General features: G+C 37.9%; 7 protein-coding genes and 1 long non-coding RNA gene across 20 annotated transcripts; 5 read left to right on the top strand and 3 right to left on the bottom strand.

The window, feature by feature from the left end:
- Positions 1 to 8,251: 8,251 nt before the first annotated feature.
- gc (GC vitamin D binding protein) lies at positions 8,252 to 44,880 on the top strand. The gene is made up of 12 exons (XM_067438267.1): positions 8,252 to 8,409; positions 8,758 to 8,827; positions 9,085 to 9,217; positions 15,924 to 16,135; positions 21,167 to 21,299; positions 29,748 to 29,836; positions 31,113 to 31,239; positions 32,143 to 32,345; positions 37,116 to 37,248; positions 40,306 to 40,364; positions 41,529 to 41,628; positions 44,456 to 44,880. Exons 1-12 carry the CDS (start codon positions 8,346 to 8,348, stop codon positions 44,495 to 44,497), a joined length of 1,365 nt encoding a protein of 454 aa, XP_067294368.1. The 5' UTR covers positions 8,252 to 8,345; the 3' UTR covers positions 44,498 to 44,880.
- Positions 44,881 to 53,408: 8,528 nt separating this feature from the next.
- On the bottom strand, positions 53,409 to 146,364 carry slc4a4a (solute carrier family 4 member 4a). Of its 6 annotated transcripts, XM_067438262.1 has the most exons (27): positions 145,900 to 146,364; positions 136,884 to 136,957; positions 128,114 to 128,287; positions 98,682 to 98,817; positions 96,919 to 97,079; positions 88,740 to 88,919; positions 86,949 to 87,044; positions 83,130 to 83,206; positions 79,108 to 79,265; positions 77,769 to 77,856; positions 76,920 to 77,074; positions 75,486 to 75,599; positions 74,819 to 74,993; positions 73,353 to 73,486; positions 71,825 to 72,096; positions 67,887 to 67,957; positions 66,704 to 66,889; positions 66,396 to 66,509; positions 65,153 to 65,314; positions 62,464 to 62,642; positions 60,812 to 60,884; positions 60,650 to 60,718; positions 59,520 to 59,693; positions 59,126 to 59,290; positions 56,742 to 56,835; positions 56,100 to 56,179; positions 53,409 to 54,975 (listed from the first exon to the last, which is right to left on the bottom strand). In XM_067438262.1, exons 1-26 carry the CDS (start codon positions 145,914 to 145,916, stop codon positions 56,136 to 56,138), a joined length of 3,342 nt encoding a protein of 1,113 aa, XP_067294363.1. In that variant the 5' UTR covers positions 145,917 to 146,364; the 3' UTR covers positions 53,409 to 54,975; positions 56,100 to 56,135. The 6 variants fall into 6 exon arrangements, with proteins under 6 accessions (XP_067294363.1, XP_067294365.1, XP_067294367.1 ...); XM_067438264.1 differs by lacking the exon at positions 86,949 to 87,044 and having other exon boundaries at positions 145,900 to 146,361; XM_067438266.1 differs by lacking the exon at positions 86,949 to 87,044 and having other exon boundaries at positions 88,767 to 88,919; positions 145,900 to 146,358.
- Positions 146,365 to 152,665: 6,301 nt separating this feature from the next.
- On the bottom strand, positions 152,666 to 161,461 carry ifngr2 (interferon gamma receptor 2). Its single transcript, XM_067438259.1, has 7 exons — positions 161,069 to 161,461; positions 160,848 to 160,965; positions 155,248 to 155,399; positions 154,990 to 155,144; positions 154,748 to 154,895; positions 154,400 to 154,560; positions 152,666 to 154,118 (listed from the first exon to the last, which is right to left on the bottom strand). Exons 1-7 carry the CDS (start codon positions 161,118 to 161,120, stop codon positions 153,972 to 153,974), a joined length of 933 nt encoding a protein of 310 aa, XP_067294360.1. The 5' UTR covers positions 161,121 to 161,461; the 3' UTR covers positions 152,666 to 153,971.
- A 726-nt stretch (positions 161,462 to 162,187) lies between these two features.
- polk (polymerase (DNA directed) kappa) lies at positions 162,188 to 171,979 on the top strand. 2 transcript variants are annotated; one of them, XM_067438255.1, is made up of 14 exons: positions 162,188 to 162,686; positions 164,214 to 164,333; positions 164,649 to 164,801; positions 164,873 to 165,004; positions 165,083 to 165,227; positions 166,361 to 166,462; positions 166,993 to 167,117; positions 167,194 to 167,360; positions 167,498 to 167,530; positions 167,650 to 167,746; positions 167,875 to 168,046; positions 168,772 to 169,812; positions 169,932 to 169,983; positions 171,314 to 171,979. In XM_067438255.1, exons 1-14 carry the CDS (start codon positions 162,540 to 162,542, stop codon positions 171,411 to 171,413), a joined length of 2,586 nt encoding a protein of 861 aa, XP_067294356.1. In that variant the 5' UTR covers positions 162,188 to 162,539; the 3' UTR covers positions 171,414 to 171,979. The 2 variants fall into 2 exon arrangements, with proteins under 2 accessions (XP_067294356.1, XP_067294355.1); XM_067438254.1 differs by having other exon boundaries at positions 166,265 to 166,462.
- A 118-nt stretch (positions 171,980 to 172,097) lies between these two features.
- Positions 172,098 to 183,266, top strand: ankdd1b (ankyrin repeat and death domain containing 1B). Its single transcript, XM_067438260.1, has 15 exons — positions 172,098 to 172,881; positions 173,857 to 173,957; positions 174,056 to 174,154; positions 174,231 to 174,329; positions 176,538 to 176,642; positions 176,785 to 176,889; positions 177,629 to 177,727; positions 177,847 to 177,945; positions 178,101 to 178,199; positions 179,364 to 179,462; positions 179,551 to 179,649; positions 179,757 to 179,864; positions 180,225 to 180,426; positions 182,795 to 182,926; positions 183,126 to 183,266. Exons 1-15 carry the CDS (start codon positions 172,710 to 172,712, stop codon positions 183,179 to 183,181), a joined length of 1,674 nt encoding a protein of 557 aa, XP_067294361.1. The 5' UTR covers positions 172,098 to 172,709; the 3' UTR covers positions 183,182 to 183,266.
- Positions 182,950 to 199,744, bottom strand: poc5 (POC5 centriolar protein homolog (Chlamydomonas)). 2 transcript variants are annotated; one of them, XM_067438256.1, is made up of 13 exons: positions 199,632 to 199,744; positions 198,999 to 199,082; positions 198,742 to 198,883; positions 197,718 to 197,798; positions 196,687 to 196,871; positions 196,427 to 196,603; positions 192,546 to 192,650; positions 191,468 to 191,647; positions 191,160 to 191,325; positions 186,977 to 187,125; positions 184,219 to 184,332; positions 183,886 to 184,062; positions 182,950 to 183,783 (listed from the first exon to the last, which is right to left on the bottom strand). In XM_067438256.1, exons 2-13 carry the CDS (start codon positions 199,080 to 199,082, stop codon positions 183,637 to 183,639), a joined length of 1,707 nt encoding a protein of 568 aa, XP_067294357.1. In that variant the 5' UTR covers positions 199,632 to 199,744; the 3' UTR covers positions 182,950 to 183,636. The 2 variants fall into 2 exon arrangements, with proteins under 2 accessions (XP_067294357.1, XP_067294359.1); XM_067438258.1 differs by lacking the exon at positions 196,427 to 196,603.
- Positions 199,745 to 208,541: 8,797 nt separating this feature from the next.
- sv2ca (synaptic vesicle glycoprotein 2Ca) lies at positions 208,542 to 260,350 on the top strand. The gene is made up of 13 exons (XM_067438253.1): positions 208,542 to 208,764; positions 216,029 to 216,679; positions 230,990 to 231,170; positions 239,171 to 239,322; positions 248,848 to 248,981; positions 254,492 to 254,581; positions 255,237 to 255,347; positions 255,444 to 255,532; positions 255,609 to 255,773; positions 255,887 to 256,020; positions 256,161 to 256,364; positions 257,276 to 257,435; positions 257,581 to 260,350. Exons 2-13 carry the CDS (start codon positions 216,103 to 216,105, stop codon positions 257,762 to 257,764), a joined length of 2,181 nt encoding a protein of 726 aa, XP_067294354.1. The 5' UTR covers positions 208,542 to 208,764; positions 216,029 to 216,102; the 3' UTR covers positions 257,765 to 260,350.
- A 6,512-nt stretch (positions 260,351 to 266,862) lies between these two features.
- On the top strand, positions 266,863 to 279,220 carry LOC137070805 (uncharacterized). Of its 6 annotated transcripts, none has more exons than XR_010904343.1 (8): positions 266,863 to 266,971; positions 267,100 to 267,165; positions 267,274 to 267,333; positions 267,443 to 267,574; positions 267,759 to 270,742; positions 272,910 to 273,082; positions 277,184 to 277,248; positions 279,001 to 279,220. It is a non-coding gene; the product is annotated as an uncharacterized lncRNA (long non-coding RNA). The 6 variants fall into 6 exon arrangements; XR_010904347.1 differs by having other exon boundaries at positions 266,874 to 267,165; positions 267,759 to 267,875; positions 270,548 to 270,742; positions 279,001 to 279,215; XR_010904346.1 differs by having other exon boundaries at positions 266,888 to 266,932.
- Positions 279,221 to 280,927: the final 1,707 nt, after the last annotated feature.

Here is a 280,927-nt window from a genome sequence, read left to right as displayed (position 1 = left end):
ATTTCATTTGTCATTAAGGTGTGATTTGTCATTTCTTCCTTTTATGTAGGCTTACTAAATAATCTAAATAAAGGGAAAGGGAAAGGGGGGCTTTTTCAGTTTCAGTACATGCCCCTGAAAAGGTCTGTGTATCTGGCTTAGGCTATATATATATGATATGTTGTATTCCAATCTCACGGCAATACTTCAACACGCACTGCCGCAATAAGCCAACACGCAAATGATAGTGATAGTGTAACTGATAGTGAAACTGAAAATAGACTTAGATAAACATACATCTTCATTAAAACCAATTAGACTAAATTATCTTACCAGTGCTTAGTTTGCCCTCGCATATTGCAGACTTTGATCTTGAAATGATTTGATGAATACAATGCAGCTCATATCTGTTGCTTTCGTTGACATGAACTTGACATGAACATGAAATGTGCGTAGGAAGATGTATATTCGGGCTGGGCTAGGGCCTGAGTGTCTTGGCTCCGTGCATTTTTTCTATAAAATCCACAAGTAAATCTGTCTTCTCCTCCCTGTAATACGGCGTTTACAGAATTCACCAATGCTTGTTTGCTTCGTGGTGTGCTTCTCACTAACATTTACCTTTGTTGTTGGATGTTTCCCTCGTAGGTGGTTGTGTGGAGTTGTCGTTCTGCTCTTATATTTTAAAGTATTCTTACAGAGTTGGCAAATTACAATATTTTTGTCATCCTTGATGAATTACTTGGTGTTTGTTGGTGATGTTTGCTATTTTTAATGAGTTTATGGTTAAGGTATGCTCAAGTAGTCCATTGTTTCTGACAGCACAGACTAGTGGTTGAAGATCTCTCAACTACTCAACTAGGCTATGCAAGCCCTAATATACACACACAAACAAACTGTCCTTAAGGTCCAGACAGTTCACTCTTAGCTGCAGGATGTTGGGCTGGAGTCGCTTCCGTTACCTCATACTCAACGAGTACTCCCATGGTGATGGATGAGTCAGTCAGACGGAGTCTCTTCAGGCTCAGGTGTGATGTCAAGCTCAATTGCTCCTTCTGGCATAGGGTGCAACATAGTGGCTGAGGTGTTCTCTCCATCTGCAGTAGGCACTAACTGTTATTCCTCGTTTCTGGGCACTGGGTTGGGAGTTGGGAAGGCCGTGTCCTCAATAGGGTAATGCTGATTCACAGAAAACCAGCACTCACTCCACAAATGTGGCGAAGCTCCCTCGAAATCGCATCCTCGGACAACTGTCCTCATGTGTTGGTGTTGAGGCGGTTCATAGTGCTTCTATATTATTATTATTATTACTATTATTGTTATATTGTTTTAGAGATTCATTTGTGACAGTATTATAACATAAAAGTATATTTTGATGCAGGGAAGATGTAATGTTCTCTCCCTGCCATTGGGGGGAGCTGACTGTTGTGTTTCTTTGGGGGAGTTGCCCCTTCCTTACCCCCACACAGTCTTATTTCCTTTATGAAAAGGTAAGGAAGGCTATCACCGTTGTTTCATAATAACTGTGTAATTTCTCCAATTGTATTAGCCATCCATATTAAAAAAGGAAATATACTGATGTTAACAAATTTACTAAAGTATATGTTAGATTATTTTTGATAAACTGTTTTGCATTTCTGATTTTATTGCACGTTTACTATATTCCATGTGGCTTAGTATACTTTTTGTTCTTTATGTTGTGTTTAAGGTTTATTTGTGTATTTTATGGTTTTATTGTTCCTATTTTGAATACATCTAGCATTTTTGTTTGTCTGTCGCATGTTGTAGTTTATCTTTTCTGAGCAAGGAGTTTACTATTGAGTTAGCTGTGGTTTTCCATTATGGATTATTGTGTGTTGTAATTTTGAAGTTGATTTGAAATGACAGTCTTATTTCCTTCATGAAAAGTGGCTGAACTGAAAAAGAAGCCTAATATAAGAAAGCTGCTCAGCATTGACTCTACCAGCGACTTTGGTGTCCTTCCTATTCACCCCCCAACACCCACACAACGCAGAGACAGTCAGGAAGCACATCAACGAAGAGGGTTACATTAACATTTTACATTTATGCATTTGGCAGACACTTTTATCCATAGCGACTTGCATTGCATTTTAAGGTACACATTAAAACTTTATATATATATATATGCTGCCTGTCTGAACAAGCCTAAACCAAACTTTTCAAACCGCTATATTCAAATCATGGCCTCTTGCACTAACCACCAAGACCTTAAGTCTGTACATACTGGTGGGTACTGTATTAGTTAATTGTGCTCAGATCTGAGGCACTCTGATAGAGTCATGAAATAACTGAGGTGGCCTTGCAGTATACCAGATATTTAAAATCAATACCTGTACTGTGAACCAAGCTCTAAAACTCCATAGTTGCTATAATTTACCAGACTTTAATAGGTCTATGGTGTAGTAATACCCAGTGATTGAAAAGAAGAACAGATTCTCAGCCAAAACAGATTTCATTGATTCTCTTGACTGAAAATGTAATTCTTTTTATTTTGAGAATGTGAAAGGTGTGTGACAGAAAATACTGATTTCATAACACACAGCTGAGAACAATATAAAATAATAATGTACCTTTACCTTTTGTATTATTGGACCATTACAGGTCTGGGATGGGAATTGTTGATCTATACTATAGATTAAATCTTTTCCACGGTGCAGCTTAGATCTCTGCAGTCTTAGTTACCAAGAAATGGATCTTCAACGGTAAGCAGCACGTAGGTAGTTGGGGTCATTTAAGCAAAATTGAAATGGTCTGCCGAAAGGATCATTCTATATGAGAAAGATGAAAAGAGGATTTAAAAATATCATGGGTAAGTGTGAAGAATGTCCTAAATAAAATTATCAGTCCTAACAATAAATGTGCCCATATGTCAGTTAAAACAAGCATGAAATCAAAAGCTAAAAATCTTGATTCAAGCTTTCTGTTTTTCAAAGCAATGTATGTGTTTAATATACAAACGTATTGCTTCCATTGAGCCTTGGGCTGAAAATACATTATTATATTCTTATGGATCTCAGTCACACAGCCTTTATTGCAAAATTACAACTGGATTAGTCCTGGTCAGAATTATTGACACCCATAGTAAATGTGAACAAAGCCTGTCAAAATAAATCTGCATTGTGCAGTTGACCTTTTGTTAATAAAATGTAACATTTCATTACAATAAAACAATTAAAAATGTAATAGCCTGACGCATACCTGTCAAGTTTTGACAAAATTTTGATAATTCATGAAAATAGCACTATTTGGCATGTTTCACTGCTTCATCAAAAATAAAACACACACAATTACCCAATATACTTACAAAATCTTTTAATAATATTTTAATAAAGGTTGCCGAATCTCAAAATAAATGTTCATTGTATTAACTCAAATTTTTAATTTCAATGAACTCAAAATTATTTTAAAGCAGCACTTGGCAACTTTTGCTCTCGGGGTCCCCCTACAGTTTGGAAAAACTAATGTCCTCAACTACCGTCGTAAGAGCTGTCATACTACAACAGGGGATGCCATCGCGTGTGCATTTGTTGACATGACAACCCTGATAGCCCTAATGCGCGGGTCGTCTCATAACCCGCGGACCCCGTATGTCTGTTTAATGCTCGCGGGTGCAGGGCGGGTTGTAAAAATATATACAGTGGTGTGGGGCGGGCCAAATAACTTCATAAAAGCGGCCCGTGGGTTAGTGCAGGACTGACAGTTGAACACTGCAGGAGGAGTTCACATGCAGGTGTTCTTCTGGCGTCGCGTGTGAAATGTCTTCATCCCAGGTACAGTCAGTGGCATATGTTTCAGCATGTCATATGAATATAATTTCATGGGTTTTATTTTTTTCAAACCCCAAATAATCCCGATGCTCACGTTTACAAGCCAGCGTCATTATAGTAGTCTATTGGTTAGCATTTTACAGAATCTATATGATACTTCAATTCAATGTTTGAGTGGTAGGTAATCACCATAACAAGCATGACAGCATCGGTTGGGCACGCCTCCTTCAGCTCACGCCAACGAGCAAACGCTGGTCACATGCTGATCCTCGTCCTGCCTTTAATCCCATCACTTTTTCGTTTCCTCTTATTGCTTTCCTCCAACAAAACCTTTTCTTTCTTATTTGTCTCTGCTGCTTCGGACATGACTATATTATCCGACGAACAAAGTTGGGCTTGCACGTCCGAATGTAAGGAAGTGTGGGTGTTGGTGGAAGTGACGTATATGCCGTAAAGCAGTCGAATTTTGTAGTTCTTTTTGTTCTCGGGTTACTACCCGAAACCCGAAGTTTAAAAGTACGATTAAAAACGATACAGACCCCATCAGGCTATGGCAGACGTGTCATTCAACCTATTGTAAGTTGATGTATCACCACAAGAGTCTTGAAAATATATTATGAAGGTTGAAAAGTAGTTCACGGGTTGTTTTCCATGTATTTAGGTTGAAGCGACCTCAACTATGTGATGTATAGACCCAGTATTTGCACATTTTAGCAGGCAACCTTGCCAAAATGTTAGTTACTGGTATTTTCAAAAATATAAATGTGGCAGTCCTGTGGGTGAAAATGCCTTGTTGATGCTAGAGGTCAGAGGAGAATGAGCCGACTGATTCAAGCTATTAGAAGAGCAACTTAACTGAAATAACCACTCGTTGCAACTGAGGTGTTGCAGCAAAGAATTTGTGAAGCCACAACACACAACCTTGAGGTGGATGGGCTACAACAGCAGAAGACCCCACCGGGTACCACTCATCTCAACTACAAATAGGAAAAAAAAGGGTTCAATTTGCACAAGCTCACAAATGTTGCCTGGTCTGATGAGTCTCGATTTCTGTTGAGACATTTAGAGTCAGAATTTGGTGTAAACATAATGAGAACATGGATTCATCATGCCTTGTTACAACTGTGCAGGCTGGTGGTGGTGGTGTAATGGTGTGGGGGATGTTTTCTTGGCACACTTTAGGCCCCTTAGTGCCAATTGGGCATCGTTTAAATGCCCCGGCCTACCTGAGCATTGTTTCTGACCATGTCCATCCGTTTATGACCACCATGCACTCATCCTCGGAAGGCTACTTCCAGCAGGATAATGCACCATGTCACAAAGCTTGAATCATTTCAAATTGGTTTCTTGAACATGACAATGAGTTCACTGTTCTAAAATTGCCCCACAGTCACCAGATCTCAACCCAATAGACCATCTTTGGGATGTGGTGGAATGGGAGCTTCATGCCCTGGATGTGCATCCCACAAATCTCCATCAACTGCAAGATGCTATCCTATCAATATGGGCCAACATTTCTAAAGAATGCTTTCAGCACCTTGTTGAATCAATGCCATGTAGAAATAAAGGCAGTTCTGAAGGCCAAAGGCGGTCAAAAACAGTATTTGTATGGTTGTCCTAATTATCCTTTAGGTGAGTGTATTATTGTTAAAGGGGCGGTGAAATGCTGTTTCATGCATACTGAGCTTTCTACACCTTTAAAGACTTGGATTCCCATCCTAAACATAGACAAAGTTTCAAAAACTAATGTTGGACGTTTGATGGAGTATTTCTGTGTTAAAAATACTCCTTCCGGTTTCTCACAAGTTTCGGTGAGTTTTTTTCGAGTATGGGTCTACTTGACGTTAAATAGAGCGGAAGGTCCTTGTATGGGCCGTACGGGCTCTTCTCCCGGAAGGGTGCGCGCGCGCGTGACTAGAGGGAGAGAGAGGAAATGCACGCTGTAAACAGTCTCTCAGGTGCAGATCCAGTCGTCCGTGAACACTTATGTCGCGCCGCGCTCCACTTTATTCCTATGGGTGACGTCGAGCGACTTCAACGCTTCAGCACAGCATTCCGGGAAGGCAGCGCTGCATTTGAACCGATTTGAACGCAGAAATGACGGGAAGCTTCAAGGCATCGCTTCAGTCGCGTCGCAAAGTGGATTTCCACGGTCACTGCTGTCACAGGACTTCACCAAATCATACCAAAGAAGTGTGTTTTTGACAGAGCGGTCCTGCTTTGGAAGATGCCGGTGAGTAAATCAACTTCAAATGTCTCTGCTATTGGCTACCGTCGCATGAGTAAACATCAGTAAACGATACGATCGCGTGCTTCGTCATTCAAATGCGCTAACGGTTACTCCATTGTTGTTCTGTATAACGTTACACTATTCTGACTCTGACGTGCAAAACCGTTTTGCTTGCTACTGCTAAGGTCTAGTCACATACAATAGTCCATAAACCGAATCATGTCCTCATAAACTGCACACAAAGGCCCCTAAATACAGTACATACCACAGAGACGGACATCCTGATGTTGCCGTTTCTCCTGTTCAATTTATTTCAGCCTCAGATTTGATTGTGGATCATTATCTGTATTAGCTGAGATAGATGGGTTTCTCCACGCTTGAGGACGTCACCGCTTTGCGCGCTTGTCATTCTTTAGCTCCGCCCAGAATGACATTGTCATTCTTTAGCTCCGCCCACATGATACGCCTCCAGGCGCTCGTTTTTTTCCGGAAAGACTCGGTACAGCCCATATTTCTTTTATAAATATGATAAAACTAAAGACTTTTCGGAGATATGAAGGATGCAATACTACTCTATAGGTACTCAAGATTGACATGAGATTGACTGAAACTGAGTGTTTCACCCCCCCTTTAAGTTTTCTGCTGGGTGATATAATGATGCACTCTATCAATCAATTCCTGTGAAATCCAGGACTTATTTTAAACAATGGTGATTAAGTTTGTATTATTCATTTTCTGAAAACATCTTCAAAGATTTTCTCACATCTCATATAAATTCTTAAATAAATGATTATTTATTTTACCACACACTGTGGGAGGCATTCAAAGCCTAAGGGTGCTCTCACACCTGCCTCATTTAGTTCGGTTGAATCGTACTAGAGTTCGTTTCCCTCTTTGGTGCGGTTTATTTGGTCAGGTCTGAAAGCAGCAATCGCACTCGGGTGCGCACCAAAAGCAGACCAAACAAGCATACCGAGACCTCCTTGAAAAGGTGGTCTCGGTACGCTTTCAAACGAACTCTGGAGTGGTTTGTTTGTGGTGAGAACGTGATCCGACCTTGAACAGAACCAACTGCAAAAGTACTGATCATTTTTGGACTTAACCAGCTGCCGTAATTAGCTGCACATTACATTATTACCTGATAGATCGTTGGAAATATTTTCGGGAAGATAAGCATGTCAAGAATAATTAATGCACGCCTCCGCTTGAAGTGACGAGCGATGCACGGTCGCCGTTTGCAGTGCATTAGAACGTTGTTTTCATGTCGCATCCACGCTTCATTACAGAAATGAATTGTTTGCATACTGTGGTACATACACACAGTGTAGTAGATTATGGCCAGGGACAAAACCAGCCCGCGCAGTCGTCTCTCCATAGTGTTATCATAGTTTGCTGGCTTTGCCTCTTCTGTTGGAATTTCCCCACACGTAAATTGTGACCAGTCTAAAAGCAGTTTAGGAAATACGCCATGGCCAATGAGTGATGTGGATGTTGTCACGTGCCTGCGTTTTGGTTCGTTTCAACTGGTTCGGACCAAAGCAATCATTGTGGTGTGAAAAGGAACCAAAAAAAGCTGAAAAATGCAGCAGTGTATAATTGTTTGCCCTTGGTTCAGACCAAATGAACCAAACTAGTGATGTGAAAGCACCCTAAGTGTGTGGAGAAATAACTGCAGATGTCTGTCTGTTGAGGAGATCTGATATGTCCAGGATGGCAGAAATATCTGACCAACATTCTATTAGGCCTCCAATATTCTCTGACCCCATTTACTCACAATTTATAAAAATGTCTTCATTAAAAAAAAAATTAATTCAGAGTATAACTTTCTAACTCACAAAGTTGAAAAGTATTTTTTTCTTTAAATTGAAATTGGAAAATGAAAAAGCAAACAAAAGGTTTTCTTGAAAGTAAAAGCTAATACTTCTCTTTCCAAGAAATGTTTTGCCTATTTATTAATGCCAAGCTGGCAAGCTCAAATCTTACATAAGATTTCTTGACTATTCATATTGACTATTTTTAGATAACTTTAATAGTCTAATGTTAAAGTTCTGAGTATAACCTTTAAAATGTTCACAGTTCATGTTCACAAGCTGTTCCTGTAGATCATTGTACATTTGTGAGAGTCACTGCTGTCAAAAAGTTTTAGTTTTGGGGGTTTAGCTGTCAAGCTGTGTCATGGGGTCAAAGGGAAATCCAGAGTCTTGTTTATGTTTAAATATTTACATAACTGTCTGATTCTACTGAAGTAAATTTTTGACCACGCACACTTGTCTTCTGTAAAACTGCAATACGGCGGCAGTTCCTAATTTGAACTCATCTTGAAATTATCTCATTATAACCTGTGGTAAAATATGAGGAGCACAGCTCTCATTTTTATTTCTGCTTTAATAGTACCGGCTTTGCTGGCTGACAAAGGTAGGAGGATCCAACTTAATATTAGGGTATTTCCACAGTGGTTAAAGTAAGAATCATTATTGATCTCGGTTTGGATGTTTAATATAGGCACTTACATGGCAAATTTATGTATAATGTTAGATTAAAGCTTAGAAGAACAAGTCACTTATGCATAACTATTGAAATTATGTAATATCAGTTGTGTGGTCAATAAATGCGCTATAGGGAAAATAAAACAGTAAATTACTTCATATGTATACAATATGTTATGCCCTATTTTTATGGACTTTCGTGTTTTTTTACAGCGTATGCTGATTTTTGCTTTTTTTATTTGCATTTATTCTTCATAATATTTTTGTATCTCTTCAGGTAAGAATTATACCAAAGAAAATGTTTGCCAAGAGCTCAAAACCATTGGAGTTGAAAAATTCAAAGAAATGCAAGTATAAAGTTTAATTTCTTTTCTTTAATACAGTTTTAAATATCAACCACAGTTTATGGATATATAAATGTACTGCTTCTCTATATGCACAAAATATTTGGTTCTCAAGTATGAGGTTATTAAAAATAGTTTGAATAATTATTTAGTTCATTTTTTTTCTAGAGAATAACTACATAGATGTAGAAGATTAAGAAGAGGAAGAGATTATTTGAACATGATTGTGTAACTTATTTTTCTCGTTGATCTTCCTGCAGGGTCACTGTCCTCTACAGTCAAAAGTTCCCGAATGGCACATTCGAGGAGGTGAATTGTGTGGCAGATGAAATGACCAAGCTTGCAGAAAAATGCTGCAAAGATGATGCCAGTCCTGACTGCTATGATAAAGGAGTAAGTGGTTTGCCCTCTACAATAAAGACCAGCTTTGTGGCTAAACAATTTAGTCACAAATCAAACTCCATTCAGTTGAATCCCAGGTGTTCGGGAAGAGGTATTCAAATACAAATCTATGAGCCATTAGGTATAAAACACAAAAGAAGACTTTCATACTGTTCTCAATTTAACCATGGATTGTCTTATTAGCCCTCAGTTAAGATCATAATGAAATCAGACATTTCACGCTTGCCATTTTAAAAGTGGGCTACCACCACTTTTAATGAAAGCCTGCTGGAGAGAGAAAGCAGTACTTACTAGGAGTTGGTTCATTAGCATCTCCTCGTTAAGCTGGTAAATGCAGTAACTTCCTAGCCTGGCTCAATTTTCATTTTCCTTCAATACTCGGTCTGGGATTATGGTATATTCTTAGGGTTTCTTCTAACAAATTTTAACCGGTCCAATCAGTGAATAGAGTTTAGAGTTGTAGCTCAGTAATGGCGGTGGAGAAAAATGGTTGTGGCACTGCTGCCGAATATCTAGAAGTTAAAGCCGGAGCAAGAACCATCTTTGCTGAGGTTTGTTGGTGGTGCTCCTCCCCAACAGGGTGAATTCGGGAAAAGTTAGATTTTCCAGCTCGTTCCGTTAGTGGTGAAGGAGTTGGCTGAAGCCCTATTCGGTCGGTAATTGTTTCTCGTGGGGTCGGAAGGTATTGTCATCATTTACAGGGGCTAGTCAGTGATTTTACTGGCGTCTGTCTCCCACCACCTGCGTAAAAATCAAACGCCGTATGACATACCTCACAACCATACAATAGTGATTGGTTATGGCAGATCCAGAGGGGCTCTGGGCAGATCCAATAATTAAAAACTTCAACATACCCACTGTAACACGGTCTCAGGCAGTTTGGGATCCATATGCAGTTTATTAAAATAATACAAACTCACAGATCACAAGCAGGCGTGGGTCGATAAACCAGGACAAACAGGAATATCAGAGGCAGGGCATCAATTGTGGTTATAACAGGCAAATGGTCAGGGCAGGCAGCAAACAGGCAAGAATCAGAGTCCAGGCAAACAAAGATCAAGGGCAGGCAGAACAGGGTCGTAAGCAGTAATCCAAAGCAGAGTCAAACACAGGCAGGAATAAACACAGGGAATAACGCTCAGAAATGTAGCCGCGGCAAACAAGACTTTGCAAAGCATGTGTGTGTGAGCAGAGTTTATGTATGCATGATGATTTGGAACAGGTGTGCAGTAATCAGTCCATAGTGAGGGTGTGTGGGAAATGAAGTCCGATATAAGGTATTCTGTGGAGTTCGATTGAATCTTTACCGGCGTTTGTGACACCCGCCATCATGGAAGTAAACGCGTGTCATGCTTGAGAGTTGTTTAATCATTCTCTGAGAGATTTAGGGCTAAATATATACTAAATATTGCAAATTCATGTGAAACAATTTTATAAAAGCGCTGATGGGAGTGGAAAGTAGGCTACTGCATGCAATCTATTGACGACGCAGCCAAATAATTTCTGTAATAACCAGCGCAATCTAACAAGAGCGGCACAGCCACTGATTATCAGGTGTGAGTGATCTACTAACAACACAGCTGCAAAAGGATGCTAAAGTGCAAGCTAGTGATGCTCATTTCGGTTAATTTTCCCGACAGACAACCGATGCTCATTAATCGACTATTAACCAACCAATAACTGATAAGATTATAATATTGAATTGGCATTAAATAAAAATACAATTGACAAGTGTCTGTGACCCCTTAAAAATACTATTTTCATGTGTTTATTTTACTGTGCAAACAGCAGAAGACACAGAACAGCTCAAAAACAGAACCTGGATTCACACATTATCACATTTTCACGCACCTGCAGCGTTTCTGACAGAGAAAAACAATAAAATCATTTAAATTAAAAGCATAAAGTAAATAGGCCTATACTAAATATTATCACTAAAATAATTACCAAATTGAGATGACACAACGAAAATACAATGAATCTGTTTGAAGCTTTGAACAACTGGAATCATTTTTCCCCGTCAAATAGAAAAATAGCTGGCCTACCTCAATCCACACCTTGACTGATTTTAAATTGTTAAAAAGTAACATGTCTAAATGATGTGGGTTAGTCTGGAGCACAGCCTCGGAAGAAAGCCTTGTTGTTTACTTTCGTCTGTCTCCGCAGCGCGTGTCTCGAGGCTCCGCGGATCCGCTGACTGCGCAAGTCTCGTCTGTTTGGGGGTGTGATACTCAACGCGCTCGCAGTTGTGATGTTCTTTGAAACGACAGAGGACGGAGTAATTGTTCTATAAACCAACAGCAGGGAGATGAACATATGTGACAATGTTTACTTTAGTAAACGAGACCAAAACCACACTACAAAAAGCATTTAAAGGCTTCAGGTGGCACTGACGCCTGGGGAATACAGAGACGAGGTGTCCTTGGGAGTACTAGAGCGGCCATCCTTGGAAAGCGCCTTTCATTTGCTTTCCTCCACCAGAGCGTGTACTACTGCTGTATTTTAATATTTTGCATGTAACTTCGTCACCCTTTCTGTCTAAATAGTCCCACACATAGGCTTCTTCTTTCCCATTGCTTCATTTTGCGAAATATGTCTGTGTCGGCACGTGTGGTTTGCAAGTGTTGACGCGCCCTGTGAGTTAACAAATACAGTTTTTTTTAACCATGCAGCAAACAAATGCATAAAAAAACTAAACTTTAAACCATTTAACTGATAGTGTTAATTGGTCAAAATTCGTACTATTGGTTAACGGTTCAATGGTCAATATGAGCATCCCTAGTGCAATCATGTACTGGTCCATATGGACAGCACTGTTGCTGTTGCATATCAACCGCCACGGTGGTCGACTCTACTCCATCCCCAGGCTGTCCAGCTGATTTGGGGGCACTTCAGAGATGCACAGGTAGACATGTTTGCCTCTCTGGATACGTTGCACTGCCAGGAGCAAGTCTTGTTGTGCCGTATTGGCCCAATCGGACCTGGTTCACGCAACAGCACCTTCCTGGCCCATTCCTCAGTCAGGAAGGACCTACTTTCTCAAAGACAGCATCCAGACCTCTGAAAACTCCATGTCTGATCCAATGTTTCAGAGATGTTATACTATCCTTTAAAAAAACATTCTAATAATATCAATAAAATTTCAGATTTTTTTTTTTCAAGCAACATTAATTATTTAATTAGTATAATGATGTATGTTTCACCAATGACAGATTTACTTTTAGAGCGGTCTGAAAAGCATAAAATTTACCTTACATGTATCCCTGTCTGCTGCATTTGACAAGTGATCACTCACATTATTAATTTTTTCAGAATTGAGTGCCCCTGAAGGAAAGATGAAACCGCACAGTGCTGACTTCATTACATATTCATACTTTGGTTAGTTCAGTGTCTGAGAGGCAATTATAAAAAGTTGAACAGTGACTGTATTATTTGCCTTTGCTTTTGCATGCATCAGAATACTTAAAACTGGCAGAATGGGTTAAATGGTTAGTTCACCCAAAAATTAAATTGATGTCATTAATGACTCACCCTAATGTCGTTCCACACCCGTAAGACCTCTGCTCATCTTTAAGATATTTTATATTTAGTCTGAGAGTGTATGCAAGTGTATGCACACTATACTGTCCATGTCCAGAAAAGTAATAAAAACATCATCAAAGTAGTCTGGCTTGTTTTCAATCCTCAAATAAAGATTCAATCGTTATGAATCAGCGGATTGATTTATGATTCGGATCGCCAGTGTCTTGTGATTTCAGTTGACACGCAATCCGACTCATGAATCAATCTGCTGATTCATGACCGTTTGAATCTTTATTTGAGGATTGAAAACAACCCGGCAAGAGAATACAATCCTGAATAAAGTCGTAGTTTTTGTGATGTTTGGACCAAAATGTATTGACAATACAATGCTTCAAGAGATTCTAATTAACTAACTAAAGTCACATATGGACTACTTTGATGATGTTTTTATTCCCTTTCTGGACATGGACAGTATAGTGTGCATACACTTGCATATGCTCTCGGACTAAATCTTAAACTGTGTTCCGAAGATGAACGGAGGTCTTACAGGTGTGGAACGACATTAATGACATAAATTTCATTTTTGGGTGAACTAACCCTTTAACTTGGCAACATATGCACAGATGGACAGGCACTTAATAAAACAAGTGCCCGTTTCAAGTGCTCTTTGTCCAATCAATGTTATCGTCCTCATGAATATGCAAATGAGGATGTTACCGGAAGGGTGGAAAGTGTGACATCTTAAAACATTAATATGCAGGATTAACTGCTAGGTGTCAAATGAAACTAAATACCCTGGGTTTAAAATGGCATACGAGCCCTTTTTAAATCCAAAAGGACTGAGCTAAAGATAGCTAGCTACCAGCTAAATGTAGGATATGCTAATTGTATACACTCTGTGTAAATTAATTCCAGACTGTGCTTTCAACGGCATGAACACTGAAGAACAACTGGAGAAAGACATAATCACATGCTAGATAGCACAACATATCTCAAGTCAATCTCAAATAGACTCATGACCACTTTCTAATTACTGTGGATGTTCTGGAGGTAGTTAACTTAATTACATCTCTAACTAACAGCCCATCTTGTCAGAAGTCATTCATCCTTGACGGTCTTCCCATTGACAGGATGTGCTTTTTTTACGCCTGACTATATAAAGGCCATCTTGTGAAATCTCTCTGGCTTGATCTTCATCATTTTCATGTGTTCCTGTTATCAAGCTTGTTTTAATTCTGCAAGTACATCAGTGGTTTGTTAGCCAGAACATTGCAATGGCTGTCAACTCTGATAAGACGGATTTGACTAGCGATGGGAGAGAGGTATTTTATTCATTATTTGGAGTTTGTGATTTAGCGCATTTGGTTTTCATTTAAAAGATATATATACTTATACTATTTTTGAAGAAAAATTTAATTCTAGCTGGCATTAAAGCATGTTTGAATCTATTTGGTGGCATGGTTGCTAGCACACATATGCATACTTACGCAGATGATATGAGTTTAATTTCTCATAATTGTCTCATAACATTTCCCAATTGAATTTCCTCTGCCCGTAACAGTTCCTATTGATTCTTGCCCGTTGTCTCCAAAACCTCGCTAGTGACAATATGGCATGTGTAGCCTTTAAGTTGCTTTATGTTGTTTTTTTCAGTCCTGTAATTTTAGTTAACTATGCAAAGTGATATGGAACTGTAGTATGACATTTACAAAATATCATCATGGAACATGATCTTTACTTAATATCCTGATGATTTAAAAGAAAAAAAAATTTTTTGACCCATACGTTGATTCGATCATATATATGTGTGTGTATATATATAAAGGATTATTAGGAACACCATACTAATACTGTGTTTGACCTTCAGAGCTCCCTTAATTCTTTTGTGGCATTGATTCAACAAGGTGCTTAAAGAATTCTTTAAAAATCTTGGCCCATATTGATAGGATAGCATCTTGATGGATCCATGCTCTAATTCTGTTTGCGCCAAATTCTGACTCTACCATCTGAATGTCTCAACAAAAATCGACTTATCAGACCAGGCAACATTTTTCCAGTCTTCAGCTGTCCAATTTTGGTGAGCTTGTGCAAATTGTAGCCTCTTTTTCCTATTTGTAGTGGAGATGAGTGGTACCTGGTGGGGTCTTCTGCTGATGTAGCCCATCCGCCTCAAGGTTGTGCGTGTTGTGGCTTCACAAATGTTTAACGAGTGGTTATTTCAATCAAAGTTGCTCTTCTATCAGTTTAAATCAGTCGGGCCATTCTCCTCTGACCTCTAGCATCAATAAGGCATTTTCACCCACAGGACTGCCGCATACTGGATGTTTTTCCCTTTTCACACCATTCTTTGCAAACCCTAGAAATGGTTGTGCGTGAAAATCCCAGTAATTGAGCAGTTAAATACTCAAACTGGCCGGTTTGGTACCAACAACCATGCCATGCTCAATATAGCTTAAATCACCTTTTTCCCATTCTGACATTCAGTTTGGAGATCAGGAGATTGTCTTGACCAGGACCACACCCCTAAATGCATTGAAGCAACTGCCATGTGATTGGTTGATTAGATAATTGCATTAATGAGAAATTGAAATTGATGCAGGCCTCTTACATTTCGCAAGCAAATAAAACTGTACTTTAATTTTTGTGCATCAAGATAATGACACGTATCCTTACTGGAGGCAACTCCAGCTCTAGAAACATTCCTCTAGTTGTCAGTTCCAGGTCCAATCATCTGCACACTTTAATGCAAATTATTTACAGTGCATGTTATTTGGTGTGGGTGCACAGTTACTCTACTCGATTTACTGTATCCCCAGGGAAAGCTTACATTCATGTCATTAAAAAATAATTACTTGCACAAATGTCCTCATCTGAACTGGCTGATTGCTCGCATTGCATTTGCAATTCTAAACTCAAGGACTTTAAACAAGGCAGACTTATAATGTAGCACATACAATAACTATTTATGATGTATCCGATTTTAAATCCAATTAAAATGTCTTTACCAGGGAAACGATGATAAGTGAATTTGTAATGAAACCTCATTAAAGACATCATACTTTCTAGACACTGAACATTTTCATTTTGTCAGTTCTTTACTGCAGTATTTTTTTGTATTTCTTAGTTTTTGTGTTTTGTTGCTTGCTTTTTATTTACATAGTAATCTCTCTCCAAGGCTACAGAGATCTCTGAGAAGTCATGCGGAAATGACTCTCCATTCCCCAAACATCCAGGCATTGAGCAGTGCTGCACACTTCAGGGTCATGAGAGGAAACTTTGTCTGGCCTCACTACGGTACTCTGCACATGAGCTGCCCTCCCTACTTGAGCCCACGAATGAGGAGATCTGCACTGAGTACATTAAAGACCAGAAGGATTATTCTATCAGGTGAGATTTGTTCCACTGGAGTCCTTATCTAGGCCACAGTGATTTAGGGTTCATCAATGGAAATAAAAGCAGAAGGGATCAATGTAACATTCTTGCTTAACCACTGATTGCTTTTCATCTATCATTCTCTTTAACATATACACTAATACACAAATCATTAAGTCATCAGAAATCATTGAAAAGCACTGTCCAGACATAGACAAACTTACAGCCTTTTGAAATAACTTTAGATTAAAAGTTTTAAAAAAATTCTGACTAAATAATTAATCACAACACGGTCTCACTTCCAACTCGTCAACATATTGACGGTTGGTCAGGACACCTCTGCGTCACATTAGTGCACAGGGTACCCCTTTAGTGTAATTTTTATTTATTAATTTCAATGAGAAACCTTTGGCATCATACACAGACGCGTTGGGCATATCATCATAATGAAATTATATATTGGGTTATGATTTTGCCATTATGACATGTTGGAGTATATTTTTGTTAGGGGTGACCCCGCATAGGCGAAGTTTCGATGCATCGATATGCTGAGCTGGATTCGACCACCAATCTCATTGTCAAATCTTTGCGGGTGTTATGAAACGAGGATCATACCATTTTGGCAATATGGGGGTGCTCAATATTTAAAGACGTGGCGCTGAGCTTCACCTCTGGTGTGCGACCCCTTTAAGGGCACTGAGATTTCCGCTGCGAAGCGAAGCTCAGCACTGTGCCGCACCTTTAAAATTCGAACACATTCAATGAGTACACACACCGGCGGAGGCATTCGGCGCCTCTCTGCTGCGACTCAGGAGGTTGTTTAAAATCCTGCCACGCCACAGACCGCCATTTCAAGGTTTTATAATAAATTTATATTACGTTTCCCTCAAATCGTCAATGTACATACTAATTTCACCCTGTGCTACAAGATACACCCATCATGCAGCTCTTCTGTCAGAAGTCGATTCAAAATTGAGCTTGCGTGTATATAATATCCGGTGTGCAACCCCCTTTAGGCATAATCGGCTTAAGAACCTGCATGTAAACGCACTCAAAGTGTTCTTTTCCTCTCTATGCAGGTATTTATTTTAGGTTTATTCATCAAAATGTTATTTTATATATTTGTGTAATGTTCTGTATTTCGATCGCGGCTTTAACATGTTATGAAAAAATGGTTTACAAATATTTATCCACCACATTACCTTTTATTTAAACCTAAATAAGAAAGCCATTGTCAGTTCGTCTGTCAGTTGGCAGGCAGTTTTGGTCGCTTTTATTAAAAGTTGTTGCTGTGTGCAGTGAGTAAAGGAAAATAAAAAATAGTTTTACCCTCCTGCTGACTAGTGTCGTGCCCATAGACCGTAAAAAATTAGCTCCCAACCCATTCAACCCATTGTATTATTTTGCATGGCTTGGCTTGACTTGTTTCCATGTTAATGGTTGTAGGCTTATATATGGTTTGAGTCGATTAAATAAAAAAATAAAAAAAATTAAAATTATATATATATGATATATATCGGCTGCAGAACAGTACTGGATAGTACCGGCCTCACTCTCACACAGAGGAACACACTCTATGGTCTCTTTATGCTAAAAGGGACTAAACCTCTTGCTCCTTCATCCGACTCTGCTCGGCACTGACAATATTGTAGATCACCCCGACATTAAAACTCAAATTAAATTCTGCATTCTATATTTCACTGTACAGAGAACTCATTGAGATATATTGTTAAGACTCTTCCAAGCTTCTACATATTCTAGAGAGACCAATCTCTCGAGACTGACCTCGGTGTTGAGTGTAAAATAATTTTGGTGGCCTGAAACCTATCTTCGATGACGAAAAGGCAAAAGTGGGGCATTGATGAGGAATGCTCTGTCCTTCTCACCGATGCCTGACAATTTCAGCCACAAATGCCTGTCTGTAGCCTCTAATGCTGCCATGGAGCAGCCGATGGCACAGGCCTTATCCTTAGTTGCCCAGAGATACAAGTCTGCACTCAGCGCAGTTCTTTAATATAGTGTGAAGTACGACCTCTCCGCTTTTGTCTATAAAAGGTCGGCCTGGTATGCCTGCATGATCACTGTTCATCGTTTGCTGTTATAGCCTACTCTGATTGTGGTTCCATTACAGTTTTTCTCAGTCGCTTTGGTACATTTCTCCAATCAGAATTGAAATTCTCAAAACTACCTGTTCAATTCTCACATCATTGTGTCACTTGTGCACATCAAAAAAGCAGTTTCTCATTTCTTTGAACAAGTTGCAAATGCTTTGGTACATCCATGCAAATGATTATATACAATTCTCTGTTGTTTCCTACATTATCAGTTGCTTATGTCATGTTGATCAAAATGTATTATATTGGGTCTCTGTCGAATAGTCTCACCCCCCACAACAAGTCTTTACATGCAAAATGGTTGAACAAGTTATCATAATATGTCAAGCATATTTCTATACTTTCTATATTTCCATTAGACTTTTTTCTAAATCTGTCCTGAATTGGTAAATTGCTCCCAGGTGAATCTTGACTTTCTCTAACGAAGATGCTTCTCATGAAACATCAACTAGCAGATATATATATTTATACAGCATCGCATGTACAGGTTTTCCTATGTTCACATTTCTTCTTTAGGTTTTTTTTGTGCTATTCAGTGCTGTCTTTTCATTTCTGTATCTCAATGACATGTTCTGTCAATAAAATACAGTACAAACAGTAAGAGTGTAAATGTGAATCTTTTACATTCTCTTGCAATTACACTCACACATACACTAAGATGTAACTTACAACTGACAATAATTGTCACCAAAACTTTAGCCATAGATTCCATCAGAACATCCCTCCAGAGTAAACTGTTATATTGACAACATGACTAAACAATTTGACTGACTTATCCATACACAATGACACAAGGACTTGTCATTCTGATGACACTGACATGTTCATTGACACAGATATTTACTTTTGAGAGATGAACTAAGGATTTTGAGTAAGAGAGTGGCTTTCGCAGGTTATCCATGGTGTTTTGCTATTTGTACAAATTGTTTTGAGAAATGCACTTACTGTTTTGCCAATTGTGAGTTTGATTTGAGAAATGTACCAAAGTGACTGAGAAAAACTGTAATAGTGAGGTATATGCCTGTTTTTAAGAGATTGAAACAGATTTATATATAACAAATAATTATATACATCAAAAGGTGTTTTAGTAGACCTGGCTTAACCTAATTTCCTCTTTTTTTGTTATGCCTTCTTCCCAGCTTTCTTCCTGGCACATCAACTGCCTGGAAATGCTAGTGGTCTACAAAGCTCTGAGGAGCTTTTTCCCGGACCTCTACGGCCACCATGTCCTAAGACGATCTGACAATATGACCGTAGTATCGTATATAAACCATCGGGGGGCTTGAGGTTGCACCCTCTGTGCAGACTGGTAAATCAGGTCCTCCTGTGGTCCGAGGGGAAACTGTCATCTCTCAAGGCGATGTACATTCCCAGGCACCAAAACCAGGGAGCAGACATCCTGTCGAGGCAGAGGCTGAGGCCCGGGGAGTGGCATCTCCATCCAGAGGTGGTGGAGACCATATGCAAGAGGTTTAGCCCAGTGGAAGGCTCTGTGCCAGGCTTACCCCGTCCACACTTAAGGTGTACGTGGCTGCTATCAGGGCTTTCCACGCACCAATAGGTGATGGACCGCCAGGAAGGCACCATTTGGTTGTACAGTTCCTCTGGGGGTGCGGAGGATGAGGCCTGTGGCTCATTCCAGAGTCCCAACCTGGGACCTGGTAATAGTGCTCGAGAGGCTGGCTGAGGCCCCCTTCGAGTCGCTGGAGCTGGCTGAGGCCAAAAACCTAACCCTCAAGGTGGCCTTTCTCCTTGCCATCACTTTTCTAAAGAGAGTAGGGGACCTCGAGGCATTGGCAGTCACGCCAACTTGCTTGAGTTTTCCAAAGGCTGAGTTAAGGCCATCTTGCACCCGACCCCGGGCTATGTGTCACGGTTGGTGGTTCTTCAGGACTTCCATCCCCTGCCTCACATGTCGGTAGAAGAGGGCAGACTTCACCTCCTCTGTTGAGTGGTTACAATTGGTGTGGCATAGTGGGTACTCGTTCTGTACTCAAACTGTCATCTCGATGACGCAGTGCGAGTTCCCTCGAGAAAGGAATGTCTCGGGTTATGACTATAACCCATGTTACCTGAGAGGGAATGAGACACTGCGTCTAGTCACCACACCTATCATCAGAACGCTCGCTTTATCGCAGCAAGCTAACTGCGCTATGTCTGCACCGGCGTCCCTTTGTACCTTCTGGGTATGCCGTCACTCGCTATGCCATGATGCAACACCAATCAGGACTGGCCTTTTTTCATTCACGCTTCAGGCGCAGCACGCTGGGAGCGTACCCCAAACTGTCATCTCAATGACGCGGTGTCTCGTTCCCTCTCAGGGAACATGGGTTATAGTCATAGCCCGAGATGTTTTCTACTAAACTGAAGCAGTCTGATGAATCTGTTTGTTTTTATTTTCTTTCACAGCTATAATATTAAACTCATTCATAATTTGGGTTTTATAATTTTAACAAGAAAGGAAATAGATCTCTCAATCTTTTCCTATTTTTCCTAAAATCGAAATCACTTACATTTGTTTTGATTACAAAAAAAAAGAGAGAAAAAAACGGCAACATGACTAAACCCTTTTGGTTCACACAATTCTTGCTTTGTTTCTTACCTCCCTTCAAAAATGTACATAATGAAGCTTAAATGTTTTAGTCACATTAATTATTTTGTTCTAAATTAAGCCTTGGGGGTAATGACGACAATTTTTCATAATAAGATATTTTGGTGACAACACACCCCCACCTGTGAATGAACATGAGGATTATGTTCGTTTTAATAGGATTAAATCAAAGAAACCCATTTATGGGTTTGAAAACCATGGCTTTGATTTCTGATCAGAAGTTACTAATAGAGAGCTGAATATCCTGTCCTTTATGACTCATAACCTGGAGGGCTTTGATTTTGCATAATGACATCAAAGTCATTATTTTCTCTTTCTCAGGTATGTCTATGAGTTTGCCCGGAGGCACAGAAACATCCCAGCAGGCTTTGTTCTTAATGCTACTCAGCACCATGTGAGAATGGCTGAAAGATGTTGCCATCCTGCTGTCAAAAACTCTTGTTTTCTCCAAGAGGTAGTATGAACCACACATTTCTGATTACATTCATTGTTTCAACCCTGGGGTGGCATAGCCCCAGTGAGAGGTGACATGTTGGGTCAGGTTATCTAATGCTGATTATTGCCTACAGCAAATCAGTTATACTTTATCATCTTTTCATTTCCAATCACACGCACACACACACTAAGATTCTGCATATCATTCCAACGATAATAGTTGTTATTCAACTTAGACATCTTGTAGGACTATTATTATCTGACGTCACAACTGAAGTAAATGGCACAGAAATGACAGGGAACGGTGATCAAATTGTTACGAGAAAAAAAAAGCTAATTATAGGTACTTGGTTGCATTGCCCAGAAATGGCTCAGACATCAAAAATGTAATGTCTGGCTCTGTTTAGTTTGTGAATAAAGTCGTGTGTCACTGTTACTAAAATATATATACATTTATAAAGTTTAATTAATTTAAAATTTTTCCATTGCCCCAGATTTGAAGTTGTGACCTCTCATGCTTAAAGGTGTCATGAACTGGCTTTTTTTATTTTCTTATACTGTCTGAGGTCTGTGTGGTTTTTACATTCAAAAACATCATAACTAATAAGTAATAGGCAATTTTATACACTGGTTTTGAGGCTCTCTCCAAAACGGTGATGGGCGTGCCACACTGGAGACTTGGAAGTAAATGCCCACCGCTATGATTGGATAAGATTTGCATATTCAATGAGCTTCTGCTCCTGTCATAACTATGCCCCTGTCAGTTCAGTTTACATGAGGGAGGAGTTGTTTTGAAAGCAGCAACCGGAATGATTACTTCTTTGATAAAGAAGTAGAATATAGTGATGGGAAGTTCGGTTCTTTTCCGCGAACCGGTTCTTTCGGACAGTTCGTTTCAATGATCCGGTTAAAAAAACCGGATCACCGGTTCTTTTACGTCTTTACGTAATGACGTCATTTCTATCATCCTGGCGGATGAAAATGCATTGAAAAACACATCCCTATAAAGTAATTGTAATTAAAACTTAGTATAGTAATAATTATTATTGACATCATCATCTTGGATACATTTTTTCATTTATGTTTTGCAACAGCACTCAATAAGGTTCACCAAATCGAACTGAATCGATTGTTACAACATCAACTTCAAGATATTAGTTTTATTTCTAGTTTGAGAGACTGTCACTGTCGTGCAAACACTGATGTTTTACACGGATTAAGTGAGTTCATCATATCTCTCAGCAAAACATGTCTCACTTCAGCTAACGATTGGAGTTTCAACATCTACTTCAAGATATTAGTTTATTTCTAGTTTAAGAGACTGTCACTCATGTCAGAAAGTTAGTAACTACGGTAACTTGTGGGATCAGCCCTGATTTGAGACACGAACCGTTTAGAACGATTCAGTTCGATTTGGTGAACTGGTTCGACCGGATCACTATAAAGATCCGGTTAAAAAGAATGATTTGTTCGCGAACCGGACATCACTAGTAGAATAACTACTTCTTTATCAAACTAACACAATGATTTATTTCTCATCCAACCACGAATGATTGGACTATTATTTTTGTTTTACATATCCCGCACGATAGTTCGATATCAGCGTGAACCATGCACACACACGTGTGTGTGCGCACCCTTCAAATGTCAAGTCAAGAGAGAGAGAATAGTGCAGAACAAGAAAGGAATATTACGAGATTCATCTGCCTTCCGACGGACTTACGTTTTGGTAGCCCGTCTGGAAAACACACAGCCCCAGGACGTTGGGCTTTACGAGTCTGATCCATACATGTCTGAGTCCAGCGTGCTAAAGGTATAAGCAAAACGATCTATAACAATGCAATACTATTACATGTAAAAACGTTTTACTCACAAATGTGTGTTGCACCATTCTTTCTGTCGGATCCAATATTGTCGGAAAAAAACTGCGTTGTGTTTTAATCTCAGTGGCCCTCATTTATCAAAAGTGCGTACACCAAATTTCCGGTGGATACCTGGCATACACCAAAACCATGGTGACTTTGAGATTTATCAATATGGACGTTGGCGTACGGCACGCTCAAATCCTACGCCAGCTCAGGAGGTGGTGTACGCACATTTGAGTTAGTGCGAAAATGCGCAGAAGAACAATTCCTAACACCACAAAACGCACTGACAAGATATGCTATATTATGACCCACTGTAAAAAACAACAACAACATAGTAATTATAAACTTCAGTATTATTTTTGTGCAACATGGACTTCAATGTTTAATTTGTGTGACTTTACCAAAGTATTTGATTTGTAGGCATATGTATTCCTCCAGTTGCCAGCCTGTGCACTTTACCTGACGCTTCATGGTTAGGCTCAAAAGCTGCGCACGGACTGGGACTGAAAATAATTCAGACTGACAAAATAATACAAATTACATTTCTTCTTCTTTTAAATAATAATAACAATAAAATAAATAATAACAACATTCTTCTTCTAAATAACAATAAGCGTAATTAATAATACAAATCATAATAATAATAAGAAGAAAAATCTTACAAATTGTCATGCAATTATTATTGTGAATGAATGGTTCTCATCATTACTATTGTGCATGTGACGTAATACAAAATTAAATGCTAATTGTTTCAAAACACGTGCTGTAAAATAATGCATTGTGATCATCCAAACAGCTATTTAAACTGCTGGAGTGCGCTTCTTAACCATAGACATAATATACGTAGACGCCTTATGACGTGCTGCAGCGTGATCCAGCCAATCGGAGTCAATGGAGAGCGAGCAATTATGCCCGTATTTTGTGCAATTTATGGTTGCAATAACGCAATATTGATACCAGATCGCATGGGATTACATTTCACAAGTAAGATTGAACAATAATTTAGGTTATTTAACAATACATCATCATCATTATCATTTCATGCTTGTGCATGCATGCTCGCAAAATTAACTACCCTGGAGTTACAGAGTGCAAGCATGCGCAAGAAGCAAAACAGTTCTTTTTAAAGGATTTTAGCTCCCCAGTCCCAGTTGCAAGCCTGACAGGGTAATGCAAGATGCTGGAATGAGCTGGAATTATAACGTTTACTTTAGGCCTTTAAAAAAAAGCTTGTATGTATATGTGTTACAGAAGGTGAGTGAGTGTGTGTGGGTGTGCGTGTGAGAGAGAGAGAGAGAGAGAGAGAGAGAGAGAGAGATAGAGAGAGAGAGAGAGAGAGAGAGAAATAAATTCAAATGAACAATCAAACTTGTTTGTTTATTAAAATATAAAATTCATTCATTTATACATTTATCAATGTCATAGTCTACCATATGTCTTAGTTAAAGCTCGTAATACAAAGTCTTTCTACATGAAAGCAGAATTTTTAAATGTGTGACAGCGTCCTGTATCATAACTAAGTCTCTGCAGTTTGTAACAAACCAAACCGTGTGAAAATCCGGTAAAAACTCGGGGAGTTATGATCATTGTAGTTGAGAATACATCTTCCTCAGTATAAATAAATGCGGGGGCGGCACATTGGGGACCCATCCAAGATGGCGCCGTGCTGATACCGCTCTAATAGATATTATGTCTATGTTCTTAACTCCCACACTATTAACAGTGTTCTGCAATTACGCAGCTCTGCAATTACGCCATACTTGCCCTTGATAAATGCTGCGGCTGAAAATGATCGTCATTAGAATAACACGCCCCTATATATTCAAGTCTCTGCCTCCTGCACACTCTCATTTTATGCCATGGACACACGGAAGACGGCAAAAAAGCGAAACTTCTCCAACGTGAGACCGAGACCATCACCAGGGAAGTGGAAAAAAGCGATATTGTTTTATTTGGGTGTTTAAAGAGTGGGATTTAAAGGTACCCACAAAAACAAAATATGGACCTAAATTATGAGTAACAGTGTGGGGGTTGAGAAGCGCACTCCAGCAGTTTAAATAGCAGGTCGGATGAGAAATTACCATCACAATGCATTATTTCACAGAACAATGATTTTGAAACAATTAGCATTTAATTTCGTATCACGGCACATGTAGGCTATTGGGGTGTACGATAGTGATGATGATGTGATGTGGAGTAGCCTACCATTCAGTCACATTAATAATTGCATGACAATTTGTAAGATTCTTTTATTATTTATTATTATTACGTCAGTTAAAGCGCACAGGATCGCAACTGACGTGGTCATACTCAATTCTAGAGTCTGAAACTGCTCCATTGGGCTGTGATTATGGGGCGTGTTTCAACCGAACCAGGAAAGACATCAACTGGATAGACCTACAACCAATCAGAGCAACAAAGCGACGCATTGTCAAATGTCAACAGAGTTCAACTGCACTGTGTTGCCAAGTCCGCGTTTTTTTCCCCCGCAAGTTGTTTTCTGTGTCCGCGGGTTGAAACGACTATTATGTGAAGACCCATGAGTGCGAGTTTTAGCAGGCAACCTTGCCAAAATAACACACATTTTACCCCAAACAACATTTTTCCTCTGGAGAACCCCCCGAGAAGCTATTGTTTAGGGCTAGTAGTTGGTGGGTTTTGTTGTAAAAACTTGGCAACCCTGCCTGCATGCACGCTGAAATCAGGCTGGAATATACGATCTTTGCCGGTGTTGTAAAAAAATTAAATAATTTAATGATACACAGAGTACTTACCCAATATGATCATCCTTTCTGAGAGAAATTGTGAAGGTGAATGAATACAATCAAGCTCTCCGTTTAGGATTTGAAAAAATATAATCCAAGCCCCTTTGATGACGTGCATGATTACGTTACTGTTGATCATCTGTCCATCATCGTCTAAAGCCCGCCCTGATGATTTCATTGGTCCGAACAGTTTCTGTTCGGAGATAATTACTCCTCTATGGAGCAAGGCCAGACCGAACCGCCCGACCTAAAAAATTAGTGGGCGGGGCTGAGTTCGGCTGGCATCCAGGCTAGAGGAATACATATGCCTACAAATCAAATGCTTAGTATCACACAAATTAAACATTGAAGTCCATGTTGCACAAAAATAAACACTGAAGTTTATAATTACTATGTTGTTGTTGTTGTTTTTTACAGTGGGTCATAATATAGCATATCTTGTCAGTGCGTTTTGTGGTGTTAGGAATTGTTCTTCTGCGCATTTTCACATTAACTCAAAATGTGCATACACCACCTCCTGAGCTGGCGTAGGATTTGAGCTGTCATACGCCAACGTCCATATTGATAAATCTCACCCTGTGTCCCAATTCGCATACTACCCATCCTAAATAGTACTCGAAAACAGAATTATTATGTCCCAAATCATAGTATGTTGAAAAGAGTATTCCAAAGATACCCGGATGGTTTACTATTTCCGGTCAGAATTCGAAGTATGGATCAATGGGCACTCTAATGGCTGATATTGCCCACAACCCACTACGAGGTGGACGGGGATTCGATTAGAACTACAAACGCGGATAAAAAGCGTTAAAAAACTACAAACATGACGGATGTGCGAGTTTGACGGTTAAGTAGAGAAGTTTAGATAAAGGGGTTTGAGTGACCAACTATCAGTATTTAACCTGACAAAAATATATTTATTCAGTGTTGTCCACATTATATTTCACCTACAGCAGCATTGTGAACTTTTTTAATGACACGTTTGGCCATTAACTTTTAAATGCATCATTATATTTAAACTGCAAACACATGAGGAGAGTCTCTGACCCACAGAGACCCACCCATGGCAGATCATTGACAGGGCAGATAAACGGTGACGGATGCACGTAACTAAGCGACAGAGTCCGTTAAAGATGGCAAAGTAGTATGTCCCGAAGCTTGCATACTTTTCTGCTACACACTCAAAAGTATATACCTTTTCTTCACAAAAAGAGTACATACTTTTCGGACGTAGTATAAGTAGGCGAATTGGGACGCAGCATCCAAGTCACCGTGGGTTTGGATGTACGCAAGGTGTACGCTGGAAATTTGGTGTACACACTTTTGATAAATGAGGGCCACTATGTCTACAAATCCAGCGCCACCTGAGATTTGTTTACACACGATTCCGCAGTGAAATTAAGTGAACTACATGTCTTCCACATATGAGCTGGAACTTCATAAAAAATAAAGTTCAACCCAAGCGGCAACCTCCCGCGATCTCTCTTGAAGCCAATACGGAAGTAATGTAAACTGCAATTCCTCAACTGGCCACTAGGGACAGGCTCCAGAAGGGAGCAGAATCTCATTGAGCCCCATGTTAAAATTCTCAACTTTAAAGCAGAAAAAAATGTTTTTACAGCCTGGTACAAATTGTGGTTTTGGCTTATAAGGCTAATTTTGATCTTCATGACAACTCTGAGGGGGGTGAATTTTTTTATAACTCATTCGTCTACGTTATATAAAGCCTTAAAGTTCTGCATAATTAAGGGCGTGGTTACAAGTGGATAGCCATTTATCTGCCGTCTATAGTTATTGCGTCACCTCAGCTCCGCGCACATCCCGCCTTTTTGCCCATTTTCTGTTATCCGGGAGTGACACGCGTTGACTCGCTCACAAGATGGCAACGCCCAGCTCGCCCCTACTTTAAGCTTCAGAACGGCTTATCGGAATCCTATGGGTGACGTCACGGACACTACGTCCATATTTTTTTACAGTCTATGGTTCAACCACACATTCCTAATATTAGGATTTGAAGGAAGCTTATGCAGCGACTGTTCTTCCACAACCAGGAATAGCGCAATATCTTGCTATATTCTTCGGCATGTTTACTGCTATTGACTAGCACAATCCGAACGGCTCCATGAGTCGGTGGGCAGGGCTATGAACTACACGTGCTTATTATTCTGTAGAGGCGTGTTTCTCTACAATCGATGACGTCAAGTTGTGAACATGATAGTTTTCTGGGCCTGGTGTCTATAAAAGCTTTTCTTTGACTAACAAGGAAGTTTTCAGCTCTGAAACTTACAGGATAATCTTATATTATCATGACCGTTTATATATCAAAAGCTCAAGGGAAAGTTGATTTCTCAATTCATCACCCCTTTAAACTTACTTGTGTAAATGCATGTACCTCTCAAAACTAGACTTCTAAATAAATAAATAAAAATACACCACATCAGCTCATGCTCAGATCGGGAGCCTTATTTTAAAAAGAGCTAATTTTTATAACAAATTAAATGGATCTGCCATGCTATGCCTGAGAAAACATGTAGGAGTTTCCTGCCTAAGACAACTTCTCCTCACTAGGAGCAGACTGAATATTATTTATGATGCCTGGGGGGCATCAACAATAAGGGGAATTGGTTCAAGTTAATACTGGATCTAACAGATCATTGTAGACTTAATTGTTTCTCTTTTGTTACATGTATATGAATTTAATATTAATATTATTAATTTATATTTATATTATAATTAATTTATATTAATTGTGATAATATCAGTTATTTATTATTTATTGACTGAGTGCCATGCTAAGTAAAATGACCTGAGAGAAAGAAAACTATTACTGTCTGATCAAGAACTTTATTCTGCTTCTTTTTTTTCACGCTATAGAGCTTTGCAATGCAACGTATTACAACTAAAGAAGCAGCTCTCCTTCTACTTTAAAATATTATTCAACTCTTGTCAACCTGTCTGTTGGTGATCAGAAGACTTTAGGCTTTCTCTTTTGAATCAACTAGCATACACTGTGTTTTGGATACACACAAAACAATTGGAAACAATTGGCTCTTATTGCTTTATTGGCTTAAAAACAACTTTTCTAATTTTCAACATTGCTTTTTTTATTATTATTATTTTTTATGTTTATTCATTTATTTATTTTTATGTCCAGTTCCAAGTCAAAATGTGCTAAGTTAGTACTAGGTAGGAAGAGCTAAGCAGTGCTTGCATATTGGATGATGATAGAATGCCACACTCACTTGCCGCAGAAGCATAATTGCTCCCAATTATGTTGTTGCTATTGTTATATGTATTGTCTGAAGACAATCAAACATAAGTACCATATGCCACCGTAGCTAAAGAGTGCTATGCCAGACTATAATGAGACTAATAATCATCACTGTGCATTGTGTGTCTGCTTTTAGTATTAAATGGCCTGAAGTCTCTTGCCATGTCTATTGTGAGGAACAAATAGGATTCCACGATATTATTGTCAAAACAAAACCTGTGCCAGCAGACTCACATCTGCTGTTTACTGAGCTAAAATCTGCTTTCTGCTGCCCACGCTGCTTTTAAAAAAGATACCATTTGAATGTCTTTATTTTATTTGTTGTAAGACGGAAACATGCTATTTGTCTAGTTTTGTCTAGCAATTTGTCTAGGGGGTGCAGACATATACGGAATGAGGTTCAGAATGATTATTATAATCAGTTTAATTTATGTTGGTCAAAACACCAATAATGACCAAAACTATGGTCACCACCATTCACCATAATGATTATTATCATAGCTTGATAAGTTGATATGGAATTAATAGTAAAATACCTAACTATAAATCCTGTTTGTTTACAGAGATTCCAAATGGGAAGCACCAACATTTTTCTGAGGTTTCTATCCAATGTTTGCAGCAACCAAGTGAATCTGAAATCTTACAAATTAGGGTAAATATACCACGGTTTGTCACACACCATCACACCATTAGAGGAACAGTTCACAAAAAAATGAAAATGCTGTCATTATTAATTAAGCATCCTCTTGTTGTTTCAAACTAGTTTGCTCTGGGTTTTTTCATGAAGCGAAGGAATGTTTTATGTTTTTTGAATAATTGATATGTTTTCCCACAGAATAAATCCACTTTTTAACCGCTGCCAGCCCACAGATTGGTTTTATGCTTTATTTCCCCTGTGGGTTAAAGGCTTGATGCATAAATTATATTTGTTTGTAATATTCATTGAAATGCTTGTATTGAAATATTTTTAATTAGTTGGAATGACATGAGGATGAAAACTAAATTACAGGTGTTAGTGAGACCAACAGGGGGTGCTCGCCTGTGGTTTGTGTGGGTTCTAACGCCCCAGTATAGAGACACTATACTGTCAATAATCACTGCCTTCGGATGAGACTTGAAAGCAAGGTCCTGACTCTCTGTGGTCATTAAAATCCTAGCCGAATTGCCCATTGACCCCTGTCCGTCATGGCTTCCTATATATATAGATATACAGATATCATATATATATATATACAGTGGCTGGTGGATGTCCAATTTGACCAGCCACTTATATTTTTTACCAGACACTTTTTACAGAATTCAAATTTAAAAGAAAGTGCATTAGCATAGTATGGGGTGAATTTGGGTTGATTGGGAAATTTTTCCGCAGTTATTTCAATGGCAGAAACGGTCAGAATCATGAAATGAGTTACTCGAAAAGGTGCATTATTGTTACTAGCAACATCATTCTTTGACAAAAGCTGTCCAATCCATTACAATGAATGTTTTAAGTATACCAGTAAAAATATGTTTTACAATTCACCCGCCACTGTGGCTGGTATACACAGCAGTCACCCGCTACTTTGAAAAAGTACCCGCCATTGGCTGGTGGCGGGTGCTAATTTCCCACCATATATATATATATATATATATATACACACACACACAATTGGCTTCCTCACTTGGTCTCTCTGCCATAATGTGTGTGGTGGGCATTGTGGGGCAATATGGCTGCCGTCGCATCATCCAGGTGGATGCTGTACAATGGTGGTGGTTGAGGACATTTCCGCCCTTCTATATGTGAAGTGCTTTAAGTGCTTAGAAAAGCGCTATATAAATGTAACAAATAATAATTATTATTATTAACGTATAAATGAACTGTGTCATGCTTTTTTACATACATACAATGGACTTACATTGCTTTACTTAAAATTATGTCATATTCATAGGTTGGATGCATATTATGGGAATCTTCTTGGACTATCCTTTGAGGATGCATCAGCCATATCCAGTAGTTTCCAGTCTGGGCTCAAAAAATGCTGTTTACAGCCCCAACCTGAATGTATAATTGAAGAGGTGAGTAGACCGGTCAGACCGCTCTGATTCCACTCGATGTTATCTTCAACAAACCACAATGAGAAGCACAAAGGTTCAAATCTCTCTTGGGACAATGCTTTTGAACAGCCTTTCTTTTGGCAGTGCATTTTCTTCTTATGCTTCACAATATATGACAAATAAGAAGATTGTTAGGCGGGTAACTGATGAAGAACATACTGAAAAAACATAATAGTCACTACATCCTTATTGATATGGATTTTCTAACATTTTGTTTTTCTTTCTTTTTAATACCAGCAGTCGCATAATGTCGTTTATCAAATCTACTGTTCCTCTTTATTTCAATTGTATTATCATGTGTCATTCAATTTCAGAGTAAATGAAATATAAGTGCAGCAGTTATATTAAATAATAATAATAATAATAATTCATTACATTTATATAGCGCTTTTCTAGGCACCCAAAGCGCTTTACATGTAGAAGGGGGGAATCTCCTCAGCCACCACCAATGTGCAGCATCCACCTGGATGATGCGACGGCAGCCATATTGCGCCAAAACGCTCACCACACACCGGCTGATTGGTGGAGAGGAGACCGAGTGATGAAGCCAATCAGGATAGGGGGAGTATTAGGAGGCCATGATAGACAGGGGCCAATGGGCAAATTTGGCCAGGATGTCGGGGTTACACCCCTACTCTTTATCGAAGGACATCCTGGGATTTTTAACGACCACAGAGAGTCGGGACCTCGGTTTAACGTCTCATCCAAAGGACGGATTAAAATACCAAGAATGATGAGAGTGATGATAGCCTACTTTCTTATCGAGAGAAAGAGCAAAGAATAAATTCAACAGAACATATAATTTATTTTGTCATGACATTTAACAAGAGAGCCTTTTTTATTGTTCTTTTCCCTTCATAATAGTTAACAAGCTTTCAGAAGGTTATCTGCAATGAATCCAAACTGGATGCCATGTCTGAGGATTTCCGGAAGTGCTGCAGGAAATCTGCCCTGGATACACTTCCTTGCGTGGATGACTTGAAGAGACAACCCCGTCAGCATCCACATGTAGCCGATTCTGTTTCATCCCAGCTCTGCGAGGAAGTTCAGCCACATGGGATTGACAGGTGCTTATTTTATATTCAGCAAATATTTGGTGCTAAGGAAACCATGCACGTCTTAAAGAAAAGGTCATCCGAAAAAGATATTTGTAAGCCAGCGTATATTTAATTATGATGTGCCAAAGTCTGTAGGTGATTTGTTGAAGAAAGACTGACATCCCACACTACACTATATCAACATGCCTTACCAAATATTGTGTAAATGCTCAACCCAATCACACATAAATGCGTATAAATAGTACGAGTGTGCAATGTCGTGGAATGTATACGCCAAAACTCATTTTGGCATGCATATGATACGCTGTTTTCCGCGTGCATATGATACGCACTTTATGGCGTATATATGACACGGTCTTGGGTAGGTTTAGGGTGGTGGGGCATATATATGACACGCTCTTGGGTAGGTTTAGGGTGGTGGGGTGTATATATGACACGCTCTTGGGTAGGTTTAGGGTGGTGGGGTGTATATATGACACGCTCTTGGGTAGGTTTAGGGTGGTGGGGCGTATATATGACACGCTCTTGGGTTGGTTTAGGGTGGTGGGGTGGGGGGTTTGTATGTATAATACGCCATAAAATGCGTGTCATATGCATGCGAAAAACAGCGTGCCATAGACACGCCAAAATGAGTTTTGGTGTATACATTCCACGACATTGCACACTCGTACTATTTATACGCAATTTTGTGAGAATAGCCTGAAATGCTAATGTAATACTGAACAATATAACTGGGATATTGCGCGTTGCTTTTCACCGTTACTCACTTTAATACAGGTTCTCTGGGATAAGTCACCAGGTTCCCATTTTCCCAAACACAACGAAGTGATTTCCTTTTGATTTTGATCTTTAGCTAGTCTATTAAAGGGGGCAAAAGTGCAACTAGTCATGAATTATTCATAGTGTGGCTCTGAATATGATCAAATGATCGAAACAACTCTTTGCTTAAGTCACCATGAAATCAAATTCTGCCAATTCTGATATTTTCATGGAATATTGCAATCAATCTTTTGCTTTTTTGCTTTTTATTCATGTGCCATCATAATCTTACAGCTTCCCCTCCAGCAAACCATCCAACAATCCAATCAATTCCAGATGGACAAAGTCAAAGCCATTCTTTCTTGTTCGAGAAGGGAAACACAATAAGGAAAAAAGGAATATCGCAAAAATGCCTATTATGATCCATTTTCCACAGACAAATCAAACCAAAGATCTATTTGGCCTGCAAGAAGCACCTAAAATGCTGGCCTAACTGTGTATTAAAACATTGTTTCAAAAGTCCACCTTTTCGTCTAAAATGAAGTTAACTAGTTATCAGAACGAAAGTCAATCAATGTTTATTTATAGAGCACATTTAAACACAACCAAGGTTGACCAAAGTGCTGTACAAGGTATAAAAGAAAAAAAAGTAAAAGAAGAAAATAAAGAAGTAAAAAAACAAGAACAGTGAAGTTGATTGAAGCATGATTTGACAACAGCAGTGATCTGTTTGTCAAACTTTAAGCTGGAGTCAAAAAGGATGCCCAGATTTCTGGGCCTGGCACACTGTGTGTTATACGGGGTGAGGATTCCGAGATCAAAATCAAAGGCACTGGGGCCAAACATAATGATTTCTGATTTATTTTCATTTAAAAGTAAGAAATTGCTTGACAGCCAAAACTTTAGTTCAATAAGGCAACCAAAAAGAGGCTGAAGAGAAAATTTGTTATTGTGCTGTAAGAGAAAGTAGATTTGAGTATCATCGGCATACGGATGAAAGGAGACACCATATTTTTCAAAAATAGAGGCCATGGGAAGCAAATACAGGGAGAACAGCACAGGTCCAAGAATAGATCCCTGTGGGACACCACAACCAAGAGGTATGTTGGAGGATGAATAACGCCCCAGGTGAACAGTGAAATATCTATTAGTCAAATAAGAGCCAAACCACTGTAATACAGCACCACAAAGTCCTAAACAAGACTCTAAATGTGACAGAAGTATGTTGTGGTCAAATGCAGTGCTTAGAAGGATCTGATTTTCCTGAATCTGTAGCGTGATAGATATCATTTGAGACTCTTAAAAGAGCTGATTCAGTGCTATGTAGAGTTTTAAAACCTGATTGAAAAACTTTATGCATAGAGTAGACGGACAAGAAAAATTGGGCAGGCACAGCTTTCTCCATGATCTTTGAGATAAAAGGCAAGTTAGAGATGAAAAACTATAGAGAGATGAAGGATTGTTTTTTTTAAGATATGGCGTTCAAGGCAGGCTGGAACCATAGACTGTAAAAAAAAATATGGACGTAGTGTCCGTGACGTCACCGATAAGCCGTTCTGAAGCTTAAAATAGGGGCGAGCTGGGCGTATTGCCATCTTGTGAGCGAGTCATCGCGTGTCACTCCCGGATAACAGAAAATGGGCAAAAAGGCGGGACGTGGGCGGAGCTTAGGTAACGCAATGACTATAGATAGCAGATAAATGGCTATCCACCTGTAACCACGCCCTTAATTATGCAGAAATTTTTAAGGCTTTATATAACGTAAACGAATGAGTTATAAAATAATTCACCCACCTCACAGTTGTCATGAAGGTCAAAATTAGCCTAATAGGCCAAAACCACAATTTGTACCAGGCTGTAAACATGGTTTTTGTGTTTTTTTCTGCAGTAAAGTTGAGAATTTGAACATGGGGCTCAATGAGATTCTGGCTGGAACAGACAGTGCCAGTGAGCAAGCATTTATTAATTACTGCTAACAGTCCTGGATCAACTGCATCCATAATAGTTTTAAGGAAATACGGAGGAATAATGTGGGCTTAAAATGATTACTAATTTCCTTGCAGGAGAGCAAGTTAAGTGGCTGAAACAGACCACAGAACACAGATTTTGTAGCAGGATAATTCTGGACACGGTTGGACCTTCCATTTTCCCTATAAACATGAGTTTAGGAGTTGAGGTGATGGAGTCTTGTATATTCCTTTAAAAACTGATGGGATCAGATTGAGTACATAATGCAGAACAGACCCATTTCTCTTATATGTAACATTTCAGACCCTACTTCAATTTTTCCATTGCAGATTAACAATCATTGTCATGCAATGATGCTTGCCTGGAGCAACAAACATAAGAACAGGTTACACTCAAACAAAAATCTGAAATGTTTGACCTTTTCTCTCTGATGAGGGTCAGCTTCATTTGCTGGAGTGCGTTATACGGCTGTTCTCTGATCAGCACCTTTTATGCCTATCTCATGTAGCCAGTATGCACTGCATGCTGTGATGAATGAGGCTTGTGAAGTCACTTGTGTGCCTGGGTGGACAAGGAAGAATGAAGTCTTGCTGAGGGGCAGACAGCCGTGCACAGAAGCCTATGTTTAATTTACCTTGGAATGTAATAAGGGCACTCGCCATTGGATCTGGATGTGTGCTAGCAAGTTCTGCTGAGTTTACCTTGCGGCCTGGTGTCATTAAAGGTGACATTTTCACAGTGGGGGCTGGGTGGGGGTTATTTTTCATGTATTGTGGCTTCTGAATGAATGCAAGTGCAATTAATGTGAGACAGGTGTTCTGTCAGAAATTAGATAAGTATGTACGTTTTCATCATTATTATTTTAAAACTAATAAAAAAAGATATAAAAGCATAGTAATAGGCGCTCCTTCTTCGGTCCTTACACTGCCCAATTATACCCCCTAGTGGTGTAACATTACTTTAAATGTTACACCACTTTATTTTTTTGTGTAAAATAAAGTGGTGTAACATTTTTTATTTAACAAAGTTTATTTTTTGTGTAATCAGGAAATCAGCCTTTAAATGTGTAAATACATTATTTTAAGTCATCATGCCACCAACATTTAGTTTGTATAAAGCACAGAAACACAAAATTGTTGTAAACCTTTCGGTTTCCCTATTTTTATCTAAACATACAAAAGTAAGATTATAAATTAAAGTGTTTTATATGGTAGTAGACCAGATTCTTGCTGATATGTTTTTGCCACTGATTTTTGCATTATTAATAGACTGTCTGATTAATATCGCTAACACTTTATTTTGACATCCCACAACAGATATTGACTGTAGTATAAGTTTAAAACTAAGTTTGTCAACCTTTTATTCAACTGACCCTAACGGTCTACTAATACTTTAATGAGAGCTAGTTGACATGTACATGCAAATGAATGGGAGTAAGTTGACATGCAGTCAAAGTTTCTTAAAGTTAAAAAAAGAGATTATCTGAACTGAAAAGCTCAAACTAATCTAAATCGTTGTCAGTATAATTAAAATGAAATTTAACTAAAATATAAATACTTGAAGATAAACTTAAAGAAGATAAAATAAATTAAATGAAAATTACAATTGTTGCCTGGGAAAGTAACTGAAATAAATAAATGAAAGTTGAAGTACTAATTTACTAAAACTGAAACTGGATTAATTAAAAAAAAAAAAAAAAAAAAGCTTAACAGAAATATTGAAAAAAGATAAATCTACTTAAAATGCAAAAGCACGTAAGAAAATAGCTAAAACTTATATATATATATATATATATATATATATATAAATAGATCAGAGCCTCCTATGGAGACTATTTTCAAAGCACGTTGAGGTCTTTGCAGCGTCCTGCTGGTCGGCTGAAGATTTCTGCTCCTGCTCTGCCCTCACAACATACATTTAGAGTTGTGGCCATTGAAAAGGAAAAATGTCATGTTATAAGCAACAGCAGGGGATTCACAAAACAGCAGGTTTCCTAAAGTCATTGTATGAATGAGATCAAAAGCATGTGTATGTATGTGTGTATGTTTCCAGATACTTGTTTCTGACTGGAGTTAAATATGCCTCAATTTCTCTGCCTGTGCTGACGACCGTCCTCGATCGAATTAAGAGCATGGTAACAGCCTGCTGCTCATCTGCTGACGTCACAGCATGTTTAAAAGAGCAGGTGAGATGACATTGATATATATTCTTTCTGAAACTGACATGCGTTGTGTCCCAATTCGCATACTATCCATACTAAATAGTATTCGAAAATAGAATTAGTATGTCCCAAACATGGTCCCAAATCATGTTGAAAAGAGTATTAAAGATACCTGTAGTTCCGGTCCGAATTAAAAGTACTGATCCGGGCACTCTAACGGCTGATATTGCTCACAACCCATTGCGAGTTAGACATAGATTCGATTACTACTACAAACGCAGATAAAAAGCGTTAAAAACATGATGGATGTGTTAAGTAGAGTTTAGATAAAGGGGTTTGAGTGACCAACTATCAATATTTAAAGGTACACTGTGTAACTTTTTTAGTTTATTCTTAGCTAAAATCACTTAGTTCTTTCAAAAATATATGTGCTCGTTAATGTATATTTACTTCTTTCAAGTAATAAAGTATTCTCGTAAGTTTATAATATGCCATTGAAAATCCATACGGGTGAGGGGTTTGGATGGCGGTCGCCATGTTGCTCCTCCATCTTGAAAGTACATTTGCCAAAGAGGGACATACCCGTAAATTCAAGCTTCGCCTTTCGCGTTTTTACACTCGATGGCACTGTGTCGAATGTGAAGAGGGGGATTGCTTGAGGCTGCTTTATGATGATGGAGGATCACTCTTAAGCCCCTTTCACACTGCACGTCGGACCCGCTATATTCCCGGAACATTGCCGGGTCGCCTTCTGTGTGAAAGCAACCACGTCCCGGAATTGATTACCGAATTCGACCCAGGTCGGGGACCTAGTAAAATTGCGGGATATGTATCAGAGTCGCCAAGGAAGCGGAAAAGAGAATTAAGACAGCAACGCAACGGGCTAATCAACAAGACAAAAGTAAATATTGGAGTGGCCTTTCCAAGATGGAAAGAGCTCATGAGGAGCAACGATTTTAAAAAGAACGCTGACGTTGCCTGCTTTCTTCTCGACAGGTAATATTAATTCAGCCTATTTGTGTATATTGGAAGTTTATTGTGGCTTGGCTAATTATATCATGGTGTGCTGTGCATAACACTAGAACGACGTCTAGGATAGTTTTCCTCGCGTCAATGATTAAAAAGTATTGTTTACCTTAAATCCGTGTTCTATGACGGATAACATGAGATTAATATTTTAATTGCATTATAATTTGTTTGCCTTACGCGAGTGATGTCGTACAATATACAGAATAATGATAGCACTGATAAAAGTTACTTTACTAAGATTAGCTTGCATTCGTCTGGGAACCTGATAGCTGATGTTAGCAATGAAATGGTAAAAAATAACGAAAACGTAAAACTATTATTCATTTTACATAGATTAATTTGATCATAGATCATTTGGCAAATTAAATAACTGCAAATTATAATAGTTTTCAAAAGTTACCTCATCACTTGCAACACTCACCGAAGAGGTCGAACTGGAAGCCATGACTAAATCGGCCACTGTAGGAGTTAAAACGAAATCGAAATTGAGAGGAACAGAAACTATTATTCACTGGATGGTCATATAACTTTTCACCACTAGTTGGGAGAAATTATCACAGTGTAGCTTTAACCTGACAAAAATATATTTATTCAGTGTTGTCCACATTATATTTCACCTGCAGCAGCATTGCGAACTTTTGCAATGACACGTTTGGCCATTAAATTTTAAATGCATCATTATATTTAAACTGCAAACACATGAGGAGAGTCTCTTACCCACAGAGACCCACCCATGGCAGATCAACGAGTGGTTACATTTCTCTCTGAAACGGTAGGAGATTAAACTGAATGTGGAGGATTTGAACTGTGACGAATCTGACGATGATTGACAGGGCAGTTACACGGTGACGGGATGCACGTAACTAAGCGACAGAGTCCGTTAAAAATGGCAAAGTAGTATGTCCCAAAGCTGCATACTTTTCTGCTACACACTCAAAAGTATATACTTTTTCTTCACAAAAACAGTACATACTTTTAGGACGTAGTATAAGTAGGCGAATTGGGACACAGTACTGGTCTCTGATTTAAGACAGGAGATCTTTGTTTTGTAACGTTGTTTCATGTTTTGTGCTTAGCACAACCTTAGCACAGGTTTTAGGTTTTTTGAATTACACAATCAAGCCTTTCTTCAGGTTTCAAGGGGTTATTTGTTTGTGCTTAAAACTGCAAGATTGCTAAAAAACCCCGGGTAGGGGGCTATTGTGAGAGGCTTCGATCTTTTTTGATGCATGTCTAGGTGATTTGCCAGCACAATGCCACTCTCTGACTTGACAACAAGTGACTTCATTTTGCTTTGAAGTCTCATCTCGGTTTTAAAATTGGGATCATATTGCTTGGAGCTCTCATCAGAGCTGAGATGTTATGCTGATGGATTGGTTCTCTTGGCAATAATAGCCTACAAGTTGAAATCACATGAAAAATTGAGCCGAGGCACATGCCATTTCATAAGAATGCTCGAGTAAAATTACCTTAATGAAATCCTATGTTAATGCTATAATTGGAGCTCAATGAGCTCTTCTTTTGTTAATGCTTAACAGTGATGTCAAAAATTCCATAAGAAAACCTAATCAAAATTGTGTGGTTAATCTAGCCTATCAGTTTTCTCTTGCAGATCATCCAATTAAATGCTTGGTCACTGCTTTTCCACATAGAGTAAATGGCGAAGTGATGAGTTGCTGGTGTGAACATCTAATTGAAGGGTTTAATCTCTGTAACCAGAGAATGAATGCACATCATTAACATGCACAAATGAAGTTCACTCCATAACTGAGAGAGTGTTGGTGAGATTGCAATTAATTTAAAGAGACTTTGTACTCGCTGGGTGCTAACCAAGCCCCGAACTGTCAACTGTCAAACAACAACTCTCATCTTCTCTCCCGCTGCTTGACTTTGAACAATACAATATTAAGGGAAAAAAAGTCATATTTTTATTTGAAGGGTTGTATTATTGGTCAAACTCTCTCTCTCTCTCTCTCTCTCTCTCTCTCTCTCTCTCTCTCTCTCTCTCTCTCTCTCTCTCTCTCTCTCTTTCTCTCCCCTTTTATCAAACAGGAGAGTAAATTGAAAAAGACAACAGCACTTCTGTCCAAGTTGAATGACACTTGCTTACAGTAAGTACTTGATACTGGATCTGCCTGCGTTCAAACTCTGTAAGTTACAGAGCAAGGAAAGACATCAATTTGATAGACCTACAACCAATCAGAGCAACGTATAACGTTAGTTGTCAAACGTGTTGCCAAGCCTGTGGTTTTTCCGGAGTGTTGTTTTCCATGTCCGGGGATGAAGCGACCTCAATTATGTGATAAATAGACCCAGGAAACCAAATTTTAGCAGGCAACCGTACCAAAATAAAACACATTTTACCCCCAATTGCCATTTTCTTCTGGAAAACCCCCTGAAAAGCTATTGGGCTTCTTTTGGGCTACACTGTAAAAAATTATTTCGAAAAAAAAGTTACCTGGTTGCCTTAAAAAAATTTGTTCATTGAAATTAAAAATTTGAGTTAATACAATGAACATTTTTTGAGATTCAACAACCTTTATTAAAATATTATTAAAAGATTTTGTAAGTATATTGGGTAATTTTGTGTTTTATGTCTGATTATGCAGTGAAACATGCCAAATAGTGCTATTTTCATGATTGATCACATTTTTATGTGGTTCAAATACAATAATAGTTTGAGTTTCTATTTATTAAACCAATGTCCTTCATTGTATCAACTCAAATTTTTAATTTCAATAAACTCAAAATTTTAAGGCAACCAGGTTACTTACTTTTTTATGTTAAACCAACAAAAACCAACAATAATTTTGTACAGTGTAGTAGTTGGCAGGTTTTGTTGTAAAAACTTGGCAACCCTGTCTGCACGCGTGCTGAAATAAATAATGTTAGAAGAAAAAGATGAGTGAAAACGATATTTGCCGGTGTTGTAAAAAAAATGATTTAAGGATACACAGAGTACTTACCAACACGATCATCATTTCTGAGAGACAAATTCAACCAAGCGCCTTTGATGACGTGGATGATTATGTTACTGTTTGTTATCTGTCCATCATCGTCTAAAACACGCCCCGACAATTTAACTGATCCGAACAGTTTCCTCTATGGATCAAGTCAAGACCGAACTGCCCAAGCTCAAATGTTGTGGGCGGGGCTAAGTTCGGCTGGCATCCAGGCTAGACTAGAACAGCATCAGTAGATTTTGTTTAACAACAGGGGACTTGAAAGTAAGGAGCTGGTTGCACTCTTAAACATCATTGCTTTATTTCCTGCAGGATACAGAGTCAGAGAAGTGAGACGCGGGCACAAGAATGGGTTCACTTGGCCACATCCTGCTGTTCCCAGCGCTCCCCAGCACAACTATGTCAAAAGCTGGTGAGAATACTGACCATTCTGTCCTTTGATATGGACAACCATAGACAAAAGTTTAAAAAGTGAAACAAAAAAGTTATAGAGGTTCAACTTTATGAAAATGGTTTATGAACATTATCTTATGAAACATGTTGAATTCTAAAACTATTGAAAATCAAAGCCATGAATCTAATTAAGTTGTGTTCAAATTTCGAGGTTATCTCAAAAAATAAGCGGTAACACTTTATTTTGATAGTCCACTTTAGACATTCTACTAACTATAACGTTGCAACTACATGTCAAATAACTGTCATTAGAGTATTTGTAGACTGTCTGATTAATATTTACTAAATATTTTATATTTACTAAAATTTTATATTTACTAAAAAGTCCCCCAACAGACATTCTACTGACTATAAGTAAATTGGCAACTACAATTCAACTTATTCTACTAACCCGAACCCTAACACCTAACCGTAACCTACCAGTCTACTGACAATCTACTAATACTCTAATGACAGTTAGCTGACATGTAGTTGCAAAGTTACTTATAGTTAGTAGAATGTCTAAAGTGGACTATCAAAATAAAGTGTTACTAAATAAGCTTTCAGTAAGATTTTGTTTTTGGGCAGTACCAAATTTTCCAGTGGTTGGATTTGTGATTTGCAGTAGAGTTTTACTCTCTAAAATATCACACACACACACACACACACACACACACACACACACCCACACATACACACACACAGAGTTGTGTTTTTGTGAATTGTGGGGAATTCACATAGGCGTAATGGATTTTACTCTGTACAAACTGTACATTTCTATCCCCCTACACTGCCCCTGCCCCATAACCCATCACAGGAAACATTCTGCATGTTTACATTTTCAAAAAAACAACAATATCATTTAGTATGTTTATAAATCCATTTACATTGTGGGGACCGCTGGCTTGTCCCCACAATGAAGGTGATCTCAGGTTTATATTACATTGTGGGGGCATTTAGTCCCCACAATGTAATATAAATAAGTACACACACACACACACACACACACACACACACACACACACACACACACACACACACACACCACTACATCATTAGTTATTAACTTAGGAGCCAGTTACACAACACAGTTACACAGCATATATTTCTTTCTTCTGTTAAACCTTAAAGAAAATATTGTAAAAAATGTTGGTAACCAAACAGTTGACGGTCCCCATTGACTTCCATAGTAGGCTCCATCAACTGTTTGGATACCGACATTCTTTAAAATATCTTCTTTTATGCTTAAGGTTATGCAAGGTGTGTAAATAATAACATTTCATTTTAGGGTGAACTATCCCTTTAAGGTCCTGAGTTGATGCTATTTTGCTTGATGCTAACAACGGATGCATCCATCATTGGCTGGAGGGTGATCATGAGTGGTCGCTCGGTTCAGGGTCTGTGGAGCGGCCATCAGCTGTCATGGTACATAAACCAGTTGGAGATAATGGCGTGTTTCTGGCACTCAGACACTTTCTCCCAGACTTGTTGGTCAACAGAGTGGGGGCTTTGTATATAAACCACCAAGGGGGTCTGTGCTCACGCCCATTGTGCAAATTGGAACACCGGATCCTCTTGTGGGAATCCCAGGGGAAATTGCTGTCAGTCAGAGCAGTATACATCCCAGGGTGTCTCTGAACCAGGGGGCAGATTTCCTGTCAAGTCAGGGACTGATGCCTGGAGAATGGAGGCACCCGATGTCCACAGAGTTGCCTTGTGGTGTAAATCAGATCCACTGTTTGTGTGTTTTAGGGCCCATAGTAAAGGGAATCCTGCATCTAAGCAGACATTTAAGCAAGTGGATAGTTAAAGCTATATCAGTTGCTTATGAGTTGGCCGGTCAACCTTCACCTCTAAGGGTCCGAGCCCATTCAACTAGGAGCATGGCTGCTTCTACTGCCTTGCTTTTGCAACTAGGAACTCTTCAGGAAGCCTGTGATGCGACGTCCGTACCCACCGCAGACCTTTGTGAGATTCTATAATCTGTGTGTGGCTTTGACTCCAGGGTCTTGAGTGCTTGTGTTTTAATGTATGCTACAATTTCACACAGATCTGCATTTGGCAGTGTGAATATTAAGTTCCCGCAGCGTGAGTTCCCTTGAAAGGGAAGGTCTCAGATTACGATGCCATAGATGATGATACTCCCAAGAGATGCCATACTCCCAGCATACCTGTGACCAATTTGCTTCGAAATATTAGAAGCTGTCACTTTTTGGTTCAGGGTTGCTTTATAGTTTTCCTGGTCAATGACGTCACCCGCTTATGATGTCCTGTCATGCCATAGGACTGATTTCACTAGTGCTTCACGACACAAGAAGCATCCCCGCAGCGCTTTGGCACAGCGTCTTGTTACCTCTCAGGGAACCTACGTAACATACGTAACCTGAGACCTTTCACAGACAAAGATTAATATAGTCCCAGACTAAAATGCATGTTTGAGCCGTTTTAACTGACAACAACTTGCACTGACATATCTCAATATCCCACTGCCATTGTTTTGTCTTAAGATGCACACGAGTAATGTTTTTTAATGACCTCTCATGGCTATACAGTTTGTGAAAACAGTCCTACGTGTTGCATTAATATATGATTTAATGCAATAATAATTATTAATAATAATAACAGTTTCTTCTAAAGAAAATTTGACAGACAAAAAAAAAGTCGACTAATATGCTTAACTAGATAAATCCACCAGTGACAAAGCAAAATAAACGTAACTATAGTTTGTAACAATGACAGGCAGATCAGGATTCTGGATGTTTGTGCTATTCCATGCAGTTGATTAAAGCTCATGCTTTCTTTTTCAGACAGAAGATGTTATTAAAAATGACGATGGCGCTAGTGTTTAAGGACTCACCCTTCAAAGATTCTTTTGAGCACCAGCAATTATATTGGATGAAGAGATCTTCTAAATTCCCTCTCCAATTGAAAATGTCATGTCTCTCATCATCTCAGATGTTTTATTCTCTTTAAATAAACTTTCCACTTGCTTCAAAGAGGGTTTGTTTGTTGTCCCATGTTCAGTTTGCTCTTTTAGCTTGTGGCATTTGCAGTGTAATTGTATTAAGCGTCTGTTTGAGTAACCTTTACCAGGAGCATGACAACGTCCACAATCATTTCTGTTGTTGCCATGGTTTCAATACACACTGGAAGACTTCACATTTACATTTATTTCCATGTACATTATTTGCAAAGTGATTAACAATAAATTATTATTGTGGTTTAATTTCAACTTCACTTTATTTATTTATTTATTTGGGGGGGGCACTTTTAACAGGTTGATGTAGGATGCCTCTTTTGCAGAAATAAATGAAATAAATTTCAGCAATTTCACTCACTGTCTGAATAAATGTAGACAAAATCTAAGGGTTAATTTGCAGGGTGCTGTAAGGCCGCCCAAATCGTCCCAATGGAGGCTAACGATCGGCGGGTGAAGGGCGCTGCGCGTTCGTCTTTTCAGCGGGGAAAAGGGGATTTTATTCCAATTCCTCTTAATCTGACTCCATTTAATGATAATTTAGAATTTGGGTTAGAATGCCAATTGGTTATTTGGTCATTCATTTTTAATAGTTTAACTACACATTTAATTATTCCGTTTAACCCTTTGTTGAAATTATACCCAACCTGAATAATTCCAGAGCAAGTCAGAATCAATCAAAAGTGTAACAATTTATTTAACAGTCAGGTAAATGTATAAAGCCAATTACATAGTCAATTCAAAGGTAATCCATATATAACATCAAAAAGTCTGAAGTAAAGAATGAAATGTATACCTGACTTCTGAAAACTACATAATGCTGGCTATCTCGAGACATCCAGCATTACGGGCTGACCGGTTTAAAGTGTCAAGCCCTGAGCTCTTTGCAACATTTCCTTAAATACCCAGAACCAGATACATACCTAGAACCATTTGAAACTCTTTCAAATGGAAACACTAGTTAACAATAGAAATTTGCATTGATCAGGTCCTATAGACCTGATTAGAAGAGAGGCCAAATGTGGCTTTCAGCCACACCCACCATACACCAAGGAAAGATATCTTTAAACCCTTAAAACATTCATGATGTTCTAGTTTACTTCTGTGGAGTTGAGATATTTGTACCAGTCGCACTGAGACATTTCAAACGATATCAAACACATATGATACTCGATCGTGTGGATTGACATTGTAATATAGAGATTCTGGATGCATTTTCAGTGATCTCAGCATGAGAGAGGGAATGAATTGGGGGAGAGGGAGTCAATAGGGAAAGATGTAGATTAGCTGATAGTGAGGTGAGACTTGCGTCTCCAGTGGTGTGTGAGGGACAGTTCAGATGTTAATTTCCTTATTTTCTCAGAGAGTCTTTGTTCTTCATTCAGACATTTCGGCATATACTAGTTTTTTCAGTCTTACAGTGCAATGATTCTATTTGTGGCGTACATATACACTAATAATTGCACAATATTAATAATTGGATGCCTTATTTTTATGAAAAATGATTTATTATAAAAAATACGTTCATACTATAGTAGCAAAACCTGATGAACTGAATGAAAACTTTGGCATCTATGTGATTTAACTTTGTTCATAGCCATTTTCAGTTTTGATAATCCCAAAGGCAGTTCTTGTCCTCTGAGAAGCTGAAGCAGACATTGCATTCGCATTCATATTCTTTTGTATTTGTATTCATATTCTCATATTCTTGTGTGCCATCCTCGACGCGCCATCTTTAAGTCAAGTTGGCAGGTTTTCGCAGTTCATGACCAGGTAAAAAGGCCTAGCCACAAAATATTCCATTCAATAGCATTGCAAGGCTGAACAATATATATATTTATAAAAACATATTTTATTAGAGCTAAACTTTATATTGTAATATTACAAAAACCCCCTCAAACTTTGCATTTATAAAGGGCTTGGATTTAACCCACACCATCAGATTGACATTTTGACATCTGCTTTTCTCTACAGGAATCTTATACGATACTCATTCAAAATGCATATGATTTGTATTGGTCACATAAATATCCTGGAGCAATATATAGCCTACACTGAGCTTAAGAAAGAAGCAATCCATAGTCCATTACCATCTCTATCTCGCATTGCCAATCAAGGCTTCTCCACAGGAACTTTTTCTTATCAAGCTGCTTCACTGATACAGGAGTGGACATCAGCTTTCTTTCCCCAATTCAAACTGTTCAACTCTTTTCACCCAGGTGAAAAATCTGTACTATTAAATGCATTAAAAATGTACTTGGATATTTTTTTAGTACAATTCAAATATACTTTAATGCATTTTGAATACATTTAATATTACGTCTTTTTCACCTGGGCATAGCTGTTTATCAGCGTTCTTAAGCTTCTCAATTAAAAAGTAGTTTTCAAATTGAGTTTATGCAAGGATGTTACACATCACTTCAAGATGGCGATGCACTGGGTAAGGAGTGTGTGAACCACATGAATTAACTAGAATGCAAGATGCTTTAAGACCCTAAAACATGTTTTTCATGTACTAGGATGGCAGCACGTATTGATCAGATCAGAACAGAGATTCACTTCTGCTGCAGCTGCCTGGATCACGTCTAATGCAGTAGAATAACAGAATGATGGGGGAAAAAATATGAATATGTACTGAATATTTCCTTAAAGCCTTGTGGTCAGCTGGACAAAACTCCTGTAACTCATAAATACATACTGAAGATCAAAATGTTAGTTGAAAAGAACTGAAAATGCTATGATTTAGTATTGGTGTTTACCGTAAGCCACAGTAGACAAAATATAAAAAACAAAAATATTTGCATGTGTATATTCAATTGAACTCTCTAACTTTAAAAGTTTCCATCAACTGCCAGCATTTTTGTTCATTTTCACAAAAAAATATTATTCCCCCCATCAGAATATTTCGCTGTATGAATATTTGAACATGCAATGTATTAAAAGAAAGAACAGAAATTTGCTTTTGTATTCTAGCTTGATGCATTCTTTTTTATCAACACTTGAATAGGGGTAAGTTTCATAAAAAAAGAACATTTTTAACAAAAGGCTCAGAACAAAAACATAGATGAAGTAGATCGAGTCCATCAACACCCCTAATACTTGTAGTCATAGCTCGTCCTGGGTTGACATTTCATTCAGTAACATTAGGCAGTTTTGATTTATAGACTGTTTTATGTTGGTACTATAATATTGCTTGTTTCATCTTCTTCTCATATGTTTTGATCAGGACACTTTCTTTCAGAAGATGTGTAGCACCCCCTACTGTATAACAGTGAAAACACAGAAAAAAACGTTGGGGAAGTGTTTTCTCATAAAAGACTGAAATGTCTATCAATGGCATGGAACGAGTTAGTATAAAACAGCAAGTTTTAGTGTGTGCCTTTGCTTTGGAATGTCTAAATTCATAAAATACATTGCAATTAATTAGTTCCCTTTCGAAGTGGACCTGCGACGTGGCATCATGGTGATGACGCTGTGGGAAACCTCTGCGTGAACAGGCCACTGAATCATGTTGGTATACATGCCAACCATTTTGACTGGCAGACAGATGATGCCATAGATACACTGGCAGGCCATAAAAGGCCGTCTGAAGAACGTGCATGACTGCTAATTGCTGTGAAGTCAGATGACTCATTCAAACTAATATGAATCATCTTTATACTGTCCAGATATTTGCTTTAATCTAAATCACAAAATAAAATGCACACAAACGTGTTCTTGCTCTTGATGTACAGCCACTGATTAACAACGTGAAGAAAAAAACAGCTACATGCGAACAGATTAAATGCTAGAACCTCTGACAAGCTTAATCCTACTACTAGACCATTACCACTAGTAATAGGTACACTATGAAGGATTTTTGCAGTAATCCAAAAACCATCAGGCCAGTGTTATATATTTTGTTTAGTTGAGTTCTTTCAAAATCCCAAATATTTCCAACTATTTGTACATTTTGAGAAAATTGTTATTTTAACCAAGGAACTAGGACTTCTGAGGGAGTCGCCTATTAATTGCGTTTATTCAAAGAAACGCTTTACTCTTAGCAGTGTTCAAGTGTCACAGCAGCCGCTGAGCAAACACACAGAGTAACGTCATAACAACATTTTAAACACACTTAAATGTATCTAATATGATAAACAGAGCTGCGTTACCTCATACTCATGACCGGAAAAGTGGAAAAGGCGCCAGCGACTGTGTCCCGTCATAACAAAAGTCCCGCCGGTCGTGAGCCGTTTGTTCTGTAACAATCACTCCAACGGCCTTGTCAGCTCCACAACACTCGGTCCTGCTCTGCTTCATTCTACAGTAACGTTAATAATCACATTCATGAACATGATTTCTGCCCAAGTCCTATTCCAATTCTTTTCCACCGGCTGTGAGGTGAACACCACATGTCCCAAGATTCTGCCTTTGTTTTGAAAAGGCGCCCTCTTGCGGATGGAAAAGTTACATAGTGTAGCTTTAAAGTACACAAACAAATTTAGCAGATTTATGCATTTATTCACTTAAAAAATCATGGCACTAACTAGCTATATATATTATTAGAGTGCGGTGAGGATGAAACTATATAATTAAGCATGAGTTATATGCTGATAAACATATGTACTATGTACCCAATGTACTATTGAAATTGATTTCTGATGAGAATTCTGCACCCCCACACACCTGTCCCACACTTTTTAAAACAAAGTTACGCCACTGGCACTAATCCTTTTCAAACCACATCTCAGCTCAAGGGCAAGGCAAATTTGGAAAGCCAGGCAGGGGGCGCTTTCCTCATCATGGCAGTTATGCAAGTGTACCCAAATATCACGGCTAATTATTATTACCTTTCTAGGGTTATAGTTAATAGATATTACAAACCTTAATGAAGAGCCATAGCGATACTGGAAGTAAAGAGGTTGAAGCAATGTAATCACTGAAAATTCTGTGATGAGTCCCTGGAACTGACTAGCCTGACGTGGTCATACTCAATTCTAGTCAGAATATGTGTGATGCTGATCACTTTTGGGGATTTTCTTCACACAAATCAATCGTTTGGCCTCAGAACACTTGGAATATTTGTACTTTTTGAATAAATTGTGCCTGCAGTGGTATTTGCCTGTTATATCCTGTATTTTATGGGTAGGTTTAGGGCAGGGATTGTGTTACATGTTCAAAACGTGTCTGAATACCATAAATTGAAAAAAGAAAATGTAAATAAAATGATGCTGGTTGATTATATCGCAAAAATCAGTTTTAATCGTAGTAGTTTCATCATGACGATAACCATGTTCATTGCGTCTGTACTGTCATTGACTTACGGCATCACTTCCCTGGACCCATCACTGAATTTTCGCAGATTTTGTGAAACTGCCACAGATTTTGAGTTAAGGGGCCACCTTCTCTAGTACTTGGAGTGAGGAGGAAGTGTCAATGTTCCTTGGCCAATACATGGAGTATGGAGACAGTATTATTGGACTTCCCTTATGATGATGCGAGATATGGGGCTGTTCACATCCCACTTTCTTTATGGTTGCCCCCTCCGATACAATGGATATGAGGATTAAGTTAATGTGCTTTTAAAAAGTCTGTCATTCATCACTATTCACGGACAAATCTCCTGAAGGTATATTTGATATTTCTCCTTGAGGGACTTGAGGGTCGAGCAGACAATTAAAGGGTTACTTCAGGGATTAGCATATGGCTTTCTATCAGTAGAAATCCTGGGGTATATTCGAATGATCGTGCTCCCTCCTCTCATATCCCCCTGAGACAAGAAATTTATGAATTTGATTTCTGGAAAAATTACTCCGGTGACGCAAATATAGTCAATTTGCTTCATCTGTAAAATGCTTGGCCAGAAGCAAAAAACTACAGCCAGCAGAGGGAGCTATTTCCTCATGTTTTCAACTCGCACATGGGAGATGGGGTCACTCACAGCTCAGCTCGAAGCTGCAGGCAATAATGAAAACGGTGCGGCCGGCGGAGCAAAGTGAGTCTTCTCAAGTTAATTCCTATGAAAGTTCATCTTCCAAAGGCATGAACTGAAAACGTGCCAGAGTTAACACGCGCTGAGAACTACTGCCGTGAGCATGGACGCGTTTACCTCAGCTCTCATCACTAGAGCTCATTTAGCTCACCACGATCATAGACTTTAAAAATGCATGTAATCTACTCCTGCTGTGTGTGTGCTGACCATAGACCGTAAAAAAATATGGACAACTCGACATCATCCGTTTCCGCTTGCCAGATTTGAAGCTTTCAGGCGGCCTGCAAATGTCAGTATAGGAGCACTCACTTCCTGATGGCTGAGTGAACTGCGCAGGCTCAGACTGAGCTTGACGACGTAGATGTGACGTGAGCCTCCTGTCTGACAGCTGTAGGTCTTCTAGTATTTGTGGAAAGTGAAAGCTGAATCACGTTGTTTAAATATTTTCTCCCGTTGCTTTTGGCTCACTATGGGCTTCTCCCCATTCTTCTCCCTTGACTTTATCAGACTTTATGTCTGCACGTCCCCCCGACTGTCTCATAGACAGTAAAAGATTGCCTGCGAGCGTCTCCTCAGGTCTATATGGTAATTTCTCAACTGTGCGACAGAGTCGCGTTGGTTATGGCGCAATAGTTAGCCTATTTTTACAAAAACAGCTTCTGCGGGGCGATAGTGTAAGATACAAGGTAACGGAGCCTTTTATACATTGTCGTGTTTCTTTAGAAATAAACAATGGACAAATGGAGTCTTTAAACGTCTCAGATGTAAAGTTATTCACTGTCAAAGTGACTCAAAAATGAATGGGAGTCAATGGGATGCTAACAGCAGGTGATGGCTTGATTAGCAATGGCCGCCCCTATGGGTGGAACGCTTTCCGAGTGCTAGATTACCCCCTTGGAGACTGCAGGCTTGGTGCTGACACTTCCTCAGCGGCTAAATCCCAATATATTGAACAGACACGTTTAGTTTTTAATTGTAGTGTCTGTTCTCTAACTGAACTGATTTTATGAAGATGAAGGTGGGAAAGTAAAAATTATTCAGTAGCGGAGGCTTTGGGAATGGCCTCACAGGGCAGCGAAGCATTCTGGGAATTGTAGTCTTTCATCCCCATGAGACAAAAACACATACATTTTCTGTCTTTTCTCAGTCTAGAAAGCACCGAATTCAAAAATAATGTCACATTTCTACTACAATAATGACCCAGTTTAAATACAGATTCTTATTCCCAGCACTGAAGTACACCTTTAAGAGAACGCTCACCTCTCCTGATGCGTCTTCTAGTCCATGAGAAAGGGACACTTAATTATTGGTTTAGGCATTTGTTTAGTAGGCTATGCAACAGTGGGTACCATTCAACACCATGACACCGCGTCGAAGTTCCATTTCGAAAGAAAGTATCTTAGGTTAAAGGGGCACTGCTGGGAAGATGAATGCATATTTAAATTGGGTTATTTATGTAGTAGAAATGTGAAATTATTTTTGAAGTTGGTTGCCTTATAGACTGCAAAAAGCTAGACAATTTATTTTTGGCTCATGTGGATGAAAGATAAAAACTCCCATTATGCACTTGCTTCTCTGCCTACAAGGTCACGACTTCCGGTTACATTACTTGCCCACCGCGGCGTCGGCCCACAGTCGTTTTCTTTTTCATAGTAATAAAATAATTTAGTTCAGTTAGAGAACAGACATTACAATTAAAAAACGGAAGTTGTCTGACTAATACATTGTGCGTAAGCCGAACGAGAATTGCAGCACAAACACAGCAGGAGGCAGATTTCATTCATCACAAGAGCAAAGAACTGCAGCTGATTCATTGTCATTCACGGTGCGTTTGGAAGCTAATGCCTATGCCTTCGTGCTTGTAAAAGGTTTTCAGTGAATTCCTATGAAAGTCAAGCTTGCATATTCTGTGAGTGAGACACAGAATCTCTCTCTCTCTCCCTCTCTCTCTCTCTCGCTCTCTCTCTCTCTTTCCCTGAGCGTGTTGAAAACATAGACCGTAAGAAAACATGCCAAACTAACTTATACTACTGGCTGTTGTCTAGCCTCTGTAGTCCCCAGCCTCTTTTATTTTGTGACTAGTTTTAAACGGCATTATTATATTGAATAATAATTGACAAACTTGTAGAACATCCAAATATAATTCCTTTTCTCTCTTCTCACCAACATCTTCCATCCTCTTCCTCAAATTTATTTTTGGCTTGTGCTGCACATTTTGAATATTAAATATCCCAAAAAGAAAACACTTTTATTAAATTCAATATTCATTGAATTAGATGTTGAAATGTATGCCATGGGACCGCCCACTACTCTGTGGAATGTTAACTGTGAACACTAGATGGTGACATGGTGCCATATTTAATGTGAACTGCTAAGGCAAGTAATATTCAGGTGTACACGTTATAGTGCAAGATTTTGCCCACAAAAATGCCTGAGCATTTAAAATATTTAGCCTTGAACATTATAATCTGTCACTATTATTTGTAAATCACAAAATTAAGCAGGTCTATAACATTTATTACAAATATAGATATACAATAAAATGTTATTTTATTAGATATTGATGGAGCAGTTGATATATTGCAGCATATTGAAGTTTGATTTCAAATTGGTTTGATTGCCCTAATGTAGAAATAGGGCAAGTGATATATCAAACTTGTTCACATATGCGAAATACTTCTGATGTTATTTGAGTAAATTTTGGTTTTAATATTTTTATGTACCGGTATATACCCTGTAGCAGATGAAATGATACGGATGGGAAAAACTGAAGTATAAAAACACAATGTACAAAAAAGAAATAAGGAGACCATTTAATAAATTCTGTTCATTTTTAATATTCATTTCCTTTGAAAAATATAAATTCTAAAATAATCTCAGCTGTTTTGTTCTAAAAAGTCACAAAACTTGATTAAAAATGTATCCGTTATACACTCTACAATTAATATTTAGCATTATTTAAATGTTCAAGAATTTCCTCAGACATGCTTTCACAATAATGTTTTTTTATGTACCCCCAAAAATATAAGTTAAAAAAAATTATACTTACAAGGTTAAAAGAAGTTGAAATTACAGTATACTATCTGTAAGAAACCTATTGATTTTGTTTGTTTGCTCTTTGAAAGGAGGAAAAAATGATGGAAAGATGGGAGAATAATGACAAATTAGCAGGAATCAACACTGAATTTGGGGTTCTTGAAGAATCAAGTCTCAAGGAAAACATGTTTCAGACATGCACTGTATGATATATTTCTCTGTCCTCTAAAAATCTTCATTCAAATGCATGTACCACTGTTGACATTTTGTGACTTATTTTAACAAATGACACAATAAGACATTCAACGGCTAGACATCATGTAAATAGTGCACAAATAATAATAATAAAAAAATCTTAAACCTAAAGGAATTTCATGTATTATTGCAATTCAGGTTTAAGCCACTTAGGTAAATAATTTGCAGGACAACATGGAGCACATGTAGGTTTACGCATGTAGACTTCTTTCATAACCAGGTGAGGAAGCAAATGTCTAACAAGACTTTAAAAACGTAAAATTAATTAGGCTTTCTTAATTAATGAAGCTTGTCAGAACATGTTTGGATAATTAGGCATAAATAGTGTTTGTTAAAGGAAACAAATTAAATTTAATACCACATTATGTTGAATGAAACTATGAAAAACAGCAGGTTCAGTGCCAATCAATAACATTAATCATCATTAAAAAGTTAAATCAACAGTTAAATATTACAATATATTATATCACAGTGGTTCGCTCTCTTTATAACAGAAGTCATTTGCTGAATAGTTTGCTCAAGATATACACTAAAAAAGATCAACATTAAAATCTCATGCTGTGCAAATAAAAAAAAAATTGAAAAGTTTTTTTTTTTTTACATAATGCCTACCATGCAAAACAGAGGTAGAGCAGCAAAAAAAGGAAAGGAAAGGAAAATGCTGGCATGTTAAGTGAATTTGGTAGAAAAATGAATAATGGAGGAAGTAGTTATGGAATTGTGGGAAAAACAGCTACAGCATTTCTCTACAGCTCAGCACATAAGTGAAACAATGAGCTGAGTTGCATAGTAGTTCAGGGATTACAACTCGCAAACCATAGTGATTAAGTGAGAAAAGACAAGTGTTCCTCAGGATGTTCTTTAGTCTTCACAGAAAGGATTGATGATGGGGAACAAGTCTTTACAAAATATCCCTTGGCAAATGGCTTTCAGCAAATTCGATAAGCTTAATAAAATCTATGCTGCAGATTGGCTGGAGGAGTTATATGGACGTCTCAGACCCTCGACTTCTCCAGTAGAAGCCATTGTTGTCATCTGGATCCATGTCTATTTTAATCTGAGGCACATTTAATGGCAGTCTCTCTGAACTGAAAAATACAGATGAGTAATCAATTAGTCAACTTCCTAAAACAATTATTTCCCAGTAACTACCAATCATTTCTTTGAAACAATTCAAAGGTTTAGTTCACCCCAAAAAATGAAAATTAGCCCATGATTTACTCACCCTCAAGTCATCCTAGGTGTATATGGGACATTCTTCTTTCAGACAAATGAAATCAGAGTTATATTATAAAAGTCCTTGCTAATCCAAGCTTTATAATGGCAGGGACTGTTGATCTGTATTTAGTCCATAAAAATGCATCTATCCTTCGAATAATGTGCTCCACACGGCTCTGGGAGGTTAATAAAAGCCTTCTGAAGCAAAACTTTGAAACAAAGTTGCGTTTATGTCAGAAAAATATCCATATTTAAAACTTTTTTAAGTAAAGCTCCAGCTGATCGGCTTCCGTGGAAAAGTGTTGTAAGTGCCTTCTCGGAGTTCAAGATGCGTACGCGACATCTGACGAGCGTACCTGGTAGTGTAAGCCTTTGAACTGCAGAGGCACTTTCAACACTTTTTCCATAAGCTGAAAACAGAAGGCGATCAGCCGAAACTTTACTTTATAAAGTTTTAAATATGGATATTTTTCTTACACAAACACTTAAGGCCTTCATTAACCCCCCGAGCCATGTGGAACATGTTATTTGACGGACAGATGCATTTTTATGGACTTAAAAAAACAGCAACAATTACTGCCATTATAAAGCTTGGATTAGCCAGGACTTTTTTTAATATAACTGATTATATATTTGTCTGAAAGAAGATTGTGATATACACCTAGGATGACTTGAGGGTGAGTAAATCATGAGCTAATTTTAATTTTTGGGTGAACTAACCCTTTAACTTGTGCTTCAAATACCTAAGTGGATTATTTGAACAGCTAATAGAGGTCATGTTATGCAATCATGAAGCCTTGACAAATTAAGATGCTGCTAGAAATTAAAGTGGCTTTCATCATCAGCATCCTTATTGAATTATATTTGTTTACATTTTTATATGGAAAATCTGAACAAGGAATCAAATCATTTTAATTAGACGTTCTTACGGGTTCATCGGTCATTATCCATGCATGCTATAAATACACAGTAGAAATGCGCAACAGATGCATACCTTGACATCGGGCTGGTCTGAAAGTAGTGCCGCTTTTCAGCACGATGAATATCGGTCAAGGAATGATGGGGACTTTTCTCCTGCAAGAGGGACACGTGGTCCATTATTAGCACATGCATGACTTCACAGTCGACTGAACACAAGCACTGTACACCACCATCAAGCATTCACAGTTTTCACAGTGGATACATGCAAATACTAAATGCATCTAAGGATTTTATATCGAGTGAGTGCTGGGATTTCATGGGATTATTTTTAATCAGGATTTTCATTAGATAACTATTCATTCTAATACGACTACAAATAAAGATGCTAAAAGATTTAGTAAAACAGAAATCACAGAGGACATCTAGTTACACATGTAAATCAATGACTGATTCAGTGAATGTAAAAGGAGAGATATGTTCTGCATCTTTGTCAATCTCGATTAACAGATGGATTGGAAAAAGATCTTCAAGAGGATAAGTGTTAAAAGAATCCATGTTAGCATGACACAGAATCACAGTAAAACGAAATACAAAAGTAAAGCGAACAGAGGAGCAAGTGGTAGCGTGCACCACATGCAAAAGGAAGAGAAAGCAAAACGTTCAAGCTGAATCATTAAAGAGGTACAAGTTAAGGCCCCGGGTCCGGTCTACTCACTGTCAGAGGCCTTATCTCCTAAAAAAGGCTCCTGCTCCATCATGTCCATTGGGATTTTAATGCTGGGGACATTCTCATTGTAAGGATAGTCAGACTGCACAGGGAGAAACGGTCAAAAAGAGCTTAAGGAGCTGAACCTCCTCTTTCATGACCGCCCACATTTTTATAGTATTAAATAGGGCTGGGCGATATGGCACAAAAAAATTATCACGATATAATTTAGCATATCAGTCGATATCGATAAATATCACGATAAATGTAAAATCTTTATTTCTTTAAAGTTTAAAGGCATATTTTTGCTCCTGAGTGAAATATGTAGAAAACAAACAGTTAGCTGTGGTTTTTAAACTAACCTTTATTGTCAAACACTTCCCAAACAAGTGAAAAATTTATTTAAACTGAGGTAGATTTATTTATTAAAATCTTAACTGTGGCCAGCATTATTTTACTCAACACTATATATCAATAATATATCATTATACAGGGCTTGACATTAAGCATGTTCATGTGCTTGTCCTTCGAACAAGTAAATCGTTCAAGCTTGTCCAAGTAAAAAATTAGCTTGTCCGGAAAAGTGTGTGTGTGTGTGTGTGTGTGTTGTAAATATAATTTATTCTGAAGCAATATTCTCACCAGTGTTCAGTCAGCTTTGACATATTTAAATCTGCATATTTGTGGTTTTTATTTTTATTGAATCATTTGAAATTTGTGATATTTTCACCTTTTATAAAGGGCATTTTCCCTTAATCTTATTGAATATAGGCTAAGCTTCATGTTTCATTTTATATTTGTAATTTTGATCAATACATTAAATTAAAATAAGACACTATAAGGGCTGTTACCAATCAAAATAAAAAATTTACACTGAAAAATTACAACAGCATTAAATAATGTTTTGAGATTTGTAGTTTTGAATAGACAAATAAGACATGTTGGAAAGTATGTTTAAAGATCAAATTAAACCAGCAGTAGGTGGCAGCAGGTGGCCGTCTTAATGAGCGAGTCATTGAGTCGTTCATTCAAACGATTCATTCAAACACTGAATCGTTTATTTGCCCACGTTGCTGTGAGACGCGTTGCGGTTCTGCTGTGAACGATTTTCGCAGCTGAAATAGAACAAAACGCTCAATATTGCATTATATATATTTAATTGTGTAAGTAAAACACTAAAAACGCAAACGGGCAAAAAAAAAGCGTTTTAATAAACATTTTGAGGCCCCTTCTCTTGCCTCACAGTGGATTGGTCCACCGTGCATCTCACCGACACACACACACAAACACACCTCACCGACAGTGGGCTGGTCGGGAGAGAGAAAAGTTCAGTATTTGTGGATCTACAGTAAGGGCTGTCTAGTCTATTTTATTCATTTTAAACACCAGATGACATTATTTCTCTTTTGATACAGGCGATGCGGAGTCATGAATACATCACCAAAGACAAACAATTATGATAGCGATGTACAAGTCCGATGTTTTAGTGATTATAGTTTGGTAACGTTAGCTTGTAAGTCACCCACTACAACTAAAAAGATAATAAGCCGGTGTGTGAATGTAGTTAATGTAGATTCACCGCTGTGTTGGGCTCAATGTTATATGGAAGAACTTTGAAGAAACACGATAGTTTAATAATTAAATTCCGTGTGGTGAACGTGAACCTATGATAAGCAGCCCACGTCGCTCTGTTTTATGTCGGATGGGATCGCTAAAATATCTCCAAACCACTGAAGTTGAGGGAACTAACTTGTCAACGATATCTGTGTCCTCCGAGCTGGTCGTGAGCGCTGCATTTTCTTCACTATTGCTCTTTTTTTAATCGCTCCACTTAACTCCGATCCTCCAAGCCTGTCAGCCACAGACTGTAAACATCACCACGTGCAGCACCCAGAAGCCCGGTCTGCAATACGCATGCGCAGCATTAAGCATAGCGCGTAAGCATTATATCGAGAATTTATCGACCTGTTGTTATCGTTTTATCGAGGAAAATTATATCGTGATAATTATCGTTATCGTTTTATCGCCCAGCCCTAGTATTAAACCGAACTAAACAACAACAACAAAAAACATTCAAGAAAAGGTATATCTTTCTGAGAATCATACAAAATTCATTGGAGTGGCACTGAGGTGCTTAGTACTTTAATTTCTAATCTTTTTGCTTTCATATTGGAGCTCTTTCATGTAAAAAAAAGAAAAAAAAGAAAGAAAGAAAGATTACTGTACTAAATAAATCAACAAACATCTACTGTAATTAAAGCGCCATGTGTATAATACACAGGTAATAAAGCAATCAATTAAAAAAGCAACTCGGTAGGCTAAACTTTTCTAAGGTCTAAAGTTATAATAATAATATAAAAACAAAAGCTTGTGGCATTTTGCAGGACACTCACGTCTTCCATGTCACTGTCTATGCTGCCTTGTTTCTTCTTTTTCTTTTTCTTCTCATCTTCCTTCTTTTTCTTGTCCTTCTCAGGTATGACATCATCCAGGAAGCTGAGGTCATGCTGGGAGAAGACATAGTCCAATGCTTTCCTCACAGCAACCAGAGCCAAGATCTGACCAATGAGAATACAGCAAACAGAGCCTTTTCGGTTAGCGTACTACAGATGATGAAACAGAAGTGTTTTGCACAAACATTGCACTCAAGTGTTTCTAGTGGGCTGAAATTATTGACAAGTTATTTTAAGCCACTCTTCAAAGCCCTGAAGCTCTCAGTTTTGCAACCAACTCTGCTTCTAGCACTGATGTTTGTTAAATCACAAATAGGTGAAAGAGGTGACTAACCATGACGGGAAAGATGATGGCTGCCACGGTGGACTTGAGGACCCAGAGGAGCGCCAGGCAGAGCATCTGGACAAATGTGAAGAGATGGACCTTCCTCAGTGGGACATGCCGCAGGTAGATCAGGTCTGGCTGGTGTTTGGCAGGCATGAGGAGCAGCTTGAGCCTGTCCATAAACTGAAAACCAAAGAGCAATACTCTTCAAAAAAAGACCAAGTCTTTTCCCAACCAAGTTACTATCACCCGGTTTCAAATAGTGATTATTTAAAGGCCCACTGAAGTGCCTTGAAACGCGCCGTATTATTCAATGTGTTGACGTAATTTCCCCTGAAATGGCTCCAGCTGTTAGCAGCTCCTCCCCTTTTTTGAAACAGCCAATAGAGTTTTGTTAATATATAGTTTGACTAGACCGGACCTTTCTGTTTGGTAAAGCCAGTTTCCTCTAACACTGTTTACCATCATAATCTTCTCCATATCGCTTTGAAATGCAGCATTCTGTGCAGAATTAAAATGGGTCGATATGTTTGTTGTCTGTGCGGACTCGCGCATATGATCCGCGCTGCGCTCTCGTGTCTGTAGTCTAAATTTAGACCTGAGCCGTTGGTGTGTGTGCGCTGCTGCGGTGAGTGAAACTAACGTGAAAACAGACTTTTCTCGCCTTAAATGAAAGCATATTTACACTGAATCGTTTCCTATCGCATATATAGTGTGCTATTGGCTTCACCATATAGAAATGAGTAAATGTGTGTTAACAACTGACCGATTTCAGCCACAGTGTAGGGGGCGGCCTTTAGATTCTAGAAAGTATTTGATTGGACAGAAGATTTGACGAGAAGGTGAAGTCTGCGATGATGTCATCAAAATCTGAGATTCGTTTTAACGGAAGTGAGATACTGTACATTTTGAATGCTTATATCATCATTTGTTTTGGAACATATCAGCTTATTCATAAATTTAAGGCTAACACAGACATATTACAAGCTAAAAAACTTGATTTCAGTGGGCCTCTAAATAATTGCACGCCTTAAAAATACCACATGTATTAATGTGTATGGGTTTATTTCTACTTTGTTAGATTCAAATTGGAATTATAATTCTACAGGCTTTCTCAATTCAGATTTTAATGAACTCACCTGCACTCCATTGAGTGACGCAACACCCATGTAGAGGAAGACTCCATACAGCACTGGCATGGGTATGAACTATGGGAAATAATTATTATTCAATCATTCAAAGCCATTGTGGGTTTGAGAAAAAAAAATTCACACACACTACTGGATGCAATGTATTTTTACCTTGAGAATAGGAGACATGAAGACAGACAGACCGGTGAGTAGGAAGACAAAGATACCAGTGACTCTCTGTTCCCTGAAGAGGGGAGAAATTCAAAGAATTTTGGTAATTTCAGCTCATGACAGCCCAAAAGTACAATACACGTATACAATTACATGTATTCAGTTGAGTTTGCTCTTAGTTTTTCATTAGTCACATGTTTCTTTGTTTGAGTTTCCCACCCCTCATCAGTTCATTGGACAGTGGACACTAATCATCATCACAGCTGTTCGTCATTTAGTTCATCACCTTTTGTATTTAAGTTCATCCCTGTTCACTCTCAGTTGTCGGTGGTTATTCATATGTGTTACACACGCCTTCTTTATGTACTGGAATTTACATTATTATCAAAGACATTTTGTATTGGAACCTGTGGCGTCTTCTCCACCTCACTCATCTTCATCTTCTTCATCTCTGAACAGCGTTCAAAAGGTCTGTAATTTGCTGTAGGTGCTGTATGTAAGATTTACAACTAGTGGTTGAAATTGGCACTGCAGTCCAAATTCAAAATATTGTTTGCCCCGCCCCCTCCTCAGACTTGTCACTCATGCTTGTTTGCCAGTTTGAGGACAGGCTACAGAAACCAGCGCAATTGACAATGGAGTGTGAGGAGACTTAGGCACTGTAAGCTGATGAGTTGATTTATCTGCGTTTTAATGTGCTTCCGTTCATAGAGATTTTTAGATTGATGCCAAGGCTCGAGGTGTTACATGATGCTTTAGAATTCATTCTAATATGCTTCTCAAGAAACATTTATTATTTTTAGTGGTGAAAACATTGTTTGTTTTTGTGTTTTTGTTTGTTTTTTTGTTTTTTACAACTCATACCACTTTAATAGGATTCTTTGAATACAACTCTTAGTTTTTTTTCTTTTACATTATACATTTTGTGACTTTTGATCAATTTGATGCATTCTTGCTGAATAAGTCATACTTTCCCCAAATTTTTGAACTGTACTGTATGTGGCCAATTACAGGTTTGACTATTTCAGCTATACCAATTACTAGCAGGTGTATACATCAATAAAAGCATATAGCCATACTATCTTCTTAGACAAACAAACACGTAGTGTATCATTGTTTTAATTATAGGAAGAATTCAACTGGCAGACGCTTTTATCCACAGTGACATGCAGTGCACTTATTATAATGACTGTAAGTTTAGTTATTTGGTCAGGGACATAAAGTTGAGTTTAAACCTGTGACCTTGCAGTTAATAGATCATATCCTTAACCATTAGATCCCACCTGCCCAATTATGAATGATTACTTCTAATGCAAATATCAATTATTATTTTAATTACTTTGAGAAACATAGAACTGGTTCACCAACTAGAGGAGTGTTAACAATACAATCTGAAATATTTGTGGTGTGTTTTCAGAAAAACTAGGCCTGTTCCCGTTTGTACAGCTTACAGCTGCATCAATAAAGCCCCCTGGAGTTCAGTCCAACATGCAGCTTTTAACAGGCATCCCACTGAGCCCAAAACTGTAATCAACGAGTGACGCAAAAGCTCTACTGTTATAGTCAGATCCTTTATTTTTATGCTATGACCACTGTACAACTACACAGGAATCACAGAAATTATCTCTTCTTTTATATGCTTTACAACATACCTGACACCCAAAAATTTGGGCTGTTCACCAGGGGCGGACGTCTCTGTCTCCATCTTCAAGCTGTCGATGTGGGCGATGGAAATAACTGTTGCAGCTACATACCATGGCAGACCCATGAAAGAGCACACCGCTAACAGCACAGCCACCCAGAAGAGGTCCAGGTGATAGCCTGCACCTTTCTAATTGAGACAAAGATGAAGGATGGTCAAAATATTTTGTTAGAGGAATCAAAAGAAGTGGTCTGTGACAGTTTGCAGGAATAGTTCACCCAGTAATGAATTTTTTAAGCAGCCTCTTATATTTCTAAACCTGCATAATGTTATTTTTATATTTTAGAACTGAACATAAATGGAGGGGCTCTTTTCCATTTTTCCAATGTCTTGATGATGTCTGTCAAGGTCCAAAAAACAAACAAAGCATCATAACAATAGCAGACTGTCCTATTTCCATGTATAAGTTCAGACTTTGAGCCAGTCTTGTAGGAAATATTAACTAATTCCGCCACTGTTATCTGGTTAACCAACAAACAAAAAAAACACATGACAAATTTGAATTTACAATTTAGTAAGTGGGACTGTGGCGTGAAGAATAAGAATGTTAGATTCCACTTTTGATGTGTAGGTACCAAGTTAAAATCCACCTTTCCCCAGTCCTATTCTTCTCCCACGGTGAATCAGTTTGGAGAGGGGCGATTAGGATGGGTTTTAAGAATTGGGACAAAAAAGGTCCCAATAGGCAGCATCCATTTTGTATAAATATAATCATAGACACTAATTATGTTGTTATGGCATACTGTTTTATGATATATAAATATAATGAGATTCAAATAACACCTGCTTACACTAAGTGCAAAGAAAATACTTATTTTTTTATATAGTAGCCACTATGAAGAAAAAAAATACAGAACATAACCGTATTTGGTTTGTAATTATATGAGGGTGAATAAACAATAACAGAATTGGCATTTTTCTGTGAACTGTCCCTTTAAATAACCTACTATGTTTTTTGAGTGCTGTATACTAACATAAATAAAACTGCACTACATCACACAAATGTACAGTCCAATATGTCACCAGGGCAGTGTAATTCTCTCAGAGATGACAATGGGAGTTCTTCCATGGGGAGGCATTATAGTGAGAGGACACAATGTTTTGAGGCCAGTCTCACATTACAGGCCAAAAGAGAATAAATGGTTTGCTTTTGTCTGATTCACAATTCCTCTTTGTTCCGCTACTCAGAATATGTTCCAATGTGGACCTAAAGTGTGATAGTGGGGTGAAATCGCTTATACTGTATAATCTATAACACTATAATTTTAGGACCAAGATAATACTGTTATAGATTTTAGATTATAGTATTTTTAATTAGTTTCCATTTTTATGTTACATTTTAACTTAGTTAAAGTTTCAGTAATTTTGTGGTGTATTTTTGTAATTTTTATACATTTATCTACTTTGTATTAATTATTTTCAGTTTAAGTTATTTTAGTACATTTTAGCAAAGGAAAATAAGAAATTTCCCCTTCATGGTTTAAGTTTAAAGGGTTACTTCAGTGATTTAGCATTAAGCTTTGTATTTAAACTGGGTCATTAATGTAGTAGAAATGTGAAATTATATTTGAATTTGGTGCCTTCTAGACTGAGAAAAGAGAGAAAATAAATTTTTGTCTCATGGGGATGTTATACAACAACTCCCAGAATGCACTTGCTTCGCTGCCCTACGAGGCCACTCCTTAAGCCACTGCTGAATTACTGGATCACTTCACTTTCCCACCGTGTTCATTTTCATAAAATCAGTTCAGTTAGAGCACAGACACTACAATTAAAAACTGAACATGTCTGTTCAATAACGTGTGTGTGAGTGAGCGGAACGAGAGTCACGGCACAAACGCAGCAGGAGTAAGATTACATTCATCACTAGAGCTGAGGTAGTCACGACCGCGGCATACATTCACAGCGCGTGTTCAGTCTGGCGCATTTTCAGTTCATGCCTTTGGAAGCTTAAATTTCATAGCAATTCATTTGAAAAATTGAAACACTCACTTTGCTCCACAATGCTCCGTTTACATGAATGCCCGCAGCTCTCCGAGCTGAGCGCTGAGTGCGATCCCACCCCCCATGGACGGGTTGAAAACTCGTCAAAATAGCTCCTACTACTGCCTGTAGTCTTTAGCCTTTGGCCAAAAAATACTCTGATGGTGCAAAATTACGATATTTGCATTATCGGACAATCGTTTGAATATACTCCCAAGTTTTTAATGATACAAAGCCATATGCTAAATCACTGATGTAACCCTTTAAGTTTAAGATAAATATATAAACCCTAGCTTATAATTTATAATAATATCTAATTCTTGATTATCAGCAAAGTTTGTATTATATTTGTATCATAATATTTATTATGATACAAAATCATACTTTCAGTTTTCATTTCAAATTGAGTATTAAACAAATATTAATTCCTGGATTATTTATAGTAGCTTCTTCACCTTTAGCTTTCTCAGTTTCTAAGACCATCTGTTTGAATAATGCTAATTTTGACTCCAAGTGTAAGAGACTTTCTATAAATATCCCAATATAGTCGCCCCCGGCACAGTGAGTGTTTCCTGTGGTCTACGGTGGCTCAAAGTGAGCGTGATAAACCATCTGGCTTGGGAGAGAGTCACACAGCAGATTCACGGCAGGCCTACCTTAAGCTTGTGCTCTTTACGGTTGACAATGACAGCGGTGATCTGCTGATCCATGAAGAGCAGGATGGTGACCAGCAGGGCAGGCAGAGCTGCTGCCAGGTACACCCACCAGGGGTTCCCTCCGAACGGTGGCACAAACCAGCCTCGGTTTGGGCTTGTTGGCTGAGGACATGAGAGGAGTGCAGTTTGAGAATCACAGAAGTTTGCAGTTAGGGCACTTGGCAAATGTTTACAGGATACAAACGGTAATGTCCTGAGTGGATTGGCATTGACTCACACTGTGAATCTGTACAAGTAATGTGCCAGCCAGTGGCACACTTTAATATTTGTTGTTCCTGAACAAACTCCAGGCAACAAGAGTAGAAACACCCCACTGTCCCAAAGATATTTGATAAAAAATAAATAACATCTAATGCAGAACCAATAATCTCCTGATTAGGCTAATTATTTACACAATTCTATTTATAAAGTGAGTGAAATGTATTGCTTGTTTGTTACTGCTTGTTGTTTATTTCTCTAGACAAATCACAAAAACCTCAAGATAACTTATGTTAAGAAATCTCAATGTCAATAATAATGCATGACCTCTTTGGACTGCCATATGTTTGGAAGCAGTTCATAATTTTATTTGACTTGTTTTAGGATGCAGTTATTGTTATGCAAATTAATACTTTTATGCAACAAGGATGCATTAAAAGCCATTTATAATGTTACAAATGATTTTTATTTAGAATAAATGCTGTTCTTTTTATACTAAAATAATCCGTAAAAAATGCATCACAGTTTCACAAAAGCATTAAGCAGCACAACTGTTTTTAGAATTGATAAGAAATGTTCCCTTTCAGTCAGTTACCATACGTAACCGAGACTTTTTTGACCTGCAAATCAGTATATTAAAATTATTAAGAAAAGGATTTCTGAAGACACTGAAGACTGGTGGAATGGCTGATGAATATATTCAGCTTTGATATAACATGAAAACATTACATTTTAAAAGATATTCAAATAGAAGTTATTTTAAATGGTAATATTTCACACACACAAAAAAAAGTCTTTATTTGCAAAAATGCAGTATTGCATTTAAACGTGTGCACAATAAACTTCTTCAAAAATAGTTTAAAAAAATATAGACCGAAACCATTTGAACACGGGTCTTTTTTTTTTTATAGCAATTTTAGAAGTACACCTCAGAACGGACATTCCTTATCAGAAACAGACACCCAATATGAACAGAAAGTTTTACCTTAAATTCACTTGGCACTATGAGCTTTGGCGTTTCTACCCCAACCAGAGCATCGACACCACAAAAGATCAAAATGGCCAGGATAATGGCGAAGTCACTTATGAGCTTCCTCACCTAAGATGACAGAAAACAATTGTTTAGCAACTAAGTAGTGTGCATCACATCAGTAGTCTATTTCCTCAACAACTGCAGTATTGATTAGGATCATTAGGTTAAATATTGTTTGCGTCTACACATGCGTATGATTAGAGCCACAAATTGACAGATCCATCACAAACACGCTACAGATTGACAGTATGGCTACTTACAGTAGTAGGAAAGAATGGGCTGGTCTTAAATTTCTTCAGACACATAGAGCAGGTGTAGGTGCCAAAGAAAAGGATGAAGGACATGAGGGTGATGTCTGGCACAAAGTCACAGGTTTTGCCCACTAGCTCCCCTCCGTATTTCAAGCATTCCTTCTTCGACAGGGAGGACCAGCTGGCATTCAAGCGCTGCATAAATGACACAAAAATCCATGATCAGAATATCTACAGATGTCAACTTTTAAAACTAAATTTTAGCAGTGTTTGAGTCAGATCTTGTAGATTCAATTCACAAAAGTCTCAATGATTCCAATAACTTTCTTTGAAAGTTCATTCATGTAACCAGGTTTTTTTTTTAAACAATTGTAATAACTCAGGGATGAGATTAAGATTATTTTCCTGTCAGCCTTATACCACAAATGCAGTCAACAGAACTTAACTTGTCTTGAACCCAGGACATTCATTTAAAGCCGAGAGACACTTTAACACATCAAACGCTCTCTAGTTTCTGTTTGAAGGCAGAGTGTTGTTGTCTTCAACCTCTCTGAAGTTGTACAATGACTCGGTTACTGTTCAAGTTTGCACAAAAGGTGCGAAACATGAGCTAAGGCTCATTCCGTCACAAAGATGTTGGCAGGGATTTGGGAATTATTTTTCATTGATCTCAAACTGAGGACTCCATATGAATGAAACCATTGTCATATAAATCTTTCTCTATTATTCACAGCTGGGAGCTTGGACAAGAAGAGAATAAAACGTCAGCCATGTCTGGAGAAAGTGTTTTAGGGAACAGCCAACAATTTAAGGATTAAAAAGCACAGAGTATTTTCTGAACATAACCAGGACAAGGAAGTTTTCTCTAATGTGTTGTGTAATTTCTACTGGGTGACCTCAATGAATCCAACAAGTCTTAGGACTGGAATACAGAACACTACACAAGTTTTGCAGTCTGGAAGAGTCAATGCTAGTTGCTAAAAGTCAGAGGCAGTCTGTAGATTTTGGACAGATTTCACAGAAAATAGCAATGTTTCTGCAGAGGCTTGTTGTTTTTGGAACAACCTAATAAGTCTGGTAGTATGTGATTGGTAAGTGTATAATGTCTGTACAATCTGTACACATTTTTAAACTCGTGTAGTTTATTTACAGCCTTTACACATATTTCAGTGATGTTTTAGGAAACACTTACTGTATCGCTGTAATTTACAGTCCAGATGAGGGTTGAATCAAGTGGATCAGTGTACACATCTGAAGAATTACCTGAAAAACACAAAAGGTCAAAGGTTTTAAACATGGCCTTCAGAAAGAACACAAAACATACAGTGGGGCTCAAACACCTGAATCCACCATTTAAAAAAAACTGTTTAAAATCGTATTTAAACCAGGGAATAATCAGGATTTTTTAGGATTTAGAAAAGTTCCGAAATTTATAAATGTAAAATAATTAATTAAAATGAAGATATATTTGAAAAAATGCTAATTTGCTAGTGGTCTTATTTTTTGGACCCTATTTACCTGTAACATTTGATTGTAAATTAATAATATTTTTAATTTGTACTATGTAGCACCCTTGACTCAATTCAGATGATCTCATTTATTTATTTTTATCCTATAGCCACATTTAGCCTCTGAGACAAGTAGCTTAATACCTATTAATCATATTTATAAGAATCAGTAGATAATGCTTTAATGAGTTTAATGGCCACTTAAACTTTAAATACACATGACAGATTTCATAAGCAGACGTTCACACAAGAACAAACATTTTATTGCGGTTGTGGATAAGTTAAGCACAGCCTGCAATGGCACTGAAAACATTTACCACTCCTCCACAGCATTAATCTTTAAAGAGTGCTGGGTTTCCCTAACTGGAACAAATTTCTACACAGCTGTTGTTTCCCTCTGTGGCATCAGATTTGAAGAGAATTCGAGGGAGGGCGAAGAGGAGCAAACAACGGTTTAGAGGAAAAGCAGCATGAGTGGATGAGAGACCCACCCGCCAGCCCGTCTCTGTACGGTCTTAATTCACCCCACGCATGGAGGAGATTAACCCCAAACTGCATCACGTCTACATCCACCCCCTAGATCGCTCATTCATTCCTACTGAGGCCACCACACACACACACACACACACACACACACACACACACACACACACACACACACACACACACACACACACAGCCATTAGCATAATAAACAGATCTATCATCTGTGGGCCACAAGTGAATATAGCTTTAGTATGGGGAACACATATTCACTATTAACAATGACTTTTGAGGAGCTCCATAAACTTCTAATTTACTGCTTATAAGTTAATATGTTAGTTTTCGTAGCATTTAAGTTTAGGTATTAAGGGATGCAGAATAAGGCATTAATATGTGCTCTATAAGTACTAATAAACAGCCAATATCCTAGTAATATGCATGCTAATAAACAACTACTTAATAGTTAATAACTGAACCTCAAAATAAATTGTTACCCACCATACTATGTGGACAAAAGAAAATATCACACCAATGTGAATTAATTATTACTTCAGAACTTCAAAAACAAAGTTTTGTAATTGTTTAGTGGTATGCATATGAAACTGCCCCAGTGCAGATGTTGTTAAGCGGTGTGATAATTGACTAACACATTCTTTCTTTCACACCAATATAAAACCTGTATGCAAAAACAAATACATGTAAAGTGACAGATACACTCACTTTTCACTTGTCACAGTCACTTGAGTCACTTAAAGGGTTACTTCAGCGATTAGCATAATGGCTTTGTATCAGTAGAAACCCTGGAGTATATTCAAATGATTATGCTTTCCCCCCTCATATCCCCCTGAGACAAGAGATTTATGTATTTATGCAAATTGACGATATTTGCATCATAGGAGGAATGTTTGGCCAAAGGCTAAAGACTAAAGCCAGCAGAGGGAGCCATTTCCGCATGTTTTGAACTTGCGCATGGGGGATGGGAGATTACACTCAGAGCTCAGCTCGCAGCTACAGGCACTCATTTAAATGGAGCTATGGTGAGCAATGTAAGTCTTTTAACTTCTCAAATTCATTTCTATGAAAGTTAAGCTTGCAAAGGCATGAACTGAAATGCGCCAGACTGAACTCGCGTTGTGAATGTATGCCGTGAGTGTAGTCGCGATTACCTCAGCTCTCATCATGAGTGCTCATTTAGCTCATTTATCTGACTTCTGCAGTTAGTGCTCAGTGCTGTGATACTCGGGCGGTGACTCACTTATTATATTGAACAGACACGTTCAGTTTTTAATTGTAGTGTCTTCTCCAACTCAGTCACAGTAATCAAGTAGGTGGCTTTGGGAATGGCCTCACAGGGCAGCGAAGCATTCTGGGAATTGTTGTCTTTCATCCCCATGAAACAAAAATACATTTTCTGTCTTTTCTCAGTCTAGAAAGCACCAAATTCAAAAATAATTTCACATTTCTACTACATTGATGACCTAGTTTAAATACAGATTCATCTTCCCAGGTCTGAAGTACCCTTTTAAGTACACAAGGATTAAGAGCAAGTACACCATAAATCTATCTTCCAAACCATGTTATTGTCTTTTCCTGAATCACTACAGTACACCTATGAGTGTTTATATTCAGACTATTGTAGCCCAGTCTGCATAACTCCTCATATACATAAACAAAGACAAGTGGCTACAAAACTCTGGCTACAATGTTCTTCCGTGTAAGTTACAGTTTACCTTTAACGTTTTTGTTCTCCTTAATTCAGCCAAGAGGTCACGCCAATATTCTATTGGTCACAGGTCTTCACGTGATACACATTCGCAGGTCAGAGTTCACCAAACTTGAACTTTTTTACACCCCTTTAAGGTGCGGTCACATTAGTGAATTCACATAAAATTTTGCGAGCAAAAAAAACTTTCCTTGTCTATTGTCAATAGTGTGATGCATGAAGCACAGCTCAAACAGAAGTCACTTTTAAACCAAGCAGCTTTCTTTTGAACAACACAAATTTGCATGACCAGCAAGCAAAATGTGCATGGGGAAACCTTTTGTCATCATGTCAAATTCTCAAATAGTGGATTTCTACTGAAATTAACAACGGAAATTTGCTAAACAATGATAACTGTGACTATACCTTTAGACGTAAAAAAAAAAAACGTAAAACAAAAAACCGAAAACAAAGTTACTTGTATTCAACTGACTTGAGATTTAGCACTTGAGACTCAAAAACAATAAATATGAGACCTGGGACTTGACTTGGAAACAACTGCTTTGAGGCTTCACTTGTAAACAATTAATCTGAGACCTAAAACTTGTAAACTACTGACTAGAGACTTGAATTAGACTTTGTCGTTGAGACTCGGTTTTAATACAATACAGTATATAATGCAATTAAGTTTTGTAGAGTTTGTCTCTAATTCACAAAAAGTCTTCACTTGGATTTGTGACAAAAAACTTAAGACTTGACTTTTTTTTAGACACCTATGATTGTGTGGGCACTGCAGTTGCAAAAGTAAACCATATTTTCAGCCCTGCTGAAAATTAAGATGCAAATTAAATGAATAGCACCACTATGATTACAGTAAGGGAAAAAAACAGGTCTGAAATATCATAACAAAATAACAGTACAGCAAAAGGGTAAGTTAAATATTTATAAACATGGGCCAGATGTAGACCTGGACACCTATCAAAAACAGCTGTACACGGCTCATAAGCCAGACATAAACATCCACCCCCATCAAACTATTGTGCTTCCACAGTTTGTGTATCAGTATAAATTAAGCAATCTTCAATAAACTTTCAATCATAGGCAAAATTGTTATTAAACTACTAGGTAGCCAAGCAGGGGAATGAAATTATGGTCACTGCACTTAAGCTCAGAGTAGCACCTTTTGGATCCCAACCAAGGGGAAAAAGGTCACTTTGAGCTACATCATATTTGCTTCACTGAGCAAAATAATGTTACTTATGCATCAGTGATATTTTTTTTGTTTCCTGTTTGGTCAGCACTCATAATTTCTTTCATCTTGTGTGGACATGTGGGAGGCTTAACAAGGCGACTCGTAAAGTAAAAATTGAGGTACAATTAATTTGCATCTAAACCGAAAGAAGAAAACATCAGATAAAGACAAGTACCAGGTCTTACCATCAGTGGGTGCCATGCACATGCAGTCGTACTGCGTGACATAATCGATTTTATAGTCTGAGTTGATTGGGTAATAATTGGCCAACTTCAGCATCTTCTTGAAAGCATCATAGATGAAGATGAAGCTGATGAGTGACGAGAACCCCTCCTCTGTAAATCGAGTGAAATACTGCACCAGGAAGCTGGCATCAGTGGCCACCAAGACCAGACAGTAGAAGGCCGACCACAGGCCGATCCAAAGACGGAACTCTAGGTAGTCAAATTCATTCTCCCTGCAGAAAATAGTATGGACAGAAAATGATCGTATGTCCCCCCACTTTCAAATCATACAGCAATGAGTTCAGGGTCGAAACAATCAAAAGTTTAGGGTCGATACATTTTTTCAAACATGTTTTTAAAAGAAGTCTCTTACCAAGGCTCCAATTATTTGATCAAAAAGACAATTGTAAAAACAATAATATTGTAAAATATAATTACAATTAAAAATAACTTTTATTCTTGAATAAAAAAAATATTATTCCTGACCAAGCTGAATTTTCATCAGCCATTAATTCAGTCTTCAGTGTCACATGATCCTTCAGAAATCATTCTAATTTGCTTGAGAACCATATATTTTTAATGTGGAAATCAGTTGCGTTGCTTAATATTATTACTTTTTTCAGGATTCTTATAAAATGTTGAACAGCATTTATTTTAAATAAATGGTTTTTGTGACATGTTACATTTCTTTACTGTGATTTATGATCCATTTAATGCATCGGAATAAATATTTCTTTCTTTCTTTCAAAAAAAATGTAATAATTAAATCTTACTGACCCCAAACTTTTGAACAGTAGTGTATATATGTATATAGAAATACTTATAAACAGAATCTTGGTTTCAGTTAATTACAAAATGGTCAGTAAATACATTACATATATGTATTTTGCAGATTATTTTATTTATAGCGACTTGATTAACATGATTAATCTTAGAGGGTTAGTTCACCCAAAAATAGTCCATGTGACTGCAGTAGTTCAACCTTATTGTTATTAAGCGACGAGAATACAGTTTGTCCACAAAAACAAACAAAAATACTTTATTCAGCAATCTCTCCTCTTCCGTGTCAGTCTCCTAAGCAATTTACGTAAGCACCACAACGCATGCATGTGATCATGGAATCATGTTCGGCCAATTGTGAGCCTGCGTTTTGCCGTAAAATCCGGAAGCACTGGACTTTGTGAATAGCTCAACAAAGTAGATGGCATAAGAGAGTGACAGGGAAGAAAGGAGATTGTTGAATAAAGTCATTATTTTTGTTTGTTTTTGCACCAAAAAAGTATTCTCGTCACGTCATAACATTAAGAAGGCGACAAACATGAGAAGTGCTAATAATACAACGTTTCAGATAGCGTTCAGAATAGTGCAAGTTACAACATAAGGGAACATTAAGGAATAGTGCTCATGAAAGAGTAAAATTTGTCTGCCCATAAAGGGATTAAAATGCACAGTTTGTGATGTTACATTGTGAACAAACATGATCAAGCACCTGCTGAAGTTGAAGAGCAGCCTTTCGAACACCAGCACTGGCCCCGTACTACTGAGAATGGTCAAAGGCTGCCCAGCCAGGAGACAGAAGAGGGCTCCAGTGACCGCTGTACCCAGAAAGCTCTCCAGCACACCCTTCACCCAACATACAATGAAGAAGAATCAAAGGGTTATGGAAAAACCCAACTGAGGCTCAGTCACAATCACGTTCCCTGCAAAGAAAGTCTGTTTAAGCACATTTAAATCCCTGTTTGGATAGGACAAGCTTTCTCTGAGGAGGTTATGGGAAATGCGTTCACAAACATACTTGTGTGAAATTATACCTTGCAAATCTGTGCTTGTTTCTTCTCACACATCCTCTGTAAAAATCGGAAAGCAAATTCCCTCAACGTTACTCGGAGAAATTAAATCTAAAGACCTTGTTCACAGAAATGGCTTTGAATCTAATCTTAATTAATCTCTTAATTATGTACATAATGTTAACAATAGTCTTTAATGGATTCAAGCACACATTTTCTACCTTAATTTAATACTTTAATTTTATTACCTATAAACTTTAGATTTTTTAGATTGCATAACCTACTGAAAAGCCCATTTCCAGACAACAGACAATCCCACCTCAGTAATAATTAACCTTGTCCAAATTAGTATAGACTTATCCTGCTGAAACAGTGCTTATGAGAACTTTTGTGATGAACTGCCATTGAAGAGACATATGACTTCAAGTTACAGTTTGCTCTGTAATTTAAATCCCATCTAAATCAATCATGCCTATGTTTTTTTCCTCACGCAATCTTAGTAAAAATGACCAGTTTATGGCTAACTGAAGCACCCTCAGAGAAATCGAATCCCGCCCAAATGAGAATGTCTGTGATTGTGGTATATTATTAGCACTTTATCTGTCTTTTGACCTTTATCAAATACTGTGATTAAAGCCTGCTACACCTTCATTAAGGATTTAGACCTTTTGTTGAGTAAAATAACAACAGTTTTTGGTTAAAATAGTCCTGACAACACATTTGATGTAAATCAATCAGAGTCTGATCTACTCCGGACTACTCAGAACAATCACTGTAGTCCTCATCTTGATTAATTCCCTTGTTAAACTGTATACATAAATAGATAGATCCCTCTAAATTGCAACAGTTTGCTAGCTGACATACTGAGGGTTTTCCTGAGGTAAAATATTGACTAGCCAAAAGACATGTGCAGAGGATCTCAGCATTCATCTTTTAAAACCACTAAATATATGCATTTTGAGATTGCTCACATGACCTTTGAACTAAAAGTAACATTTCAAAAAGAGGGCAGAGAACAGTGCTCCCAGTATGCATCGGTTAAAGATTGAATTACACTGTAATCTCTGGCAAGGTTTGACTCATTCTTATTTAGAAAAGCTTAGGCACCAAGAGCACATGGCACATCTGCAAACTCATGCTTGTTTGCTAACTCATGTTTCCTATTCACCTGCATGTTCTCTGTGGCGTCACCCAGCAATCCTCCGAATGTGATGGCATTGGTTACAGTTCCCAGGTAGATGAAAAGAATGGCAGACAAAGACTGGATGTGTAGTGCATCGTAGAAATCGCTGAAGAAAAAGGGAGCTTTTCTTTTGATATCAAGAATAAGGCCTCCACAAAACCTGAAGAACAAAATATAATGCATGTTAATTCTTATACTAATGGTGATTTTCATACATTTCGTACCGTTTCTACAGGTTATCTCATTTTGCCATCCTCTATTCAAAGATGTTTTTTTTTTTACTTTGAACTTTACTTTGAGGTTCAAAAAAATGAAAATCTGGGATCCAATTTCTAATAAAAAAAATAAAAAAATAAAAATAAAAATTATTAAAAAAAAATTTTTGCACAAAAAGCAGTACTAATAGCACAAGGCAGTTCTTTGCCAAAAGTCAAGGTGTTTCTAAAACCAATAGTGGGAATGTGCTGTACTAGAAAATCAAATCTAATGTACTGCGTAAACTGAGCACATGCTGACTCCAGTGTTTCACTAATATTAAGATAATTCTAGTCATTCAGAAAGTAAGTCGATCAAACCTTTATCTGAACTAAACCATGGTGTTCAAAGAACAAAATCTTTTCCTTCAGAAGAATTTATACAAACATTAACTCACTTCCCCGTCTTCTTCAGCTCATCGCCTACTGCGTGCCCCCCGCCCCCGTCTCCACCGCTGTGAGGCGTGTCTCCATTCATCTGTGAGCTGTCCCCTCCAGCATACATGTTCTTTCTGGACAATATAAACAAATGGAGACTGTTAAACAAGACACTTCAATGTCATTAATGTCCTGAAATAACTTATAGAGGAGGAAAGAAAACAGAGAAGAAAGTAAGATGACAAGATTAACTCTTTATAAGTCATTATGAGGCCCCCAGCCTGAAGTTAACTAAACATCCTGCAAGCGTGTACCCTGGTCGCCCACACAAATGTGCAGTAAGAAATAAGAATACAAGATAGATGTGGACAATACCATATAGTATTCTTCAAATTATAATCTAAAAAATGTCATGATATATGAATATGCTACTCATTCAATTATCCAGATAATCACTCATACCAAGAAATTATAGCGAACGAAAGGATGTTTAACTGATAAAATGATCAAACAACAGATAGAATTATAAAACAACAAATAAAATGAGAGATACTGATAGAACGATTGAACAATAGATAAAAAGGTTGATCAACAGATAAAACATAAAACAGATAGACAGGGAAAATTATAATAAAAAAAATTATTTACAACAGACAGAAAGATAGATTAAAAACAATAAAAGAACTGAGCAATAGATAAAATTACATGGATGGATGGATCCATCCATCCAGACAGATCTCTGATCCAGACAGACAGACAGACAGACAGACAGACAGACAGACAGACAGACAGACAGACAGACAGACAGACAGACAGACAGACAGACAGACAGACAGACAGACAGACAGACAGACAGACAGACAGATAGATAGATAGATAGATAGATAGATAGATAGATAGATAGATAGATAGATAGATAGATAGATAGATAGATAGATAGATAGATAGATAGATAGATAGATAGATTGTAACTTAAGCAGTTCAGACTGTTGTTTACATTCAACAACCCTTAAATGCATGTATGCAGACAGCTGTGTGAAGTGTGTTGTGTACACTGTGTGTGATGCTGGCGTGACTACATGCTGCAGGCACACAGCTCTGCTTCTCTGCTTTTTGTATTCAGGTGGCAGGATAAAACGACAGCCTGCTGTCACTTCACCTGAGGCCAAAGAGAGGTGACGTACTTCATCTAATTAACTGCTGCTCTGCTCCTTCACACTGAATAAATGAATGGCCTTTGTTCGCACAGACCTGGCTGGCTGGCCTTTGTAACTACTTCCTGACCGTGTGTGACATTTAACACACCGAATGTGGCTTAAAAAACGATATTTTTGAAATATAAAGGTACAGACAGTAATTATTTCTGACCATCATATGAGTCAACATAGGATTTGGTGTGAGATACTTCTGGGGCTTCAGCAAAAGAAAGTTACAGGCTGATATACATCATTTACCTTTTATCAGAGGATGGCAGGGATTTCGGAGGCTCTATCCTGATGGCAGGGTCCCATTCTCCAGGAGGGAGGACGATGACCTCATCCAAGAACTCGTCAATGCCAGCGAGGAGATCTTGTCTGTCCTTGGCTTTGTACGCAATTTCATGGAAGACCTTGATAAGAGAATGGTGATAACTGGCTAACTCTCCATACACAATCCAATCTAACTTATCCAACCACAAACCTTGTTTTTTTGTTGTTGTTTTTTCAGGCAGAGCTACACAGTATCAGTACATGTAGGCTATGTTCACACAGTCAGTGTTTGGTTTTTGAGTTGGCCTGTTTATAAAGCATTTTATTTTTTTATTTATTTTTTTATTTTTATTTTTATTTTATTTATTTTTTACAAACAAACTATAACAATACAATAGACACATGTATTACACATAATATTAGAATATTATCTTGATAGGAAATAACATTAACAACAAATATAAAGGCTGAGTGTTATTGCATACAATTGTTATAAAGCATTTTAATGTACAGCTGTGTCTCAAATACTGTTTTTTGAGATGAACAACAGCCTTGAGTAACATATAAAATATGTGTACCAAACTCTCAAAATGTCAGAGAAATTATGTTTAAGTTGAAATACTAAATTACTAAAACTAGAATATATCTAAATTAAAGCAAAATAAAAATAAAACAAATATGAAAACAACAAAAACAACTGAATTAATATGACAGTGAGTAAATAGCTCTGTTACAGAATGCAGTTGTTCATTCAACAAACAAGAATGAATGCAACGATATTTAGCAGTTTAAAACAGGATTGACAACCATTTTCTTAGATTAGCCAATATGTACCTCATCAGACATCAGGGTAGCAATTGCTCTACCAATTTCATGGTATGACTTGGCTTTGCCTTTGGGTCCAAGAAGAATGAACAGAAATCTGGGGACAAGACAATAACAAAAATATTAATGCCCTTAATGTAAACCACACATTTATTTTTTACTGTTAGAGTTGGATTTTCATGCTAAACATGGCCAAATTTTCAAAAATGAGTTGGACTTATAACAGTGCCAAATACACTCTTTCGGGATTTGAATACGTTTCGGAAAGGTTTTTTTTTTTTTGAGTATGGCCCTGAATGACTTCTTAAGGGCAAAACTTTTTCACGGATGAGCGTGTGCACACATTAACCAGAGCGAGAGCAACATCACACCCATCAACGAGCTTTGTTTGGGTTACGGGAGCCATCGGGAGCACTGCCATTTTGTTTTTAGACCACATAATCAACAATGTCACTAAAGAAGTGTGTTTTTTGGTTGTGAGGTAAAGATAACCATGTTCAGCTTCCTAAATAACCCAGTGTTAAAGAAACCGTTGATGCAGTTTGTTTTTCTGGGGCAGCAACGGAGTTCTGCATGTGTGTTTGTCTGTTCCCGTTCATGAGTCGAAACTGCAGGCGGTGAGTGAAAATGCATCAAACGTCTGTATTTTGTTGGCAATTGGCACTTACGTGCATTTAATGTCAGCAGCATAAGTGAATTGGAAGTAATCTTGTGTTAATGCTGTGATGTATTTCGTCTGTGTGTGTGTGTGTGTGTGCTCGTGTCACTTTAGCTCCTCCCACTGCACGCCTGCACGAGCTCGGCTGTTTTCGGAAAGAATCGGTACCGTCAAGTCAAGTCAACTTTATTTATATAGCGCTTTTACAATGACGATTGTTTCAAAGCAGCTTCACAGTGTTAAACAGGAAAATACTGCAACAAAATCTGATTCGGCTGTAAAGTCGTTCTGTAGAAAACAGTGAAGTTATCAGCTCATTTCAATTTATCATATAGAGACAATGTGAGCAGATCAGTAATAAAGTTGATAGCTAATTTAGTAAATAATTTTATTTGGCTATTTATTTGAAAACTTTAGTTGAAATTTTAGTGTCCACAACTGAGCAAGCCAAGCCAAAGGCAACAGTGGTAAGGATAAAAGGAGTATCTGTCTTTAATACATCATAAAACTAAAGACTCTTTGAAGATATGAATGATGCGATACTACTCTATAGGTACTCAAGATTAACATGAGACTGGCAGAAACTGTGTGTTATGTACCCTTTAATAAAAGCTTCGTTTTTAACCGAACACCCCTTCACCACTTCTTTTACTTCCCTCCTTGGCCTTGTGGGATGAAAGCAGTTCATACCTGGTCGGCACAGGCACTTCAGTCAGCGCCCCCAACATGACTGCCTGCTGCAGCCTCACAAAGGCCACAAAAGGACTGTCCAGGAAGTCCACTTCTCCAACGAGAACATTGGAAGCTTCAGCATCTCTGGGCAGCTTCTTCATAAACTTGTTCTTCAGCTGGACACATGCAGGATGGTATTTTAATGATCGAGCTCGATAAGAAAGAAGAAACAGATTAACAAAGTGCACAAATCAGACCCTGACACATGACCTCATTAAACATATTGCCCGGCTGGCATTTTATGCCATGACTATCCTAAGGCGAGATGTGATGAATTAAACAGCTGCAACTGTCCAGCTAATGGGAACTACAAAGATTCATTCTAGGGTTCAGAAAAGGCCCACTGTGACTCCTGCATTCTTTTGCTCTTAACTCAGAGGAACCAGGGGTAACCAGTATAAAGACCTGTTAAATTTATTTTATTTATATGGGCTGTTGTTTTTCCTACCAGTGATAAAATGAAGGCCAACTTCAAAGAAGTGGCATCTGCCAGCTCAGTCTCTGAGGCCATGCCAAATGTGAAATTTACAAGTCAAAGATAATTAGTACACCCTGCTCACATAACCATAAATTGTTAAGCAACTGTAACTGGTGCCTCCAAGGTCAATATTGCACATTTTAATAGCTAAAAGTGTCATTTCACAATTACTCATGCTTAATGCGTATATAAAGTACTTTTATATGTTTATTACTTCCAAAAATGTAAACACACATATTAGAGAAATCCAGTGACGTTAATTAGGAAGCTCGTAAATAATTTTGACAGCTCTGCTGATAACCTGAAGAAGAGGTTCCAGTGTCAGTCATTCATAAACCAGTTCCCCGGTATACTGCCAATACATAAACAAAAACATTCCCCCGAAGTCTTATTTAGCAGACAGAGAAAGCAGTTTAGTTAACAATTGACAGAACACCTCTAACAACCACAATGGAAAACATTTAACCTGGAGTACCTGAGCACATGACACATGGTCTGTCACCTCTCATTGATCAGCAGCACCCCAAATCATCTGCTTTGAAAGTCTTATATTCCCTTTTATTCCATTGCACTGTAGCAAAACGATCCTAACTCTGGACCCTAACATTGCACTACAGCTATCAGATAAATCAGATAAAATATTTGTGCATATCCTGATGTATTAACAACTGTATTAAAGACATGAATGGGATGACTACGTGTCTTGTTAAAATAAAAAGATTACTTTATAAACTTGACATGTTTTGGTCAAATTGGAAAGTTTTTTATGACTTCTTGGAAGACCCTGATGATGCCTTTAATCTTTGTAAATACTTTGTAGATACTTTGTACATTATAGCTCTCTATCTATATCTTCAGAGCACAAATGAAGTATGTTTTGATGAAATTTGGAGTTTGGGAGCATTGAAGGTCCAGAACGATAAGAAAGACATTATTAAAGTAACCCATGTGACTTCAGTGGATTAACCTCAATTTTATGGAATGACGCGAGTGCTTGGTTTGCAAAAATAAAATAAAAAATGTACCTTTGTTTACAAAATAATATTATCCAAAGCTTTGAGTCAACAACATGCATGTGTCGTGGTGCTCCCCCTACTGGATTTTAGAGCAATATTTTCATAAATAAAGTGGTAAAATTGTTTGTTTTTGTGCAAACAAAGCACTTGCGTCACATGGGTTACATTTAATGACGTCTTTCCTATCATTTCCCATCAAGACATCTTTCCTGACCTTGCATGGGTAAATTGCGTTGCTCACAATGGAGGGGCTGAAAAATCTTGGATTTAATCCAAAATATCTTCCTGTGTGTTCTGAAAATGAATGACGGTCTTACGTGTTTTAAATGACATGAGGGTGAGTAATTAATGATAGAATTATAATTTTTGTGTGAACTAACCCTTTAAATCAGGTCTGTCACCAGATGTGAAGGTGAACGTAATTCACACATAAATGTGTGACTTAATTTTTGGTTTATAACAAACAAATGAGGTCTGTTAACAAAGACATAATAAGGTGTCAGAATAGAAGTTATATAAACTACTTCTTGATATTTTTGAGTGAGTTTTAAGCCTCCTTCCTAAGGAAAGATAGTCATACGCATTTGGATCATGAGCATGAGTAAATTAAAGAAATTTTGGGTGAACTATATCATTAACACAGTGTTTGCTTGATTAAAGAAAGAAGGCTGTGATGAAAGAGGCAAACCAATATCAGCATGTCATCCCTGCTTCGTGGGAATAACCTTTGTAGAAACTCAATTCATGCTTAATCATCTGGGAATTTAGAAAGCAAAGCCACTATGGAGTAATAAAATTGATCTTGACCATGAATGAAATAAAAGCTATGGCCATAGATGTAGATGAGCATTGTCAAGTTAACTAGAGGCCAGATTGTAGACAGCATTACTAGAGCAGCGTAAAGGGATGATTAAGGTATTAGAAAGACACACCTTAAGCAAACCCATAGTGTTTTCTCAGACTTATATGAATTATCCCACCTCTGAGCTTCATCCAGTGTAATATGTAAAAGTCAAAGAAGGGTCGGCAGATGGTCGTGTCTCATCGATTCAAATCAAATATTACATCTCTAAATAAGCTGTCCAGCTTTTTGGCAGGTAGTATGTGATGTGAAAAAAAACTTAGTATCATCTCCGATACTGGATTACTTCCACTGCTAGAACAAGCAATGCTTTACTACATCAGACGGTCAACATGGTCTGACAGCTTGCATTTTGTGTAGTGAAGCCATGCAACTGATCTTCCTGTTGGAACTAATGTAAAAGGATGGCTGTGTCAACCAAAATCTCTGCTAATATATTCAAATAAACAATTTAACACTTAAATAATGTTTCTGCTTGTCCATAGTGTATTTGTCTTATTTCCATCACTCTTAATAAAATGTTTTTTTAGTGCTTGAAAGACTAACAAATTCATGGTCCTTCCTTAGGGGGGCGCTCTCTCTGAGGAAAATAAAGTCAAGGTACTCTTGCCCTACATCAAAGAAAGAAGCCTTAGTAAATTTGGCAATACGTTAGCTCAATTTAGAAAACAGAAATATATATATATATATATATATATATATATATATATATATATATATATATATATATATATATATATATATATATATATATATATTATTTTATTTTTTTACATTATACAAAGGGGAAAATTATTCATCACTCTAAACCTCCATACCTAAACCTCAAAATCCCTCAAAAATACTATTTTCTTTAGGTTACCATTCATTTCCAGATCCTGTGAATGTGTCTAATCTCAGAAAGCAGGAATGACATCATCAAGAAAGAAAAAAAGCTAAAGTGTGACAAGCCACAAGGCTTTCGACACAAAGCCGAGCCACCCCTCAATCTGTGCTTACAATCGCAATCTGTCCATGTCTCTGGGCCCCCCTCACACAAGCAGTCAATCCCCCACTCTGCCACAAGGGGCAAGGGGCATCTCCTCAGAGTCTGTCAACAGCTAAGGCCTTCCAGTAATCACATTCACACTAGTATGCTCTGCACAAAGCACAGAAATGCTGTAAAAAATTTGCCAGCTATTTAACATAAATGCTGCGTTCAGCAAGAAGGGATGGATTCCCACGTAAAAAAATGAAAGATTCTACAATTCCTCTAAGGTGAACTTCTGTGAAGTGAGTTAATTTTTACGGGTTGTCACAGATTGACACCACCCTTATGACCTCTTGGTGCTCCCTCAATGAGAGACCAAGAATTTCCCATTAGGATTGCAAGTCTATAATTCCCACCAGCTATGTCCTTGTGTTACATGCTCCACTGCTTCTGTTCTGCTGTGCATGTAACCGCAATGTCCTATTTTATCATTAGAAAAAAAGAAAAGAAAAAAAAGTTTTGACTGTGTTTATGTGCACAGATCTAAATTAGTAATTTCTTTCAGGATTTTTTGATGAATATGAAGTTCAAAAGAACAGCATTTATATAAGCCATATGGTATACACATACCATATATATATACATTGGACTCACCTGGTCTTTCTCTGGTTTGTCTGAGATATCGTTCAAGCTGCTTGATGTCAAGTTGCGATGTGTAGTGGTTGGGCTACCTGAGAAAGAGTTATGAAAATGGTTCAATGAAAAATACCCAAGTTGAAAGGGCTCTGTTCATTATTTTAAAAACAAAGTTTCCAGGAGGTCAACAGATAAACCCAAATGCAAAAAAGCAAGAGCATCTTAGATGTCAGATGAAACCAATAGGACTGAAAACACTTTATAGAATATTAATATTCTATCAGTATTTATTATTAATATCAATATTTCCATGCTAGAGTCCATGCTTTTGAAACTAAAATAAATTAGAAAAGGTGATGTGCCAGTAGAGAAAGGACTCTGCTGAAAGGTTAACTATTAACCTTTCAGAGCCCAAGTCATTGTCATCATGCTGTGAAAAGCATTTGCAGGAGAAGAGAACAAGCACAGTGAAGCAAAGTGTTCCTTTATACACTGAAAACCTGCCAGCACTATTACTGACCAGGATTCTTGTGCTATAAGGGCTAAGATGCCAGTTTGGTGCAGCCAAAAGATGAAAAAAAGCTTTACTTATGAAGCATTTACTAAGAAACAATAGTAACTTAAAAAATAAAAAGATTTCACATCCACCTTCATAAATCCTACATTATCTGATCAGAGCTGTTAATATATAAGGTTATGGTCATGATGATCTCCAGTGGAAAGTTCCACATAAATGAGTCCAATGTGATTATTAAAAGACTTTGGCATTGAAATCTATTAAGGGTGAAGATCACCATGATGGAAAATACGAAAATCCATTACATAACTATGATTACAGGACTGACTAGTTAAACACAGATGGCCACAAAAACAAATAAAACGTTTTGGTAACATGGTAAAAACATTAGAAGGGTCATTTCATACAGTCAAAAAAATTTATTTATTGGCATTAACGGTCCCTTTAACATCCATGTAACCTTTCAGTAGCACAACAGGTTCTTTGTAGTGGAAAAAAAGGTTGTACAGACGTTAATGTTCTTTAGGCTTTGAAGGGTTCTTTAAACAAACATTGAATAAAAGGTTCTTTAAGAAACAAAAATTAATCTCTGAGAAAACTCACTGTTAAATGAAGAATTCAATGAACTCTTCGAAAGATCTAAGATTTGATTCCTCGTGATATGACCCTTTTAAGCTACCATGTTATACTATTCTATCACTATGTTAAGCCCAAAGTATACTCCAGTGTTACTACCAAGGCTAGTGTTTGCCTGACAAGCCAGACCCACATCAAGATGTTTGGTCTGGAAACTCACCATAGACAGGGCTCAATCTGAGGGGCGGGATAAATGGTTGTCTTTCAAACTCCCTCTGCACGCGATAGGATAGCGCTATAACCAACCAGAGCAACGAAGGTGAAGTGGAGTTCGTTGATAGATTAAACATTCGCCATATCCGGTCGGCTAAACTCCGAACACATCTTCCCTTTTTAAGAATGACTTCAGTGCCATTCTTTGTTCTTTTCTCAGATAAAAGTTTAACTTCAAGTCTTCCAGAGTCGCGGTCAAAGCTGATTCGAATGACCGCCGTTCGGCAGTTTCTGTGTTTACTAGAAGCACACAAGCGCAACTCGGCCGTCTTCATTATGGCCCCGCCCACCAACTCTATACACGATGTGATTGGCCCGACAAGAGTTTGCCGTTTACAGCTCAGAAGGTTATTGAGAGTTGCTAGACGACACTCGCGGGCAGATTAGATTTGCTGCCGCTAGGGTGCGTCTAGATTTCTAGGCTAGGCTCGTGTATGAGTACAGCTGAATGCATAGCCTTTCAAAAAATCCTTAAGCGAACACAGGCGGTCAACTCATACGGACTAAAAAGTTTAATCCCTGCCTGTTGTCCGGTCTCGGGTGTGTTTCACTCAATAGGTTTTAACCAATAAAGGGCTGGTTTCACAGAAAGGGCTTATATTAAGCCAGGATTAGGCCTTATTTAAGTAGCTTTTATTAATGTGCCTTAAAAAACATTACTGGTGTGCATCTTGAGATAAAACAATGGTATGGACATATTTTAAGATACGTCAAAGCAAGTTGCTTTCAGTTAAAACAGCTCAAACATGCACTTTATTCTGGGACTAGCTTAAAGGTGCCCTAGAATGATTTGAAACAATATGTTAAATTGTTCTCTGATATCTACTTAGAGGGTATTTGGCTTATTTAAGGGCAAATATTGTCCAGATACAGTTTTACAGGTCCATTTACAACCCTATAAATTGTCCCTAGGATGTAATGCTCTGTTTTTGCCTTATTTGGAAGAGTCATGAATATTAATATTGAGCTCTGCTCTGATTGGCTTATTTCAGCAGCTCACAGCAGTTCAGTAAAGCGGCTCATGACTGTCAAGACATGAAGTCTTGACTGTCCTGACAGAACACAGACCGACTGAATGACACTTTAAGCAGAATATCTCAAATGGAGATTGCTGAAATGCAGCCTACTTGTTTATTGGTGTTTTCAGATCATCCATGCGCGAGAGAGAGAGCTCGCGTGCATATGGTTACCAGATTGTACATGTTTAGGTAAAACACCAGATCGTATACGTGTTCTTTTCACAGAAAAGCTCTGTTTGGGGGATTTAAAATACTGAAATCTGGCAACCGCACAAACGCTCTTCATTCCCTCAGACAAAACCAAAACCAGTTATTTTAGACTCATCTTTTTTCGTCAACGATATTGCATTTTTATGTAACGTTAGTCACAATGCAGGCTACGCAGTGACTGTGATGTACCCTGAATATATATATATTTTTTTTTTACAAAATGAATAGCATTGACAGTCAAATGACTGTCGTTTTAACTTATATGGTGGAAAAGGTGACGTTTGCCAGAAGTATCGAGTAAACGATCTGTAAGCAAAGTATCTACGGTTGTATTTTGTAATACTAAATAATATTAACCTTTGTCATTAGACACACTATTTAGTTTTGTATGGTACTTGGTGTTTCCTGTTGTTACTGTACTAGCATCTTGCGTTATCTAGACAATGCGGTTTCTATAAGAAAATTTCAGTTTAATCAGAAATTGTTTAAACAGTCACTAAGTGGATTAAATCGCTACTTACTACTTGCAGGAATACAATTGTAATTGCCACTTTCTTCAGTTTAAGACGCTGAGCGAAGCTTGCTTGAAATGGGCCAAACAAACAAACGAGTTTGAATTAAATTGTGTTATCCGAATATAAACATCAACCATGACTGTTGACTTTTTTATCTGTGGGAAGGGTAGAAAAGTCCTCAAGTCTCCTGCACAACCTAGAACATGACATCTGTGTCCATGAGAGCTGCCGTTTTCGCTATCCTCGAGTGTCTTGTTTACCTGCAGTCCCGATGATTTGGCTCCGTCAGTTCCGCCTGACAATGAACATGTTTGGACAAATGCAAATGTTGGGGGCGTGATAAATGTTCCCCAATGATTGCGTTATGGTTGGCGTTATGTGAGAATCACTTATTTTTCTGTGGTGTTTTTCATGCACAAGATTTACATATGAAGTAGGAGGCAATGGTGTTTGAGACTCATGTGATCTCCATGTACTGAACTCTTATTATTTCACTATGACAAGGTTAATAAAAATTTATATTCTAGGGTACCTTTAAGCCTTGTACTAATTTAAACTAAAGTTGTGGGTTTCTTTTAAGCCCCTCACACAAGCAATCATCAACACGGCCATCTATTTTTGTACGTATACCCTAGTGTAGACATAAAAAAGTATACTTTGGACTTAACAGACTACATGGGGTGAGAGGACACATACACACATTGGCAACTGGTAAGTTGCAACTTACTAGGCCATCCCATGCTTGGACTTCCAGGGACTCGCAACACCTCCTCAGAGGTGCGAGTCATTAGACAAGGCACTGAACTCTCAAGTGGATTACGTGCTTTTAGTGACAAGTGCAGCAGAGCATCCAAAGGATAAAAGATGTTAAGAAGGGTGAAAAGAAAGATTGTTAAGGTGTTAGAGGTCATACTAGTAGTAATATGTATATAAAGTTTAGCTAGCTTTATAAATGATTGTGAGAGACTGGAGTAAAATCTCAAACATTGCTTAGAAAAATGCTAGAAAGGAAACATTGGTTAAGAAGATAGAAAAGCTCAGTCACAGCAAAGTTTGTTCAGAGAATATAAAGTTCTAGTGAATAACATTAAAAAAGTCCAATGGTCAATGAATTGCACAATTCATGGTATAAAACCCTATAAACATCAATCTAATCATGATGATTTCTTTTAACGGTAGTAATGCAAATATAACTGCCATAATCGAATGCTCCTCTTGACCATGGCCTTATTTAAAGTGTCGTATCATCTTATCTTTCTCAGATTAGTTAATTAAAGTTAATTAATTCACAAGTTTATAACAGTTTACATTCTCAATAATGTAATGCAACAGCATATTGTGTGCATCTCTGAAAAACATATGCAGACAAAGACAGAACAGACTAAACAATATCAAGGACTGACAAGGAACAGGTTATTTAAAGACCCCATGAACTCTTTCCATGTCTACTAGATTTGTCTATATTCGTTTGCACTTAAAAAAAATTCCAAAATTGAACCTTTACCAGATATTGATGACTTATCCATACCTGCACAGATTTAGGATGCCCCTAATTCCACCAGTAACTGACTAGTCAGAAGCAAATCATGTTAATAGCTGTGATGTAACTAAAGCCTACTGGTTATTAAAAAAAGATTCCATCCTTTTAATGTCATACCAAAACTACCTATTATAATAGAAAATACACTACTATTCAAAAGTTTGGTGTCAGTAAGATTTTTTTAAATGTATAAATCTTATTCTCACCCAGGTTGCATTTATTTGACAAGAAATAAAAGATAAACACTATTATTGTGAAACATTATTACTGTGATGACAAAGCCAATTGTTCAACAGCCATTAATTCATTATTCCGTCTCACATGATCCTTCAGAAATCATTATTAATGTTGAAAACAATATTGTTCTTTTTTTCAGGATTCTTTGATGAATATCAAAAGATAGAATATATTCAAAAGAATATATTCAAAATAACTTATTTTTATCAGCATTTATTCGAAATAGAAATCTTTTGTAACAGCTTAAATGTCCTTGCTGTCACTTTGGATCCAATAAATGCATCCTTGCTGAATGAAAGTATAATCTTTTTTCAAAATAAATAATAATAAAACTTTTGAATGATAGCATCTATAACAATTAAGTGATTTCATGGAGTCTTTAAAACACACAGAGACAACTACTACTCTGTCAAATCAGCAAATTAGTAAAACATTAATTAGAAACATTTTCTATAACTATGTGACAGATGTTATTGAAACTGTAATCTGTAAAAAGTTGTGATGTAAATCTTCAAAATAAAGTAAAATGAATAAAACAAAAAAAATTATCTTTGTGAATAACACAAGAAAAATCAAAACGCAACAATTAAAGAAAAAACATTTGAACTAATTATATTTATAAAAGTGTGGGGGGAAAACATTCCAAAAAATATTTTGTCAAAAATAATTTTAAAAGAAAAGGAGCTTAAAAGGGAAAAGAAGGGATAAAAAAGAACTGCACCAAACTGCCACCCATATTACCATTATCCGGGGTGGAAAACAGCCTACTTGCACTAGAGACCGTCTTGCCAATGTCAGCTAAGGAGCGAAGATTGGACTTCTTGGTCTGGTGGCGATGCTTTCTCAGCAAGGTGTACATGACCTTATCTTTCAGGTCAGCTTTCAAGAGACCATTCTCAATCTGACTGTCAGTGATCATTTCTGGAAAAAAAACAGAGACAGATAGACCGTGAGAAAGCAAAATAAGGGTTAGAAAAGACCTGCCTAATGTTTTTTTTTTTTCAGTTCTACAGATTTTGAGGAGCTCATTACACCCCCATCAATTGTGAAAGCAATCTTTTTATTTAAAAACCAACTTTACATAACACTGTTCTTAAAACTTTTAAATAGAACTTGAAATTGAACTCTCTGACGGAACTTGAAGTCGGTGTCAGTGAAGCGACACATTGCATTCTATTCTTAGACGTTAGAAGTAATGAGGCAGTGGCTTGTGTATAAGATTGTCTGGTGATTCCTGTAAGCATCTATTTTTATAAAAGAGGGTCAAAGAGATGAGGCCTGGGCCCTCGGGCCCTTTTTGTGAATGGTTTGGCCCTTAATGGCTGATCCTTCAATTCATTTTTAGCTCAAAAGGCACACTATGAGGTTCACTGAGCTTAACTCAGCCAAACTCCAGATTTACTGCAAATTGATAATAAGACTTGACACATCATGCTCTGAGTAAGAGATACGGGTATACGATTCAAGAATATGAATGAATAAATCTCACTTGAATGGTGGCAGTGGTTACAATCTCTAACCAGCCATCTAAAATCCAGACAGCGTTTTTTCAATCAATCCTCTATGGAATCTCTTATGAAATAATCATCAGAATCACATACTTTGCTAACAGTGCACTATAGTTGTTTAACAGCCCCACAATTTCCAACCTTCTTCATGCTTTGTCTGAATTCAGTTGAAAAGAAATGGCCATCCTGAATGGATGCAACCACCCGTGCATCTGAACCCACAGTTACAGCGGAGGTTGAGAGAGGACTGTATTAAACAGAGATATGAATGCATCCTGACATGTGAGCATTTGAGAAGCAAATAAATAGAGACAATGAATGCACATCACACGTGCTTTATATCAGTTCGTACAGTACATTTGGAAAAGCTTTTTTATCCAAGTCTGATCTGATCTCAAGTGTTATCTTTATAATCTTTTTTTTTTTTTTGCCCTTTGTCCACCGACAAAGTGCCAGTGCTGTTCCCTTACATGAAACCATTCTGCATGCTTTTACTACCGAAAAGACTCAACGACTGGGGGAAAGGCTTATAAAATGTTTTGGTATAAAATACGATAAATGATCAATTTTGATTGCAATCAGATTGTTTCGTCCATTTGACAGACATCCTGTTCATATGTGCAGTAGTCTCATTGAACAGTGACATAACTTTCCTCATCCACCTAAAAATTATATTAATTTCAATAATGTCTGACCTTTGCATCAAAAGCAGTTGTGCTTGATCGCATAAATGAGCTAAACTATGTTAAAAAAAAATCTAAAACACTTAACAGTCTTATTTTCCTTGTCTGTATAAAATATATTGAAAGGCTTATACATAAATATCATGTGCAAACTGATTGCAACCCATTTTACTTCATTGAATTTAGGTTGAATCAAAAGCTGTTTGTGATAAAAAAGAAATAAAATTCTGAGAAAACGTGTTTCAGTAGCAAAGACAGCAATGTGCTTTTTACTTTAAAGGACAACTCTGGGGAATTTTTAAGTTTATATTGATCGTTATATCTTTGTCAGTACAGTCTATAGAAAAAAAAATTGCAACACGGAGCTATTACAGTTAATGCCCAGAGCCCCCACTCAGCTAAAACAGCAGTTATGGGGGCATAAACATAAAGGGTGTCTTTGTGCCTCTTAACAGACACAAAATGCAATTAAAATGTCTGTCCAACATGAACAGGGCCCTTAAATGACAACATGATGCGTTTAGCCACTTAGCCATTGTTTAAATTCACCTAAATAGTGTTTTAGACGACCAGTAGTCTCGTGCTGAAATCCCCTTGGGAACGCAGTTGTAGCCAAAAAAAAGGGAAATAGTCCAGTTGGGAAGAGCATTGTGTGTGTAAAGTAGGGCTGTCCTCGACTAAGGATTTAGACATTTGTATCAGAATTGTCGAATCTCTCTATGGTCGACCGATAGTCGAATCATATATGCGTGTGTGAATGGGTTGGGAGGGGCACGACACTTGTCAGCAGGAGGGTAAAACTATTTTTATTTTCCTTTACACACTGCATACAGCAACAACTTTAAATAAAGCGACCAAAACTGCCTGCCAACTGACAGATGAACTGACAATGGCTTTCTTATTTAGGTTTAAATAGACTAAAAGGTAATGTTGTGGATAAACATTCATAAACCGTTTTCTCATAATATGTTAAAGCCACGATCGAAATTCAGAACATCACACAAATATATAAAAGAACATTTTGATAAATAAACCTAAAAAAATACCTGCCTAGAGAGGAAAAGAACACTTTGAGTGCGTTTGCATGCACGTTCTTAAGCCGATTGTGCCTAAAGGGGGTGAAGGACACAAAGCTCAACCCCGCGCCTCAGGTTCTCACACCGCCACCTGACGCGCTCAAAATGTATTTAAATCTCAGAATGTATTTAAATGTATGTATTTAATGTCTGAATGTATTGAAAATATTGAGCACCCCCATAATGCCAAAATGGTATAATCCTCGTTTCATATAACACCCGCAAAGATTCGACCGTGAGATCGGTGGTCGAATCAGGCTCTGCATATTGATGCATCGAATCTTCGACTATTCGGGGTCACAATTAGTGTAAAGCATGATTATTTTATTACTGCACATTAGAGTGCGGATCGGGCCGCATTTTTCTGTCCGAGCCCGGCCCGCGTCTGACAGAGCAGTAACTGAACCCGACCCGCGCCCGACAGGCATTAAAATATTTGTGTCCGAGCCCAACCCGAACCCGACAGTTAAAATCTATTTTTTTCCCTCATATACTAATGACACGTACGTTTGTTTGTGTGGAAAGCCCGCTTTTATTAAGCAACTGTAGGAAGGCATTCTGAAATGTTTACAGACGAGCGGGTCAGCATGCACATGGGGCATCAAACGTTACACAGAGCCCAATCAAATAGCCAACTCAAAAATGAACAAAGGTCTGCTAAAAATGGCCCAAGCTAACAGAACAAAACATCAACGTAACACAATTGAAATGCTTACTGAAATGAAAGTCATCTTACCAATTTTCTCAAACTGTATGGTTCCTAAACTGCAACATGGGGTCTATTTACATAATCTATCCATCAAAGTTTAGGCTAATCGAGGTTTTATGCAGAAAAAGGATTGCATCAAATGTGGATGGCTTCAAGGCTGTCCTGCTGCCAGCAGCGCTGAAGTTGCGCTCACTGGAATGACAGGGATGCTGCGGGCAATATGCACCTACGTGTTGCGCGTTGTTGTCACGGCGACATAAACAAATTTCCGCATGCAGGAAGACGAATGTTAGGGTAATATTTTTATTTTATTCACAAAAACAAACCATTGCATCAAGTTAAACAGGCCCATTGGCTACTTGCATAATAAGCAGTTATAAATTTAAAAGGTTTAATGCCTGACGTGACCGAGCCCGACCCGAACCTGAACGTCATTTCTAAATATCTGTCTGAACCTCGGGTCGGGTATCCATCCTCTACTGCACATGATCTCCTCAAGCCTTGTGTGCCCAAATGGAAGGATATATACAGTTTAAATTACCTCCACAGTGCACCTGGCTTCGACCACGGAATGGCATTTTTCTTCAACCGGCCCCGCTGTGCTGTGTCTGTGAAAGCTAGTCATCCTTGTCAAAGCGTTTGCTGCAAATTTTCACATTCTGTAGCCACAATTCAAAAAGGCACAAACGTGAACCATTTCTTCTTCACTTGTGAGCCCGATCGGATTATCACTCTAGGGATGTCCGGTTCACGAACAAATCTTTTTAACCGGTTCCTTTTAGAAAACCGGTCGAACAAGTTCACCAAATTGGACTGAATCGTTCTAAAAGGGTTGCTGTCTCAAATCAGCGCTGATCCCACAAGTTACTTTAGATGAGTGAGAGTCCCTCCGAAAAAGAAATAAACGAATGTCTTGAATTATATGTTGTAACTCCAACCGTTCACTGAACTGAGACATGTTTTGCTGAGAGATCTGATGAACTCACGAGTGGCTGATACTGAGCATGCGCGTGTAACTGAACGAACGTGCAACGGTTCTTGGATCAGCAGTACAGAATCAAAAAAAAGTTTCTTTAGGACACGTTCGATACTGAGAACCGACAAGCTCATTGGGCCACTGAATCTGCATTAACGACAACAGTTGGGGCAACAGCCTTAGTCCTAATGGGTTGTTATCATAGCTATCAAAATCCAGTGTTTTGTATTTTGCGTACGTGAGTTTTTGTTGTAGATGTGTACTGTGCTAATTATTTGAGATTTCTTACAGCTCTTACAGGTTGTTGGCCTTGTCTGTTTCGTTGCTTCTATTGCTCTCCCCTTTTTGTAAGTCGCTTTGGATAAAAGCGTCTGCTAAATGATTAAATGTAAATGTGACAAGCTGATGAGCAGAGCCTCTTTATATACACGTTGCTCTTCCCAACTGGACTATATGCCTTTTTCCGGCTACAACAGAGTTCCCACGGGACTACAGCACGAGACTACTAGCCGTCTAAAACACTATTTAGGTGAATTTAAATAATGGCTTAGTGGCTAAACGCATCATGTTGTCATTTAAGGGCCCTGTTCTTGTTGGACCGACATTTTAATTGCATTTTGTGTCTGTTAAGAGGCACAAAGACACCCTTTATGTTTACGCCCCCATAGCTGCCGTTTTAGCTGTTTTAGTGGGGGCTCTTGGCATTAAAGGGTCATGAAACCCCAAAACACTTTTTTTGAGATGTAAACAGATATGTATAGGCTGCACATCATTGAAAACGCTAAGGGTACTCATTAATGGTATTCATATGTGAAAATAGTTATTTTTGCATTTTTCAGAGCGATTTCTGTCTTCCGGTTTGAAAAGCTTAGTCGGAGCAACGTCACAAATGCTGACGTCGGCGCGGCCTTTTCGGCCCAAGTATGGGCTGCTGGGCACATGCTGACGTCGACCGCTCCGAGCGATTCTCGATATATATTCATGACATGAAGCTCATTCAGTCCAATCCCTGCGCTGTAGTATGCATACCAGATAATTTAGTTAATATGCATGAGACAGTCACTTCTGTCAGGCTCGTCTTACATCATTATTGTAGAGATATGGTGGGGAAGTTTTGGAAGCAGCGTGCGGAAAAGTCACGGAGGAAAGCTAGGCGTTGTGCTGATACGAAGTAACGTAAAGGGTGCCGAGCGAGCTGTAACCGGTGCCGTCTGTGGAAGCCTTTGCTACAAAGGCTCGGTAAAGTAAAATTCACCTGAGGAATCGCACGCCGAACCTGCAAGCGTTGACTATCTATGTCAGGAGTGCAAAATAACCAATCTGTAATCTGTAGGCTAATGAACAAAAGCCACGTCCTCTCCGTTTTATTTGTCGTCACAGCCATGCACTAAACCGCATGTGTTCGGGCTCTTAGTGAAACAGTGTGCATATTTGGACAAATATAGATTTAGCTGCGAGTGATAGACAGCGCGGATCGTCACGGCAACCCAGCGCGCGTCGCTCTGCTTCAGATGCGCGGTCGAGACTAGCCTCAAACCCCTTCGCTTTTACCCTGATCTAGAATTAAAGCCCTGCATTTATGCCCGAGCCCGACGGGCCCCGACTTTTTTACGCCCCTCGGGCCGGGCTTCGGGCCAATTTTCATGTCATACCTAAAACGCGGGCCGGGCTTCGGGCCTTTTTATAGGCTTCTCCTTCGTTTTATATTTATTTTATCAATTAAAAGGAACAATGAGTTCTGCGCTGGTGGAAACAACACGAGACCATAATAGCTAACGCAACTGTCAAGATGGCTCGCACAGTGTTCAGAGCATAGGTTCAGAGTCCGCGCCAGCAGCAGCGCGCGTTTCTTCAGCGCGGAGACACACTGCAAGCGTGGTGTGAGCATGGCGTTTCTGTTGCGTGTCATCCGCGGGGCGTCTGCTGCTATTAATGTACAGGGAAGCCCTATACTTCATGTTAAATATAAATATATTGCCTATTGATACAGCAAAGACAACTTCGGCAGTAGCCGGCCCATGCCATATCCATGGTATTGACGGCAAAAGGCTACAGAATAATTCGTTCTGTATTGACTGGTTTAATATTTCAAAATCGATAATTAGGCTATGTTGTCTTTTATTATTACAATTAGGCCTATCTGCATTTATGTTAACCTACAAACTTTCAAACATTATGTAATTATGTGTCACAATGTTTTATGGGCTATATGTTGTAGTCAGATAGATATGATGGTGCTGCAACACGCATCGCCGCAAATGACTAATGCAAGCCAACGCAAATGGCCGTAAATGAAACTTAAAATAAGTCTAAGATAGTCAAAAACACCATCATCTTCAATAAAAATGAATGAGATGAATGAGATCATTATCTTACCAGTGCGTCGCGCTCTCTTATGTGGTATTTGAATCTGAAATAAGCTGCTGAATAAAATGCATCTTAATCTTTTGCTTCCGTTGCTGTAAACTCCGTTAAATGAGCATATACCCCGGGAATTGAAGATCGGATTTATATTTATTTGCGTAGGTGTAAGGTAGGCTATAAGACAACCTGCATGTGCTTTTTTTATTTTATTTGTTTAGCTCCGTTTGCGAGAGCCGCGAGCAGAATCAGCCTGCCTCAGCTCGTCAAAAATGCCTTTTAGGCTACTGGTGGTAATAGTTGGCGAAATTAACTAACATTGTGATGCTTGAAGTGTTTTATGGATTTTATTATAGGCAAGACAAGTCAAGAGTTGATTTGAGAGACTAAATTAATTAAATATGCGGTTAACTCACTGTCGGCCGCTGGCCGCTTTTGGTCGTCACTTAAAAAAATTAAAACTTTAATTTAACAAACAAAAAAATGCTCTAAACATTTTTCTTAATTAACTTACTAAAGAAACGAAACGAAAAATAACTACTTTGACATTAAAAACAAAACAGAACTATTTTAATGGCTGCAACAATGTAAAAAAAAAAAAAAAAAAAAAAAAAACGGGCTCCAGTCGGACTCGGGCCGAGAATTTTGATAAGCTGTCGGACACGGGCCGGGCTAGGGCCTCAGCGTCTCGGGCCCGGGCCGGGCTAGGGCCTAGATTTGAGGCCCGTGCAGGGCTCTATCTAGAATTACACATTTCTATCACATCACATGTTGGGTGGTTCACGTTCTCTTATCACGTCGGCGTGTTGTTCATCTTGCCAAACAGCGTGCATATTTGGACAAATATAGTTTTATCACGTTTGCAAAATATTTCGTCATGCAGAATAACATTTATTTTCATTTCTCACTGAATTATGCTGGTTTGAACTTTGAAGAGCTGAATGATTTGCGATCTCTGCTGCACGCCACTCATAGCTCTCTCATTCGCTGTGCTCATCCCTCATTTAATCTAACTGTGGTAAACAATGCCAACGTGAACCAAGAACATGTCTCAGAACCGCTGTAACTGCTGCTGTTGGTATCGCTAATCTTAATGCACCTACTGACACTCCCCTATTTATGCAAACATTCCCTCTTTCCACACAATACCATCCCACCTTTTCACAGTCGACCACTCCCCTTTTAACAAGCTTTTTCAAATCGAAGGTGTGAAAAAACACCGCTGCAGCAGGGGGGTTTCATGACCCTTTAACTGTAACAGCTCTGTGTTGCAAGGACCAATCCGGTTTGTTTTTTTTCAATAGACTGTACTCACAAAGATTAAGATAACGATCAAGATAAACTTAAAAATTCGCCAGAGTTGTCCTTTAAAGGTTCTGACAATATAGTCAGTTACGCCATAATTCGGTTCTTAAATCAGTGGGTCACTCAGTTTGAGTACACAGATCCCTCTACTGAGTATTGGCACCATTTTGGTGGAAAAAGAGTATTTGAGTGCCATAGTTATTTTTTGTAATCAGAGCATGCAAAACCCCGGAAGTTAGTAGATCATCCTTTGACTAAGCAGGACAGTCAAAGTCCAAAACAGCTGCAGAAGAAAAACTTACCAACGACCCCTGGCAGAGTGGAGGCCTCAAGGTCCAGCATGATGGTCCCCTTCTCTATACACGTCCTAAGCTCAAAGAGACTATGTAGGGACAGAGTGGCCACATGTGGTTTACTCCATCGCTCCCCACCTTTTTCCACCTTCTCTTCAAACTTAATCCACCTTAGAAGAAGAAACAACAGATATTTTGAAGTTACTGAAGCTCAAACCAAGTCTCATGTGAACAATACTGTATGAAAGTGAAAGTTAACTGATCTGATCATTGATTGAAAATTGATTTGCTGATTCTTCTACTTATTATCACAGTTGTAAAATGGTTGTGCTTGGTAATTATTTTTGTGGAAACTGAGATACAGAGACATTTTTCAGGATTATCTGATGAATGAGGAAATTTTAAAAGAACAGCATCCAAGTTAATACATCCTTGCTGAATAATAGTATTACCGTATTTATTTATTTTAAATACTGACCCCTAACTTTTGAACATTAGTATATCTTTGTATATCCACTATATATATATTCTTAAATCTTCTGTATCAGAAACAAATTCCAGTCTCAGACATCAGACAAGAGTTTAAAACAGCCCTCAAATTCAACTTTAATCTTTCCCCTGTAAAACTTTGTTCATTCAAATTGACAACCCTGCTTTGATAGGCTTAGATATGTAATCTCTAATCCTAAAATACACAAACAGGCTGTAATCGCATCTCTAAAACGATCTCTCAAATAAAATCTTGATTGAAAAACAAAAGATTAGCAGTAATAATTCCTGTACTCATTTGTAGTGATATGTTAAATGCCCGCTGTGTTATGTGATAATGGCCACTGATTGGGGACCACCTGGAGTGCTACTCAATTTAACATGAAACTGCCCCTCTCATTGAATGATCAAACCCATTCAAGAGCAGCACAGCTCCATAATTGATGTTTGCTGCACGCAAGGCTCATCCTTCGTCAGAGTCCAAGTTGTCTGCTCAAATGATCTCACGATCACAGGGATTTAAAGCAACAGTGTCTGTTAAATGCTTGAGCGTCAGCTGAAAGCATACACGTAACATTTCTAAATTGCTTCACACTATTCCCCATCCCTTTAGACACTGTCAAGCATTGAAAAAGTCTTCAGATACTGGCACCAAGCAGTCACTGGCAATGAGCCAGTACTCTTGGATGGTCTTTTGATGAATTGTATGGCGCCTCTATAACAAGTCTGCAAGAGTAATTAAAAAGGTCTTTATAGCAAACAGAACATAAGTGTACTATTTTTCACATCTTCCCTGACAATACACTACCGTTCAAAAGTTTGACATCTGAACAATTATGCTTTTGAAAGAAGATTGTTATGTTCAACCACGGTTAATATTCTAAAATATTGCAATTTTCAAAGCTGAATTGTCAGCAGCCATTACATCACACTTCAGTGACATGTGATCCTAATATGCTGAATAGAAAACTGAAAAGAACAGAATTTAAAATAGAAATCTTTTATAACAGTATAAATGTCTTTACTGTCACTTTTTATTAATTTAATCCATCCTTGCTGAATAAAATATATATACATTTCTTACAAAAACTCTAAATGACCCAACATATCAAAAGTATTTTAGATTAAATAAAATATGTAAATACAATAAAAAACAATAACAAATCAAAAATTACGAATAAATAATCAGGGAACTCAAGCATTTTTCGACATATTTCCTGCTAATAATACTGGCTCTAGCTCTGGTCCCTTTTTGAGTGCAATCCAAGCCATGAGGCTCTTACCTGGCAGTTTCCTTCCACTCCATCTCCTGTCCATCAACAGACAGTAGCTCGTCCAGCTCTGTGAAGAGCTGAGGAGGTGCTGGACTGTCATCGTCCTCTCCCAGCATGAATCGGATACGCTCAGCAGCAGGTGAAACTGCAACGGGAAAAATACTGCGTGTCATAGGCGAAGGTACAGTCCTGCATATTTCCAGCTTGCCATCATCAGTAATGCCATTAGGCCAGATCTCCAGTTTTTCTCCAAAGGAAGTTGGCTCAGGTGGAGGAGGAATCTTGACAGCGGACAGGTCTGAATCTGGGTCCACATCCTGATTGGACTCCGATTCCATCTTCACCTCCTCTCCAGCCTCACTCTTCTCCACATTATTGTTCTCAGATATGTTCTCTGGGTTATTATCTGATGCATCCATCCTAAAACCCTCTTTAAAAACACTTTTGTTCCCCAGAACACAAACAAAGCTGTTGAGGATGGCCGAGGGAAGGAGGGAGGTCAAAGACACGAGACCCCACGCAGACAAGCAGCACTCAGACCGTCATTAGAGCCCTCCGAGTTTTCTGCTATCCTGTACACCCCACTCTAACACAGTGACACCTAGGTAGTTAAAAGGGGGTCCCACTTGTCACCCCAGAGCAACAGCCCGCCCATCGGCTGCTCCGGCTGTACCCCCTCGCCATTGGCCCTCCGACTTTGGCACCTTGCCCCGAGCCCCTCATTAACAATTAGGAAATGTTTCACAAACTGTTCATTCTTCACAAGAGGGCCTCACTTTCCTCCTCTCTTGTTTTCTAATTTGAATATGGATTAGTTCTTGTGGAAAAGAGTAAACAGTAATTTTCAATCTAAATAAAGCCAACTTTTCTAACTTGAGTTCATCATTAAATGTTCATCATTAAAACTGTGAAAGTCTGGCAGTGGAATTCACTGTAAAAGTAAAAATGTGAGTTGTTTCTGATCGAAAGATGTATTGTAATGTATTTTAATTGGTTAAGCCCATTTATTCAAAAAAATGTTTACAACATTTATTTATTTAAAAAAATATATAAAGATTTATTTATTCATACAAATGCACAGTAGATGTTACCCCATGAAGTGCATATTAAAATGCTCGCTATAGGCTAACAAACACTAAATATTAGTGAATAAACACTGAATTTGATATAATTTGCATAAACAAACAAAATAGAACCGGGCATTTAATAATCTTCAGAGATTTGTGTATGGTGAAAGGTCATGGTGACTATTCTTCAATAGCTTTCCCTATTATTCAGTAAATGTTCAATAATTGGTATAAGTAGCACTAGCTCAGTGTAAGTTAACTGTCACATAGGCATTTTGTAAACTGTAAAAAATAAAATAAAATAAAAAAACAAAGAGAGAGTCCTCTGATTCATCGTCCATTGCTGATGTCATAGGCTTTGGCTGACATCTTCTAATGTTGATAACATCAACATTAACATAATGGATACAAAGCTGTTTGAGTAAATGAGTAATCTGATTGTACAATTCTGCACTAAACCAGGCTGATTTCTGTCGAAACCTCCAGACTGATTTACTATCCATAAAGTGCTTGTGTTTCTTTGAAAAGATCATTAGGCTACAGAATCTGATTGGAAAGAAGTGCTGGATATAACACTAGCTTTATAAAGCCGGTATTTTCCTCAACTTTTACTGCTTCAGATATGGTGAAAGACAGGTCAGAGATGTTATCAGCACCTGGAGAAGTGATAACAGAATGAGAAGAAACTTTAAAACTACACTAGCCACAAAACATCAGTAATCATAACATATATATAATAGCATCATCTATGACACCTTTGTTCATATTGAACATTATCATGTGTTTATAAATTGTCTTAGTTACAAACACTGTAACTAAGACAATAAAAATGTGCTAAATAATTGACAGTGTTTTTGTCTTGATAGTCTGCCATTTAAAAAAAATTACATACACTTTTATTTAACAATTAAATACAATTAAAAAACAATAATATACAGTTCTGTTCAAATGGGGTCAGCCTTTTTTTTTAAAAAGACATGAATACTTTTATTCAGGATGCATTAAGCTAATTAAACAGGTCAGTTAAGACATTTATTATGTTACAGAAGATTTCTTTATCAAATAAATGTTGTTCTTTTGAACATTCTATTAGTCAAATAATCCTATAAAATGTATCAAAGTTTCCATAAAAATATAAAAATTACATAAAATACTATTTATACTATAGAATCTATTTTCAACATTGATAATAATAAGAAAATAAATGTTTTTTGAGCACCAAACCAGTATATTAGAATGATTTCTGAAGGATCGTGAGACTGAAGACTGGAAATGATGCTGAAATTCTAGCCATCACAGAAATAAATATATCTTACAATATATTTAAACCGACACTGTGTAACTTTTTTAGTTTATTCTTAGCGAAAAACACTTAGTTCTTTCAAAAATATATGTGCTCATTAATGTATATGGGCAATTCCATGCAAAGGTCATCTTTACGATGAAAAAAAAAAGTTGGTCACACACAAACAGATTTGTTCTTAAAATGTTTACTTGGATCTATACTTTATTGTATGCAACCAGTCTCATTGAATTGTTTAGGTATTTGTTGTTTTATTACACCATAAATAAGGTGTGCACCAATGCAAGGAGAGTTTTTGAAATATCTGTGTTTTAGTGTTATCAAGAAAAGGAAATATATAGACTCAATGTTTCAGCAAAAGTTTATTATTTGGCAATTTCCTGATTAACAAGGGGATGATTATGCACTGTGTTCAATTAGCATGATTTAACAGTAAAGTTCTATGAATTTATAAGCCTCTTAATAAATGTGTCATTGAGTTCCAGGGCCATGTAACATCCATAACGTTTTAGAGGATAAGTTTATGCTACATATACAGTGTTGTTAAAAAAATGTCCAGCATTTCTGTGCAATGTTAACTTATATAAATGTATCATGTGATGAACATTTCATGCTCTTTTATTACTTGTAAACATTTTAATTTTGCGTTATAGATGTGACGTTACATATAAAGAAAATTCTAAAATCAAACCCACATGTGATATAAATGTGTTTTCCTGTAGCATGGCAGTGATAAACATATTTCTCCTCTGTGTTTCAGTGAATTGTAACATAGCCTTAGGTTATTAGACTATAAGTACAATCATAAGTAAATGTTAGCAAAACAAATGGTCACTTTCTGAATGATGTGATAAATAAATTCGATTAAATTCAATGTATCTGTGTATATTATATATAGGGCTGGGTATTTTTAGGAATTTCACAATTCGATTTGATATCGATTGATTAATAAGTAAATACACAAGTAATTAAGCACCTGAGTATATTTTTTAATAATGTGTGCAGTATTATCAATGTGTAAGAACAAATTGACCCCAGCATTTTTCCTGTCATGGTTTATTTAGCAGAATAAATTGTACAATATTGTACATGTGTTGAATACAAACCACACCTGTTACAAACAGGTGCTTTATTAGCACCTCTAAAGTGCATGTAACTGTAAGTAGTAGAAAGTATTTTTCTTTCTTCCTATACATTCAAGTTATGAAAGAAATGTAAACAGAAGCACAAAATGTGCATATTTATAAAACAAAGTGGATTTATATTATAACATTACAACATTACACAGATTCGAAAGTAATAGTGTATAGTGTACTTCACTTGTATAGTGAAGTGAAGCTGTTGTCTGTCCACTTAAGCCATTCAAATGTATTGAGAGCGGTGGTTTGTTTTACAACTATTGAAAGTGCAGTGATCTACGTGACTGCGCGCGTTGCCACGATATGAAAGCATGTCGCCAACACAGCCGGTGTTGATTCTGTGGCGCAATAACACTGAACAACTGAGCAGCTGATCCAAAATGAGCCCAAACGTCGGCTTTTAACGTTAATCTTGGAACATACTTTGCATGAACAAAGAAATTTGTTTGTTTTCTCGAGGTGGCAAGAACAAGAACAAAGTTCGTTCTGGCAGTAGTACATTCATACTTCACGAGAAAAGCAGGTGCCGATCATCTGCGTTTCTCCGCATTAACCACGCCCACTTTAAATGTCTGACCAATCACACAATAGTTCTTGGACAACCGCAAGAAAAAAGTTCTGCTCAGGCAATGTGTCGAGAACAAGCTGCGAGAACTCCCAAACCAGGGCTGAGAACAACATGACGTCATTTTGTTCTCATAGCCCTGGGAGCGAGAACTTTTTTCTCTGTTCTTGCGGAGTATGTTGCAGCCTTTAGTGGTGCAGGCTTGAACGGAGTGCAGCTGCTGTTTTGGTAAAGCACGTCTTGTTTACAGCGCTGAACGCTCTCACTAGAGTGTTGCCCACAGCGCCGCCACTGGCCGGTGGGCTGAATCGATTCATAGGATTTGATTAATCGATATTGAATTGAGAAACAAATAATTGCAATGCATTGATGAATCGATATTTTTACCCAGCCCTAATATATATAATATATTAGTCATTTTATTGCCAGGATATTTACATGTTGATTAAGACCCATCTTACCTGAGACAATGATAGAATGGGCTATTTCAACTAAATCAGGTCAGGCTACTTCATATGAGTCATTGATATAACTAGATTACTATTAAATTAACATTTAGAGTAATTTTATGTGTCAACAAATGTGCCATGATGGTTTGTTCGTTGATTTTCCAAACAGATTCTATGTGTATTTCAGACTCGTCACATCCATAACAGGGTTTTGTCACATCCATAACGTTGTTTTTTTCTCATGATACACTTCATAAATTTTATTTACATTTTAAACATTGATATTTTTATTTTCAAATAAGACCCCTTCCTCATGTGGATAGCAATATTTATACATAAGATTTAAAAGTTCACAGACTTTTAAGAAAATTTAACAGTACACTGAAAACACTGTAATTTCCTGTCACATCCATAACGCACAACTATTTTCCTTTTATGGGGGTTCGTAAATATAATTTAGAAAATAATATTTTTGCTGTCAATTCCCCAGATAGGGTGTTCTGAGAATATTCATTGCCAATATAAATATTGTAAGAAATAGATTTTTACTGAGACATTTCAGTTGTCATTATGAGTTCAAATGTCACATCCATAACGCTGGAATTGCCCATTCAAGTTATAAAGTATTCTCGTAAGTTTATAATATGCCATTGAAAATACATACGGGTGAGGGGTTCGAATGCTGGTCGCCATGTTGCCCCTCCCTCTTGAAAGTACATTAGCCAAAGAGGGACATACCCATAAATTCAAGCTTTGCCTTTCGCGTTTTAACACTCGATGGCACCGTGTCAAATGTGAAGAGGGGGATTGCCGTGTTAATCTTGGACTAAATTGGCCAACGTAGGAGTTAAAACGAAATCAGAACTGAGAGGAACAGAAACTATTATTCACTGGATGGTCATATACTGTTTCACCACTAGATGGGGGAAAATATCAAACATTGTAGCTTTAAATAGAAAACAGTTTTTTTAAAGTTGTAATAATGTTTCTGTATTTTTGATTAAATAAATGAAGCTTTGGTGAGCATTAGGCTTGCTGCAATAGTCTGTGTTACCGGTGTTCAGCCGCAATCACTTGTCCACCGCCCCCACCGTCATTCACATTTATTATAGTAGTAAAAATGATTTAGTGTAGTTAGAGAACAGACATTACAACTAAAAACTGACAAGTCGAAGGTGGAAGATCTGGTTTCAAACTTCAAAGCGAAATGTAAAAGCACCTATTTAAGCAAGTTTGTCATTGCATATAAGCAAGTTTGTCATTTGTCATTGTTTTATTGTTGTGTTTTTCATTAAAGCTGCACTATGTAATTTTCCCTCCACTGAGGGGCGCCTATTCAAAACAAAGGCGTAGTTTGATGACGCCAAGTTTGAGCGCAGTATTTTGGGACATGTGGTGTTCACCTCACAGCCGGTGGTGGAAAAAATCGGGATAGGACTCCGCAGAAATCATGTTAATGAATGTGATTACTAACGTTACTGTAGTATGAAGCAAAGCAGGACCGAGTGATTGTTACGCAAACACGCCTCGCGAGCAACGGGACTTTTATTATGAAGGTGGGACACAGTCGACGGAGGCATTTCCACTTTTCCGGTCATTAGTGTGAGGTAACGCTCTTTTTATCATATTAGATACATTTAAGTTTGTTTAAAATGATGTTATGACGTTACTTTGTGCGTTCGCTCTGCGGCTGCTGTGATACTTGTTGTACACTGTAAAGTGTTTCTGCCAACAACAACAAAAAAATTAAACCGAGTGTAGCGCAGATATGATGCAATTGACAGGCGACTCCCTCAGACATCCCAGGTCCTTGGTTAAAATAAAAAAATTCTCACAATTTACAAATAGTTTAAAACATTTGGGATATAATAAAGAACTCTTCTGAAAAAAATATATAACACTTAGGGCTGGGCGATATGAGCCAAAAAAATATATTTTTTTATAACTTTTATTTAAAAAAATGTATATAAAATTTTATAATTTTCCATATCAGTCGATATTGATAAATATCATGATAAATGTAAAATCTTTATTTCTTTCAAGTTTAAATGCATATTTTTGCTCCTGAGTGAAAGATGTAGAAAACAGACAGTTAACTTTGGTTTTAAACTATCCTTTATACTAGTTCAGTATTTGTGGATCTCCAGTAAGGGTCTAGTCTATTTTATTCATTTTAAACATCGGATGAAATAATTTCTCTTTTGATACAGGCGATGCTGAGTCATTAATACATCAACAGAGACAAACAACTATGATAGCGATGTACAAGTCTGCTACCGCTGTGTTGGGCTCAATGCTATATGGAAGAACTTTGAAGACGCACAATAATTTATTTAATAAATAAATTCTGTGTGTTGAACCTATGTTAAGCAGCCCATGTACGTTTTATGTTGGATGGGATAGCCAAAATATCTCCAAACCACTGAAGTTGAGCGAACTAACTTGTCAAAGATATCTGTGTCCTCCAAGCTGGTCGTGAGCTTTGAGTTTTCTTTACTATTGCTCATTTTTCTCGCTCCACTTCATTCCGATCCTCCAAGCCTGCCTGTCAGTCACTGGCTGTAAACAACAGCACGTGCAGCACCCAGCAGCCCAGTCTGCAATACGCATGCGCAGCATTACGCATAGTGCGTAAGCATTATATCGAGAATTTATTGAACTGTTTTGTTATCGTTTTATCGAGGAAAATTATATTGTGAAAATTATCGTTATCGTTTTATCGCCCAGCCCTAATAACACTGCAAAAATACTACATAGTGCACCTTTAAGAATAATAGGCTAATGAGCACACCATTCAAGTGATTGCTGCACCAGATTAGCACTAATTCTAAAGCTAAAGTAAAATCTACAACGGGTGTTTATAGAGATGCGTGTCCACTGGCATGGAGCAGAGCGAGCGTTTCCAGTTCATTCCTATGAAAGCTCAACTTCTAAAGGAAATTATTAAAGGTCCCGTTCTTCGCGATTCCATCTTTCAAACTTTAGTTAGTGTGTAATGTTGCTGTTAGAGCATAAATAATACCTGTAAAATTATAAAGCTCAAAGTTCAATGCCAAGCGAGATATTTTATTTAACAGAAGTTCCTTTTCAAAGCCTACAGCGAACGGCCGGTTTGGACTACAGCAGGAAGTGCAGGGATGTAATGATGTCACTAGAACCGTTTGTTGACTAACCCTCCGCCTACAAGAACACGCAAAATAGGGGGCGTGGTCTTGTTGCTCTCCCACGTGGAGTAGAGCACGCATTCAGCGCTTGCATCTCCCCGTTATGGTAAGAGGCGGGACCTTTCCGGGCAAAGTGCGCTAAGCTGTTGTCCAATCACAACACGGGAAGCGCTGGCCCAATCAGAACTCGTTACGTATTTCTGAAGGAGGGACTTCATAGAACAAGGAAATCATCAGGCCGTTTTTAGGACAGAGAAAACAGCGCTGTACAGATAAGTAAATTGTGTGAAAAATGCTGTGTTTTTTTACACGCGAAACATGAACTCATGTTATATTGCACACTGTAAACATAATCAAAGCTTCGAAATGGGACCTTTAAAAACACTCACTCTGCTCCTCAACGTTATGAATGCCCAGGCGGCCATGCACATTTTACTTTTGAATAAATGATTTAAAAGCGAGTTGCAAAAGAGGGAAAACTTCTATGTCACCCCTCCCTGTGAGGGAAAACTTCTATGTCACCCCACCAGTGTATTACTGGTGTTGGGACGTACCGATTAACCGGTGGGAATTCTCTAATAAGCATAAGAGACTTCTTTCAAAAACACTTTTAAAAATGTTACCGACCCTAAACCTATAAATGGAAAATTGATGTATATTGATGCATCAAGAAATTGTAATAAAAAAACTAAATTAAATTGATTAATTTATCATTTTTAAGATATGTTCAGTTTACAGGAAGTGACTAGGCAGTACTGTTTAACTCATTTGGGCCACTTCGTTGTCCCAATTCTGTTTTATAAAGTCCACACACAAAGTGACCCTGTGATGCATACAGACAACTCTGCTATGGATACCAAGCACTAAGCCCCAGTGGGTACTCGCTTCATGCTGTTGTTAAGCAGGGTCGGGACAGAAGGAACAAGTGAGGGAGGGAGAGAAAGAGGCATGGGTGAGTTCAGTACCGGAGAGAGAGCGAAGGACAGATAGAAATGAAAATCGCATCGTTCAAACAAAGTTTCTAAGCTGTGGGTTCTCTCGCCAAGAGCTACAACCCACACAAAGGGGACTTTGTCCATGCACCAGGGGCTTATGGGAAAAGCGAGGGGGAAGTATGCCCAGTGACCAAAAAGGGACTTAGCTGAGCTGCCACTTCATGCTGGAGAGTCCCAATCTCACTAGAAACACTGTGCAACATCCCACATGCAAACAGCAGCATCCCAAACTACATTCCTCTCACTTCATCTGAGAGCAAGTATTCAATGACATTCTTGTGCCATGCACAGACCAAAAAAACAACAATTCTCAATGCTCATGGGTTTGTGAATTGTGGTGTTGAGGCAGTTACAAGCTTCCCACGTCTGTCTGTAGTAGAATTAATGGACTTCGGAGCATTGCACGTCCTGTAAACTTGCAGACATAAATTAAACGGGAGGCTTGGCAGCTTCTAGCTATTTTAAAGAGAATCATTCTGAATGCACAATATTTACATCAGAAGTCCTTCTCTCTTATTATTCGGCTGATGGTGACTGTGCTTTCCATGAAGAAGCCAAATTTAAGGCATAAAATTTAAAGCATGTTTTCCCAAACGCAGGGTTCATAAATTGATTTTTTAAAAAGCTAGTAATTAATTACATCAAATGTAACGTAAGAAATGGGGACACATAAATAATTTAAATTAAACTGAAATGGCAATTTTTTCAAATCTCTATAGTCAAATCAAAGTCTGTGATTTAATAAGAAATCTACAGTCAGTTTCAGAGTGAAGTGCGGCATGGTGTTCATTAATACATGTCGCTTATAATGCTGTGCGACAGCTCACAGTAAATGCTGCTTTTCTCAAACTTCCTAATGTCCATTTGGGATTACAAATAGAGCTAGTTTCACTTATTTACATTCACAATGTAATTCACAACTGTAAATGCACTGTTGTTCAGTAAATTTAAACAGACAAATCTAGTTTCCCTTTCGGGGAACTCGAGCTGCGTCGAAACGCTGTGAGAACGCCTCTGCGTTAATGCGTCGTGAAGCGCCTGTAGAACCATTCCATCGGAAAAAAGATCGATCGTCGGCGTGATGACGTCATCGACCGGAAGCTATAAAACGTCCGTGAAAACAAACAGGAACTAGCTTCTGTGCCTTCAGTAAGCGATCTGTGTGAACCTGTCTGTCTATTTGGTGTTTTTGTCTGTCTATTGAAAGAGTTTTTCCACCCTTTGTTAAATATTCCACATATTTTACAAAAAAGAGAAAATAAAATAGATAGAGAAATGGCGAGCGAAAGCAGTAACCTTAAGAGGTGTGTTCATCCCTGCCCACGCTACATCACGAGTGGGGATACACACTCTCTTTGTGTTGCCTGCTTGGGAGCGCAGCATGCCCAGGCAGCCCTCGAGGGGGCTGCTTGCGAGCACTGTGAGCGTATGCCACTGAGAACGCTGCGCTCCCGCCGGGCACTCTTCGAGGAGGGTGCCTCGGCTCGTGTTCCCCGCGGCTCTGGTCCCGCTGCTGCCGAGGCAGAGCGGAGGCTGCAGTCGTGGGGTTCACAATTGGATGTTGCGGAGGGGTTTGAGACGGGCGCTGCCTTATCTCTGCCCTCACCCGCTCCATCCAGCGGTTCTTCTCGGGGCTTGGAAGCACGCATTGCGGTTTCTTCCCCCCCGAGAGAGCCGCCGGTGCTCCAACTATCCAGCTCCGAGGAGGTGGACGTTGAGAGCATCGCGACTGAAGATTCGCCACTTCAGTCTCCTGCGAGTGATGAGCTCGTTGAGGTTCTAACGCGAGCCGTGGCCAGGTTAAATATTGACTGGCCCGTAGAAAGATCTGAGGCAGGAAAGAGACGTTCTAGTAAATTAGACGAAAGATTCCTGCCCGCTCGCGCTTCAGAACCTCAGCGGCGGGGCCTGCCATTCTTCCATGATTTGCACACCGAGGTGGCAACATCATGGAGGAGACCGGCATCATACCGTGTGTTCAGCCCTCAGACTACGGTCTATAGTAACATCATGGGGCTGAAGCACTACGGTTATGGGGCGATGCCAAAGGTAGAAGAGACGCTTGCGAGCCATCTCTCGCCTTCCTCGGCATCGTCCCTAAAGGCCCCGACTTTGCCCACCAGACCATTGAAAACAACGTCGGCACTGGTGGGCAAAGCGTACTCGGCGGCAGGTCAGGCTGCTGCATGCCTTCACACCATGGCAATTATGCAGGCTTATCAGGCTGACCTGCTCAGGGACCTAGATGGACGCGATGAAGTGGGGGGTGACGTCATAAATGAGCTTAGAACAAAAAGAAAAAAAAAAGAAGAAAGAAAAGGCATTGGTGGCTACGGAGAGACATTTATGGCTCAACCCCACCGAAATCAAAGAGAGGGAGAAGAGCTTTCTGCTCGACGCGCCGCTGTCTCCTGGTGGCCTCTTCGGTGACGCAGTACACACTGTCACCGAGAGGTTCCAGGAGTCAAAGAAACAAGCTGCGGCGCTGAAGCAGTTTCTCCCTCTCCGAGTCCAGGTCCCTGGGGCTGCCACTGACATCAGGCAGCCCAAGCCGAGTACGAGCTCAGCTCACAGGGCACAACAAAAGCAGAGCGTCGCCGCTCGGGCTCCCCCTCAGCGCGGGGACGAGGGGCGGCGCTCTCAGACGAGGCCTTCGAGGGGCAGGGCTGATCTGCGGACAGTCCTGATCGCCAAGAAGGCCTCGTCGAAGCGTTCCTGACGCCAGAAGCGTCAGGACGCTGAGGGTGGTTCCCCCCGTAGGGAAACGGTGTCTACCCCTGCCTACGGTACCCGTTTCCCTGCGGCACCCTCGGGGGGCCGCGCTGCCAACCCCGCCGCAATGCCGGGGCGCAGTCGGTCTCCGCGGGCCACCCGAGGGTGGTCCGCACCCCCTTCGGGGGGTCCCCGAGCAGTCAAGTCAGTCGTTCCCTGCCGGTCCGCCGCTTCAGGGCACTGCATTTGTTGCTCGAAGAACACCAGAGGCCAGCCTCGAGAGGCTGGTTCCCTTAGTAGATTTTCTAGACGAATGGAAACGTCTATCAAATATATCTCATTGGGTCCTGCAGATAGTAGAAAAGGGGTATGCCATTCAATTCAGAAGTCGGCCACCTCCTTTCTGCGGTGTCCTACCTACAGTGGTGGGCCCGGAGCAGGCTCTGGTAATGGCACAGGAAGTAGAGACACTCCTGCAAAAAGGGGCTATAGAGAGGGTTTCCCCTCCCAGCAGGGAGTCTGGCTTTTACAGCCGTTACTTCATCGTGCCGAAGAAGGTGCTTACACTCAGACAGATTGTAGCGCAGGTCAGATCAGAGGATTGGTTTGTCACCATAGACCTCAAAGATGCGTATTTTCATGTTTCCATCCTTCCACATCACAGGAAGTTCCTGAGGTTTGCCTTCGGGGGAGAGGCATACCAATATCGTGTACTTCCCTTCGGTCTAGCACTGTCACCCCGCACGTTCACCAAGTGTGTGGATGCAGCTCTGGCGCCGCTGCGTCTTCAGGGCATCCGCATACTGAACTACATCGACGACTGGCTGATTCTAGCGAATACAGAGCAGATGGCGGTTCAGCATCGAGATGCTGTTCTCGCCCATATGTCGAAGCTGGGGTTGAGGCTGAACGCCAAGAAGAGTGTGCTTTCTCCGGCTCAGAGAACCACTTTTCTAGGTGTGAACTGGGACTCGATAATTATGCGGGCGCAATTATCGCCAACACGCATAGCGTCGATCCTGGCAGCCGCCAAAGAACAGAAGCTAGGCCGAGCCGTCACTGTGAAACAGTTCCAGAAACTGTTAGGTCTCATGGCAGCAGCGTCCAACGTAATACCTCTTGGCCTACTGTACATGAGAACACTGCAGTGGTGGCTCAAAACACAAGGGTTCTCCCCGAGGGGAAATCCGCTCCGCACGATCAAAGTCACGCGGCGATGCCTACGTGCTCTGGTCATGTGGAAAAACCCGGGGTTTTTATCTCAGGGTCCCGTGTTGGGGGCTCATGTTCGTCGCGTAACGCTAACGACAGACGCCTCCCTCACGGGCTGGGGGGCGACCATGAGTGGTCGCTCATCCCAGGGTCTATGGCAGGAACATCAGCGGCACTGGCACATAAATCGGCTAGAGATGCTCGCAGTGTTTCTTGCATTGAAACAGTTCCTGCCCGACCTCAGGGGCCACCACGTACTAGTCAGAACAGACAACACGTCCGTGGTGGCCTATATAAATCACCAGGGGGGTCTGAGGTCTCGTCCGTTGGACAAATTGGCACATCGGATCCTCCTGTGGGCCCAAGGGAAATTGCTGTCAATCAAGGCAGTATATATCCCGGGGGCCCTAAACCAGGAAGCAGACAACCTGTCGAGACAGGGGCCGAGGCCCGGGGAATGGAGACTCCACCCAGAGGTGGTGGAGCTCCTATGGAAGGTTTATGGGAAAGCAGAGATAGACCTGTTCGCTTCGGCGGAGAACTCTCACTGCCCGCGGTGGTTTTCTCTGACCCATCCGGCTCCGCTGGGGCTGGATGCCATGGTACAGGAGTGGCCGAGGCTGCCTCTGTACGCCTTCCCCCCGATTGTTCTGCTTCCAGGAGTTCTGGAGAGGGTACGCCGGGACGGGGCCCAGGTACTCCTAGTGGCCCCGAACTGGCCGACCCGAGTATGGTTTTCGGACCTGATATCTCTCCTGGAAGGCTCTCCGATGGAGATTCCGACCAGGAGGGATCTACTCTCTCAGGCGGGCGGGAGATTCCTGCACCCACGCCCGGAGATGTGGAAACTGTGGGCCTGGCCTCTGAGGGGGCTAGGCTCATAGAGGAGGGTCTCTCGGCCGAGGTCGTAGAGACCATCCTACACTCCAGAGCTCCGTCCACGAGGAAGCTGTACGCTTTGAAATGGAGACTTTTCTCAGCTTGGTGCAGAGAACGCCAGTGGGATCCAGTTAACTGCCCGGTTGGTACAGTGCTGGAGTTCCTGCAGGAAAGGTTCTCTGCAGGGTTGACCCCCTCCACACTTAAGGTGTACGTGGCGGCCTTGGGCGCTGTCCACGTCCCTTGCAGTGGAGTGTCTTTGGGAAGACACCCTCTAATTACACGCTTCCTTCGTGGCACATTAAGGTTGAGGCCAGTTATGCACTCGAGGGTCCCGGCATGGGACTTGGCCATTGTTTTGAGGGGCTTGTCCGGACCTCCGTTCGAACCTTTGGAGGAGGTTTCGGATAAGTTCCTCACCCTGAAAACTATCTTCCTTTTGGCCATTTCATCTCTTAAAAGGATAGGAGATATTCAGTCCCTGTCAGTAGGGCCCTCATGTCTAGAGTTCGCGCCTGGGATGGTGAAAGCATTTCTGCATCCCAGGCCGGGTTATGTCCCCAAGGTTCCTACGAGCCCACGGGGTCCCATCACTCTACAAGCCTTCTGTCCTCCTCCATTCTTGACGTCAGACCAGGAAAGATTAAATCTGCTGTGTCCGGTGAGGGCACTGGATACTTATGTCCACAGAGCTGCCCTGTGGAGAAAAACTGAACAATTGTTTGTTTGCTTCGGACCCCCTAAGAAGGGGGCTCCTGTATCCAAGCAGAGGATGAGCAAGTGGGTGGCCGAGGCCATTTCACTTGCTTATGAAGCTGCCGGGCAGCCATCTCCTTTGGCTGTCCGGGCACATTCTACCAGGGGTATGGCTGCTTCTAAAGCACTTTTGTCGGGGGCTTCCCTCCATGATATATGTAACGCGGCCGGATGGTCGTCTCCTTCTACCTTCGTCAGGTTCTACGAGCTAGACCTGGCATCTACAGTAGGGGCACAGGTTCTCTCGTAACCGTGTGCGCTTCGGTTTCACACATACGAGACACTTGGTCCTATGGCGATGTGGGTATAAGCGTTCTCACAGCGTTTCGACGCAGCTCGAGTTCCCCGAAAGGGAACGTCTCAGGTTACGTATGTAACCCTAGTTCCCTGAGGGAACGAGACGCTGCGTCGCTCTGCCATACTCCCGGCGTGTCCGTGATCACTTACTTCAGGCTTTATCAGAAGTTAGTTCCTGTTTGTTTTCACGGACGTTTTATAGCTTCCGGTCGATGACGTCATCACGCCGACGATCGATCTTTTTTCCGATGGAATGGTTCTACAGGCGCTTCACGACGCATTAACGCAGAGGCGTTCTCACAGCGTTTCGACGCAGCGTCTCGTTCCCTCAGGGAACTAGGGTTACATACGTAACCTGAGACGATTTTCAGAATTCCAGAAATTTGCATGAAGTTTACTACAAGAAATTGCAGAATTGACTGTAATAAAGCTACTTAGTTTGAAAGTGACTTCTGTGTGAGCTTTGCTTCTAAAGAGTAATTCAGGGGACCTGATACCATACATTTAATAAATGCATAATGAAATTGCATTTTAGTGATTTAATTAATAATTAAGTTGCAAAATTAATTTGTTGAGTTCTTTTGACAAATTAATGTTGCTTGCTATAGTAATTTAATATTGTGTTTGAATTAAGTTGTTGTAACTTAATAACATTTTCTTGATAACTTAAACTCTACTTAAACTTCACGGACTCTGTACAGAGATATGCATCACTTTGGCATATGTTTTAGACAAAGTAATATTTACACTAAATTATTTGGTAACATTCCCGCCTGGATTTGGCCTACCCAAATTGAAAAGCCTCCACAGTGGTCTAAGTTAAAAATTGTTGGTGCCACATGCTACACATACCTCCGGCAGGTTCATAAATTCCTTCTGAAGCAAAGCGATGCGTTTGTGTCAGAAAAAATATCTATATTTTTAAACTCTGTAAAGTAAAAACTGATATGCAATGTCATCAGCAAGGCATAAGCATTTTGAACTGAGAGAGGCATTAAACTTTTTCCGTAAGTTGAATACGGAAGGCATTCTGGTGGAAGCTAGATAATTTACTTACCGGTATGTTCTTCTTACACAAATGCATTGATTTGCTTCAGAAGACCTTTTTAACCCCCAGAGCTGTGTGGAGCAGTTATATGATGGATAGATGCAATTTTATGGACTTCAAAGATGACCCAACAGTCACTGCCATTATAAAGCTTGGAAGAGCCAGGACATCTTTAATATAACTCTGATTTTATTTGTCAGAAAAAAGAAAGTAATTTACACCTAGGATGACTTAAGGGTGAGTAAATCATGGGGTCATTTTCATATTTGGGTGAACTAAACCATTAATTAAGTTATATTTTTCCTGTGTTTTGATAGTTGTGGATCTTCTACAGAAAGAGATAATATTAATTGGTTCCATGGCTACAACTCAAGTAGTTTGGTGCAACTTCATTATTTTAAGTTATCAAATGTGTTTATGCTATAAATTCAGTTCCTCTAACTCAATATTTGTTTTTGCAATATTTTTGTTTTAGCGAACATTTTATAGTGTACACTATCAAGCGGCAGAAGTTGAAGAATTCTCAACTTTTCAAGCGTCAGCGCAGGCATCATCCAATCAGATCGCCGTATGCAAATATCCTACAGCAGACGCTGGCCAATTGCGTTCATTACTGCTCCGTGAACCATCCAGACCGTTAAAAATCCAGACGCAGCTCCTTGACCACTACGTGATATTCTTCCCGCTGTCGGCGCTTTTTCAGGATTTAATGTACTTAACAGCTTCGTGCACCTGTGCAGTGCGCTGACAACAACTACACGGGCAATCGCACTCGCACATACAACCAAATCGGCATCCATTTCGTCTCACAGACTAGCTGTCATAAAAAGGCGCTTTTTTGTGTTGTGTTTTGGTCCAAGCGGCAAGTTAATGTGATTGGCTGTTGTCACTATAACGATCGCGTCAGCACCCAGCTTCAGCCACGCCCTCCGTCAAGCGTTAACGCCTACGCCCCGTGTGAATGCGGCGTAAGAGACAAGTTTCACATCAATACTTCAGTCTTAGAGTAAACAGTTTGTGCATATTAGCAATAGTAACCTAAAAAAAAGAGTGTGTTGCATATGAATAATTGCATAAAACATGTTTATAAAAGAATATCTATAAAATATTTTGAAATTTACATATACATTTAAAAAATTTAAATTGTAAACCTGACATACTTTTGCTATACGTGTGAACAGATTTACACCTACATAGTTGACTGGCACAAAAAGGCATGACAAGAGTGTTTATTACGAGACTGTCTTTTGTATTTTCTCCTAGCAACAGATGCTTGGCGGAAACACACGACTTGCCACATATCGAGACACAAAGAAGGATTTCAAATTAACTTCCGATTGGGAAGCACACTAATAGATTTTGGTCCAAGCAGGAGAAGGGTCAACGCAACTTAATAATAATAAAAAATAAATAGATGAAAGCCCGTAAACTAGCAATAAACAACATCAATATACTTTGATTATAGTTTATCCAATAGTTCTCAAAACAAAACCATGGGATTAGTGCCACAAATACTATTATTTGTCCCTACAGTTAGTCTAATAGTCAAAGTTCTTACCCATTATCAAGTAAATTACAACTATAAAAAAACTTATGATAGTCTCAACACTTTGGTTTACAATTATTAAATATTTAACTTAAAGGCAAAATGACGCGTCAAGATGTTCCCTCGGATGAAACCTTAAACCTTAAGTCGAATGCTGTCTATCACTGCTGTGTGTTTCACATCAGTCCAGCAGTGATGAGCACAACAGTGATTAAACACATTTGAGGCGTCACATGCCTATGATGAGTGGCTCTTGTCTTTTGTTTGAGGCACAAAAGAGTTTTATTCAGAACAGCTATTGTTCTTTCACTTGACTGCCTCCTCTGCCATCTCCTACTGACTTCCTAACAGTAACTGATACCCAACTTCACCAGAGCACAGCTACTACTGTCATCACACCGACTTATCCACATCATGGAGAACGTCCACATCCTAATGATTCTTTGAATAGCTGTTCAGGACAGATATCTGTCAGATCTGTCAGATTTCATCTTCCTCATCAGATTTAACTTTAGTTACATTTTCAAGCAAACATTACACCAGATAAACATTTATCTTATTATTCAGTATGCGATTATGCACCTGTCAGTGTCAACAAGGGGACAGAATTGTCAATGACCTGCAAGTCAGATAAGAAGTATCACATGCAGGACCCTTATGTCTGTTCTTCCTTTCTCATCAGGAAGTGATTAGTTTGAGCCACTTAACATTCTCTGATTACCCAACGGGCCTGTCACATACCTCTTCAGATTTTTACCATGACGTTTTTAATGTGGCCCTCCATATTTCATTGGATTCTCATTCCAAACATGGCCGAAGTAAAAAAATAAAATACAATAAAAAAAAACAAATAAAAAAAACATTTGGATGTATGGCAGAGTATTTCTGTGCCAAATACAGAACGTTTTTTCGAGTATGGCCACAGAATTGCTTGTATGGGCAGAGTGAGAGCAAGAGCACCGCCATCAATGAGCTTCGTTTGGGTTACGGGAGCCGTCAGCAGCTCTGTCTTCTTTTTTTTTTTTAGAACACAAAATCAACAATGTCACTAAAGAAGTGTGTTTTTAGTTTTGAGGGAAAAATAGCCTTGTTCAGCTTCCCAAATAAGCTTTAAGGATATTTCCAGATTTCTGCAGGTGGTTTGTTTGTGATTTGACCGGGAGGTCATGAGTCGAAACTGCAACAAATGTCTGTGCTTTGTTGGCAATCGGCGCACAAGTGCATATAATGTCAACAACACAAACGTAATTGAAAATAATCCAGGGATAATGCCATAATGTATTTTGTGTGTGCGTGTGGCATGCTCGTGTCACTTTAGCTCCGCCCACTGCATGCCTGTACGAGCTCGGCTATTTCGGAAAGAATCGGTAAAGCGTATCTGTCTTTTATAATATAATATAATAAATATAATATATAATAAAACTAAAGACTCTTCAGAGATATGAGGGATCCACGACTCTATAGGTACTCAAGATTAACATGCAACTGGCAGAAACTCTGTGTGTTATGTACCCTTTTATTTACCTTTGCTCTCCATAGTTACAAATCAAAATTGGTTAATTCAATCTTTCTAAACCAGTAAAGACTGACACAATGAAAATGTCTTGAACAAACAAACAAAGGATATAAAATGTACATGCAAAATTATTAGTTTCGTTGTATGATAAATTAATAATTTCGAACATTAGGTTTTGAAATATTTCTGCTTTAAACTGTAAACTGTTAAATCGGTTCTAGATTCTTGTTTTCCTGTCCAAAATTTAAAACTTTTTAAAATGATAATTAAGACTTTTGTTACACCATTTAAAATACTTGTGAACCTACTTTTTATTCGCACATGTACTCCTAAATACATTTTACAGTTTGCACACATCTATCTTTTGTCACAAATGTGAGTGAAATGTTCACACTGTTGAGTCCTGCAAAGCACTAAAAACATGCCACAATGGAACCTTTACACTGTAAAAAAATTTACCAGGTAACTTTTTTTCTAAATATTTTTTTTACAGTGTACCTTTACCTTTAAGGAAAAAAAGTAACTTAATAAAACATATAGTTCTGGCCCAGGATGCTAATTGGTAAATACAACCGTCTGAATTTTAGGCGTGTTAATTCACAATTTAGGTTGGTTTGCTATGGATGGTGTGGCAAGCACCATGCACGAACACGAACATAGGATAATAAGTCTTTAATATAGATCGCTGGAGATACAAACTCAGGAACACAGGAAAATACACATTCAACAATCAACATAAATGCAAACAACACCGAACAAAGAACTGTGAGAACTCAAGGCTTAGGTTATATTTACAAGACAACTATGTGCTAAACACAGAAAATATTTGACTTTGTACAGATGACAACATTAGGGTTAGATCCGCAAAACGACTAAAACTGCAGTATTATGCAGATAAATAGTAGTTGGCGATGTCACTTTTTATGTGGAAAGATGGAAATAACCAATTTGTTTGACAGAAAAATGAATCAATTACATAAAATCAAATTTCCACTTTCAATGAAAAAATGTGTGCTTTTTTATTATGTAGTGTTTAATAATATAAAACAATCAAGACGGTGGTGTATTGTAAATATAGTCATTGAGCTTAATTATAGCAGATCAATAAAACTGAGAAACAAAATTTCGGTGGAAGAGAAATCTATGTGGTGCGTGTACATCATAGCACTGATAATACACACTGTTGGTCTATTTGTATTCACACATATCCGAGTGTGATCTGGTCAATTCCTGGTCATTGGGAATAGTGTGTGGGTGGACATGTGGTCAGCTATAAGCACCTTTAATCCCAAACATCCCCCAAAGCACAGTCAGAGGAAGCAACATGTCCAGACACACTCTTTGCTTCAATACTGCTGCACAATATTATCATACACAAAGCTGACGAACATGTACACACTAGAACGTGATAATCCAGCCAAAATAGCATTCGACTAAACAGTATTTCCACATTCACATGCAGACCTGGATTATCCAATATCACCATCGTAATGACGAGGAGATCCTTATTTTGTTCATGTCCGATATTAACTAACTAGTCAAGAAAATAAAGATTTGTTATAGCTAGCAGTCACATATGTGGGTCTTACTTAGGAAGAAGGTTAGATTAACTAATTATAACCTGCAGTGGAGGAAGAGAATAACTGTAGTTGAGAGGATTACAGTGCACCAGCCCTCCTGCCTCTGGGTTTAAGAGATCTCCTGTGGGATGTCCTACTCAGCTGAGGGTCTGACTGGCTCCCATTGATGAAGTTTAAAATTATCAAGAGGCACAGAGAAAAGGGACAGAGCATCTATTAAGCGAAAAAGTACAACGAAAACAAAAAAACCTGTAAAAACAACAAAAAATAAGAATAAGAATAAGAATAAAAAGTGACCTATTTTTATTACAAAAATGCAGAAGTATAGAGAGAAGTTCTCTGAGAGGACCCAAGCAAAATCTTGTCCAAAAGTCCAAATGCAAACCAGTAACAACAACAAAAAAAACACGTAATCTAGGAAATAACAGGCACAAAGTCCCTACCTGGACCAACTACAAATAACCAAAACCTAGCCACTAAATAAAAAGGGGACATTTAAAACACATGGGGTAACAAAACATACCTGTAAAAAAATATCAAACAAGAACCGAACACCAGAACACCAAACAGAACTACAAACTACAAAGTCCATATAAGAACTTTGCACACAAAGACTGCTATATACAAGACAAAAACATTCTGTTGCAATGGTATCGTGTTTCAACTGTTTAAAAAGAAAATGCCACCTCTTATGTTGTCATTGACGATTTCCTGTCAACCAATCAACGTTCCACCCTTTAGGTACCGGACTACTGTGCTAGGTACCCCAATGAAAGGGTCCAAAAAAAGTGGTATGGTACTGTTCACAGCTTCTGATAATTGAAACGGAAATAATTGCGTACTAGCTATATGTTTTTTTTTTTTTGTTTTTTTTAAGAAATTAATGCTAAATTAATGCTGTTATTTGAACTTTCCATTAGTGATGTGCAAGAGGACATGTGCATGTTGTAAGTGACTTGTACATGTGCATGTTGTATATATTTGATTAATCTCATATAGGATGCTAGGTTGAGTTTATTAGCCCGTTAGCAAAGCGCTTCAGTTTACCAGTGTTCATTCACTTTTCAGCATCAGCTCAAACGGCAATGCCTGACATTATCAACTATGACTGGGTTATTTGAGATTTAGATGTTTTAAAAAATATATATATATATTGATGATATTATTATTATTATTATACAATAGTCTGTCTGAATACTTGATTCTGATTGGCTGGAAGGTCTGCAATAAAACAGTTTAATGCGCAGGTAGTTTCAAGTCAGTTCTATGTAATGCAGTTTTCATTGAAGCACACGGACACATATACGTCACTCATATCTGACTGAATCGCTGGTTTTCAAGTAATTAAGCTCACAGCTTCGTTTGTTAATAAAGAGAGATGCTAACCACCAGGTAATTCCCACATGCATCTCTCATCTCTTGCTCTCTCTCTCTCTCGATAATGAATTCAAAACAATGCTATAATTCATTCCATTAAATATTGAATTTTTTAATCTGTCTGATTCAAAGCAGGCAGAATGCTAGATCTAACAAACTGTACATTACAAAAATAACCATCATTTTTATCCTTCCGGTCAAATAATGCACTGCAAACTAACAGTTTTAAGTTGTTAATGCTTGCAAATGACCATGGTATAACCAGGATAATCCACAACTAAACATTTGAATGAACTCCTCTTCACGTCGCGGGTGGTTCTTTGCCTCCGAGTAGTGCATTAAAATAGTTTAAAGGGGGGGTGAAACACTCAGTCAATTTTCAGTCAGTTTCAGTCAATCTCATGTCAATCCTGAGTACCTATAGAGTAGTACTGCATCCTTCATATCTCCGAAAAGTCTTTAGTTTTATTATATTTATAAAATAAATATAGGCTGTGCCGAGTCTTTCCGTAAAAAAACGAGCGCCTGGAGGCGTATCGTGTGGGCGGAGCTAAAGAATGACGAATGGGCACAAAGCGGTGACGTCCTCAAGCTTGGAGAAACCCATGGCTATCGATCTCAGCTAATAGATATATGATCCAGAATCAGATCCGGAGGCTGAAATAAATTGAACAGGAGAAACAGCAACAGCAGGACGCCCGTCTCTATGGTATGTACTGTATTTAGTGGCCTGTCAACATTTGTGTGTGTTTACTCGCAGTTTATGAGGACATGATTCGGTTTATGGACTATTGTATGCGACTAAACCTTAGCAGTAGCAAGCAAAACGGTTTTGCACGTCAGACTAGTGTAACATTATACATAGAACAACAATGGAGTAACCGTTCATTTAAATGACGAAGCATGCGATCGTGTCGTTTACTGATGTTTACTCACGCGACGATAGCCAACAGCACAGACATTTGAAGCAGTTTTACTCACCGGCTGCTTCCAAAGCAGGACCGAACCTTTATCACTGGGACCGCTCCGTCAAAAACACACTTCTTTGGTATGATTTGGTGAAGTCTTGTGACAGCAGTGACCGTGGAGATCCACTTTGCGACGTGACTGAAGCGATGTTGTGAAGCTTCCCGTCATTTCTGCGTTCAAATCGGTTCAAATGCAGCGCTGCCTTCCCGGAATGCTGTGCTGAAGCGCTGAAGTCGCTCGATGTCACCCATAGGAATAAAGTGGAGCGCGGACTATAATGACATAAGTGTTCACAGACGACTGGATCTGCACCTGAGAGAGTGTTCATGGGCGTGCATTTCCTCTCTCTCGCTCTAGTCACGCGAGCGCGCACCCTACCGGGAAAAGAGCCCGTACGGCCCATGGACCTTCCACTCTATCGACGTCAAGCTGAGCCATACTCGAAAAAAACTCTCCGAAACTTGTGAGAAACCGGAAGGAGTATTTTTGACACAGAAATACTCCATCAAACGTCCAACATTAGTTTTTGAAACTTTGTCTATGTTTAGGATGGAAATCCAAGTCTTTAACAGTGTAAAAAGCTCAGTATGCATGAAACAGCATTTCACCCCCCCCCCCCCCCCCCCCTTTAATGCACATCTAGCAGTGGATTATCCCTTACATAATCCAGCAGTGTTATTTTTTCTCGTTAACTTTTTTCAACAATAGGCCTATTAAATAGTTTCTTGTCATGGCATTGAAAATGTGCAGGGATGTCTGGAATCACTTGAATTGAGTAGATGAAAATACAATGCCAATCTGCCAATCTAGGTGGGGGGGGAGCGAGGTCTGTGCAGGTGAATAATGTATGTGTAAGTGAATCAAGAGCAAATTAAAAACACATGTCTCTTGTTTCAGTAATTTACATGGGGAGACTGGTTATAAGCCACAGGAAACGAGGATGGGAGAAAGAAGCTGGAGACACACAGACAAGCTGGGACCCGAGCTGGGACGCTGCAGAGAGGAACTGAATTGAGAAGCCGGAGAAGTTACGGAGAAACTGAGTTTTGATTTGTACGATGTGCACCCTGTTTTGTTACCTGAGTTATTGAGAAAATAAACCCTGTTCGAGTTCCAGCAAGCCAACCCCTTGTCTTCTTCCTTACCCACACACAAACTTTGTTACAGTAACAAGTTTACTTGCATTTGCATCCTATCCTACAGATACAAGTTGTAATGTTACGTTTATGTTGTGTATCTAACTAGGATATGATTAATCTCATAAGAACAGGCATATTAGCAGAGAAATCTAGAAGCACCATACCGGCAGCAAATCTAATATGCCACAAGTGTCGTCTAGCAACTCTCAATACACTTCTGAGCTGTAAACGCCAAACTCTGGTCAGGCCAGTCACATCGTGTATAAAGTCGGTGGGCGGGACATAATGACGGCAGAGTTGCGTTTGCGTGCTTCTAGTAAACACCGAAACTGGCGGACAGCGGTCTTTCGAATCAGCTTTGACCGCGACTCTGGAAGACTTGGAGTTTGAAGCTTTTCTCTGCTCTGTCAGACACCTTCAGTTTTGTTTAGTGTCTGTTCTCTAACTGAACTAAATGATTGTATTACTATTAAAATGAAAACGACGGTGGGGGCGGTGCCACGGTGGGCAGGTGATGTAACCGATAGGCGTGGCTTGGGAGTGGCCTCATGGGGCAGCAAAGCAAGTGCATCCTGGGAGTTGCACCTTTTAAACCAACTTTTAAAATTATGTCACATTTCTTTCATAAATGACCTAATTTAAATACACATTCATCTTTCCAGCAGTGAAGTGCCCCTTTAAGCATCAAATCATCATTTTAGAATTATTTTAAGGGTCATGTGACACTGAAGACTTAAGTAATAATGCCTGCAGAAAATTCAGCTTTGCCATCACATATATAAAAAAAATGTGTTCAAATAAATGCATCGTTAGTAGAAGTGTAACAATACACCTATGTCAAGGTTAAGTTCATGTCACGGTTTTGGAGCCACGGTTCATTTTGGTTCGGTTATGTTTGCTGCTGAGTCACCGTTCATGGCAGTGGACCAGCAATAATAACACTAGATTCACTTTAAACTTAATAATAACAACAGCAATAATTGAACTCATTAATTTAATCTTTATTAACTTTATACAGTGGCTTCATGTTTTCTTTAGAGCAGTTAGCATACCTGAGTAAACTAAAATGAAATAAATGTCAGCACTGTAGACTAGTCAGAAATAATCTACTTAAACACATGAATTGTATGAATATAACTAATACTGATTAATAAATAAGCATATAACTTAAAGCTATTAAAGGAACACGCCGACTATTTGGGATTTTAGCTTATTCACTCCCCACCGATTCGCACCCACTGCTAGCCTAGCTTAGCACAAAGACTGAAGGTAAACGACTCCATCTAGCCGACTGCTCAGTAAGTGACAAAATAACGCCAACATCTTCCTATTTACATGTTGTGATGTGTATGGTTACATCGTGTAAGCATGGTATGGCAGCAAAGTTCCTGGATTATTACGCAGGAATGAGAGTATAGTCCCTAGCCATGTCGGTCTTGAAAATCGCAACTTTAAAATTTCCGTCGGTCTTAGTACACAATGAACCAGTCACATGATTTATTGGTACTTTTATTTGACTTAAAAATTGACATTGTAAGGTTGCATGTTTGTAGTTTCTCTTGCTCTTTAAATATCGCATGATATACGGTGCACATGCTTATGTGCGCACTACAAGCATGTATAATGGCTGACAGGACAGGAAAGTGGTTTTCTGATGTGAGAGAGATTTTTATTTCGTAACAAACTACGAAAATGACGATGACTTGGGACTACGAGGTAGCATTTTGCCTGACTAAATGGGGAAACTTCCAACATGCAACTTGAACGATTGCCCAAGTCACATGACATGCACTTGGAAGACAAAAGTTTATTTAGTATTTAGTGTATATTTAGTAAATAATAGTATTATAATAATATTTAGAAAAAAATGTAAAAAAAAAAAAAAAATGGTAAAGTGAGAGCTCTGCTGGGGCAGCAGGCTGGCCGTGTTCAGTTCAACATGAAACTATCGCAGTTTGAACCGTGGGTGGTGTATCACCGTTTTTCAGTTTGAATATTGTTACACCCCTAATCCTAAGTGAGCATAAAGGTGCACTATGCAACTTTTCCATCCGCTAGAGGTGCCTATTCAAAACAAAGGCGTAGTTTGATGACGCCAAGTTTGAGAGCAGCATCTTGGGACATGTGGCTTTCACCTCACAGCCAGTGGAAAATAGGACTGGGGCAAAAAACATGTTAATGATATGGTCATTAACATTACTGTAGTATGAAGCAGAGCAGGACCAAGTGTTGTGGAGCTGAGCAAGGCCGCTGGAGCAATTGTTACACAAACACATGCCTCGCGAGCAGTAAGACTTTTATTATGACGGGACGGGATACCGGCCAGGCACCGGTGCTATTTCCGCTTTTCTGGTCATGAGTATGAGGTAACGCAGCTCTGTTTATCATATTAGATACATTTAAGTGTGTTTAAAATGTTGTTATGACATTACTCTGTGTTTGCTCAGCGGCTGCTGTGACACTTGTAGCACACTGCTAAGAGTAAAGCGTTTCTGTAGAATAAATCCGGAAACCGAGGATAACGCAGATATGACGCAATTGATAGGCGACTCCCTCAGACGCTATGCTCAGACGTCCCGGCTCCTTGGTTAAAATAGTTCAAATTAAATTTTCTCCAAATTTACAAATAGTTGGAAACATTTGGGATATTGTAAGTACTCAACTGAATGAAATATATTGGTTTTTAGATATCTTACTGCAAAAATACTACATATTGCAACTTTAAGGCGTGTGTATGTTAATGTTGAGTAAGGTTATTGGTTTTCTAATGTGTTGTTGCTTCTATTAAAATGGACTGAACTGCAAAGCAAAAAGAAAGGAATCACCAAATGTAATATTAAGTATTCTTCTTAACAGATGAGCACAGAAAAGCTTTAATGCAAGACATACAGTAAACAGAAAGTACCGCCCCAAAGTCACACCATTAGTTGAGCCAGAAGTTACTGTAACTAGAATATAAAATTCTCAGAAAACAATGGGCAGTAGCCTCTAACTGTAAAGCTCACATCAAATCAGTAGCAATGATCTCGCACAACACAGAGGAGACAAAGTTCCCTCCAATATTTAGACACATGAAAATGAACCAGAGTGCTGAATTGGAGGCACTATGGCATGTTTTTGATGAAGGCAAAGAGAACAGAATAGGACAGGGAGGTTTCTTCAGCACTAAATAAATACACTTAAGGGTGACAGAAATCATGCATCTCTACTTCATGAACTCTCAAGTATAATAAATTGCTAATAAAAAGTAAATAAATATGCTGTTTTTTGTTTGTAAATTCGAAAATTGATAGCCAGGGATATACTTTTTTTTCTTTTTTTAAAATCACATTTTGTACTCTATAGATGAACAAAAAAATAAATAAATGACAGAATTTTAATTCTCGGGTAAACAATTATTTTAAGAAGCAGGGAAATGAACACATTCAGAACATTTCCTGCATAGTGGCAATTTATGTTATTCATAATACTGTTCATTTTTAAAGAAGATTTACAGTGTTATTTGTTGCAGCCTATAAAGAGAAAGATTGATACTAACAAACATGCATCCGGATTAGGGATAACAATCAGGAAGTAATCCATCTACAGACAAAGGTCAATACTCGCGCTGCTCAGGTTCAAAAGGCAAGGAGCCAGAACATTGTTACATGTGGGCCTGCCCTAATCTTCTGCATTGCTATATCAATTTCCATCAGAAAATCCCCTGCGTGGGAAAAGCAGACACTGACACACATATACAAAACATATACGCACATACCAATTAGGTTTGAGATTCTTTGTGTAAGAAAATTCTGAAGTATTATTTTCCTGTTTAACACTATAAAGCTACTTTGAAAATGAGAGCTCACTCTCCATTTCAGTTAACTTCTACATAAATGCAAGACATACAGTAAACAGAAAGTCCCACTCTAAAGTCACATCATTAGTTAAGCCAGAACTTATTGTAAATAGTCCAAATGATCTGCAGATAGCTTACTTATAGTTGTGTGCACATTAAACTATGATAGGAGAAAGTATTTTAACAAAAATGACACGCATCACTTTTAAGGATAAGAAAGGAAAAATCTTTGGGTTGATGTGTTCTTATAGTACAAAAATGGTATAACAATAAGGTTTTATTTGTTCACATTAGTTAACTTTATTAGGTACCATGAACTAACAATGAAAAATATTTCTGAAGCATTTAATAATCTTATTTTAATGTTAATTAAAACATATATATATATATATATATATATATATATATATATATATATATATATATATATATATATATATATATATATATATATATATATATATATATATATATATATATATATATATATATATATATATATATTTGATCAATAATCATTAGATAATTTATTACTAGATTTAAATCAAAGTTGTGTGTCTGCTAATTTTACTTAATTTTGTTTATTAACTTACATTAACAAGAATGAATACATATTGCATAATCCATTAACTAATGGGTCCTTATTGTACAGTGTATTATAAACCATGTTTTCTGATAAAGGGCATTCAGAGAATGAATTGAAGGCCCAGAGATGGTAAGTCAGGTGAGCTCTGGGTCCACATCACTGTCAAGTTCTTGATTCTGCTTGGTTGCACATAGAGTTTCCATTAGGAGCTGAGTACGCTTCAGATTAAGGTCGATAACCGAGTTTGTGCAGAGTCAGCACAGTAAACTGCACTGAAACCTCAGCAGATTTAAGAATTTATAAGAATAATTCAGCCAAAACTGCATCATTATTTACTCACCCTCATGTCGTTCCGAACCCCCATGTTATTATGTCTTCAGTGGCACACAGACAAAATAAAATCAAACTGTCTTTCAACTCAAACACAGCATCAAATGTTATTATTTCTCAAATGTCAGTAACCAGAAATAATGAAGTCAAACCTGTAAACTATATGTACCATATTAAATTTGAAACCTACAGTGGATGTGAATGTAAAGTTATAATATTAAAAAATAGAGCACAAATCATAGGTACTTGACAAGCTTGTGTTTACTATAAGCAAGTGTCTTTAAATGGAAAAAAATCTTTATGAAGACACTTTTGAAGATCCTTTTTGTGTGTTCCACTGAGAAAAGAAAATCAGAATGTAGGTTTAAATTGTTATAATAGTGAGTAAATGACGACAACAAAAAAAAAAATATTCAGCAAAAAAATAATTTAAACCCACATTCCCAGGTCTATATGTCCACTGCGCGATTTTAAGGCAACATTTTCCTTATACGACCTTGGAATCATCATGTTCTTTCCCAGTGTCTGCCTCTCCCTCGCTTATGCGATCCCTTTCACCTCCTCTCTTCCTCCTCATTCTCCCTTTCAGCTATCACATCATTAGAGAGCATTCAAAGTCCTGGCATCCAAATCAACAGAAACGCCTCCTAAGTGATCCTCCCTTGGGCGTATAATACTTCACCATTAGAGACACACATACTTCCCTCCTTCAGCGGCTCACGTCAGGCAATCGTGACCCATTTGGATGGTTATTACTTACACGCAGGGGCCCTAGCCCTGTCTGTCTAAACACACTCATCCGCTGGCTAGGCAGCTCTGGATATCTGTTCTGACAAAGTGGAGTCAGCAGCAGCCTTGGATTGTAGCTGTGTGTGTGTGTGTGTGTGTGTGTGTGTGTGTGTGTGTTTGTGATTGGCTCTATGAAGGAGCCCTCAGCATTAATGTGAACTGACGGCTCTTTGGCAAGCGCTTACTGAGTGGTTTGAGGATGCTGTTGCTGGCCTCCTCATTGTTCTCTGCGTCTGACCTGTCCGAAGTGTTCTCAGTCACTTTCTCCTTTCTGTCCTTGTGACTGGTGCGTCGGCGATGACGTCTCCGTCGGCGGTAGCTCTTAGGCACATGCACACCGATGTATATGGTGTGGTGACCTGAGAGAGTAAAATTGAGAAGATAAGTCAGGCTTGTTAAGATCACATTGCATCCCCCAACAAAAGAAACACAAACAGAACAATAACTCTTCGGGGTAAGCACACTTCATAAAAATCATATCAGTATTTTTGTTTTGTTTCCCAGTAAAAATAGCTGTAAAACAAAATTAGATTTCTTGAGTATTATTCTTAGAACAGCAATTTTTACCACTATTCAAAAGTTTAAGTTGGTATGGTTTTTTTCTTTTTTTTAAGGTTTTTGAAGTCTCTTATGCAGTAACAAGTGAGATATTGTGAAATATTGACGTCAAATATAAAATAACTGCTTTCCATTTTAATATATTTCAAAATGTAATTATTCCTGTGATGGTAAAGTTGAAAGTAGTGAGACCAGCGATGTTGTATGTTTGGAGACAGTTGCACTGAGGAAAAGACCGGAGGAAAAGCTAGAGGTAGCAGAGCTGAAGATGTTGAGGTTCTGTTTGGGGGTGACGAGGATGGATAGGATCAGGAATGAGTACATCAGAGGGACAGCACATGTGAGATGTTTTTGGAGACAAAGTTAGAGAGGCCAGGTTGAGATGGTTTGGACATGTTCAGAGGAGGGAGAGTGAATATATTGGTAAAAGGATGCTGAGGTTAATTTTTATGAATAGATAGTTCAAAATCAACAGCATTGATTTGAAATATAATTATTTTGTAACATTATAAATGTCTTTACACTTTGGGTCAATTTAATGTATCTCCCTTTATGAAAAAAAAAAAAATTATGGACCACAATTATTTGAAAGGTAAATTACCTTGGCAATTAAAAAAAAGGTGTAAAACCTTCTGCATAAACCTTTTTGGTTTTGTGATTTATGGTCATAACAAGAACAAAACCTTTATGTGGTCAAAAAAATAAATTAAAATAAATAAATAAATAAATAAATAAATAAATAAATAAATAAAAAATTATATATATATATATATATATATATATATATATTATTCAAATATATTATCTATAAACAAGTCTTTGTATTTTATAAATTTTACATAGTTATTTTTAACAAATATGATATTAAAACGTCAGCAGTTATTTATCAGATGATGATTAAACAACAGAGAGGAAATAATGGGGTTATATTTCAAACACAGTGCAGTTGAGCACTTTAAAGCATCTTAAAGAGACTAATCAGACACCTGGATGAAGAAATGATGCTGTGCATTTCCTTTAGGGATTCGAGGGCTAACACATCAGACGGCATGTGCAATAACAACGCTATCAGCACTCATTCTGAGTGAATTCCCCTCAGTGTATCTAAAAGGCTCTTGATGACGTAGATAAACACTTACAGAATTAATTGACTCAGCCAACTCAAGTAAATACAATAATGGCAGTCCTAACATCGTTGTTGTCATGAGATAAACGGCTCCCTAATGTCAAGATAGCACAAGCCACGTGACCACCCTACAGCGACACGCTTCAACATCTGTAAGATAAATAATGTGTAGCGTGGCAATGAGGTCAGGAGCTGGATGCCGACAGTTTCCTTGTGGCCCATGTGTTACGACATGTGATACAACCTGAGTAAAGACATAAATAAACGGCGTGACTTCCTTAGCGCAATTTATGCAGGAAATTGTGGACTTCACCGGAGGGGTTTGTAGCAGACTGTCAAACTAAATATTTTGGCTGGCCTGGAACAGCTAGCAGGTAGAGCGGAACGTCCAGTGTTTAGATCCATATCATACATACACTTTCCATGTCTCTCCCCTAGTCACATGAAGTCCATCTGTTAAAGCTACATCCCAAACTGTGTTACTATGTAACTTATTGAAACTTAAAGTTGTTCCAAACCTGTACGGCTTTCTTTCTTCTGTTGAACACAAAATAAGATATTTTGAAGAATGGCACTACCGTAAGCTGTTTAGTTACAAACGTTCCTCAACATATCTCTTTTATGTTCAACAGAAGAAAGACATTCCTACAAGATTGGAAGAACTTAAAGGTGAGTAAATTATGACAGAATTTTCATTTTTAGGTGAACTATCTCTTTAATGTTTATTGTGTAATGCATATCTAACTGGACCATTGACGTCAGAGCAGACCTGCAGAACAGACCTGATACAATCTATCCCAGAATTCCATCTTTTTCAGGTCAGTGCTACAGCCGAACTGAGATGTTTAATTAAAGGGATCCCCTGGTGTTGAGACTTGTATGGCTTAATATAACATAAATGATGTCTCTTACTGAATTATGTAGTAGAAAACCCATGAAAGATCTACGTTATTTAAAAAATCGATTTTATATTTGGACCATGGGCGGCGCCATTTTGTTTGTGTTCTAGGTTGATGACGTAGAATGGTTGAACTCCTCAATCAGCTGGCGTTACCCGTAGCTATTTTTTACCGCAACTCGAAAATTGTTTCATAGTTAAACAAAACCAATGAATTGCTTTGTAATTGTACTTAAAACACACTCAAACATACATGTGCACACAAACTCACCTACACAAGTCACAAACAGATCGGCGGGCGGGCACACACACCTGACAGACTGCGTTGTCTCAATCGAGATGTTGGGCTGCTCAGTCTCCACGACAGGGGCTGAATCCGAAATCGACCCCCTATACCCTGAAATAGGGCATTATTTGAAGGGACGGCCATTTGTAGTGTTGTCCGACACCATAGGGACATGTTCAAGTGCAGTCATTCAGTCTCACGTTCACAGCGATAACGAGTGTACAGCCGATTTACACACAACAGCTGTCCGACTTCACGCACTCGATCGTCTTCATTCACTCCTTCAAGTTGTATTAGTGAACAAAAGTAGCGAAAGTAATTTGTGTCTTAAAAGTGAAAGTTTAAAGATTGAGGTTAATTCACTGAGCTTGTGCTCAAACTTAATGCACAAACCAATCCCATGCATCATCACCAAAACATCCTCCCTCTCTTCCTCACGTTAACTTATCCCATCATCCTACCTAGATATTTCCCTCTGCTGGATACATTAGGCATTACAGTTAATCTACTGCATATCAACAGTCTATCTATGATATCAACACAGGGAATAGTGATTGAGGGTTATGTATGCGCGCACGCAGTGCGTGTGTGTGTGTGTTCGCGCCGATCTGTTGGGGTGTGTGTGTGTGTGTGTGTGTGTGTGTGTGTGTGTGTGTGTGTGTGTGTGTGTGTGTGTGTGTGTGTGTGTGTGTGTGTGTGTGTTCGCGCCGATCTGTTGGGGTGTGTGTGAGTCTGTGTGAGCGAGAGAGTTTGTGTGCACATGTATTTGGTTGCGTGAAGTCGGACAGCTGTTGTAAATCGGCTGTACACTCGTTATTGCGGTGAACGTCAGACTGAATGACTGCACTCGAACATGTCCACTATGATGTCGGACAACACTACAAATGGCCGTCCCTTCAAATAATGCCCTATTTCAGGGTATAGGGGGTCGATTTCGGATTCAGCCCCTGTCGTGGAGACTGAGCAGCCCAACATCTCGATTGAGACAACGCAGTCTGTCAGGTGTGTGTGCCCGGCCGCCGATCTGTTTGTGACTTGTGTAAGTGAGTTTGTGTGCACATGTTTGAGTGTGTTTTAAGTACAATTACAAAGCAATTCATTGGTTTTGTTTCACTCTGAAACAATTTTCGAGTTGCGTTGTGGTAAAAATAGCTACGGGTAACGCCAGCTGATTGAGGAGTTCAACCATTCTACGTCATCAACCTAGAACGCAAACAAAATGGCGCCGCCCATGGTCCAAATATAAAATCGATTTTTTAAATAACGTAGATCTTTCATGGGTTTTCTACTACATAATTCAGTAAGAGACATCATTTATGTTATATTAAGCCATACAAGTCTCAACACCAGGGGATCCCTTTAAACAGGTCATGATCTAACATGGCATAAATTGCCAAAGAAGCAATTTTACATTAAAGAGATAGATGCACAGCACACTTTGTTAAGGGGATAGTTCACCAAAAATTAAAATGGCCCCATCATTTAATCAGCCTCAAGCCATGCTAGGTGTATATGGCATTCTTCTTTCTTTCAGACAAATACAATCAGAGTTATACTTCCAAGCTTTATAATGGCAGTGAATGGCAGCCCAAAAGTTTGAAGCACAAAAAAGTGTACATCCATAATAAAAGTAATCCACACGGCTCCAGGGGTTAAAAATAGACTTCTGAAGTGAATCGATGGGTTTGTGTAAGAGCAATATCCATATTTAAAACTTTAGAAAGTAAAATATAGAGCTTCCAGCAGACTGCCTTCCACCTAGGATGGCTTGAGGGCGAGTCAATTATGGGATCATTTTGATTTGTTGGTGAACTATCCCTTTAACAATGTGTGCTGTGTATCTACAATTAAGTTCAAATGTAATTTAGGTCAATATTAGTTAGAAAGGTCTTTCCCAATGTCACAAACATTTAGAAAAATGTTGAGGTCAAAATTAATAAGGATTACGTTCTGGTCTACAAAATGTCAATCTGTCAATACCCTCAGCCAAATTTTGATCAGATTTTCCAGGAAATCAATATTTTAAATGTTACAGTGCTACAGCACATCTCAAATAAAGGCTTATACACCAATTAAAAGCATGACATCAAAAAAAAAAAATTGTACAGTAAAACGAACAAAGTCGTGTTCATGTCATGTAGGATTTATTCAGGTGCATCTGCACTTGTTTATCCACAGCCAATTACAAGGCTTTACATCTTCAGGCCAGCTGTGGTGCCACAGGTCACATAGTGATCATGATTCACCCCATCAGAGAGGCTAATAGACCACCACAGTGATTTGTGAGTCTCATGACATAACCAAGTGTGATGAGGTTAATCGCAGGACAATCCCCACCATTAGGCAACAGACGAAGCCACTGGAAGCAGTGGCAACATGTCCTAAGCTGCGTTCACACTACCAGCGACAAGTTGATCTTAATTATATTTGACTCAATTGTGAAGATATGACAGCTACTGTTTTTATGATCTTATAATGCTTCAAGTCTTACATTAAACCTGTACTTGTTTGTGTACCTGCTTTTGATAGAAGTCAAAACTGTCTCCAGGACTTTGAACTAAAGTGGCCGTTCCAAAGTAACATTTGTGAATGACATTCACAATGTTACTCCGTATTGTAGACAATGCTCTACTGACTTTTCTCCAATTGGTTGTCGCTCCAGAAAATCAATCTTTATTTGCATACATTTTGTCATTTGACTGGACGTGCCTACATCCTGTCGCCAATGGTCACTGTTGCTCATGTCGCCGAAAATAGCTCTCCATTTAAACTAATGGGATCGTGTTGCTTTGTCCCTAGTAGTGTGAACAAATTGATAGATAGAACATGTCCAGATGACTATGAATATATTTTATGCAACAAGAACAGTATATAATTTCTAAACAGAAAAGAAAAATCCAGCATTTGGTTTTCAGTCCAGTGCATCTGGAATTTAAGTGGCGATTTCTTCGAAAACAGTTGACCTTTATTATATTTGACTCAGTTGTGCTGATACGACTGATACTGTTTTTATGATATCTGCTTCTTCTGAAACAGAGACAAATCCTACATTAAACCTGCACTTGTTTGTGCACCTGCATTTGATACAAGTCTTTTCACTGTCTCCAGAACTTCTAAATAAGGTCCCCTAAGGTCCTGACAAATATCAAACAAAGCAAAATGCCAATGATTATCCACTGAACCTTAACACAAAGATCTATTTGCTTTTGTAAGGCATTACCCATTCTTATAAATTATGCAAAGTATATTTAGACTGGATTCACAGTTAATTATTTTCTTAAAGTATAATAAACTTTATATTTTTCAGCAAATTTTGGATACACTGCATTTGGATACAGTCCAAATCGTCTTTCCAAATTTGACACGCATTTGTTAGCATTGAGTGTTAATCTCATGTTTTCATCTTGACCTTATCTAATCTCATTACCAATATGTGTAACTTCATTAGTACATTGACAACAGATCATAAGGTATTTAATGTTAACAATATAAGTTGTCACAATGTCATAATATTAATTACTTTTTATAAATCACTGTGATTTTATTTTATAAATGGTACGATTTAATAACTATTTTACAAAAAGGTCATCAATATACAACAAAAAAAAAACTTAACTAAAGAATTATTAACAGTATTTGATTTTGGCGGGGGGGGGGGGGTGCACTGCATCATGGGTATAAATTATGTAGGGGGGGGTGCCCTGCATCATGGGTATAAATTATGTAGGGGGGGGGGGGTGCCCTGCATCATGGGTATAAATTATGTAGGAAGTGACTTAATTATGTGCTTGTCTGTCTTAAGTTAAGAATCAGTCAAAATGGTTTGCTCCAGGGCACATTCAGAATCTTTTCTGCAAACATTCTGTAAAATGATTGTAAATTGTTGACATGTTGCCTTTTTCTTTGCTTGTTTTAAACAAACAAACAAATGGTGCAGAAAGATCATCGAGAACCGTTTATGAATAGGGATCCCACCTATGCTGGGATGGGCGAGAGCAAATAAGGAAAAGGGAGTAAGAGCAAGGACTAAGAGAAGGGAAGGGAGAGGTAAGAGAGAGGGAGGAACCACACATTGTCGAGCCAGCTTTGTGCCAAGCTTCCTGTTCTTTCGGAGGGACCCTTTTCTATGCGACCATAGAAAGAAGGCTGAATTGGAGTGGCACGCAATTCGTCACTGGATAAAGCGTATTCCCTGATTCTGGCTGGGACATTAAGGCCTTCAACATCTGAGCACCTTATGTTACCGCAGTAACGGAGCTGTTGAGATGGAGGGTACAGAAGTACAGAAGATAGTGACATGCCACTGTGAATGCTAATATAGATGCCAATACAGCTCTATATCTAAAAGAACTGCCACATATGGGCTCTTTGTCTAGCAGACATATGCTCTGTTATAGTTTACTTTGAGGGCAGGCCAACCTTTTTTGTTGTTGTTGTTTTTGAATTTCTAAGACTAATGGGTTTTTTCAACAGTAAAGGGGTCAATAAGATTTTTTAAATAAAATAAATACTTTTACTTGGTAAAAACACATATAACTGATCAAAATTGACAGTAAAGACATTCATAATGTTATAAAAGAAAAAAATCTGTTTCAAATAAATGCTGAAAAAAGTATTATTGTTTCTGCCAAAATATAAAAGGGATAGTTCCGCCAAAAATGAAAATTTGATGTTTATCTGCTTACCCCCAGGGCATCCAAGATGTAGGTGTGTTTGTTTGTTCAGTAGAACACAAATTTGGATTTTTAACTCCAACCGTTGCTCGTATAATGCATGTCAATGGGTGTTTTTCTATCAGAGCCACTATGAGAGTAAAAAACACAGATATACGAATCAATATAAACCCTATGGCTTGTCACGACACAATGATGTCTTAAGACATGAAACGATTTGTTGCTGCGAGAAACAGAACAGTGATTGTGTTGTTGTTTTTTACCTTATATTAGACGAATCTCATCTACCAATGCCATTACTTCCGCCGGAGAAGGTCAAAAACCCGGCGCAATCATATAATACGTATATATAGATTCCTCATTCGTGCCTGCATGGATGGCGTGGATCGGTTGAATGATACATCTATGTAAATATAAATCTATCGTTTCGTGTCTTAAGACATCAATGTGTCGCCAAGCGCCACAGGGTTTAAGATGGATTCGTATGTCTGTGTGCTTTTTACTTTCATAGTGGCTCTCATAGAAAAACACCCCATTGACATGCATTATACAAACAACGGATAAAGCATATAAACATCACATTTTCATATTTGGGTGAATTATCCCTTTAAGCAAGCAACACAATTGTTTTCATCATATTACAATGATTTCTGAAAGATCATGTGACACTGAAAACTGGAGTTAATGTATTTTTAGCCAAAAGTTTGTCTTTTTTGCCACAAGTTAAGATATTTTTGCACAAAATGACATTGAAATGTGAAATCCCCCCCTCCCCCAAGTGATTACTCTGCTTTTTTTTAAATGTGTATTGTTGCATACTACTGTTTTCTTCCCGTTTTAAAGAATACAATACTGTAAATAGTATAAACTGTGTGAAATTCAGTAAGCTAGTATTCATTCTGGACACACTTTGACAGCAGGAAGAGGAGGAACTGTGTTTAATCAGGGCTGAAAGGATAATGTACATTTAAAGCAATGGAAACTGAAAAAGTCTATATAGGCTATATATATTTCTTAATTTATTTTGTACTAGAAGCTTCACGAAGACAAATTATGTAATTCATGCATGATTATCAATCTCATTCTGATTCTAGTTGTCTGACTGCTTTTCTAAGCCCTCTCCCAAACATGCTCCTAAACTGCACTCTGATAAACAACACACACTTACTCATTTAAATCTATCTTTGGACCGGAAGGATACTGGCATGGTAAACACAAATTCACCTGGTATGTGTGCCCTACATCTTAATCACCTGAAAGTAAACGTTCCACTCAAATCTAACCGTCTCAAAACAAAACCAAGTGACTCTTTCATAATAAGAACATTTTCTTGGTTCCAAACTTTGAAAACAACAAATTAAACAATGACAATTCAAATCAATAGGTGACTTTAGACTAAAAATGAGGCACTTACCTTCCACCTCTTCCTGATCACACAAGTGCTTGAGTAAGGAAGCCCCTCTGTCTAGCACGGCCTCATCCTCCACCCTATAGTAGTAAAAGAGGAAGAAAGACTGCTCACATTTCTCTTCTAAAGACAACGTGGAGCCGTAGCTGCGCGGTTCATTCACTTGCAGTGTATTTCTGCTAGTATTAGCCATTCTCCCAGGTTAGCAGGTACCGCTAACAAGGGGGAAGTCTTTGGGTCTGGATCCAGCCCTGGTTAGAAGATGTGTGGTGTAACTTATGGGTTACGGTCCTGTTCTGAGGCTGCTGTCCTTGAGGGGACGCAGGAGCGGTCAGGTAGACATTGGGAGGGTAATCCGTTCTATGGGGGATGGGGCGGGTTGGGCAGCCTAGTAAGATACTAATTGAGTCTGATGTCCAGGAGGTGTGAGCCAGGCTGCCATACACAGATTTCAGATCAGCTACTGAGCAATGCTAATACAAAAAGTTACACGTGGGTAGAATAAACACTGAGCCTGAACTGTTTATGACAATCGGATTTCTCCATCTGTTCTGTTTATTATGCTCAAAAGTGATCCACATTAGGGCTGTGCAATATTGAAGAAAAATAAGAACTAAAAACAGTCTTTACATGAATTAAATATGTACACTGATACATAATAAAGCTACAAAGGTTATTCAACCAAGAGCAATGAGTGATTTTCTCTTGTTATTTTGTTGTCTGTCACTTTAAGAGCTAATGCAAGGATCCTATTGACACGCATTCGGTTTCTTTCCCCGACTGATATTGTTCACTTAAAGCATAACCGTCTGGGTTTACATAAATACTTATCAAGAGCCATGTTGACATAACTGTGTGTGTATTTGACAGTTTGAGTGTGTGACAAGACACAAAACAGAAATGAAGGGATCACACACTTCTTCTTTTTTTCAATGTATGTCAGACAGCGTGAGACTGCAAGAAGCTGTTTTTCACAAGTTATCAAGAACATCAAGAAAGTCACATAAGTAACAGTCATGTGCCCAGTCTATTCTCTGCTATATGTGTCAACCTAAAACATACACTTTTCACAATGTTGTAGCCTATTAAAATCATTCAGATATTGCGTGCCGTTGCAATAATTTTGATATATTGCACAGCCCTAGCATACACACATTAACAAAAGGCTGGTTATATTAATAAAAATGGTTATGGGGCATTATATGCCATTGTGGCATTGAATCAATAATGAAATATAACCTAATTAGTCCTGAGATGGGAAACTTTACAAAGAAACCATGTTTAACGTATTATTTCCAGAAAATAAATCACACCTTAAGTCACACCAAGTCAAAATTGCATTGAAAAAAAATGTGTTGGTATATGTCACATTTTATTACATTTAGAAATAATTTAAAAATTAAACAGTTATATTCTGAAAAATACTGTAATATTTGTTAACTGCTATATATTACATATTCAAGCGAACCAAAAACATACAGCAAAAAAAAAATCTCTAAATTTATCTACTACTGAGTTTAGAATGAGGAGGATGAATATCCATAACTAAATTATCATTATTAAACCTAATTTCCTGTTTTAAAGTCCCGTTCTTCGCGATTCCATCTGTCAAACTTTAGTTAGTGTGTAATGTTGCTGTTAGAGCATAAATAATACCTGTAAAATTATAAAGCTCAAAGTTCAATGCCAAGCGAGATATTTTATTTAACAGAAGTTCCCTTTCAAAGCCTACAGTGAATGGCCGGTTTGGACTACAGCAGAAAGTACAGGGATGTAATGACGTCACTAGAACCGCTTGTTGACTAACCCTCCGCCCACAAGAACACGCAAAACAGGGGGCATGGTCTTGTTGCATTCAGCGCTTGCATCTCCCCGTTATGGTAAGAGGCGGGACCTTTCCGGGCAAAGTGCGCTAAGCTGCTGTCCAATCACAACACGGGAAGCGCTGGCCCAATCAGAACTCGTTACGTATTTCTGAAGGAGGGACTTCATAGAACAAGGAAATCATCAGGCCGTTTTTAGTACAGAGGAAACAGCGCTGTACAGATAAGTCAATTGTGTGAAAAATACTGTGTTTTTTTACACGCGAAACATGAACTCACTGAACATGAAACATGGTAAATGTTATATTGCACACTGTAAACATAATCAAAGCTTCGAAAACACGCAAAGAAGGGGACCTTTAATATATAGATATATTTTTTATACTTTGAGCCAAAACTATTCCCTACCAACAAATATACAGAACAAGAGTTTAAAATTGTCAAAAAAAACTTCATATGTTAAAAATGTAGAATAACACATATCTTTAGTCAGTTCAGAATGGAATGATGTACGGCATGAAGCATTTGTTAGTAAACCTTAATCTGACATGTTCTGGCTAAGACTAAAGTGCTTTTTATATCTTGTTTGGGCACTTGTTTTCTTTCCTTGCTTACTTTCCTAGTGTTTCCACTCCCCACTGGATACAAGGGAAGGATGCAAGGAAAGAAAATGAGGATAGTGGAATCGAAGGAAATCTTATTTGTATATTGGATTGCAGATTAGAGATCTGCCATTGTTGTTGAAGTTTGGTTAAGAAATTCATAATAAATAATAATAAAGCAAGATGCCCTTTTAAAATATGTGAGACATATTTAACCTGCAAAGGTAAAGCATAAATATTTTTTTTTTGTGACAGATGTGACAGGGAGGAAAATATATCAGGTTTATCAACAACAACAAAAAAAGCCTTCCGCATAGGATATACACCTGTGCATCCTCGCTCATAGCTCCTCTGGATGCTTCCTCACCCCTCGTTCCTCGCAGTGCATTTAGGGAATTGTCCTTAAATATGGCTTTGATCGGTTTCCGTGTCATCGACTGGAGGACGGGGGAGCCAGTAAACGAGGAAGATTCAATGTGTGTATTGAGAAGCAAATGTAGTGAATATCACAATAATTTGCATAGTTTTGGCTATTAATTATTTGGCTATTTAGTAAAGCATATGATGTTAGTTTCTCAATGCTTCCGTGTACAATAATCTGAATATTATCATCACCCTCTGCATGTAAAAGATATGCTGTAAACTCTATGTAGTGTGCTTTACAATTGCATCTAGGGGACCACGTGGCCATTTGTAGACATGTAGCCACTAGGGACAAAGATTATTGCTCCTAGCGAGGTGTGACTGCTATTTGACACTTTAGAAAGAAGTCCAAAGATCAGACTGAAACATTTCAGGCCCTGACATTCTCTTTCAGGGATAAAGCTAAGACTAAACGTATGCAGTAAATAGATATGATGTAATTTGTTCTGATCACAATCATCTTTTCAGGTTTCATTATGAAGTTCTTTTGACTTCTAAAATCCCTTAAAACCCTTTTTTTATTCTTTTTTTATGGCAAACACTCTAGATACTGATTTCCTCTATGGGCTCCTTACAACATGAATTGTCACCGAATGTTTACAAAACCATAAAAAGCTAAACGTAAACACAAACAGGAAGGATAGAGCTTATTCCTCTGATAAGAGCACAGAGGTCCCTAGGAGCCCAGTGTCACTGCATATCTCGACTAGATGCAATCAGGCATGCTGAAAAGATGCCAAGTTTAAACACTCAATTCTGCAACCCATGCTCATTGAAAAAAAGTGTGCCTGTGGGGACATTTCCGCAAAATGATATTACATTGCTTCTTGCATGTATCACGGCCATTTTAAAGTGAAATGTCAAATGAGTGGCGCTGAGTTCAGTTTTATCTGAGAAATTTTAATACTTTGTTGGTTGTCGTAGGCATCACAGCACTTTAGAAATTAGATGTCTGGTTAGGTAAGTGGTGCACATTGAGCAGATTCTGTGATACAAACACGAACATGCATACGTTTAGAAATCCTTTACTATGTGGTAAAAGTATTTTGAATTAAAGTCACCATCATAAAACCAAAATGGATAATTTTTATTTTTATGGAATATTCACATTTATTTTAAATGTTTTATCCATGCATATTATTAATTAAATACATGTGACTTAAAGGGATAGTTCACCCAAAAATGTTAATTAGCCCCTGATTTACTCAAGTCATCCTAGGCATATGTGAGACATTCTTCTTTCAGATGAATAAAAGTTAAGTTATATTTAAATAGTCCTGGCTAATCCAAGCTTTATAAATGCGGGGATTGTTAGTCTGTTTTTAAAGTCCATTAAACTAACTGTAATTAAATTACAGAAAAAAATAAGAGTAATCCCTTACTTTACTTTTTCAAGGGAAAAGTAATTAAATTACAGTAACTAATTACTTAGTAATTAATTACACCCAACACTGGTGACAAGCGAGTGTCAGAAGCGCAAAGTGCCGCAGCTCCACCTTGTGCATCGGGAGCGCCATCTACTGAATGTGCACGCTCACTTGGCGCATTGCCAGTGAAAATCGCTTGGGTGTGAACACTCAAGACATGCTGATAAACGTCTCGAAAAACGCTGGCGAAAAACGCTTGCGGTATTACACAGCACGTTTGAGCTTCTGCAAGAACCAATGAGGTTTATTCTCATGTGCAGGGATGGCTCGATACCACAATTTTGGCTTCGGTACGGTACCACAATCTCATACCGAAGTACCGATATTAAATCGATACCACACGTCTCTCAAAATGAGCAAATTGCTTCTGGTTTCAAAAGACGTCGCACTACACTAAAGCAATCTGCATAATCCGATTCAACATTTCATACTCGTCTTGGGATGGATAACGGAAATCATTTAAGCAATTTTATAGCATTTCGCAATAACAGTTACAGGAGTTATGAGCTCATAACAACACACACACACACGCCTGTAACTTAAAGCTCGCACATTAACCACTACGTTTCCTTAAACAGTCAAATACACAGAACTATGTACAAATGTCCGTCTTTAGTGAGTATTCACATAAAAACAGGCGGTTTTGTCTAACGCGAATGTAAATAGTGCAATAGTACGCATGCAAATATTATGAGATCTAAATGTCATTAGCTGAAACGAAAGCTGGAGATTTTGTGATATTTGATCTTACGTTAGGCTGTGTGTGTGCGTTGATCAGTGTTAAAAGAAAATAAATGTCTAGGTGAGATGGTTTGAATGATTCACTGACCTGTCGATCTCTTCAGAAGTCTTAAGAAAGGGTCATGAAACCCCAAAACACTTTTTTTGAGATGTAAACAGATATGTATAGGCTGCACATCATTGAAAACACTAAGGGTACTCATTAATGGTATTCATATGTGAAAATAGTTATTTTTGCATTTTTCAGAGCGATTTCTGTCTTCCGGTTTGAAAAGCTTAGTCGGAGCAACGTCACAAATGCTGACGTCGGCGCGGCCTTTTCGGCCCAAGTATGGGCTGCTGGGCACATGCTGACGTCGACCGCTCCGAGCGATTCGCGATATATATTCATGACATAAAGCTCATTCAGTCCAATCCCTGCGCTGTAGTATGCATGCAAGATAATTTAGTTAATATGCATGAGACAGTCACTTCTGTCAGGCTCGTCTTACATCATTATTGTAGAGATATGGTGGGGAAGTTTTGGAAGCAGCGTGCGGAAAAGTCACGGAGGAAAGCTAGGCGTTGTGCTGATACGAAGTAACGTAAAGGGTGCCGAGCAAGCTGTAACCGGCGCCGTCTGTGGAAGCCTTTGCTACAAAGGCTCGGTAAAGTAACAGTCACCTGAGGAATCGCACGCCGAACCTGCAAGCGTTGACTATCTATGTCAGGAGTGCAAAATAACCAATCTGTAATCTGTAGGCTAATGAACAAAAGCCACGTCCTCTCCGTTTTATTTGTCGTCACAGCCATGCACTAAACCGCATGTGTTCGGTCTCTTAGTGAAACAGTGTGCTGCATATTTGGACAAATATAGATTTAGCTGCCGAGTGATAGACAGCGCGGATCGTCACGGCAAGCCAGCGCGCGTCGCTCTGCTTCAGATGCGCGGTCAAGACTAGCCTCAAACCCCTTCGCTTTTACCCCGATCTAGAATTACACATCTCTGTCGCATCTCATGTTGGGTGGTTCACGTTCTCTTATCACGTCGGCGCGTTGTTCATCTTGCCAAACAGCGTGCATACTTGGACAAATATAGTTTTATCACGTTTGCAAAATATTTCGTCATGCAGAATAACATTTATTTTCATTTCTCACTGAATTATGTTGGTTTGAACTTTGAAGAGCTGAATGATTTGCGATCTCTGCTGCACGCCACTCATAGCTCTCTCATTCGCTGTACTCATCCCTCATTTAATCTCACTGTGGTAAACAATGCCAACGTGAACCAAGAACATGTCTCAGAACCGCTGTAACTGCTGCTGTTGGTATCGCTAATCTTAATGCACCTACTGACACTCCCCTATTTATGCAAACATTCCCTCTTTCCACACAATACCATCCCACCTTTTCACAGTCGACCACTCCCCTTTTAACAAGCTTTTTCAATCGAAGGTGTGAAAAAACACCGCTGCAGCAGGGGGGTTTCATGACCCTTTAAAGTCAGAATAGTGACAGATGCTTATTGGCTAGGTTTGATGGCTCTTCATCAGTTTTATAAGCAAAGTCATTACAGATGTCACTTCTACTCCTCTCTTTATTAATTCGTTTTGGGCATCTTGAGTGAGATTCAACTGCTTTATCCATTTTGTTCGTCTGTGTTGTCACATTTGCCGGTTGTTTCGGGTCAGTTTGGGTAGCGCGCTGCCATCTAGCGGTGAACTTCGGAACAGCAGCATATACCGAAATGTGCAAAATCATGATATCGTACCGTTTTAAATAAAATATATACCGGTAATTTTCCAGTACCAGTATACCGCGCATCCCGTTGGAGCTTCCGCAACAGGTTTGTTTTCGCGCGTCAAGCAGGTTCGGTTGAGCTTCTGTTTATGTCCGCAGATCAATGTTTATATGTGAATAAAAAGCCTAAATTCGGTAACACTTTATTTTGATAGTCCACTTTAGACATTATACTAACTATAAGTAACTTTGCAACTACATGTCAAATAACTGTCATTAGAGTATTTGTAGACTGTCTGATTAATATTTACTAAAACTTTATTTTGTTGGTCCCCCAACACACATTCTACTGACTCTACACATCAAGCTATATTTCAAGGCCTGTATTTAAAAAGGACATTTAACTTTTACTAAAGTTAAAAGCTAACAGTTAATAATACACTAACTACCATTTAAAAAACAATATTATTATTATTATTATTATTATTATTAATATCAAGGCCTGCTTACACTTTTACTTGTTAAACAATAACTATATATGGTATGTAAACTGTGACGCAAACAAGGTGTAAATTATTGTATAGCACTTGGTTATCTGTGACGTGATATAATACTAAACGACTGGTTAATAGGTAAATGAATATGTTTAACAGAAGTGTCTAACACGGAGCATGTGGACATGACTGCTTCTAACAGCTTTACACACAGCATGGCTAAGACTGTTAATAGCAACCATCCACAATACCAGTCAATGTCAAAAATTATAACCCATATTATAAACACTGACTTCTACAAAACAATCATGTTTACAGTAATCTCATTTCTCATACTAAATGTACAAATTTTAAGAGAAAAAAAATATCTTGGAGGCAAAGGTATATGCTATAAATTAACCCAGGGTTTGTTCAAAGTATATAAAAATATCTTGGAAAATACTTTTGTCAACTATTATATAGGCAAAAAAAAAAGAAAGAAAAATGAAAGATCAGCAGTAAAACTGCTTTTTTAACATCACACTCTGACTGTCCCATCAGATTAAAACTGTCCCTCTTCCTCCCCCAATCTTCATTGCCACCTATGGAACAGATATTGACACAGCAGGCACACAGTGCTCCTTCACATGACATGAGTTCACTTCACGTTTTCTTGCAAATACTATAGTTTCAATTGGGTGAACTGTCATGTAAGTATCTGCAGTCTTCAGCAACTGATGACCAATCCGAATTAAGAACATATTAAAAGTCTTTGAAGATAAATACATGGGAAATTTGACAAACTAGCATAATAAACTACACCCACACTTAACAATACATGCAAGACTGGTAAGTGGTAACAGAATTTTCAACCATTTTCAACCACTTAATAAATAAATAAAATCTGCATTGGCAAAGAAGGCAAATTAAAACAATATTTTTTTTTTAATGATTTATTTAGTGTTTTGTAATGCATAACAGTTTGGATTACATATCTGGCCTCAATTGAGAGAATAATTCTCTAATATTTTTAGTTTAGCATATTAAGATGCTGTGTCGCTGACTTTTGAGAACGGGGAAATAACAGACTTAAAAGGTAATATATATTTATATGTATGTATATATATATATATATATATATATATATATATATATATATATATATATATATATATATATATATATATAAAACAAAAAAAATGTTGGATGAATATGCTGAACATGAGAAGTATTGAGCTATGTTTGGATGTATAAATATTATGTGTATTGTATAGGTTATATAAATAGTTAGTAAAACAGTCTTAAGGTTTGGCAGCAGTGGGTGTTGATAAATTAGCCACGTTTTTCATAACAGTTAAGTAAAAATTAAGTTAGTTACTAATAACAAAAAATTAGGGACATATTGCAACAACAACAAAAAATCTAATATCTTCATAATTTGTATAGGAGTTGATATGACAAAAATCATTAAAGCAAAACACGGCACTGCAAACACTATAAATCTCAGTTTGTGATGCTGAACAACAGATTAGATTTATGGAAAGAGGACCTTCAGGATGACTTTGATATGAATGGAGCATAAACTATACAATACACTTGTAATATTTCTACACCCAATTGTATATTTTTCAAACACTGCCAAAAGTAGGGACGTAAAAACGTATAATGGTAAAGTTGTGGGGTAGCCTATGTGTTGTCCCATGTGTTATTGTAGCTTTCAGATGCTGCATTCTTATATGAGTTGGATGAGACTTGAACTGTAACGTTAACATGAATCACAGAAGCGATAAATATATGTTTTCCAGGGCTCTTACCTCTTCCCGGCGCTCATTTTGTGAAGTTGGAGAGCTGATAATTTATTCCAGTGGTTTGGTGCTTCAGTCCAGAAACACTGCAACGCCAACCGTTTCAACTGTCAGTTACTGGGCGCTCTCAGAACACTGACAACGCTGGTTTTAATTACTCCTTGGAATAAAATAAGTACGCTACGTGACTTTTTCTAATAGCAATAAGGGAAAAAGTGACAAAGAAAATAAAATAAAATAATACCTCCCTTCCTGTCTGAATGTGCTCCGCCGCATGTGACAGACGCGCGTCTGCTGAAAGCAGCAGAACAACTGGACGCTTCAAATTGCTCGTGTCATTTATTACTAGCCGCGGCTAGTCACGTCACAGCACGAGTGGGAGGTCAAGAAGTTGCGCGCGTATACTTTTAGTAAGATGATACCAACACATATTTCTCCAAAAATACGGTAAATGACTACACTGAGAAGACGACAGAAAATAGTACAGCCTAGGCGTAAACAAAAGTGTCTAGAACATTGTGCGCTCGCGTGATCAACGGATTCAAAGTGGACCCGAAGTTTGGCGGGGGGGATGAAAGCAGGTACTCCGCGCGCACCTTGTGTTTACTTCACGTTCACGTGAGAAACAGCGACACCTTCTGAAGAAATCTCACACAGACATGTTTACTCAAGTAGTCAGAATGATTAGGCCTAACTTACACGTTAGATAAAAGGGTGGCTAAATGTTTTCTGGTTTACATTAGAATGTAACCTAAGTAGGCTTATTCGGATTAATTTGAATACGCTTTATTAAAAAGAAAATTGAGATGTAATTGTATTTTGCTACATTAGATCTTTATGTCATGTTTTATTCATAAGCATTTCAATGGATGAAATTCAATTGGATGAAAAAGAAACCAAAGAACACACGTTTCTGCTACACCAACATATTTACACAGAAACATGCTCTAGTAACGTTAGGCTACATGATACATTATTAAATGCTCAGCCGGTGAGCTCTCTCTGAAGGTCAGCCATTCTTTTGCTCTCCCCTGTAGGGATAAAAGCCCCATGTGCAAAGGGAGTGGACTTCAGATATGTTAGATGGTAGAGAAAAATAATGGTTGAAAATATTTATTTTATAACATTCATATTTAAATGTATGCAGATTGGTGTCTTTAATTCATTCTCTCTCTCTCTCTCTCTCTCTCTCTCTCTCTCTCTCTCTCTCTCTCTCTCTCTCTCTCCTCTCTCTCTCTCTCTCTCTCTCTCTCTCTCTCTCTCTCTCTCTCTCTCTCTCTTTGTGTGTGTGTGTGTGTGTGTGTGTGTGTGTGTGTGTGTGTGTGTGTGTGTGTGTGTGTGTGTGTGTGCGCGTGTGTGGACATGTTTATTTTATAACATATCATATATTTAAACGTATGCAGTGTCTTTAATTCTCTCTCTCTCTCTCTCTCTCTCTCTCTCTCTCTCTCTCTCTCTCTCTCTCTCTCTCTCTCTCTCTCTCTCTCTCTCTCTCTCTCTCTCTCTCTCTCTCTCTCTTATTCTCTTATTCACGGGGCCATAGCTACAGACCGACATGTGGCACACCTGGACCCAGCAGTAGTAGGGGAATGTCGATTTTGTGGGTTGGAGGAAGACCTAGAACATTTATTTTTAAGGTGTAGTAGATTACAAGATCTGTTTAGTTTACTTGAGACCTTGTTCATTAGATTTAATGAGGATTTTTCTGATAAAGTTTTTATTGGGGGAATGAAATACAATTTTTCAATGAGGAGGTAAATATGTTTACTTAATTATCTTATTGGAGTGGCTAAACTGGCAATTTGGAAAACAAGAAAAAACAAAGGCCTACAACTTGCTACAATAGATCCTGAAATAATGTTTAGACGTTTACTCTCTCTCTCTGTGTGTGTGTGTGTGTGCGTGCGTGCGTGCGTGCGTGCGTGCGCGCGCGCTTATAAATCATACAGAATGAGTTTTAATGTAAAAATGCATAAAGTTGGTTGGTTTGTACAGTATAAAAGCAAAGACTCCCCAGAAAGATGGTGTGCCAGACCTGTATAGCAGAACCTTTGTCTATTTCTATTAATTCATTTAGAAATTTCAATAGTTTTTGTTGGTTATTTGTTTGTTTTTGTTTCAGTGATTCAAAGGATATGATATAGGACAAGGTGTGTGTAATGGATGGATGGATTCAAAGATTGTATTTTCAAAACACAATGAAAATTGTCAGCATTACAATTTATATCATTTAAGTTTTTGAGAAGAATTTATGTTGCCTTGGACGTTTATATTGTAGTCCTTTTTGTAGTGAGAGGGGAAGTTATTTTGATTAAACATTACAAGGGCACATTATTTCACATTAATGATGACTTTAAAACAGACCGTTTCAAAATGCAGTGCTAACCTGATTATCTCCATGCACTCCTTTTGCCTTGTTCTCAAACTAGCCATTGTAAGTAAAATATTATTTAAATGTTGCCCATATGCAGAAAAGAATGGAGACATTATGAGTACAAACTGCTTCAGACAGGCTGTAATAGGTTGCTATATTAGATGTGGACAGACAAGTACAGACGTAGGCTATATGTGTGTGGTGTTAACTTATAAGTGAGCAAATTAAACCACTGAGGTGATTTTGAAGGCCTCGCTGGAACTATTGACATTTATACTTGGCAGAAAATCACTTACCGAAATTCTAATTCGCTATTAGCATTGTCTTGAACTAAAAAATCACTATGAGTGCTTTATAAAGCATTTACTGTTTGATGGCATGAAACAGTTTTGAAGTTTTAACTGCATAATGGCTCTGTGGCTTTGGAGTGGTAAGGATTTTTTGATCCAGACAGTCTTGGTACATTAACACAACAGTGTACTAAAAATGGAAAAGGTTTTGTGTTCTGTTTCATGTACAGACGACAACATCAAAATGATCCCTGTTCACACGGATCTCTGAAAGCGACCCAAAACGCAGTAGTGTACATTTCAGGCCAGCGTTTGGCTATGTCACTTTGAACATGAAGATTGAACATGTACGTGTGCATGACGTCGTACCGCTTTTACAAATTTGTGATTCTAGTTTACACTGACTCCATTATTGTACTTTGACACTTTGAACCCCGTTTTGAAAAGTTTGCGTTTGGCACAAACCATTTTCCGTTGTCGTGTAAAATGTCCCTTAGTGTGGACAAAGCCTTATTTGGATGCTTCATTTTGAGTGGAGACTCCTTTTTTTTCCCTCTTGTCCTTCTAATATATTCTCACACACAAGACAAATATGCTCACCTTCCTAATGTGAGGCAAGAGACTTCCAGTAAGAGCTCTCAAAATACAATATCCATCAGCATACTATTAACCAAACACCATTTGCGAACTCAGAACCATGCACCATCATCATCATCATCATCATCCCAAAATCTATAGTAAAAAACTTAAATACTGATTTGCCAAGGCTGAATTTTTTTAAGCAGTTTTAATCCACCATCTCACTACATAAATCATTGGTTGCCAAACTCTTAAAAAAGGCAATGTGCACCACAATATATACTATTTAGTCTCTTTTAGGAGCATGAGAAAGAATTTAGCACCCAATACTGTTGTTATTATTATCATAGTTGAGTCTGTTTTGAGTATGTGGTCACATGATTTGGTTCAAATTTTCTGCTTGTTTTGTCAGTCTGACCTAAAACCACCCTGTACAGTATTGGCCATGGGGCTGGATATTCTGACTTTGCAGAAAGTAGGTATATTTTGCTGTTTCTTTAGCAAAAAACAAACAAACAAAAAAAACACCAAAAGAATAACAACAATAAAAGCCAAGCAATACCACTGTTAACATGTATAGTGCACATTGTCTTAAGATGCTGAAAAAGTCTTTGGGGATCATTATATCTAGGCCTCTGCATCCCCTGTAAACAGTACTAGAGATCAGAACAGAACAGATCTATTGACAGAAATGCAATATAATATACATATGTTTTCAGTTGAGTATAAAGACCTTACATAATGTACCGTTAAGTTTTTATTACCTTATAATGATCCATTTATATCTATAGTCCTTTTACAGTGAAATCGCCATTTTGCACCATCATGTTTCTACAGTAGCCCTAAACGGACAAACTGCTTTACAGAGCACTAGTCACTCTCTGCTTTCTCTGACGACAACATCTTTGTCCTGTGTCGGCCACCAGCTTCTCTATGAGCTTTAAAATGGAGGGGTGAGCAGTGTGCAGTTGCAGTTCACAACCTTACCGCTAGATGGCTAGATTAAATTCACACACTGCACCTTTAATATTAAAAATAAATATAGTTCTATTTTATGTAAACACAGTCTGTCATCTGAGGTTGAAGCCTTTGTAATAAAGCATATGACTATTATGGAATTAATAAACTTTGTAATCTCATTTATTGTGTTCACATACTTTTTTTAAAATTATATGAATTTGTTCTGTGTGTTTAGAATGAATCTGTTGAATTAATAATTCAAAGATTCACTCATAATACTCAGTCTTTTTGACAAACAGAATTGAACAAAACCCCTACCAGATGCTGTTACGGTTCTTCTGGGGTTTATTTAAAATCACACATGACAGGCCTTGGCTTATGGCAAGGTCTTGTTTATGTTAGTTTGAAAGTCCATTCCGATAACAAATATATCTAAGCTTGTCATAAATAGATAAGAATATATATCTAGTAAGTTATAATGCGGTTTGCAGCTTAAAAATGTTTTGATTGTTAAATTATATATATATATATATATATATATATATATATATATATATATATATATATATATATATATATATATATATATATAGTCACAATTGGAATGCATAGCCTAGTCGGAACTGAATAATTGATATCTGAATGACAGATCCCCATTGAAGTCAATGGCAAAAATGTTTAATGCATTACCAATAACAAAAGAATAGTTAGTCACTATCAAAGTAAGTACTAATGAATAAGTACTATCTATTTATTAGGTAGGCTACTATCTAATAAATAAGTACTAGTATCTAATAAGAATTACTATACTAATGAATAAGTAGTATACATAAGTACTCGTACAAATGTAATAGGCACTAGTAGCTAATGAATAAGTACTAGTGTCTATTTAATATGCACTAGTATCTACTGATTGAGAATCAGTATCTAAAAATAAGAACTGTTATCTAATAAATAACTAGTGGTATCTAAATAATAGGCACTAAAGAATAAGCACTGGTAGCTAATCAAATAAATACTAGTACTTAATGGAATATATAAAAATAAGTACTATGAAAATGAATACATTTTAAGGATTAAATGTTAAAACGGTTCACCATATGCCTACTGTTCACATTTTGAGCTTGATAAAATGTATTTGATTGAAAATGTACTACAAAATTGTAATATCATAAAAATGGTATAATGTTTTGTATTTTATATATTCTAAAAAGTAATTTATTCCTGAATTTTTAGCAAAATAATTAATGCTCATATAGAAACCAATCCTCTTAAAATGACAAAAGAATGCTCACAATGAATGAATGAATTTGAGCTTTTGTTGCGACTCCAAGCTTAAGATCACCTCAACTTTTAAAACGTCCTTTTAAATCAAAAATACTTATTTCCATTCTTTAAATAATTCTTGAGAAACTGACCTTTGCACACAAGAAAGGTTTTATTAGACCCATAGACCGAAGGTTATGCTACAACTGTTGTTCTACACATGGCTTTTGCTTCCATTAGCATATAGCAAAAATGTTCCAATATTTTTTAAAGACAAAAAACAAGCACAAACAAAACATAGCATAAGCTGGAAGACCAACTGCAGGGTGTCCTGCTAAACAGCAGCTTGGCCAGCCTAATAGATTGTTCAAAGACCAGCTTAAACCATCCAAGTCCAGGAAAACTATTGAGGCTGGATTTAGGTGTTTTGACAATAACAAGCTCTTTGACAAAAGTGTCTGTCTTTTAGGACACGAACATCCATGTCAAGGCAAGCATCACTTGTGTAAACACCTGTCTGCCATTAAGTATTTGAAGCCCTCCTTTCCTCACAGTGGGTCTTCATGGAGGCTTAGCATTCCTTTGATCGAGATATTGAGACAAAGGCTTCAGGAGGAACAGTTAAGGGGTTTAAGACTGTTCCCTATCATCTCTAAAGCCATCCAACACATTGCATGCCGCTGGCACATTCTTCGCTTCAGCCTCATGCAAAGATTGGATGTTCTGTTCTGTTCTGTTCAGACTAAAACGGTCCTGGCATTTCCCTCCCAGGTTTTCTTATGAATAACCATGGCCTGGTTTCACAGACATGGCTTAAATTAAGACAGGACTAGGCTTTAATTCAGATATGTTTAAATGCTTTTATAAATGTGCCTAGGAAAAATACATTACTGGTGTGTGCATCTTAAGTCAAAACAGTGGCATTGACATATTTTAAGATATGTCTACACGTTGCTTTCAGTTAAAACAGCTCAAACATGCAATTTATCTGGGACTAGGTTTAAGCCTCATCTGTAAACCGGGTTCCCGAGTCTTTTCATCAGGTAAAAAAATATATGAAATGCTGCAAAATACGAAAAGGTTTTCTGTGAAAAGTAGGGGTTCACGAAGTAAGGTGTGTAGTTAAATGCACTGAAGATAACGCTGTCTGGTAACTTGTCAAGTAGGCTTGTGCCCTCTTGTGGTTGGAATTTTTTATGTTTATTTTTTTCAGATCAAGTCTGCATTTAATTAGCAATTAATTAGCATTAATTGCAAGCAATTAGCATACAGCTCTAAGCGAAAAACTAAACAAAAAGAAACACACTTTTTTTTGTAATTTACCTTTTTATTTTTTATAGCAATTGTTACACTATATATACATTGTCTTACACAGGTTCAAACAAAAAAGATAATCTGTAAAAAACTAAACAAAAAAGAAAAATGACCAGTTCACAGTTGAATTTAGAACCATTTCAGAGTTATGCAAAAACAAAGTCATATCTAATCTCTCAACTAAGAACATAGTGAGAGCTTAGCAGTAGTTTCAAATCTCCAGTGTTCAGATTACACTAAAGCCATTAATCAAACAATGTGCATTTAAACAACACTGTCATGTAACAATTTTACAGCATAAAAAAATATTCAGCCCCCACAAATACACACCCGGTATTTCATGTTAAAAGCCACTATCACAAATGTAGGCACTTTTCCATATGTACATAAACAAGAGCAACCTTTTTTTTTTCCAAAAGCAGCCCAATTAACCGTAATATCACTTTATTTGGGAGATTTCACAGTCCTGCACATTTGTATTTAATAACTAATAAGTAGGTATTGACCCTGAACCTACCCATAACCTATGTAGTTATCTTTTAACCAGTACTTTCCTAGGTAAGTACACTTACTGTCAAATAAAATGCAACTGAACGTCATTACAATCAGTTCTGACGCAGAGTCGCAGACCCTACTTTTCCAAATGAACTCTACTCATCAAACATTGATTTTTTACAATGTATTCATAAGTGTATAGATATTAATTTGCTATATATGAAGTGCTCAAATATACTACAAGAAATAATTTTAAAGACCAACTGTGTACAGGTATTTAAAGAGAACTTTGAATTATATTAAAAAGTAACTCATTTGTAATACTCAAAACTGTAAACTTGTATTGTAACAAAAGTTAAGTTGTGACAGGGAAGGAATATCAGGTGGTCAAATGGATCAGCCAGCCACTGTTAGTGCCATTACAGTGATATGAATATTTCTTAAAGTTATTTGAATGTTTTTGGGCAAAATTTTGTTGAATTTCTACACAGTCCATCATATACGCTACTATGCAGATAAAATGTATAGCAATTACATTATCATAAAAGTGTGGCAAAAAATGCTGATTTTCAGTTAGTGTTAAAAGTGCCTGAAATGTCAATCAATGACATCAAATCTAAACCAAATAGCTCCCAAAAAACATTACAAAATAATAATATTAATACTCTGATGTAACTGTTTTCTGATAGATTTATGGAGGACAGACAGATCTGAATTTGTAAGCTTGTTAGTGATGTGCAAAGTATGTTAACAGAAAATAAAAACACAAAAGGAAAAAAAAGTAAATAAACTAAGAACATGCTTTACGCGAAAGACCTTTTCTCTTGTTCCTCCTTCTGGTCATTTTGTTCCTCATTGCGGTTCTCCATTACTGTGATCATGTCACATTCCGGTAAACTCTGACTGCTGGGACTTGGACATGCTTGCAGAGGAAACCCATTATACAAAACCTACATAAAGGGAAAGAACATAAATATTCATACAAATAAAATATAATAATATAATATTCCACATTTTCACACCAAACTCTTCTAACTGATGAATCAATGATCATTTAAGAAAAATGTGTTGCCCGATTACAGGCCTCTTCAGAACTCAAAACAAATTTGACAACATGCACCAAAACATTATTTATCATAAAAGCACAACTCATTGTTATAGGTTGTCATTGAGCTACCGTTCAGTTACTTTATCTCAGTTGAAATAATATTTATAAAGTATGGATGTGTACCTCTCGATAATGGTCAGGAATTTCCAGTTGGAGAGGCTGTAGGCACCGTTTTAACTTTTTGTGGTGTTTAATAAGTATAAAAATAAAAACACCACACATGGCCGAAACAAAAAGTGTGGTTAATATACAAGAGAGCCAAAAATTTCTCCTTACTATTTCAGCTACACAGGACAAAAAGAATGAAAGAACACATTTCAGTTAAACAAATCAATGCACAAGTAATAATTTATTGCAGCACATGATTAATTTCAGTGTCTAAAAAGTAAGTTAATGAATTTACAGTTGGATTTAATCACAAACACTTTGAATGGAGCTTGTGCACTTAGTAATAAAGTTAATAAGACTCACGTGTTTCCGGGATAACGACACATTTTTTCTCGGTAGCGTTTCCATAACGCTGGCCGTAATGCAAATATTCAACCTGGAAACAGTAGGTTTGCCCTGGTTCCAGATCTTTCATGGGTTCTTTCTTGTGATTAGTGATAAAAGACTGTACCTGTAAGATCAAAAACTCTTGTCAGCTTTACACTACTCCTCTTACAGAAATAGTAAAATGTTTATGTCATTTTTTTGTGAAGGAAGCAAGAGACCTTTTGGTGTATTTCGTTAACCACTTTCCAGATCGATATATTAAACTCAATATGCTCCCCATATTCCTTCTCCAAGCTCTCGTCCATATGTGCCATAGTCAGGGAAACCATTACAGGTGTTACAATCAGATTCACCACAGGAACACACGACTTAACTGTGAAACACAAAAAACAAAGATATTGTGTTAGACATTAGAGGTGATAAACAAACATATAAAAAGGAAGGTACATAATATAACCCCATAAAGCAATACTGACCATTCACACATTGGACTGGATTTGAATACTGCCAGGCTGACAGTTCGTTTCCTTTCTCTGCGCGAACTCGAAATACTGCTCCATAAAATTCAGGAGTGATATTAAATTGTGTTCCAAAATGTCTCGACACATTGAGCCATTCGCCCTTCGTGCTAAAAATCAAAATAACAATACAGAATGAGTTAGTTTAAGGCAAGATGATAATGCAAGGCCAAGTGATATGTTATATGACCACCCCATTCACTTTCACAGGGAAGTCGCGGCCTAATGGATAGTCATACTGGTACCCCAAAAGTTGCGGTTTCAATTCTCAATACCGACAGGAAATGACTGAGGTGCCCTTGAGCAAGACACCAAACTGGATGCTGACACTTCTCTGAGTGTGTGGGTTTTCGCTGTGTGTTTAAGGGATACTTCACCGCTTTTTCATATTAAACTATGTTTTTCCCTTAATTAAAACGAGTTGATACATACCTCTCTCGTCTCAGTGCACATTCTGATGCGGTAGCATTTAGCTTAGCCCACTAAGTCCAGGGGCCTGTTCTTCGTACCTCACTTAATACATCCGAGATTATTTGACAGATCCCAGATCTTTTAATCCTGATAACTGATCTCTGGCTAATTTGGTTCTTCAAACGAATTTGTGGATTGGATTAAAATATCTGGATTAAGTTATCTGAGATCACTGCTCGTGCCTGTCTTCCCTGAAGAGGGCAGATGCATCGATACTCGAAACCACGATCAGCAATGCAGCGATTGGCTGGCGTCAAGACAACGTAATGACATCATATAATTAAAAAAGCCACCTGGCAAAAAACTTGTCAAAGAAAAAAGAAGAAGAAAAAACATTAATTTCTGGACCTTTATAAGGAAACAGACAAACGACCAAACCAACATAAAAGTTAGATCAATTAAATGTGCACTGTTTTGATGAATATGATTCCTAATTATTTATATTCACGATTTTATAATATTTGTACACCCTTTACATTTTTATTTTAATGTTGTAATTTCTCTATTAATTCAATTAGAAGCAGATTTTTTATGTGACAGTATTAATTCAAGTTTCTTAATGGTCAAGATCAAATTATCTGCATTGCTTGCGCTGCATTAAGCCACTCCCATAATATCCATCATCATTCACATTAATGCACGACGGAGATTAACTGCACAATGGCCCTCATTTATCAATCTTGAGTAGAAACGGGGCGTACATGTTGGCGTAAGATTATGCTTACACTCCTCTCACCGCCTGATTTATGAAGCTGTGCGCACCTCTGCAATTCAGGTGTACGCAATACTTGCCCTTGATAAATGCGGCGGCTGAAAACGATCGTCATTAGAATAACACGCCCCTATAGATTCAAGTCTCCGCCTCCCCCACGCCCTCATTTTACGCCATGGACACACGGAAGACGGCAAAGAAGCGAAACTTCTCCGACGTGGAGATTGGGCGCGTCTCAATCATCTTACTAGTCCACTAGTCAGGGCACTGATTAGGACATAAGTCAATGGGCTGACTCCCTGATCAGTGTCCCCACTACTGAACTAGTGAGATGATTGAGACGCACCCATCGAGACAATTACCAGGGAAAATTTTTGGAAAAAAGCGAAATTGTTTTATTTGGGAGTTTAAAGAGTGGGATTAAAGGCGCCCAAAAAACAAACAAATATGGACCCAAATTACGAGTACTGTTAATAGTGTGGGGGTTGAGAAGCGCACTCCAGCAGTTTAAAGCTGTTTGGATGAGAAATTAACTCACAGTGCATTATTTTACAGCACGTTTTAAAACAATTAGTATTTAATTTCGTATCACGGCACATGTATTGGGGTGTACAATATGATGATGTGATGTGGAGTACCATTCATTCACATTAATAATTGCATGACAATTTGTAAGATTCTTTTTATTATATTATTATTTTTATTATTAATGACGCTTATTGATATTTAGAAGAAGAATGCTGTTATTATTTATTTTATTAATATTTAAAAGAAGAATGTAATTTTTATTATTTTGTCAGTCTGAATTATTTTCAGTCCCAGTCCGTGCACAGCTGCCAGGCAGGCTCGCAACTGGAGGAATACATGCTCAAATGCTTTGGTAGCCTATAGTCACACAAATTAAACATGGAAGTCTACGTTGCACAAAAATAAACACTGAAGTTTATAATTACTATGTTGTTGTTGTTGTTTTTTACAGTGGGTCATAATATAGCATATCTTGTCAGTGCGTTTTGTGGTGTTAGGAATTGTTTTTCTGCGCATTTTCGCATTAACTCAAACGAGCGTACACCACCTCCTTAGCTGGCGGAGGATTTGAGCGTGCCGTGCGTACGCCAACGTCCATATTGATGAATCTCAAAGTCACCGTGGGTTTGGGTGTACGCAAGGTGTACGCTGGAAATTTGGTGTACCCACTTTTGGTAAATGAGGGCCAATGTGTGTAAACCTCCAATACAACTATAAAGTAATTATTCCACCACAATTCACAAATAAATCTCTCAATCAAGTGACTGTGTCTATAGTATTATACGCAAATTTTACACAACATTAAAATATTTTCAAATAAACTTTTATATTTATTACTATTTTAAATTATTATTGCTCCTGGTTCAGTTAGGAACTCTTGTAATAAAGTAGCAGTGGCTGGGACAGATTTTAAGTATCACCTCAAGATGCGATCTAATCCTGTTTACATGAAATAAGTCTGCCGTTCCCGAGCAGGTTTAAGCTAACGGACCTGTTGCTATGACAGCAAGTCCAGGATGAGCCTTGAAGAACCAAACAATTCGAGATCAAGCCAAATCGTCAATAATCAAATCCAGCTAAATCAGTTAGCGACGTACGATGAACATAAAATGAAACATGGCGCTTTTCTAAGCGGATTAAAAAAGAGAACTATAATGTATGCCGGAATAGCACTTCTGAGAGTACTTCGACTCGGCGCAGTAAAAAGTCACGCCTGAAAAATCCTCCCTCACATCTCCCTCTCTCATTTCTGTCAATTGTGTACTACGTCATACATTATAGTTCTCCTTTTTAATCCGCTTAGAAAAGCGCCAGACGAGTGTTATGTATCAACTCGTTTTAGTTAAGGGACTAACATAGTTTAATATGAAAAGGCAGTGAAGTATCTCTTTAAGCATATAACTTGGATAGTTAAATGCAGACGACAAATTCCGAGTGTTGACTGAAATTCTGTCTAACTTCTCTTTTTGTGCTTAGCATTTTTGGGGGCAGATTGGAGCTTTAGCTTTAATTTCTACATTTCCATAACTGTTTATTTCACACCAACATAATTAATTGTTGAATTGTTGATCAGTGAAGAGTGTGGGCGGGCTTTTGATATCACTGCTGTACTTCCTGCTCTCTACTCATAGACAGTAAAAGAAATGGACAGAGCGATCCCAAAGACCTCAATGGCGGAAAATTAGGTCAATTAGAGGCACTCACTTCCTGATGGCTGAGTGAACTGCGCAGGCTCAGACTGAGCTTGACGACGTAGATGTGACGTAAGCAACCTGTCTGACAGCTGTAGGTCTTCTAGTAGTTGTGGAAAGTGAAAGCTGAATCCCGTTGTTTAAATATTTTCTCCCGTTGCTTTTGGCTCACTATCAGCTTCTCCCCATTCTTCCCCATTGACTTTATCGGACTTTGTCTCCACGTCCCCCCGACTGTCTCATAGACCAGGGGTTTTCAAACTTTTTGTGTGTGTGGACCACTATTTGTTTAAAAAAAATTTGCGGACCACCTCATAACACATAATAAAATATGTCTACACACAGTCCTGCCTGAATTAATCCGCACCTTTAAATAGGCTTCCTAGCACTAAAACTATAACTACTCATCACATCAGTACAACAGGCTTGTTAAAGGAAAGTTTACTGCACACAACGGCTGCCACATATTTTATTTATTTATTTACTCAAGGGCCCTAATGCTAAAAAGCTTTCGCAGTATTTTCTCTTCACCCTCCTTTTCTTTGTTTTTTTTTTAATGATGAATCTGGCTCATAGATGCATCCAACTCACTGTCAATCTTTTAATTTTTTGTAACTTCTGCCTCTGTCTCTTTTCTGTTCAGAGAACCAGTTGCTATCCACCGATCCATAACCGCACTGAACTTGAATGTCACAGCCGAGCGCCACGCTATTTTAGTAATCGCATAATAACTTGACAATTTAATACAAATGTTATATAAATATAGGCCTACATATTCTTTTTACTTTTTATTTTTCTTATGGGAATTTCCTGGTAAAATGAAGGTAAAAATTTTTTTTATTTTATTTTGCCTTTCCACGGACCACCTGCAGTACCCTCATGGACCACTAGTGGTCCGCTTCTGAGCGTCTCCTCCTGTCTATACGGTAATTTCTCAACTGTGCGACAGAGTCGCACAATAGTGTAAGATACAAGGTAATGGAGCCTTTTATACATTGTCGTGTTTCTTTAGAAATAAACAATGGACAAAATGAAGTCTTTAAACGCCTCAGATGTAAAGTTATTCACTGTCAAAGTGACTCAAAAATGAATGGGAGTCAATGGGATGCTAACAGCAGGTGATGGCTTGGTTAGCAATGGCCGCCCCTATGGGTGGAACCATGAACAGTAAAAGAAATGGACGGAGCGATCCCATTGCCTTCTACGGCGTTAAGTGATGTCAGTATAGGAGCACTCACTTCCTGATGGCTGAGTGAACTGCGCAGGCTCAGACTGAGCTTGACGACGTAGATGTGACGTGAGCCTCCTGTCTGACAGCTGTAGGTCTTCTAGTAGTTGTGGAAAGTGAAAGCTGAATCAAGTTGTTTAAATATTTTCTCCCGTTGCTTTTGGCTCACTATGGGCTTCTCCCCATTCTTCTCCCTTGACTTTATCAGACTTTATGTCTCCACGTCCCCCCGACTGTCTCATAGACAGTAAAAGATTGCCTGCGAGCGTCTCCTCAGGTCTATACGGTAATTTCTCAACTGTGCGACAGAGTCGCGTTGGTTATGACGCAATAGTTAGCCTATTTTTACAAAAACAGCTTCTAGGGGCGATAGTGTAAGATACAAGGTAACGGAGCCTTTTATGCATTGTCGTGTTTCTTTAGAAATAAACAATGGACAAATGGAGTCTTTAAACGCCTCTGATGTAAAGTTATTCACTGTCAAAGTGACTCAAAAATGAATGGGAGTCAATGGGATGCTAACAGCAGGTGATGGCTTGGTTAGCAATGGCAGCCCCTAGGGGTGGAACGCTTTCCGAGCGCTAGATTACCCCCTTGGTTGTTGCCCGTTGATCACGCCTCTTGTGGTCTGATTAGTTGAAGAATATCCAATTTGCATACAGACTCATTTGAATAATACTAGTTGAGTTTCAAAAAACAGAGCAGACTCCCCAGACCAGTGTTCAATCATAAATTTAGCTTGGTCTGGTGGTGATAGCCAGACAATTACAGCATAGAAAGAAATATAAAACGGGGTTGAAGCAAGATGAGGCAGAGTAAATGACAGAATTGTAATTTGGTTGTAGTATAGGGGATACTACAACCAAATTACAATTTGGTTGTAGTATAGGGGATACTACAACCAAATTACAATTAACGTTATGCTTACGAGTTACGGTTGTACTGCAATGAATACAGCACTGAGTCATTCACTTCCCCTGGCTTCCACTGCAGATTTGATCCGACTAGCTTGACATCTTCAGGCGGATTTAAGCCGAATGTCCTCTCTGAAATAAAACAGGCAGACAGACAGACGGCGTTTAAGGACGTGAAAGCAATGACACGTTGTTTACCACTATGGCAATTCCACAAATCATATAATCTCCTTACCGATGTTAGTTATCAGTATCAAAACCGTCACTACGTGAATGTGGCGCGTCATTTCTACGGTTTTGAATCCATGTTTTTCACCGTGAACCCTGCGCGTTTTGATGAAGCGCCATTCTGATTTACTTGACGAAACACGCCAGTTCCTCTTACGGTGAACAAATGCAGTGTAAGGAGTTCGGTAGAAAAGCCTCACAGTCTCACACAATACAGTTATAGCACAAAGGTATATGTTAAATCCATAAGTTAATAAATGCGGCAGAACTATTTTATTACTACGTCTTTACTTATAAATCCCATTTGTATTACAATCAGTCGCTGCTACCTTCCAGCTTCTGCGCACTCGTGTCGAAGGGTGCGTCTCAATCAAATTCAGTAGTCAGTCAGAGAACTGATCAGTGAGTCAGCCCACTGACTTATGTCCTAATCAGTGCCCTGACTAGTGAACTATGGATCTGATTGAGACGCACCCAATGCAATCTCTGACGGAAGCATACGGAAGCCATGATAGTCTTCTTCTATATTTTAATGGCGGTTGGCAAACCAGCTTTGGTTCATTTCCGCCACCTACTGTGTGGAGTGTGAAGCTTTGACGGACAAGGAAGTATAAAACAAACCTGATCCATTAATAAAACACATTATATATTAATTAAAAACATAATTCTTCTTTGTTTTTGTTTTACTATGTTCTCCTGCTCGGCATTCTCTTCTTATGACCCCCCCCCCCCCCCCCCCCCCCCCCCAAAAAAATAATAAAAAAGTTGTAGCTACAATAAAAGTAAAATTAGTATGATTATTCTTATAGTGGTCTTCAAGGGGCCAAAAACGTCCTTTAGAAGTCGCTCACAATAAACAAAATGGCACATCTTGTGTGCATATATCATTTAAAACATATGAACCATCTGATATGATCACAATTTTCAGAATGTGTGACATCTCGAATGTTGTTTAAAAATCAAGTGGTTATGATCCTTCCTGGTAGTAGTGAGTGATACGCAACTTGAAAAAAAAACGGGTGTTTCAAGATATCCGTTCATAATATTCCAGTACAGCAGGTGGCGCTAAAGAAGTTCATGCTGAAGTGTTCCTCTCTACAAGAACAAGACGTTCAAAAATGGGGGCTATGGCAATTTTATATTGTTATTGTTTTTTAGTTGGCGACTATAAACCCGCGAATACTTGACAAGTGTACGTTTTTTAACTATAAAACTGCGAGACAGTTAAGTGATTAACTTAATACCTTTAAAATGCATTCAGTGATATCGATCTATTTGTATAATACTCATCAAACCAACTAACGTTAACGTTAGTTAGAGTAAAAGCTGTCATTGGAAGCAAAAAATAAACATTATTTGCCTGCTGTCAGAATAAGACCACAACAATACTATAAGTGTAGCATCCATGGCAGATTGCTTACTGGGCCACAGCAGGTATTAGTTTGCTGAAGGAAGTAAATCGTGTGAAAATAGCAGGAATGGGGGACCATCAGGGTGACGTGAGTGGGGGCAGCAGCAGCTCTGGAGCTCATCTTCTCTCCAGGATCGCTCTCAATGATAACAAGGCTGGCATGGAGGGACTAGACAGAGACAAGATCAACAAGATTATTCTGGAAGCCTCCAAGGTCTGTACAGCTGTTTATTATTGAAGTTGAAACACAACGTGGACATTAAGCTTTTTAAAAAGTATTACTAATATTAATTATTATATCATTATATTTTATCATGTATCATCATTATATATTATAAAGTTATTTTTTTATACTGTGAGAAATATATTTTATGTATAAAGTTTAGAAAATATCAGTTTCTATCAAGTTAAATAATTATGTGTCATTAGTGCTGCACTGTTATATATATATAAATAAAATGAAATCAAATTGTAATTTATTTGAATCAAATTTGAATTAGTCCTGTCCTTAGGCTTGACATTTAAACTGTTCAGATGTACAAAATTGTATCATGTTATAAGTTAATTAAAATGTTAATAAAATAAAATACAGAACTGGTATTAAGTCAGTATTAATCCTTAGTTCAATTAGGACATTTAAAGTGATAGTTACCAAAAAGTATAAATTATCCCATAATTTACTCAACCTCAAGGTGTATATGACCCAAACACAAGCAGAGTTATATACAACAACAAAAAATTACTCTCGCAGTTCAAACAAATAGGGCCGGGCAACAAACTCAAGATCCTCCTGTCATGTATTGAAATCCTCCAACATTTCTGGTTTTACACTTTATATGTGTGACCAGTGTTTTGTTTTGTATTTTTTAATAAATCTTGATTGTGTTTAGCTGAAAGAAGAAAGTCATTAGGATGATTTGAGGGCGAGTATTATTGGGACGAATTATTGGACAGTTTTCACTTTTGGGTGAACTATCCCTTAAAGTAGCTTTATTAAAACATGCCTTAGAGAAAAAAAGAAGACAAAAAAAAACATTATTTACTGATGTGCATCTTGAGACAAAACAATGACACTTACCGGTACGTATTTTTAGATGTATCACTGCAAGTTACTGTTATTTTAGTTAAAACAGCTCAAACCTGTTTAGTCTGGGACTAGGCTAATTTATGCTTATAAACTGTTCACCCAAAAATGAAATTGATGTCATTAATGACTCACCCTAATGTCATTCCACACCCGCAAGACCGTTCATCTTCAGAACACAGTTTAAGATATTTTATATTTAGTCCGACAGACTAAAAAAAGCATCAAAAATACAAGAATAGAAGACAATGCCGAATAAAGTCGTAGTTTTTGCTATTTTTGGACCAAAATGTATTTTCGATGCTTCAAGAGATTCTAATGAACTAACTGATGTCACATATGGACTACTTTGATGATGTTTTTATTCCCTTTTTGGACATGGACAGCATATACACTTAGATACGCTGTTGGACTAAATATAAAATATCTTAAACTGTGTTCCGAAAATGAACGGAGGTCTTACGAGTGTGGAACGACATTAGGGTGAGACATTAATGACATACATTTCATTTCAATTGGGTGAACTAACCCTTTAAGCCTTGTCTTTGAAACCAGGGGTTAATAATTTTATATGAAATATAGCAGGTCACAGTGGAGGACAGTGTTGACATTGACCCATTTATAATGCAGTTAGAAAATTGTTCTTTTGAATGACAGGGATCTAAATTTTATGAGAATGAACTTAAGAAGGAGCGGCAGGTGAATCAGCGCATTGAAAAGATGATGGAGCAAAAATCAAGAATCACTAAAGACCAGATGAAGCAAGCACAAGCTGAGGTAATCAACTCTATTAATGATTGTCATAAATGTTAATAATAAAAAAGTTTTGATAGGATGTATTATTTCGAGACATTGTGAATTATACATTGCGGCCATTATAAATGTATGTCAGCATTGTGCTTTATTGTCACAATGCAATACATCTTAAAATAAGCTACGTTTTCCTTATGCAAAATATAAACTGGAGTGAAACATGAACTGGACATTTTTTGAGCTTTAGCCAAAATATAAAATGAAATAATACGTTAGTTGTAGGCCCTTTTTCTTCACCTCTTTAGTCAGAATTCTTATTTAAGAGTTTTCGCACCATAGGTGGACAAACTAAAATGTGAACTGGAGAGGGGTCGAGAGTTGGGCCGTGTGATCATTCACGTAGACATGGACGCGTTCTATGCTGCTGTAGAAATGAGAGACTGCCCGGAGCTAAAGGACAAACCGATGGCAGTGGGATCCATGAGCATGCTGGTGAGAATTTGAAAAAAGCTCACAGAACATCATCACATGTCCAGTGTTGACATTGTCTTTATCAATTCCAGTCAACCTCCAATTACCACGCCAGGAGGTTTGGTGTCCGTGCTGCCATGCCAGGGTTCATAGCGAAGAAGCTCTGTCCAAACCTAGTCATCATGCCCACCAACTTTGACAAATACAGAGCAGTGAGTGCCCAGGTATGTTATACATTAGTTAGTCCAATATTTAATAGTCATAACTGCTGTCGTTTCCTCATGCCTGGGTCTGTCTTAAAGGTACGGGAGATATTTTCAGAGTATGATCCTCATTTCATGCCTGTGAGTCTGGACGAGGCTTATCTGGACATCACTGAGCATCTGGAGCAGCGGAAGGACTGGCCGGAGACCATGCGAACACATCACATGTGTTATGCCAAGACAGGTGTGCTACTGAAGTCTACTGACTAGTGCAGGGGGTTTCAAACTGGAAGTGATATGGGGTCTGTGGAAAAGATTAGAGATAAGCAGTGTATAAAATGTAATGAAATGCAATACAAATTTATATAATTTAAAGGGATAGTTCACCCAAAAATGATCCCATGATTTATTCACCATCAAGCCATCCTAAGGTGTATATGACATTTTTCTTTCAGACAAACACAATCAGAGTTAAATTAAATATCCTGGCTCTTCCAAGCTTTATAATGGCAGTGAATGGGGGACTAGATTTTGAAGTCCAAAAAAGCGCATCCACGCAATATCAGTATTTAAAACTTTCTAAAGATTAAATATGGATATTTTTCTTATAAAAATGCATTGATTTGCATCTCCTCCAAGATGTTCATGTCTTTCTTTCTTCAGTCAGAAAGAAATTTAAAAAAATGAGGATTTTTCTCCACACAGTGGACTTCAATGGAAACCAACAGTTGAAGGTCCAACTCAATGCAGTTTCAAAGGGCTTAAGAGGCTCTGCACGATCCAAGATGAGCAATACGGTCTTATCTAGCAGCCATTGGTCATTTTCTAAAATAAATTAAAAATGTATATGCTTTATAACCTAAATTGCTATTTATTTAAATAACATTTATTCTAACCTAAATGTAAGTCACTGGTTCCAATTTATATTAAGTGTCTTTATCTAATATTTATTTACCTTTAAAATAATCATTGATACAATGCAGTTATTCTGTACGTCCACACATACTTGTATTTAAAAAGAACCTGCATGTAATTACAGCTGTAATTGAAGTTGAAGTTTGTTGAGTTGAAGTTTGTTGTTAAGTTGAAGTTAAAGTTTCAATTGTAAAAGAAGTTTTTTACATTTTAAATTCCCACACAAGAATAATCATATTTGGGAGTCCTTGGCATCTTAAAGAATGAAAACCCTGGTCTAGAGAAATTTAAAAAGATGCCCACAGTCTGTCTTTTATTATGAACGATTATATAAGCATGATGTTTGTTCTTTATTCTGATGAAAAGAAAACGATGGAGGAAGGTTTGCGGGTGAATCGGAAAAAGATGGAATTTCCCCTGTGCTGTTTGAGGACAGTCCCTGCTCCTCGCCCTCTCTGTCAGGAGCTGAAGGGAAAGCAGAGGTGTTTGGGACAAGTGCAGAGGAGGCTGTGAGGGAGATGCGCTTCCGAATTGAGCAGAAAACATCTCTTACTGCCAGTGCAGGTGAAGGAGCGGATTTTTTCTTCTTCGTTTTTTACCCTTAAAGGTACAATATGTATGGTTTTGCACAAGAACAATGTTATATATTTTGTCGATTTGTGTAATTGCATTATATCAAATGTTTGCAACATTTAAATCCAGAGAAATACAGAACCAGTGTTAACCAGTGTTGTCTTTGGTCATTCCCCCCTACTCTCAGCTGTCAGTAACCAGAAACCAAAAGAAGTTCCATTCCTGAAAAAAATTGGTGGTGGTAGTAGTAGCATCAAAGCTGACTATCTCCTGTAGTTTCTAGCAAGCCCCAGTTGTTTGTTTTGCATGAGTATTCATTATTGTTTGCTGCAGGTTCTGTCGCCAAAGATAACTTAATAAAGTGAAAACGGCTTTATGGTTCCACACTCCACACTCTGTTATTGTTTTGAATAGGCAACCTCTAGCGGTGGAACTTACATACTGTGCCTTTAAATTTGAAGCATAAATATATCCAGTATTTATACTGTATGCACAAACATTCACATTATTCTCTGTTGTAGGTATTGCCCCAAACATGATGCTTGCAAAGGTATGCAGTGACAAGAACAAGCCCAATGGCCAGTACCGAATTCCTCCTGATAGACAAGTTGTGATGGAGTTTATAAAGGATCTTCCAGTCAGAAAGGTCTGCCTGACACTTTTATCCGTGGCTGTTTTATTGCTCATTGACGTGGCCTAAAAGTATTGCTTATTTATTCCAGGTGTCTGGTGTTGGAAAGGTGACTGAGAAGATGCTAGCTGCTTTGGGGATTGTCAGCTGTGCTCAACTTGGCCAGCAGATGGCGTTACTTTCCCTGCTTTTTTCAGAAACCTCTTGGCACCATTTCCTTCACATATCTTTGGGTTTGGGCTCCACATATATCGAGAGGTTTGCAGTGTTAATGTATATGTTAAAGTGTCAAACATACAGTATTTAAGTAATATTGATCAACTACATAGAACTGGTTTGTTGGATACAGATTTGCTATTCTAATATTTCGTGGGCGATCTGGTCTTTTATTTCAGGGACTCAGAAAGAAAAAGCATGAGCACTGAGAGGTAATTTGCTCAGTGTTTTTTAGTCTTCAGCACATGTATCAGACCAAAACATATCTGTAAACTTGAAATCAACATTCTGTTTCCTCCATCCCTTATTGTATAATTTATATTTCTTTTAGAACGTTTGGGGAGATGAATGATGTAGAAGAGCAATATTCCCTGTGCAGGGAGCTCTGTCATGACCTAGCACAGGATCTACAGCGTGAGGGACTCAAGGTACCTGTTTTTCGCCCCCTAGTCGGTCTAAGGTTATAGTAAAAGTAGCTTCTGTCAGTTTTAAATGGAGCTTCATATACAGCCAGTGATAACTTGATATCAAGAACAAGATTTTTTTTGTGTTATAGGGGAAAACTGTTACTTTAAAGTTGAAGAATGTTCTCTTTGAAGTGAAGACCAGAGCGTTTACATTGCAATATGCTGTATGTACTGAGGAGGACATCTTTGCTGCTGCTAAGGACCTTCTCAAAGTTGAGATTGAAAGTGTCAGCCCTCAACCACTAAAGCTGAGACTCATGGGTATATATTATGTGTGTGTGTGTGTGTGTGTGTGTGTGTGTGTGTGTGTGTGTGTGTGTGTGTGTGTGTGTGTGTGTGTGTGTGTGTGTGTGTGTGTGTGTGTGTGTGTGTGTGTGTGTGTGTGTGTGTGTGTGTGTGTGTGTGTACACGTGTACGTGTACGTGTACGTGTACGTGTACACAACTGTTCAAAATTTTGAGGTTGGTAAGATTTTTGTTTTGTTTCTTAAGAAATGATCACCAAGGCTGCATTTATTCTATCTAAAATATAGTAAAAGTGAAATATTACAGTTTCATTTCTTCATTTCTCATGATTACCAGTGTTGAAAACATTTGTGCTGCTTAATTTTTGTAAAAAAGGTGATGCTTTTGTTCATGATTATTTGATGAAAGTTTATAGTTATTTGAAATAAAAATATTTTGTACAATAATAAATATCTTTACTGTCACTTTTGATCAATTGAATGTGTCCTTGGTGAGTAATATATTCAAATAAATCTTACTGACCCCAAACCTTTGAACAGTAGTGTATGTATTAGTAAGTATTTTGTTTAAAGGATGTGAAATCTAAAAAAGGTTATTTGACATCAAACATGAAGAATCTGATAATACAGAACTTTTTTTTTTTATAAATATGAAGCTACTTTATGTATTTGTTTCAGATAGTAAAATTCAGTTTCTAAAAAAAGTTCTCATGCTAATAAAGAGATGTGTGATTTTCAACAGGCGTCCGGGTGTCTGGCTTTATCAGCGTTGAAGATAAAAAGCCTCTTCAGAGGAGTATAATGGGGTTCCTGCAGAAAGGTGGATCAGATCCAGGCAGTTTCACGCAATGTCCTGGATCTGCGCTCAAAGCAGAAGGAGGCAGTGATAGTGCCAGTTTCCTAAAGCCGCAGTCCGTTGAGATGAAAGTACCTTCTGTGTCTGAGCAAATACCCAAATCTACAGAACCTAAGCAGCAGTCCTTTTTTCAAAGAGCACAGTCAAAACGACTTCAGCAGCAACAACAAGAGCAAATGTCTGTCATTGCTGATACAGACGAAACAAACAGAAGTGCTGACGCGGCTGCTTCAACTCTGCCTATGACAAACCCTCAATCAGACACAACAGCAGAAAACAAAACAAGTTTGTCAAACACAAACGCAACCGGATACATAAACAAAAGTCCAACTTTAAAGCCATCGTTTAAAATCTCAACCCAGGTGCTGCAGTTTCTCACCTGCCCCGTTTGCAACAAAGAGATGAAGGATGTAAACCTCACAGCCTTCAACCACCATATTGATGAATGTCTGAAGGGTGGTGCAATGGGTAATGAACGCACAGATTCGGATGCAGCTGAGCTCAACAGTGAACCAACTGCATCAAGCCTCAACCCGTCCTGTAATGGAGAGAAACCGTCCACTAGCATCTCTTTGCCAGGGATGGAAACTGATGACCAAAATGATTTCAAGACTCCGTTTTTTAGTCACAGGACAAAAAGAAATGAAAATAGTTTAGTCGTTCCTAACATGAAGAGGCCTCTTTCTGAATCTAGTTCTAAAGCCTCACACACAACACGCAATCCTGAGGCTGTCCCAGAGTTGTCTTCTGACTTGAAAGGCTCGTCTTTGACGTGTCCCGTGTGCGGTCAGCTGCAGAGCACCGGTGACCTCACTCTCTTCAACCGGCATGTGGATATGTGTCTCAACCAGGAAGTTCTGCTGGAGTTCAGAGGATCTCATCCTCCTGCGGATCATTCAGATGCTCCTGCACTCAAGAGCATAAGAGGTCAGTTTATGTAGAAGAATGCAAGAAATCGCATTTGGAAATAACAATGATACCATGACCAGTATAAGGTAGCTCAAAGGGAAAAGATTATAATATACCTGTTGTTTTGTCATTTCCAGGCCAATTGGGGGACCAGGGAAGAGTTTCTAAAGTGAGAGAAAAGAGCAAAAGGTATTAAACTGTAAAATGCAATAAAACGTGCAAACACCATTTGAATGTGCAATTCAAAAGTTTGGGGTCGGTAGAAATGTATATAATAGTGAAAGAATTCTATTTCAAATTAATGTGTCTTTTGATCTTTCCATTCATCATAGGATCCTGAAAAAAAGTATCATTAGTTCCACAAAATTAAATGTTTAATATACACAGCACAACTATTTGGAAGATTGATAATAATAAGAATGTTTCTTGAGCAGTAAATCAGCATAGTAAATGGTTGGTTGACCCAAAAATGAAAATTCTGTCATTAATTACTTACCCTCATACCGATAAACACCCGTAAGACCTCCGTTCATCTTCAGAACATACACATAAGTAAATGAAGATATTTGTGTTGAAATCTGAGGGCACAGAAAGGCCTCCATTGACACCATTGGCATTTCCTCTCTCAGGACCCATAAAAGGCACTAAAGATGTCGTTACAAAGCCCATCTCACTACAGTGATTCTACAATCATTCTATGAAGCGACGAGAATTGTTTTTGTGTGGGCAAAAAAAACCTAAATAACGACTTATATAGTCATGACTTCTTCCTGAAGCCTCGGAGCTTAATGAATCAGTGTATCAATTCATGATTTGGATCACATGTCAAACTGCTGAAATCACGTGACTTTGGCAAGCCGAATCATGAATCGATACACTTATTCATAACGGTTCGAAGCTTCATGAAGCGGTGTTTTAAAATCGGCCATCACTATATACTGTAAGTCGTTATTTAGTTGTTGTCTTTTCTGCGCACAATAACTATTCTTCTCATTGGTTCTTAACAGTATGTAGAGCCACTGTAGTGAGATGGGCTTTGTAACGACGTCTTTAGTGCCTTTATGGGTCTTGAGAGAGGAAATGACATTGTTGCCAATGGAGGTCTTTCTGAGCCCTCAGATTTCAACACAAGTATCTTCATTTGTGTTCTGAAGATGAACGGATGAAGATGAGGTCTTACAGGTGTCGAACGACACGAGGGAAAGCAATTAATGACAGAATTTTCATTATTGGGTGAACTTTTTTAATGTTTTTAATGATTTATGAAGGATCATGTGACTGAAGACTGGAATATAATGATACTGAACATTCAGCTTTGCATCACAGTATTAAATTACGTACAAAAAAAAAAAAAAAGCTGTTCTCTTAAATTGTGAAATTTCAATATATTTCTGGTCACTGTAATTTAAAGCATAAGAGACTTCTTTCATAAACTTGAAAATCTTACCAACCCCAAACTCTTAAAGCTAATAGATCTTGTTTCTCATGATTTCTATGTATTCCCCATTTTTAAATACAGACAAGGATCATCTCTTCCTCCCGCAAAGAAAACCAAAGTGTTGAGCACAAAACACACAATCGACAAATTCTTCAAAGGCAACACCAGACAAAACGACTAATTCTGTTACAAATCCAGAAAGATCATATCATCCATGAGGACTTTGCTGGATTGACTTCAGGGAATATGTTTAAAGGAGCAAGTAAGAATTATGCAAACTGAAGAAAAGCAGGTATTTAATAAGATGGCACTTGATAAGAGATGGTGCTGAGAACATCATACCGTATCAGTACTTTGACACAAAGCTGAAGATCTATTTGGATATATATTTTTTGTATTTATAAAAATGTGTGTTTGTGTGGTGGAAAAAATGCTTATATTTATACTTTTGCACTTTCCTCTTTCTATGTAAATTATTGATGGTAATTCTACAGTAATGTTAATGAGTGATGGATGGCTCAAATATTTTTTTAATAATTTTATTTTTTGCATAAAACAAATGAGCATTTCGTTGTATGTGGGTGTGCAAAGCACTTTATAGACCATGAAATAATATTTACCATCTAAATAACATATACAGAAGAATCATAATTGTATAGATGTGGGATTGTAGAATCTACTTTGCAGCTAAAATTATTTAGAAAGCAAACAAATAAAAAATTGTCTTTTTAATTTTGTTTTAAAGTATGTAAATGTTTCAGGGTGTTTTTTCTTAGTTTGGAAACAGCTTTATCCTTATTGTTGTGTATTTAACATTTCTCTTCCCAAAAGGAATGAAAAGAAGTACACTACCATTCAATAGTTAGAGACAGTACAATTTATTAAACATTTTCAAAAGATGTATCTTATGCTTATTTAAAAAGGCTGCATTTATTAGCATATTATTCAATTAAAAATACAGTTTAAAAAGCAATAGTGTAATTACACATTTAAAATAGCTGTTTTGTATTTTAAGAATTCAGTGTCACCTGATCCTCCAGAAGTCATTCTATGCTGATTTGGAGCTCAAGAAACATTTTTTATCTGTGATGACAAAAGTTATGCTGCTTAAAATTTTTGTTGAAACCATATTTTTTCAGGATTCCTCAGAACAACAGTTTTTATTTGTTTACTGCCACTTTTGATAAAAGTCTTAATTTCTTCTTTTTTTTAAAAACTTTTGCCGAAGCAACAGTTTACCCAAAACCCAAAACTTTTGAACAGTAGTTTATATTCATAATAACCTTGAAAACGTATTCCCTATAGTTTTACATAACACAAACAGTGCTTGAAGCCAAAGCCATGTAACTGTATGTACTTTGGGTAAGAGTGCATATCTTAGGGCGTGAGCTCTCAATGCAAACAAAACCACCAAGCTGATGTATTTTACTGAACACAAGTTTCTGAGGGAAAGAGCTTGTGCGACCAGTACAATACTATGGAGAGGAGAGCTCAAGCGCTAAAAGACTACATACTGAAGCAGCCTGTTTGGAAGAAGGAGAACCTTAATCCCAAAACATGGTTAAAATCAGACCACGTCAAAGGTTTCACTGAATTTATACTGCCAAAGGACATTGCTGAAGATGGTGGTTATGACAGCAAGAACATGTGTGAGTATAGACCTTCCTGCTTGATGATATTTCTAGTATTATTTATGATGATTCATCTGTATTAGCTGATAAAATGTGCTATTTACATGTTATCGTTTGTACTCGCTCTGAATAATGCTATATAAGGTACTTCTGAAAATATAAGACGTAAGTCTTTTTTACTTGAAGGAAGATTCTGGGTTTAGTGCAAGTTAAAGATAATTTTTTGGCATAATGTTTTTTTTTTTTTTTTACAACTCACTTTTTTAATAGTATAACAACAAGACTGTATGTGTTATCATGATTTTTGTGAGGGAAAAAATACCTTTTCTGTGTAAAGTGACATCCAATTTTAAAACTAATTTAAACAAATTATTTATGTCTTTTTGTAAAATGAAGCCTTCACATTTCTGCTTTTATATACTCCAAAAATTGGCTATGTTCACTTTCTTTTTTACTATATCCTCAGTTTTTGTTTTTTTAAAAGAATGTATATGCCTGATGAAGGTGGGGCCGTGGCAAATAAAACTTTTTTTTGTATTTGAATATTTAAGCCACAAGTTCTATTGATTGAGCTTTATTTGTATTGAACATGGAATGTTCCTAAATGTTGGAATACGTTTAGCATGTCATTAGACATGATAGGCTGCTGTACGTATCACACAAATGTGCCTATCTGACAGTGTTCATATATCATACTTGACATCATGTCTTCCAGTTGTCCTTAACATGAACGATAAACTTTACTCAGTGATATTTACACATCTGTGTCACCAGATACAATAGTAGTTTATACTTTAACAGTTTACTTGTTTGTCTTGTAGTATTGGCTCCACAAACTGCTTTAACAAAAAAAGTACCATGAAATACCACTGTAAATACTATGTCGTCTTGGACCATTATTAATATAATAATCAGCAGTATACCATGGTACGATAAAATACTTTTTGTAAAGTACTAGCCAGTGCTATTGAACTAGTGATTCGACCTGTACAGTGCTGGAGGTTGAGAAAGACTTTATAGAAGCAGCAAAGAGAAATGACGTGGAGGGCATGAAGCTTCGAGAGAGAGGCGTTAATGTCAATGCCAAGAATGTGGTATGTCAATAAACAGAATTTATTTTTGCAGTAGCAAATACAGATATGTTTGCTCACCATCTCTGAGCAGTTCTTATGATACTTGTGTCTCCTGTTAGCACGGTCGAACTGCTCTTCATTATGCCGTGGCCTTCAGAAATGTGGAAGCTGTTGATGTGCTCCTTCGAAGGAGGGCCAAACTAGATTTACAAGATAAGGTATGTTTGCCCAAACATTAATGATTGACCCTGTTCCCCTTAAGATCATTTTGGCGTTCTTACTGTGTCTCTGCAGCATGGACTGACTGCTGTTCACTTAGCAGCATGGTTTGGGAGTTTAGAAATCCTCAAGTTACTTGTTCAATGTGGAGCTGACCAAAACGTTGAAAATACGGTAAGGTGTTCGCTTACTTAGAGTGATTCATTTAGTTGATTTATCAGTTACATTACACATGCCATTCTACAGTTGCTGTGACATTTCCGTATATATATATATATATATATATATATATATATATATATATATATATATATATATATATATATATATATATATATATATATATATATATATATATATATATATATATATATATATGTGTGTGTATATATATATATATATATGTGTGTGTATATATATATATATATATATATATATATATATGTGTATATATATATATATATATATATGTGTATATATATATATATATATATATATATATATATATATATATATATGTGTATATATATATATATATATATATATATATATATACATATGTGTATATATATATATATATGTATATATATATATATATATATATATATATATATATATATATATATATATATACATATATATATATATATAATATATATATATATATATATATATATATACATATATATATATATAATATATATATATATATATATATATATATATATACATATATATATATATATATATATATATATATATACATATATATATATATAATATATATATATATATATATATATATATACATATATATACACATATATATATATATATATATATATATATATATATATATATATATATATATATATATATACACACATATATATATATATATATGTATAATATAATATTCCCATAGTGCATTCTGGTGCCATGTTTTCCCCAATCAAGCGACGCACACACACCCGGCCACGTAATGTAAAAGAAAATGTGATTCATCAGACCAGGCCACCTTCTTCTATTGCTCCGTGGTTCAGTTCTGATGCTCACATGCCCACTTCTGACGCTGTGGACAGGGGTCAGCATCGGCACCCTGACTAGTCTGCGGCTATGCAGCCCCATATGTAACAAACTGTGATGCATTGTGTATTCTGACACCTTTTCATCAGAACTAGCATTAACTTCTAGAGCAATATGATCTACAGTAGCTTGTCTGTTTGATCGGACCACACAGGCCAGCCTTCACTTCTCAAGTGCATCAATGAGCCTTGGCCACCCATGACCCAGTCACCAGTTCACCACTGTTCCTTCCTTGGCCCATTTTTGATAGATATATCTGAGTATACTGACCACTGCAGACCGGGAACTCCCCACAAAGGGGGTGACCCAATCGTCTAGCTATCCCAATTTGGCCATTGTCAAACTCACTCAAATCGTTACGTTTGCCTTTTTTTCCTGCTTCTAACACATCAAATTTGAGGACAAAATGTTCACTTGCTGCCTAATATATCCCACCCACTAACAGGTGCCGTGATGAAGAGATAATCAGAGTTATTCACTTCACCTGTCAGTGGTCATAATGTAATGGCTGATCAGTGACACATATGATCTTAAGAGCTATTAACACCCGAGGTATTACTGCAGCCATGACGTAAAATAATTAAATGGCTCGTCATCAATTATTCCTTACATAATCAACACCAATAACACTACATTTAAATATTCTGATATGGGTCATTTAAATGATTTTATTTGAACTATTTTAGATAATAATAATAATAATTCATCATTTAGAAATTCATAACCCCCCCCCCCCCCCCCCCCGCCTTTCACCTAAGAAATAACACTTTTGTTTGATGCATTACAAATTCATTCATAAATAATTGTTATAATAATGTATAACAATGGTTATAGTTATTCACGAGAACATACAAAGCATTATAAGGTGCATTAAAAGGAATAATTATTACAGTAAAAATACTTTTATAATGCATTACACATACAGCCTTTAAGTCAACTGTTACCAATAGCTCTTATGTCTTTATATTGCTGTAACACAACTGGCATTAAAACTAGTGCATTTATGTGAATTATGTTAACAGTTAATTTATTAAATAAGTTTACATTAATTTAACTTTCTGCAATTTTTTGACTTTTATTAGCTGGAAATTTGCATCTACTCTGCAATATTTAAATACTGCAAATATTATTCTATGTGTATTTGTTTTTCATTAGAATTGTGTACATTACAAATGTCATCTTAAAGTGAGAGGGAACATGTGTCACCACAATTGTATAGCATCTCAAATACATATTACTCATAAAGGTAAACATTTAGAGCATTTTAGAGCTTAATCAAAATGATTGTGTGTTCAGGAGGGTCTGAACATGATGCACTGCGCTGCCATGAACAATCACACTGATATTGTAGAGTACATTGTTGATGACCTGCAAATGGGAGAACTTGACAGAGAAGAACAAGTAAGGAAACAGCAGCTCACCTTTAAAATAATAAATTTAAAAAATGTATTTCATCATTTAAAAAAATAAATAAAAAAGTTAGATAAAATGTCCACATTAGAGACCTTCAAAACACTCAAAACATGAATTGTTTATCTGTCAGTATGGTAACAGGCCTTTTGCCCTGGCCGCAGCACACGGCTGTGTTCGCATGCTACAGATGCTGATGGAGGAGCCTTACAACATGGCCACCATGGAGGAAAATAAGGTATTCATTGAATCCTTGAGTTTATAGATGGTTTTTAATACACAAAAATGTGCTGTAATCATTTTTGGTCACCCTAAGTTGTCTTTAACTACTATGCACTTAAATAAAAATAAAAACGTACTGTGTTCATGTATTATTGCAAAGCACTTTAGCTACTATTGAGATGGGATACGCGGGTACGGATAGGGACAGGTTTGGTGGTTAGGTGGGTTAAAGGGTTAGTTCACCCAAAAATAAAATGTATGTCATTAATGACTCACCCTAATGTCGTTCCACACCCTTAAGACCTCCGTTCATTTTCGGAACACAGTTTAAGATATTTTATATTTAGTCCGAGAGTGTATCTAAGTGTATGCACATCGTGATCGTTTTTGCTATTTTTGGACAAATGTATTTTCAACGCTTCAAGAGATTCTAATGAACTAACTGATGTCACATATGGACTACTTTGATGATGTTTTTATTCCCTTTCTGGACATAGACAGTATAGTGTGCATACACTTAGATACATTCTCGGACTAAATATAAAATATCTTAAACTGTGTTCTGAAGTTGAAAGGAGGTCTTACGGGTGTGGAATGACATTAGGGTGAGTCATTAATGACAACACTTTAATTTTTGGGTGAACTAACCCTATAAGAAGTAAGGGAAGGGTCAACGGTGTAATTATAGATGTAATTACATAAATGAATGAATGAACTGAATTCATTCTCACCTCTGTTTCCCTTCTGGTTGACAGGTTGGAGACACGCCTCTGCATCTGGCAGCGAAGCACGGTCAACATGAAGCACTGCAGCTACTTTTAGACAACTTTGACGTTCGCAATGAGGTCAACCAGGTACCAATCTATCCTTTATAATGTAAAAACATGTAGGCTTTATCAACTCTTGTTCCAGAATTGCAGAGAAAAATGCATGCGTATGACACACTGATTTGATTTATTTGCCGTGTATGTAGGCGGGGCAGACTGCTCTGTATCTGGCTGCAGATGGAGCTCATGAGGACTGTGTACAAACCCTTCTCGAGGCACAATGTGACCCAAACATCTTCACCTTAGTATGTACAGATGTAAAGATTTTAAATGCTCCTTTTGATAGCTCCCACTGGATAATAATGACAGTCTCTTCCATCAGTGAGAATGGTTTGACCATGAAATATAAAACACAATCAGCATTGTTTCTTTGAGAATGGTTATCTGTGATGATTTTCAGAACAGAAGAAGTCCTCTGCATCCAGTCTGTGAGAGGGGCCACTTTCCAATTGTAAAACTCCTCATTAATAGTGGTGCTCAAATGAACCCTCGGGACCAGGTGAGAAATATCGTTTCATTTTGTTTTCTGCCGCCTGAAATTTTGATGCTATTCACACATTAATCTCTATTTTATTACGTCTTGTTAAGTTAAACTTCAGCATTCATTTTAACATTATCATTGAAGCATCCAGTTGAAGAGATCTGCTTTTATCAACATATTTTAGTAAAAAATAATTTAATTAACTTTAATAATAATAAAATATTGGGGTCAGGAAGAATTTTTTAAAAAGAAATTAATACTAATTTTCAGCAAGGATGCATCAGACATTACTATTTTTAATGTTTTTGACTGAACTCTCTTAGGTTCATCAAGCCTGCATTTATGATTAAAAATAGAAAAAACTGTATTATTGTGAAATATTATTACAATTTAAAATAATGGTTCTCTATTTTAATATGGCATACTTTAAAATATAATTTATTTCTGTGAAATTACATTTTATTTCTTTAGCCATTACTCCAGATCCTGCAGAAATCATCCTAATATGCTAAATCAATATCAATGTGCTGCTTAATATTTTTTATAATATTTGATACTTTTTTCAGGATTCTTTGATGAACAATAAGTTTTAAAAAAGATCAGAATTTATTTAAAATAAAAATATTTTGTAACAATATACACTACTGTTCAAGGTCAGTCATTTTGGTCAGAATTTTTCTTTCTTTCTTTAAAAAAAGAAAAAAAAGAAATTAATGCCTTTTTTTAGCTGTTTCATTGATAAAAAAAAGGTAATAAATGCTGTTCTTTTTCAATTTTTATTCACAAAAGTTTCGAGCATTGATAATACGGACTATCAAATCAGCATATCAGAATGATTTCTGAAGGATCATATGACACTGAAGACTGGATTAATGGCTGATGAAAATTCAGCTTGCATCACATAATTAAATTATATGTTAAAGTATATTAAAACACAGAAAACCATTGCTTTAAATTGTAATAATATTTCACATGATTACTGTCTTTCAAAGACATCTAAAATATTAATGTTTCCAAACTTTTGACGACTACTAAATATATAAATACAATGATTTCAGTCTCCAATACTAAGCTTTTTAACATGCTTCCTTCATATTTCCTTCATGACAAGATGGCATAATCCATATAAGAAAAAAATACACTAATGCCATCCAAGATTGATTGATTGTTTGGTCGTTTCAGCATATGCATACTCCGTTCCATCTAGCGGTGAAGAACTGTCATATTCCTGTAATCCACACCCTACTTGAGGCTGGCTGTGATCCAAACGTAACAGATCATGTGCGCCATCTTCTTTCATTTGTGAAACGATATTTGTCGTTGCGTTCATGTGTTTCAGTATTTTTTTTTATTCATTCAACACGCTCAGATGGGACAAACCGCACTCCATATCGCAGCAGAGATGGGGAAGGTGGATGTGGTCGAGATGATTCTGAAAGCTGAGGTGGATCTGGAGATTCAGGACAGGGTGACAGACCGTGTCTGACATATTGCAGTGCCTGATGGGTTTTAAAATGTGGTAGAGAAATAGGCCTTTTAGGAGGTTATTTTTGAACTTATTATTTTCCCTCACAGCAAAATAAAACGGCTCTTGGAGTGGCAGCAAGGGGGGACATGGTGATAATTGTGGACATGATCATCAAAGCTGAGAGATATTTCAGATGGAAGAGCTATTATCAAATGGTGGGTATTCAGATTTCCAATTTGGTCAAAGCAAACCATGAATAAATGGTATTGTGCGCTGCAAAAGAGTGGGAAGAACATTTTCCTCCCACCAAATGTAACATGCTGCTATAACCTCAGCCATTTTATATTAAAACCAGTGCAGGAAGTGTAATGCAATATTAAAGCATGTATAATTCCATTTAGAAAGGTCAGCACCGAGCACTTATTTGCACAAGGATTGCATGTCAAATATGATCATTCTGAACATGGACTAATATGATATTCAGTGTGCTGTATATACCTGTGCTAATTTCAGCACCTGGCTTCTGGCAAATCTGGCCTTTCTCAGAGCTTGATGTTATTTGATTACCCTTTCAGTCTAATACAGATGCTATTGAGAGCCTTCACAGCGAATCGCCGCTGACGTTTAAATTAGATCACTCCCCTGACACGAAGCCCCTGCGTGATACAATATGGGAGCTTGCATACAAACACCTCAAGCGCAATGACTGGAAGAAGTTGGCAGAGCTCTGGGAGTTCTCAGACGATCAGGTGGCTGCCATCGAGGAGCAGTGGACAGGTCAGAGTGGGATGCTTTACCATCTGGGGCCTATTGCACAAAACTGGGATAAAGGATTAAGCTGGGATATCTTGGTGATCCTGGCTCAATTTATCCGCTAATATACAGTTATTTTTCGTTATCATTATCGTTCTTGGTGTGAGTGTGCCTTCAGAGTACGTTTACACGACAGCAGTGTACTAAATTTTGCATACAGATGACAAGATCACCAAGATATCCCGGCTTAATCCCTTATCCTAGTTTTGTGCAATAGGCCCCAGATCTTATCTTTATGTTTAGAAGAACACCAATAATCCCCTAACAGGTGTTTTAGCAGCACCAAAAGACAATATTAGACCAATAAAATATAGATGAGATGGATTTACTCTAAAATGTACACTACCACCAGCATATATATACACATACACACATATACACAGGTCCTTCTGAAAAAATGAGCATATTGTGATAAAAGTTTATTATTTTCCATAATGTAATGATAAAACTTAAACCTTTATATATTTTAGATTCACTGGACACAAACTGAAATATTTCAGGTCTTTTATTGTTTTAATACCCAAAAGTCCTATCTCAAAAAATTAAAAGAAATGTGTTTTTAAAACAAAAAAAAAGTCAACCTTCAAATAATTATGTTCAGTTATGCACTCAATACTTGCAGAAATGACTGCTTCAATGCGGCGTGGCATGGAGGCAATCAGCCTGTGGCACTGCTGAGGTGTTATGGAGGCCTTAAGCTCATCCAGAGTGTTGGGTCTTGCGTCTCTCAACTTTCTCTTCACAATATCCCACAGATTCTCTATGGGGTTCAGGTCAGGAGAGTTGGCAGGCCAATTGAGCACAGTAATACCATGGTCAGTAAACCATTTACCAGTGGTTTTGGCACTGTGAGCAGGTGCCAGGTCATGCTGAAAAACCAAATCTTCATCTCCATAAAGCTTTTCAGCAGATGGAAGCATGAAGTGCTCCAAAATCTCCTGATAGCTAGCTGCATTGACCCTGCCCTTGATAAAACACAGTGGACCAACACCAGCAGCTGACATGGCACCCCAGACCATCACTGACTGTGGGTACTTGACACTGGACTTCAAGCATTTTGGGGTTTCCTTCTCCCCAGTCTTCCTCCAGACTCTGGCACCTTGATTTCTGAATGACATGCAAAATTTGCTTTCATCCAAAAAAAGTACTTTGGACCACTGAGCAACAGTCCAGTGCTGCTTCTCTGTAACCCAAAGTGGCTTGACCTAGGGAATGCGGCACCTGTAGCCCATTTCCTGCACACGCCTGTGCACGGTGGCTCTGGATGTTTCTACTCCAGACTCAGTCCACTGCTTCCGCAGGTCCCCCAAGGTCTGGAAACGGTCCTTCTCCACAATCTTCCTCAGGGTCTGGTCACTACTTCTCGTTGTGCAGCGTTTTTTGCCACACTTTTTCCTTCCCACAGACTTCCCACTGAGGTGCCTTGATACAGCACTAAATTTCTTTCTGTGTTTTACCCTCTCGCTTGAGGGTGTCAATGATGGACAGCAGTCAGGTCGGCAGTCTTACCCATGGTTGCGGTTTTGAGTAATGAACCAGGCTGGGAGTTTTTAAAAGCCTAGATTTTTTGAGAATTTTGGGTTTTCATGAGCTGTATGCCAAAATCATCAGTATTAAAACAATAAAAGACCTGAAATATTTCAGTTGGTGTGCAATGAATCTAAAATATATGAAAGTTTAATTTTTATCATTACATTATGGAAAATAATCAAGTTTTATCACATATGCTAATTTTTTGAGAATTATATATATATAGCAATGATGCTGAAAATCCAGTTTGCTATCCCTGGAAGAAATTATAAGAATATATTAAAATAGAAAACAATTACGTAAAATTGTAATATTTCAGTTTTTAAATATTATTTTAACTGTATTTTCTAATCAAATTTATACAGTAGTAATGTATGTATATAGTAAAACATTTAATTTAATAACATTATATTATAATGCACATTTCTTTAATTGCATATATATATATATATATATATATATATATATATATATATGTGTGTGTTTGTGTGTAAGAAACAATTTATACCCGTGTATAATTAAAATGATATAAATGCAAATATTTCTAAAATATACATGTATTCAATTATACATAATTATACAAGTACACACATTATGTAAAATGTTTATTTTGAACGTGATTAATGGTTAGACAGCCCTAAAAAAAAAATTATATATATATACACACACACACACACGTATAGATATATAATTGATATTTTAAATGCATTGCAATAAAGCTATTTTCAGATTTATAAAACATACAGATCTGGAAAACATACACAAAAGCCTGAATCAGAGACTCCCAGTTTGTTGTATCTAGGTCCTAACAGTTTCCAAGAGCACGGGAACAGGATGCTTCTGATCTGGCTTCATGGAATCAAGATAGAAGGGAGCAGCCCATCCAAGGGCCTGCATGAGGGGCTGCTTTCTGTTGGGATTACAAAGATTGCTGGTAGGATGTTTTTACAGTTTTAGAAGTATGCCTTTATCTTTGTTTTCAATGTCATCAATAATATATAGTATTTGTAGCATCTTTTAAACGGTATATTTATTAAAGAGTGCATTTCACACAGTCTTTTATAATGTCCCTTACAATAAAATTAGCAGGAAGGAAAAAAGCGAAATCTCATACATTTTTGTCTCATCCCCAGAAAAAATAAGAATGGAGGGAACAAACACAGATACAAGGAAATGCACAGTTTCATGAACCCAAGTTGCTAAAGAGAAATGAAAGCTATGAACCTAAAAAAAAATTGTGCTTTATTTCCTAATTGAGACGCATGGAGATCCAGCACAGCACAAACTAATACAACTATCTGATCTGAAACGATCAGGAAACGTTGCCGATTTTGATTAGGGCTTTGTAAAACATTATAAAATCAATGACACTTGTACAAATCTGTTTTAATAAATAAAAGTAACTACACTGTGTAATAAATAACTTTCTTCAATTAAAAGTGTTCATTTGGTGAATTTAGTATATAAACAACTTACCTTCATTTCCACCATGTAATGATAAAAAATAAATACAAGTTAGTACTAAAAATGTATTAACCTAATTTAAAGCCTCTAAACATGACAGATTATGATGACAAAAGAAATACTTTGAGTTACAGTATCCAGACTCAAGACCTGACACATAAATGAGCACGCGCGTGTGTGTTAGTCCACAACTTTGATGGAGTGGATGTGAAAGGTGGAGGAGGAGGGGCCTCTAGGCTGGCTGGAGGAGCTCTTGCTGCTGGAGTCAGTCTGACTCTGAAGAGCAGAGCGAGGGAACTTAGCTGCTGTTGCCTGGCCAACGGTGAGCTGTATGTGGGGGGAAAGGGGGAAATTGAATGAGCACTACTCTGTTTGATGTTCTGATATCATCACGTGTACTTAGACATGTGTAGGGATGTTCCTTTATACCTGAGTGACTGGGTGGTGTCTTTCTACTACAACTGAACTCATGGGAGGAGCCACACCCATGACATGCAGGGCCGTAGGGGGGCGGCCCGTCCGGTTATGTTCTGCCCGTCCTGTCAAACGAGCAGTTACTGTCTTACAGGCTTTCTGCTTGCCAGCCGTTACAATCCGTGCGTTCACCTAAAGGAGAGAACATTTTAGAAGTGAGCAATAGCCAAGCAGTTTTCAGAACATTCACGCAATCAAATGTTAATCGCATACATTTTGAAAAGCAGCTTGGAAACAGGTTCAGCAGGCTGATATAAAAGATACTGTGTGAGCTGGAAGTCACGATACCTGTCTGAAGGAGCTTGAACTGCCCCCTGGTGGAACGGTGGAGTTTACCACTGTGGTTGAGAGAGTTTCTGCTCTTGGGCCTGTGATTGAGCTAGGCTGAGAGAGAAACTGTTCCTGGAAAAATATCAATAAATAAAGATTATAATTTAACAAAGATTAAATTCACTGTCATGTAAAATAATTTTAAATAAAAAAAATTAAAAAATGTTGGCCCTTAAAGTCAGCATGAAACAGAAGTTGCAATGTAAATCCAAGTAAACGGTTTCCAGTGGCCAGTTGCACAAAGCTGGTTTTATTTGCTAACCAGGTAAGTTCAAGATTAGTTTGAGCAAACTCTGGTTTTTCGGGCTCAAGAAGGTGGATTGGTTCTTAGCGGTGTTCATCACAATGGTAACTTGTACTACACGGCTAACCTGCTCTGGAGCAGGTATTATTCTGGGTTGGAGATCGCAAACCCAAACTGGACCAATCAGCTGCAAGTAAAGACGCAATAAAGCCACACCCCCTCTCTCTCTCATTCCAAATTTGCAGTTTATAGTGAATAAAACATTATAGACAAAATTTCTCATCCTTTGGCGCTAATTATATTTATATTATGCAAATTATAATTACTTTTAATTAATATAATATATTAATTGACAAGTAGACAAATAATAATATAAATATAAATCATGCATTCATAATTCTTTTGCATGGATTCATTTAAGCTCTTTGTGAATTTATAATTATTAGGCATATTTCTTTGATTCACATCATGCATTGATATAGTCAGATATTCTTTAAGCTGCTTTCTCAAACTGTCACTGCAGCAGCAGTGTAAACGCATTTCATTTCATTTTCAAAACAATCTTTCAATCTTCAGAGGAGAAGTAAATTGCACCCTCTCTCTTGCGAGAAAAGAATCAAACGATTGGCTGTTTGCCGCTTGTATCACACTTTCAGGTGCATGCGCTTCAGAGTAAATCGCTAACTCTGGATTAAACTCGGGTTGACAGAGAAAGTTTATACTGAGTTTTGAAAAAACGGTTGAACTTGATCTAAACCAGGTTGGATTTATCTGGATTTGTCAACTCTAAACCTACTCTGAAACTCAAGAGATTGTTCAGCTAGCTTCATGTGACAGGCCTAAGAACAAGAAAAAATGTTGGGCGGGACATGATTTTGTTCATGAGGAATTGATTGGACGGTTGTGGTTTGCGATTACAGTGAGCTGAAGTGTGTGTCAGGTTGTCGCACCCTCCCACCAGTAAACACTTACAGAAGACATTAAAGATTATGAGGGCACATAAATTATGTAGTCATTTAGAATAAATACTGTTCTATAAATTAAAAAAAGCATGTACATTTAGATTTCTCTGTGACTTTAAAGTAATTTATCTATACATGAAAAATATCGACAGCAATATTGGCAGGGCTCGTGACTCATTCTTCCCACTTGTTGCTCTAGTGCGACTAACTTTCTCAGTTGGTCACAGCCATTTTTTAAATCATAATGACCTTAATAATAATAATAATAATAATAATAATAATAATAATAATAATGCGTTCGATTTATATAGCGCTTTTCAAGGCACTCAAAGCGCTTTACATAGAAGGGGGGAATCTCCTCAACCACCACCAATGTGCAGCATCCACCTGGATGATCCGACGGGCAGCCATATTGCGCCAGAACGCTCACCACACACCAGCTGAAACCTTGCATGTTGATGAATAGTTCTCTAGATTTATGTTGGTTTTGCATCAACTTGAAGCTTGATATTTGCTAAATATTTGAATTTGAACCTTGCTTCCAACAAGCATACAGTTAAAAGAAAACATAACTAAAATATAAAATCACAAAACATAAAACAAAAGTATTATTTCCATGGGTGTTATTTTATGAAAGTAATTTTCCATGATGACGCATCATGCCCTTCACATGACACACTGCAGCCACAATAGCTCTGTATGGCATGTGCATCGCTTTTATTTTGGTTTTCCTTTTTTATTCACAATATTCACAAACATGCTGGCTTTGTCATCAACGACCTGATATTCCGATTCTCAAATACATGTAGGTGAGCGTGTTTAGTTGTTGAAATATCTAATGATCATGTTAGATACAGTCTAGAATACGTGATGGGTGTCGTCCATGTTAGTTTGAGAAGCGGATCTGTCAGATTTACAACACGTCAATTCTTCCACTTCCTTTGAAATGCATGAAAGTAGCCGGTAAACTGGCAGAAGAATAGAGTAAACTTTACTTACACAATGTGTATCTGATATGAATATATCATGTCATCAATGGATTATTATTGCCGCCTTCATGGACATCACTGTGTATTTTACAAACTATAAATGTATTGTTTTGCTAGAACTTAAATGTAAAATAAACCTTATGTGGTAGAAAACACTAAATAGAGTTGTAAATAGTTGTCATTAGCAATGAGCGCCTCTGGCTCAGCGCTAGCCAAAGTGCACTGACAATGCAAATGTGTGAATTTTTTACTCGCATTATCAAAAAATGCTTGCATTTGTGACCATTTTGGTCACAGTCTAGAGCCCTGATTGGCCTGACTGATTTGTTTTATAAGCTGACATTTTACAGCAAATGTCATAAAAACACTGAATAGAAAACCATATAATCTCGGACTGATGCTCTATCAAGCTTGATGCTGAAATGAAGAGCATCTCACATACATACATAATACAAAACATAACTGATGGTTTCTAGAAATAGTTTAGAATCTTGTCCACCAGATCCATGTGTATGTCTTACCGCCTCTATGTCCTCTGTATTGCTGTGGGAGTGGCCCAGCTGTATTGGACTCTCCATGACAATCGGACTGAGCCGAGCAGACGAGACAGTACGTGGAGGACGATTAGCCATTGAGCTGCTGCTTCGCTCGTCCCCTGAAGGTGGAGCATCTACATACACACACAGAAATAAAGGCAGGACTGAATAATTATACAGCTGTAGATTTGATCTTTGAGACATTTACAGCCCTACTTTAATTTAAATTATTCTTTCAGATTCAATTTCATTCTTTTAACATCAAAATTCTGTCTCGATTTTTCTCTCAGACTCTCACTGCCTCAAAATGAATAAAGATGTGGTGTGGTCAGTGAAATTTCATAGGCAAAAAAAAAAAGTATATTGTTTTTTTGTATTAAACTCACACATGTTGACTTGCCAGATGCTTAGTAAGCTGACAGAATTTACAAGTGAAGCATCCAATTGATTTCGTCTCCAACTGCGACACTGAATACAATTGCAGAAAACATGATTTTTTTGTTTGGTTCAGCCAAAACCTATAAATGGCTGGCGTATAGTTGTCTGTACACCCTAGACTATGACAAAGTATTTTAACAAAAAAAATTATACACTTCACCTTTAATGCGAAACTGTAGTCTACCCTTTCTGCATATTTCATATTTTATTCTGCAAGAGGTACATGTGGGAAAACTGAAGGGAAACGGGTTGATTATGAAGCAGGAATATTTAACTTTTGATTAGTAAAGCCAGAGGCTACAAAACAGTTACAGAAATCAATCCGATTTAGTTGTCCTACAACATTGTATGCCTAGTGTATTCAATTTTTTTTAGAAATGACCTTTTGTCAAGCTCATAGACTGTAAAAAAAATAATGAAGTAGTGTCTGTGTCGTCACCCATAGGATTCCGATAAGCCATTCTGAAGTGTAAAGTAAAGACGAGCTGGCCGTTGCAATCTTGGCAACGCGTCATCGCGAGTCACGCCCGGATAACAGAAAATGGGCAAAGAGGCAGGATGTGGGCGGAGCTTAGGTGACGCAATGACTTTAGACGCCGGATAAATGGCTATCCACCCGTCACTTAAACTAACCACACCCGTAATTATGCAGAACTTTAAAGGGTTAGTTCACCCAAAAATGAAATTTCTTTCATTAATGACTCACCCCAATGTTGTTCCACACCCGTAAGACCTCCGTTCATACTCAGTTTAAGATATTTTAGATTTAGTCCGAGGTCTTTCTGTCCTTTGAATGTAAGTGTAGTCCCACTTGCTGTCCACGTCCAGAAGGTAATGAAAACATCATCAAAGTAGTCCATATGTTACAACTACGGAAGAGGATTAGGGCCAAGCAAAAAAAAAAAAAAAAAGCATCTTGAGATTGAAGTCATTATAATGCGAGATTAAACTCGTTATATTTCGAGAAAAAAGTAGAAATAAAATCTTGAGAATAAACTCATTAAATATTGAGAATAAAGTCGTTGTGTTTCAAGCAAAAACTCGTTATATTTCGAGAAAAAAAGTCGAAATAAAATCTTGAGAATAACGCATTCGATCAGTGTTCATTGCATAGCATCCTGATAGAGGACATGGCAGAGTTGGATCACTTAAGCCTAGTTCAGACTGCACGATTTTCAAACTCGTCGGGTCACTGCTCTATTCACACTGCAGGACTATCTGGGGTATCATTCAGTCACTGCTGTGTTCACACTGCACGATGGTTTGACGACAGAGGAGTTCACACTGCATGACTGATCAAGAGGAAGAATCGCCGACAACTCTCTCTCTCTCCGGTGTGCAAACTACGTTTCCCAAACACACGTGCGATGTGACAAGTAAACAACGCGAGATCACACGTGCGTCAGACCGGAGTTCTCGCGCGAGACTTGGAATTGTTATTAAAAATGATAAACTGCACAAAGTTTGCTTCAAATTGTATGTGCGCTGATTTGTGGAGAAAAAGAAAAAAGATTATGGCGGAAGATATTGTTGGAGAGACAGAGGGAGCCAGGATTTTGTACTGCAAAGACAGTTTGAGGTAAATAAATAATTATTTAATGTGCTGCTGCTATGGCTGGATGTGCAAATGTTTGGCCTTTGTTTCTGTTTGATAGAATTGTAAATATATCTATTAAAATACTGAAATTCTGCTTTATAACTCCTCCCTGAACCTCCTGCTGCCCTGTATCTCACTCTCTCATTGGCTGTCGGTGTAATTTTCAGTCAGAACGCAGTTCACACAGCAGGAGTTTGAATCGCCGACAGCTCCAGATATTAAGCATGCCAAATATCTCACCGGCGTCGGCGACTCGTCGGCGATTCTCTCTGATCGCGTCTTTGATCATTCATACTGCGTGATTGTCACTCGCGTGCACGAGCACCGATTTGCCTGTGATCTCGGGCATTTGTCGGCGATTTCACAAAACCTGTCGGCGACTCAAAATCGGGGCAAAAATCGGGCAGTGTGAACTAGGCTTTAGTCAAGCTATATTTAAGACTTTCTTTCAGTAACAAAGAAATACTATCAACTTTAGCTAATTATGAAAAAATTATATTAATGTCCTCTATCCATTGCTATGCAATGAACACTGATCGAATGCGTTTTTCTCAAGATTTTAAGAGTTTATTCTCGAGATTGTATCTCGACTTTTTTTCTCGAAATTTAACGAGTTTAATCTCGCATTATAATGACTTTAATCTCAAGATGCTTTTTTTTTTTTTGCTTGGCCCTAATCCTCTTCCGTAGACATCAGTTGGTTAGTTAAATTCTTCTAAAGCTACACTGTGTGATATTTTCCCCCATCTAGTGGTAAAAAGGTATATGATCATCCAGTGAATAATAGTTTCTGTTCCTCTCAATTCTGATTTCGTTTTAACTCCTACGGTGGCCGATCGATTAAGTCCAAAATTAACATGGCAATCCCCCTCTTCACATTTGACACGGTGCCATCGAGTGTTAAAACGCGAAAGGCGAAGCTTGAATTTATGGGTATGTCCCTCTTTGGCTAATGTACTTTCAAGATGGAGGAGCAACATGGCGACCAGCATTCGAACCCCTCACCAGTATGTATTTTCAATGGCATATTATAAAGATACGAGAATACTTTATTACTTGAAAGAAGTTAATATACATTAATGAGCACATATATTTTTGAAAGAACTAAGTGTTTTTAGCTAAGAATAAACTAAAAAGTTACAAAGTGTAGTTTTAAAGCGTCGACAATACATTTTGGTCCAAAAATAACAAAAAATACAAATTTATTCAGCATTGTCTTCTCTTCCGTGTTCCACAAATAAAGAATCAAACAGTCATGATTCAAGATTCGGATCCGCGTGTCAAACTGGCAAACTGCTAAAATCACGTGACATTGGCGATATGAATCACAAATCAATCTGCTGATTCGCGACCGTTTGATTCTTTATTTGAGGTTTGAAAACAAACGCGGAAGAGAAGACAATGCTGAATAGTCATATTTTTTTGTTATTTTTGGACCAAAATGTATTGTCGACGCTTCAAAAGAGTCTAACTAACCAACTGATGTCACATATGGACTACTTTGATGATGTTTTCATTACCTTCTGGACGTGGACAGCAAGTGGGCATACACTTACATTCAAAGGACAGAAAGCCCTCGGACTAAATCTAAAATATCTTAAACTGTGTTCCGAGTATGAACAGAGGTCTTACGGGTGTGGAACGACATTGGGGTGAGTCATTAATGAAAGAAATTTCAATTTTGGGTGAACTAACCCTTTAAGGCTTTATATAATGGAAAAGAATGAGTTGTAAAAAAATTCACCCCCTCACAATTGTCATGAGGGGCAAAATTAGCCGTATAGACCAAAACCACAATTTGTACCAGGCTGTAAACATGTTTTTTTCTGCTGTAAAGTTGGGAATTTTAACATGGGGCTCAATGAGATTCTGCTTCCTTCTAGAGCCTGTCCCTAGTGGCCAGTCAAGGAATTGCAGTTTAAATTACTTCCGTATTGGCTTCAAGAGACCGAGGGAGGTTGCTGCTTGGTCAAACTAGGGGATTTATTACATTCAAAACTCGTTTTTGTATAGTGGAATATCCATTATAACTAACACTTTAATTATGTTACAATCAATCATCATAAACAGCTACATCATTTGTAGCATTTGTAGCCTTCACTTTATTTGAGCTGAATCTCTCTATTGTCTTACCACGGTCCGGTCTACCCGCTTCCCCAGTGTTAAACATACTAAGGGCCTCGATGTTGAGCGCACAGACCCCGCGCATGAAAGCCTTCTTCATAGAGTCCTCATAGCGCTCTCGCTCCATGTGCAGCCTGTGGATCACGGCTTGAGCTTTCTGGAGCTCCTCTACATGCTGAAAAACACAATGTTAAACTTTTATATTATGTCCACATCCAGTAACTTTTTAAACATGGAAATCGCTAACACCTAAGTAAAAAAAAAAAAAAAAAAAAAGCACTTTCACTAAAATTTCGTTATTGTTTCGTTTCACTTACCTGTGTCATCTTGGCCTCATAGTCTGTAGAGAGCTGCATGCAGACGTCCTCTGCTCTGGCACAACATGCTCTCTCCACACGCTCCCGCCACCTGTTCTGGATGAGCGAGTGCCAGCCTGCCCACACCTTTCTCTTGAGTTGCAAATGATAGTGCTGCTCGGCCAGTCTGCCCCCCTGCGCCTGGAAAACAGAAAAATACATTTGATAAGATTCAGAAGATTTAAATAAGGTTTGTTTTTTAAACAAGTCTTATGTTCACCGAGTCTTATATTCATTTGATCAAAAATACAGTAAAAACTGTAATGTTTTGAAATATTATTACAATTTAAAATAACATTTTTTTTTGTATTTAAAGATACTTATAATTGCAGCTTATTCCTGTGATGGCAAAGCTATCAGTCTTCAGTGTCACATGATCTTTCAGAAATCATACTAATATACTGATTTGGCATTCAAGAAATATTTCTTAATATTGAACATGTTGTGTGCTTATTTTTGTGAAAAAAAATACTTTTTCTTAAGCAATTAAAAAATAATAATAGTAAAACAATGAGCAAAAAAAATAAGGGCATTTCCACAATTTAGCGATGTGATGCTGCATTCACGCCAAAAGTCTGTTGTTTTGGCCTTAAAAGGGACAGCTCACCCCAAAATTAAAATTCTATCATCATTTACTTAACCTCATGTTGTTTTAGACCCATAAGACCTAAACCTAATCATATAAAGTGATCCTGTCTCTTCACAAGACTTGGATGCATTTATAACCTTTTTAGATCTTGTAATTTTTGGTTACCTGGACTTTCAATGGAGGGACATTAATTATCTTAATATGCGTTTCAAAGATTAACATATTAAGGGTTTGAAATGACATGAGGGTGAGTAAATGCTGAGAGCATTTTCATTTTGGGTTGAACTGTCCCTTTAAATACAGAGTCTGCACTTTCTCCTCGAAGAGAAAATTAATACAAAACACAAGCCTGTCTTTTGAACTGTCAATCTGACATGAGTAAACAACATTGTCTAAAAAACATCTGCCCTGTGTGTGTGCTGTCAGTCAGAGCTGCCCCGACTGTCTCACCTCCTCTCTGGCAGCACACTGCTGCAGTCTCCACTGGGTGAAACTCCTCATCAGCTCCAGCTTCTCCCTCTGCCTGTCAACCGCCCTGCTCAGATTCACTATCACCTGCAGAAGGCAAAGGCCAAGGAGGAGATGACAGACTGGAAAACAGACACTTACAGTTACAGGTTAAAGGTGCCCTAGAATGGAAAACTATTTACATTGGCACCAGGGGCATTTCTAGGATTTTCATTTTAGTGAGGGTATGGAAAAAATGGTAACACTTTAGCTTAGGGTTCAAATTGCGCTATTAACTAGCTTACTAACATGCATACCCATAGAATATTGGCTGTTTATTATTACTTATAAAGCAAATGAATTCTTTATTCCATGGCCATATTTACATGCATTAATCATACCCAATAATGTTGGCAGGTTTATAATCACGAGAACCCAAATGTTAGGGGGGTTCGGGGGCATGCTCCCCATTAAAAAATTAGATTTCTATGATTAAAAAACCCCCCCTAAAAAGGGCCTAGTGACGATCATGCTTGGCAGTTTGAATAATAAGAGTTCTGTACTTGGAACTAACATACCATGAGCCTTAAACAGCATTGTTTCCTCCTTCATATGTAAATCTTGTGCTTGAAAAAGGCCACTGAAAAACGAGCGGATCCCAACATAACTAAGACTGTGACATAACAGTCAGGATCATTAATATTTACGCCTCCCCAAATTTGGATATAACTAGCCCATGTTCAAGGCCAGGCAGTCTTAACGTGGATGTGCACCGAAACATCAAAATTCTGCAGGTAATGTGAAGATGAGGAAAACAGTGAAAACGGCAGATCATGGATATAAATGTTATCTTCCAGGCTGTGCAGGGGATGTGAGCACTTTTCATAGCCTTCCCACAGAACAGAACTGTCAACAGGTATGGCTGATGTTTATCTATAACTGAATACAGCACCAATTTAATTCAGAGTTGTAGTTTGCTTGATTTCGTTAACAAAAAATGTTCATTGACAACCTTTTTTTCCATGACCAAGACAAGACGAGATGACAACAGAACTCAAACGTCCTTAAACTATTATTATGACTATATAAACATGCAGTATCGTTGACAAAAAAAGACGAGACTAAAATGTAGTTTAAAAAATAAAAGCATTTTGGTTTAGTCGGGGGGAAAAGATGAGCTTTCCAGGGTTCGTGCTTGCGGTTGCCAGATTTCAGTAATTCAATTCCCACAATCAAAACTTTTCTGCTAAAAGAACACGTATTCTATCCAGTGTTTTATTTAAACGTGTAATCTGTAAACCCTCTCTCACACGTGCAGATGATCTGAAAACACCAATAAACTGCTGCATTTCAGCATCTCCATTTGAGATTTTCTGCTTAAATTGTCATTCAGTCGGTCTGTTCTGTCAGGACTCATGAGCCACTTGTGCTGTTTGCAATTGTGTTAGCTGAATAACTGCAGTTGCATGAGCTACTAAAATAAGCCAATCAGAGCAGAGCTCAACATTATTATTCATGACCCTTCCAAATAAAGCAAAATCAGACTATTTCATTCTAGGGACAATTTCGAGGGTTATAAATGGACCTGTAAAACCATATCTGGACAATTTTTGCACTTAAATAAGCCACATACCTATGTAGATATCAGAGAACAATTTAAAATCATTTTGCACTCTAGGGCACCTTTAAATATTTTGATTCAGAGCCATATTGTGTTTTGAATTACAAACTGTGTTGCTGTGCACATCATATTTTCCAATGCAACCAATGCAACCTTCCAATGCTCCAATTTGCACCCTTATCTCAAAGCATTATATTCTGTACCAATATCTCTATGTTTATTAGTTTAATACTATAGGAACAGATTAGGGCTGCACGATTTCGGGAAAATAGCGATTAATCTGGGTAAAATTGCAATTGCGATTTAAAATGCGATTATTATTATTATTTTTTTAATTTTATTTTTACAAATGTGTGTATATAACATATTTTAACATATATTTGTGTTTATATATTAATATGACTAATAATTATTATGATTATTATTACTGCTAAAATATTTTTACAAATAAGAAATATTACCATTACAATAACATTTTCATAATTATAAATAAAAAAATCGAGTATGTCAGAATAAATATAACAATATAATACTAATTATTATTATTATTTTGTAATATTTTACAGAAAACTTATTTTACAAAAAAAAAAAACTGCTGGGTTACCTAATAATATGCAGACAGCCTATGACTAAACCACATTAGAAAGGTCTAAGCCTAAGGAGTTATTGTAAAAAAAAAAAAAAATATATATATATATATATATATATATATATATATATATATATATATATATATATATATATATATATATATATATATATATATATATATATATATATATATATATATATACACATACAAATCTGTGTTGTTTATCTGTGATATCAATTTCTTAAAGTCTATGTCTTTAATATGAACCTCTTGTGCATCCACAGTGGGGGGAAAAAAACTCCTTTACATTGAAGAAAAACATGGATTGTCCTTAATTGATAAATGTATAATTTTTATTAAAGTTTTTATTACATTTTATTAAGTTTTAAAAGCTACATTTGCCTGAAATAATGACGTTAGTTTTCAGAAAATCCCTGATGTGAAGCTAACGCGGTGTAAACAGAAGATAGAGACGCTAACATGACGACAATAAACACGACTGCAGCAAAATATGGTGTATTTGAGTTCTTCAAGCCGTCAAGGGTATTTTCATAATAATAAAGTGTATTATAATGCAGTGCTGATTGAGATAGACTTCATCACTGCATCGTCTGCTTTTTTCTGTGATGAGAAGCCACATCAGCTCACAAACACTCGCCTGACGATATGAAGTGAGGTAAAACATGTTATTAAACGTCTTTTGTTGAAAAGGTTTATGAACAATTCAATAGTTTGTGAAGATGTTTGACTCGTGTTGCTTTTTTAAAAGCACGTTATAAGCGACTCAAACTCGCAGTCTTTCAGACGGAGCAGCGTTTACCCTTGATCACAGAGCCTCTCTTTGCTAACACACTGAGCATTTATTTATTTCATTAAAATCGCAGCCTTTGAGCTTTCACAATCGCACACAAGCCAAATCGCGTTTGCGTTTGATTTTCGATTAATCGTGCAGCCCTAGACCAGATGATTTATTTCAGTTAATAATATCTCTGACTTAAAGTTGTCGTCTTTCACTTTAAATACTCAAGCTCGTTAAAGCAGGATTCTGATTGGCTGTCAAGGTTATCATTCATCAGCTGGAACACAATTTTTTGAGTGTGATTTCAACAAAATAGTTTCTCTGTGCTGTAGATTTTATTTTATTTTTTTATTCTGAACCATTTGTAAAACTTTTTTGTTATCGTCATTGGTGAGAATGGGCTTTTAGTCTCAAGACTAAACCATAGACTGTAAAAAAAATGGACGTAGAGTCCATGCCGTCACCTATAGGATTCTGAAGTGCAGTTTTGAAGCGTAAAGAAAAGATGCGTCATCGCTTGTCACGCTCGGATAACAGAAAATAGTCGAAGAGGCGGGCGGAACTGAGGTGATGCGATGACTAACAGACACTAGATAAATGGCTATCCTCCTGTCACTCAAAGTGACAACGACCTTAATTATGCAGAACATTAAGGCTTTATATAATGTAAACGAATGAGTTATAAAAAAAAAAATTCACCCTCCTCACAGTTGTCATGAGGGGCAAAATTAGCTGTATAGACTGAACCACAATTTGTAACAGGCTGTAAACAGGTTTTCTCCCTAGTGGCCAGTCGAGGACTTGCAGTTTAAGTTACTTCTGTATTGGCTTCAACAGGAACTGGGGGAGGTTGCAGCTTGGACTAAAAATACCTCATCTTTCCTCTGGTTAGAGATCTGGTAGGTGTTGACCAGGTCTTTGAGACTGTCCATCTCAGCATTTACAGCAGCCATATGTGCGGCATGTTTCTCTCTCTCCTTCTTAAGCTCCAGCCTGTGATGCTCCACAAAAGCCAGTTTCCACTTCCTCAGCTCCATCATCACATTACTCTGCACGCAGACCAAGAAACAGTTCCTATAATGCATTACGGCATGCAGCAAATTGGTACAAAACATACAATTGCAAAACAAACCTTAAGGTTTGTGCTCCAGGTGTCCAAAATATTCTCCATCCTATTCAGATTCTCCTCTGAGATGAACATCTCTGTCATGACAGTGATCCTAGCATCAGGGCTGCTTTGTCCTGATCTGTCTGACCCCGTCTGCGTCCTCACGGATCTTTCCTCAGGTGACACAGACCTGGCTGCCATGCACTCACCTGAAGTAAAAGCAGTATTATATATCAGATAGTTCCAACTTTAAGGGTACTTTCCTGATAAGCGTTACGGACAGTGCACTGCAAGCAAAAATATACTCCAGCTTTCTTTAGAACATTTGCAGGACATTCACGGAAGACAGACAAAAGTGCCATTATGCTGATGCTTAGTAAAGCAAAACCGAAGGTTCAAAGAAAAATTTGCTGCTTTCTGCATCTGCATTACCAGCGGGGACAAAGCAGTGTGGAGAAATCTAACTTAGGTTAAAACGGGGCAATCAAAAAGTGTGAGAGTAATTTTGATTGAATGGGACACATTTGAAAGAAAGAGGACAGAGATTTCTCTTAGAAATGTGACCCTGGACCACAAAAACAGTCATAAAGGTCAATTTTTTACAATTGAGATTTATACATCATCATAATCATCAAAAAAAAAAAAAATTGTCAGATACTTGCTCTTTCAAAAACACAATATATATACTCTCACTCTCTCTCTCTCTCTCTCTCTCTCTCTCTCTCTCTCTCTCTCTCTCTCTCTCTCTCTCTCTCTCTCTCTCTCTCTCTCTCTCTCTCTCTCTCTCTATATATATATATTATATATAATTCTAAATATTGAGAAAATCCCCTTTAAAGTTGTCCAAATTAAGTCCTCATTAGCAATGTATATTACTAATGTTTGATATATTTATGGTAGGGAATTTACAAAATGTCTTTATTTGATATTGATATTGATTAAGTAAATGATATTTACTTAATATCCTAATGATTTTTGACTATTACCACAAATATACCCATGCGACTTATGATTAGTTTTGTGGTCGAGGGTTACAAATGGCTTCATGATATTACCCTCAGATGTGCGACTTGGCGGTCTGAATTCTTCTAATGGAGGAGTTGGCTTAGCCCCGTTGTTTGAGTGCCCTTCATTATCTGAAATAAAATAAAGGAAATAACACTTTTCACAAGTGGTTCTCAAACTTAGCCCAACAAAGCCCATCAAAGACAATATCTGACCCCCCCCCCCCCCCCCCCCCATATAAATATTATAAATATTCCATATAATTAAACTACATAACTCCGTAACTAAATATTCTTCATGGTTTATTTTTTTTTATTAACAATTAAATGTACACAATTTATGACAATTCTAGTTTGTTTGTTTTTTACTTATAAATAGCCATTTCTACCCTAGGGAGCTATATTTACATTTGATATATAAATATTTGTTATAAAAATGTCCACAACCTTTCCAAACTTTTAAAATTCTCACATTCAGTATATCCAGGTTGTCCAAGATCATAAAAATGGTGGTTATTAATAAAGCAAATTAAATGAAGATATATATATATATATATATATATATATATATATTTTAATTCTATTTTAAATGAAGATTTATATTTATAGCTGTCTAGCTTTGTAAACCTTGTTTTACCTTATTTTAAATAATTTTAAGCTTTCTTCCTTTGGAAGTTTGCTGATATCTTCTAGTATAGGGATGTCCAATCCTGCAATGGAGGGCCACTGTTCTGAAGAATCCAATCCAACCCCAATTAAACACACCTGAACAACTAATCAAGGTCTTATTAGGCTTGTGTTCACTCTGCTGAATAAACTGCTTCTGTGAGGAAATTAATCCTTTAATGAATCAACACCCTATCTGCTAATCTTCAACATGTTTGCTCTTAAAAATTCATTTTGGATTAATCTATTTTTAGAATTTACAATGGGGAAAATTGCACGACAGGTATGATTCGGTTTAAGGCACTTCTCATGAATTTCTATGGTATCCGCAAACAGTGATTGACTGTTGCACAACTGAACGAAATTCAATGACTTCTAACTATATGTTGCATGTTAGAAAGGAGTCTACCTGCAGGTGATTGAGTTGGTTTGTCTCTTTTATTAGTCCTCTGTGAACTGGCGAGTTGAGTTGTACTCAAAAGCTGTGATGGGAGACTTGGTTCATATTTAGGAGTCACAACAGCATACCGAAGAAGTTCTTCATATTCATCCTGAAAATTTAAAAGAGAAGGAAAAATACCAAAGTGTCCTTTAAACTGTCAAAATGACAGAAAATCAGTCACTTATCTAGTGAATTTATTTTTTATATATAGGTGGATAACTCACCTGAAGCACAGAGGAAACTGAGCTGCCTCTGTCTGAATCTCTCGGTAATTCTGGACTATTGCGCTCCCCTTCATCCGATGACATCTGAAGTACAGAATGAATGAGGACTTATAACATGTAACAAAGTTTAGATGACTCATTTTTGTTCAAATGGACCAAAAGAGTCAATTCCTCTTAAATCTTGATTACTTCAAAACTGTTTGAGCTTACCTTTCAAACTCTACCAAAGTATCATTATCAAAAAACTATTCAAATCCTTCAGCTAATAATTTATGTTTTCCATACAAAAGCACCAATAATGACAACAGAATAATGATGCATTTATATAACCATAGACAACTAACGAACTTTGCAACGTTTTTGTTTATTTCAGCAGCTGTGATTTATCGACTAGGCAAGAAAACAGTTAACTTAGCAACGTTTGCTAATGTTTATTATAATATTCTTGTATTATATTATACAATAAAAAAACGCAGTTAGATAAAATCCACCAGTCCACGAGCTAAAGCAAAAGTGCAACCCAAGTTCCTGCTAAAGCTTCATAACACTGTTAGCTTCTTACTGAGTCCCTAGGCTAAAGCTACAAAGCATGATGTCGTTTGCGGTAAATACATAAAACTGTACAAATATTACCTTCTTAGCTAGAGTTTTAAAGGTATTTGTTCCTCTGTTAACACAACGAATGCTTTCAATCTGCAAGTGCCCAGTCTGCCCCACTCTACCGTTAAAAGCAAAGCACTGTTTCAAACGGCTAGCCGCTAGAGTAAAAGTCTATTCGATTGGTTAAAAATTTGGCACGTCTACCTAGGCTATTGTGATAGGGTAGAATGTTTCCGTGGTAACAGATACGCGGAAGCGTCTTTTACTGTCTATGGGAAGCGTCGGTTGTTAATGTTAATCCTCTCTTTTGTATCGCTCGCTCTGTTGACATGTACCCCATAGTCACAACGAAAACTATGGAAGGCATAAAAACAGCCCAAACGCAGTCAAAATCACTTAACGTTACTTAATTATTAACCTTGTTTAATTTCTTCATAATGTATTTATTTCAACTTAACAATTTTATTTTAATCCATTAACTTTCGAAATATTTCCAGGTTCAAATAGACTGGACCCCATTTAAAATGTGATCTCAAGACTGTTTTGGACCCATCTAATTTAGTGATCAACTTAACAATTAATACAAAAAAAGGAAGTCAGAAAAAGGCAAACTTGATCGCTCGTGTATAATACATAACGATAACTGAAGCATATGTCCCAGATATGAATCAGACACTGACATTCATGAATGAAAGCACTAGGCTACATTTAGACGTAGTACACTATTACACAAAAACACAATATTTGATATACCCTAATTAGAGCTGATCCTTTAAAGAATAAAAATCCTCTCAGTTCTGACATTTGCATTAAGAATTGAAATGAACTAGTGCTTTTGTTTGATGGCTATCATTGGCACCAACCCCAGTGGATTAGCCTATTGGAATAACAGAGACGTGGTCTATTTAGAGTTTGGCTTTCTATTGCAGCACCTTGATAAAATGCTCAGCATGATTTCAAATACAGCTTCTGAATCTCAGTCTGAAAAGCACAACCATGTGTGTGTTTGCCCTCACTTGAAAGTCAGCCCACAATCTTTACTCACAACTCTGTTCATTTTGTTCCAGGACAATAGTCTCGAGCCATTAAGTGAACTTTCTCCCCTGGTGTTTCTGTAGAGGTATTTGCAGGCTTCAGGATGCAGAAACTGTATAGGCAAAGGACAGAAGTCATAAATGGAGTTTAGTTAGGAGGTTAATCCGGTAGCAAAAAACTTTTCCTGTTAGCAGTTTCAAAGACATATTGGTTCTCAAGATCATGTAATTGTGTTGTAAGAAGGATTATTTTCTGTAAGTCTATTATCTTTCCAGGCAGAGTTTGCTCTTAGATGGACTGATACTTTTCACTGCATGCACTGTTAAAAAAAAAAAAAAGGCAAATTTTGAACTTTTGCAGTACAATCGACTTGGATGTTTAAGTTATTTCAACTGAAATTATGTTAAACTGACTTTAAAAAATGAGTTGCATCTTGTATAACTAATAAAAACAAGTTGAACATTTCTTAACTTATTTTAATGAGTTAAAACAATGTAAAAACATATGTTATCATAACTTTTTGAACATATCATTTTTTACAGTGTGAATGAGCATAAAATGAATCAAGCATATAGCTAAAATTAATATCATTATCATAAGTCATGAGTCATGTCATAAGCGTAGTTCCATTGTTTTTGACACATCTTTTAGACACTTTAAAATAAAAGGATTCATTGCATTTGACATTTAAATATATTGGCAAACGCCTATGTCTCAATATATATTTTTTATGACAATTTAAGTGAATTATCTAATTGGGATGCATTTACACACGTTGCGTTTCCATGAGACTTAGTGATTGTTATACTGTACAAACTATACACTCACCTAAAGGATTATTAGGAACACCATACCACTACTGTGTTTGACCCCCTTTCACCTTCAGAACTGCCTTAATTCTACATAGCATTGATTCAACAAGGTGCTGAAAGCATCCCACCATATTGATTGTATAGCATATTGCAGTTGATGGAGATTTGTGGGATGCTCACCATTACACCACCACCACCACCTGCACAGTGGTAACAAGGCATGATGGATCCATGTTCTCATTCTGTATGCCAAATTCTGACTCTACCATCTGAATGTCTCAACAGAAATCGAGACTCATCAGACCCGGCAACATTTTTACAGTCTTCAACTGTCCAATTTTGGTGAGCTCGTGCAAATTTTAGCCTCTTTTTCCTATTTTTAGTGGAGATGAGTGGTACCCGGTGGGGTCTTCTGCTGTTGTAGCCCATCTGCTTCAATGTTGTGCATGTTGTGGCTTCACAAATGTTTTGCTGCATACCTCGGTTGTAAAGAGTGGTTATTTCAGTCAAAGTTGCTCTTCTATCATCTTGAATCAGTCGGCTCATTCTCCTCTGACCTCTAGAATCAACAAGGCATTTTCGCCCACAGGACTGCCGCATACTGGATGCTTTTCCTTTTCACACCATTCTTTGTAAACCCTAGAAATGGTTGTGCGTAAAAATCCCAGTAACTGAGGATATTGTGAAATACTCAGACCAGCCTGTTTGGCACCAACTACCATGCCACGCTCAAAATTGCTTAAATCATCTTTCTTTCCCATTCGGACATTCAGTTTGGAGTTCAGGAGATTGTCTTGACCAGGACCACACCCCTAAAGGCATTGAATCATCTGCCATGTAATTAGTTGATTAGATAATTGCATTAATGAGAAATTGAACAGGTGTTCCTAATAATCCTTTAGGTGAGTGTATATTCTATCTCCTGACCCTAAACAGAAAATGTTCTGCATTTTTACATTTTCAAAAAACATCATTATGTATGATTTATAAACTTTTTTCTTCATGGGGACCCAACATTTGTTATACAGCTAAGCTGTACACATAATACATGTTATAGCAGGCATGTTTGCACTTTGAACAGTTTGGATATTTGAAACATGTGATCAGATATGCAGAGCATATGCATAACTCCCCCATTATTATTCAGGGAATCCTTCATAGGCTGCAACAGCTGTCATAAAGCTGCTCTACTCTCTCTGAAGCACTGCAGCAACAGAAAATGTAAAATGCTTTTGAAGTATTGCAAGACAGGCAGGTTGTGAATTATAGGATTTAAGTCAAAGTTTCTGTCTCAAATTTAAGGACGATTTCTTGTATGAAGCATATGTAAAATGGATTCTTAGTCAGCAATTTATTTGTATTCATTAGCTATACGATGAAGCGTATGATCTGGTATATAGATGACGCATTCTTGCAAGCTGATCTATTTTAAGTTTTAGCTAAGATGGTTATACTTCAATTTGTAAGATGGAGAGGCCAATCTAATGAATACTGCATGCCATTATGACAGCCTAGCTTAGTTTGTATTATTGCTATAATGAGTCTTTTATGGTCAAGCTCCTTTAATTCTTAAGCAGTGAGACTAAATAGAAAGATCCGAAACCTTTTATTGAAAATATATATATGAAAACTGTATTATCTGAATGTATTTTACTATTCTTTGGAAAAGCCAATAAAAACACTGACATAATGAAGAGCAGATTTTTAGATTTCGAGAGGATTCGTTGCCGTATGCTGACTCACATGCAAGAAGTCATGAATATGTTCCTGTTTCATATGTGACATGAAATAGATATGTGATTGTCTCTATGTAAATAATTTTATGTCAAGCTGTATTTCTTAGTTTTTACTTCATTTTTGGGACTCTTAAGGATTTAGCAGGCTGAAATATCACTGATGTCACAACTGAGGACACACTGATCTAATGTAGGACCTCCAAAATGCGCAGTGGCTCATTAAGTTAAGTGCTCCTTGGCTTTCACTCATTCGTGCTATAAATGAGTGTATCATCCTCTTTGACTCAGGCATAAATGAGAAACAGAAGCATAAGGTCACACAAAATAAGAAATCTGAGGACATTGAGTCATTGGTTTAGTAGTATAAATAGGCCTCACACACAAAAAGTAAAATTCATCAAACGCACTCACATGTCATAAATTATAGTTCTAATCATGCACATATATGTCTTGTGAACAAATAGCCCTCCGTTTGAAAAGCTAATGTAATTGGTGAAACAAAGCTCTAACTATAGCTTATAATAATGTGACCAAATTTGTCTAAGACGGTTTTCATCCCATGCTGTCAGATTGATTTACACTGTCAATCAGAGTGCATACAGAATCTCAAATTCACATTTTTATTCTTCCAGGAAGTACTAAAGTACAAGGGTGTCTTATGAAAAAGCCTGAGACGATAAATGTTTACAAGTGTTTGTCACAGCAGGCACAGTCAATGTATTTTACACATACGATTTTGACCATGATTCAATCATGTAAAATAAAATTGAGGATTAATAACTGATTAATAAATAACATATGGGTAACACTTTGCAATAATTCCATTTAACATTGGTTAAAGCTAACAATGAGCAATACATTAATCTTTGTTAACACTAGTTCATAAAAATACATTAGAGTTCATGTTAGCTCAAGTCCATTAAATAATATTAACAGTTACAACTTTGTATTTGTAAATGTTCAAATTAACATCAACTTCCCATCAACATCTTAATACTTTAGAAGCAGAAGAGAAGAAAAACACATAAACATTTGAAATATGAGCCGTTATTATGGCAGTAATCAACATTATATAGCCTAGGTTTTATTTGCAGCATTGTATTAACTTATTTAAGCTTATTTCCACATTTTTTAAATGACATGTTCCCGTTTTTAAACAGGAGATTTAAATAATTTAATAATAATTCCCTATTATTAAATTAAATATGATTTCATTCTTATTATTCCAAGCATATGACATTTTTACAGCAGACAATCAATACAATTCGACTGACCCCGTGAGCAGTGTTCGCTGCTCAGCACAACAAAACTCACTCCTCCACTGTGAATAAATCACCATCCGAATGCACAAGTTTAATCACTGAGGTGGCATGCAAATGTATTTTTACGGACGTTCACGGGAGAAACAATTACCGTCCGAATAGGGCTTAAGACTCCAGCTGCCCACAACGGACGTATTATTCCAAGTTGGACTCAAAGCTCACAGTGCATCAGCAAGTCCCTTATACTCTTCAGCCGAGAGGTTCAGTGCCCCTTATATGGCACGAGTGGCATGGTCTCGTTTGGCAGGTCTGACAACAAATTAGACTTGATGTTTCTGCCTGCCTCGGGTGTGAAGAGTGGGCGAACTCTTAACACCTTAACAGACTGATGACGTGCTGCCTCGTATGGACTCAGAGCTTATGCAAGTCCTCACAGAAGAGCTGTAGAAGAGCTCGGCTTGGACTGGTTGGCCCCAGAAGAGCTCTTCTAGACTCGCCTGTCTCCCCATTGCAGAGCCCTATATCGTCCAAAAAAGTCATCGCAGGCTATCCGTCACTTCTTGCCAAAATGAGCCAGCTCCTCCACAGAAGAAAGTGGAGCCTGAAGTCAATGCACTCCTCCACCCGGCCAAATGCTACCTATTTCTGAAGCATCAAGGGCCTCATCCCAAGCTAGAGCTGGACCCCGTGCTGCTGAAGCAGTCCTGATGCCTCAGGGCGGAGGATTAAAGGGTTAAGTCTCGCCGAGGCTGGACCACCAACAAAAAAGTGCCCATCTTCCAGTCCCCTCTTCAGTTCAGGGCGCTGGAAACGGTGTGATTAATGCTGGTTCTGGGCCCACCCAACCAGTTTGCCCACACAAACCCCTTCTCGCTGTTATAGCGAACCAAACTACATTTTTACATATAACAGCATTCCTCCTCTTCTCAATGCTGTAACAGCTAGCGTTCTCTAGCTTCAGCACGAGACACAGCCTGTAATACTTCAACCATTTGCCTTTCAACTCCGGGGATGGCAAGCCATCCCCAGAGTGTCAAGCTGGATTTTGGGGATGGCAGAACGAGGTGACTCTCTCCAATTTGCTCGCTGACTGCCCCTCTTCATGGGCGGGATTTACACTTCGGTCTCAGATGACAGTTCTCATGTCCTCATAACCGAATTTCACCCCCTTCACTTTTAAAAAATGTGTAAAAGCTGCTCTCTTCCCTCTGAAACAGACGGGAATCTGTATACTTAACTACCTCAATAATTGGTTGCTTATAACCCAATGCGCCCACAGATGCCAGCTCCCCGCGTGCCTTGAAAATCAGGAGCCTTGTTCAAAGCAGAGTCTCTTCCCCCCCTTTCAAAGGTTTCAGAAGCTTCTAGGTAGCTTCCTCAGTCATTCTTCTTGGCCTGCTCCACTTGACGTTCATAACACAGATGATAGCCCTGTCAGCTCTTCCGCTTGCAGAGAACGAGTAGGCACCTTATCCACTCGTCAGAGCCATTAGAGCAGAGGTCTTCAACCCTACTCCTGGGGACCCACTGTCCTGCAAAGTATATTTCCTGACTGCTTCAGCACACCTGCCTGTGTATTTTCAACAAGTGATCCTGAAGAGCTTGATTAGCTTCATGCAACTGCCTTTAATTAGTGTTGGAGCTAAACTCTGCATGACAGTGGGTCCCCAGGAGCAGAATTAAAGACCTCTGCCTTAAGGTACGTTTACACTGAACGCGAATAGAGCGTCTGGAGCGTCTGGAGCAAATGATTTCCAAGTTAAGTCAATGGAAAGGCAAGTTGACACGCGTCTGGAGGTTCTGCGGCGCAATATACATGTTTCGCGCAGCTTGATGGACGTGATTCCGCCTCATTCGCGCGTCCAGTTCGCGCGAATATCACGAATTTGAAGCAAATTGAGCGTCTTGCGCAATACGCGCTTTACGCGCTGGTGGTGCTTTTTGTGCATTCATGCGTTTGAAGCGAATTCGCGCCTGTGCCCGAGTTGATTTTTTTTTTACTTTGGCGTCAATTTGCGCTGCGTTAACCAATGAGGAGCCTGCTTGCTGCTGTCTGGTGTTAAAGTGATGTCATGAGAAACCCTGAATTAAAAAATACTGTTATTTTGTCACTAAATGTAGTTTTAATGCTTTTCAGTTGAAAATGTAGTTGTTTAAAGCTAAAATATGTGGTTTACTTATAAAGACAGTGCCTATTTAAAAAAAGCACTCTTGCGGTTTTGGAGTTGTGAGATCCAGGTGATCACCGGGCGCTCAGCGCTCGTTAACCCCGGTGAAAGCAACCTTTCCTCAACCAGTCCTTCTGGCATTTGCCACTGGCTCGGATGTCTCTGTAGGTTAAAAATGACAAATAATTCGTCTTGTGTCCATCTAATGGGCGATCTTTGGTCCAATTAATCTATTGTTGCTTACCAAATCATTTTGACGGAGGGCAAAGTGGTTTCATAACTTTATATTTTATTTAAATATACATGCAGTGAAGATAATCCAGGTAGTGCTTTGGCTGAACCACATGTGTGGCTGATAATGCTTAATATATATATTTTTTGAAAATGAAAAGAGGCAGAGTGATGTTTTACTCTCATTCAAAATGTTTATGCGTCAAACTAGACGCGGTAGATGCGATTTTGACGCTCAATTCGCGTTTGGTGTGAACGCAGCGTTAGAGTATACTGTGCCGATTTCGCCAATCAGAGCAGCTGTTTTTCCGCTTCGGAGGCCACACTAAAGGGCAAAGGATTTCCAGATTTATTGTGGAAGCAACAACCCTGGCTTACAAGTCCGAACAAGTAGTTGTTAGGGCCCACTCCACTAGAGGTATGGCCTCCTCTTTATAGCGTGGTCCTGCAGAATTTCTATCGCCGATATCTGTGCAGTGGCTAGCTGGTCCTCGCCATCCACTTTAATCAGTGGCTTCCGTTTTGCGCTTGTAGCACACCGCTATTGGATTAAGTTCCAAGCATCAGCGAACTGAACTAATAAGAGTGAACCATAATCGAAAGGAAACTTTTATGGTTACTCACGTAAGCCTGGTTCCCTGCCCAAAACGAGCATTGCAATACTATGCTGCGCAGTGAGTCATGCTAGCCGCTTCTCATTGAAAAGATTCTGACAATCCGCTTGTTAAGTCGTGACGTAACGAACGCCGTATCTGGGTCCAAGCCTCAACTCGTTTCACTAGAGAATGCCATTGACGCCCGTTTATGAGCGCGATTTATTCATATTAAACATCAAACGTTTAAAAAAGTTTAACATTTTAAATACTTACAGTCTACACAACAGTCTCTGTGCTCGAAGCGTCACATACATTAATATTTTAACGATTTAAAAAAGATGAATCACTGTCTGGCCATCTGGAATTTTGGTATGGAGAAAAAGGTTATGATTATAGCTTTTTTTTTTGTAGTATCACACCACATTGTGTGTGTATATTAGCACCGTTTGTAGTTTTTCTTGTGGTATAAGATAGAGCGTTTGGACCCGGAAGCGCTGCTGCGTGACATCAGCCTTAACAACCGGATATGGCATTTCTGCATAATACAGGCAGTCAACCCCGCCCTTTTTGGCAAGCTGAAATGCCATTAGTCTGTGTAGGTGCACAAACGTGAACCAATCAGGATTCAGAGAAAACTGAGTTTTCCCCATAAGTGTCAGTGAAATGCTCGTTCCCAGGGTTACATGAGTCACCATCAACATTTCAAGTTATTCAAGTCATGTTTAGTGAATGTAAAACATGGATTAAATGAGCAATAATAATAATAAAACTAAGCTCACATGCATAGCTATTCATTTCCCCCCAATTTTTGCTTAAATATTGTGAATTTTCATATATATGCTGAGAGAGAGAGAGAGAGAGAGAGAGAGAGAGAGAGAGAGAGAGAGAGAGAGAGAGAGAGAGAGAGAGAGAGAGAGATCATGCTAGTTTCTTAAATCTGGCAAAAAGATGCTAGTTTTGGCTTTCAATTGGACAAATACGTCATTAATCCAGCACGTATGGACTCCTGTAGTAGCCTAACCTACGTCACACCGCGGCGATTCTCTCTGCATAGCATTATTATTAACGCAAGGCAAACGTCTCTCTCTCTCTCTCTCTCTCTCTCTCTCTCTCTCTCTCTCTCTCTCACACACACACACACACACCGTCTTTTCTCTTTCTTGAAGTAGCCTACCTACTGCAGAGACAGAGCTGCAGCGCAAAACACCGTCAGCACTTGCTTAGTTGTCGGATGTCTAGAATCAATAAATGTTTATTTTTTAATATCGGCGGCAGTCTCGTAATGGAGAACCAACATCGACATCTCATCTGCCCAGTTCCCTAAGGGTGAGTCAAATCTTTTAAGTAGATACCTTCGCCTTAACAATCCATTTTGCTCTACTGTACAAAATAAAAAAATAAAAATTCAAATTTTATACGGTCGCCTCATCAGCAGTTTGTAGTTTGACCGTTGATAGAAGGCGGATATGAAATCTGCATGACGGACAGCTCAGTTTGTCCAAGACACAAAAGTTTATTATTTATTCGGACTTGCAGGAAACCCAAACTTAAAGTGCTCTACTTAAGGGGTGTATTTGAAACATTAATTTCTCATAAATGATTTTCAGTCATTTATTGAATTATTGGAGGGGGGGTGTCCGATGGTGATGAGGGAATGGGATCTAACGCTGCTCTAGAGTCAGTTTTGACATGAGCTAAAGCGACTGATCGGTGGCTGGAATAGAGCGCAGTGCGCGCGCGTCTCCCGCCGCCGGCGATATAGCACTGCAGAGACAGAGAGATACTGAGAGATGAAAATTACAAAAATCTATGGCACCAAAGAAGTAACATAATTTGAATCCTGTCTACAACATCACGGAATTGCCTGCATTAATCAAGTTTGCCTGAAACCCTGTTACCCTGTAGTGTAGGCTATAAAAAGGTAGGCCATTATGAAAACCAATGTTAGGTCCATTTAATAGGAAATCTAAGTGTAGGCTATTAATGACTAATTTGTTTGTTTATTTTTTAATGTATTTATTTACTTATTAAGTTTATTTCTTGCAAGTGTGAGAACCCATAATCTGAAGGCTATTTTAACTTTTTCTGTCAAGTTATTTATTTATTTATTTATTTATTTATTTTTTACATAGGCCTACAGCTAAATCCATTTTGAATCTTTATTTTGAGCCAAATTGAGACTTAATTGAGCAGTGTCATTTAATGGCTAATTTTCAGTGAGTTTTATATCTTCTAGAATAGCTTAACATCAGTCCATAACAACATTTTTATTGGCTCCTTTAAGGGGTTATTATGTGTTAAATTCGAGACTAACTATTGTTTTCCAGAGAAACTGTAGATTGTCTTAAATTATGGATAACCACTGGCTGAATTTCAGATTTAAAAAAAGAAGAAGAAAAAAAGGATTTAACGTTTGTGGTGTTTTCTATTAATGTAGACTAGCTTTTAATTTTACTCACTTTTAAACTCATTCAACACTATTAGTTTCAAGGTTGTACCTTAAGGGCCACACAGCACTTCATCAGCGATGCTGTGTTGACCGTGCTTTTAGCTTTGCTTTCATAAAGTTCAGCTGCATAAGCCTCATTAGGCTGCATTTTATGCTCTGAGCAGTTCAAAGATAAATCATTTATTTTGTATTGCATTGTGTAAACATCCGGTAATTGTTTTTTTAGATTGGCATCTCACAAATACGATTTTCTTTCTCTGCTGCATTTATTTTGCATGACTGGGAACACATGTCCAATTTTAGGATTAGAATCGGCAGTGTTAAAGCTGGTGGGGAGGTTCTGCTGGCCCATTGCTCTGCCCATTGAGAAAAGGCTTTATTAAATTACCTGCAGAGTGATGCAGCCATGCAAGTCGTGATTGAGAGTGACAAGGCTCATAATTCGAGCCCACTTTTTTCTCTTTAGTGTGCATGGCAATGCATGTCAATATGTCATAATATGATACCCTGATGTATCACTGATTCTGGAGATATGAAATGTAATCTCAAGATGAACGTTTATGCACAGAGGAATTGTATTGGATTAATCTGTTAAACATGTTCAGAGGGATTCACTCACACTGTAGCGCAGACGCCTGCTTCATCCAAATGTGTTTTCCTTGCTATAATTTAACTGTGTCAACAATGCAGATATAATATACTGTCATGCCATACATTAATGTGCAAATTAGCTTTCAGATAGAATTCCAAATAAATGACACAGCGTCTGTTGAGTTGTCACCACAGTCAGACACAATCAAATCTATGATGACAAAAATATCTTTATTCCGTTATACATGTAATATTCAGCAGCAACTTTTTCTGGTGTTGTAATAATTTCCAGAACTTTCCCAATCAAATTTGTGACAGGGGTAGGAAAGATATGAGTACAACTCTTTTAACTCTATTAAAATATATTCCAACTCATAAAAAATAGCAGTACATATTACATTAATGTTTTTGTTTTTCTTAAGTAAATATATCTTGATCTACATGACACATTTGGTTTGAAAACAGGTGATTTTAGAGGTAGAAATGTGATGCCATACTTTTGATAAAGTTAAAAATAAATATTGCATTTGTGTTAAGAACAATTTCAATATGGAAATGTTGCCTTTTTCAAAACTAAACATGTAGCATGTTTTGTCCCATGTCTTAAGAATCATTTAAAAGGCTACAACCATCACAGACTGTGATTATAATAGAGAATTATGACATAATTAGCATAGAAACTACTTCAGCATGTCATACAGTGTAAACCCTTATGCTCATGAACTTATTTCTTTTAATTAAGACAAACTTAAATTTAACTGAAACTGGGATTTCTATTTCCCAGCATGCTTTTCCATGACACTCAAAATAGAGAGTAACTGCTAAAATTAAGTAACAGTTATGTTTTTTGTGCAGTAGGCTATTGATGTTGAGTGGAAGAGTATTTAGTGTTTTGGTATGCGCTAATTTAGAAGATATCTGGTTACCATGATTAATGGAGCATGAGCTTAGTTTGAGAACAGATTTAAGTTAAATATTCTATATCGCTGTACTCATTCAGCAATTGCTTTGCTGTGCTAATGATTGTGCTTCCAATTAGCAATTAAAGCTTACCAAGTTTCCACAGAAACTCAATATAATATACATAACTAGCCTATGTTTTCAGTGGTGTATAAAGACCTACATAATGAACTGTTATATTTTTATTACCTTAGAATGAGCCATTTCTATCTACATACACCACGGATCCCCTTACAATGAAGTCACCCTTTTGCGCCGTCATGTTTCTACAGTAGCCCTAAACGGACAAACTGCTCAGAGAGCTTGCTACTCTCTGCTGTCTTAGACAATGACATTTTTAGTCCTTTGTTGGCCACTCTTTACGTGCTTCGAAACGGGGTGAGGGGTGAGCGGTGGGTATTTGCAATTCACAACCTCACTACTAGATGTTACTAAAATGTACACAACTTGAAGTAAAATGTATATGAATTAGCTTACTCAAATATTTAATTAAAGGTGAACTATGTAAAAAAATGTCAGTAAAATATCTAAAATCCACTAGGCAAGTGTTATAAATTTTCTTCAATTTAGTACTTTGTTAAATGTAAGAAAATTGCTATTTTAACCAAGTTACTGGGATGTGTGGGGAAGTCGCCTGTCATTTGCGTCAAATCCAGTGGCCTTGCTCAGCTTCTACAACACTCACCCCTGCTCTGTTTCGTACGTTAATAATCACATTCATGAACATGATTTCTGCTCGAGTCCTATCCCGATTCTTTTCCTCCAGCTGTGAGGTGAACACCACATGTCCCAAGATTTAGAGCTCAAACTTGGCATCATCAAACTACACCTTTGTTTTGAATAGGCGCCATCTAGCGCACAGAAAGTTACATAGGACACCTTTAAGAGCAATTAAAATGTATAAATCCGTTGTATTTTCAATGTCATTTTAAACATTTTATTTTTACATATTAGAAATCTGCCAGTTTGGCTTAATTAAACTTTGAATTTCTTTACTAAAAAAAAATTACTTCAAATATTTTTGTCCCTAGAAAAAAAAAGTGTTCTAAATATTCTAAGTCTTCATTTCACAACAAAATACAAAACAGAGAAACAGTGATATTTGTGCTTCTTCCTCAGCAATTTGATTATTATAACCTTTACAAAGTTATAAAAATATTTATAACAGCAAAAAATATTTTCTCCAGACAGCTAATTCACCCTCCCACAACAGTTTTCTACTTTTCCTCCTCCTCCATAATATCATCTGAAGCAATCTCCTAACACAAGATGCCCTTAGCGTCCTTATAGACAAGGTCATTTGCTTTTTGTTATAATGTGATTATGACCTCTCGAAGCCATTAGAAGATTGAACCTGGCTTATTCACACTGCCTTACTTTTCTCCTGTCTGCATTTCAGTTCATGTCTGCATGTCAAAGTCAATCCTGGGAGAAAAAAAATACGGATACATTTTTAATATTTTATTTTATTTGTTTTTTGAAATGGGGAATTTTTGTATTTCTTATGTTGTTTTATTCCTTATATTCATCAATTCTAAGAGTATTGTAGTCATAAGTCTTTTTAGATAAAAACAAATGATCAATGTTGTCTACTTATAACTTATAGGCACATGTAAAGAAATGAAAACAGTATACCACACCACAAAAACGAAAGAAATATTAATAAACATATCGACAGGCAATTTTACAGCTCACCCCTTCATATCATTGTTATTCATGCAAGCTTGCCAAATATGCTATGATGTTCTTGCATATAGAACGTGACCTGCTTAGGACGCATAAAGAACAGAAAAACCATTCATCATTTCGACATAGGCTATCAAGAGTGCAGGGCCTATTTTCAGTCCACTTGTGACTGATTGTACCTAAACTGTGCACTTAGGTTAAGCCGTTTCCATTTAAATCCGTAAAACGTTTAAGAATGCTGCTTTTTCAATATAATTTCAGACTTGCATTCATTGAGATCTTCATTTAAGCAGAATAGTGTTCTCCATATTTAAACGATTTATGTCTGATTATATTCATGCCTTGTTGCCATCCATCACTTTTAAGCAGCAGTCCGGTCAGATCCCCCCAGAATTACGCAGGTAGATTGGGGGAAGTGCTGTCTCTTCACCAAAGGGCCAATCATGCAGTTCAACGGGACTGCCAGACCTCTCAGACACAAGGTCCACATCCATTCAGTCGGCCAATAATGGATTACTCCGCAGCCTGAGCACTCAGCTTCCCAACGGCATGTAAACACAATGAAAGTGAAACAAGCTCTCTCTTGATCCATTAGCTGTTGTAAAGTCTCACAGATGTGTATGGCTGTCAGTATGATAGGGATTTTTGATTACTAAGACATACAAAATAAGATGTAAAATAATTGCTCAATTAAATTATACAATTTGGTCACATTTTATTTGCGTTTATTAAATTATGCTGGAGCTTATAAAATGTTTTGTCCAAAATTCTGAGACCACAATTAAATTCTGGAATAAGCCTAAATATTTCAGCTGCCCGCTGTTTTTAGGTCACTCACTAATCAAATGTAAACAAATTTAAAAGGTCAAGATTTGTGTCCGTTCTTTGACTTTGGAAGCTGTCAGTAAAGCAACAGGGGACACACCAGATACCATATTACTCTTTTGTGACTTTTTTTAATGTGTCAAAAATTACAGCAATGGAAATTAATTAGCAATATAATACACCAGAGCATAGACAATAATAACTATAATAGTCGTATAATTGTGTAGGTTTTGGATCATTAAAAATATATCTTTGTAAAATATTTCATTTTTGTTGTATTCCTTTCTCACACCTACTCTTGTAGAATTTGACATTAGCTATAAATCAGGTCTCAGGACAAGTGAAAATGTACATGGGTTTGTGCAAAAGTAGAACTAAAGGAGCAGAGTAAAGTACTCCTGTTTTAAAGTTTGCTGCTGGAAAAAAAATGGATGCATACTTTGTACATTGTATATTTAAAACTAATATTTAAACAGTATACAGTAGTAATGTTATCAACTTCCATGTTAGTCAAAGAAAAGCTTTTATAGTAACCAGGTCCAGAAAACGATCAATCTCAGACTGTGCCTCATCCTGACGTCATCGTGAGACGAAACACTGCCTCTACAGAATAATAAGCACATCTAATTCAGTAGCCCCGCCCACAGACTCATGGAGCTATTCGGATTGCGAAAGCCAAAAGCAATAAACATGCCAAAGAAAATGGCAAGATATTGCACTTTTCCTGGTTGTGGAAGAACACAGATGCTGCATAAGCTTCCTTCGGATCCTAATATTAGGAATGTGTTGTTGAACTTTATTTTTAAGTTCCAGCTCACGTAGGGAAGACATGTTCACTTCATTTAACTGCAGAATTGTTTGTAAACAAGTCTCAGGTTGATGCTGAATTTGCAACCATATATTGAGATTAAAACACAATGATGTGCCTTCAATATTGGATCTGACAGGAATGGTGCAACATACTTATGTGAGTAAAATGTGTTTTATATGTAATAGTATTGCTTTGTTATAGATCATTTTGTCTAACCGAACATACCTTTAGCATGCTGTCACAGGCTGGAGAATCCCTTATTTGTTTGTTCATTGTAAATCAGGATCAGACTCGGGACATGTATGGGCTATGTCCCGGGGCAATGTGTTTTCCAGACGGGCTACCAAAACGTAAGTCTGTCGGTAGGCCGGTGAATCTCAGATAGTGAAATAATAGTCCTTTCTTTATCTGCGTTGTTCATGTGCGCAAACGGTTCACACTTATATCCACCGATCGGGCGGGCCAACTAATCCAAAATAATATTCCAATCAGTCATGGGTGGATAAAAAATAAATTATTGTTTGTTTGATAAAGACGTTTACGAGCCCTGTGATCGAGAGAATCATTCTGGTTGCCGCTTTCAATAAAATCCCTCCCTCATGTGAACTGACAGGAGCTTAAGCTCATTAAATATGCTAATCTTATCCAATCCTAGCCATGGACGTTTATTTCTAAGTCTCCAGTGCCCATCAAAACACACCGTTTAGGAGAGAGCATTAAAACCAGTGTAGAAAATAACGTTTTACTTAGTTATGATGTTTTTGAACGTTAAAACCACACAAACGTCATTAGTTGACCTCAGACAACAGTATAAAAAAATTAAAAAACCCAGTTCACAACACTTTGTATATAAATAACATGTAACAGGGTCGGTAAGATTGTTTTATGAAAAAAGTATCTTATGCCCGCCAAGGCTGCATTTATTTTATTTAAAATACAGTAGTATTGTGAAATATTATTTAAAAATAAATGTGTTCTATTTAAAATTATTTTAAAATCTAATTTAATCTTGTGATGGCAAAGCTGAATTGTCAGCTGCATTTACTCCATTTGTGTCACATAATCCTTCAAAAATCAAGCTTTGTATACTCCCTTTCAGCTTGTACTCCCATTTATAAAAGGCCATCTATCTATCAGACCCAGATAGGGTTTGGGGAAGTATAAGTACTTGAATTCTTGTATTCTTTTGCAAACATTGATTATTTATGAACTATGAAGGCCAAAACTTTAGTACTCACAGTATAACTTTGAACCTGTGTTTCTCCCAGACTCATGAAAGCCATAAAGGCAAAAGCTCTTCTTCTGTGCTGACTGCAGACCTCTTCCCTTCCACTGTCTGATCATGGATGATACAGCTCAACAAGACGCATCTTCCCTCATGAAGGGGGCCAGAGATATTGCTAAGGAGGCCAAACGACAAGCCGCTAAGAAAGTCAACAAAGTTGTGGACCGCGCCTCAAATGACAGTCGCGCCTACCACCGCTTCCAGGACGAAGATGACGACTACAACAGCCAGCCGGAGGGGAACTACACAGGCCACAATGCCAATGATGAAGAGGGATCCAGCGACGCCACTGAGGGTCACGATGATGAGGATGAGATATATGAAGGGGAGTACCAGGGGATCCCCTCGGATACAAAGCCCAGAGATGGACAGGTGGCTTTGGGACAGCTGCTGGCGGATGGCCTGAAGGACCGGCGGGAGCTGGAGAATGAGAGGCAGGCGGACGAGGAGGAATTGGCCCAGCAGTACGAGCTCATCATACAGGAGTGTGGACATGGCAGGTTTCAGTGGCAGCTGTTCTTCACGCTGGGGCTGGCCCTCATGTCCGATGGTGTGGAGGTCTTTGTGGTGGGCTTCGTTCTCCCTAGTGCTGAGACGGATATGTGTGTGCCTGGCTCGAGCTCTGGATGGCTAGGTAAGAAACAGGGAATGACAACAAATATACATTGATACACTATATGCATTTGGCAGATGCTTTTATTCAAAACGACGCACGTTGCTGGCAAGGTATACATTCTATTAGTTCATACATTCCCTGGGAATCAAACCAATGATGACCTTGGTCAGTACCAGTCCCCTATTATGGTGACCTTTGCCAGTACCACGCACACCTGTTCACGGTATAGGTGACCTTTATAGAGGTAAACAATAAGCCAATAAATACGTAGATTTGTAAAAATGTAAAACTAGAATTTATTATATCTCTGTATTCTGTTAGTTCAAAGTGGTTCTTATCTCCTTTTACTACTTTTACTTCTTTGTTGACTACTTCTTTTCTATATTTATATGACCTAAAAACAAATAATAATATAAATGCAAATAAATATCAATATACATGTATTTCTGACACTATCTGTAATGAAATCCACTGGGAGGCGAGGTTGTGAGAACCCAAGTGCAGTATTTATTCCAAAATCCAAAGCAATAACTAGAGACTTGACTTCCGCAGACCTCACTTAAACAGACTTGACTTAAACAGACTTGACTTAAGCCCTATTCGCATGGGATAAGTATTATCTAGGGACCTCTGTGATTTAGAAATTACTACTCCACATCTGAATTTTGCATGGCACATTCGCACAGGATAAGCAAAGCCTGTGATTTTACTGACTTATATTCCAGCATATGATGTTAAGACTTGTTTTTTCGTTATAGATATAGCGGTATGAAATCATAAACAGTCATATGTATCAATATAGTTTGGGTTGTTTTATAGTAATAAAAATAATTTTGTTCAGTTAGAGAACAGACGCTACAATTAAAAACTGAACTGAGCACAGTGGCAGGAGTCAGATTTCATTTATCACGAGTGAGAAGCTGAAAATATACGGCGGAAGATCAGATCAGTTTCAAAGCAAAATGTAAAAGCGCCCATTTAAGCAAGCTTGTCATTGTACTGTTCTGTTTTTCATTAAAGGTGCCCTAGAATAAGTTGAAACAATATTTTTAATTGTTCTCTGATATCTACATAAGGTATGTGACTTATTTAAGGGTTAAAATAGTCCAGATATAGTTTTACAGGTCCATTTACAACCCCAGAAATTGTCCCTAGGATGTAATGGTCTGTTTTTGCCTTATTTGGAAGAGTCATGAATATTAATGTAGAGTTCGGCTCTGATTGGCTGTTTCATTGCGCAGCTCAGTGACGGAAAGACATCTACCGTATACTGTCAATCATGGAGAAATTATGCATTCAAACTTATGTTTGATCCTGTTTCTGACGAAGATACAGATTTTGACTAACAACCAATTGTTTTGAGATTGGAAATGGATGCTTTTGAGGGGTAAGTTTAGTCTTTATTTTTCAGTAAGAGCTGCAAAACGTAACGTCAATACTATAACTTCAGCCTACATGTGAACTAGCATATAACATTAACTTACACGTTAACTCATATCGTCAGCAGTCACAAATTTGTTTTTAGCATTTTAAAACGTTACAAACTCTAAACAGTGAACTGAGTAACGTTAGTGCGGGCAAAAATAGGATTGCGGATATTATCGTTAATGTTGTCTCACTAAGAAACTTCTATTTTAATCAGAAATCGTTTAGACAGTCAATAAGTGGATGAAATTACTACTTACTGCTTACTGATATAGTTTGAATTGCCGCTTCTCCAGTATCAGACGCTGAGTGAAGCCTGCTATTGTTCACTATTGTTCATCAGCTACATAAATTCATCAACTAACCATTTAGAAATGTCTTGTTGCATTCTACATGTTGTCACTTCTTCTTGAGTCTTTCCATCATTCTCCAAGCCCGGTCTGAACATAAAAGGCTGAACAGTTTCACTGAATGTGTCCATAAGGTAACCAGAGCTGCTAACTGGAGTTCTTGAAGCTCTGCACAATGAGCAGCAGTGCATTTGCATTTAAAGTGACAAACGAAAACGGCTTGTTTTTACTCACCCTCGAAAAGTGACAATTTTTAACATGCTATAAAAATGATCTGTGGGGTATTTTGAGCTAAAACGTCACATACACACTCTGGGGACATCAGAGATTTATTTTACATCTTGTAAAAAGGGGCAGTCAACCACCCCTTTAAATAGGGCACTATTTGAATGGACAGCCAAGTGGTGTCCGAAACCATAGTAAACGTTATTGAGTGCACTCATTTAATCCCATAATGCACTGCAAAAACAAGTGTACAAATGATGTACACTTAACGGCTAGAGAATACCCATAATTCACTGTGAGGTTAGTGCCCAATTAATTCCCACGTCTTGGCAGAAGATGTTGCCGGCAGCTGAATCATCCATCCATTTTCCAAACCACTGGTCCAATGTGGCTACAGCGTAATATCATACAGGTATACATTTATTTTTAATTGATTATTAAATTTTTTAATTAAAGTTGATTTATACATAGTTTCTATGACAGAGATCAAGATAAATCTTTTAAATCAAGATAAAATCCACTTGGGGTTCAGAGCATTTATTTTTTCCCACATTAGTTTCACACATCTAGTACAAATATGTGGTTTTGGTTCATTAATACAGTGTATACTTTTTTCTTGATTTACCCTGAAAGAATGGAAGCAAAATGTGACAACATGCCCTATAGTTGGTAACATGACCTTATGGCATGATCTAATTAATTAAATGATCTAATTAACTAAACAAATTTTTACAACAAACACATCACTAAATACAGCTATACAGCCTTAAAAACATAATAATAACGAATAATTTCTGAACATTGACTCTCAGTCATTATTCACCCTTTTCTTATGGTTTCTCAAAATTATTCATAAAAGTATAGAATATAATAGCGTAGTTCTAATAGGGGCTCATTGTAACTCAGTGGGACAACACACCCCATCTGCACAACTGAGATTTAAACCGCGGCTCGTGTCTTTTGCTGTTAGATCAGCATTAAAGAACAATTTCAACTGTTAAATAACATATAAGATTAAAATAATATCATATTTGCCTTATTTAAAAAATAAACTGATTAAAAATTAACTTGCTATGGTTAAATAAATAGAAAAATTGATAAAAAATAGATTTTTTAAATTTTGCCGCAATTTTTTTTATCTAAATAATGTTGATATGGCAACTAGTAAATATACAAAGTTTCGTAATGTGTGGAAAGTTTTAAACCCTGTGTGTTACAACTCCCCACTGGAGCTGCTTAGTTTCAAATTATTATTAAACAGCAAGCACAAACTTTGCAAAAGTTGCAGCCCTTTCGTGTGTCCAAATTCACTCTCTCGTGTTCATTCACTCCTTCAATTGGACTATATTATTGAAGTAATGTAAGGATGAGGGTAAGGGGTGAGTTCAAACACAGTTAGGGTTTAAAAACACAGTCAATGAATAACAGGTGCACATGATAATCAAAACAAAGAGAACATAAAACACTTGCAAAACCCACCCAACTGACAAAGATAACCCATTACAATACTTTTAATATCTAATACAGCGATGACTGATCTTTTAAGAGTGCTGATCTTTCTAAGTTCCTATTCATCAAAGAATCCTGAATAAAGCTCAGTTATGCAATCACAGAAATAAATTGCATTAAAAATATATATTTTTTTTATTATAATAATATCTCACAAAAAAAAAATACACACACACACTAGAGGATGGATACCCGACCCGAGCCCGACGGGTTCCGACGGTACCCGACGGGTCGGGCCGGGTTCGGACAGATATTTAGATATGACGTTCGGGTTCGGGTCGGGCTCGGTCACGTCAGCGCTATAAGGCATTGAACCTTTTAAATTTAAAACTGCTTATTATGCAAGTAGCCAATGGGCCTGTTTAACTTGATGCAATGGTTTGTTTTTGTGATTAAAATAAATGTAAAATATTACCCTAACATCCGTCTTCCTGCACGCGGAAATTTGTTTATGTCGCCGTGACAACAACGCGCAACACGTGCCTGCATATTGCCCGCGGCATCCATGTCATTCCAGTGAGCGCAACTTCAGCGCTGCTGGCAGCAGGACAGCCTTGAAGCCATCCACAGTTGATGCAATCCTTTTTCTGCATAAAACCTCGATTAGCCTAAACTTTGATGGATAGATTATGTAAATAGATCCCATGTTGCAGTTTAGGAACCATACAGTTTGAGAAAATTGGTAAGATGACTTTCATTTCAATAAGCATTTCAATTGTGTTACGTTAATGTTTTGTTCTGTTAGCTTGGGCCATTTTTAGCAGACCTTTGTTCATTTAATTTCAGTTGGCTATTTGATTGGGCTCTGTGTAACGTTTGATGCCCCGTGTGCGCGCTGATGCGCTCGTCTGTAAACATTTCAGAATGCCTTCCTACAGTTGCTTAATAAAAGCGGGCTTTCCACACAAACAAACGTACGTGTCATTAGTATATGAGGGGAAAAAATAGATTTTAACTGTCGGGCTCGGGTCGGGCCTCGGAACTAAATATTTTAATGCCTGTCTGGCTCGGGTCGGGTTCGGTTACTGCTCTGTCGGACGCGGGTCGGGCTCGGACAGAAAAATGCGGCCCGATCCGCACTCTAACACACACACACACACACACACACACACACACACACACACACACACACACACACACACAAACACCACACACACACACACACACACACACACACAAACACCACACACACACACACACACACACACACACACATTAGAGCAATATATGTGACAATTATTTAATCAGTCTACTTCTCTTTGACTTGGTTCAGGGTCATTGATATTCATATTAATTGACATTCTTATGTGTTTTATCAGTTTAATCAAGTCTGAGCATCTCTCTTTCTTTCTAGCCTTCTTTTTTTATCCCGCTTTCTCTTTACTTATGCACTCATCTGGAGAGCCCTGAGGGAATTGTGTGGCATGCTCTGCTTCCCTCTCTTTCATGCTCCCTCTCTCTCTTTGTCCTTATACTCTGTCAATGGCTTTTAAGACATAATCACACGTGGCCGACCGTGACTGTCAGTACAGCTACTGGCCTTTGAGATCAGATACAATCATCAGCTGAAGAACTTGCTGCTCCTTAGCCAGGACCAAAAGTAATTTATATAAAATATAATTTATGTAAAAAAGCTCAAATGCTTTTACATCTCAGACATTCTCAAAGGCAATACGTATAAAAGTTTGGGGTTAGTTAAGTTCCCCTATTATGCTATTTTAAAGGCTCATACTTTTGTTTTGGAGATCTCCTACAACAGGTTTACATGCATCAAAGGTCAAAAAACACTTACATTTTCTAATTAATTGTAAATCACCACAATTTTCAATGATTCTCAAAGGAAACAACAGATGAATCCGATGATGAAACATTGGAAGTTATTCAGCCTGAACCTTCATCGCTAGGATGACCTGAGCAGGACGTTTATCATAGATGCACAACTAATTTTGAGGTACTTTATGAGATGTTGCTTTAATTCCTCTAAAAACTGTAATTCTCTGTATTTGCACAAACCAATTGAGGCATGTCCTGTCGACAGAGAGCAGATCATGCAAAAATGGGCTGGGCTTCTGGCTATATAAGCAGTCCATTTCACCATGGTTAATTTGACTGAAGTGAGGATCGCTAGTCGTGACGCTCAATAGCACAGTCATCTTCACAATACTTGTTCCCGTTATTCTCAGGGAACCAAGTAAGTAACCAAGTATGTTCCATTATTACTTTGCTCGGATATCCAGCCTAAAGTAAGTAAGTAAAGTCTGAGGCATTAGAGTAAAAATTAGTCCAATGGGCTGGGGCAAAGTTTGGGGTCCACGGAAGGAGTACCTAGTGGGTTGGGCTCCCCAGAGGCCAACACCCACTTAGACAGATAGGACTCGTGCCTGCAGTGCAAGTACTTCCAAATTGTCATTGTGGAGGTCTTCTTCAGAACCACCAAATGAGGTTCCTGAGAACGAGAGGGCAAGATGTGGAGTCACTCTCTGAAAAGAAAGTTTATCCGCTAGTGCAGAGAGGAGAGCGGCATGTTCTCGCAATGAGAAAAGCTGTTCTCTGTAAGTGTAGACTCTGCGTGGGTTTCCCCAGGCAGGGAATGCACTCACTTTGCTCATCAGTGGGATGCAGAGGGTCTTTGCTTGTACCACAGTCATCATGGCACAGGATTTGGTACAATGCCACGCTTGTTCTTTTAACGAAAAGTCAGATCTAGCTGAACAGGAGGACGCCATCAGCTGAACTGCTGCTGCAGATTCGTCACGGTCTGGGCTTATTCTGACGGCAAGAAGGCTTCGCAGGAGAAGTCAGCGAAGAAGTGAATTGTTGCTAAAGGAGAATAAATCTGAATCTAATGGCGAAATGGGCCACTTATATAGCCGGAAGCCCTGTCCATTTTAGTGGGCTCTACTCTCTATTTGACGGGACGTTCCTTGATTGGTTCACACAGATACGCTGCCTCGTCAGAGGTTTGTGCAGTACCCACAGCCCAGCCAATCAGCAGGCTTATAGCTCTGCACTATGTTGGCTGTGCAGCTGCACTGCGTTTTAAAACAAAGCCTTCCATATTTTAGAGAATTTTTTTTTTCCCATATACATTTAGCAAGATGCAATACGAGTGAACAGTTTTCAAAAGGGAACTACATATTTTGAACACCTAATAGAAAATATATACATCAACAATTATTCATACTTACTGGTTGCAATACTGAGGAGTAAGCTGGTCCAAATAAACTGGGTACTGAACCATTTTCAAGAGCAAGCATTTGCGAATCCCACATTGAACTCAAAGATTTGAGAAGCAGTCGTCAGTAAAATTATGTTTAAAGGTGCCCTAGAATGAAAAATTGAATTAACCATGGCATAGCTGAATAACAAGAGTTCAGTACATACATCACCTACAGTAAGTCTCAAACACCATCATTTCCTTCTTCATATGTAAATCTAGTTGTGTATAGATAGGTTTATGTAAAAAACCACAGATAAACAGGCGATTCTCGACATAACGCCATCTGTGAAGCCATCGCTGGGGATCAGTAATATGTACGCCCCTAACATTTGTATACGGCAGCGCATGCATCACGCGAGGAAAGTGAAAATGGCAGATCATGGAAATAGATGTTATGTTCCAGTCTGTGCAGGGGACGTAGGGACTTTTCATACCCTCCCACTAAACAAAACTGTCAACAGGTATGTTGAGCTAACCGGATACCATGACAATTTAATTAAAAGTTGTCCATTTGCTCGGCCCATTTCACCAGTTTTTCTAACCTGGACAATAGCAGGTTTTACTCATCGTTTGATACTGGAGAAGTGGCAATTTAAACTATATCCCCGCGAGCAGTAAGTAGGGATTTTATCCACATATTGACTGTCTAGGCAAGGCAAGGCAAGTTTATTTGTATAGCACATTTCATACCCGATGGCAATTCAAAGTGCTTTACATAGAAATTAATTAAAACAGTGGTAACAAATGCATGAGAAAAAAGAATACCCTATGGATGAATAAAAAATTAAAAACAAGCATAGTTAAAACAGTCTAGACAATTTCTGATTAAACTGAAAGTTTCTTAGTAAGACAACATTAACGATAATATCCCCTGTGCTTTGTCTAGATCAACCGCAAGATGCTAGTACAGTAACAATAGGAAACTCCAAGTGTATACATCAGTATGACAAGTGTCAAAGTTAATATTATTTCCTGCCAGTGTTGTCATACAAATCTATAAAATACTACTGTAGATACATATTGCAATCCCTTTTGTCGGAGATAATTACAATTTAGCCATACGGACAATTTCTGGGGTTGTAAATGGACCTGTAAAACCGTATCTGGACTATTTTAACCCTTAAATAAGTCACATACTTTATATGTAGATATCGGAACAATTTAAAATATTGTTTCAACTTATTCTAAGGTACCTTTAAGGGCTGGTCAAGGAGTTTGCGGGCAGATGACGTAAAACATAGGCAGGCATTATCCAAATGTATTTTCTAGTGATGTATAACCATCTTGCAAACAACTAGTATAGGCTGTTAAGTGACAATTATTTCTTATGGGAGACAATAACTTTATTTATTGTGTACTTTCAACTTTACAGCTCTGCAGAAAACAGCTATATTGCGCTGCATGAAAGGGAATATTCGAAAAACCATAAGAGGTGCACATTAAAGGTCGGGTAAGTGTTATTTCAAAGACGTTTTAGAAAAAGGACTCGGGCCGAGTAGAATAACAAACTTGTAGCCAATCAGTAGGTAAGGGGCGTGTCTACGGTGAGAAGAGAGGCTCATTGCACAACATTATTCAAAACACACGAGTCAGACAGGACGGACATTAGCCAAGAAAGAACTAATATGCTGGCTTTTGCTTGAATATGCTCGTGTGTCATGTTCACTTGTTTGTCCGTTTGCGACCGTATTGTGGCTCACTTCAGCGATTATAAAGACCCGTTTATTTCCACACCGTATGGAGCATCTAAATCCCCTCAGTGTTTCAAGGTTTCAAGCGTCAGCTCACAAAATGTGTCCGGCAGGTAAGAGACTATACTCCTAATATTTGTTTCCTCTTTTCATCTATATTACCCATCCAGTCATAATTGTAATATATCCTTAGCTGGACTATCGAGCTTGTATACTAATTTTGTTGTAGTATGTAACTGAGTTGTTCATGAGAACTGTTTGTGTTTTGTGATCGCTATGACTCTAATCTTTTCATAATTGTAATATGTTGTTAGCTGGACTCGAGCTTGTGCACTATCGAGTTGTTCATGAGAACGGTTTGTGTTTTTGTGATCGCTATAACTCTAAACTTGTCATAATTGTAATATGTCGTTAGCTGGACTGTCGGCTTGTGTTCTATCGAGTTGTTCATGAAAACGGTTTGTGTTTTGTGATAGAAGGGTTGACTTTTTCTTTGAATATTCGACCTGGATTAGTTACACAGATTCTGCCATAGTCGTTGCCCGGGTTGTGTGGGGTGGAGCTATCAAAATAGGGGCGAGACCCTTTTTGGGGGTATGGGTGTGTTTATTTTGGTGATTTGAAATATTAACAAACGGTTACCAGAAAGCACTTACCCCACCTTTAATGTTTTTCAAAAAGATCTCTTATACTTCCTGAAGTTACATTTATATGATCATTATACTGTGAAATATTATTACAATTTAAAATAACTATTTTCTCTCTTTATATTCTTTAAAATGTAATATAAAGCTGAATTGTTCAGCATTATTACTCTAGTCTTCAGTGTCACATGAAGTCATACTAATTCGTTGATTTGGTTTACTTGGCTCAAGTAAACATTTTTATAATTATCAATGTTGAAAATGGTTGTGCTGATTAATATTGTTGTGTAAACCATGATAATGAAATACATCTTTTGTAACAACGTAAAAGTCTTAACTGTCACTTTCAATAATGCATCCTTGCTAAAATTATATTTATTTATTTGTATATGTCTACTATATTCAGAGCCTGCTGACTAACGACAGACTAATTCAGTCATCTTAAACACTGAATATCTCTCGGTGAGTAAGGTAATGGCTGCTCTCCAGCAGGCACAGTGATGCAGTGGTAATTTAGTGCAGAGACAATGCGGTGTTGCCTGTCCCAATGTGAACTTTCTGCAGCTCTAGTATTCAAACACAAAGACTTTTTCTCTTTGCTATCATAGTATAAAAATTTCAATTGCACAGCACCACATTCCACATTTGATCTTTAAACCTAATTACCTAGACAATTCACACGTAAATATTCTGTGCCTCCTCAAGTCACTCAAAACCCACATAGAGAAATTAAGCAGAATGTTCGGACTTTTGTTTTTCCTACAATAAACAGTGAAGGCTGATTATGCTTTCAGTAAATACAAAAAGACACCATCAGTAATTCATACAACTCATGCACTATATTACTAGACTGGGTAAATCCAGCCTGGAAAAGGCTGGAAAACTGTATATTTTCCTATCCTGCTTCTGTTTGAAATCTGCGGCGACCAATCACAAACTGGCTTGTTATCCACCTGGCAGCTTTTTGTTTACATACAACATGGCATCCAGCAAAGTGCAGCAAACCGTTGATGTTGCTGTCATTGCTGTTTTTAAAGATTTCAAAAGCAAGTTTTCTTTGAAAAGGGAGCAGAACCTTGCCCTGGTACAATTCCTAAAAAAGAAGGATGGGTTTGCCATACTACCATCCGCTCTGCAAAGTACGTCACTCAGATTGTTGGTCTGATTTGTTGAAGGACAATCCAGTTGTGTACAGAGCCATTTGAACTATTCCCATTGATCATGCCTTTTGTGCAGTAGAAAATACAGAGCAGTCTCCCCAGACTAATTTTCAGACTTAAAAGATCGAGCTTGGTCTGGTGATAGCCAGACAACTATCTTACAAGACTTTCAAGCAAATATTTGAAAGAATATAAAGACAATCTTTGTAAATTGTACAGTTGTTGTACAGTAATGTTTAAACACATGCTTGGCATAAATGGCCTAAGATGGCTGACCACATTATTTTGCTGTAGTGAATTTTGAGGATTTGTAATCTCATTTTGGGAGCAAGTTTGGCTGATATGTAGTGTATGAATGAAAAGTACTGCAGTGGATTAAACTAGTTGTCTGTCATGTTACTGACACATGTGCTTTGATATTTTCTTTTCTGTCATAGTAGTTTCAGGCATTACTAAAGGCTATCATGTGTTAGTGAAGAAAATTGGCTTTTGTGTTAATGCATGCAGACATTATTTGATCCATTTATGTTTGTTGCTGTATGTACAGTACAATTTATTATGTAGTTTCACAGTCTTGACTTTCATTATTACCCAAATAATACCAGTATATTCCTGAATATACTGTATAATTAATTATATGAATTATACAAAAGGGGCATTTAGCATTCTGTAGAAATAAGGCAATGGAAAATTGTTGGTGTTTTGAACATGTTGTGTGTCTTCCATTACTTTTGGCTTAGATCCAGGAGTCCATCTTTGTCTATTAGTTTGTGGCTGTTTTATCTACTACATCTTATCATAACCCCATTTTTCTCTCTTTCTCTGTCCTTCCGGTCTCATTATTTCCTTTATCTGTCTCTTTTTGTGTTTTGGTGACTAGGGACGCTAAGCTTGGCTAAACTGCAGTGAAATCACTACACTGCAGAGATTACCAGACCTGCACATGCAGACTCTGTCTGTGTGTGTGTGTGTGTGTGTGTGTGTGTGTGTGTGTGTGTGTGTGTGTGTGTGTGTGTGTGTGTGTGTGTGTGTGTGTGTGTGTGGGTGGGTGGGTGGGTGGGTGTTTGTGTGAGCGAGCGAGCTAAATATATGTTTTACTTCCTGACTGATATTTTCCTTATATTCTCTTTCATTATTCTGTAAAACCAAACGCTCTCTTTTAAATTCTATGACCCAGATTTTCAGCAACAGAATATAAATCACACATATAATAATCTCATCTTTGACACCCAATATGGTTTTTAAAGTGCAGATCATAAAGACAAGCTGACAAAGGAAAAATAACAAAAGTACAGGTAGTAAAAAGAGGAACTTTTCCTCCTCCACAATCATCAAAGTGTCGATTGCCAGTAACTTGACTCATTATCACTGTTCACTCTAAGGTTATATAGATTGAGTTCATTGGTACAACATTATTGTAAACATATTAGTAAACTCTTAGAAAAATGCATCATGGAAACCCATAGCTTTTGACAAAATACCATGGTTACTATGTAATTGATAATCTATAGATAACTCTGCATTAAATTATTTTAATGCATGATATGAGTTCATTCAGACATGTTTAATGTAGAGCTATCTGTGGATCATCCCATTTATATCATAGTCATCTGCCATTATTGACAAGTTAAAGCTTTCATTAATGTTTGCAGCACTAAATTTGACTGGAAGGGTTCAAATAATGGTCATTTTCATAAGATAGCAAATGACTCATTAAAACTAGCATTCTGCATACTTAGATGAGAAAAATGCAGCATCTCTCTTCTAACAATAAAGCTGTGAGTTTAATTACTTCATAAACAGCAACATTACCCCCTTCTTGCTGAGTAATATAATGTAGCGTTTTAGTATACTAGCAAAGCTATTTTATTAATAAAAGTTGCAAGGCAGTGTTGACAACAGGTTTCTGTGCCCCTGAATGTTTCTTTGTGTGCTCAGTGCTATCTCCGATGCTTGTGTGCCTCTGCTTCGGTAAAAGCACCGCATTCATTTAGAATCGTGAATAAACTACTTGCCTATTAAATTGTTTTAATGTGCACGTTCCAGACTGTCAGAATTGAGTATATGGACAGACCATGGTATAAAGTTATTGTAACTGACAGACCGTAAGAGGACATGGAAAAATATGAAATGGGAGAAAAAATTATATTGCAACGCTTTTTCCCACTGACCTCATATTATTTTCATTATCAGTTTTGCGAGCGAGACCAACAAAGTCATTTGGAATATTGTTTGTGAAATGTAATGTTGCGTCCTAAATCACATACTTCCCCACTGCAGAGTAGGTGAAAAACAGTATGTGACTGAAGAAGTATGTCCAAATTCACAGTACCCATCAAGGAGTATGCAACCTACTACATTATCTTCTTGTTTATTGAACTCCATAAAAGCAATGTCTACTCACAATCGCTCGTCTGAATCAGCAAAAGCACAAAGTCGCAGGTAATCACAAAAGAATATGCAGAAAGACAGTTTTGTATAATGTATAATCACACAAGTCTTAAATTAGGCCTCTTCTGATACTGCTCACAGCTCTTGCAAATGAAACGACCTAAACAATCTAAACAAAAATAAAAAAGAACATGCAGGTTGTCTTATACCTTGCACCTACACAAAATGAATATAAATCTTCATTTCCTGCGCTATATGCTTATTTAACACATCAACAAAAGAAAGATTCAAGATGCATTTTATTCAGCAGCTCATTTCAAATTCAAAAACCGCATTATGAGAAAGAGTGACCTAAGCACTGGTAAGATCATGTAGTCTCATTCATTTTTATTGAATATGATTATGTTTTTGAGAATCTAAGACTTATTTTAAGTTTCATTTATGGCCATTTGCGTTGGCTTGCTTTACTCATTTGTGGCGATGCGTGTAGCAGCACCATCATATATCTGACTACAACATATAGCCCATAATACGCTCCCACGTTTATTTTTTGTCTTGACAGTCACGTAAGCTTTTATGGTCTAGTGTTGTTTCCACCAGCGCAGAACATCTCATTGTTCCTTTTAATTAATAAAATAAATATACAACAAAGGAGAAGCCTAAAAAAAGGCCCGAAGCCCGGCCCGCGTTTTAGGTATGATGTGAAAATTGGCCCGAAGCCTGGCCCCATAGGGGCGTAAAAAAGTTTGGGCCCGTCGGGCTCGGGCATAAATGCAGGGCTTGAGTTCTGCAGCCTGATTCTCCTTTCTCACTTCTTCCTTGCCTTGCCTCCACATAACAATAATTATTGGAAAAAAGCAAAGAGCATTGTTATATAAGTATATATATATATATATATATATATATATATATATATATATATATATATATATATACTTTTATTTAACCAAGTGTAACGTGTGTTGTGTTTTGGGTTTGTTTTCAGTCAGTACTATGTTCTGTTTTATCTGAGTTCCCAGTGATCCTTATTGTCCCTAGTTAATAATTAGTTCCTGCACCTGTTCTGTTTTACATTGATTAGTTCTCCCTGTGTATTATTTTATTTCCTGACTTCTGTCTGTTCTTTGTCTGAAATATAAAATATTCTTTTTATCTGCTTACCATCTATAGTATCCTAAGTCTGTGCTCTAGACAGGTGTCTTATTAATACACAATCACTGCAGATTCTTTTCAGTTAAATCCTTTAGATATTAATGTTTTACACAGATGGAGTAAATGTTTGATGTAAAGAATACAGTAACGCATATTTTTCTGGGATTTTAGAAGGCTTCTGAGGAGAATTGAGGTCACTAAAATGTGATATATTTTTAATGGGGTTTTTTTCTTTCTCTGGACTACTTATGTAATCGAAATATTCACCGTCCCTTGTGCTAATAGCATCATCACTGAAAGTCTCCTGCATTTCCCCTGAAAACAACAAACCAAGTCCTCAGGTGAAAACATCAGTCAACTGAAAGTTTAATAGCGTTCTTGTTCCAAGAAGCAGCATATAAACCCTTTTGTTCATATAAATCAGCAGCCAAACAAGCATGAAGACAAGAACAAACTCTCCTATATATGACAACTACAATATGTGTGTACCTCTCCCTAAGATGTGTTTTCCTACTGTTTCACTTTGTTCTTTTGTCTTTCATCTCCTCTTATTCACTACAGGCAGCATTGTGTATCTGGGAATGATGGTAGGGGCCTTCTTCTGGGGCGGCATGGCCGACAAGGTGGGCAGACGACAGTGTCTGCTCATTTGCATGTCCATGAATGGCTTCTTCGCCTTCCTGTCATCTTTTGTGCAGGGCTATGGCGTCTTCTTGCTTTGTCGCACGATGGCTGGCTTAGGGTGAGTCCGTTTCCTGCATCTTCAACATTAAATTACACAAAACTTATCAAGTCCAATAACTACAATACAAATACATATTTTGAATACTTGTATTCAAAGATCTATTCAATTGATAAAAAGTGACGGGTTTACTTTGTTACAGATTTTAATTTAAAATAAACATTCTTTTGAACTTTCTATTCATTAAAGAAAAAAAAAAGAAAAAAACGTTTTCAACATAGATAATAAGAAATGTTTCTTGAGCACCAAATCAGCATATTAGAAAGATTTCTGAAGGATCATGTTACACTGAAGACTGGAGTAATGATGCTGAAAATTAAAAACGTTGCTATCACATTGATTTAATTTATATTTGATTTAAATTATAAAACTGTTTCACAATATTGCTAAAATGAATGCATTTTTGATTAAATTAAAGAAATATAAAGTGGGAAAATTATCCATTTAACATACTAGATAGATATAGCCTCCACCTGCACTTTGACATGGGTTTCTGGAAAGCGATCTTGGCTGTTATCAGGAGAAACAATGGGCACCAACCTTCCTCTAAAATGAGAATGTCTCCCCTATTCTTTAGATAATAGTCTTTTTCAGACAGACAATACATTACATCTGGCTGGATCAATAGCCTCTGCGGTGCTGCTTTCTTGAGTCTCTGATTCTCCATTTATGGCGGACACTATCTGTTGGAGCATGGCTAAAGCACTTGTCTCTCTGATGATGGAGTTCTTGTAAATCTTTGAACACTCAGCCTGTAATGACTTGCTCTGAAGCCTGCGCCTACTAATAAGCATTTCACAGGATGCTGTTGCTAATTAAAATGTCAATATGGGTACAATGATAAGCGGTATGTCCTGTCCAGTGATGCCAGTAACTTAGTTACTTAGTAACTCATTTCTCTAATCGGACTACTTTTTTGCAGTAATGAGTAATCTAACGTGTCAAACCAGTAATCAGATTAAAGTAACTTATCCAAGTCACTGTGAGTTACTATTTTAGTCATTTTCCTTAATAAAAAAAATAAAAGTAAAAATATTTTTGCATTCTTTGCGTCTCGGGGAGAGTATTTTTTCAGGAAATATTTTTTAATTTCAATTTAAAATGTCAGGAGATACATTGTTGACATTACTGTTAAAAATGCACTTCCAATAAAGTAAGTGTTGTTGATTATTAATCCTAATAATTTGCGCTATATCCTAACATCCTCTGCTACTTTACTCTTTATTCCAATTGGTCTCTGGAATTGCCAGTCGACTGTAAACAAAGCAGACTTTATTTCATCTATTGGGACTCATTCTCAGCTTAGCCTCATGGCCCTAACTGAGACCTGGATCAAACCAGAGGACACTGCCACTCCTGCAGCACTCTCAAGCAATTATACTTTTTCACACACTCCTCGGCCTATTGGGAGGGGTGGGGGAACTGGTTTGCTTATCTCGAATGATTGGAAATTTGATCCATTACCGTCTCTACCGGCCAATTCATTTGAATCGGACTCAATCACTATTACTCACCCTGTTAAAATCCATGTGGTAGTGGTCTATCGTCCTCCAGGTCACCTCGGTAACTTTGTGGAGGAGTTGGATGTGTTACTTTCTAGCTTCCCTGAGGATGGCACTCCACTGATTCTGCTTGGCGACTTCAACATCCATCTTGATAAACACCTAGCTGCAGACTTCAGCACTCTACTGACTTCATTTGACCTTAAGTTAGTATCTACTACGGCTACTCACAGATCAGGTAACCAATTAGACCTGGTCTACACACGCAACTGCTCCACAGACAACACTTTAGTTACTCCATTACACACCTCAGACCACTTTCTCATCACTCTTAACCTCATACTGACTCCTGATACAAAACATACTCCTACACAGATTACCTTTCGGCGTAATCTACGCTCACTCTCTCCCTCTCGCCTATCCACTATGGTTTCATCTTCACTCCCTCCACCTGCTCAGTTCTCAGCACTGGACACTAACAGTGCTACTGACACTCTTTGCTCCACTCTAACATCCTCCTTAGACAGTTTTTGCCCCCTTTCATCCAGACCAGCCCGCCCCACCCCATCTGCCCCCTGGCTGTCTGAAGTTCTCCGTGAACATCGCTCTGGACTCAGGGCGGCAGAGAGGAAATGGCATAAATCTAAAAACAATACTGACCTTGCCTTTTATCAGTCTCTTCTCTCTTCTTTCTCTACAAATGTCTCCACTGCTAAAACAACATACTACCACAACAAAATCAACAATTGCTCTGACTCTCGCCAACTCTTTAAAACATTCTCCTCTCTCCTTTGTCCACCTCCTCCCCCTCCTTCATCAACTCTTACAGCTGATGACTTTGCATCATTTTTCACCAACAAAACAGCTCTCATTAGCAAACAGTTCTCCTCATCACTAACTGACACGCACATCTCAACAACTAACACGAACACGCTTCCATCCTTCTCTCCACTCTCCGAGGCAGATATTTCTAAACTCATCCTTTCCAATCACCCTACTACCTGTCCACTTGATCCTATTCCCACTCACCTCCTTCAGGCTATTTCTTCTTCAATCACTCCTGCACTCACTCACATTGTCAACACTTCTCTTCACACGGGAACCTTTCCCACAGCATTTAAGCAGGCTCGGGTAACCCCACTGCTTAAGAAACCCTCTCTGAATCCAGCACTTTTAGAAAACTACCGACCGGTATCCCTTCTGCCTTTCATTGCAAAGACCCTTGAGCGAGTTGTGTTCAATCAACTCTCTAGGTTTCTTGAACAGGACAACCTCCTAGACAACAACCAATCCGGCTTCAAAAGCGGCCATTCGACTGAGACGGCCTTGCTCTCGGTAACTGAGGCACTGAGACTGGCAAAAGCAGCTTCCAAATCCTCAGTGCTCATTCTGCTGGATCTGTCTGCTGCTTTTGACACAGTTAACCACCAGATCCTCCTGTCAACACTTAAGAGGACGGGGATCTCAGGATCTGCTCTCCAGTGGTTCAGGTCTTACCTCTCTGGTAGGTCCTACAGGGTGTCATGGAGAGGTGAAGTGTCTAAGTCTTATAATCTAGCTACTGGGGTTCCCCAGGGCTCAGTCCTTGGACCACTTCTCTTCTCCATCTACATGTCATCATTAGGTTCTGTCATTCAGAAACACGGCTTCTCCTATCACTGCTATGCGGATGACACTCAACTCTACTTCTCATTTCAACCAGATGATCCTACAGTCAGTGTTCGTATCGCTGCCTGTCTGACAGACATTTCTGACTGGATGAAAGAGCATCATCTTAAACTCAATCTTGCAAAGACAGAATTACTTGTTTTCTCAACCAACCCAGCACTTCATCAAAATTTCTCCATTCAGCTTGGTTCATCGACCATAACTCCATCAAGGACAGCAAGAAACCTTGGAGTTGTGATTGATGACCAGTTAAACTTCACTGACCACATTACTGCAACAGCCCGGTCCTGCAGATTTGCTTTATACAACATTAGAAAGATTAGACCCTTCCTATCAGAACAGGCTGCACAACTCCTGGTTCAAGCTCTTGTTCTCTCCAGACTGGATTATTGTAATGCTCTTCTGGCTGGGCTTCCAGCATGCACTATCAAACCCTTGCAGCTGATCCAGAATGCAGCGGCGAGAGTGGTCTTTAATGAGCCGAAGAGAGCGCATGTTACGCCTCTCTTCATCAAACTGCACTGGTTGCCAATGGCTGCTCGCATCAAATTCAAGGCACTAGTTATCGCCTACAAAACAACCTCTGGCTCGGCACCAATATACCTAAATTCACTTGCTCAGACTTACACACCCTCCAGAAGCTTGCGTTCTGCGAACGAGCGGCGCCTCGTGGTTCCATCCCAAAGAGGCTTGAAATCGCTCTCACGGACATTTTCCTGGACCGTTCCTACTTGGTGGAATGACCTGCCGATCTCAATTCGTGCTGCCGAGTCTGTAGCCATTCTTAAAAAACATCTTAAGACACATCTTTTCCATTTGCACTTGACCAATACAGAATAGCACTTACTGATCACCACAGCAACGACCAAAAGCGTACACTCCGGGATCATATCTACGTCTCTCATCCGGATTTGCGCCTTCAGGCGGGTATGTTACATAGTAATCATAACTATCAGAATCCAGTGTTCTGTATTTTGCGTACGTGAGTTTTTGTTGTAGATGGCTATTGCTGCGCGTTTAGCTAGAATACAAAACCAACCCATTGGGCCACTGAATCTGCATTAACGACAACAGCTGGGGCAACAGCCTTAGTCCTAATGGGTTGTAGCTATCTTAGCTATCAAAATCCAGTGTTCGGCACTGTGCGGACGTGAGTTTTTGTTGTAGATGTCTGTCTTTAAAAAAAAAAAAAAAAAAAAAAAAATTGTGTATTGTGCTAATTAATTGAGATTTCTTACAGCTCTTACAGGTTTTTGGCCTTGTCTGTTCCGTTGCTTCTATTACTCTCCCCTTTTTTGTAAGTCGCTTTGGATAAAAGCGTCTGCTAAATGATTAAATGTAAATGTAAATGAAAACGGTTGTCATTTCTATATGTTGAGGTGGCAGGGGTGTTGTCGGCAACTGCTAAATGCAACTAATAAAGTAACTTGTAATCTTACTAAGTTACTTTTAAAATAAAATAATATGTAAAGTAACTAAGTTACTTTTTAAAGAAGTAATCAGTAATCAGTTTACTTTTTCAAAGTAACTGTGGCAACACTGGTTCTGTCTGTATAAAATATATATTTAAAGGGTTAGTTCACCCAAAAATGAAAATTCTGTCATCATTTACTCTCCCTCAAGTTGTTCCAAACCTGCATGAAATTCTTTCTTCTTCTGAACACAAAGGAAGATATTTACAAGAATGTTTGTATATAAGCAGATTTTGAGCCCCATTGACTACCATAGTAGGGAAAAAATAGGCAGTCAATGGGGCTCAAAATCTGCTTGTATACAAACATTCCAAATATCTTCCTTTGTGTTCAGCAGAAGAAAGAAATTCATGCCGGTTTGGAACAACTTAAGGGAGAGTAAATGACGACAGAATTTTCATTTTTGGGTGAACTAACCCTTTAAGTTTAAATTACATATTTCAAAAATAATACAGTGAGAGGTCGTTGCCATACAGATTTGCAATTCTCAGTTATTGTTGTTGATAAAGAAAACATTTTTTTAATTCCAGATTTAAATCATTTAAATATTAATAAAAGACTGTATTTTAAATACTATTACGTAGTAGTTGGTAGTTTCTGTTTTACGTTATATGTCAGTGTCTTTCCTTCAAATATTGATCTGAAGACGACACTGGGGACTAATTAGCTCATTAGTAGCAAATAAATGAAATCTCGCAGACAAGACTCATTTTGTTTTTCTTGCGTGGACACAAGACTTTAATTAAATCAAGTCTATAGCTTTAAACCAGTAGTGTCTTAATGACTGATCATCAAATCGAATGAAACAGAAAAGGTTGAAAAGAGTAATGATTTACAATTGACTTTCTGATTTACGAAAATTGATTTTACGACTGCTCTTCATAGCCCTCAGCAGAAAAAAATGCTTTCTTAATTATCACTCATTTTCACATATTTCTCAAATATTTTTTGCCTCTCCCAATACAAGCTGTTGTACAAGCCATTTTTGAGTCGATTCCCCCGAAAAGTGTAACATTATATAAAAAAACATTATAAAACATTTATATATAAACTTTTTTTATATGAAATTTTTTTATATATATAAAAGACATTATAAAACATTTATATATAAACTTTTTTTATATAACATTTTTTTTTATATAAAAAGACATTATAAAACATTTATATATAAACATTTAAAAAAAACAAGTAATTGTGGTGTTAATAATGAAAATATAGTGCAAAAGAGTTACTAAAGGTGGGGACTTGTGCAGTGGCCAGGATACAACTGGACTGGCCACAGAGACAAGAGACCCCACCCCCCACCCCCCAAGTGCTCAAAGTTAGATTTCTATCCGGTGGCCAAAGGGAAGGGCCTGAATGGTCTCCCCCCTCCTTTGAAGACCTGCATGATGAGTTATCACATTCATGGTGGAAAACTTATAATCAGATGTCTTTGTGAACTCGACATCAACTTATTAGTCTATCGTTGGTGCAAGACATGTGGTTATACGATGATGCCTCAGGCTGAAGAGACGCTCCCCCTTGGGAGCTCATCGTCATTTATTCAAGCCAATGCTTCCCACCAAGCTGTGCAGAGAAACATCCATGCTGGTGTGGAAAGCATCAGGCTGGTTTTGCACCGCACACCATGGTGGGGTGACGGGCGTACCAGACTGTCCTGCTGAAAGATCTCTGAGTATCTGCAGGACCACACCTTCTCAGAACGCCGTCGGGACACAGATCTGTCTCTCGGGCAACTAAGCAGACGGCTGTGCAGTCTGCTATTCTTTGTTAGCCTTGGTTGCCATGGAGAGGCATCTGTGGCTGAACCTCTTGGGTATCAACGATAGGGACAGAGTTTTTCTGCTTGATCTACCACCCCCTTTAAATACAGTCGTCAGCATGTTCCAGGAGGCGAAGAGGCATGAGGAGGCCTTTGGGAAATTTCTTCCTCTCTGTACTCAAAGGGAGGGGCTGTCGGCCGCCCAGACCCCACCCGGCACGGCACCTAAGCAAAGGGAAGCCCAGAAGCAGAGTGTGGTGAGTCATGCTCCCGCATGTAAAGACAAGGGAACATCTTGCCATGCTCAGCTGCCTAAAAGGAGGCTCGAGGACGATCATCTACCCAAAGAAAAAGCATCAGGACTGTGGGGGTGTGCTCTTAAAGGTCCCATGGCATGACATTTTCATTTTATGAGGTTTTTCAACATTAATATTAGTTCCCCTAGCCTGAATATTGTCCTCAAGTGGCTAGAAATTTTGATCGGTGTAAACCGAGTTCTGGCTGTCTTTCTCTACCTTTGTGAAAATGACAGCCCTGACAAGCTGATCTTGATCTAGCATGAAACAAATCTGTTATTTAAATTATTAAACTACAGAGAGCGATCAAAGAACAGTCTTTATAATGTTGGGATCTGTCAATCACACGTATAATATAACTGCAGTGCACACTTCAAACAGAAGCTTTTACACTATCACAAAAATAGGTACAGTGCTTTCACTGGGGCAGTGCCCTAAGGTAGAAAATTGAAAAGGTACATAATAATAATAATAATAATAATAATAATAATAATAATAATAATAATAATAATAATAATAAATATAGCTGCAAGCAGCAATTCCGGGGGCCAAGCGCAAAAAAGAAAATGAGACATGCCAGCATGGCTGGGAGTGACCAGCTGCAAAAATGAACCATTAAAGGTCCAGCTGCAAAATGAGACCTATTAACATAAGCTGAGGCAAAAAAGATATACAATTATACATAAAGTAAAAAACATTTTTAATAATGTATTACTTTTTACCAATAGATGGCGCTGTGACCAAATGAATGTGGTGTGGTCAGGGTGAGGTGACAATGACACATGCACAGTTTGCTGTCAATATGTCAAAACATTGCAGATACACAACCTTAAGAGTCATTTTGGTATCATGCCTCAGCTTCGTCGCTGTGTTAAACAAAAACTATTTAATCTATTGATGTGAAATCAATAATTTTGTGTTGGGATGGGCTGAAGATGATACGATTCAATTTTGGTGAAAATCGAACAAACGGCTTAGGAGGAGTTTGAAAAAGAAGAGAGAATATGCTTTTGACCTAAATATTTGCTTTTGGTGAGGAAGTTTGAAGTTTGCGGAAGATGTTGTGCAATTTTAGGATTGTGTTTATAGTTGTGAGAAAATGGTTAATTGTTTTATGCATTGTGTGTTAGCAATTGATAACTACACAATTAAACATGGTCCACAGATATAGTGTGTTTAAAAAATAAAGCACAGAAAAAAAGGAAACAGCTGTCTTAATTCACTGAGCTCTTGAACCCTCTGCACTGGCCTTGAGGTTGTGCTTCTTTGCTTTATTCTTCCTTCTCTTGTCCTTCAGGATTGGTGGGGCGGTGCCCATCGTCTTCTCATATTTTGCTGAGGTGTTAGCAAGAGAGAAGCGTGGAGAACATCTGAGCTGGCTTTGCATGTTCTGGATGATAGGAGAGATTTATGCCTCTGCCATGGCCTGGGCCATCATACCTCACTACGGTAAGAGAACCAGATCATGCACTGTATTTTGATTTAAAAAATATATATGGAACACCAAATCAGCATTATGTGACACTAATGACTGGAGTATTAGCTGTTGAAAAGTCAGTTTTTCCATTGCATGAATGAAATACATTTTTAAATATATTAAAATAAAAAAGGTTATTTTAAATTTAAATTACATTTCACAGTATGTTTTCTTGTATTTTTATCAAATAAATGCATCTTTGGTGAGCATAAAAGCATTAAAAAATCCCACTGTCCCCAAACTTTTGAACGGTAATGTTTTATCGAGTTGTATTGCATTACCAGGACACTACATATCCATCTTGGCTTATAATGTCCAACATTTTTTGATGATACCTGCTTTCATTTCCATTTACAGTTTTTAACACTCGCTAGGACACATTTCTCAATACTTAGTTCATTTTTTGAAAACTCCACCACACACAGTTCTCCTAACCAACATTCAACTTGGCATAGCAGTTAATTTCACATTCAGAATGCACTAAAAGTATCAAATCAGTACATACATGTCTCAAATCAAGTCTCAAATCAACACTAGCAACAGTTGTCAACCAACAAATTCACTTTGTCATTCATAAAACAATGACCTAAAAAGCACTAACAACAGGCTGCATTATACAATGATTGCTTTTGTAAAATGTATTTAAAGAACAAGAATGACACTCTGCTGTTTAGAATTCAGTGCAGTATATGTTACTTATGCTGTGTTGAAACACTTAGTTTCAGTCAATCTCTTGTAAATATTGAGTACCTATAGAGTAGCATTGCATCCTTCATATGTCCGTAAAGTTTTTTGTTTTATTATATTAAAAAATAAAGATGAAAAAAAGTGGATGGAGACATGTCATGTGGGCGGAGCTCAAGACCTGACCGCTACCTGACTGTTAACCTGACTGATTAACACTGCATGACATCCTCATACTCAATTCTAGTCAGAATATAAGTCTGAAACTGCTCCATTGGGCTGTAATTATGGGGCGTGTTTCAACCGACCCAGGAAAGACCTCAATTGGATAGACCTACAACCAATCAGAGCAACAAAGCGACACGTAACGTTAGTTGTCAAATGTCAACAGAACTCAGCTGCACTGTGTTGCCAAGTCTGCGGTTTTCACAAGGGTTGTTTTCCATGTCTGTGGGTTGAAGTGAAGCGACCTCAATTATGTGATATATAGACCCATGAGTGCAAATTTTAGCAGGCAACCTTGCCAAAATAACACATTTTACCCCCCAAACGCCACCCCCCCCCCCCCCCCCAGAGAACACCCAAAAACACACTTCTTTGGTAACATTGTTTATTTCTTGAAGTCCTGTGACCTGTGGCCTGTTGCACAAAGGTGGTTTCAGTTGTTACCCAGGTAAGTTCGAGATTAGTTTGAGCAAACTCTGGTTATTCGGGCTCAAGAAGGTGGTTTGGTTTTTATTAGCGTTTATTACCATGGTAACTTACACTACACGGCTAACCTGCTCTGGAGCAGGTATTATTCTGGGTTTGAGATCGCAAACCCAAACCGGACCAATCTGCAGCAAGTAAAGATGCAATAAAGCCACACCCCCTGTATCTCTCGTTCCAAATTAAAGAAGTTTATAATGAAAAAACTTTTGAAATAAAATTGTGCATCTTTTGGGGTAATTATTTATTATTTATTTATATATTTATATTATATAATTTATAATCACTTTGAATTCATATATGTTCATATAAATATTATTTTAATTGACCCGGGAAAGACCCAGGACACGCTGGAGGGATTATGTCTCCAGGCTGGCCTGGGAACACCTCGGGGTACCCCCGGAGGAGCTGGAGGAAGTGGCCAGAGAGAAGGAAGTCTGGGCAGCTCTGCTTAGACTGTTGCTCCCGCGACCTGGCCCCGGATAAGCGGAAGATGATGGATGGATGGTATTCATTTGAGCTCTTTGTGATAATTATTAGGCATATTTTTTTGATACATCGTGCATTGATATCGTCAGATATTCTTTAAGCTGCCTTCTCAAACTGACGCTGCAGCATCAGAGTTTATTCCTGTCTTGTAAACACATTTAATTTTATAATAATTTTCAAAACGATCTTTCAATCTTCAGAAGAGAAGTGAATCTAACGGACACTGCGATTGGCTGTTTGCCGCACGTGTCACACTTTCAGGTGCATGCGCTTCAGAGTAAATCGCTAACTCTGGATTAAACCCGAGTTGATAGAGAAAGTTTATACCGAGCTTTGAGAAACAGTTGAACTTGATCTAAACCAGGTTGGATTAATCTGGATTTGTCAAATCTAAACCTACTCTGAAACTCAGAGTTTGTTCAGCTAGCTTCATGCAACAGGCCTTTGTGCAGCGCCGCCGCCGCCGACTTCCCTAAAGCCGAGCAAAGCGTTTTGATAGCCGACTGCTTTCGTTCTCTCGCCTTGGGCTACAGGTGCGTGCGTGCCCATCTGGGAGAAGTTCCCTTAGGACCCATAACAAGAAAATAAGGAAATTCTGCCCCATTTGACGTCACACAGACCCATAGTCGGAAAAAACTTTCTGAAACTTGTGAGAAACCGGAATGAGTATTTGTGTCACAGAAAGACTCCATGAAACGTCCAACTTAATTCTTAAAACTTTGTCCATGTGTAGCATGAGAATTCAAGTCTTTAACAGTGTAAAAACTCAGTATGCATGAAACAGCATTTCACCCCCCCTTTAAGTTGTTATTTTAAACTTAATTTTAACCGATTACAACAAGGTAGGCTACTCGGCAAGCTCAGGTCAAGGTGTCTGCTTTTCCTCCGGCATGTGCGGGCTGTCCTCTCACAGACGGCGACGACTGTGAGGGAGTAGAGAATAGCAGAGCTTTAGGTTAAGTGATTAATGTAGAAACAGAGCACTGCAGGGATATTTAAAGGATGAAGTGGCTCCTGTGGGGGAAGGCATAGCCCCATGATTTATGAGAAAATCTTCTCTGCACTCATCAGTAGCGAAATGATGAAATAGAAGGGAAGGGAGGAGGAAAGGTGCTGAATTGATACAGAGAGTTTTTCGGCCAAAACGAAGACTAGAGCAGACTGTTTTCACTCCTATTTAAGGGGGGTTCGCTCTGTTTTGTTCTCTGTGAACAGATCGTAATGAGGTTTTTCTCCTTGCCTTGTGAGACAAACGAAAGGAGAGCTTGATTTATGAATGGCCCTTAGTGGAGGCCAGGCAGGGGACAAGCTGTCAGACACAGTGCCTATAGGAGAGTATTAGGGAGACTATATTAAAGACTGTATGCTGAGAATCAATGGAAAACAATCATAAGCCCAATAAATTGGGAGTCTTAATGTGTGGGTTTGGGGTAGGGGGGTGGTGTTGGGGGCATTTCTGCAGAATGGTAGAACATTGCTTCTTGCGGGTTTCAAAGTGAAATGCCCAGTGGGTGGTGCTAAAAGTCCATTCAGTTTTGTCCAAAACAGGTGAACAGGTGAAAACACCTTTTTGTTACTTTGGTTGCCCTACTCTTAACAATAAAGGTTGTTTTATTGGCATCTGTGGTTCCATCAAGAACCTTAAAGGGTTTGTTCACCCAAAAATGAAATGTATGTCATTAATGACTCACCCTAATGTCGTTCCACACCCGTAAGACCTCTGTTCATCTTCAGAACACAGTTTAAAATATTTTATATTTAGTCCGAGAGCGTATCTTAGTGTATGCACACTATACTGTTCATGTCCAGAAAGGGAATAAAAACATCATCAAAGTAGTTCATATGTGACATCAGTTAGTTCATTAGAATCTCTTGAAGCATCGAAAATATATTTTGGTCCAAAAATAACAAAAACTACAACTTTATTCAATATTGTCTTCTCTTCCGTGTTTGTTTTCAAACCTTAAATAAAGATTCAAACAGTCATGTATCAGTGTTTAGATTCATGATTCGGATCGCCAATGTCACGTGATTTCAGCAGTTTGGCAGTTTGACACGCGATCCGAATCATGAATCAATTCACTGATTCATGACCCTTTGAATCTTTATTTGAGGTTTGAAAACAAACGCGGAAGAGAAGATAATGCTGAATAAAGTCGTAGTTTTTGTTATTTTTGGACCAAAATGTATTTTCGATGCTTCAAGAGATTCTAATGAACTAGCTGATGTCACATATGGACTACTTTGATGATGTTTTTATTCCCTTTCTGGACATGGACAGTATAGTGTGCATACACTTAGATACGCTGTTGGACTAAATATAAAATATCTTAAACTGTGTTCTGAAGATGAACGGAGGTCTTATGGGCGTGGCACAACATTAGGGTCGGAGTCATTAATGACATACATTTCATTTTTGGGTGAACTAACCCTTTAAGCACACAACCTTTTCAATGGTTCTTTATGCTTAAAAAAGTGGCTTTAGATTATTCTTAGGTCTTCACACTTTACACACTAAGTTATTTTAAGAACTTTTTACAGAAATGTTATATTTAAGGAACCAAACATGTTTCTACGGCATCACTGCATAACAACTTTTTGGAACCTTTATTTTACAGAAATGATTTATATCTCTTCCATCAGCAGTAAATGCTTAAAAAACATATAAGTAACGCACATTTAAGGGTTTTGCACTTCGGTCTGGTTTATTCTTGTTTGGTGACACAGCCCTGACTCTTGTGTCATCATTGTGCGCGTGCGATTGCCAGTTTATGCTTTCTCGTTGTGCCGTAGCCTACACGGCTCGTCGTCTAATGTTTGTTTTGCCTGTTTGCCTTGCCTGTTTCTGTCCTGCCTTGTCCTGTATGCCAAGAGATTTGAAACACAATTGATTCCAGTAGTTTGATGTTAGCATGTTGCTAAGCTAACACATCAGTATGCTAATATGAGTAAAAGAGTAAAAGCAAATAAAAACGTATAAAGCACACAATGAATAAGTACATTTTTTGGTAGTAGAGCGACTGGCAAGCCACTGTAAATGAGTAAAAGCGGGTAGGTGTGCTAGCTGCTGACTCAGTCACCCATTTCCTCAGTCAATTATGCACGTAATCTATGTAATGAGATTTCCAATGACATGGGCGAAACCCTCTGGGCTTGCCTGCTGCAATCGCAGCTTCATAACTCTCACTTATACTGGAGTGTAGTGTTACCTTCATTATTTACCACAGGTCCTCACAAATGAACACACACAATGAGTGCTTCATTTTCACCATGCTGCATTTCTAGAGTGTCTTTCTCTTCAGTGCAGACATAAACCATATTTATACCACCATCTTCTAGCTATATGTACTATATGTACTTTGCGTATTATTGGACTCCGGGATTTTATATGTTACCCATATTTAATATAGTTTGGTTGTTTATTTTACCTGGTGCTGTTATTCTAGTGACTTTTAGGGGTGTGGGCATGTTGGCATCTGTCTAGCTTGTTTAGAATCCACTAAATGACAGCATCATTTCATACCATATGAATATTTTGACATTGTGTTTAATTTCTACAAACATAAGGGTCTGTGATTGGGGGGGGGGGGGGGTGGCAGGTTGGGGGCAGTAAGAAATTTGGAGAGGGGGTCCACCCATAAAACTTTTCTAAAAACCTTTATTAAAAAAAGTGCTGGAGTTTAATCATGCATACAATTTGAAGAGTTCCTTTAATGGCCTTTATGGCGTTTTAAGCAATGTAAGGCACTTTCTTCCTTTCAATGGGATCTTTCCACTTTAATGACATCATTAGAACCCTACACAGTTTTACAGCTCAGCACATACTGTAAATAATAAGATACATATGGTGGAGAAGTAGAAAAGGCACCACTTAAACTGTAAAGTAATGAGACAAACTCTTTTCAGCTTAGGATACATTTACTACTCACTGGGAGTCCATGACAGTCTTAAAGCTGCTTTACGTGATTTCAGAAGCCTGCCTGACACCACTTAAAATGAGAAATATGGAAATGTTTTGGATAGTGTGTGTGTTGATTAGTCCTTTTATATATACATGCACTTAAGAATATTATAACGTGTGCAATCATGTAGCTCAGTGGGCTCTTTTCTCTTATAGCTTACATATTATGATGAATATCAGGCTCCTACTCTTGACCAAACATTACTGTCTTGCCATTAGTAGATCAGCAGAAGATAATATAAATGAAGCTATTTTCATTTCCACAGTTTCTAAATTATTTCTGTACACACAGCATGTTTTTTTCGAAAATGTGTCTGTTTGGAGGTTATATACATATCATTCCTAACATTATGACCACCTTCCTAATATCGTGTTGGTTCCCCTTTTGCTGCCAAAACAGCCCTGATTTGTCGAGGCATGGACTCCACTAGACCAGTGCTTCCTCAAACCATTCCTGAACCATTTTTGCTTTGTGGTAGAGCGCATTATACTGCTGTTAGAGGCCACAGTCACCCAGGAATACCGTTTCCATGAAAGAATGTGCATTGTCTTCAACAATGCTTAGTTAGGTGTTATGTTTTTAAAGTTACATCCACATGGATGGCAGGACCCAAGGTATCCCAGCAGAACATTTCCCAAAGCGTTAAACTGCCCCCACCTGCTTGCCTTCTTCCCGTAGTGCATCCTGATGCCATGTGTTCCCCAGGTAATCGGCGCACACGCTCCTAGCCATCCACTTGATGTAAAAGAAAGCGCGATTTATCAGACCAGGCTACCTTCTTCCATTGCTCCGTAGTCCAGTTCTGATGCTCACGTGCCCACTGTTGATGCTTTCGGCTGTAGGCCGAAACTGGTCTATGCAGCCCCTAACACATCAAACTGTGATGCACGGTCAGTGTTGTGCAAGTTACTTCCAAACTGTAATATATTATAGATTACTTACTACTGCTATTTAAAAGTAATTCATTACACTACAATATTACTGTCTCAGAATTGTAATGCGTTACATTACTCCTGTATTACTTTTGAGTTACTTTCACCAAAATAACTACAGAAGTAGCTCTTAACATTCTAAGCTACAGAGAGCATTTTACATCCAGTAGAAGGCGATATGATGAAGAATAATGACATGGGCTATCCAGGCTAACAGTAGAGAATTGGCAAAAAAGTGAATGCTCAAGACAATGCAAGAAATCATGACGATCCAACTCTGTTATAAGTATTATTTTAGAGGTAAAGTGATTATCTGGCAATATCTGGGAATAGCTTCTGTTCATAGACACAACAGAACTCTGTAAACTCCTAAGTTATGACAATATGCGCATTTGTTATTTTCTTATTGTTGCGACATAGTTGCGAGATAGCCTAGTTATTTCGGTTTTAGAAAAAGGTTGTATTTGACTGCATTTGCATTTGACTAGCCTACGTTCTTGTCCTCATCTCTGATAAACTAAGCAATACGCATCCATCTCGCGAATGTACAGTAGGAATGAGACGGTGGGGACATTTTCCCACCGGTTAATCAAAGTGTGATGACATCACCGGAATCTGGGCTTTTAAATCACTATTCTATTTAACCGAAAGGAACATGCGCACTGCCGCTTGGTCATTAATAACGGGAGCGGAGGCAAAGCGAGTGCTTTCAATGAATTCCTATAAAAGTTAAGCTTCCATATGAACTGAAAACGCGCCAGTGCGCGCACACCGTGAATGACAGCTCGTTAGTAAATGCGCGCTCTGTGTGCGGCCAAGCAGATTTTTAGTTTCGGTTTAAAATTAGCCTATTATTCTTAATGAAATACACAACACAATGACAAACCCCCTTTAATAGGCGCTTTTACATTTCACTTTGAAACCAAATCTTCCGCGATCATCTGTCAGCTCAAGATCACATTTTCGGTTCATGCTTCCGTTTTTATTTGAACGGCCTGTTCTCTAAGTTAACTGAACTAAATGACTGTATTACTATAAAAAATCTAAACGACGGTGTCACGGTGTGCAGTAGTCTTATTCTGTCATCTTCACCCAAGTGTTGTTTAAAGGCATTAGGCCTATAGTTTGGCTCAGCAGCGCGCGCCTCGTCTCCGTTCTTCGACGCGCTCGCCGTTGTGCTATTCTTTGAAACGACAGAGCCTTTAAACCTTCTTTAGCCACTTTTCCACTGGCCAGCGCGAGCACAGAGACTGAGATCATGCCTGCGGCACTTCTGTAAAATCCGCAATAAACACGTACGCCTTCACTGGACTATGTCACACCATATCCAAAAGTACACCAGCAAGAAGGAGATGAATTGAAGTATTGAATTGAAGGAAAATGAAGTAAATCGCTATACAAAAATATATCAGAAGCTGTCATTTAGTATTTAATTACTAACCTGGACACCACACGCGGCTATTGAATGACCACGAACAGGTAATAACTTGCATTTTTCATGCGTTAATGTATCACGCCTTTTTTTTCCTTTTTCGTTTTATTGTATTTCTTTCTTTTTTGGGGTGGGGGGGGGGGGGGTAACGCACGCGTTACTGGAAATGTACCAAGTAAAATATTACTGAAAATTGATTAGTAATGCCTTACACTACTGCGTTACAGCAAAAAGTAATAAGTTACTGTAATGTATTACTTTTGTAATGCGTTACTCCCAACACTGTGCACGGTGTGACCACTGCACACCGGGAACACCCCAAAAAAGCTGCAGTTTTGGAGAAGTTCTGACCCAGTAGTCTAGCCATCCCAATTTGGCCCTTATCAAACTCGCTCAAATCCATATGCTAGCCCATTTTCCTGCTTCTAACACATCAACTTTGAGGAAAAAATGTTCCCTTGCTGCCTAATATATTCCACCCACTAACAGGCGCCATGATGATGAAATAATCAGGGTAATTCACTTCACCATAATGTTATGCCTGAATCTGTGTATATGACATTTACATAAATATGTTACACTAAACAACATTTTTTTTATTGAAACTTGCATTCATTTCTTAAGCTTTTAGGATATTTGAGACTTTTAAAAAACATTTGTTCATAAAGTGAATGTTGGTGTACATTTAAAAAATATATATATTTAAACTTTCATTTTGATTGTATTTGTAATAATTTTTTGTGCCTTTGTAATTTTTGCTAGTTTTTTTAACTACTTTATTTAGTATTTAATTTTTAATAATAAATATTTTTAATATTTAATTTCAGTTTTACATTAATAATTGTAGACTCCAACTCAGTTCAATTATTTATTAGAAGTTTTTTGTCTAATATTAATGCTATTTTTTATTTCAGCTTTTTTCAAATAAACATTTAAAAAAGAAAAGTTAATAATAACAACCGTTTAGAAGATTCAGATTTTTTCTGTTATGTTATTCCATACTCTGTTGCTGAATAAAATCATGACTGCATTATGAAAGGAATCCCAACCTGTTACACATATTAATCCTGATAATTTTCAGTTTAAAAGACAAACACACAAGACTGTTTATGTAATCAATCTGCGTTTGGCCAATAAAATGGATGTGCTCACTCAGACCATAATCACTGTGACATACTGACAAATGTTGCCAGTTCAAATCCTACAGTCATATGCCTTGAAGTGCTACTAGCCAAGCCCTTTGTTTGTGCTGGATCAATAACATGAAAAATTGTTTGATGCTTTCTTCAGGATGGAGTTTCAGTATGGGCTCAGCTTATCAATTCCACAGCTGGAGGGTGTTTGTGGTGGTGTGCGCTCTTCCCTGCCTCTGTGCCGTGGTGGCTTTAATGTTCATGCCGGAGAGCCCAAGGTTCTACTTGGAGGTAAACAGAACTTTATCATTATAGTTGTGGTGTGGACTTTACTATTCTTTTACATTTAGAATGATTTTTAGAACTGTGTCTTTAGCGATATCATTGTGTGTTGGGAAAAGTTCCTTTTTAAAGTAATGCATCACAATATTGCGTTATTCCCTAAAAAAAATGACTAATTGCGCTACTTAGTAATACCTTAGTAAAGCCCCTTTCACAGCGCTGAGATCGCTCGCCATTATACGTCGCATCAGGATGTCACATGTCAACTCGAACCGGGACCGTTAAGCGTTGTGTGTGAAAGCGCCTATATTACGGTATTTCGCTGGCAGTTTGAATGGGCCAAATCTAGCGGCCCGGGAACAAATGCCGGGTCGCATTATCCGTGTATTTGCCGGAATCGCAGTGTGAAAGGGGCTTAAGTAATGCATTGTTACTTTTGTGTTCCTTTCTCTCATCTGGCCTGGGCTGTTTGTTTGTTTTTATAACAACAAAAAAAGTTTTTGGGGGGGAAATGTGCTGTCATCAGCGTGTTTTGGGTTATGGTTCATGTTTCATCAAGTTTATCATGTTCACTGTCATGTTCTGTCATGCAATTCCTGGTTCGCCATGTGATCCTGCCATGTGCTCCCTTGTCTTGTGTTTTGTCATGTCATTGCTTCATTGTTTGATCATTGTCCAGTCATTAGTCTGTGTATTTAAGCCCTCATGTTGTCATAGTCTTTGTCTGATATTGTATGTGTAACCCCTGTTTGGTGAGCTTTTAAGTCTATGTCAAGTCTTTTGTTTGCTTTCGCCAAGTCAAGTCTTTGTTTTATGTTTAGATTTTGATTTATGTTAATATTCAATAAAATAACTGCATTCGGGTTCATCAACCTTGCCTCTCAGTGGATAATATGTTACAGAAGGACCTTTCACACCAAAACTGAAATGAATAAGCCTCAGTAAATTCATGCCTGTGCAGTAGAGGGTGCAGCTCAATGCAGGAGAAGAAGGCCCTGTCCCAAATGGCACCCTAAACCCTCGCAGTCTTCCTCTGAGTTCGCACTTTCATGACGTAATGCTGCTTTGACTGTCGGGTAGAAGTCCTCTGCATAGCTCGCAAACTTGGGGGCTCAGCTGAAGTGTGCATTGAGGGTCTTTTTAAGCTCCCTTATTTTAAGCTTAAATGACAAATGGGACACCCTACGGTCTTGTGGACTTAACGGACACACGCACGCAATGGCCATTGTAAATCCACAAGACTGAAAGTGCCATTTGGGACAGGGCCATAAAAAAAAGAAACACAAATAGGATGTTTATCTAAACTAATTTTTATGTATTAGTATGATTGAATTGGATCATCTAAAGGTCGGCAGCAAAGACATTGCTTAATAAAGTGAGACATAAAGTAAGAGTACATAAAGTACATAAAGTAAGTTTGTATTTAATATTAAAGGTGTTCTTGATCAGCCTTTTTTTGAAGGCTTGATTGTGTTTATGGGGTGCAGTCTAACATGTGTTCATGCTTCGCTTAAAAACACAAAAACAAAAAACATCTACATCACTTTCCTGGTTCTATGAAGCCCTCCCTCAGAAATATGCAATGGGCTCAGATTGGTTAGCCGGCCAAGATTCGCTAACCGCCTAGTGCACGTTGTTCAGAAACATCATGCCCCTTATCATTATGGTTTCTCATTACTACATATTCTCAGGTGTGTTGTAAAAACAATGGCGTCAATATTGCCTTATCAGTTTGAGCCTGAATCAGACCCAGAGAATTTTAGGGAATAGGATTGATCAGAACCTGTCCAAGAACAGCTGTTTTAGAATGTTTTTTTGTTTGTTTGTTTTTTTGTAGTTGTCTCATACTTTTAGATGCGCTGTTATTTGTAAATGATTAAAGGGATTATTTGGTTTACAGACTAAGGGTGCGTTCACACTTGTCATGTTTGGTTCGATTAAAACGAACCCTGGTGCGGTTGCTCGGTTAGTGCGGTTCATTTGAACATATGTGAACGCTGCCACCCGAACTCTGGTGCGCACCAAACAAGCGGACCGAGACCGCTAAAAAGATGGGTCTCGGTCCGCTTCCAAACGAACTCTGGTGCGGTTCGATTGATATATGAACGCAACACGGACCAAAAACCGGAGGGATAATGTCACAAGATGCCACGCATAATGCAGCTGATTTGACGACGCGGAAAGATCGGTGTACGTTATCCAAAATGAGTAACTTTAACGTTAGAGGGCAAACGTAGAGCAACGAGGAAGAGCCTCATCAATATTTGGTCAGACGAGCATGTTTCGAAAATGCTAGAAAAAACACACAATAAGCATACCTGGCTCTTCTCATCAAAGTTCCTGTGTTGCCCATTATTAGTACAGACGACAGAACGGCCGTCTCTTTTGCACAACGGAGGAAATCCTGCTGCTGTTTTGAATGTTTTGAACATTTTATGAGCTCTTCATGAGTTCTCAGCGGGTAAAAATAATGCCACATGTACACGCATAAAATGATCGCGTTTAATCCAGCACACAGCGTTGTTTTGAACATTTCATGAGCTCTTCATGAGTTCTCTGGTAAAAAATAAAGCCATATGTGTTACACGCATAAAATGATCGCGTTTAATCCAGCTCACAGCGTTGTTTTGAACATTTCATGAGCTCTTCATGAGTTCTCTGGTAAAAAATAATGCCATATGTGTTACACGCATAAAATGATCGCGTTTAATCCAGCACACAGCGTTGTTTTGAATGTTGTGAACATTTCATGAGCTCTTCATGAGTTCTCTGGTAAAAAATAATGCCATATGTACACGCATAAAATGCCCGCGCGTGTAATCCGCACACAGCATTGTTTTGCATGTTCGGTAAACGAGCTCCTACGTCATATAAACCGACCAATCAGGTTGTGAGCGTCTCCCTGTGCCTTTGGTTCGGTAACTTTAGGTTCGCTGTTAAAAATGCCCGTGTGAACGCTAAGCGGACCAGGACTATATGTTTGTTTTTGTTTTTTGGTCCGGACCAAACTAACCAAACGAACCGAACTACAAGTGTGAACGCACCCTAAAGATCTATAGTGATCGCTACCGTTAGTTTTGTCTGTTTAGAAACGAGTGTAGACAAATATCTATTGCCAGAACTATGAGCACATTACGAAGACTAATCCATGACTTTACTAAAGTAAAGAACCATGTTTACACAGAACAGAACCATGTTTAGCGTACCTGTCGTCAACTGAGAATGGGGAAAAAAACTATAAAAGAATCAAAGAATAATTTACACATAAACGCCAACAAACACCAACATTCAAAGCTTTCTGGCGGGATTAAAAAGAAGTTTGTTGCTTGCGTTGGAACAGATAAAGGCTGTCTACCCTGAGTGCGACATAGTGCCAGTTGCAAAACATTTGTCCATCGTTTCAGTACATCATAAATAGAATGAGGAATCAGTTTACTATCAAATATTGACCTCTTGCATCCCGCCACATCCAGTTTAGACAGCATCACCGATTATAATCGCCTATTGTCTTTTGTAGCGTCATTCAGTGAGTGTAGACATGTGTCAGTCCAGCGTCCCTTGGAAGGCCATACAAAGAGGAAAGCGTTGCGACGGCACAGTAACAACACTAATACATAACTCTTCCTTTTCTCTAATGCAGCCCAACATGTCATCACCCCCTTTGTTGCATGTTTCTGGGGGCAGGGTATTTGTAAATTTTAGGGTTAGGGGTGTCTAACCAGGGAACCATTGTGTAGTCCTTAAAAATCAATTTCTGTAAAAGAAAATATCTCCATTTGCCCTGAACTTTGAGCATTGTTACTTTGCAGATGTTTATTTTTAAACAGCAACATTACACACTAACTAAAGTTATTTCTCTGCTTTTAATCATTTTGTGGAATAATGAATGTTTTGCAAGTGGCATGAGTAAATGCATGCTTACATTTAGTATAGTATAACCTCTGCACTTACTCCCAATTTCTCTCAACATGGGGAAAGGAGAGGTGTCAGTCAATAAATGGGAAAACTTAAAAGGTGCACTATGTAGTATTTTTGCAGTAAAATATCCCAAAACCACTAGGGCAGTGTTATATATTTTGTTCAGTTGAGTACTTACAATATCCCAAATGTTTCCAACTATTGATGAATTGTGAGAAAATTGCTATTTTAACAAAGGACCCAGGACGTCTGAGGAAAGCATCTGAGGGAGTCGCCTGTCAGTTGCGTCATATCTGCGTTATTCGGCAATAACGCTTTACTCTTAGCAGTGTGAACAAGTGTCACAGCAGCCGCCAAGCGAACACACAGAGTAACGTCATAACATCATTTTCAACACACTCAAATATATCTAATGTGATAAACAGAGCCGCGTTACCTCATACTCGTGACCGTAACCCGTCCCGTCATAATAAAAGTCCTGTTGCTCCCGAGGCGTTTGTTGTCGTAACAGTCGCTCCAGCGGACTTGCTCAGCTCCCAAACACTCAATCCTGCTCTGCTTCATACTACAGTAACGTTAATAACCGCATCCATGAAAATGATTTCTGCTCGAGTCCTATTTTCCACCTGCTGTGAGGTGAAGGCCACATGTCCCAAGATGCTGCGCTCCAACATGGCATCATCAAACTTTGCATTTGTTTTGAATAGGAGCCCTATAGCGGACGGAAAAGGTTCATAGTGCACCTTTAAACGATTAGCTCACTTAATTTACTCACCATCTCATCCAAAGTGTCCGTGTCTTTCTTTCCTCAGGTGAAAAGCAATTACGTTTTTTTGAGGAAAGCATTTCAGGTTTTTTCTCCATATAATGTACTTTAATAGTGTTGGACCTGAAGTGTTAAAGGTCCAAATCAATGCCGTTTCTAAGGGCTTCAGAGGCTCTGCACGATCTCAGACGAGGACTAGGGTCTTATCTAGCGAAACCATCTGTCAATTTCAAAAGAAATTGTAAAATGTATTTACTTTTTAACCTAAATTGCTTATATTGCACTACTCTGTGGCTCGCCAGTGATTGCGCAATCACGCCGGAACAGTCACGTAGAGCAATTTAGGTACAAAAGTATACACTTTTCTTTTCTTTTTTTAAATGGCCGATGGTTTTGCTAGATAATACCCTATTCATCAGCTGGGATCGTGCATTTTGGTTGCCATAGAAGTCTATAATGTGGAGAAAAATCCTGGACTGTTTTCCTCAGAAAACGTAATTTCATGAATTAGTAAATTATCAGTAAATTTTCATTTTGAAGTGAACTTATCCTTTGAAAAATTACTCAGATATTTTGTAACAGCTGTTTTGTTGCTAACTGCATGTTTACAAGAACATCAATTCAGTTTATATGACTTGAATGCCTTGGCAATCTGAGGAAACAGCCTGTCTTAAGGGAACACGACTCTCTTTGAAGCTAATGACGCGTGCTTGTCGTGACTCCCAATGCCCCTCTTCCGGGCCTGCCGTGGCAATAGAGGTGGGCGCCTGTCATCTAGCACTGCGGCTTCCACTTAATCCAGTTAATCTCTTAGGGATTTTTCTTATCCTTTCAGGTAGGGAAGCACGACGAGGCCTGGATGATCCTCAAGCAGATTCATGACACAAACATGCGGGCGCGTGGACAACCCGAGAAAGTCTTTACTGTGAGTCGATTACCTCACTGCACTAACATTAAGCTTCTTAGAGCACCAACTATGCTTTAAAGTTGCTTAAATTCATAAATGATTGTCTCATCCTGCCTTGTATGTGGGCTACATGGATTTTTTTTGCTGTCATTTACTGAGCTTCAGGCAAATTGCAGCCTGCATCAAGGCTTGGTGAGCAAGCAATGATGAAGATCAAGCTGCCACATAAATATGACACACTTGTTAAACATATGTTGTTAAACATATATTCTTTCTCTTTTGTATTACAGTGGCAATTAAAAAAAGTATTTGCATACTCAAGACAAACTTAAAACATATTTCATTGCATTACATACTGTGTAGAATGGCTTAGTCTTGAGCTCTGTCTCACACACACACACACGCACACACACTATCCTCTTACACTGCCCCTACCCCTAAACCTACCCATCACAGGAAACATTCTGCATTTTTACTTTCTAAAAAAAACTCATCCTGTATAATTTATAAGCACTTTGAAAAGTGGCCAATGTCCTCATATTTCACCCTTTCCATATGTCACAAATATGTCCTCATGTGTCCCAAAAACATGTCCACACACACACACACACACACACACACACACACACACACACACACACTCTCAGCTCTCGTTTCTTTTTTCTTTTTGTAGGTGAACAGAATTAAAGTCCCAAAGCAGATTAATGAGTTTGTCGAGATGCAGAATGAATCCGGCAACGTTTTTTTAAAAGCGATCTTCAGAATAAAGACTGAGCTACATGGGGTGAGAATCAGGATGTGTAATTCTATATGATCATTTGATTAAATTACTTGATTTTTTTTATGATGCAAAAAAAAAATCATTTTTCTGTCCTTCCAGATTTGGTTGAACTTCTTGAGGTGTTTTAGTCATCCAGTGAAAGACATTACAGTGAAACTTGCCATTGTGTGGCTCACATTGTCATTTGGGTAAGACCTTTCTTTTTGTGTCACATATCCATCCATCAATCCAGTCAGTCTTTAAAGAACTCTAATACTTCTGCAGGTATTATGGTTTATCTGTGTGGTTCCCTGACGTCATCAAACACCTTCAGGCCGATGAATATGCCTCCAAAGTACAAAGGCATAACAGCGAACGCATTGAAGACTTCACCTTCAATTTCACCCTTGAGAACCAGATACACACTAATAGCTTATTTATAAATGACAGGTGATTTATTCAATTACCTATAACAGTAATCGTCCTATTAATATACTAATTCTTATTCTGAGTATGCCTGCATATTATTACATACTGTAAATCATTTCCTTTGTGTTCCTCAGGTTCATAAGTATGAAAATCAAGTCTGTCACTTTCATCAATTCCACCTTTCAAAGCTGCTTTTTTGAGCATGTGACATCAGTGGGATCTTTATTTCGAAACTGCACATTTATTGAGGCTGTCTTCTACAACACTGGTAAAATTGTCATGTTTTTTTTTGTTTAACACAAAACTGACTTTTCTGCATTTTACCACTTTGTCACATGTCGGTAAATACTTAACCATCGCTTTGTGCTGTGGTCTGAATCTCATGAAAGTTATTTATTCATTTGACAGATATTGACGATTCCAAACTGATGAATACAGATGTCATAAACAGCACATTTTACCACAACAAAACAGGCTGTCAAATGACGTTTGAGGATGATTATAGTGCTTACTGGGTCTACTTTGTCAATTTCTTGGGAACACTGGCTGTTCTGCCTGGAAACATTGTATCTGCACTTCTCATGGACAAAATTGGCCGCTTGTCTATGTTAGGTGAGAAATTAAACTAAATTTAATCTATCTATCTATCTATCTATCTATCTATCTATCTATCTATCTATCTATCTATCTATCTATCTATCTATCTATCTATCTGTCTGTCTGTCTGTCTGTCTGTCTGTCTGTCTGTCTGTCTGTCTGTCTGTCTATCTATCTATCTATCTATCTATCTATCTGTCTGTCTGTCTGTCTGTCTGTCTGTCTGTCTGTCTGTCTGTCTGTCTGTCTATCTATATCTATCTGTCTGTCTGTCTATCTATCTATCTATCTATCTGTCTGTCTGTCTGTCTGCCTGTCTGTAAGTATATATATATATATATAGAGAGAGAGAGAGAGAGAGAGAGAGAGAGAGAGAGAGAGGGAGGGAGAGAGAGAGAGAGAGAGGGAGAGAGGGCCAAATTTACTAACAGCTTGTGCCCTCGCAAACCATCTTTTGCCGTTAAAAAAAAACTACTGTCAGGATTTACTAAAGACGTGCAGTGAAAAATTAGCCCAGGAAAGGCGTGGACAGCTGAACTTTCATATTTTATGGGAAGAGATTGTTTAAATGAATCATGCAAGATGATTAACTAAGGTTTGCGCTAGTCAGTTATTTCTGGTTTGTTTATTTACAGATGTTTTACCTGTATTTTGAGTTACGCATTGCATTAGGTTGTGTTTACGGAAACTTCCGTAAAATTACTTGATAATGTCCTTGCAGAAAAGTACATTTTCTGCTTTTATTTTTACAGTTTTCTTTAATTTTCACGTTGTCAGTAGATCACACGCAAAATGTTCCACTCCCATTGACGCTTTTTTGGAATGCAGGGCTAATTTGCCCTGTTTAGTAAATCTGGCCCTTATACTTTTTGTTATCATTGTGCGAAAGAATAGTTTTTCTGTAAGTATTTAGTTTGTTTTGTCAGGGTTTTCCATGATCCTGTCTGGTATCAGCTGCTTCTTCCTGTGGTTTGGCACCAGTGAGTCGATGATGATTGGGATGTTGTGCTTGTACAATGGGCTGAGCATCTCTGCCTGGAACTCCCTGGACGTTGTGACAGTAGAGCTCTACCCAACGGACAGAAGGTGGGCTTGTTCTCATACATAATAAAATATGCTAACAGAAACACAACAAAGCTGTTTAATGATCCCAAATCTCAAAGCCCATTAAATATCAATGTAACACTAACTTTTACCAACCACCATCCCTCTCTTTACCTCTCTATTTCAGAGGAACTGGATTTGGCTTCTGTAATGCCTTGTGCAAGCTAGCCGCGGCGATGGGAAATCTGATTTTTGGATCTTTAGTAGGCATCACCAAAGCTATCCCTATTCTTCTGGCCTCCTCAGTGCTTGTTGGCGGAGGTCTGGTGGGATTGCGACTACCTGACACCCGGTCTAATGTCCTCATGTAACCCTTGTGTCAGAGGTTTGGAGAAACTCAAAAGGCTTGACTTAACCCTCATTCACCATCATGGTACATTGTGTACTTGCATAAATGCATTTAACTGTTTCGGTGGCGTTTCTATGTATATAGCCGGGTGAAGGTTGGTGGTTCAAAACAAGATGCTTATTAATGTCATCAAACAGTGGGTAAATATTTTGACAATCCTTAGACTTTCCTTTGCAATAATAATACTTGCACCTTCATACTGTACGGTTGTTTCGACCAAAACCCCTTGTGTTTCCTTGTGGCTTTTCAAGGGTTTGCAACAGCTTAGGAATGGACGTGAGCGTAAATATTAATGTCCCCTTATTAAGTCTTGAGGAAAACAAGCTATTAATGAGCCGTCCAAACCTGCTGCAAAAATGCAGAGAGGAGGATCAGATACGCAGAGAGCTCGGCACAGCTGCATCACAGCTGGCTGACTGAACCCGGAGAGTTACTGAAGAGACGAGAGACTGAGGCTACTGGTAAACAACTCTTAATTCAGTCAGTAGTTTCAGAATTTGACTCTACATACTGAAAACATCATTGAAGTAGGTTTTTTTTAATTAAATTAATGTCAGTGAGTATTATATTTTGGGGAGGTTGAAACCCATAATTTTTATAATCAAGCCTTTTGCATATATACTCCAACCTCTGATTAAAAGGCCACAAATGTGCACTGTACTCATGCTTTAAGTACATATTTAATGTTTCTGCAGCCAGATTTATAAAAATCAAATATCCTATTTTGTGCACTGCAGATGTTTTGTTCATATGGAGTATATTTTGCTCATAAGCTTTATATATTGTATGTCGATTTAATTTCATATACAAAGGACGTGTTATCTGACTTGTTCTGCCAATTTGTGATTTGTCTAATGGCGAATGGCCTTTTGAAACTGTGCCTCTCCTACATAAGATCATTATAACATTTGAGCTTGAGGTAGCTGCTGTAATTGATATCTGAGTGTGTTTATGCCACGGTCACTCATGCAAACCATCCTACAGTCTGACAGAAAGGACTGATGAGAATCAGGCTGATGATGAGCCTCTTTTATGTACAATGTCAAAGACTCATCTCGTTGGCACGACAGGTTTACAGGTGCAGAGGGAGTTTAGAGGGCCCGCCTCAACATATGGGGTAGAGAGGGGAAGAGAGATGTGTTTGATAACCACATGACACGTGATATATTTCCAAGCCAAGGGAAGATAATTCTGTGTTATTTAGTTGCTTCTACGTAATGACTATCGATATATATGTATATATATTCATTCAAAAGTTTGTGGTCAGTAAAAAAAAAATTGTCTGTGTTTTTCCCCCCAAGAATGGATTCAATTGATCAATAGTGAAAGTAAAAACATTTAATATGTTACAATAGATTTCTGTTTCATATAAATACTGTCGTTTCTATTCATCAAAGAATCCTGGTCAAAAACATTATGCTTCCACAAAAATATTAGCAACAAATAAGAAATAATAATAATAATAATTTGTTACATTTATATAGTGCTTTTCTAGACACTCAAAGCGCTTTACATGGAAGGGGGAATGTCCTCAACCACCATTAATGTTTCTTGAGCACTATAATGATTGCTGAAGGATTGTGACACCTTGAAATTCAACTTTGCCATCACAGGAATGAAATAAATTTTAAATTATGTTATAATAGAAAACTTAAAGACCTCAAACTTGTGAATGCAGTAGATCATTTTTTGTTATACAGTTGTGTCTTTTGTATTCCATATCTAATGTCTTCATAACAATATCTAAATACTTTCCCCTAAAATCAAACATATTCAATATGTTCAGCAGTAAATTATCAATCAAACCACATTTTAATGTCACATTTTACAGTTTAGCTTTTGCAGTCGGTGCCAAATAGAATTCTCTGAATAACACGAATAATAGTATTAATATTGTTTTGATGTTTTGAACGGTCTACAATAAGAAAAAAGTCAGTAAAATAGACCTCGTTAAAGTATAACTGATACATTTTTTAAAATCTGATTTGGCTTCCAACTAACCAAAGTGGCTTAACGCTGTCTCAGCAAAGCTATGCAGTTTATTTAGGCCTATAAATGAGATTATAAATGACCATTGCTGTAGGCCTGCTATACTTAGTCTAAGCCTGTCTTCATCTGAAAACCTTTCTGAATTGTGCATATGTTTTATTGTTAACACTGTCTGAAATTATGTGTGTATGCTTTGTGAACAGTGTGTGTGTATATCTGTGTATGGGTAAATGTGTGCTTATCCGTGTATATTTTGTACAAACAGTAATCGACTCAAAAGCTGAATACTGTGTACACATTTTTGGTGACGGCAATGGATGAAGCTTTAATGTACGTACATCGCTGAAACTTTCCAGTGTTCATTTGTCATTGCAGCACTGTCCCTAAGATCCAGCCGTCCTGAGACATCGCTGATCAAAACTGCATGTATTAAACTTTTGGGCTGTGTGTGTGTGCTCATCTCTCCAAGAATGTCACACTGTTGTGTTTTATGAAAGAAAAATGCTAAAGTATATAATTGTCATATTTTGTGAAGGTAATAAAGATGTGTTGAAAAGTGTCGTGCTGTTAATCCGTAGGACATCCTTATGAAAAGGATTTAATTCTGGCTATGAAAAAGGACTGGCCAGATGTGATTGTTGTTGTGTCAAAAGATTCTATATCAAAAACATTGTAAGTATTAGTGAGTTAGTTCACCTAAAAAACGTTAATCAACTACTCACTCACCTTCATGTTATTCCAAAGCCGTAAGACCTTCGTTCATCTTCAGAACTCAAATTAAGATATTTTAAATTTAATCTGAGATTTCTGTCCCTCCCTGACATCAGTCTACATCGACAACTACAATGTTGAGTTAATAAAGAGATTGTTAAAGTACTCCATATAAATTGTTGGTTTAACTTTTTTTGTTAAAAAAAAGGTAAGTAACCTGGTTACATATTTGTTTTTTATAGTTCAATTAACTTAAAAATTTGAGTTAATACAATGAAGGATCTGTGCAGATTGCTTATGTCCCTTTATTGTAAGTTGCTTTGGATGAAAGCGTCAACTAAATGCTTAAATGTAAATGTATGACACACACAAACAAGTTTGCTCTTCTTTTACACTCTATTAAGTCTCGACCCTGAAAATGGGTTGCAGGTCAACACTGCAAAAATGCTTTTCTTATTCTTACTAAAAATTCTTAAATCAAGATGTTTTTACTAGATAAGTAAAATGATATATTTCTCTTGTTTACTATATATAGTAAAGTCTAGTAAATTCATCTTGTTTTACGAATTTTTAGATATTTAGACACTGGAAGGAAGACAAAAATACTAAGTAAGACAAGCGTGTTGTTGTTGTTTTTGTTGTTCTTATTAACATGGTTTTAAAAATAATGCCTTTTGTCTTGATACATAAAGATATATTAAAATACCATCAGACAATAGAAATGAAACTCAGAAAAAGGACAACTTGAATAAAGAAGACTTTTATTAATTATTTTCTTTCTTTGAGCTTGATGCTGTTTTTCATGCCGTGATTGTTTTAGTGTTTTAAGGTTTTTGTTTTTCAGTAAATTAAATTTTTATGTTAGTTCCTTTTTTTGTGTATAATGTTAATAAAACATTGGAACAAACTGTTCTTTAAATGCATTTTGACAGGGGGGAAAATTAAATATAGATTCAGATTTATTTTACAATTACACTTTCAAAATCTGTGATTATTTGTGATTACATATTTTAATTGACCGATAGCACTAGTTTTTATGTTTAACATGGACATTTTGATTATTCATGATAATCAGTACATTATTATAATAATTATGTCACAAAGCACCTGCTTTATTAAGTTCTGGTCTAAGAATTTTAGATGACTAAATTACTACTACCCATTATAAATAGTAATTGTTTAATTTATAGAATTTTCACTGCTCTAACCAGTGGTACTTACATGATCATATGCCTAAATTTAGAAACATTTTCAGAAGAGATTTATTTTTGATGTTTACCATGTAGAAGCTGTACCAGCTCCATTCACCACTGCTGCGTCCCAATTCGCGTAATACGACCTAAAAGTATGTACTCTTTTTTAGAAAAGAAAAAAGTACAGCTTTGGGACATACTACTTTGTCATCTTTAACGGACTCTGTTGCTTAGTTACGCCTGCAAGCCATTACCCTCGTCATCTCACTTTAGAAGCTATGCGTGTGATGTCACCATCGGCCAGAGTTGCTGCAGTCACCATCATCACCTCAGGGTCTAGTCTCATGGTTACTATACCTACTCTAGCCTGACTATCTACCTACCTGTGTTACTTACCTGAGATCACCTTCATCAGTCTTCTGCTAAAGTCCTCAGTGGTCCGGGTCTCCAGATTCCGGCTCTCCATTCTCATCTTCAAACAGAAGGAACTCCGAAGGAACCCATCCAGCGAAGTCATCTGCAAACTATCAGACTGCTGCGATACTGACCATCGATTCACTCCTGCTTCTTCTCTGCTTTCTGCTCTAATAAACAACTGTACTTTATACTTACCTTGTTTGTCTCCTTCTGTTGCATGACGAAATAATCATTACCGTCCCTCAGATTTGACTGACTGGATGCTGTTACAGTGCTGAAGAAGGAATGCATCCTTGATGTACACCTTTTACTAATATTAAACCATCCTGTGTTTCCTCATTCTGTTCGAACAGATCCATCGATGACTTCCATCCAAATTATACCAGTTTAAAGTTTCTTCTATACAGGTAATTCTAGTGTTGTTGCTGGTGTCACAAGACAGTGATCTTCTGCCAAGAACATCAGGCCAATCCTCTCCTGTCCAGAAGGTGGTTTGTCTTCGTCTGGCATCTCAGCTGAGACCTGTCCACTATGGGTGACCCTACCAGTAGTTGTGAAGTACCAGTGGCGTAGCTCTCGGCATCACTGATGCACACAAGCCCTCACAGCACGTCAAGCTGCAAACCATATGAGGGACCCTAACCTACCCTAACCAAACTGCTCAAAAACAACCGCACATAACCAACCAATCTAAACATCCTAACAACCACATATCAATGCACGAAAAACCACTCCGAAAATCCAGCAACCGTTCCATAACATGCTAATAACCTCTCAGAAAACCTTGCCAAACATGTCAACACCATCCCAAACACTGTGACAACCAAATAGCAATGCATTAAAACCACTTAGAACAACCTAGGAGGAGTCGCATGACATCAAAAACATCCAACCAATTTCACAGAAGCATTCTTAAAATTCATCCAAATAAAAAACCTAACCTACCCTGTGGTAATAAAAACGTACACCACCATAACTCAATATTTACATACGTAGGCCCCGCTGTGCGATACTCCAGCCTCCATTTGACACTTTGATGACTCAGTGTCTGGGCTTCTTTCTTCTGGGTTCCTCAGGCAGGGGCTCTTCACTGATGTCCAAATGGATTCGTGGAGCGAAGCTTCTGCTGGGTGCGGAGAAGCTTTCAGTGATCAGGACGCGTCCGTCAGGCTGCTCCGTCTCCACCAGTGAAGGGCAGTTGAGGGTCTCCCACAGCCGCTGCTTGATCTTCAGTCCCAGCTCAAGGCTGTAGGGACGGTGCCGACCAGAGCGCGTCATCTTCATTGGCTCCACCACAGAGCGATAAATGTCCTGGTATTTCTCCACGCTATAGCCGTGGATGGAGACAGGCTCTTCCTGCTGACACACGTCCACTGAAGAGACTGAGGGTGCTGGATGAATGTCGGGAAGGACAGCTGCGTTCTTTAGGTAGCGCTCGTCCAAACCGGTGGGTCTTTGGACTTCATCCGAGATGCAGCTGTAATTGTGATCTAACTTGATTACAGCTGCTAACTGTGAAAGGTCTTGAATGGAAGAAAGGCCCTCCACCAAGAATCCCCTCAGGTGTGTGGGACGAGCCCTGGTTCTTCTTGAGCGACGCTGTTCCATGCTGATGACTGAAGAGCAACTTCCCAAATTAGACAAATTGAAGAAACTTTCTAATCTGAAGAGTTGTAAAGAGCTTGTAGCATGAATGATCAGACTTCAAGGTTTGTTGTGTTGATTTCAAATGTCAACTGCAGTTGCTACTCGATTAGAATGTTGAGGCTCGTTTAAATGTAAACAACATTTGATATCAGCAGCAAGTCAATTAGAGCAGCATAAGCACTACATTAATAAAGTTATATGCTTCTCTATTACCATTATCATCTTTATTTACATTATTTAGGGTGCATTCCTCTTCTGTATATGCAGTGGTGTCAGCATTATTTGGAACTGCTCTGTGTTTGTTCACTTTTTTGGACATGATGAACTTATCTCTGTGTTCAATGAATCTTTTAAGTGAACGAATCCTTGCATTGACTCGTATCTCCTTTTGTTCACTGAATTCTCTACTTTTTGGCGTTCATTATTGCTTTGGTGACTTTTCCGGCCTCCAGAAATTGACTATAGCACTATATGACTATTAACCCTCAGGTGGTGTTCAAAACCCTGTAACACCTGAGGTGTTCCCGGTCAAAAATGACCGGCCCATAAAAAATATCTTATAAATCACTCATTATACCATATTTTCACCCAATCTTGGATTCAATCTTTTTGTCAACATGTTCTCTTTCAATTAGTATGTGTGTGAGGTAATGTCAGATGCATAAATGTATATTAGATGCAGGTTAGGGTAGGATCAAATTTCTCTCTGTGGAAAAGAATGTGTGTAATACTCAAAGTTTGTGTGTTTTAACGTGTGTGTGTCTGGGTAGCGTGTGTATAAATGTATCGATACATGCACAGGTCCAAGGGCTCGATGCTTGCAAGCACATATGCTCATATGTGTACATGAAAATAATGAACATGCTCCTGAACTAAATTGTTCTGTTATTTTCAGTCTCTCCCATTCACTTTCAATGGTCGGCTATTGTGACCATTTTTGACCATGCCTACTCTCAGATAAATGAGGCCCACGATTAATCAGATTCAAACAGAAATATAAAATCAGTCCTAATTAAAAGAGAACAAGTTGACAAAAAGGTTGTATCCAAGATTGGGTAAAATTATGGTATAATGAGTGATTTATAAGCTATTTTTTATAGGCCGGTCATTTTTGACCGGGAACACCACAAGTGTGACTATGTGCCATATTTTTTACAAAATAAAAGTTTCAAAACAAAATTCCTGGTGAAACATTAGAGTAGACTAGTGTGATCAACAATACCAATTTTCTTCAGATTTTATTTAATATTTCTAAAATTATTCAAAAATGTAAAAAAAAAAAATATTCAAAAAATGAAATGCCTATACTCTCAAATAAATGAGGCTTATGATTATTCAGATGCAAATCAAAATATAAAACCAGTCCTAATTGAAAGAGAACAAGTTGACAAAAAGATTGAATCCAAGATTGGGTGAAAATATGGTATAATGAGGGATTTATAAGATATTTTTTATAGGCCGGTCATTTTTGACCGGGAACACCATAAGTGTAACAAGGTAACAAAACTCCCACAAAAAAGTAAGAACATTTCCCAAACGTTTTTGAGATTTAGTTATACCCTTTGGGAACAAAGTCACTAAGTTTCAGTCCAAAGTGATAACATTAACTAGCATTTTCGCGGAAAAGAATATCTTCTCTGGGTCAAATTGACCTGAAAGAGCTTTTTTGGGTCGGGGTTGTGAAACTGAAGCTTATGATACACGGGGCAACATTTTGAGCAATGTTGCTGAATGATGTTGCTGTGTGTGGACATTTTCCCATTGAGAATGTGCAACACATTTCTTTTTGGATATCCAGATAGAAATGTGTTGCTTCCACAAAAATATTAGCAACAAATAAGAAATGTTTCTTGAACACTATACACTGTAAAAAAATGTTTTTGCGATTTTGTTATTTCAACAATTTTTTTCAGTAGAGATAACTAGATTGTCCAGACAACAAGGCATTTTAAGTTTTCTTGTCCTCAACTAGACTGAAAGTTAAGTGAACAAGTATAATTGTTGTTTTAACTTAAAAACATAAGTTGAACTGTTCTGGATTTTACTCCAATTATACTTTAGTCTATTTATTTAACTACAGTAAACTAAACTTAATCTAGCCTACTATGTGCAGCTGATTTATATACAACACTCTAATTATATAGATATGAGCACATTTATTTAACTTACCGTATATTTAATACGTACCATTCCACACCATATAAACCAAGTCTTAATCAAGGAGTCAATCCCTGCGTCCCAATTCGCATACTATCCATCCTAAATAGTATTCGAAAATAGAATTAGTATGTCCCAAATCGTAGTATGTTGAAAAGAGTAGTCCAAAGATTCCCGGATGGTTTACTATTTCCGGTCCAAATTCACAGTATGGATCGATGGGCACTCTAACGGCTGATATTGCCCACAACCCATTGCGAGTTGGACGAGGATTCGATTAGAACTACAAACGCGGATAAAAAGCGTCAAAAAACTACAAACATGACGGCTGTGCGAGTTCGACGGTTAAGTAGAGAAGTTAAGATAAAGGGGCTTGAGTGACCAACTATCAATATTTTACCCGTCAAAAATATATTTATTCAGTGTTGTCCACATTATATTTCACCTGCAGCATTGTGAACTTTTTTAATGACACGTTTGGCCATTAACTTTTAAATGCATCCTTATATTTAAACTGCAAACACATGAGGAGAGTCTCTGACCCACAAAGAACCACACATGGAAGATCAACGAGCGGCTACATTTCTCTCCGATACGGTAGGAGATTAAACTGAATGTGGAGGATTTGAACTGTGACGAATCTGACGATGATTGACAGGGCAGATAAACGGTGACGGGATGCACGTAACTAAGCGACAGAGTCCGTTAAAGATGGCGCAGTAGTATGTCCCGAAGCTTGCATACTTTTCTGCTACACACTCAAAAGTATATACCTTTTCTTCACAAAAAGAGTACATACTTTTAGGACGTAGTATAAGTAGGCGAATTGGGACGCAGCAAATGAGTAAAGAGTTTTTGTATTAACACGGCTAGTGAAAACAGCGCCATCTGGCGGAGAGGATAATTATGTACATCCAGGAAATGCACGTGCTGTATGCGCGCGCCCCCGTATCCCCTCCCCCACCGACTGACAGACCAGACGCCATTTCCATTCAATCGCAATGCTGAGCAAATGAGTAGTGTTTACACCGGCATAGTGTTTTATCTCATTAACAGTATGAAGTTTATAACATTATATTGTGGTAGGATGGTGTGTGTGTGTGTGTGTGTGTGTGTGTGTGTGTGTGTGTGTGTGTGTGTGTCCATGCGCACCTAAACTTAGAGATATCTTCTTTGACTCGAGGTGCAAAGCGGAGGATAGAAACAGGCGACTGAGGCGAGATAACTTTTTACAGGGAAATATTATAAAGTAAGTGTTTTATCTCATTTACCATTTGTTTTTCATAATATATTGATTTATACCAATATGTAACTTATATGCTGTGCGCGTTTAAACGAGCCAAAACTTTTCTCTCAGGGGACATGACTCACCGTGCAGTGCAGACATGGAGTTTACTTTTAACCAAGATAACACAAAGTAAGTTACGTGTTTAACCTCATCTACAAAGTGCATTTATGACATTATATTGTTTTATAATTATATTTGTGTGTGTGTGTGCGTGTGCGTGTGTGTGTTGTGCTCCCAGAGCCGTTGAAATACAGAGTTCCTAACGTTACACGCCTCGCGGGGTTCATGGAGCGCTCAACAACTCGCGCCGTCTATTTGTTCGAATGGTTGGAGGTGGACAGCAGTTTCACTATATTTGCTGCAATTTCTGGTAAATATTAACTTTATGAATTTAAATAATATCAAATTGTGAAATTTGAAGTATTCAGCCCTAATTAAATCACTTTGAGTCAGTGTACAGTGTAAACATTGCAACATGTTGTCAATAAGCCTATAAAATGTTTTTTTTTTTTTTTTTTTTTTTTTTATGTTTTTATCTATTCCTCCTTGACAAGAAACTGAACTGGTTTACGGATCGGATGAAACTACATCTCGCTTCACTGCATGGTCTCTCTCTCAGATCGCCATCAGATACAGATAAGTTTCATGAAACTCCTTGAAAATTATTAAATGTGAGTTTGAATCGATACAGGTAAAATAAATAACTATTAAAGGGTAAGTTCACCCAAAAAGGAAAATTACCTCATGATTTACTCACCCTCAAGCCATACTAGGTGTATTCCAGACGAATACAATCGGAGTTATATTAAAAAAAAATCTAAAGCATTATAAATGGCAGTGAATGGCAGTCCAAATTTTTAAGCCCAGAAAAAAGTGCATCCATCCATTGTAAAAGTAATCCACATGGCTTCAGGGGGGTTAATAAAGACATTCTGATGCGAATCGATGGGTTTGTGTAAAAAAAAAAAAATCCATATTTAACAAGTTATAATGTAAAATATGTAGCTTCTGGCGGGACGGCCTTCCGTATTAAAGTTACGGAAAAAGTGTAACTGGCACGGCAATGTCGTCGGACGTAGAGGGGAAGAAAAACGCAACTGGCGCAGCGACGGCATCGGACATGGTGTAAAACAAAACGTAATTGCCGCGACGATGACGTCGGACGTGGCGTAAACCTTTTGAACTTCGAGAGGCGTTACACTTATTTCGTAAGTTGAAGGCGGTCCGCCAGAAGTCCGCCAGAAGCCTTTATTAACCCCCCGGAGCCCTCTGGATTATTTTTATAATGGATACAGGGCTTGACATTAAGCATGTTCATGTGCTTGTCCAGAAAAAAGTTTGATATTTTGTGTGTGTGTGTGTGTGTGTGTGTTTTAAATATAATTTATTCTGAAACATTAAATATTGCTTCTTAAATGTAAGTGACTTTAAGGGAATGTTAATTGAAGTGAATGTTAATTAATTGTTTTGCTATGAACTGTCATATGAAGTCAGTGTCATTTTCAGTCGTGGTGGTATTCAGGAAAACAGGTCAAGTGTTGTAATGTCTTCTCTAGAGGCTGCACAAGTGTCAACAGCGCAACCTTGTTATCGTCAGTTCACACTATCAATCGCCCCTTACACTAAATTAATGCAATCATTCTTGCATTTTGGTGATTCGCTAGCTATTTTTTGTTTTAATCAGGTCCATCGGGCAAGCAAAATTCTCTTTCACTTGTCCCTTCGAAAAATCCACAAGCGTTAATGTCGAGCCCTGGGATAGATGCACTTTTTTTCTGGGCTTCAAAATTTGGGCAGCCATTCACTGCCATTTATAATTTTTGGATTAGCCAGAACTTTTTTTAATATAACTGATTCAGGGCTCGACATTAACGCTTGTCTGGGACAAGGGGATTTTTTGAAGGGACAAGTGAAAGAGAATTTTACTTGCCCGATGGACAAGGGCCTGATTAAAACAAAAAATAAACTAACGTTAGTGAATCACCAAAATGCAAGAATGATTGTGCATTAATTTAGCGATCGATAGTGGATAATAATATATGATGAAATGACGATAACAAGTTTGCGCTGTTGACACTCGTGCAGCCTCTCGAGGAGAAATTACAACACTAGAGCCATTTAAGCTGTTTCTTATGATTTCATATGACGGTTCCATAAACATTACATTAACATTCACTTAGTCACTTACATTTTAGATGCAATATTGAGTGTGTTTGTTCTATTTCAGCAGCGAAAATCGTTCACAGCAGAACCGTAACGCGTCTCACAGCAACTGAACGATTCAGTGTTTGAATGAATCGTTTGAATGAACGACTCAATGGCTCACTCATTAAGACGGCCACCTGCTGCCACCTACTGGAGGTTTAGTTTCATGTTTAAACATACTTTCTAACATTTGTATTTGTCTATTCAAAACTACAAATCTCAAAACATTATTTAATGTAGTTGTGATTTTTCAGTGTAAATTATTTTATTTGATTGGTAACAGCCCTTATATTGTCTTATTTTAATTTAATGTATTGATCAAATTTAACAATATAGAATGAAACCTGAAGCAGAGCCTTTATTTAATAAGATTAGGGGGAAAATTCCCTTTATAAAGGGTAAAAATAGCATACGTTTCAAATGATTCAATAATTTTTTTTTAAATCACAAATATGCATATTTAAATATGTCAAAGCTGATTGAACACTGGGGAGAATATTGCTTCAGAATAAATTATATTTACAACGCACACACGCACGGAAAAACAAAAAAATATCGAACTTTTTTCCGGACAAGCACATTTTTTATTTGGCCAAGTGAATGAACGATTTACTTGTCCAAAGGACAAGCACATGAACATGCTTAATGTCAAGCCCTGTGATTGTATTCGTCTGAAACAAGAATGTAATACACCTAGGATGGCTTGAGGGTGAGTAAATCATGGGCTAATTCTCACTTTTGGGTGAACTAACCCTTTAATATGACAGTGGTTTTAAATGTTGTTTTTGTTGCTTTTTTGCATTTGAATATTGCACTTTACTAGTAGATACAGCATGAAATAAACATGTATGAACATCAGAGAATATGTTTAAAGATACAGTACAATGTATGAAATCTGTATTGTCTCATGTAATCGCAGTGTTTCAACTGCGCAAACGTTAATAAAGGTCAATAAATAGCTTTTAAGCAATGTCATGTCACATTTACCTCAGAAAAAATATTCTGTCAGATAGAAAAAGTATATTTACTATATTGCATAGTTATTGTATTGCTGTTCTTTAGTGTTTAATGTATGTTTGAATAAATATTTTATGACAGCACCACTTAAAATTTGTATCTGTGTCTCATTTTTTTCCAGCCAGATGATGATGAGAGAGACATTGTTCATGGGGTTAATGTAGGGGATCTTGACCATGAGTGAGGACATCAGACATGATAGTGCCTTCCCAGATGATGTTGTGGATGTGGATGTCATACTGGACGGAGATTGTGGTCATGGATCTAGAAGATGCCCTAAATGCCTTTGCCACACTATTTGGGCTCGAGCTATGAGGTTATCCAACTTTTTATTTTATTTTTATTTTTAATCTAGGTTTAATGATTGGGGAGAGCTGCAAAGCTGAAAAAAATGCAGTGAGGTAACACTGGTGCATATGTGCTGTTTATGCTCATTGATAAATGTACTGAAGCTTGAGAGCTTACACATTGTTAATTAAAATGAACTTAAATTAAGTTTATATTAAAATGGTATAAAGCCAAATCAGAGGTGTTTAAGAGTCTGTGCCGTTTCTTTTTGCAATTTTCTGAAGAAAGGACATTTCAGACCTTTTGTGTGGTTGTTTTTGGTGTTTGTTTTTGCAATAAATATAAATGTCTACTGATATGTGTTGCTGTGATTTTAATTTGCTATGGGTTTTATTCTAAATCAAATGTAATTTACAAATCAATAATGCAATTAATACTTATTAAAGCAGCTTTGCAACCAACTAAAGTGAAGTTATGATGACTAGAACATTTAAGTTCAGAAAACTAAACTGAAGTTATGATGACTATCAAATTTAGGTTCAGAAAACTAAAGGGAAGTTTTTATTACTAAATGGAATTAGTTCAGATAACTTATCCAAATAAGTAAGAGAAACTTTAAAAAACCAATGCAAAAAGATAACAAAATATATTAAGTTTTGTCAAATTATGTTATAACGGAAAAAGACCTCAAACTTGTGAATGCAGTAGATCATTTTTTGTTATACAGTTGTGTCTTTTGTATTCCATATCTAATGTCTTCATAACAATATCTAAATACTTTCCCCTAAAATGAAACGTATTCGATATGTTCAGCAGTAAATTAACAATTAAACCACATTTTAATGTCACATTTTACAGTTTAGCTTTTGCAGTCAGTGCCAAATAGAATTCTCTGAATAACACGAATAATAGTATTAATATTGTTTTGATGTTTTGAACGGTCTACAATAAGAAAAAAGTCAGTAAAATAGACCTCGTTAAAGTATAACTGATACATTTTTTAAAATCTGATTTGGCTTCCAACTAACCAAAGTGGCTGAATATCCAAGCCAATATTTAAGAGTCCAAAGCAGAACTCACTGACATCAGATATAGTAGGCCTATAACTCAAAGTAATAATTTACTCACACTCGTGTTGTTTCAGACCCATAGTATATGACTGTTTCTTCTGATGAACAGATCAGAAATAATATTTAAACTGTTTTGTCCATGCATTGAAAATACCAAAACAAAATTAGACCATGTTGACCTAATATGGATGAGGAAAAACATTTTCTTATTAATATGGTTTTAAAAATAATGCCTTTTGTCTTGATACATAAAGATATATTAAAATACCATCAGACAATAGAAATGAAACTCAGAAAAAGGACAACTTGAATAAAGAAGACTTTTATTAATTATTTTCTTTCTTTGAGATTGATGCTGTTTTTCATGCCGTGATTGTTTTAGTGTTTTACAGTTTTAGTTTTTCAGTAAATTAAATTTTTATGTTAGTTCCTTTGTTTGTGTATAATGTTAATAAAACATTGGAACAAACTCTGTTCTTTAAATGCATTTTGACAGGGGAAAAAAATAAATATAGATTCAGATTTATTTTACAATTACACTTTCAAAATCTGTGATTATTTGTGATTACATATTTTAATTGACCGATAGCGCTAGTTTTTATGTTTAACATGGACATTTTGATTATTCATGATAATCAGTACATTATTATAATAATTATGTCACAAAGCACCTGCTTTATTAAGTTCTGGTCTAGATGACTAAATTACTACTACCCATTATAAATAGTAATTGTTTAATTTATAGAATTTTCACTGCTCTAACCAGTGGTACTTACATGATCATATGCCTAAATTTAGAAACATTTTCAGAAGAGATTTATTTTTGATGTTTACCATGTAGAAGCTGTACCAGCTCCATTCACCAATGCTGCGTCCCAATTCACCTAATACGACCTAAAAGTATGTACTCTTTTTTAGAAAAGAAAAAAGTACAGCTTTGGGACATACTACTTTGTCATCTTTAACAGACTCTGTTGCTTAGTTACGCCTGCAAACCATTACCCTCGTAAAATTTTACCAATCAAACAATGGATGCCATTAAGTGGAATGCCAAACAGTCATGCACCGAGTTTAAGGATTTGTTTGATGATGCTAACAGTTCATTATTTTCTTCTTTCAAAACAGCTATCAAAGAATATAGTTTAGGTGGAAAGGAGTTGCAAGAAGAAGTACGCAGTCTGAAGCAGCAAGTGTTTACTATGCAAACTTCTCTTGATGCCCTTAAGCAGAGAAGCCTTCAACTTGACAGTAAGATAGTTGAATGGGAGGATGTTGCTCCTGCTCCTGCTCCTTCTCAGGTATGTTTAGGTTCAGCTGCACCATGCAATACTGGGGATTTGGTCAGTCAGGTTTCTGTTCCATCTAATTTGACCTGTGGCCGTGTCCAGCCTATTGAGATGATTTTTCCCTCCTTTGGGGGGCTACATGATGAGCCCGATCCACTAGTTTACTTAGAAAGATGTAAAGACTTCTTGGCTCTCAGACCAATGTCAAATAGTGAAATTCTTGCAACAATGCGTAGTGTTTTGCATGCTTCTACCCGTGATTGGTGTGAGACTGTGAGATTCAAAATTGATACTTGGGAATGTTTTCAGCAAGCTTTTTTAGCTGTCTTTTTGCCAGAAGATTATCAAGACATGTTGGAGGATGAAGTACGAAATCGGTTACAAGGGGAAAATAAAAGTGTTCGTGATTTTACCTTCTCATTTCAAGCTTTGTTTAAGCGTTGGAAAAAGGAAGCTACTGAGGATGAAGTTTTAAAAGCCCTGTTAAAAGCTATGAACCCTTGTTTTGCGAGTCAGCTTCGAGGTTGTGCACAGACTGTTGAGGAACTAGTGAGGTTGGGGACTCAAATAGAAAGAGATTATGATCATCAGAGAAAGTATAATCAGTTTCAGTTGTCTAAGAGCACTACATTTGACCAGAATTCACAGACTAGAAAAATAAAAGAGGTAGAACAAAAAGTTATCTTGCCTTCAGAGCAACGAAACCCAAGCTTGATGTGTTGGAGGTGTCATGAAAATCATTCTCCAGGTTCTCGTCCTAATTTCAAGGTGGCTTTGAGTGAAAAACACTCTGGAGGGCATACACAGGGTGGTAAAGAATCCCAGGGTCGTAGTCATCAGCGAGGGGTAGTGTCCACTTATGATGTGCAACGACTTGTAAAGAAAGATCCAACTAGTAGCGGACAGGACAAGCGAGTTGGCCCAGTTGTTCTTAAACAGTTGGTCGTTCCCTTAACTGTGAGTAACTGTACTGGGAAAGCACTTGTAGATACAGGGGAAACCTACACATTATTGCATTTTGATTTATGGAACAAGATGAAAGGACCTAAAGAGCAACTTGATGCATGACATGAAGGACCTCTTTATCGGGCTAATGGTGATGCTACTATGCCTCTTGGTCAGAAAATGCTTGATTTTTATTTGCATGATTTGCATTTCCAAGTTCCTACAGTTGTCCTTCCAGCTCAGAAACTTGTCTATTCAATGGTTCTGGGGTTAGACTTCATAGCGTTGACTGGTTTGCAGCTTAATATTATAGATCAGTTGTACAGTTTCTCAGGGGACCTGGAAAATCGTGTTTTTTCCTTTCAGCCACCAATTACCTCAGGGGATTCTTAGAGGTTTTGGATTGTCCCTATGGATTGTAAGCCTACTGCTTCTCTTTATTCCACTGTTCCTCCTGTCCAACTTGAGTGGTCAGTGAGTGAGTACATGGAGAACTATGTGCAGGAAAAAACTGGAGTGGAACTTGTTGAGCTTGTACAAACCAAAGTCAATGAGAGTAATTTATCAGACAAAGAGTCTCATGTTCTTTTTACTCTCTTGTATGATCATCCTGAAGTATGCACTCCTTCTCTTGGTAGGACTCATCTGGTTCAGCATAAGATCGCTGTCCGTACAGATGTGGTTGTTGCGCAAAAGCCATATAGGTTACCAGTACATAAAAAGGAAATGGTTAAGGATCAAATTGATGATATGCTTTCACGAGACATTATTCAGCCATCTCATTCTTCTTGGGCATCTCCTATTGTGCTGGTGCCTAAAAAAGATGGAGGTCAGCGATTTTGTGTTGATTATCAACTGTGCTGTGAGCGAAAGTGATGCATTCCCTTTCCCTACTGTGGGTGAAATCTTGGAGTCACTTGCTGGAGCCGGTGTGTTTAGTACTCTTGATCTTAACAGTGGGTACTGGCAAGTGGCAATGGACCCAGACAGTATGGCTAAAACTGCCTTTGAGTCCCCTTTTGGGTTGTATGAGTTCAAGGTTTTACCTTTTGGTTTAAAGAATGCTCCAGCCACATTTCAAAGGCTCATGAATAGGATGTTGGCTGAATGTTTAGGACAGTGTTGTTTGGTTTATCTAGATGACATAGTCTTTTAGTCATCAAATTTCAGTCAGCATATACAACAAAATCAATCAAAATCAAAATCAAACTTTATTTCTATAGCCCTTTATAGCAGCCACAAGGTGTCCAAAGTGATTCACATCAAATATAAATAACACATAATTTGAATACAATATTCAAATAAAAGTAGAGAATATACACTGTTATAATGTTACACCGCTACTGCGTATCAAATGCCAATTTAAACAAATAAGTTTTAAGTTTTGTTTTAAATAGTACAGCAACAGCGAAAGCCCTATCGCCCCACTGTTTATGCCTCGACTTTGGAACCTGTAAAGTGCATTGATCAGAAGACCGCAAACGCCGATTTTGTCCACCCAGAATTAAAAGCTCGGACAGGTACTCAGGGGCTAGCCCATTTAGAGCTTTAAAAACAAACAATAAAATCTTAAAATCAATTCTAAAACGCACTGGAAGCCAGTGGAGAGTAGCTAAAACCGGAGTAATGTGTGCTCTTCTAGGAGGACTGGTTAAAAAGCGAGCAGCAGAATTTTGTACAAGTTGCAGACGGGAAAGAGATGTTTGACTCAAACCGACATAAAGAGCATTGCAATAATCAAGCCTTGAACTAATAAAGGCATGTAAAGCTCTTTCCAAATCGTGCCTTGTAAGAAAAGGCTTTACTTTACTAAGCAGACGAAGTTGGAAGAAGCTCATTTTTAATACATTACTAATCTGTGTATCAATTTTCATGCTGCAATTGAAACGCCCAAATTCCTGACAGTTTGTTTTGCACATGGAGTCAAAGCTTAAATGTGAATTTACATTATCATCTTTATTTACATTATTTAGGGTGCATTCCTCTTCTGTATATGCAGTGGTGTCAGCATTATTTGGAACTGCTCTGTGTTTGTTCACTTTTTTGGACATGATGAACTTATCTGTGTGTTCAATGAATCTTTTAAGTGAACGAATCCTTGCATTGACTCGTATCTCCTTTTGTTCACTGAATTCTCTACTTTTTGACGTTCATTATTGCTTTGGTGACTTTTCCGTCCTCCAGAAATTGACTATAGCACTATATGACTATTAATGAAAGAGCTTTTTTGGGTTGGGATTGTGAAACTGAAGCTTATGATACATGGGGCAACATTTTGAGCAATGTTGCTGAATGATGTTGCTGTGTGTGGACATTTTTCCATTGAGAATGGGCAACACATTTCTTTTTGGATATCCAGATAGAAATGTGTTGCTTCCACAAAAATATTAGTAACAAATAAGAAAAGTTTCTTGAGCACTATAATGATTGCTGAAGGATTGTGACACCTTGAAATTCAACTTTGCCATCACAGGAATGAAATAATTTTTAAATTATATTATAACAGAAAACTTAAAGACCTCAAACTTGTGAATGCAGTAGATCATTTTTTTGTTATACAGTTGTGTCTTTTGTATTCCATATCTAATGTCTTCATAACAATATCTAAATACTTTCCCCTAAATCAAGCATATTCAATATGTTCAGCAGTAAATTATCAATTAAACCACATTTTAATGTCACATTTTACGGTTTAGCTTTTGCAGTCAGTGCCAAATAGAATTCTCTGAATAACACGAATAATAGTATTAATATTGTTTTGATGTTTTGAACGGTCTACAATAAGAAAAAAGTCAGTAAAATAGACCTCGTTAAAGTATAACTGATACATTTTTAAAATCTGATTTGGCTTCCAACTAACCAAAGTGGCTTATGACCATTGCTGTAGGCCTGCTATACTTAGTCTAAGCCTGTCTTCATCTGAAAACCTTTCTGAATTGTGCATATGTTTTATTGTTAACACTGGCTGAAATTATGTGTGTATTCTTTGTGAACAGTGTGTGTGTATATCTGTGTATGGATAAATGTATGCTTATCCGTGTATATTTTGTACAAACAGTGATCGACTCAAAAGCTGAATACTGTGTACACATTTTTGGTGACGGCAATGGATGAAGCTTTAATGTACGTACATCGCTGAAACTTTCCAGTGTTCATTTGTCATTGCAGCACTGTCCCTAAGATCCAGCCGTCCTGAGACATCGCTGATCAAAAGATTCTATATCAAAAACATTGTAAGTATTAGTGAGTTAGTTCACCTAAAAAACGTTAATCAACTACTCACTCACCTTCATGTTATTCCAAAGCCGTAAGACCTTCGTTCATCTTCAGAACTCAAATTAAGATATTTTAAATTTAATCTGAGATTTCTGGCCCTCCCTGACATCAGTCTACATCGACAACTACAATGTAGAGTTAATAAAGAGATTGTTAAAGTACTCCATATAAATTGTTGGTTTAACTTTTTTTTTTTTTTTTTTTTTTTACAGGTAAGTAACCTGGTTACATATATATATATATATATATATATATATATATATATATATATATATATATATATATATATATATATATATATATATATATATAGTTTAGTTCAATTAACTTAAAAATTTGAGTTAATACAATGAAGGATCTGTGCAGATTGCTTATGTCCCTTTATTGTAAGTTGCTTTGGATGAAAGCATCAACTAAATGCTTAAATGTAAATGTATGACACACACAAACAAGTTTGCTCTTCTTTTACACTCTATTAAGTCTCGACCCGGAATATCCAAGCCAATATTTAAGAGTCCAAAGCAGAACTCACTGACATCAGATATAGTAGGCCTATAACTCACAGTAATAATTTACTCACACTCGTGTTGTTTCAGACCCATAGTATATGACTGTTTCTTCTGATGAACAGATCAGAAATAATATTTAAACTGTTTTGTCCATGCATTGAAAATACCAAAACAAAATTAGACCATGTTGACCTAATATGGATGAGGAAAAACATTTAATTATTAATATGGTTTTAAAAATAATGCCTTTTGTCTTGATACATAAAGATATATTAAAATACCATCAGACAATAGAAATGAAACTCAGAAAAAGGACAACTTGAATAAAGAAGACTTTTATTAATTATTTTCTTTCTTTGAGCTTGATGCTGTTTTTCATGCCGTGATTGTTTTAGTGTTTTACAGTTTTAGTTTTTCAGTAAATTAAATTTTTATGTTAGTTCCTTTGTTTGTGTATAATGTTAATAAAACATTGGAACAAACTCTGTTCTTTAAATGCATTTTGACAGGGGAAAAAAATTAAATATAGATTCAGATTTATTTTACAATTACACTTTCAAAATCTGTGATTATTTTTGATTACATATTTTAATTGACTGATAGCGCTAGTTTTTATGTTTAACATGGACATTTTGATTACTCACGATAATCAGTACATTATTATAATAATTATGTCACAAAGCACCTGCTTTATTAAGTTCTGGTCTAAGAATTTTAGATGACTAAATTACTACTACCCATTATAAATAGTAATTGTTTAATTTATAGAATTTTCACTGCTCTAACCAGTGGTACTTACATGATCATATGCCTAAATTTAGAAACATTTTCAGAAGAGATTTATTTTTGATGTTTACCATGTAGAAGCTGTACCAGCTCCATTCACCACTGCTGCGTCCCAATTCGCGTAATACGACCTAAAAGTATTTACTCTTTTTTAGAAAAGAAAAAAGTACAGCTTTGGGACATACTACTTTGTCATCTTTAACGGACTCTGTTGCTTAGTTACGCCTGCAAGCCATTACCCTCGTCATCTCACTTTAGAAGCTATGCGTGTGATGTCACCATCGGCCAGAGTTGCTGCAGTCACCATCATCACCTCAGGGTCTAGTCTCATGGTTACTATACCTACTCTAGCCTGACTATCTACTTACCTGTGTTACTTACCTGAGATCACCTTCATCTGTCTTCTGTCATCAGTCTTCTGCTAAAGTCCTCAGTGGTCCGGGTCTCCAGATTCCGGCTCTCCATTCTCATCTTCAAACAGAAGGAACTCCGAAGGAACCCATCCAGCGAAGTCATCTGCAAACTATCAGACTGCTGCGATACTGACCATCGATTCACTCCTGCTTCTTCTCTGCTTTCTGCTCTAATAAACAACTGTACTTTATACTTACCTTGTTTGTCTCCTTCTGTTGCATGACGAAATAATCATTACCGTCCCTCAGATTTGACTGACTGAATGCTGTTACAGTGCTGAAGAAGGAATGCATCCTTGATGTACACCTTTTACTAATATTAAACCAACCTGTGTTTCCTCATTCTGTTCGAACAGATCCATCGATGACTTCCATCAAAATTATATCAGTTTAAAGTTTCTTCTATACAGGTAATTCTAGTGTTGTTGCTGTTGTCACAAGACAGTGATCTTCTGCCAAGAACATCAGGCCAATCCTCTCCTGTCCAGAAGGTGGTTTGTCTTCGTCTGGCATCTCAGCTGAGACCTGTCCACTATGGGTGACCCTACCAGTAGTTGTGAAGTACCAGTGGCGTAGCTCTCGGCATCACTGATGCACACAAGCCCTCACAGCACGTCAAGCTGCAAACCATATGAGGGACCCTAACCTACCCTAACCAAACTGCTCAAAAACAACCGCACATAACCAACCAATCTAAACATCCTAACAACCACATATCAATGCACGAAAAACCACTCCGAAAATCCAGCAACCGTTCCATAACATGCTAATAACCTCTCAGAAAACCTTGCCAAACATGTCAACACCATCCCAAACACTGTGACAACCAAATAGCAATGCATTAAAACCACTTAGAACAACCTAGGAGGAGTCACATGACATCAAAAGCGTCCAACCAATTTCACAGAAGCATTCTTAAAATTCATCTAAATAAAAAAACCTAACCTACTCTGTGGTAATAAAAACGTACACCACCATAACTCAATATTTACATACGTAGGCCCCGCTGTGCGATACTCCAGCCTCCATTTGACACTTTGATGACTCAGTGTCTGGGCTTCTTTCTTCTGGGTTCCTCAGGCAGGGGCTCTTCACTGATGTCCAAATGGATTCGTGGAGCGAAGCTTCTGCTGGGTGCGGAGAAGCTTTCAGTGATCAGGACGCGTCCGTCAGGCTGCTCCGTCTCCACCAGTGAAGGGCAGTTGAGGGTCTCCCACAGCCGCTGCTTGATCTTCAGTCCCAGCTCAAGGCTGTAGGGACGGTGCCGACCAGAGCGCGTCATCTTCATTGGCTCCACCACAGAGCGATAAATGTCCTGGTATTTCTCCACGCTATAGCCGTGGATGGAGACAGGCTCTTCCTGCTGACACACGTCCACTGAAGAGACTGAGGGTGCTGGATGAATGTCGGGAAGGACAGCTGCGTTCTTTAGGTAGCGCTCGTCCAAACCGGTGGGTCTTTGAACTTCATCCGAGATGCAGCTGTAATTGTGATCTAACTTGATTACAGCTGCTAACTGTGAAAGGTCTTGAATGGAAGAAAGGCCCTCCACCAAGAATCCCCTCAGGTGTGTGGGACGAGCCCTGGTTCTTCTTGAGCGACGCTGTTCCATGCTGATGATTGAAGAGCAACTTCCCAAATTAGACAAATTGAAGAATTGTTCTAATCTGAAGAGTTGTAAAGAGCTTGTAGCATGAATGATCAGACTTCAAGGTTTGTTGTGTTGATTTCAAATGTCAACTGCAGTTGCTACTCGATTAGAATGTTGAGGCTCGTTTAAATGTAAACAACATTTGATATCAGCAGCAAGTCAATTAGAGCAGCATAAGCACTACATTAATAAAGTTATATGCTTCTCTATTACCATTATCATCTTTATTTACATTATTTAGGGTGCATTCCTCTTCTGTATATGCAGTGGTGTCAGC

This window comes from Pseudorasbora parva, chromosome 3 (genome assembly GCF_024679245.1).
Source record: "Pseudorasbora parva isolate DD20220531a chromosome 3, ASM2467924v1, whole genome shotgun sequence".
NCBI classification, from domain to species: domain Eukaryota; kingdom Metazoa; phylum Chordata; class Actinopteri; order Cypriniformes; family Gobionidae; genus Pseudorasbora; species Pseudorasbora parva.
The sequence above is the reverse complement of the archived record's forward strand: the minus strand, read 5'-3'. Positions and strand labels throughout refer to the sequence as shown.

Bases quoted from the DNA above. Each gene is read 5' to 3' on its own strand.
- gc (XM_067438267.1), top strand. From the start codon at position 8,346: ATGAGGAGCACAGCTCTCATTTTTATTTCTGCTTTAATAGTACCGGCT. The intron at 8,410-8,757 runs GTAGGAGGATCC...GTATCTCTTCAG, and splicing joins GGCTTTGCTGGCTGACAAAG to GTAAGAATTATACCAAAGAA. The intron at 9,218-15,923 runs GTAAGTGGTTTG...TCTCTCTCCAAG, and splicing joins CTGACTGCTATGATAAAGGA to GCTACAGAGATCTCTGAGAA.
- slc4a4a (XM_067438261.1), bottom strand. From the start codon at position 137,070: ATGGCTAATACTAGCAGAAATACACTGCAAGTGAATGAACCGCGCAGC. The intron at 66,510-66,703 runs GTAAGTAGCCAT...CTGTCATCTTAG, and splicing joins GCCCATTCTTTCCTACTACT to GTGAGGAAGCTCATAAGTGA. The intron at 56,836-59,125 runs GTGAGTGTCCTG...CTCCCTGTGCAG, and splicing joins TAGACAGTGACATGGAAGAC to TCTGACTATCCTTACAATGA.
- ifngr2 (XM_067438259.1), bottom strand. From the start codon at position 161,120: ATGACGCGCCACATTCACGTAGTGACGGTTTTGATACTGATAACTAAC. The intron at 160,966-161,068 runs GTAAGGAGATTA...GTTTTATTTCAG, and splicing joins GATACTGATAACTAACATCG to AGAGGACATTCGGCTTAAAT. The intron at 154,119-154,399 runs GTACACATCCAT...CCCTTTATGTAG, and splicing joins TTCCTGACCATTATCGAGAG to GTTTTGTATAATGGGTTTCC.
- polk (XM_067438254.1), top strand. From the start codon at position 162,540: ATGGGGGACCATCAGGGTGACGTGAGTGGGGGCAGCAGCAGCTCTGGA. The intron at 167,118-167,193 runs GTCTGCCTGACA...TATTTATTCCAG, and splicing joins AGGATCTTCCAGTCAGAAAG to GTGTCTGGTGTTGGAAAGGT. The intron at 167,531-167,649 runs GTAATTTGCTCA...TATTTCTTTTAG, and splicing joins AAAAGCATGAGCACTGAGAG to AACGTTTGGGGAGATGAATG.
- ankdd1b (XM_067438260.1), top strand. From the start codon at position 172,710: ATGGAGAGGAGAGCTCAAGCGCTAAAAGACTACATACTGAAGCAGCCT. The intron at 176,643-176,784 runs GTAAGGAAACAG...TTTATCTGTCAG, and splicing joins AACTTGACAGAGAAGAACAA to TATGGTAACAGGCCTTTTGC. The intron at 179,650-179,756 runs GTGACAGACCGT...TTTCCCTCACAG, and splicing joins ATCTGGAGATTCAGGACAGG to CAAAATAAAACGGCTCTTGG.
- poc5 (XM_067438256.1), bottom strand. From the start codon at position 199,082: ATGTCATCGGATGAAGGGGAGCGCAATAGTCCAGAATTACCGAGAGAT. The intron at 191,648-192,545 runs GTGAGACAGTCG...TCTGTTTTCCAG, and splicing joins AGTGTGCTGCCAGAGAGGAG to GCGCAGGGGGGCAGACTGGC. The intron at 184,333-186,976 runs GTAAGACATACA...ATATTTTTCCAG, and splicing joins ATACAGAGGACATAGAGGCG to GAACAGTTTCTCTCTCAGCC.
- sv2ca (XM_067438253.1), top strand. From the start codon at position 216,103: ATGGATGATACAGCTCAACAAGACGCATCTTCCCTCATGAAGGGGGCC. The intron at 239,323-248,847 runs GTAAGAGAACCA...TGCTTTCTTCAG, and splicing joins GGCCATCATACCTCACTACG to GATGGAGTTTCAGTATGGGC. The intron at 254,582-255,236 runs GTGAGTCGATTA...TTCTTTTTGTAG, and splicing joins AACCCGAGAAAGTCTTTACT to GTGAACAGAATTAAAGTCCC.